This window comes from Trichosurus vulpecula, chromosome 9 (genome assembly GCF_011100635.1).
Source record: "Trichosurus vulpecula isolate mTriVul1 chromosome 9, mTriVul1.pri, whole genome shotgun sequence".
Classification (NCBI taxonomy): domain Eukaryota; kingdom Metazoa; phylum Chordata; class Mammalia; order Diprotodontia; family Phalangeridae; genus Trichosurus; species Trichosurus vulpecula.
Genome location: NC_050581.1, coordinates 197,738,689 through 198,024,493, shown reverse-complemented (window position 1 = coordinate 198,024,493; position 285,805 = coordinate 197,738,689). Strand labels below are relative to the sequence as shown.

Sequence of the window (285,805 nt, the reverse complement as noted above, 5' to 3'; positions counted from 1 at the left end):
CCCCTCAAAAAAAAAGTGATTAAAAAAAGATGCATTTCAAGTGGCTCCTTTTCCACAATGGCTTTCCTCATAGCCACCACTGCCGCCTGAACTCTCCTCGTAACTGTCATTTTTTTTGCATTTATTCTCCACATGCATTGACGTCCTTGCTGTCTCCTCGATGGCACGGGCCGTGCGCCCCCTTGCGGCCCACCTGTGTGCACCACAAGCACGGAAGTCGACACAAATGCTTTAGTTAAAGCATTTATGTGAATTTCCACGGGCCGTAGTAAACACAGGCAGGCCGCGTAAAATCACACTGCGGGCTGCACTTTGGACAGCCCTGCTCTATGAGAATTCAAGGGCCTGGAGAGCTTGAACGACTGTTCTTTGTGTTCCCAGCTCCTGGCATAGTGCTTGGCACAAAGTAGGTGCATGTAGATGGACTGCATGATCCCACTGGGCGTTTCTGGCTCAAAATCCCCAATGGCTCTTGAAATAAAACTTCAAAAGTCACTTCATTAGTTCAAGTTCAGAGCCTGCCTCCTATCGGTCCTTCCCTCCAACCATATCTTCTGGCTGATAGTTTACTCTCACTGCCTCTTTCAGGCCCATGTAGTCCTGCCATAAGAGGGTGGGGGAAGGAACGTTGAACAAGGCCATCTGTAAGTGGCAAGGTTGCACCAGAAGGCAGTAAATCCCTCTTCCCCCTCCCTAGAGGTCTTTAAATGGTGTGGAGGAAGCTCTAGACTACACAGACCCTGAGGCCCCTTCCAACTTGTAAGCTTCTTTGGATGAACCTGGGGAGGAACCTGAAGCCCACACAGGAATGAGTAAACTATCCGGCATCTGAGGACCTAAGTTCAAATAGTGGCTGTGCTGTGATCTTGAGGAAATCTTCCCAGGACTGCAAGTTCCTCGTCTGTAAGTAGAGTCCATCTAGATGGACTCCAAGGTCCCTTCTGGCTTGAAATCTATCATCCTATGAAAATTGCCAGGAGAATGAAGTGGCACCAGCTGTGGCTGGAGGTGGGGTGCTAGGAGGCAGCACATTCTTGTTCCCTGGATATTCTTCGGGCAAAGACTGGAAGCCCAGGTAGGTGTTCTAAGGGTATAATCAAAACAAATAAAACCTGTATAAAAATTGTTTTAAAAAAATGTTTCTAATCCCTATAGAGGGAATTCCTATTCAAGGGTGAGTTGCCTTAATGGTCCCTCCCAACTCCAAGGTTCTGAGATAATCACACCATCATCCACAGGGTTTGTTTGAGGCTCAGGTGATGAGAATGAAGGCTTGCTGGAGTGTTCTCCGAATGTAAGGAATGATTTGCCCTGATCTCCTTTGTTACAGCCCTTTCGTCTCTGATCTGAGTTTCTGCACAGCTTTCTTTGGAACGTGCCAGGTTTTTCATTCTGGCACCAGTGCTAACCCTATTCCCTAGACTTGGAGCCATATGGTGCTGCTTCTGTAGCATGGGTGTATATACCCATTATGTTGTTTACTTCTAATGTTAAGCCTCTGGGAGCACATGTGCAGATGATAAGAGGGGGAAAGCAAGGCTAATATTTTGGAGCTGTCAAACTCAAGATTCCAAATGTTCTCCTTACAAAGAGCTTAAGCTTCTGGATGGAGTCTATTTTGTTGATACTCAGTCGCTAATCTGTGCCTAGCCCTCATCTCAGTATTTCAGTGAGCCATGATCTCATGAATGTGTGTGTTCTTTCCACTGGTACAGATCTCAGCTAGTCCATACCTTCTCATCCTTTGCCACTGCTGTCCATGACTTCCATTGATGCTCCCTAGGGGAGCCATCCAACTACTCAGGGCCTTGCTCTGTGTTTTTTTTTTATGTCTGCCTGGCCCCAACCTTATTATACTTTATATCTCAGCCATCTGGAACCCTAATTAAGTCAGTGCTGCCATTGATTCTGAAAAGGGTGCTTCAGATGACTTTCCCATGGCATCCCTGAGACTTCCCACACGTAGCTGTGGCTCTGATCTGGAAGACATTGGGTGAAGAAAGGATTGTGTTTAGAGCTCCTGGGGAGGGAGCAGCAATAGACGAGGCATTCAGCAAACAGGATAAGCCTGGCAAAGAAGCACAAATAAAGTTATGATTGGGGCACATTAAGGCAGAGCTGCTTGGCTCTTGTTCCTTCTCTTTTCACTACCAAGGAGGATGACTTTTTTTTTCTGGTAAGGGCTAGGAATAAGCAGGAAACCGGTGGTTTCACTGGGTTAGCCAGCTCCCTAGTGAGGTAATTTCCTAGACCAATGCAGGTCAGAACCTTCCTTTCAAATTACCACCTCAAAGAGTTGCGTAGAGCACTGAAAGATTACATGCCTGAAGAAGACAGGACAAAGATGGTTAATTGGGCAATGAAACCCCAGATAAAGAGGGAGATAGTAAGAAAATGCCTTTAAGTCACTGGACCAAAGTGGACCAGCTTCTCCAGGGCTGAGAACTGGCAGATAGGATTGTTGAAGCACTCTGACCTCTAAAAGGTTGAGCAGAATGAGAAAGATGCCAAAAGATTGGAGAAGGGCCAATGTCATAACTGAGAAGCAAATGAAGTTTGAGAACTATAGGCCAGTGAGGTTCACTTTAATTCCTACCCAAATTCTAGAATTTGTTTATATCCTGCTTCTGACTGGATGTGTGACCCTGGGTGAGTTAGTTTTCGTCTCAGGATCCCAGCCAGCTCTCTAAGAACAGAAGTTGCAGAGAGGATGCCAACATCCATTGATAGAAGAGGTGCCTCACTGGATGCTCCCTACACTGTTGAATGGATGAGGCCAATCTCTATTCCTATTATTAAAATGGTGGTTACTGAAATACCATCAGTGTGGTTTCCTTGCTGGGTAACTGGTCTGGTCCAGACACTCCTCTGCATTTTCTATAAAAGCTGTTCCAACTGACTGAATTGTCAGAGTCCAAATGTAGGGGTTCCTCTGTCACTGATGATGCAAACAGATGATTACAGAAATGTTGACAAACGTGTTCCATTTTCCCACTGTTTGTAGTCCTCTTGCCAATTTCATCTGGGCTCTTGGGATGATCTGGCTAAGTTGGGTCTCATGCCAAGTGTTTTTCTAGACTTGTTTCCTACTTTCCATTATTTTTGTGAGACAATGTTGTTTGTAATCGGCCTCCCTCCTCCATAGTGGTTTACAAATGAGTTTGTGTAGTAAAGCAGTATTTGCTGCTCTTGGCTCCCATCTCTCTCCATTTGGCAGGGAGACAGTGTGGCGAAGTGAGTAGAATTAGGAAGACCTGGACTTGCTGGATATTTTCTTAGCTATGTGACTGTTGAGTTGGTCATTTCATCTCTCATCTGTACAATAGGGAGGATATCATATTTGCCTTACAGGATTGCGGAAGTCAAGGGAGATAATGTCTGTAAAGGACTTTGCAAACATTAAAATTTGGAGATGTGTTAGCTACTAGTAAGCTCAAGTCTGCTGGCTAAAGACTCTTTCTGAGTCTTTGGGGCCCCTCATGATGGTGATCATTTGAAATCACTTGAGCATTTTGCAGGTTCATAGGACAATGGATTTGGAGCTAGAAGGGATCTTAGACATCAGATCTACCCATCCCCTCATTTTAGAGATGAAGAAACTGCAGTGCAGAGCGGTTGTGACTTGGGTGGAGTCAGAGGGGACCCAATCCTCTTGACTCTCAGGTTCACCTGGAGCCCTGAGTGATTAAGTGAGTTACTCTGGATCATCCAGAAATATGAATCACAGGCAGGACTTGAACTGAGGTCTTCCTAGCCCTGAAGCCAGTTTGCTATCCATCATACCACATTATTTCTCATTTAACAGATAGATGTCAAATCCAACATTTGTGGCACAAGAGTAGTCCATTTAGGCTCTGAGGGTCCTTATCCCACCTCTTGTTCTTACTGATGAATCTTAGATCCTGAGTTTGGCTAACCACCACTCTCCCCTTGGGACTCTAGGGGTACCCCCTCAAGAGGCAAGGTATGGTTCTCTAAAAATATTGACTCAAGCCCTCATATTGCACTTTTTTTCCAAGATTGTCATTTGAAAATTGTGTAGTCAGCCAGCCTTAAGAAGCTTTTGAGAAAGGGACAATTTGCCTTAAGAATTGTTGGTACAAAGTATTCACCCAAAGTCTGTGACGCACTGATGCAATAAATGTAGATTTCTGGGGAAATGAGCTCAAGCTTAGAGAGTACATGTGATGAAGGTTCTGGCAGCTGGAAGTCCTTTTCTCCCATTCTTTTCTTTTTTTTTTGAAGGCAGGGCAATTAGGGTTAAGTGACTTGCCCAGGGTCACATAGCTAGTAAGTGTGTCAAGTGTCTGAGGCTGGATTTGAACTCAGGTCCTCCTGACTCCAGGGCCAGTGCTCTACTCACTTTGCCACCTAGCTGCCCCCCTTTTCTCCCATTCTTAACAGTGCTTAAGAAGGTCCCCAGAAGCTTGGTGAATCTGTAGCCATCTAGCCTTGGCTCCCAATGTAGATGTTGCCACCAGCTGATCTGGAGGTAGATTTAAGACCCCAGTGGGAAAATAGGAAGTCTAACATGTTTCCACAAGTAGGATGTCCTCCTCTAGTCAAAGTGGGGTAGAATGGGAGGAGAGCTGACTCTTCTTCTGCTCAAGGTTGTTCTTCTTCCAAGGGTTCTGCTAGACCACTATACTCTTTTCAGATTCTAGAATGAATTCCTTTTCAACCTCATTGATAAATCATAGATGACCCCTGGGTGTTGCTCACTTTCCTTGAACTATCTAAGCATGATTTCAGCCTTTAGGCTTTTTAGCACTTGATTAATTGAGATGATGATCTTGCCTAACTAAGATGTCAAAACTAAAATGGCGGGGTGTTTTTGATACCACCCTTAGACCAGGGAGGATGGAAGAGACCTAGTTTGGCAGCTGTTCACTTATAAAAATGACTAGGGGTGGAAGGGAGGGGGGTGGTTTAGTGACCACAAGCTTCAATATGATCTAATGCTGTGATGTGGCTGCTAAGGAAAGCTGATGTATTAGGCTGAGTGTAGTGGCCCGTCTCCAAGCAGTCATAAACAATCCCATCTTCTCAACACTGGCTGGACCACAGCTGGAGTGCCACCTTCACCTCAGAGTGCTACATTCTAAGAAGGACACTGACAAATTCAGTTTCTAGGGTGGAGGATGATTTTGCTAGCGAGGCATCTGGAAAACGCCATGCAAGTAACAGTCAAAAGAACTCGATGTGTTTGGCTTTGAAAAGAGAAGACCAAGGAGAAGTACAAGGAAAATATTTGGAAGGCTGTCACACAACAGATCATCTATATGGTTTCTGTGGAACCAATGGGTTAAGTTATAGAAATGAAGATTTCAAATCAACATAAGAACTTCTTAGCAAAGTAACAGCAATATTGTAAGATGATCAGCTATGAATGACTTAGCCATTCTCAGCGAAACAAAGATCCAAGACAATTCTGAAGGACTTATAATGAAAAATGCTATCCGTCACCAGAGAAAGAACTGATGGTGTCTGAATGCAGATTGAAGCATACTTTTTTTTACTCTTTACTTTCCTAGAGTTTTTTGCTTTGTTTTCTTTCACAACATGATTATTATGGATATGTTTTGCATGACTACACATGTATAACCTATATCGAATTGCTTGCCTTCTTAATGGAGGGTAGGGGTGGGGAGGGAGGAAGGGAGAGAATTTGGAACTCAAAGTTTTAAAAACAAATGTCAAAAATTGTTTTTACATGTAGCTGGGGGAAAATAAAATAGAAAGAAAGGAAGGAAGGAAGGAAGGAAGGAAGGAAGGAAGGAAGGAAAGGGAAGAAAGTAAGAAAGGAAGAAAGAAAGAAAACTTCCTAACAAATCCAGATCTGTGGAGGAGGCCTTGTCTGATTTGCCCCATTTTTCCATCAATTCTGCTTGGTTTTAACTCCAAGATCGTGCCTTCCCCAGGATAAGCTCATCATCTGAAATCTCACCGTGGAGATGATTCAGCTTCGATAGTCAACACCTCCTGGGCTCCCTCCATTGCCTCTCCCCTCGGATTGGAGGGTGGAGCAGTAAACTCCTCCCCAAGAGTCTCTTTATAGTGTGCCAGAATATTCCAGCTAACTTCATTTCCCATCAGTTGCTTGGCTTGGTTTTGACTGCATAAAAACAGATCACAGCCCCACCCCCAACCCATATACTCTGGGGGCCTCCTCTTTCATCTTTCATTTCACTTTCACTTTTTTATCTTCCTTCTATGTATTGTCTTTTCCCATTTGATTGTAACCTCCTGGAGGGCAGCAACTCTCTTATTTGTATCACCAGGTGCTTAGCACTGTTGCTGGCATATAATGCTGCTTCATAAATGTTTATTGACCTCTCAGATGGGCATAATACATTTGCTTTTGTGGCTCTTCAAGCACTGAAGCAATATTGTAAATTGTGGCCCACTGTTTTGGAGGCAGCTAGATGGCTGGGCCTGGAGTCAGGAAGACCTGATCAGTGGACTGGCTAAGTCACTTAACCTCTGTTTGCCTCAGTTTCTTCAGCTATAAAATGAGGCTAACAACGGCACCTACATCAAAGGGCTATTGTGGGGATCAAATGAGACAATGTTTGTAAAGTTCCTGGCACAGAGTTTTGGAACTATACAACCCTCTACTAGAGCATAAGCCCTTGAAAGGAGGGGGCACACCTTGTCTAAATTTTGTATTTACCAAATCCCCCCTGGCTCAGAGTTCTGCACACAGTAGGTACCTAAATGATACCTTTTGAACTGTCTTCTAACAATAAGAGGTGTCTCCCAATATGGAGTGGACATGGCCCCAGTGTCACATCACTATAAGTTTTCAAGCAGAGGCTGGGTTGCCATCTGTCCATGGCGTTGTAAAGGGATTACCGGACTGGATGGGAGGTTAGATTGGTTGGCCGCTGTGATCCCTCCCAACTTCAAGTTCGATGATTCTCGAAGGATTTAAGTGTGTTTAATCATCTGCGCTCCCACTCTTTTATTTTTACACGCTGATCCAGTGCCCATCTGTTCCACATCTCTTTAATTGTGTGAATATCATAGCCCTCCAAAGGGTTTAGGAATGCAGTATCTATCACAGCCTAAGTGTCTATCCAAGAAGAGCTATGTTAGTCATCTGCAGCACTGGGCTTTTTATTTTATGTTCTTTGAATTCTGCCAGAATCAAGCCCCTTCCTCAGTAGCTATAGCTGATGGTCTGTTCTTTGAGGGCCCTGGTCTGCTGTACTTTTTCTAAGATACCTTCCACAGCTATCTTCACCTTGGCTTAATGGAACAGGTATCAGAGGCATCCTTTCCTCTGCCTATTGGAATGCCTCATTTCCTCCAGTGCTCTGATTAATGCCATTTTCCTGCCTTAGATATTCTCTTATCCCAATAACAATAATAATAATGACTCACATTTATGTTGCATTTACTATGTGCCCAGCACTGTGCTAAGCGCTTCTTTACAAGCATTAGAGTCAGAATTAGAGTTGGGGTTTTACCCCCAAATTACTTTCGATTCATTTATTTTGGACGCATTCTGTATGTAGCTGTATCTGTGCATGTTTGCCTTCCCAGGAGGCTACAAGCTTCTTGAGGGTGGGAACTACATCCATCCTGCTTTGTAGCCCTCATGCCTAGTACAGTGGCTGGCAGAGTAGGCACCTAATCAGTGCTCTGTGATGGATTGATGGACGTGGTATTTCATGAAGTAGGGGAGAGTACATGTGCCTATTTTTTTGAGGCAGTTGAGGTTAAATGACTTGCCCAGGGTCACACAGCTAGTAAGCGTCTGAGGCTGCATTTGAACTCAATTCCTGATTTCAGGGCTGGTGCTCTATCTACTGCGACACCTAGCTGCCCTGTTTTGACAGATTAGAATGAATGTCCACTTTCTCTTGGAAAGTACTGGAGTGGCTTTCCCAACATGTTTGAAAATAAATCCGATGGGAAAGCAGCATGGAATGTGGCTAGCCTTGGAATCGAGAAGACCTGAGTACAACCCCTGCCTCTGCCACTAGCTAGGTGACCTTGGACAAGTCACTTGATTTCTAGAGCCCCAGGCAACTTCAGAAGACTGATCTTTGGTCATTGTAAGGACCAAATAAGATAACCTCCGTAAGGTGTATTGCCAACCTTAAAGCACTGCATAAACACTATCTGCTATTATTATTAATATGGGCATCATTTGTCTTAGTATCAGAGTTGTTGATCACCATGGTTAGAAGTGGTTTCTACCCTTGATGTTCCCCACACTAATGAAATCACAGGTCTAGACCCAGAAGACTTAAAGAGGAGAGAGAGTGAGAGAAAGAAAGAAGACGAAATTCATACCTTGGGGGCAGTTTCTGGGATGCCAAAACTCGTGCTACCTGAGTTACTTGAGGAAGGGCCCATGACTGTCCCACCCTCTCTGGGTGAGCTTCAGGGCCAATGGAGATACCTGATTCATTACTACCTGCTGTGTGCTTATTTATTTCTTCATTTCTTTTCATCGCTCCTGTGATTTCATTGCTCCTGGTGAGGGGCTTCACAGCTTGCCAGCTCTTGCTTCACAATTAGTTTCTGAGAGTTGCCTGGGGGCACTGAGAGGGTGAGTGCCTTCTTGTGAGGCTCATTGCAAATTGATGTAAGCAGCAGGACTTGCATCCCCTAGGTCTTCCTGACTCCCTATCCATTGTGCTACACTGCTTCCCAGTGCTGTGTCACTGACTGAATAGCCAACGGCCCAGGAGCCATCATTTGATAAGCAGTGTCTGGCCTCTCCTGGGCAACGTGGGGAGGTGGGGAAGGATGGCAGTTAGGGACTAGGAGACCAGCGGCTGTGGGGCTGGCCACTGCATCATCAGTTCTAAATCAATCCAACGCAGCACTTGTGGTTGGAGACAAAGACCAGAGATGCCCCTACCTCATACCAACTTTCTTTTCACTAGCCCTGTTTGAGCAAAAATAACGCTAAAGGAGATATGGGAGCCCAAAGTGCATGTGAGGTGAGTAAATCACCCATGAAAAGGTGAGATGGGTTGCAATTCCTGCAGTTCAGTTAACCAATCAGCATTGTTGAGCAGCTACACAGTAGCAGGAAGTACAAAAATTGAAGAGAACATTGATCCTTTAAGGTGCCGGGCATTGCCCTGTTTGGCCCTGAGGTCCAAAGGCTATTTCCAGCAATTGATGACAATGCAATGCACATGCAATAGGAATGGAATAAATGATAAATTTAGCTGAATAAAATAAGGTTGCCAAATCTTGGTTCAGAAGTGACTTCAAGCACCGGCTAGATGACCATTTGTCAGATATGGTGGAGAAAAAAATTTTTCAGCTATAAGTTGGACTAATAATAACAATAGAATTTATATATTTACATTTGAGGTCTGTGCGGTAATTTAAAAATATCTTGTTTTATCTTCATAAAAACCCCTGGGAGGTAGGCACTATTATTACCCCAATTTTATAGACGAGGAAACTGAGGCAGATAGAGGTTATTAAGTGACTTGACCAGGGCCACACAGATATGAAATGACTGCAACCAGTTCTGAACTTGGGTATTCCTGAGCACCAAGGGGCAAAGACTTGCCCTTGCTACAGGAGTAGGAAAGAACAGAACCAGACAGCCACCGGGGTCTCTTCTAACTCTGCTCTCCTAAGGTTGTGTGAATTAAATTGGGGATGAGTTACTCAGGTGGATAAGGTTTTTTTAATTTCCCAGGTGGCCTAGTGATTGACAACCACCAAAATGAGATGACTGTAGTCAGATCATTTTAATCACTTTTTAGGACCCTGAATAACCTCATTATTCTCTCCTTCCAGTCTTCATTAGTTCACTGCAAAGTCTTATTATTTACTACAAATTAAACCCTATCTCTTTCCCTACCCCACACCCTGCTCCTCCATACCCCCAACCTCTTTGTTAAGTTTCATGGGCATTTATTAATGAATCAAGCAAGAGGCATTTATTAAATGATTACTGCAGAAGGAAAGCAAAGACAAAGGTGAGACAGTCTCTGCCCTCAAGGACCTTATGAGAGACAGAGACAGAGACAGACAGAGAATGCAGAATGTACACTAATGTGCTGTGGTCTCACCCTCTCAGGTTCAAGTCTATTATCTTCTGCCTCAGGTTCTCAGGTCCTCTGAGGAGTTGGGGAATCTCTTCTCTGCCATCACCTCTGCATCCGCTGGCTGTTTCCCTCATTTTAGGGGGCCAATAACTAGCACCCCAGTTTCATATAAATGCTTAACATTGAGTAGCTTTTACAAAGGGATATTCATAAAGTAAATATAGTGAAAATAAAGTGCAAATGAAGGGCCAATATTTCCCTCAACACCTTAAGGGCATAATTCCCCTTCCCCCCATACTACTTCAAGCGGTAGGGGAGGAAGGTAGATGGTAGAGATTAGGTCCAAAAGTTAGATCTGTTCCTATATAATATTGGTGCCATCAAATTCACATCAAAGAACATGATCCTGCCCATGAGCCCTTTTGCTGTCTGGTCTGAGGTCCCAAAGATCACTTCCCAAATTTTCTCATTGTATTGATACAGTATTGACTACAAAACCCAGCCTGTAATTTGTCTTCTGGATTCCTGTGGCTTATGCTCCCAGTCTTTAAAATTCCCAGTCAAAATCTACTCCCTGCACCTTGTTGTTTGTTATTGTTGTTCATCTGTCATTCTCAAAGAGGACCGATGACATCAGGAGGGTGATAGCTTGACTTGCAAGTGAATTGGATTTGAGTGAGGCAGGACTGTGCAAAGTCACCAGCCTCACTGTCTCCTCCAGTGTCTTCTGAGTCCAGTGGCAAGATGTAGGTCAGGACTACTGCAGTGGGAGACCTTGGCCTTTTTAAACTAAGGTCTTTCCCGTGTCTCAGTTTGTCTGAGGCCACACCCATTCAGTAATTTAAGGCTAGGTAAGAATTGAGGCAAAAGATGCGCTAGTTTGCCTACTTAAAAAAAAATCAATCTGGGAGGGGAAGACCCTCAGGGTTTCTAGCCAGAACAGAAATAGTTATTATGTATGCTAATTCTGAGCCATCAAAACCCAAACAATGACCAAGTGAGGCCTGGGCTGAGACCTATTATTGGCCAGTCAGTGAGAGCCAGAATGAGTTGGGTTTAAGGAATAGTCAAGTGATCCACGTGAATCCCAGTGAACTTTATCAAAACTGGGTTTTCCAGAGTTTATTTCAAGAAATCTGATGAAACTACATGGGATATAATAGTTAATCGTCCCAGTTTAAAAAAAAACAACAATGGAAAAAAATAAGTAGGGAAGAGACAAAAATCTAGTCCCCAAACCCCAAGATATAATGCAAGGTTTAAGGAATCAAAATTTATATTCCTTTGGGCAGAGCACCTACATGTAAGGGTAGGATTCCCCGTGTAGACAGAGGAGAAAGGAAGGAAGGAAGGAAGGAAGGAAGGAAGGAAGGAAGGAAGGAAGGAAGGAAGGAAGGAAGGAGCAAGCAGCATTGCCCAACTGGAACTGGCCAGTTGGGTCCCCAGTGGGGCAGCTACTACTACTCACAGACTGTTGTTTGTCTTTCATTCTTGAAGAAGACCAATGACATCAGGAGGGTGATAACATCACCCTCCCTAAAACAGAAAAGAATGAACAAAAAGGCCGAGGGAAGGCATCTCTCTTGGGGGAAAGGCCCCACTGCCCTTCCCGTTGCAGTATAGTCCTCCAACTGTATACTCTTAGTGAAGGAGTTATCTCATTTTCCCAGATATAAATCCAGCAAAAGAGATGGCTGGAGCTGACTCAGGCATTTCTGAAGACACCAACAGTTCCTACTACACAGACCATCAAAAAGGCTCCTCCCAACTGGGGGCCAGTTATAGAGCACCCACATATGCTCAAGTCATTGTGATTATGACAGAAGCATTCCCTCCATGTGATGACACCATCTTAGCAAACTGATGGCATCTGCACAAGCACCAGACCCCCATTACATAACTATTTTAAAAGTAGATGCAACATAATTTTGAAGGGCAGTCATTCATGGCTGGATGAAGGGTTATCAGAAAAGGCTTCACATAGGAGATGGTGCTGGAGCTAAGGTCTGAAGAAAACTAGTTCTAAGAGGAGAAGGTGAGGAGGGCATACATTGTAGGCTTGGGGAGCAGCCTGTGCATAGGCACAGAGACAGAAAATAGAATATCATGGGTGAGGAAGACCAAAGAGGTCAGTTTGGCTGGGCTGCAGCATATGTGAAGAGGAAAAAAGTATAATAAAGCCTGAAAGGATTTGCTCTGGATGCAGAGGTAGTGAGTGGGTGTGGGCAGGTCCAAAGGCAGTAGAAGGCTCTTCAAGATTGAGTCCCCAGGGCCTGAGGGCATCCAAAGTTTACCACAGGTCAAGGGCAGCGGTGGGGTCTTCCTCTAGGGTTGATCCTCACTAACTTGTGTATTGGCAATTAAGGAGGGCTTTTAGCACTTATTCAATCAGGTGCCATTGAAGAGTTTGGCCTTTGTTTCCTTGATCAAATTAGGAGTCCTTGATGACCTCCTTGCCTCAAAGGAAAGCCTAGTTTACATGGGTTTGAGTGACATGTTTGTGACATCAGAGGCTTTTAGACCACGGGGGGTTTAAGTCGCATTTTTGTGACGCTTTTAGGTCATGTGGGTGGGTCACATGTGTGACTCACCTTTGACCCTGAAAAAGATATGTAGACCCAGAGGTTGGTGTTCTTCCATGGGGGCTCTGAGTCACTGGAGGAATGGTGCGTGACTCTGGACCAGCTGTTGTTAAAAGCTCCCTAGCTTGTGAACTCAGATGTTGATGCTTTTTGGTAACTACGAATTGTGATTTGGTCTGTTTATATTGTATATGTTTGTAATTCATTTGTATTTGCTCTAAAGTTCAGGTTGCTGGCTTTTCCTCCTGAACTAAGTGAGTTTATATGTATATGTTGGATTAAAGTAAGGTTGTTAACCCCTTAATGTTACTTTACTTAATAAAGCAGATCAAAAGAACCTGTGCTGGCAACATTCTTGTTGTTGGGCTTGCATTGGTCTTTCACCCTCACAATGGCTGCTAGCTGAATTGTTGCTACAACTTGTAAGGTGGAGGGTGATGTTGTGTCCTAAATTTTGTAATAATGGTACAGGACTGAAACCATCACTGGTGGTGGTGGTGGAGAGAGTATGTTTAAGGAAGGAGGAATGTCATGCAAGCACCAACAACGATTTCTATGAGGTACATATAGTAATGCACCTCCTCTGTCCCAGATCCAGGCTGGTTTACACAGATCTATTCTATAATATAGAAGCTTTTGATTCTCTTTAGGTGGTTAATCTCTCTGCTTTCGATCTCTCTTACAAATCAACTTGGGCTGGCTTGGGAAGACTGTTGCAAAGCACCTCCAAAGTATTTGTGATTTTTGGAGGGAATCTTTGCTTTTGCCACCACCTCTCTTTCCCTTAAACTGAGAGGGGATATCTCTTGCTTTCTATCTGGGCTCTATACATTTGCCCAAACCCATTCGATAAGGGTGAGTAACCAGTAATTTTCTTTTATGATGGAGAAATCAATGATAGCAATAAACAGAGCAAAGGGGATGGAGGGATCCAGTCCATGGAGATGCTCAGCCAGAGCCAAACACTTCTGACTTGAGCAGAAATCAGCTTTTCATGGTGTAGTCCCTATCCATTCATGAGGAGATGGGAAAGACCAAAGAAACCTAGAGGACTTGTTCAGGAAAGCAAATTGTTTCTGAAGTGGTAAATGCATAATTTCCCCAACCATCATCCACATCTGTGCAGCAATGTTCTCAACAGCAACAAATAGCAACTGTGGCCAGTGTTGTTCTCTGACACTGAAGAGCAGGGACCTGGCTCAGTCCAACCAAGGAATGTCCACATGGTCACAAGATGGAGGCTGAACTCCAGACTCTGCCAACTTAGCCCAACTTTTTTGGATGGTTTCCTTCCAGAAATCTCCACAAAACCAACTCCCAAATCCCACCCTCAAAAATCAGTGTCTGGAAGATTCTGGGGTAGTATCTCTATGGCAACAAGGGTTGCCAGTAGATTATAGCCAGGTTGTAAAGGGCTTTCAATGCCAAACAGAGGAGGTTGCACGAGATCCTTACATTTGATTCAAACTATCTAACCCAATCATATACATCAATGTGGTGCCTTAACTGAGGAAGTAGCTGGGGCTGGTATTAAGTGGGATCTCTAATCCACACCATTGATACTGGTAACAAGAAACAAAAAGGGCTGAAGAAAGAAACTCATGTTTTCAAAACCTAGTTCTTTTCCCAAAAAATTATTTCCCTAATTTAGAGATATGAATAGCAGTCTTTAGCCAGGAAACTATTTAAAAGTAATCTTACTTCCTTAAGTTCAGTTTGCTTGTAAATCGGAATAATCTGGCTGAGACTGAGACCCAGATGCTCATGTTCTGGTGGCTTGGGGGAGGATATCATTGTACCAATATCAAGACCTTGCTTTTTTGTGTAAAAATAGTAGAAAGGCAGGAAGGGGCTGGGTTATGAAGAGCTTTAAATGCCAAATAGATGACTAATTTTTCTCCTTAAGTTAATAAGAAGCCACGGGAGTTTACTGAATGGGGGAGGAGGCTGTCACATAGTTGGACCCGAGCTTTAAGAATATCCCTTTAGCAGCAGAGTGGAGGGTGGATTGGAGTGGGAGAGACTTGAGGCAAGGAGACCAACCAGAAGGCTATTGCAGTGAACAGATGGATGGATGGAATAAACAAGTATTAAGCGCCGATTATGAGCCCGGCCGAGCACTTTACAAATATTATCTCATTTGATTCTTATAACAACCTCATCATGTAGGTGCTATCATTATTCCCATTTTACAGTTGCAGAAACTGAGGCAAATAGAGGTTAAGTGACTTGCCTAGGATCCCACACTAAGTGTCTGAGGCTGAATCTGAACTCGAGTCTTCCAGATCTCAGGCCTAGTCTCCATCCACTGTATTACCTGGTCCAGGTAAGAGGTGACAAAGACCTGTGCTAGGAACATGGCTATATGAGTGAAGAGAATGGACAACAGACTGGACATGTGTGGTAAGTGTGAATGAGATAAGGATCCCATTGAAATTGGAAGCCTGGGTGACTGGGAAGATGGCCACGCTGTCAGGAGTAACAAGAAGGTTTAGAAGAGGAAAGGGTTAGGGGGGTGGGGCAGAGCCAAGATTGCGCCTGGAAAGCAGGGACTTGTGAGCTCCCCCCAAGGTCCCTCCAAACACCTATAATAATGGCTCTGAACAAATTCTAGAGCTAGAGAACCCATGAAAAAGCAAAGGGAAGCAGAGCTCCAGCCTAGGACAGCCTGGATGGTTGCTGGGAAGGGTCTATCACATGGAGCTGGGCATGGGCTGTGCCCAGACCAACCAGACCTGGAGCCTGTATCAACAATCCAACTAGCAGCTTCTATGAGAGTGTAAGATCAACCAACAACCAGTACCCAGAAAGCTGCCAACACAGGTCCTTCCTTTTGATCTGTTTTACTTAAGGAAAGCAACGTTAAGGGGTCAACAATCTTATTTTAATCCAGCATACAAATAACATCCACCTAGCTCAGGGGGAAAAGCCAGCACCCTAACTTACAGACCAAATACAATATGTAGTTATTAACATCTGGGTGTACAGTCAGGGAGCTCATTAGAATGGCTGGCCCAGAGTCACACGCCACTCCTGCTGTGGTTCAGAGCTCCGAGCGAGAATGCTAACCTTTGCGCTTATATATCCTGTTCAGGGCCAGGAGGGCCCTGACCTCACCTAGGCTGGGCATGGAGAAGTTCCCCACCCCCAATATCACATCAGATACAAATCAATGGCTCCCAATTGAGAAATACAAAAACATCCCACTTTATCTGCCCCATTCAAACAAAGGCCAGAATCATTAATGGTCAACAGCAAAAAGTCCCACTTTAATTACTATTACATAGCCGGGCAGAACAGGCCATAGCACCCTGAATCAGTGAGCTGTGGCAGTTACCAGACTTCTCAACCCACAAATGCCAAAGACAACAGAGAAGGTTAGTGGGAAAAGCTGCGGGACAGAGTGAAAGGAGTTTGTGGTCAGCCACCGCCCCAGGGGGCAGCAGAGGTGGTACAACTCTGAGGCTGCCTACAGAAATACAGTTGCAGTTGCTTCTGGCCCCAGGCACACCTGGTAGGGGAAATTAAGGGGGAGATTAGAGCCGGAGTGCAAAGCATGCTTTGCCCTGCCTGGATCTGGGCCCCAATCCTGGTTGGTGGTTTTTGGGGGAGAAGGAGCACTGGTGTGGTAGAGCCTGCTGTGTAGAAGTAGCTCTTAACATACAGCGTAGCCCCTCAAGCTTGGGACAAAGTACTCTCTACAAGAAGTCATAGCCCGACAAAAAGCTCAAGGGTCAAGTAGTTGGCTGGGAACATGAATAGGCAGTGAAAATGGTCTCAGATTCAGATTCAGGCTTTGGAATCTTTTTTGGCGAGAAAGAAGACCAAAACATACAGCCAGAAGAAGTCAAAAAAGTCAAAGATACATGGGCAATGGGGCATAGAAATTTATCTTGCCCTACAAGAAAGGAAGGGAAAAGGGGATGGAAGGGGAGTGGGATGACAGAAGGGAGAGCTGACTGGGGAACAGGGCAACCAGAATATATGCCATCTTGGAGTGGGGGGGAGGGTAGAAATGGGGAGAAAATTTGTAATTCAAACTCTTGTGAAAATCAATGCTGAAAACTAAAATATGTTAAATAAATAAATTTAAAATAAAAAAATAGAAAATCAAAAAAAAAATAGACTAACTCATATGACAAAAGAGCTCCAAAAAGCCAATGAGGAGAAGAATGCCTTAAAAGGCAGAATTAGCCAAATGGAAAAGGAAGTCCAAAAGGTCACTGAAGAAAATACCACCTTAAAAATTATATTGGAGCAAGTGGAAGCTAGTGACTTTATGAGAAATTAAGATATTATAAAACAGAGCCAAAGGAATGAAAAAATGGAAGACAATGTGAAATATCTCATTGGAAAAACCACTGACTTGGAAAATAGATCCAAGAGAAATAATTTAAAAATTATTGGACTACCTGAAAAGCCATGATCAAAAAAAGAGCCTAGATATCATCTTTCAAGAAATTATCACAGAGAACTGCCCTCATGTTCTAGAGCCAGAGGGTAAAACAGAAATTGAAAGAATCCACTCATCACCTCTTGAAAAAGATCCCAAAAAGAAAACTCCTAGGAATATTGTCACCAAATTCTGGAGCTCCCAGATCAAGAAGAAAATACTGCAAGAAGCCAGAAAGAAATAATTTGAGTATTGTGGAAATGCAATCAGGATAACACAAGATCTAGCAGCTTCTACATTAAGGGATTGAAGGGCTTGGAATATGATATTCCTGAGGTCAATGGAGCTAGGATTAAAACCAAGAATTGCCTACCCAGCAAAACAGTACAATGCTCCAAGGCAAAATATGAATTTTCAAATAATACAGGACTTTCAAGCTTTCTCAGTGAAAAGACCAGAGCAGAATAGAAAATTTGACTTTCAAACTCAAGAATCAAGAGAAGCATGAAAATGTAATCAAGAAAGAGAAATTGTAAGGGACTTACTCAAGTTGAACTGTTTTGTTTACATTCCTACCTGGAAAGATGTTGGTGTAATTCATGAGACCTCAGTATTAGGGTAGCTGAAGGTAATATACATATGTGTGTGTGTGTGTGTGAGTATATACATAAATATATATATATATATATATATATATATGGAGAGAGAGAGAGAGAGAGAGAGAAAGAGACAGAGAGAGAGAGACAGAGAGAGACAGAGACAGAGAGAGACAGGGCACAGAGTGAGTTGAATATGAAGGGATGATATCTAAAAAATAAAATAAAATTAAGGGATGAGAGAGGAATATAGTGAGAGATGGAGAAAGGGAGAGATAGAATGGGATAAATTATCTCACATAAAAGTGGCAAGAAAAAGCAGTTCTTTGGAAGAGAAGATGGGGCAGGTGAGGGGGAATGAGTGAATCTTGCTCTCATCGGATTTGCCTTGAGGAGGGAATAACATACACATTCAATTGGGTATCTTACCCCACAAGAAAGAAGGAGGAAGGGGATAAAAAAGGGGGGATGATAGAAGGGAGGGCAGATAGGGGGAGGAGGTAATCAAAAGCAGACACTTTCTAAAAGGGACAGGGTCAAGGAAGAAAATTGAATAAAGGGGGACTGGATAGGAGGGAGCAAAGTATAGTTAGTCCTTCACAACATGAGTATTGTGGAAGGGTTTTCCGTAATGATACATGTGTGACCTAGGTTGAATTGCTTGCCTTCTTAGGGAGGGTGGGTGGGGAGGGAAATGGGGAGAGAATTTGGAACTTAAAATTTTAAAAGCAGATGTTCAAAAAAAAACTTGTTTTTGCATGCAACTGGGAAATAAGATACACAGGCAAGGGGGCATAGAAATCTATCTTGCCCTACAAGAAAGTAAGGGAAAAGGGGAGGGGGGAGAGGGGTGACAGAAGGGAGGGCTGACTGGGAATGGGACAATTAGAATATATGCCATCTTGGGGGGGGAGGGTAGAAATGGGGAGAAAATTTGTAATTCAAAATCTTGTGGAAATCAATGCTGAAAACTAAAAATATTAAATAATAAATAGATAGATAGATAGACAAGCAGACAGACAGATAAATGAATGAATGAATGAATATATAAATAAATAAGTAAATAAAGAGTGCAAGAAGAGGAAAGTGTTTGGAGGAAAGAGGAGTTCCATTCTGGGCATGATAAGTTTGAGGTGAGATCTTGTTCAATATCCCACACAATGAGAGGAGTTTGCAGCATAGATAGAGGGCTGGCCTTGTGCTCAGAAACCCCTGGGCTCAGATCCTGTGGAAGACACAGGAGCCATGTGAACATGAGTATTTTCTCTCTCAGAAGCAATTATTGAAGTCTACACATTACCAGGCGGTTGAGATCTGATTTTTGAAGTGAGTTTCTACGTTGATAAAATCATGTGTGGATCCCCTCCTTCCCACAAACGTTTAAAATAATTATATGAGAGAAATTATATATCTTGAAAAATCATACTGCCATAACGGTTTGAGAACTGACTGTCATCCTGGGATTTGTAGTGTGGAAGAAGAAGCCTTCCTTTCTCATCCCTGAATGCAAATTCACAACAATTGTGGTCTTTGAGTTAGAAGGAAGATTTGAGTTTACACACAGTCAGCAAGAAACAGGCTGAGAAAGGAATAGGGACTTTAAAGCCCAAGCATCAAGTAAGAAGATAGCATCTCCAGTCCAATTCAGGATTTAATGAGTTGATCCTATAATGAATTTAATGGCACAGAAGAGGGGAGGAAATAAATAGAGAGACTGAAAGGAAAACATGAAAGGAAGGCTAAGATGAACAGAGAAAGAAGAGATCAAGGAGGGTCATTAACCCCCTATAAGCATCTCAGAACTAAAGATCCAGGGTGAAACTGCCAGTTGTATCCACCTCTTCAAGGACTGAGGAAAGTTCTCCCCACCCCCAATTCTGTTCTTTCTACAGCTTTCCCTTGTGATTGTCCAGTAAGAGACATATTATACTCTGCTATCTTCTTTGGTCTAAATTTTTCCTGTATCCTGATTTTTCTTTCAAATACACAGAGGACAGAGACATATAAACTGAAATTAGTTCAGACAGTCAAATCTCTGAATATCAAGGATTTTTTCTAACTGGGGGCTCTGAGCTATTGTTATTCTACAATTGACTTTTGGGCTGATATAAACTTCATAAAACAGCAAAGCGACTGCATGGAACTAAGAAGCTATTAAATGCCCCTATGCTACAAAAGCAAGTCAGTTGTTATGATAGATTGTGGTTAATTAAATCTTCAGAGAAAAAAAGAGAGTTGAGAGAGAAAAGATTACATCTTAAGTCTTTCCCCTCATCCCCTTACCCTAGGGAGGATATAAGGAAGACCCTGGAACGAATCAGTTGTGTCTCTTATCCAAAAGAAAGAGGGAACAGCAAGGATTGAACACCACTCAGTCAACTGTACCCTGATAGTGACACCCACATCCACCAATATTACAAGAGGATCATATACTTAAGAGTTAGAAAGGATCTTAAAAGGCCTGTAGCCCAGTTCCTTCAACTATCATTGTGACCAAAATTCTACAGAGGAAGAAACCAGAGTCACAGAGGTTCAGAAGTTCAGTGCTATGACTCTCACTGTATCACACCAAGTGAATAGCTATTTATTATTTATCAAATACATCTTTCCCCTTGTTTTAACAACCCAGCTAGCAGCTTCGGTGGGGGTGTAAGATCCCTCCCCCACAGCCGGCACCCAGGGGGCTGCCGGGACCCAGGAAGCTGCCGGGAAAGCACAGGTTCTTTTTATCTGCTTAAACAAGGAAAGCACGGTGAAGGGGTTGACCAGCTTACTTTAATCCAGCATTCACTTAGCATACAGACAACATTCATTTAGTTCAGGGGAAAACGCCAGCATTCAGTTAGCATTTGGTGAGTTCAGGGGAGCATACAGACAAGCGTCAAGAGACAGACCAAATACAGATTCATTGACTTACTTCAGGGGAAAAAACCAGCACCCTGAGGTTCAAAACATTCATTTAGTTTGGGGGAAAAAACAAACCAGCACCCCGAACCTCAAAACCAAAACACAAACAAATTACAAATATCAACAGACAGACCCAATACAATTCATAGTTACCAACATCTGGGCTTGGCCCGAGAGCAAGGGCTGGCCCAGAGTCACGCTTGCTTGCTGCTGCTCCCACACCAACCGGAAGAGGAAAGAAAGAGCTTCAAGCTGTCTTCTCCCCCTCTTATAGGGTTTTTGACATCATCAAGCGCCGCCTGAATGACCAGGGCCGATTGGTTCTTGACTTGGCCCCTCCCCCTAGCGTAGACCAGGTTCTGGAGCTAACACCTCCCCTCAGCCAGCCCCATGACTCATCACACAGGAAGTTGTCTGCTTCCTGGCATGCTCTTTGGGCTTCCTGCCCCGGAAGAGCAAGCCACAGTGTCCAGAGGCTCAATGAGGTAAGCTGAGTCATTCAAAGAAAACAAAGGCCATTCTGGTTACACCCCTATCCCCTTACTCTAGCCCTCACAAGCCTCAATGGTAGAACTGGATATTTATTTATACTGCCCAGTCTGTGAGTAGCTCTGCATGTAAAGACCAGCCCGAATTAATGCTTAGTTCTTTCTGAAACATTTTGACCTGGTTGTGTTTTGTTTTGTTTTCTTTTTTTCTTCCCCAAATGGCTTTTATTTAACACAAAAAATAGCTTTAATATCCACTGCTCTGTGATCACAGCAAACACTGCCAGAAAATGTTTTTATGAATTTCATTTATCTTTTTGGTCACAATGATAATGCAACCTTATATTTTTCTTTAAGCAGCAGTATTCTTCCTGAAAGCAGGAACTACATCCCCAAGAGACCAGACATAAGGTTTATCTCAGAAATGCATTTCTTTTATTATTCTGTGGTTCAGTCAGTACAAAGGCAGATATATTTGTCATTGGGTATCTTCCTACACTTTGCACAGAGAGATCAGAACCATGGGCAAGTGAGACAGAACTCCCACATCGTATAGAAAGTTAGGGCAATTTAATGTTGAGTGGGACCATAAAGACCAACTAGTATAATCCTTTCACTTGACAGGTGAGGAAACTGAGGTCCAGAGACATTGTTACTTATGAGATCCAGGACTAAAACCTAGTCTCATGCTCCTTCCATCATATCACCCGTCACCCCAGTAAAAATAACCAAAGAGCAAGAGTGGGGTTAAAAATCAGAGAAACCTGTAATGGGAAGGGGTTACAGACCCACTCGCACATGCTCAGAAATCATTGCTACTAGTCAAATTCACCCTTGAACCCTAGAACCATTGATTTTTCTGTTCTCAAATATGGAGCCATTTCATAGTTTAGATGTAGAACTATGCCATTCAGGTTGGGAAATATGTGAGGATTCTTTTATCATAGCTTCTAAAATACTGATATCTTTGTATGAGATGGTGCTTTGGCCCAAGGCTATATGTCCTCTTCACCCATGTATACAGGGAGAGGATGCTTACCTCTGTCTCCATAGTACCGACATAGTAGCCCAAGCTACTCCTTCTGAATATAGAACTGACTCTGATAATCCACATTCAGACACCTTTCCCCTTTCAAATTCACTTTCTGGCCCTTGGTGACTAATCCCCCAACATACTTAGTAACTTCTCTATCCTCTTGTTTTGTCTCTGTCCACCTGCCTCTCACTGTCTCTATCTATCTCTGTCTCTTTCTCCTCTCTCTGTTCCCCTCCCCATCAGTAACTGAACTGATCCATGCTCTCAAAACTTTCTATCACAGACTCTTCTAGTAGCTACATGTCCTGTCAGCATCCACCATTACCATAGTAAAAGAAAAAGAGGGAGGGGATTCTGGGAAGATGGTGGAGTAGGTCAGAAAACTTTCAGCTCTCCAAATTTCCTCCACAAAAGAAGTCAGAACATCACTGCAAAGGGAATGTAGAGCAGCAGAAATATACAAAAATGAGGATAAAGCGATTGTCCTCCTAAGACAATTTGAGAAGACCGCAGGAAAAACCAGACCTTCCAAGGTGGAGGTTTGGCCTGAATGAAGTGCACACACTTCTAGGCTGACTGCAGAATCAACAAACAACAAGCCTCGGGGGCAGCTGGATTGAGAGGCAGCCTCAGCCTTAGAAACTTTCATCTCACAGACAGTGTGGGGTTCTGAAAGCTGAGTAGAAGACTGAAGAATCTTTAACTGTAGAGGGACACAAAATACAGCTGTGCTGACCAGACACATCCCAGGTTGCTGCTTCAGGGAAGAAGGAGCTAGCACAACCTGGTGAGAGGGGCAGCAGAAGGGTGGAGACCCTGCTGGCTGTGGCACTTACAGGACAGCAGACACCCTGCTTTCAGTTCCAGGGCAGAGAGGACAGCTGTAGTTTGCAGTCACCAGAGGGACTACAGGGAGCAAGATCATTTGCAGGACAGTGAGTCTGGAGATCCTAGCTGTGGCTTAGGAGTGGAGAAGAGAGCCCTGGAACAGACCTCAGAAAATAACAGTAAGAAGGACACAAGGCTTGGGGCATCATTCCTCATACCTCGGGATTACAGCTTGATTACACCAATAGATACTAAAAACAAAATAAAACAAAAATAAAAAAAAATAAAAATGAGTAAGCAAAGGAGAAGGAGCCTGACCATAGATAGCCACTATAGGGATAGAGAAGATCATGGTTCATAGTTAGAGGAAAATAATGGAGCTTTAAAAAAAGCCACTCCTTCTTCAATGAGAAACATCAAATGGTCCCAAGTACAAAAAGAGTTCTTGGAAGAACTTCAAAAGTACTTTAAAAATCAAATAAGAGAGATTGAGGGAAAAAATTAGGAAAAAAAATAAGAACAATCCAAGAAAATTAAGAAAAGAAAGTCAACCAACTTGAAATAGAGAATCAAAATCTAAAGAAAGAAAATAATTCCTTGAAAACTAGAATTGGGCAAGAAGAAGCTAATAACATTCTAAGACACCAAGAAATCATCAAACAAAATCAAAAGAATGAAAAAATAGAAGAGACAGTGAAACATCTAATCAGAAAAACAACCAATCTGGAGAACAGATTGAGGAGGAATTATACAAGAATAGTCAGACTAACTGAAAACTAAGATAGAAAAAGAATCTTGACAAAATATTATAAGAAATTATCAAGGAAAATTACACTGAAGTTCTAGAACAAGAAGGGAAAGCAAAAATAGGAAAAAAAATCTACTAGTCACCACCTGAAAGAAATCCCAGGAGGAAAACTTACAGGAACATCATAGCCAAGTTTCAGAGCTCCCAGGTTAAAGAGACAATATGGGAAGCAACAAGAAAAATAACAATTTCAATATCATGGAGCTACAATAAGGTAGTGGGTAAAAGTAAAACAGAGTGAGGAGGGTTAAGATAAATAGGGCAAGAAGGATACTAAGGAAAAAGAGGGAGGAAGTAAATACACAAGTACTTGTAGCTTAGAATGTGAATGGGATGAATTTACCCATGAAACAGAAATGGACAACAAATTAAAAATTTGTATTCAACTATATGTTGCTTTTAGGAAGCACAATAGAAATGAGAGCGAGACACACACACACACACATACACACAAGATAAAATAAAGGGCAGGAACAGAATCTATTTTGTTAAAAAAAAAAAGCAGGGGTAGTAATCATGATCTCAGACAAAGTTACACCTAAAATAGATATAATCAAAAGAGAAAAATAGGGAAACTACATTATGTATCAGCAATATTATTCAATGGTGTTTTAGATCATATAAAATAATTGTACAGTATAAAATACCTAAGAGAATACCTGCTAAAACAGACACAGGAAATATATGAATATAAACATAAAGCACTTTTTATACAAATAAGGTCAGATCTAAATAATTGGAGTAATATTTATTGTTCATGGGTAGGTAAAGCCAATCTAATTTTAAAATGACCATTTCACCTAATAATCTATTTATTCAATGCTATCCCAATTAAATTACTAAAAAGAATTAAAAATAAAAAAAAGCAAAGATCATTTGGAAGAACAAAAGGTTAGGAATTTCAAAGACACCAGGAGAAAAAAAGATGTAAAGTAAGAAGATTCAGCAGTATCAGACCTTAAACTATATTATAAGGTGAGTGCATTGTTGAAGTGTAAAGTGGATAATTTTGATTATTTTAAATTAAAATTTCGTTGCACAAATAAAAGCAATGTAACCAAGAATAGACGGAATGCAGAAAACTGGGAAAAATGTTCAAGACACTCTCTCAGATAAAATTTGATTGCGTTGGAATATTACTGTAGTGTAGGAAATGATGAGCTGGTTGATTTTTTTTTTGTTACTGTATCTTTTTTTTCTTTTTTTAAGTTTATTTAATATATTTAGTTTTCAGCATTGATTTTCACAAGAGTTTGAATTACAAATTTTCTCCCCATTTCTACCCTCCCCCCCAACTCCAAGATGGCGTCTATTCTGGTTGCCCTGTTCCCCTGTCAGCCCTCCATTCTGTCCCCCCACTCCTCTCCCATCCCCTTTTCCCTTCCTTTCTTGTAGGGCAAGATAAATTTCTACGCCCCATTGCCCATGTATCTTATTTTCCAGTTGCATGCAAATTTTTTTTTTGTTTTTGAACATCTGTTTTTAAAACTTTGAGTTCCAAATTCTCTCCCCTCTTCCCTTCCCACCCATCCTCCCTAAGAAGTCAAGCAATTCAACATAGGCCACATGTGTATCATTGTGCATGACCCTTCCACAATACGCATGTTGTGTAAGACTAACTATATTTTGCTCCTTCCCAACCTATCCCTCTTTATCCAATTTTCTCCCTTGACCCTGTCCCTTTTTGAAAGTGTTTGTTTTTGATTACCTCCTCCCCCATCTGCCCTCTCTTCTATTATCCCCCCCTTTTTAACTTCTTCCTCCTTCTTTCCTGTAGGGTAAGATACCCAATTGAATGTGTAAGGTATTACCTCCTCAGGTCGAACCTGATGAGAGCAAGATTCACTCATTCCCCACTCCTGCCTTCTCTTCTCTTCCTACAGAACTGCTTTTTCTTGCCACTTTTATGCGAGATAATTTACCCCATTCTATCTCTCCCTTTCTCCCTCTCTCAATATATTCCTCTCTCATCCCTTAATTTGATTTTATTTCTTTTAGATATCATCCCTTCATAGTCAACTCACCCTGTGCCCGCTCTCTCTCTCTCTCTCTCTCTCTCTCTCTCTCTCTCTCTGTGTATATATACACATATAGATATATGTATATATGTATATATATGTACACATACATATATACATACATACACACACACACATATATATACACATATCTATATCTATCTATCTATATATCTATCTATCTATCTATCTATCTATATATATATATCTATATATATATATCTATATATGCATATTCCCTTCAACTACCCTAATACTGAGGTCTCATGAATCATACACATCATCTTTCCATGAAGGAATGTAAACAAAACAGTTCAACTTTAGTAAGTCCCTTGCAATTTCTTTTTCTTGTTCTTTTTCTTGATTACATTTTCATGCTTCTCTTGATTCTTGTGTTTGAAAGTCAAATTTTCTATTCAGCTCTGGTCTTTTCACTGAGAAAGCTTGAAAGTCTTTTATTTTGTTGAAAATCCATATTTTGCCTTGGAGCATGATGCTCATTTTTGCTGGTAGGTGATTCTTGGCTTTAATCCTAGCTCCATTGACCTCCAGAATATTGTATTCCAAGCCCTTCGATCTCTTAATGTAGAAGCTACTAGATCTTGAGTTATTCTGATTGTGTTTCCACAATACTCAAATTGCTTCTTTCTAGCTGCTTGCAGTATTTTCTCCTTGATCTGGGAGCTCTGGAATTTGGCGACAATATTCCTAGGAGATTTCTTTTCGGGATCTGTTGAGGAGGTGATTGGTCGATTCTATCAATTTCTAATTTGCCCTGTAGCTCTAGAATATCAGGGCAGTTCTCCTTGATAATTTGTTGAAAGATGATATCTAGGCTCTTTTTTTGATCATGGCTTTCAGGTAGTCCAATAATTGATAAATTCTCTCTCCTGGATCTATTTTCCAGATCAGTGGTTTTTCCGATGAGATATTTCACATTGTCTTCCACTTTTTCATTCCTTTGGTTCTGTTTTATAATATCTCGACTTCTCATAAAGTCACTAGCTTCCACTTGCTCCAATCTAATTTTTAGGGTAGTATTTTCTTCAGTGGTCTTTTGGACCGCCTTTTCCATTTGGCTAATTCTGCCTTTCAAGGCATTCTTCTCATTGGCTTTTTGGAGCTCTTTTCCCATTTGAGTTAGTCTATTTTTAAGGTGTTGTTTTCTTCAGTATATTTTTCAGTATTTTTTTGGGTCTCCTTTAGCAAGTCATTGACTTGTTTTTCATGGTTTTCTCACATCCTTCTCATTTCTCTTCCCAATTTTTCCTCTACTTCTCTAACTTGCTTTTCCAAATCCTTTTTGAGCTCTTCCATGGCCTGAGACCAGTTCATGTTTTTCTTGGAGGCTTTTGTTGTAGGCTCTTTGGCTTTGTTGACTTCTTTAGGCTGTATGTTTTGGTCTTCTTTGTCACCAAAGGGATTCCAAAGTCTGAGACTGAATCTGGGTGCGTTTTGGCTGCCTGGCCATGTTCCCAGCCAACTTACTTGACCCTTGAGTTTTTCAGCGGGGTATGACTGCTTGTAGAGTAAAGAGACCTATGTTCCAAGCTTGGGGGGATGTGCCAGCTCTGCCACACTAGCACTCCTCCTTCCCCAAGAACCCTACCCGGACTGGACTTAGATCTTCAGCAGGCTGTGCACTCCTGCTCTGATCCGCCACTTAATTCCTCCCACCAGGTGGGTCTGGGGCTGGAAGCAACTGCAGCTGTAGTTCTGTAGCTGCCCCACCTCTGCTGCCCCCAGGGTGGTGGCCGAACTGTGAACTCCTTTTTTCACTCTGTCCCCAGCAGCTTTTCCCACTAACCTTCTCTGTTGTCATTGGTGTTTGTGGGTTGAGAAGTCTGGTAACTGCTGAGGCTCACTGATTTGAGGCGCTAGGGCACGCTCTGCCCTGCTCCTGGTCTGGTTGGTCCGTGCTGCCCACGCTGGGCTCTGCTCCGCTCTGCTCAGCTCCCAGCTCCGTGCAGGATAGACCTTACCCACAGACCATCCAGGCTGTCCTGGACTAGACCCCTGCTTCCCTCCACTATTTTGTGGGTTCTGCAGTTCTTCTCTGTTGTCTTTGGTGTTTGTGGGTTGAGAAGTCTGGCAACTGCCACAGCTCACTGATTCAGGGCGCTAGGACCCGCTCTGCCCTGCTCCTGGTCTGGTTGGTCCACGCGGCCCAAGGTCGGCTCTGCTGCGCTCTGCTCCACTCCCAGCTCCATGCGCAAAAGACCTCACCCACCAACCATCCAGGCTGTCCTGGGCTAGAGCCCTGCTTCCCTCTGCTATTTTGTGGGTTCTGCAGTTCTAGAATTGGTTCAGAGCGATTTTTAATAGGTTTTTGGAGGGACTTGGCAGGGAGCTCATGCTAGTTCCTGCTTTCCAGCTGCCATCTTTGTTACTGTATCTTTAAAAGAAAGGGAACAGAATATTTGGAAGTGACCATACCATCTCTGTTCGAGCTGGTTGATTTTGAATAAAAAACAGAAAGACTTGGACCTATGAAGGAAAATGCTATCAACCTTCAAAGAAAGAGATCACAAGTGGAAATATTCACAATACGGTCTTACACACAGACACAGACACAGGCACAGGCACAGGCACAGGCACAGACACATATACATATACATATACATATACACATATACATATACGTAATTGTAGCCTTCTTTAGGGTGGGGGAGGGGGAAAATAAAATAAAAAGTGTACAGCAGAGAACAAAAGAAAACCTACAAGGAAGCAAAGAAAAGCTGGGTAGCATGGAAAACAACGTATAGTATTTATTATACAGGGTTTTTAAATGGAAATTTATTGTTTTAGATTGAATCCTCTCTTGTGTTCTGCTGCATACATCACAATGATTTTTTCTTTTCTCCTTTTATTTAAGTTTTAAATAATTTAAATATAATTTTTAAAAAAACTACAAAAAGAAAGAAAAAGAAAAAGTATCTTGTCCCCCTTAATACGTACCAATTTCAAATACTATTTACAAGTTTTCAAAGGAAGAGTGGATAAATATGTCCATTATCTGTCTGGGGCAGTTGGATAGGGCAGTGGATAGAGCACTGGATCTGGAGTCAGGGAGACCTGAGTTCAAATCTTGTCTCAAAGACTTTCTAGCTCTGTGACCTGGAGCAAGTCTCTTAAGCTCAGTTTCCTCATATGTAAAATGAGGTTAATAATAGCACCTACCTCCCAGGTTGTTGTGAGGATCAAATGAGATAATTGTGAAGTGTTTAGCACAGGCCTGACATATAGTAGGCACTGTAGAACAATTTGTTATATTATGTAAGTGCAATCAGACTTAAGACTCAGGTTGCTTTTGCCAGAGATCCCTAAACGAACACAGTGGAGTCCTGTGGAATCTGGAATCCCCTCCTCTCTTTTAGGGTTTTTAAATGGGTGCATCCCTCAAGGTCAAGCACTGTCCCATTATTAGCTATTTTATCACTAGCACCTATTGCATCTCAGATATGCAGATGACACTACTGTGAAGGCAGAAAGTGAAGCATTAAAAAGCCTCTTGATGAGGGTAAAAGATGACAGCATAAAAGCTGGCTCGAAGCTTAACAAAAAAAAAAGAATAACTAAGATCTTGACAACTGGTCCTATCACTTCCTAGACAAATAGAGTGAGAAGAAGTTAAAGCAGTGTCAGGTTTTAGATTCTTGGGCTCAAAGTTCACTGCAGATGGTGACTGCAGCCATGAAATTGAAAGATGCTTGCTCCTTGGAAGGAAAGCTCTGGCAAGTGTGGACAGCAGACTAAAAAGCACACACGTCACCTTCCTGACAAAGGTCCATATAGTCGAAGCTAGGGGTTTTTTTTTTCCAATAGTGACACACGGCTGAGTTGGACTGTAAGGAAAGGTCAGCATCATAGAATTGATGCTTTCCAATCGTAGTGCTGAAGAAGACTTTGGAGAGTCCCTTGGACAGCTACAAGATCAAATCAGTCAATACTTAAAGAAATTAATTCAGGCTTTTCACTGGAAGTTCAAATACTGAAGCTGAAGCTTCAATACTTTGGCCACATAATGAGAAGATGGGATTCAATGGAAAAGACCCTGATGTTGGGAAAGATTGAAGACAAAAGGAGAAGAGGACTGCAGAAGGTGAGATGTTTGGAGGTGTCATGGAAACAATGAATATGAACATGGATGGACTTCAAGAGATAGTGGAGTCCAGTGTCAAGCTAGTGTCCTTGTTCATAAAGGAAATAGTCTGACATGACATCTTATGAATACCACGCTGGTTCCCAGTATTCACTGCTTCATTTTATAAGTGCCCACAAATTGTTACTTTAATAATCTTTTTTATGCACCTTCTTCCCCTATCAGGACATCTTTTCACAGGATCACAGGATCATAAATTTCAAGACAGAAAGGATTTTCAGAGCCATAAAACCCATTCTTTCATTTTATAAGTGAGGAAACCAAGGCATAGAGATATTAAGTAAGTTAATCACACAACCAGTAAATATCTGAGGCAGAATTTGAACTTAGGTCCTCCTGCCTCTAGAACTATTTGTTTTCCTTGAATCCTGCATCAATTCTCAGCTTACCCTGAGACTTAAATTTCTCCTTTTTCTTTACATATCCAGCAATTTATTTTACATCGAATGAACAAAATACAAGGGTCTCACTAGACTATTTACAGAGGGCCTTTCCAATTATGAATTTATTATCTAAGTATTCCCAGGTCAAAACCAGGGCAATGTTTACAATGTCCCTTCAGACAACAGGACATACAAACTGCTCTCATCCCGTAGTACCCAGGGCACTTTCACTAGTGGTCAAGGAAAGGCATGTAGGGTTTGTAAACAGTGTACCTACCTCTCTTCTAGGTTCTTGTAGTTGAAGGGCAGTAAAATACATTTTTACTCATTTATCTCTGCCTCTCCTCTTTTAATTGCCACACACTAGGAGGAACATTCCATATAACTGAGATCAGGGCTCTTGTGAGGCTCCAATGAGATGTTGGATGTAAAGCACATTGTAAACCCTAAAGCACTATGTAAATGCCAATGAGGAGGAGCAAGAGGAGGAGGACAATGACGATGATGATTATATTGATGATGAAAATGATGGTGATAATGATTATGATGAAGATCATAATAAGCTAAAGATGAGGATGAGGATATCGATGATTATGATAATGATGGTGATGGTGATGATGATGATGAAGATGAAAATGATCATGATGAAGATGATCATGATGATAATGCACTCCGAAGCTCAGGCAATGTTCAAAAAGCAATACAGGGGTTTGCTGGGTAAGTATTCAACAAATGCATCGGGGAAAAGGGGAATGTATGCACATATACTTTTTGAGCTTAATCCTAATTATTACTACTTTCTTAAGTCTAAGCAATCAAGAAAACAATAAGTCATTCCATGATTTTTAATGATCACTGATTTCTGAGGTGTAAATGCTGACAATGAACATTTAAAAATGAACTCTCACAGAACTCTCTTCATTAAATTTTCCCCGTTATGTGTTAACAATAATAATAATGATAATGGTTAAATAAAAACAATAACATTGACAAACCTTTGGTCAATTTGATTAAAAAAAGAAAGAAGAAAACCAAATTACCAGTGTCAAAAATGAAAAGGGTTAATTCACCTCCAATGAAAAGGAAATTAAAACAATAATTAGGAATTATTTTGCCCTATTGTATGCCCATAAATTTGACAACGTTAGGGAAATGGAAGAATATTTACAAAAATTAAAATTGCCCAGATTAAGAGAAGAGGAAGTAAAATACCTAAATAACCCCATCTCAGAAAAAGAAATTGAGCAAGCTATCAATGAACTCCCTAGCAAAAAATCTCCAGGGCCAGATGGTTTTACTTGTGAATTCCTTAAAACATTTAAAGAAGAATTAATTCCCATACTTTATAGACTGTTTGGGAAAATAGGTGAAGGAGTCCTACAAAATTCTTTTTATGACACAATGTAGTAGCAATTTAGATTTGAAGATCTTTCCCACCCATTAATAGGCCATGTGACCTGCTTACATCACAGGAAGTCTAAGTCACATGTGATGGGAGGAGCTTCCTGACAGGAAAAGGAAGTAATGTCACAGGAAATGCTGAGAGAGAGAGAGAGAGAGAGAGCAATTAAGGCTGCTAATGGATGCCTTCATGATAGAGCTGAACAGGATGACTTAGCTGTACTGTGAGCTTGTCTTTGGGATGACTCTAGCAGGGAGTCAGAGATGTTTTGGGATGGTGAGGCTCCATGTTGTGATATCATGTTTTAAGTTCCTTGCTGTTATGATAAAGTGGGTTAACTGGCTGTGGGAGATAAACATTTGGTTATAGGATATGGCTCTCTGGTGTCTGAATAAATGTTATACTTCTTCTACCTTCTTTATGGAGAGTCTCTCATACTTTCTGATACAGAACTACACAAGCATATTCACAATTATCATTGATGTGTTTATTGCCTTACTGACATACACAGATATGGTACTAATACCTAAACGAGGAAGAGTCAAAACAGAGAAAGAAAATTGTAGACCAATTTCCCTAATGAATATTGATGCAAAACTTTTAAATAAAATATTAGCAAAAAGATTGCAGCAACTTATCATGAGAACAATACACTGTGAACAGGTAGGATTTATTCCAGGAATGCCAGACTGGCTCAATATTAGGAAAACTATCAGCATAGTTGATCATATCAACCGCAAAACAAGCAGAAACCATATGATTATCTCAATAGATGCAGAAAAAGCTTTTGACAAAATACAACACCCATTCCTATTAAAAGCACTAGAAAGTATAGGAATAAATGTAGTCTTCCTTAAAATTATAAGTAACATCTACTTAAAACCATCAGCAAGTATTTTATGTAATGGGGATAAGCTAGATGCATTCCCAATAAGATTGGGGGTGAAACAAGGATGTCCATTATCACCCCTATTATTCAATTCGGTACTAGAAATGTTACCGTTAGCAATAAGAGAAGAAAAAGAAATCGAAGGAATTAGCATAGCCAAAGAAGTAACTAAGTTATCACTCTTTGCAGATGATATGATGATTTACTTAGAGAATCCTAGAGGATCAAGTGAAAAACTACTTGAAATAATAAGTAACTTTAGTAAAGTTGCAGGATATAAAATAAACCAACATAAATCCTCGGCATTCCTATATATTACTAACAAAGCCCAACAGCAAGAGATAGAAAGAGAAATTCCACTTAAAGTTACTGAAGGCACTGTAAAATATTTGGGAGTCTACCAAGACAAACCCAGGACCTATATGAACACAATTATAAAACACTTTTCACACAAATAAAGTCAGATCTAAATAAATGGAAAAACATTGGTTGCTTGTGGTTAGGTCGAGCTAATATAATAAAAATGACAATTTTACCTAAATTAATTTACTTATTCAGTGCCATACCAATCAAATTACCAAAAATTATTTTACAGAGCTGGATAAAATAATAACAAAATTCATCTGGAAGAACAAAAAGTCCAGAATATCAAGGGAATTAATGAAAAGAAATGCTAGAGAAGGTGGCCTAGTCATACTAGATATTAAACTGTATTATAAAGCAGCAGTCATCAAAACTACTTGGTGCTGGCTAAGAAACAGAGTGGTGGATCAGTGGAATAGGTTAGGTACACAAGACGTAGTGGTCAATGACTATAGCAATCTACTCTTTGATAAACCCAAAGAATCCAACTTCTGGTTTAAGAATTCACTATTTCACAAAAACTGCTGGGAAAATTGGAAACCAGTATGGCAGAAACTGGGCATAGACCAATATCTTACACCGTATGCCAAAATAAAGTCAAAATGGGTTCATGATTTAGGAATAAAGGCTGATATTATAAGCAATTTGGGAAAGCAAGGAGTAGTTTACCTGTCAGATTTATGGAAAAGGGAAGAATTCATGACCCAAGAAGAGATAGAAAGCATTACAAAATGCAAAATGGATAATTTTGATTATGTTAAACTGAAAAATTTTTGTACAAACAAAGCCAATGCAACAAAAGATTAGGAGGGAAACAGAAAATTGACAGAAAATCTTTACAACCATTTTTCTCTGATACAGGCCTCATATCTAAAATATACAGGGAACTTAGCCAACTTTATAGGAATACAAGTCATTCCCCAATTGAAAAATGGTCAAAGGATATGAACAGGCAGTTTTCAGAGGAAGAAATTAAAGATATCTCTAGTCACATGAAAAAATGCTCTAAATCACTATTGACTAGGGAAATGCAAATCAAAACAACTCTTAGGTACCACATCTCTCCTGTCAGATTGGCTAACATGGCAAAACAGGAAAATGATAAATGCTGGAGAGGATGTGGGAAAATTGGAACATCAATACATTCTTGGTGGAGTTGCGAACAGATCCAGCCATTTTGGAGAGAGATTTGGAACTATGCCCAAAGGGCTATAAAGATGTGCACACCCTTTGACCCAACAATACCACTTCTAGGGCTGTATCCCAAAAAGATCACACAAGTGAGAAAGGAACCCATATGTACAAAAATATTTACAGCAGCTCTTTTTGTGGTGGCAAAGAATTGTAAATCAAGGGGATGCCCATCAATTGGGGAATGGCTAAACAAATTGTGGTATATGAATATAATGGAATACTGTTGTGCTATAAGAAATGAGGAGTAGATGGACTTCATTATAACCTGGAAAGACTCATATGAACTGATGCTGAGTGAGGGGAGCAGAAACAGGAGAACATTATACACAATTCCACACGGTCTCTGTAAGGGCTAACTTTGATAGACTTGGCTCCTCTCATCAATACAAGGTTCAAAGACAGCTCCAAAAGACTCACTATGGAAAAAGCTATGCATATCCAGAGCAAGAATTATGGAATCTGAATGCAGATGGAGGCAAACTATTTGCTCTCTTTTTTTCCTTCTTTTTTGGTTTCATTTCTCCTTTCTCATGATTCATTCCTTTGGTTATAATTCTTCTATACAACTGGACTATTATGTAAATAAGTCCATTGTGAAAGGTATATGTAGACCCTACATTGGATTACATGCTGTCTTGGAGGGGGAGGAGGAGAGAGAGGGAGAGAAAATTTGGAACCCCAAAATTGTGGAACTGAGTGTTGTAAACTAAATAATAAATAAATAAATAAATAAATATTAATATCTATATATCAATTAATATATTATATATAATATATATTAGGTGTATATATATTATATAATACATTATATAAATATATTAAATATTAAATAAATCAATATATTAATATGAAATAAATTTATAATTTAAAAAATAATGGTAAAATTTATATAGCATATAATATGTGCCAGGCATTATGCTAAGTACTTTATCATTATTCCTTCTAACCTCCAGGAACTCATATTATATTGATTGATTGGGGGTGGAGGGACAACATGTAAATACATTAATATATACAAAACACATAAAAGATAATTTTTGTGGGTATAGATAGTAGCTGTGGGGAATCAGGAAATGACTCATTTAGACAGTAACACTTGTGCTTTGTGGGGAAGGAAACTAGGGATTCTGATGGGGGGAGGCAAGAAGGGAGAGCATTCCAAGTAGGGGGTGACAGTCAGTTATAAAGGCACAGAGACAAGATAGAGGTCACTTAGGAAGCAACTGAGAAAATCCAGATGAGGGCAAACTTCTCCACCATATATAGCTTTATAGTGTTGCCTAGAGTTCTAAGAAGTTAATGGAGTCACCCAGAGCCACATGCCAACATATTCCAAAGGCAAGACTTGAGTAAGGTGTTCCTGACTCCAAGACTGGTTTCTTGATGGATCCTGTTATAGACTATCATGATAGATTGGTAGTGACCTTGGGAATAAATTGGAAAGGAGCCTTGAATGACAAATAATTGCTGTCACTAGTTACTGAAATTTGTACCAATTGGAATTTTTGGTGTTTTGAGTAAGCACACACAGTACTGAAAGAGGGAAAATTATATATACAATAAATACATATGTGTATGTATTAAAAATACATATACGTATACATAAATACGTATACATATACACACATATGCATATGTATGTATACACACATATACAATTATATGTTAAAAAACAATTTTAACATTTATTTTTTAAAAAATGTTGAGCTCCAAATTCTCTCCCTCCTCTCCTCACCTCCCTGAGACAGCAAGCAATTAGATATAGATTATCTGCACATGCAATCATGCAAAACATTTCCATGTTAGCCATGTTGCAAAAGAAAGCACAGACCAAAAAAAGCCTAGGAAAAATAAAGTTTTAAAAATCTGCTTCAATCTGCATTCAGACTGCATCAGTTCTTTCTCTGGAGGCAGAGAACATTTTTCATGATGATTCCTTCAGAATTGTCTTGGATTGTTGCACTGCTGAGAATAGTTAGGTCATTCATGGTCGATCATTGCACAACCTTGCCGTTACTGTGTACAATGTTCTCCCAGTTCTGTCACTTCATTTTGCATCAGTTCATGTAAGCCTTTCCAAGTTTTTCTGAAACCATCCTGCTCCTCATTTCTTATAGCACAATAGTATTCCATCACAATCATAGACCACAACCTGTTCAGCCATTCCCTAATTTATGGGCATCCCCTCAATTTTCAATTTTTTTGCCACTACACAAATTGCTGCTACAAATATTTTTATACATATAGGTCCTTTTCCTTTTTAAAAAATCTGTTAGGGATACAGACCTGGTAGTGGTATTGCTGGGTGAAAGGGTATCTATAGCCCTTTGGGCATAGTTTCAAATTGCTTTCTGGGAGATGATTCTTTAGAAACACACAATAATTTTCTCCTTCTGGGGAGAATTTTAGATGAGTTCCACTGACAAAAAGTTACCAAAGCCTGGTTGTCTTGACGACTACATTTTAAACTCTTTATAGTCATCTAAATTCCATCCATTTTGTCCCTCCCTATTTGCCTCCTCAAAATTGGATCCTGAATTAATTCATCAGATCATTTTCGCAATGAAATCCCTTCTCATGCAAAGAGTATTGACTCATGTTTGAACTCATAGTTAGAGTATTCCGGCTTCCTGACATAAATGCATCATGTTTCACTTCTTCCTGTGGTGGCTATGGATTGTACTCTGCTGCCCTGTCATATTTAGCCCCTTCTAAGACAGAAGGTTTCAGAGAAATGAGTCTGATTCATTGGACTTGTCTAGGATCACATAGCTAGTAAATGTCTGAGGTGGAATTTGACCTCAGGTCTTTCTTACTCCTGGCCCAGAACTCTATCCACTGGACCACCTAATTTAAAATCCAAAGCCAATCTTTAGGTATTCATTCAACAAACATGTATTAAGTTTATTAAGCCTGGTCCAATCAAGAGCCTGGCTGTGGAGGGGAGAACCAATGGAGCCCAAGTCTGACTGCCCTCGGATGACTCATTTTCCTTGCCTTGTCAGAATCCCAGGCATAGAACTATGGCACCAAAAGATAAAGCTTTCTTCCTTGGAAGTCTACTCTGTTGGAGTCAAGTGAATTTCATTTTGTGTTGTGAGACCCATCGATATTTCTGCCGGAATAGGAAACAATGGCGCCGCCCACCCCTCTTCTTTAGAGAACAGCTCAATCCCAACTCCAATTTCCTGGGTCCGGAAATAACTCCCTGTTGAGGAACGCCGATTTGGATGTTGCTAGATGCCATTGTGAATTTGGGCTCAAATGCTCACATGACTGTGTTTTTGCTGATCTCCAGTGATGAAGGTCCCAACCTATCCCTTGTCTGTGTCTTTCCCTAAGTTTGCCATGGCAGGCAAGGAGGGTGGTCTACCCAACGTGCTGGGGGTAGCCTTCACTTTACCTTGGCATTGTGAGGATGCCAGTGCAGTATGTACAGTGTCTAATGGTTATCCTTTGTTCTTGCCCCATGACTGATTCATTTTTTCCCACTCATTTATTTCTTTGATGACATCCTTTTCTTAGCTTCTGTCTATATTTTTCATCCCTCTCAGTCAACAGAACTCACTCCCTCTTGAAATTACTTTACATAAGCTTCGTGTTTCCTTATCTGGGTAGATGCTATATCCTTAGTGAGGGCAAGAATGATTTCACTTTTATCTCTGTATCTCCAGTGATTAGAAGCATGCCTGGGACATAGCAGAAGCTCAGTAAATGTTTGTTGATGGATTGGTTTGTAGCCCCAGCTCCAGTGGAACATAAATTCATTTAGGACAAGGGCTGTTTAGCTTCTATCTCTGTAGTGCCAGTACCGAGCAGCATGCCTGACGTATACTAGGAACTTAAAAACTGTTTGTTGAATTGAAGTCGTGACAATGTTACATTAGTTGCAATGAGTCCCCCAATAGACTATGAGTACATTGACAGAAGGGATTGTTTTTACTTTTCTTTGTATCCCCAGTGCCTATCACAGGTCCTGGCACACAGTAGGCATTTAATAAATGTTTGTTGACTTGACCTGTTTCTCCATGGGTGGAAATTCCTACTATGTTTATACTCAGTATTTCAGAACTAGTATTCTTCCTATTCCCCATGGTTTCTGACCATTTTCAGGGGCTTTTCAATAAACTTCCATGGAAACAGATGACTATTTATATCCAGCATTCTCTAGCAGATGGATTTCATGGGTGGCCCTAGTCTGATTGCTGTGACTATGGTAATCTCTTTTAATTTGATCTCAGTCTTAAAACTAGTCGTTTAACTTAGATTTCTAAGTGATTTTTGTATCATTGAACCCAACCATTTTTCCAATAATCTCTTAACTAATCAACAAGCATTTACTGAGCGCCGATTATTTTCTAGGCAGCATGAACATAGTCCCATCAGTGGTCATAAGAAAAAAAGAATGAGCAAAAAAAGGCCACATCTACAAAGAGAAATACAAGCTGCCTTCTTTGAGAAGCAGGGCTGCACAGTGGGTATACCACTGATCTTGGAGTTAGGAGGACCTGGGCTCAAAATCTGCCTTCAATTGTATGATCCTGGACAAATCTGTGCCTTCATTTGTCTACCTGCAAAATGGAGGGGAGGATTGGATTTGATAACCCCTCAGAGTAGCAATGATAATATTTTAACTTGGAACGTACAATCCATGTAGGCTTATGTAAATATTGCCCAAATCTATCACTGGGAACTCTCGATGAGGTCTTGGCCTAGGACTTCAAAGGCCTGGCAGGTCCAACCCAGAGCATCCAACCAGCCTGGAAGTATTTGGAGAGGCTTATTACCATGAAGATAGTCACAAGGTGATAGATATTTTTGACCACATCAATTCATGAAGACTTCAGGTGTGTAGGGGGATGTAACCTAGGCCTGTAGAAGGATAATCCACAAGGATGTGCTATCCCAGATACTGAAATATTGAAGAAGAATGCAAAAAATATAAGCTCCTTGAGGGAAGGGAATTTTTTTATGTCTGTCATCATATCGCCAATAACTACCGCAGTGCCTAATACATAGTAGGAGCTAATAATGCTTGTTGAAGAGCATTGAATTTACACGGAGTCCTATCCCCATTGCATCATTGCATCACTGGATAAGTATAACCTTGTAATTCACTTTTTTTCTTTCTTTCTTTCTTTCTTTCTTTCTTTCTTTCTTTCTTTCTTTCTCTCTCTCTCTCTCTCTCTCTCTCTCTCTCTCTCTCCTCTCTCTCTCTCTCTGTCTCTCTCTGTCTCTCTCTGTCTCTGTCTGTCTCTCTCTGTCTCTCTGTCTCTCTGTCTCTCTCTCTCTCTGTCTCTCTGTCTCTGTCTCTCCCTCTCCCTCTCTCTTCCATTGTGTCACTTAGTTAAAGAAAATAGCAGCTCTGAAGCCCAACGACGAACACCTAAGGAATAAGGGTGGATTCACTGAGGAGAGTGAGTGAGGCCAAGGCTCATCTATTTGGCTTTCTGGCTTACAAGGAAAGTTGTTTGTGAGGAATATTAGCACTGACGCCTCTGTTCACTCAGTCTGTTTTGAAGGTATCATGGGATAGTCCCAGAGGCTTCTTCACTTTCTTGCCTATTTGGATCTTCTTTCTCACTATTTATGTGGCTAAATTGATTTAAATGGGTAACTTGATTGGGAGGTTTAACCCCAAGAAGAGAAATACCTGGGGGTACATGAGAAATGGCCACATATGAAGGGTTGTCACATGGAAGAGGGTTCAGAGAGCAGAACTAGGAGCTGTGAGCAGAAGTTACAAAGAGGCAGATTCAGCAGAAACTTGCCAATAATCCCAGCTGTGTGCTGTGGGCTGGTCTGTCTACAGGGGTGGGGGGGGTAGGCTGTCTTCAGAGGTGGTGGTTTCCCTTTCTCTGGAGGTTTTCAAGCAGGGGATGGATTTCTTGTCTGGTAAATTGAAGAGAAAATTCTTAGGTACAAGTTAGATTTGAGGGCCTCCCTTTCCCTCTTTTCCTTTCTTCCTCTGAGACTCTGATTCTGTGATTTCATAACTTGATTTCAAAAGCTTAAACTTAAAAGTAAATTATCTAGAGCCCATGGAAGGAGAGAGAAATACCTTCAAGGAATTTTCTTTAAGATTTTTTGCTTCCAAATAAACCTCTAGGAGCATGATGTTGCTTTTCTCCAGGCTTGCCATTGATCTCCTTGACTCATCTGTGGTCTTTCTCCTCACCTGAGTTATCTTGGCCTCCCACATGAATAGGGTCTCCTGGGACTAATGTACAAAGCAGTTATCTCCCTCCTCTGGGAAGTTGAGATGCCTTAATACTGTCAAGCTATTTCTAATCTGACTATTAGATCATGGCCCAGCCTGGGTGTCAGTATACGAGAATGATGAACTTCCCCATCACACTAAGCAGATCTTCAGCCGAAATGCTTAGATAAGATCTAAGCTATTTCTCACAGTTGTCACCAATAAAATTAAGAAGGTCACTATCCCCAACAGCTCAATGGCACCTGGGTTGCTGGGTCTGGGGACATGATAGGTTATTTTCCTCCCTTTTCAATCCACACAATCTCAGTGTGTCAGCATCTCAGCTTTATGTCACATTTTGTGTTATATTTTTGGGATGGTCATTCTAGAAGCTGACGCATTAGCCCATCACTGCAGAGAGGACACGTCTCATATTCCTAACCCATCATTGAGGTGGCAAGGTGGATAGAATGTTAGCCTTGAAGGCAGGAGAAGCTGAATTCAGAAGTGGCCTCAGACACTTAATGTTTGCATGACCTGGGCAAGTCACCTAGCATCACAGTTTCCGAGGTAGAAGGGGCCTTAAAGGCCAAGAAGTCTTACCCTCTCACTTTATAGATGAGGAAACTGAGACTGTGAGAGGTTAAGGAACAGGTCCAGGGTCACAAAACATGTAAGTGACAGAGGCAGGATTTTAACTCAGGTCTTTCTGGATCCAAGGCCAGCACTCTATCTACTGTAATATCTGACCACCTTCCCCTATCTCAGTTCCCCATCTGTAAAATGGGGGTAATAATAGCACCTACTTCATAAGGTTGTTGTACGAATCAAATGAGATAATTTTTGTAAAGCACTTTGCAAACATTAAAATGCTTAATAAATGCTAGTGATGATGGGGATGAAGATGATGATGGTGGTGGTAATATTTGAAAAACCATGGAAAATGGGAGAGATTCCACAAGATTAAAGATGGAAAATATTGTTCTGTTATCAAAAAAGGAAGAATCTGGCAACTAGAGCCCAGTGAGTTAGGCTTTGATTCCTAGGAACACTCTAGAACAGATCATTGGAGAGGTGCTTGGTAAACATCTAGAAAGATGTTCGAAAGTGTCAGCTTGGCTTATCAAGAACTGGTCATGTCAGACTGACCTCATTATATTTTGTTTTGTGTTCTAACAGGATTACTAAGTTAGTAGATGAGAGAAGCATTGTGGATATAGTTTATCTAGACTTTTTTAAATAGTATTTTATTTTTTCCAATTATATGTAAAGACATTTTTAACATTCATTTAAATATTTTTTTGAGTTCCAAATTATCTCTCTCCCTCCCTTCCTCCCTCACCACTCTCTCCCTAAAATGGTAAGCAAATGTTTTTAGCCAAACTTTAGCAGAGTTTCTGATAAAATATCTCATGTGATTCTTGTGGAGAAGGTGGAGACATGAATTCCATGATAATCTGATTAGATTGATTCAAAGCTGATCAGATGTCCAGCCACAGAAGATAGCTGTGAGCTGTGTGCATAGAGGTTTCTGGTGGGCCATCTTAGGGATCCTGTCTTAGTTGTGTGTTGCTTTGACTTGGATAAAAGCATGGATGTAATGCTCATCAAATTTGTTGATGACATCAAGCTGTAAGGAGAGCTAAAACATTGGATGAAAGAATCAGAATCCCAAAGAATCTTGGCAAGCTAGAACATTGGGCCAAAAGCAACAGGATGAAATTCAATAGGAATACACATAAAGTCTTGCACATGAGTAAACACAAGACTTTCAAAAGTATAAGAAGGGGAAGGCATGGTTAGAGATAGTGGGTGTTGTAAAAATATCTAGAGAATTTTAATAGATAACAAACCCAGCAGGTGTTACCAATGTGATGAGGTTGGGGGGGAGGGGGGAAAGCTAATGTAATCTTGGACTACATTAAGAGAGGCAGAACTTCCAGGAATGGGGAGGTAATGGTCCCATTGTATTCTGTCTCCATCAGAACTCATCTGAATTGTCAGGCTCAGTTTTGGGTACCATGGCTTAAAAACACTGAAAATCTGGAGAGTGTTCAGAGGAAGGCAACCAGGCTTTGAGTACCTGAAACATGAGGGCATGTTGAAGTAACTTGTCAGGTTTCAACTAGAGAAAAAAGAAAATCATGATAACTGAATTCAAGTAGTGAAGTGCTGTCTTGTGTAGGAGGGAATAGATTCATTCTGTTTGGCCCCAGAGGGCAGAGTCAGGAGCAAGGGAGGGAAAGAGCCAAGAGGCAAACTTAAGTTTATTATAGGAAAAAGCTTCCCTCAAATTTGAGCTTCCCTGAGAGGTAGTGGGCTCCCCTCTGTGGGGGTCTTGACGATGAGTTGGATGACCACTTGTTCTGTTTTTGAATGAAGCTTCCTATGGTGTATGTCATGGATCAGATGGTGGCTTAGGTCTCAGATTCTCGGATAATAATAGCACCTATCTCTGAGAATGTGTAATTTATTCCAAATATATCATTTGCCACCTCTCCCTTCAGAGAGCAGATGTCTTTCATCATTAGTCCTTGGAAATTAGGAGAGGTCACTGCATTGACAAGAGTTCTCTTGACTTTAGTGTTGTTTTGAATAACATCTTTATGGTCATCAAATTAACATTTTTTTCTACAATTTCATGCTGGGAGGCCGTATGTGAGTATGTATGCCCATATTAGAAACATATTATTTGCCAATCTTAAAGTGTTCCATGACTGTTAGCCATCATTATTATTCTCCCATATAATATTTTGAGAGACAGTGAATAGAGATCCAGCCTTAGAGTCAAGAAAACACACATGGGCTGTGTGATCCTAGATGGTAAGTCTGAGTGCAATCACTGAGCAGCACTGGTGCATGGAGTCTCCACATTGGGACATTCCTATAGAGATAAAGTCACAGATCCAGACCCTCCACATATCCAGAAAAAGTCCCGCTCCAACTCAACCAGTAGATCAGGGGCAAAGAAATGGTGCCCATTGTCAGCACGACTGTTTGTTAGAATGCTAGAAAGTCTAGCTATAACAGTAAGATAAGAAAAAGAAAGCTAGAGAATACACATAGGAAGGAAGAAAAGAAGCATTTATTAAGTACCTACGGTGTGCCAGACACTGTCCTAAGCTTTTTACAAATATTATCTCATTTGATCCTCATAACAAGCCTGGGAGGCGGGTACTGTTACCATGCCTGTTTGAAGTGTAGATGAGGAAAATGAAAGAGAGGTTAAGTGACTTGACCCTAGGGTCACATAACTAGTATGTGTCTAAGGCTGGATTTGAACTCATCTTCCTGAGTCCAGGCCTAGCACTCTATCCACTGTGACAGTTATCTGCCTTTTATTAAAGGGCAAAGAGAAAATGAAGTTATCATGTTTTACAGAAGACATGATGATCTGATTACTTAAAGAACCTGAGTCAACTGAAATTAATTGAAATAACTTCAGCAAAGTTGCAGGCTATAAAATGAATCCACATAAATAACCAGTATTTAGGCATATTACCAACAAAACCCAAAAGGAAGCAATCAAAAGAGAAATTCCATTTAAAATAACTACAGGATGTATAAAACACTGGGGAATCTACCTGGCAAGATACATACAGGATATGTACGAATACAACTACGAAAAACTCCACAAATAAAGACAGATCTAGATAGTTGGAAAAATATTGGTTGCTCATTGCTAGGTTGGATCAATATAATAAAAATGACAATATCACACAAAATCAATTTACTTATTCAGTACCATACTAATCAAGCAACCAAAGGCTTAGTTTTCATTGCTAAAAAATTAACAAAAGCCATCTGGAGGAATAAAATGTCAAAATCTCAAGGGGAAAAATGAAAAAGTGGCAAGAAGGAGGTCTTAGCAGCACCAGATTTCAAGCTATTTTACAAAACAGCAATCATCCAAACAATTTGACTAGTAATAAATATAAAGATGGATCACTACAATAGATTAAGTACATCATATGTAAAAGTAAATGAGTACGGTAGTTTAGTGATTGATAAACTCAAAGGTCCCGAATATTGTGATTAAAACCTTACTATTTGACCCAAAATTGCTAGGAAAATCAGAAAGCAGTTGGGCCGAAGTTATGTATAGGTCAACATCTCACACTTGTTACCAAGAATGCTCCTAATGGGTACATGACTTAGGGAAGCAAGGGAGATCACGAATAAGTTAGAGAAGCAAGGAATGAATTACCTGTTATATCAATGGAAGAGGATCACAGAAGGTAAAATGAACCATTTTGATCAGATAAAATTAACACATTTTTGCCCATATGAAATTAATTCAGATAAAATGAAAAGAAAAAATTAGGTAAGTGGGTAAATGCAACATGTTTCTCTGACAACATTTCTAAGATATATAGGGAACTGATTCAAATGTCTAAGAATGAGAGCCATTCATCAAATATAAATGATCAAATGATATGACAGGCAGTTTTAAGAGGAAGAATTCAAGCTATCAATAGCCATATGAAAAATGCTCTAAAGCACTAGTTATTACAGAAATGCAAACTAAAGCAAGTTTCTAAGTTCCCACTTTATATTGATCAGATTGTCAAAAATGACCCCAAAAGGCAAATGACGTGCTGGAGGGGGGCACTGTGGGTACAGCAGTCACAAACTGGGCTAGTCATTCCAGAAAGCAATTTTGAACCATGTCCAAAAAGTCACTGAAAGGTGCAAAGTTTTTTTACAATGTAATACCACTACTAGTTGTATACTCCAAAAAGATCAAAGAAAGAAGAAAATTATGAATTTTTTATTGTTGTTCATTTCAATTGTGTCTGACTATTTGCGACCTCATTTGGGGTTTTCTTAGCAAAGATAGTGGAGGAGTTTGCCATTTCTTTTTCCAGCTGATTTTACACTTGAGGAATCTGAGGCAAACAGGATTAAGTGACTTGCCCAAAGTCATGAAGCTAGTAAGTGTCTGAGGCCCAATTTGAACTTAGATCTTCCTGGCTCTGGGCCTGGTTCTCTATTCACAGTACCACTTAGCTGCAAAAGAGTCAGACATGACTGAAAGGAATGAATAACAAAAAAAACATCATGCCTATAGACAAATATTTAGAGCAACTCTTTTTATGGTGGCAATGAACTGGAAACTGAGGGAGTTAAGGGGTGTCATCAATAGGGGAGGGGCTGAACAAATTGTGGGTGTACGAATGTGATGAAATACTATTATGCTCTAAAAATGATAAAGGGGATAGTTTCAGACAAAACTGGGGAGATGGGTCAACTGATGTAGAATGAGATGAGGAGAACCAGAGGAATAATTTATATAATAAAACACCAGCGTTGTGAGATAAATGACTTTGAAAGACTTAAGAACTCTGGTCAATACAATGGCTAACCATAATTTCAGAAGATTTATGACAAAAAAGTTACCATAGCTTGGTGGAGAAGTGGCGCAGAATGAGACATCTAGGGTTTGGATATGGCCAGTGGAGGAATTCGTTTTGTTTGACTATGGACATTTGTTACAAAGATACTTGTTTTCTTTCTTTTTCAATGTGAAGTGGGAGATGAGAGGAAGAAAAGATTGATTTTCATCAATTGAAAAAATAAAACTTAAAAATAAATAGTGCATAAGACAACATAGATTTAGAGGATCAAATCCCGGGCCTCATACACAGAAATAATAAACTCTGTGCACCAGGCTATATCCTATAAATGAGAGCTGAGAAATTCAGTAAAGAAAGTTAAAGTCTTGGACATTAACTTCAATAGACTTTTGATTAGTGATGTGTGCTGTTGGATTTTAACTTAGATGAAATTTCGGGCTTTGCAGATTGGGGATACACGTGTGTTGCTCTTACTGTGAGTTGTATGGAGGGAGTAGTTGCTATACCCAATCTCTCCCTCCCTTTCTCTCTGTCTCTGTTTCTGTCTGTCTGTCTCTGTCTCTGTCTCTGTCTCTGTCTCTGTCTCTCTCTCTGTCTCTCTCTCTCTCTCTCTCTCTCTCTCTCTCTCCTCTGATGCAATAGAATAGTTTCCAGAAAAGGGGTCAGTAGATGGTTGCAAGTTTCTCTTCCTGGGACAGGGTTAACAGAAAATGAATCTTCAGGACCTGTGGGGTGGACAGCTCTTCACATTAGCTGACTTTGTTGTTCAGTCAAGTCAGTCATGCCCAACTTTGTGACCTCATTTGGGGTTTTCTTGGCAAAGATACTTGAGTGGTTTGCCATTTCCTTCTCCAGCACATTTTACAGATGAGAAAACTGAAGGAAACAGAGTAACACAGCTAGTTAGTGTGTGAGGCCAGATTTGAACTCGGGAAGAAGAGTCTTCCTGATTCCGGGTCCAGAACTCTGCACTCTAGCACCACCCAGCTAATCTTAGCAGACTCTATTTAAAATAAATAAGATCCTCTAATGAGGCAAAAGAATAGCCATTATGACCAGGATAAGTGAGAGCCTCTATGTTTGGGTGGGTTAGTAAAAACAATCCTTTTGCTTTGTGGCTTGCAGTCATAGCTGGCACAATTACCATTCTTACCATGTAGTTCCCATGGGCCCATTTGGAGAAAATTTCAGTATAATGAATTTCATTGAAAGAGTAGTGTCAAAACTGAAAGGGGGGAGTTTAACTACCATGTATCTCACAAACTCTGACACGTGCATTTTTATGCAAAACTCCTTATTCATGATACATCTGCTATGTTTGGGAAATATTGGATAAAGTTGATATATCAGTGGCTTTTCCTTTGCACCCCCATCTGCAAGCTCCCTGGTGGGATTTTCAGTCACTAGTACCAGTCTATCTATTTTCTTCCTCTTTGAACATTGAATTATAAATTACTTATGGATCTCCTGCCCCTCTCCCCCTCCACTACCTCACATATACCACACACCCAGCTAAATGCCTGGTTTCTGGGAAACATTAGGGTACTTTGAAACATTTTGCCTCCAAAAATAACACAAATAAATATTGGTCCCTTTTTGTTGATCATGGTTTTCTTTTTGTCAGTATTCAATAGTTCCAGTTCTCACTTTTGAATGTAACTAACAGAGCCCAAAGTCACATCACAAATCATTTCCACGTGCATTCTCTCATTCCATCCTCATATAACTCTTTAAGGCTGATCATGGTTAAATAAACTCATTTCCCAGATGAGGAACTTGAGGTTCAAAGAGGTTATATGACTAACTTAAGGCCATAGCACCACTAAATTTGAGAACTTGCTGGCTCAAAACCCTTTGCTCTGTTCATGAAGGAGGGCAACCTTCCCTGGAGAACAAAGCTGTAACTAGGTTATGGTGACTGGGGCTTTTTCCCAGGTTGATGAAATGAAGAACTTGCTACAGAACTTGTAACAACCTGAGTTTGACACCTAAAATAATTAAAATAGGAAGCTACTAGTGGCATCTTTGGTGACAACATCACATGAGCACTTCCCTGGCCCACTCACGCTAGGTTCCCTAGCAACATCCCCTAACATATTTCATGCTTCTTTCCTTGACTGTGTTTTGGGCTCAAATGAGGTGTAAAAATTCACTAGTTCCAGCTCTATGGGAGGCAACAGTCTGCAGCTTTCAAAGACCACTTGAACCGGTACGTGGCTAGACAAATTACACTCATCATATAATTAGATTTTGCCTCATTCTCTTCTCCATCTGGCTTCCCTAAGGTGATGGAGAACGCTGTAGCAAGGTGGAGTAATTCCCCAGGAAACACATTAAAAGGAAAAAAGAGGAAATTGCTTACTGGCCCCCTGGTCTTCATACTTCATACCTCAATTCTCTGCTCTGCTAAATAGTTACACCCAACTATCCTGCCCCACCCCCCATCTCTACTTTCTCCAAAATCTTGTTGTAATAACTCACCACACAGCCTAGCACTCAAGACCGTTGTGTGTCCTCTGACAGTTCCGAGTGTGTATGTCTTGTCTCTAACAAGAATGGGTGCTCCCTGAGGGCCATAGGGCTGTGTCTTCTTTTGTATTTCCTCTCTCCCAAAGTAGCATTTAGCACAGGACTGGGGATATATAACATGTCTGATGAACAGCTGTTCATTGAAAAATGAAACTGTCATCAAGTCAAACTAAGAATAAAAGGAAGGAGGCTCATGGGGTTGTAGAAATGGCACTAGGCTGAGAATCAAGAAACCCCAGTTCATAGGATCACAGATTCGGAGCTGGAAGGGACCTTCACTTTAACCCTAGGTAAATTGAGGTCCAAAGAGGTTAGGTGACATGCCTAAAGTCACAATGCTAGTTAATGTCAGAGGCAGGACTAGAACCCATGTTTCCTTGACTCTGAATCTGTGCTTCATCCTTAATCTTCATCCTACTTGACCCCTCTGTAGCTATCGGCATTGTTGATCAAATGAAAGGTTGGACCAGATGAGTTTTAAGGGTCCTTCCAGTTTGAAATATGTTGTTTTTAAAGTCAGAATATTGCATAGAACAGAGGAATCTTTTGTTGAACAAGACATGTTTGTTATTCAGAATCTATGACCCCATCATGTCACAACTCAACAATTCAGCCCCCAAAAGGGTCAGCTGAGGGAGAACCAGAGTATATCCCCTCAGTCTAGAGGTTAGGAGGTCAGAGTCTGAAAGACCCCAAGGCACCTAGACACATTGGAGTACCGTAATGGAAAGTGTGCTGAATGTGGGGTTAGAGAACTGGAGTGCAATGGGCAGAAGTTGTGAAGAAGAAGATTAATCCTGATAAAAGACCAGAATTCCCAATTAGAGTCTTTCAAAAGTAGAATGAGCTCTCTCAGGAAGCAGTGGCCTCCCCTTAATTGGAGACCTGCCAGCACAGGCTAGAAGACCACTTGTCAGAGACATTGTAGGGAGGATTAGATCATATCTAAGGTCCCTTTCCACAATCTTGGATTCTGGGATTTGGGGACTCTTCAGCTTCTTAGCCAGACTGAAGCCACTGCCAAAACATGTAGAAGAAAAGCTCTGAAACTGGCTAGCTAGGGAAGGGGGAACATTTTTAGCTACAAACAGATTTTTTTCCCTGACAACTAAGAAAATCAATGCAATTCCCATGAAAACAAAAACTGGTGGTAAGACTGTGTTTCTGTGGTGACTATTTCCTAGCATCATCCATACTAAATGAAGATATTGTATTCAGTGCAAAATGGGAGTTGAGGAAGATAAAAGAACCCTTTTCTCATTTGTACTAACAACAGACAGACACTGGCAAATGAGCAGAATTTTCATATTTATGAATTTGTTAACCATGTCAGGAAAGGCACTGAAGGACTGCAGAAGGACAAACATCCCGGCTATCAAAAGAAGGAAGGGAGTGGAGACTGAAGACTACAAGTCAATGTGATATCCTTCCTGGAAACATTTTAGAAGAGATTATTAAAGTGATGGTTAACGAACATCTAGAAAAGGAAGCAGTGGCCCCAAAGAGCCAACATGGCAACATCAAGACCAGGTCAGCTCAGACTAATTTTATTACCCTATTCAGTATCAAAGGATATTAAGCTAATGGAGCTGGAGTATGAAATGCTAATAATGATAACAACACTTCAAAGTTTTCAAAGCTTATTACATACACTATCTCATTTGAGCCTCACAACAACACTGGGAAGTGGGCACTTTTATTGCTTTCATTTTACATTTGAGGAAACTGAGGCACAAAGAGGTTAAGTGACATGCCCAAGGCTGCACATCTAGGAAGTATCTGAGACAGGATTTGAACTCAAGGTTTTCTGCTTCTGGGTTCAGCACTGTATCCACTGTGCTACCTAGTTGCCTTCATAGATAGAAAACAAAGTTTTCCATGGAATTCCATGGAATAGATGGAGAGAAGTTAACAATTCAATTGGCTGATTTTGCAACAGGTTGAATATCCGTTTATAAAGAGTAATCATTGATGATTCAATGTTGACATGGAAGAAAGTATCCAGGGCGGCACATCGGGGATCTATACTTGTCCCGGTGCTCCTCGACATCTGTCAATGATGTGGAGGAAAGCACAGATAGCAGAGTTATCGAATTTACAGATGGCACGAACCTGGAAGGGTTGACTACACATTAGGTAATAGATTCAGAAGTTGACAAGATAGGATATCAGGCTGAATATAAAAATACGAAACCCAATAGGAATAAATGTGAAGTCTTTCACACAGGTTCCACAAATCAATTCCCAAATACCAGATAGCCAAGGTGTGTTTAGGCACTAGTTTGACTGAAAAAAAACCTAGGCGTTTTAGTGGATCTCAAGCTTAATTTCAGACTACGTTGTGGAAGGACAATCAAGGAAGCTAATGAAAACTTGGGCTTCATTAAGAGAGGCATCATGTCCAGGATGAAGAAAGGTTATGGCCCTGTATTACACTGCTCTGGGCAGACCACATGAGGAATATCATATTCCATTCTGGGGGCCACATTTTAGGAAGGATATGTTGATGAGTGGAGAGCACTCTGAGAAGGGAATCCAGGATGATGAAGGGTCTCAAGATTAGAGTGTATGAGAATTAGGTGAAGGACTTGTGGTTGTTTAGCCCAGAGAAGAGAAGAATCAGGGTTGGGGTTAGAGCAAGCATAATAACTGGCTTTAATATTTGGCCCAAAGGGGAGAAAAAGGAGCAATGGATAGAAGCTGGCTGCAAAGAGACAAATTTGGGCTTAATGTCAGGAGCATATCTTGAGGATCAGAGCTGTCCCAGTGTGGAATGTCAGAGAGGGCATCCTCCTTCACTTGAGAGTTTCAAGAAAAGGCTACATCAACACTAGTAAGGTACGTAGTAGAGGAGATGTCATTCAAGTGAAGTTTCATACATGAGGCCCCTTCCTATTGTGAAACTCTTCAATGTACTCTCTGATTCCTAGATGTCTTTTTCTCTTTGCCTTCTACTTAAAACATTTCTTCTATTCCTTCAAGGAACACTTTGCATTCACTAATAAACTCATGTATGGAGAAGAATTCCTGACTTTGTCTTGTAGGCGGGGCAGAGGGGTGGTCAACTTGCATTTTGTATGTCCATAGTTGTTGACTGACTTTGGAAGAAACATAAACATAATTCAAACTCAGAAATGCCTTGATACAGTAGTTATCATAGCAATTATCTGCAATAAGGTTTGCAATAAAAAAAACCCTACAGTTTTAGCAGCTTCCTGTACTTTTCCTCTTTCCTCTTTCTCCCTCTCTTCTCTCCACTGATAGAAGACTATTTGTTATTTGTGTTTTCATTGATCCAGGTTCATCTGTCCTAACTAAAATATCCCTAAAATTAGTAATTTAGTCCCTCCTTAAATGCTTTTATGGTGGAGAACTCATTATCTCAGAGGAGTACCCATTCCAATTTTGGAGAGCTTACATTGAGCTCAAATTTGTTTCCCTAGAATTACTACCATTTGGCTGCCCTTAGAGTGTATCCCCCTTGAGGGCAGGTACTGTGTCATTTTATTTTATTTTGTTTGTATTCCTAGGATGTGCCCCAATACCTTGCACATAGGCACTAATTTAGTCACCTAGGACTAAGTGGAATGACTCTACTTTTTACATACTGTTGTACACTTCACATATTTGAAGTTATTATTATGTCTACTTAATTCTTCTGTTTGAGCCATAAAGAGCTCTGTGATCAGTGTTTGGTCCTATTACAGCAAGGTCCCTAGGAATGTAGCTATAAAATATTAAACCCTATCTGTTATGTGCACTACCCAACACCAGAGGGCACTCTGGGAGAAGCACCAAACTCTATGGCTCTTTCATTTCAATTCAATCAGCATTCATTAAGCACTACCATGTACCAGGCACTGTGGTTGATAATGGTAATACAAAGAAAAAAAAACAAAAAAAGCCTCTGCCCTCAAGGAGCTTACATTCTATTCTCAAAACAACAGGCTGCCAGGCAGTTCTTGGCTCTGTCCTTTTGCAGTTAGATAGTCACATATATCTAGGGTTATGGGTGGTGTTTCCATCAATTAGATCATGGTATCATAGTAAAGAAAACTCCTCCCTATCATCCTACCTTATCTTAGGACTTCACTGATTCATTTCTTCTCAGATCATTAATAAATAAGCATTTAATCAGATTAAATAAATGGTGACAAAAGCAAAGGTATTCCTTGCATTTAATATTGACAGTATTAATATAGACATAGATATTAACATAGACATTGACAGCAAATTCTATTCAGTCTTCAGACCCAGCCCCTCCTGAAGATAGAAACCCTTTGGGGGTTAAAATCTGCCTATCACCTCCCAGCCTGGGGAGGAGAGCTAACCTGGAAATTCCATTCTCTATGGCTCCCATTTAGGAACTTAGCAAAAAGTTGTTGTTCTTTATTTTTCTTTTTTACCCATAAAGTCTGTGCATCCAGCAGATATACTTCCCATTGATCCCATTCAGGAAATTTGGAATACCTTAGGAGCCTCTCCTGAGAACAATGAGGTTCAAGTGAGCAAGGTAGCAGCAGGTGCTGAGCATGGGATCTTGGCTTCCTCATTGTGCATTAATATTCTCTTTATATCTGTACCTCCTTAGATTTGGGCTTCACTACAGGAAAAAGTACCAACAGAGACCTTTCAAAAGCTAACTGCAGGGGGAGGGATGAATAAAGAGTGAACTGTTTCCAGTTGGCTGCCATTGTTTTATCCTTTTTCTGCCTTCCCATTCCCCAGGTCCTCTTGGTGCTGGCAGCATCTCTTATGCAGGTGTACTCTGCCTGGTGCCAGGTCTCCCCTGGCATATGTGATATATGTTTTACCAGGTAAATAGTTCCGGATCCTATAACTGTTCCTCTGATTGTGACAATGCACAGGCTTAAAGCTCCTATGAAGTAGGAAGTGAATATTAGCCAAATTTTACAGATGAGGAAATCAAGATGAGGAAAATCAAGCTCCAAAAGGTCAAGCGATTTGTCCCACAAAACAAAGCTAAGGTGGGATGTGAGCCTAGGTCTGCCCAAGTCCTGCTGAAGCACTCTTGCTACAGCATTGAGAAGAAAGGCATGAATGTGGAGGGGCACATGGGTGGAAAGTACAGTCAGAGCTCTGACGCTGCAGAGCTGCCAGGCTTTTCCAGGAATGTCCTTGACTCTCACTGGCCTTGCTCCCTCCTGTGCATTCTGCATTCATGTCCTGGTGCTTCCCAGCACTGCCTCTTTGCTACTCTGTGCCTCTCTCTGCTGGCCTCTTCTTACTGCTGCTGCCCAGTAGGGCCCCAGCTGGAGTCCTCTCTCCACAAAATAAAAAGAAATCCTATTTCTATAGCCCTTTAAGATTTACAATTGGAGGTGCCTCACTCCCAACAGCTCTGAGAGCACAGAACAGGTATTATCCCCCCTTTATATGAAGAAACAATTTCAAACCTGAGATGTCAAGCGACTCAGTGAATTCAATTTCAGCTCCAGGCCTTAGTCTCAGGTCACTGATTCTAAGATCAATGTCCTGCTTACCTTATGATGGCAGCCTTTATGATGTGATGATAGGATATGGTAGGACAGAACAGGACAGGACAGGACAGGGTAGGATAGGATGGGATGGGATGGGATGGGATGGGATGGGATAGAACAGTATAGAAAAGGATGGGATGGGATGGACTGGGATGGAATGGGATGGGATGGGGTGGGATGGGATAGGATGGGATAGAACAGTATAGAGAAGGATGGAATGGAATGGGATGGGATAAGACAAGATGGGATAGGATGGGATAGAACAGTATAGAAAAGGATGGAATGGGAAGGGATGGGATGGGATGGGATGGGATAGGATGGAATAGAACAGTATAGAGAAGGATAGAATGGGATGGGATGGGATGGAATGGGATAGAATGGGATGGGATAGGATAGGATGAGATAGAACAGTAAAGAAAAGGATGGAATGGGATGGGATGGGATGGGATAGGATGGGTTGGGATGGGACAGGATGGGATGGGACAGGACAGGATAGGATCTTAAATAAGAGGAGATGACATACCATATCTACTCAGGCCTCTCCTCACTTTAATCCATTCTCCTCATAGCCCTCAAAGAGATCTTTCTAAAGCATGAGTCTATGTCATCCCCATGCTCAATAAATTCTAATTGTTTCCTATTACTTAAAAAACAAAACTGTGAAGAGTCAAGCTCTTCATGACTTGGGCATGGGGTAGGTGAGGGAGGGGAGCAATATGCTAGTGGATTGGGTCAGGAAGACCTGGAATTGAATGCTACCTGAGACACATCCTACTTGTGTGACCTGGAGAATGTTGGAGAGACCCTGGGCCTCTGTTTCTTCATTTGTCAAAGGAGGTGGTTGGATGGGATGACTCCTAAGGTCCCTTCCAGATCTAAAGCTATGATCCTAATGTTGTGGTTTCATGGTATGTTGCAGGAGTCGTCTCAAAGAATTCAGAGTTAGACCACCTCTAATCCAAACCTAGGCATTTATTGAGGCTTGATGCCTCTTAGAAGTAGGCTAGGTTCCAGGAGGAATCTGCAATTTAGTAAGACAAGACAGGAAATTTTATAGTGTAATGATGCTGATTACACAACAGAAATTACGAATGTTAAAAAGGCAGGAGGGGTTTGTCAAGGGACTAGGTAATAGGGGAGGGGTTCCTTCTATGGTTCGGTGGTCAAACATCCTGGTTTACATCCGAGTGGCGCTGTTTCTGATTGGCTAGCTTCTGTGGTCCTGATAGATAGATAGCTAGGTATTGTGGTCCTGTCTTGGGCTAAATGGATGATGTGATTGTGGTTAAGTGCAAAGACACACCTGTTCCAACATGTGAATTGGATCTGGGGGCAGTGGCTAGCTAGGGGCAATGGGAATGCTGTTTAGTGAGGCCTATGATTGTGTTTGGGGGCATATGATGCAGTTAAAGACAGATTATGTGGTTAAATCAGGACATGCCTGCTGTTCAGTGGGGCCCAGAAGGAAGTTAGAATATTGTGGCTGGGGGGCAACTTTATTAGGATTCCATCACTAAGATTCCAGGCTTCTGGTACATTGTCCCCCTCTCCATTGTCCAGCCAACGTGTCCTGCTTGGAGTTATTCACAAAAAACACTCCATTTCCCATCTGTGTTGCTGTTCTGTCATTTTTCAGTCGTGTCCGACTCTTTAAGACTCCATTTGGGATTTTCTTGGCAAACATACTGAAGCGGATTGCCACTTCCTTCTCCAGCTCATTTTACAAGGAAAAACTGAGGCAAACAGGGGTAAGTGACTTGCCCAGGGTCACACAACTAGTAAGTATCTGAGACCAGATTTGAACTCAGGTCTTCCTGACTCCACGCCTGGCACTCTGTGCACTATGGCACCACATAGTTGTCCTCCCAGATGTGGGTCAGCCATTATCTCTAACATCCTATCAAGCTTTAAATCCTGGAATCCCAGGAATGTGTGTAGGCTGGGTCTGCCTTCATCTTGCTAAGTCTTTTGAATCCTTCACCTCACCTCTTAAATTGTAAATACCTTGATATTGACACTATGAGCCTGGTGGCCCACAGACTACTTAACTGGGAGAGCTGAGGACAGACTTCAAGGGGAAAGAGATATTGGAAAGATATATTTTGAGGAAAGGGAAGAAACTGAGAAAGGGTCTCATAATGGGTCACTAAGTAGCAGTGGTTGAGCCAAGGAGGGGAGCCTCAGCTAACAGAGGGCAGAAGGATGGCATTAGGTGTCTGTGTGTGTGTGTTGGGAGACAGTACAAAGAAGGCTAGAGGTAGAAAGCATTGAACTCAATCATCTCTGAGCTCCCTCCTATCACTTCTAAATCACATTTTCCTAAATTTTATAGATTCTAGAAAACATCTTTCAAGCCTTAATGGGCAGCAAAACGTAATGTAAGGAGCCCTGGGAATGTGTTTCCAAAACCAAATTTCATTGCTTTACCATTTTGCCCAAGGCCATCCCTGATGGATTTTCATGATAAAGAAGAGACAGGGAAGGAAAGAAACTTCTAAGACTGATGAGAAAGGTTAAAGAGAGTGTGGCAGGTCTAAAGCTGGCAGAAATTTCAGAAGCCATCTAGTCCCTCCCCACTTTCTTTTTAGAGATAAGGAAACCGAAGCTCAGTGATTTACTCAAGGTCATGCATACAGTGGATGATAGAGTATTTACATTACAGGATCATAGATGATCATAGAGCATTTACATTACAGGATAATAGATGATCATAGAGCATTTACATTATAGGATCATAGATCCAGAAGTGTAAGAGACCTCAGAAGCCATCCAGACCAACCCCCTTCATTTTAAAGATGAGGAAGCTAAGATCCTGGACATGAAGTGATATGCTCAAAGCCACATAGGCAGTAAACAACTGAGATTAGATTTGAACCCAGGTCCTCTGACTCTAGAGCCTGTGCTCTTCTCATTGTACCTTGTTGGAGATGTTCTTGAAGTAACTGCCATGAACTACGACCTTTGAGCAACATTAGTGATAAACACTAAGAAGGAGGCTGAGGAAGTAGCCATAGTGGGACAGTGTCCTGGGCTGTGATGGGAGGATCCATAGGCTTCTTCTCTTTCACAATTAATTTCTTTTTCATTGCTGTTGGCACCTATTAAACCTGCCCCAAACAGACATGGTAGTTGACTAGACCCTGGGCTTTATAATGAGTCTGAAATTTTCCATCACAAGAGCAATTAGCCTTTTTCCATGTCAGCTGATCCTCATTAGTCTAAGTCTAGATTAGCATCAGGAGCCAGAAGGGGCTTTAGAGTAAGATCATCGATGCCAACTCCTGCATTTTACTGACTGGAAAACAAGCCCAGAGGGTTAAGATCACTTACTCAGTCAATCAATTTTTCAGTCCACAAACATTTATTAAGTGCCTACTAAGCCTTAGTACTGGGGATGAAGTACTTAGTACTTAGTACTAAGGCTTAGTACTGGGGATACAAAGAAAGACAAAAGACAGTTCTGCCCTCAATGAGCTCACCATATAATGGAAAGATAACATACAAAGAACTGTACAAACAAGATACAGGATAAAAAAGCTGGCATTCAAATCTAGGCCTTCTCATTTCAAATATCCTGTTTGTTTGGCTCTGCCAGACCACCTCCTGTCTCCTGCTTGAAGACCCCCTTTAGTCATTATGGTCAGTATGATGGCTAATTTTTGTCTGTAGCGTGGAGCCTGGAACATAGTAGGCTCTTAACAATGGTTGTCGATTGCCAGTGGGAACCAGCTTCAGTGAATTTCACACACACACACACACACACACACACACACACACACACACACACTTTTTGTAAGTCCTTAGTCTTTCCCATGCTCCCAAGGCTGGGTGTTAGTTAGACCTGGATATGGGGAAACACTGAACAGTACAAGAGTACGTTAAACTAACGGTGCAGTGACAGCCTCCCTACCTCAAAAAGGGAATGTGGAACTCAAAGAAATCAGTGAATTTAAGTGACTTTTATTAAACATGTCAAAGAATTATAGAAATTTAGAGGTGTGCCAGTAGCCTCGCAGATCAAATCCAACCCCCTCATTTTATATCATATATCTGGGCCTTGGTTTCCTCATCAGCAAAATGAGGGGATTGGGCTAATCTCTAAAGTTCCTCCAAATCCATGACTAGCTAAAATGGTTCCCAATGATTTCAGATCTGTTTTCTAATTTGTTTACTCAGTAACCAGGTAGGCCAAGGTCAAGCACATTACCCCATTTTTAAAGTTGAAAAAATTGAGGCATAAACATATTGACATGTAATGTCACTCAAATGTACTCAAAATACATGTGCAAGCTCTCTTTGGTGGAGAGGAATTACTCACTGTTCTGCACTTACATAAGGGGTGGTGTCCGTGAGGACTTAGGAGAAGAGAAATCCTGGTCTTCCTGCTTGCAGCTTTAAATGAGAAGACACTTCGGTCTAGATTTTCTTCAAGTCCCTTAAGAAAAAGACTCAGAAAAGAAGTCAACACGTAGAAAACCCAGCTCATGGATCCTGCCCCTATTTCCAAGTTCTCAGAGACGTTGGGGGATTTCCCCTGGGTTATTTCTGAGATTTTCCCTCTCTTGGTTGTGCTGAATTATATCACTCCCAATGAGAGAGTTTCTTTATGCTGTGTGTTGTCTGGTATGCATTCTCCTCTACGTACTTTCTCTGATCTCTGTTTTGGTATTGACTCGGATAAATGGGCTTTTTAACTATTTTATATATGTGCCCATTGTAGAGCTAGGGTCTGTCAGGAAAGGAGTCAAGCCTTGGATGTATAGTTTGGGGCGATCTTTTCACATTAAGGGATAGTGATCAGGAATGTCAAACCTAAAAATTATTTCCACTAGTCTAACAATATTTGAGGAAGAAGTTGGATAGAATTCTAGCCTGCTATCACCTCTCTCTGAAGAGAGCAGTCGGTGGCCTCTGGCTCTGACCTCCTGGTTCCCTTCTTGACAGGAATCAGTTTCCATTAGAGAAGGGTGGGGAGGAAGAGAGTCTGGAAACATTTAATCTTGTTTCTCTGCAAGCCACATATAGACACATTCAGACACACATAACCTATGAGGACAAAATGCAGCACACACACACACACACATCTTACAGACATAATAATTATATTCCACATTTATAGAGAGACTTAGGCTTTTCACTGTGCCTTCCTCACAATACCACTATGAAGAAAGCAGTAACAATTGCTAGCATTTCTGTGGTTCTTTGAGGTCTGCAAGTACTTTACATGTGACCTCATTTGGTCCTCATAACCCTGTGGGGTATGTGTTATTAGGATCCCACTTTTACAAATGAGGAAATTGGAGCTCAGAGGGTTGAGGTAATTTTTCTAGAATTATGCAGTTAAGTATCTGACGATGAATTCGAATTCAGATCTTTCTGAGTCTCAGGTCAGCCCTCTGGGCACTGCATTACCTAGTAGCAACTTCTTATTGATGAAGAAATTGATGTTCTGAGAGGTTGGAACTTCTTCTATGATCCCACAGTCAGTAAATGAGACAGAATTCACATCCAGGGTCCTTGACTCTTAAATCCAACACTCTGGCCATGAGATCAAGGTCCTTGTCTTCGAACAGTGCACTTTTTTTTTTGGGGGGGGGACCAGTACTGAGATTAATCAGTGTACAAAATTGTAGGGAGAAAGTGCCTTTACCCACACAGACTGGCACCTGTTTCTTCCTGTCCCTCCATGTCTGTCTCTTTTTCTCTATCTCAATGAAAACACTGAGTGTAAATACTGTGTGTGGCTTCAGAGGGCAGAGGATGGCAGCTTCTCGCAAATTAAGGAAGAGATGTGTCTTTTTTTAAACAATCAGAGCTGTCTGTCAAGATAATGAGCTCTCTCATAAGGCAATGGTCTAGAAACCAAGTGTAGATGACCATCTGTCAGAGACAGTGTAAAACCGATTCCCTGAATTGAGAGAGATGCTGTAAAAGAAAGCCTCTTCCATTATGTGATTGGCAATATAGAAATAGCACTGAACTTGGGGTTACTGGATTGGGGTTTGAGTTCTGATTCTGCCACCTATTAGCTGTGTGATTCAGTACATTTCTTAACCTTTCTGAGTCTCAATTTCCTCACCTGCAAAATGAGTTAATGATACCAGCACTGTTCAATCCAACACATACTCATTAAGTGCCCAGTCATTGGAGATTCACACTTGCATCTCTTACCTTCAAGGATCTTACATAACATCGGGGGATATAATGGGTACCTGTAAAGATAAATGGATATAAAGGAATTTCAGGAATGATATAACACTAAGAACTAGGGCGGGGAAAGAGATGTGGATTAATTGATAAGGAGAGGCCTGAGAAGAGAAGGGAAGGGAAAGGCTTAATAATAAGTTTTCTTTTTTCATTTAGTCATTCATATTGAATGAATAGTCAGCTAAAATACCCAAATCTTATTCACATGAACTGCTATTAAGCCCAGCCTCCATATCCTGCCCTCAATGCAATTATTCGTTTGTTTTTCTAATCCTTATTGCAGGACTTAACATGGATCCTAATTCAATTTTGCCTTTCTTGAACCATCATTCTACCCATTTTGTTTTCTTTTGGCTCCTGATTCTGTTATTCAGTGAGAGCTAGGTGTCCCAGTGGTTAGATGGTGATGATAACAATACTAGATAGAGAGACAGATAACATGCAAATATACAGAAGTGGACAACGTCGAAGGAGAGAAGCGAAGCAATAGCATTTCTTAAAATGCTCACTATACAAGCAGAACATACTAAAGTCAAAGACAGGATGCACAAAGGCAACCTAAGGCTCCCAGAAGAACACAACATGACAAAAAACCTTAACATCGTAATGAGGGAAATAATAGAACAAATCTGCCTAGAACTTCTGAAAATAGAAAATCGAGTTCCACTTGAAAGAATTGACAAATCATCTCCAGAAAAAAGCACATGGCTGCAAACTCCAAGACATACAATAGTTAAATTTCACAATTCAATAATAAGTTTGCGAGTCATCAGGGGGAAGACCTTCAAATACAAAAATAATAATAATGCAGGACTATTCCATGCCCACTAGAAAAAAGACGAAGGGATAGAATAATGTGTTTCAAAGAGCAAGGGCCTCAGGATGTAGCCCAGAGTGACCTATCATGAAAAAAAATAGATGTTCAACAGTACACAAAAATTTGAAGCATTTTTAGAAAGAAAACCAGAACTGAAGAAATTATTTGCATCTGGAACACGATATACAATAGTTGCAAGAGGACTGAATAAATGCAGACAGCAGTAGAGTGACAAAAGAAAGACCAGAAAGAGACTTCTTTCTAAAAGTACACAAGGAGATGGGGTGAAGGCAGAAATCTGTTAGAGTGAAGAACACATTGTGGCTGGAAGGCATTGTGGACAGAACTACCAACCTGCATACAGGTGAATGGATGTTGGGTTTTTTGTAGGACTACATTACAACATGGGGTGGTATATAAAGGGGGGAGGGAAGCAGGGAGATGGAGAGGAATGGGTGATGCCCAGGGTCAAATCAAGGGCTAGAAATGAGGGGAGATGACTTCTGTGGTCTTAGAAAAAGAAGAGCCTACAGAGAAGTGGGTGAGGGGTGGGGGGAAGAAGGACACCTTACTTTAGAGGTGAAAAGGGTTCCACTAATGAATGCTTCTACGGGTGAAGAAAGATGGTTGGCGAAGAAGATGGGGACTTAACACTGAATGGGACCTAAGGATCTGGTACTTGAAAAGTCTATTTTTGCTAGGAGGGGGAAGATGGAACCCCTGGAGGCACCTGGTACCTGGAGGAATGGAGGAATCTGTGAGACAAGCCCTATAGGGCAGTGGCAGAAAGTACCTAGAGGAGAGAGCTTAATATAGATACCCTAAAGGCTTTGATCACATGAAGAATATAGAGAGAAGCAAAAGACCAGATAATTATAGGGATCAGAAATCAGGACATGCAGGTCTAGAATAAACAGAAAGAGAAGACGAATAGTAAAGAGAGTGAGAAAAATCCTTTTTGGAAAGAGGAACAGAAAGGAAATTTAAAAACTAATGACCAGGACTAGCTGAAGGGGAGAAAAGGAAGAGGGAAAGTCAAGTGAGAAGAAGAGATCAGGAGGGAGGAGAAGAGTCAGTGGTAACAGGGCAACCTTAAAAAGAGATTAAAATAAGGTAACTGAAGAAACATAACACTGTCTACAGCAAGAGGCAACTGGAAACTGAAAAATTTCTGCACACACAGAAAACACTAATGCATCTAGGATAAGAAGAGAAGTGGTCAAGTGGGAGGAAGCTGTATCAAATGTCTTTGATATGGGTTTGGTATCCAAGATATATAAACTGTGTGTGTGTGTGTACAACTAATAGCGATTCCCTGATAGAGAAATGATAAAGAATATGAACAGCTCTCAAAAGAAAGTATTCATAACCACATGAAAGAATGTGCCAAATCAATAATAGGAAGAGAAATGCACATCAAAGAAGCCATGAGATTTCACCTGATACCCTGTAAATTGGCAAAAAAAATACAAAAATGGCAACAGTCAATGTTGGAGGGGTTGTGGGATGACATGCACCCTAATACATTGTTGGTGGAGCTGTGAAATGATATAACCATTCTGGAAAGAAATTTGGAATTGTGCAAATAAAGTGACTAAAATGTCCAAACCCTTTGAACTAGAGACTCCACTGAACTTATACCCCAAGGAAACCATAGATAAGAAAAAGTCCCCATATACTTAAAGGATACGAAAAAGTCCCCATATACTTAAAGGATAAGAAAAAGTCCCCATATACTTAAAGGATAAGAAAAAGACCCCATATACTCATAAAATATATACAGATAGCTAAGAATGGGAAACAAAGTTGATGTTCATCAATTGGGGAATGGCTAAATAAATTGCGGTACATGGACGTAATGGAGTACTACTGTACTATAAGAAATAACGTGTGTGATGAACATAGGGAAGCATGGAGAGATCTATCTGAACTAGTGCAGAGTGAAGTCAGCAGTCAAGAAAACAATACATACAACTACAACCACGTAAATGAAAAACCATGCATCAAAGAAAATCAAAAGTAAATGCAACAAAATTATAAAGATCAAATGGGACTCAAATGAAGAGGTTTGAGCAGATGCCCCTAGCCCACACTTTTCTGAAGGTAGGAGGTCCTCAGGTACTACTTGGCATAAGTTTTCAGATCTTTTTCAATGTATTCATCAGTTATGCTGACATTTTTTTCCTCTCCCAAAACACTATTGTAGTATGGGACAGCTCTTGGGGAGGGGAAGGGATACACAGAATCTTATGGTGATGTAAAAAAACAGAAAATATCCATAAAAACTTATTTTTAAAAGTATCTAGCATACACAGCAGTTACTAGTAATATTATTTCATTTGTTCCTCACAACAGCTCTGGAGGTAGGTGCCATTATTATCCCTGTTTTACAGTTGAGGAAACTGAGGCAGACAGGTGAAGTGACTTGCCTGAGGTCATACAGCTAGTAAGTGTCTGAACCAGAATCTGAAGTCAGACCTTCCTGACCCCAAGTCCAGTGTTCTGTCCTGTTGGGTAAGGCAATGTTTACGTTCCAAGCTCTACTAGGAGGGAATCATTGCGGAACAGTACCGTCTTGGGCATCGGGGAACCTGGTTTCAAAACCTTCCTCTAATTCATTCCCCCTCCCCATGTGACTGTAGGTACATTCTTAGCCCTCTCTGGGCCTGTTTCCTGTAAAACGAGAGAGTTGGAAAGAGGTCCCTTCCAACAGGACACCAATGAGTGTGAGATTTAGGAATCTGACAGGGGCTGGGTCTGATCCTCTGAATGCACAGAAAGTTGTCCCTCTCTTTTTGGTTCATGTGACTTTCTTTAAAACAAGATGATCTTGTCCTACTCAGGATAGAAGGCTGGGCTTGTAGTCAGAAAGATTTGAGTTCAGATCTGGCTTCAGAAGCTTAATAACTGCACACACGAGGAGCCTGGGTACAGCACTTAACCTCTGCTTGTTTCAGTTACGCCATCTGTAAAATGGGAATAGTAAGAGCACCTGTTATCCCAGGGTTGTTGCAAGCATTCTTGGGGACAGCTAGGTGGTGCTATAGTGGATAGAACATTGGGCTTGGAATCAAGAAGACTCACTTTTCTGAGTTCAGATCCGGCCTCAGACTCTCACTAGCTTTGTGACCTTGGGCAAGTCACTTCACCCTGTTTGCCCCAGTTTTCTCATCTGTAAAATGAGTTGGAGAAGGAAATGGCAAACCACTACAGTATCTTTACCAAGAAAACTCCAAATGGGGTCAAGAAGAGTCAGACATGACTGAAAAACAAAAACAAATTCTTGAAGTCAAGGGACTGTAGTTTTGAGCTGGAAGGGAAGTTAGAGATCATTTATTCCAACCCCTTCAATCTACAGGTGAGCAAGCACAACCTTCTTGTCTCCAAATCCAACACCATCCACTATGCCATGCTATTACACAAGTGAGACTGAGCTATGTGATTCTTTGTCTACTTTGTCTACTTTTTAAGAAAAGGGGAGTTTATTGTAAAATGTGCTGAAGTAGTAATGACTCCTGCTGAGTTTCTGCTTCCTAGTCCTATATAGAGTATAACGTGACTGAATGAACCTATAAAAGCCAAAGGAATTGTAGATTTTTAAAGTCTTCTTCTCTTCATCAATTCTGACTGAGTTTCTTCATCACTGAGATGAATCATCTTCTCTGCATACTTTAATGGTTCTATTAACTTCTGCAGTGAGTAATCGACTTTCAGACTGGTCACAAGCACATGCAAATATTCCTGATTCTCTCTCCAAAGATCCATACTGCACAGCTGCATGCACTCTTCGCAAAGTGCATCCAGTTCTTCCATCCCAAAGATACCTAGTGCCATTATCTGCTCCAAATATTAGCACTCCATCTGAGTTCATGGCTCATGTAGTAATTATAGCATTATGACCAGAAAAGTTTTGAAGGAAGGTTCCATCAGGGAATTTCCACGGTTTAATATCATCTGGAGAACCAGATGTAAATGGGCAATGTCTTGGATGCAAAACCACTGCTGTCACAGATTTTTTGTGATTTGTTAACATGACTTGTGTCTTTCGAGCCACTAAATCCCATAAATTTATGGTTGTGTCATGGCTTCCTGTAATGATCTGTGGTTCTGCAGCTTGACACTTAGCTATAGCCACTGTATTTGTATGCCCCACCAATGGGTGTATGCTGGCTTGTCTTCAAGTATCCTTAGGTCCCACATCCTTGCAGCTGAATCCCTAATACAAGTCACAAGCACATCAAATGTTGGGTGCAAATCCAAACCATAGAATGCACTTTGATGTCCATGGTACTATCTGATAACCCAGTTGTATTTGAGATCCTAGCATTTCACTGGCTTATTTTCACTACAGGAGAAGAGGTATGGACTTCTTACACGTACCCCTCTTACAGTACTGATATGTCCAGTCAATGACAGTTTTAATTTGCCACTAGCCAGGTCCCACATAGTCCTATCAGCAGAACCTGTAACAAACCACTGATTCCCAAGTTCTACTACAAGACATCAGACCTAGCCTAGATGTCCACTGATGACTCTGTATAGTTTCCATGGAGGATGTTACTGGCTTAGGCTTAGGCATGGTAGGGGCCTTCTTGGCCATCACTGCAGCATTCTTGGTGCTGCCAGCTTCCATCATAGCCATAGCTAACCCAGATGTTTGTGAATGTTCAGGAAGCCCAGCTTGTTGGTAAATATCCCCTATAGTAGTTGAAGTAGAGTATGTCTCTAGCCTGGATTGTGAAAGAGATAGGGCCACAGCTAAATATTGTACAGCAGATTTCACTTGGCAGTCTTTGAATCTGAATACCTGCAGTCAAAGCCACACCAGGATCTGTTGGATATGGTTGTGGACCAGTCACTAAATATTCAAGTTCTTGTCCTTGGTTGGCAGGATACTGGTTCTGCCCATCTGCATCCACTGCACTCTGAGAGTCTTTCTCTCCAAGATTTTCTTTCCCAATTGGCATGTGCAACACAGGACCATACTCTCTATGAAGTTTGGCAGACATCTTTAGCTTGTGACTCTCTTCATCTGATTCTAGTAGCTTTGCATGATCAGCCACAAACATGTCATGGGTCTTATTCAATAATCTGAATGCAAGGGTGTGCACACAATGTTTCGGCACCTCCTCCACCACGATGCTGACCATGTTGCTCAGTTTCTCTGATTGCACCTTGGGCATGCTGCTGGGAGGCTTCTAGATCAAGAACACAGTTGCAGCTGGAATGGAGATTATGAGCAGAGACTTGGGATTCTTTCTTGAAAGAATCAACTTGGAGGATGTGGAAGGTATGCAGTCAATGGAGTGAGTCCTGAACAGAAGACAAGCAATTGTTTTCTCCATGCCTCCCATCTAGGATCATGGCAGAGATAGGTTATGGCTTTGAGAGCCTCCAGTAAATCTTGGTTGAGAATTTAAAGTACTGGCTGAAAAGAGCCAGATTGGGATATACGTCCTTTCCTTTCTGGGCTTGCTAAAATTGCTGCTCTCAGACCCATTCTACCTTATTTCACCTAAAAACTTCTTTCTTCTCCACAACTCCTCTTCTCCCCTTATCTTCCTTCTTTCAAGGTTTCTTCTGATCACTGAGGGGAGGGGGCACTGTTTGCTGCATTTATCCTGTGTTCAGTACCTTCCCTTTCCTTGGAAAGCAGCAATTTGGGACTCTTAAAGGAGGGCTAATTGATGGGGTGTATCTGGGCAAAAGAATCATACCATCATTTATCTTTACCAGAGAGATCATGGCACTGGTAAAGCTGATTGGAATTCTTGGAGCTTGGTGTCATGGAGATTGCCCCCCAACCCCATCTACTCTTGCTGCAGCCCTTCTTCCTGTACTTCCTGTTAGCTCTTCTACCTAGCCCACAGACTACTGAGCTGGCAGGGTTCCCATATGGCGCCCCCCCAGGCATATGGGCAGTTGCACATGGACTCTCTGGCAGTGGGACCAGTTTTCTAGTCCCAGAGAGGAGGAAGCTGGCCCTGAAAAGCTAAATGTGCTTTCTGCAGCAAAAACTACACCCTGCTGGGTTCTTGACTCACTTCCCAGTGCTGGTGACTGAGGTACTGGAAGCATACTTGTTCTCCCTACACCTTGCTCTCCTTCTCCCCCTACCACCAGGGAAAATTCCCTTCAGAAATGGCTTTTATGTACACTGGCTATGTGGAACACTAGGTTCTTTATTCCCTGGCCACCTTCACGTCATGTTCTTGTTCCCCGGCCTTCACCTCATGAGAAACTCATATCAATACCATCATACTTGGAAAGGATGTGTCAATCAATTATTCTATGACTCCATCCACCATGCATTTGACTTCCTGGACAATGGCCCTCACTATCCTATATGTATTGTCTTCTGATAGGATACAAACTCCCTGAGGGCCAAGACTAGCTTGCTTTTTACAATTATGTCTGTAGTACTTATCATAGTGCCTGATATATAGTGCTTAAGAATTTTGTTCCTTCTTTCCTTCCTTCCTTCCTTCCTTCCTTCCTTCCTTCCTTCCTTCCTTCCTTCCTTCTTTCCTTCCTTCCTTCCTTCCTTTCCTTCCTTTCCTTGCTTTCCTTCCTTCCTTCTTTCCTTTCATTCCTTCCTTCCTTTCCTTCCTTCCTTCTTTTCCTTCCTTCCCTTCCTTCCTTTCCTTCCTTCCTTTCCTTCCTTCCCTTCCTTCTTTTCCTTCCTTCCTTTCTTTTCCTTTCCTTCCTTCCTTTCCTTCCTTCCTTCCTTTCTTCCCTCCTTTCTTCCTTCCTTCCCTCCCTCAAAGGCATTCCTTCTTTCCTTCCCTCCTTGCCTCCTTCCTTCCTTCCTTCCTTCCTTCCTTCTTTTCCTTCCTTCCTTCCTTTTGTTCCTCCCTTCCTTTCTTCCTTCCTTCCTTCCTTTTGTTCCTTCCTTCCTTCCTTCCTTCCTTCCTTCCTTCCTTCTTTCCTGCCTGCCTGCCTGCCTGTCTGCCTTCCTGTTTCAACAATCTGTTTAGCAGCTGCTGTGGGGGGTATAAAACCAACAACAATCAGCTCACAGAACGCTGCAAGCCCAGGTTCTTCTGATCTGCTTTACTAAGGAAAGCAACGTTAAGGGGTTAACAATCTTATTTTAATCCAGCATACGAATATCATTCACTTAGTTCAGGGGAAAAAGCCAGCACCCTGAACTTCAGAGCAAATACAAACCAATTACAAACATCAATAGACAGACCTTGTCTGATTCAAATCCCAATTCATAGTTACCAGACCAAGTCTGAACATCCAGGCAAGCTGGAGGGCTCCTAAATACAGCTGCCCCGAGTCTTTACATCAGTGCTCCACCAAGAGTGAGATCCCTAAGCAAATAACTCTGTTCTCTCTTTCTATACAGTTTCAGCCATCATTAAATGTCATCTGAGCAACCAGAAGTTAGGTTCTTACTATTGGCTCTGGAGTTAACACTGCCTTCATTGGCCCCACCTGGAGCCCCATCTTAGTTACCAATTCATACCCACATAGTCTTAGCACCTAATAGATAGGGGTTTGGGGCCTGGGGTTTAGCACCTAGTAAGGCTCAATCAAAGACACCCAACTTAATTGATAGTACACTTCCTTCCTTCCTCCCTCCTCCCTCCTTCCTTCCTTCCTTCCTTCCTTCCTTCCTTCCTTCCTTCCTTCCTTCCTGCCTTCCCTCCGTCCCGCCTTCCGCCTCCCCTCCCTTCCCTCTCGCCCTTCCTCCCTCCCTCCCTTCCTCCCTCCCTCCCTTCCTTCCTCCCTCCCTTCCTTCTTTCCCTTTGCCCCTCTCTTCTCCCAATTAAACAGCAAAAATAAGAAAAATAAAAGCCTCATCACAACTATACATGATCCAGCAAAATAAATTCCAACATTGACCATGTTTAAAAATGTCAATCTCTTTGTTCAGCTTGAGTCCATTACCTCTCTGGCAGGAAGGCGTTAGTGTTTAGCAGCTTCCCCAGTAATTAAACCTAAACCTGGCTCTTGGAATATTCCACCAGTTCCTCAGAGTTCTTCCTTCTGGGGCCAAGCAGAACAGTGTTAAGTCCTCTCTAACATGACAACTCTGCAAACACTCAATCAGCTATCATGATACTTTCCCTCTCCCATTTTTCTCTTCTCCATATTAAACACTCCCACTCCCACTGGATGTCCACATAACATGTTCTCAAGGCTAGTCACCTTCCTGGTCCCCTTCCCCTAGATGCTCTATAGCTTATCACCATCCTCCCTAAGGCCCAGACCAGAATGTAATACTCCAGATGTAGTTTAATTAAAGCCATCCCCCATTCCCCAGTAACAGGCTCATAAGATCATGAATCTAGAGCTGAAACCAATTGTCTAATTTTACAGATGAGGGAACTGAGGCCCAGGGAGGTTGAATGACCTGTCCAAGGACATTAGGTTTCCAATAATGCAATCTAACATTACACGGACTCTTTTGGCTGCCATACCACAATGTCGATAACTATTGAGTTTGTTGTCCACTAAAACCACAAGATCTTTTTATCATAGATCTGTGTCTAGCTATTCCTCCCTAATATTGTCCTTGTGAAGTATAATTTTTTAAGCCAAGTGTAATATTTTACATATATCTCTGCTTGTTAGATTCAGCTCATCACTCCAACTTAGTCAGAAGTTTTGCAATAACTCTCTCATCTAGTGTTAGCCGTCCATTCCACCCTTGGGCCATTTGCAAGTTTGACAGTCATGTCATCTGTGCTTCTGTACACGTCATTGTTAAAAAATATCCAGCAGTACAGGGACAAGAAAGCATGCCTGGAGCATGCTACTAGAGATCTTCTTTCAAGTCGCCATTGACCTAATCAAGGCCTGCTCTGTGGGACCATTCATTCAACTGGCTTTGGATCCACCAACCATGTTCTCATCTTTTCCACATTTCTCCATTTTGTTTATCAGAGGAACAAGAGGGACTTTTCCAAATGTTTTGCTGAAGTTTAGGTAAATAGTTTATATGGCATTCCCTTCATCTACTAGCCTAACAACCCTGAAACAAAAGGAAAGGAGGTTAGTATAGTATGACCTATTCTTGATGAAGCCTAAGTAATGGTTTGATGAAGTTGCCTCTAAGTGATAACGCCTTCTTTTCTAGATTTCACAAGTCTATCTCTTTAGTAATAAATTAAAGAAATTCCCCAGGAATCAAAGTCTAGCTCACTGGTTAATAGACTCCAGATTTCTTTCTCTCTCTTGCTTTGAAAGTAGGGACACTTTCCACTCTTCTCCAGTCCTGCGGCACCTTTTCCATTTTCAATTTTCCATGACTTTTCACAGACTGTTGGCAGTGGTTCAGTAATCACATATTCCAGTTCTTTCAACTTCTTGGCATACAATTCTCCCAGGCCTCATAATCTGAACTCATGGAGTGCAGTTTGGTGCCCTCTTACAATCTTCTCATTTATCTTGGATTTCAAATCTCTGATAACCAATTTTTGATCTGTGTTTCCAAGTGCAAAGACCATTGTTCTTAGGAGAAAAAGCAGAAGCTAAATTAGATTCAAATTCAGCCTTTTTTTCTGTTGTCCATTAGCATCAGTCCATCCACACTAATTAGAGGTATTGTTTGTTCCTTGATCCTTCTCTTACCCACAATATAACTAAACAATCTCTGTGTCGTCCTTAGCTTGTAGCCACCTTCAGATAATTCCAGCCGTTTGCTTCTGACACTATCATTAAAATCCTATACTATTCCCCTCGGCCTCATATTACTTGCTCTTGCTTTCATTTTTATAAATATGTCTTTTTAAGAAATCAAATGGTCAGTGAGTTCCCTGTGTAGCCATGTCAGTATCATTAAACAAATGTCCATTTCCCTTCTCATCTAAATAATTCTTTATTTTTCATAGTTTAATTTACATGAATTTCTCATTCTCCTTGGACCAACTTCTCCTGCATGGGCTCTTACCTATACTTTCTCTGAACCCTTTGAAATCTACTCTCCAAAGATGTAAGGTACCTGTCAAATTACACCCGGTTTTCCTTTACTCATCCAGAATTCTATGACAGAAGGATCATGTACCACAAGGTTCTCATTGTTAGTCATTCAGAAACCAACTCCTACCTCCTCAAATCAGGTCTGGATTACATTTCTACTCATGGTGTCCTCCACCCTTTGCTCCTTTAGAAAAATTGAATGATTCTTAAGGTGAATTATGAATGTTTTCAAGAGTTCTGCTTCTGACAGAGGGATATTTGCAGCAGATGTTGAAATAATTGAACTTCCCTCTCCCCTCATCATGATAATACAATGTTCCATGTAAGGTGTTTTATCTGTTTCCTTAATTCCTCATATCATCCCCCTTTCTTTCCAAGTTGTGTGTAGGATACTCTTTGACAATGTTGATTCTTTTTCTCCCTACACCGATCCTCACTCAAATACTTGCACACTCACTTTGGGTTCTCAGTGTCATCACATGAATAGGGGATGAGGGAACAGAGATGGGATCTGTGATTGCATCAGACTAGGTAACTCACAGTGCATACACTCCTTCTACTGGCACATTTGGACATCATCTCTACAACTTCTTAGAGAATTGGCTAGAACACTGAGAATTTAAGTGATTTGCCTAGAGTCACACAGCCAGTATGTTTTTTTGTGAATGAGGCACATGAATACATCTTAATATATATATACAACATTACACCAAACTCTGGAACAAGGGATAGCTTTCAGGGGCCATATTTCAATGATAAGTCCTATCCTACCAATCCTACCAAATTTGGAGCCAAATTTTCATCATTGCATTCAGTTCTCTAGCTCTCCCTCTTTATTACCAATCATCTGTGTATTTGAACATAAACATATGTGGCTAGGTATTTAAGGGCTGGTCCTTTCCCTTGGATATGGTCTCTTTGGTATTCAGGTTCCTTTGAGAACCCAAGTGCAAGTTAGGAAAATGGTCCAGAGAAGATGCTACATTTGGGATCCTGAAGCTCAAGGGAGTGAAATCATTTGCTGAAGGTCACACAATTAGGAAGTGGGACAGCTGGGATTGAAAGTCAGTTCTTCTGGCTCCAAGTCCATTGATCTTTCTGAAGCAAGACAGCTACCTTTCCCGTAGTCTCATAATATTCATAAGATATTCACACATTAGCCACAGAAGAAATTTCTTAATTGGGAGGAAAATTTCTATTAAATTGAAAGTAGAAAAAACCTATCTTTGGGAAACAGAAAGTTGACTGAAATTGCCCTTTAATTAAAATAAAAATGTGAATCTTCAGGCCAACTTAAATGTCACAGAATGAGTTCTTAAATGTTTAAAAATATGAATATTTTCTTTTCAACTGATCATTTTTTACAATAAATGTATTCATATTCAGCCCTGAAATTTATGCTTCTGCTGGCTATATTGACCCTGGTATTTAAGAAGATGCTCATCTGCATTCTGTATATTTGAAGAAGAGTCTACATTTGAACAAAAGTCACTATAATATTCATGGAATGCAATAGACTACTACATAAAATTCATTTGATATTCCCAGGTCATTTTTGAATATTAGTGAGTTTTTCTACTTTGAGCATATTTTCATCAAAAATCTTACTAAGGAGAGTGACCAATGCTTTGAAACCTGATGTATATTGTCCTTGATCTGTGCTGCAGATTACCCTGTCTTTGAGAGTGGTGGTTGAAAGAGACCCCCTGAGTTCTAAGTGACTGTAAATTTGTAAAAAGTGGCAAGAGCAACTTCCTTTAAAAGGTGGTGCATATGGATGTCTAAAGCTAAGAAATTAGTTGTGATTTAGTATGAAACTTTTTTTGCTAGAATTATTCGGGTGATGAGAAGATAGAATTAGTTGCTCAAGACATCAATCTATCGGACTGATTAGTGTTGGTGGATGAGGAAATGGGATGCTTGTCATTTCAGGATGTTCTGAGTTCCTGAAATAGTCTTCTTATCACTTTGTAAAAGACCCAAATTCTGTCCTGTTGCCTCATATAACTGCCATCCAAGCTTTAATCTCTGTAAGCCATAACTCAGTACAAGTGGGTTATTCTTGCTGTCATTTCTTCATCACTTAATGAACTCCTCTCATTCTCTTAATTTCAAAACCCCTTGTCATCATCTCCCACTATCTCCTCCTATTCTCCCAGTCTCTGACAAAAGGTGGACCTTCTCTTTGCCAAGATCGATCCTTCTACATATGCATTTGATCCATCCCCTTTCATCTTCTCTAGAACATCTTATCCTCTATTACTAACTTCCCTCCACAAATTTTTAATCCCCCTTATTTATTGGTTCCTCCCTACTGACTTTGAACATGCTAATGTCTCCCCCTTATTAAAATAACCTTCATTAGATCCTACTGTCCCCCCATCAATCATCCTGTATCTCTCTTCACATTCTTAGCCAACCCCACTAATGGAAGCTGTCTGTACTTTCTGCCTCAACTTCCTCTCCTCTTATTCTTCAGATCATTGCCATCTGGCTTCCAATGGCATCACTCAACTAAAGCTGGCCCTCTGCAAAGTTACTCTTAAGTAACTTAAAGTGAGTTCTTAAGTTACTCAAAGTGAGCTCTCACTTGCTCAATCTGATGTTCTTTTCTCAATCTGAATGCTTCTCATTCTATCTGCCACATATGACCCTTCTCTTTGACCACCTTCTCCTTCTGAATATTCTCTTCTTTCTGGATTTCCATTGTCTCGTGATTCACATCCTATCTCTAATCTCTGCTTCTCAGTCTCCTTTGCTGGCTTATTATCTATATAATGTGCATGTTTGGGAAATTTTAGGTCTTTTGTGAGTCAGACCCACAGTTGCACCAGACCATATGGCTGTAGTCCCCCAGTTCAAACGGTCTTTGGAATTTGCTTGATCTCCTTTTACTGGAAATTCCTCAAGGTCAGCCTGCTATAATAGGTGGGGTGACTAAATTTCGTTCAACTCCCATCATGCTTCTAGGAGCTAGCACAAGGTTCATGCCTGTTAACATATAGTTTCACTTTAGAAGAAAAGAAAGGACGTGGTGGAGTTGGCAATTTTTTTCCCTAGCATTCTTGCAGTTATTCAAACCACTCCCATCACTATATTTAATTTCTCCCTCTACCACTTTATGGAAATGCTTTGAAGTTCAATGATATTTTTTTCTTGACAAAATTCAATTCTCTCTTCCTAGTTCTCATCCTTAAAAATCTGTCATATTTGTCTTCACTGTTCTCAAGACTCTTTCTGCCATAAGCTTCTGTGACATTGTTCAATCTCAATTCTCCTCATGTGTCTGACCACTCATTCATTCTCCTTCAGTGGATCCCAACAATATCATACAATGATTAGTCCTGAGCTGTTGCGCTCATTCCTTCAGGATGCCCCACCACTCACACAATTTCAGCCTGCATACAATGCCCAGATTCTTCTTCTCCAATCTCCCTCTCCTGTTGTCTACAGTAGAACTCCACACTTGAAGTTCACTAGTTCAAATTCATCGTTCCCTCCCAAGTAAACACCCCCTCCCAGAGTTCCATAACAGAAAATATCACCTCCATCCTTCTGGGCCTGTAGGCTCCAAACTCTTTTCCTTTCTTTGCTCTCCATAATGAATTCATTACTGCTCATTTATGCCTTCCTGATTCGTTCTCTACCTTCATTTCATCATAAGCATCTTTTTTACAATGATGAGTCAGATTGTCCGATGTTACGTATCTGCTTCTGAGAACTGGAAACATTCTCTTTGCCTCTCCTGTATGAAGCATTATTACATCTTCCCCATTAGCTGTGAATTCCTTGGGAGAAGAGATTGTTTTTGTCTTTGTTTTGCCTTTCTTTGTATCTCCAGCACTCGCCACAGTGTCTGACACATAGGTTGCTGGTGGACTGGCTGACTGATTTCATACTTGGTAACAGTTTGGGATCCAGAATAATTTTATGAAGATATATATAGATATATCGATATGTACGTATACACACATACACATATATAACACACATATAAACATACACACATGTATGCATATATACGTATGTATGTGCATATGTATTAGCCAGAAATTGTTTATAGACATTGTCCACTTGTCCCACAGGGGTTTTCTTCTGTGAGTCAGTCTTTTCCTGCCATGGTGTATAATGTCAATTAAGTTTCTACCTGACTTGTAACCTTAAATTTCAGCTATGACCTCCTTCCCCTCCCTTTTTTTTTACCATGAGGAATGCAATGGCATCACTCCATTAAAACTGGCCCTCTCCAAAGTTACTCTTAAGTAACTTAAAGTGAGCTCTTAAGTTACTCAAAGTGAGCTCTGACTTGCTCAAATCTGATATTCTTTTCTCATTCTGAATGCTTTCCATTCTATCTGCCACATATGACCCAAGCCTCCTGGTTTGGCAGAACCTGATAGAGTCTGTGTCCACTCTCCCCACCTTATGGAACCAACAATCATCTCCATGCCTGGATGACCTATCCGTGTATGAATTCACTGACGTTTGAATGATGATGAAATTAAAAATTGGTCAAGGGGTCTAAGGGAATGAATATTTCTTAACTGGAACCTGTCCAAGTTTTCAAATGCCTGTTTGTCCTAGCTAAGGAGAGAAATGCATGAGCAATAATGGACTGCTCTCATCATCACATTCAAGTGTGCTGATTCCTAACACCGTACGTGGACTTGTTATGGTCTAATAGTGGTTAAGTAAGCCATATAAAGTTTGTCAGAAAAAGAGTTGTGGCTCATTAATATTTTTTAAATAACCCCATGACCTTTCAGTTGACTGGTATGCCACGAATGCAGAGTGGGTGATTCATTCTCAGTATAGCTGTGATCTCTGTGCACATTTGGCATTATATTTCAATCTAATGGTTTTGCAATCTTAGAGAATTCTTGAATCCCCAAGCACACTGTGTTACGCATTGCTTATGAGGCCAGCATGGTTATTAGGGTTTTGTCTGGGTGAAGCAATTTCACGTGTCTGTTTTGTTTTTCTGGATACATTAGTGATGCATTATTAATGCAGGTAGAAGATTGTTATTTTGGGGCTTAGTCAAATTAGGAAAGAAAGAGTATAGAAAGCACCTGGGGAGATATAAGAGAAGCAGAGTGGCCTGAGTATGAGCGCTGGATCTGGAGTTGAAAGAACGCAGATCCAGAAAGGGAAGGGGCCCTCAGAGATCATCCAGTCTATTCCCTTTTTCACAGGTGAGGGAACTGAGACCCAAAAAAAGCACTGATCCAAGATCTCACAGACACAGGAGTGGGATTTGCAATCAGGTCCTCTAAATTCAGAGCCAGGGATGCTAAGTCAGGGAGAGCTGAGTTCAAATACTACCTCTGATAATTACCAATTGCGTGACCAGAGCCAAGTCACTTAATTTCTTTGAGGCTCAGGCAATTGTCCATGACTTTCCATTGGAAATGGTTTGCAATATGGAATCAAAGGCCTTGTTGGGAAATTGCAAGGTTCTTTAATAACCTTCAAGTTTTTCCCTGAATCAAAAGGGCCATCTGTTTAACACTTACATTCTTTTGGTGGTGGGGTATGGTTCTGAGACTCACATGGCCACCATCTCCAAAGAATTAAAGGTGAAGGTAGCCTATACCAGGGAGAGCAATGTGGTGGGTATGAGAAAGTGTACACCCTCATTTCTTTGTGCTTCTAGAGAACCAGGGCCTTAGATTTCTGAGATCCAGGTTGTGTGGAAGAATATGGTGGTCATTATGTCCTGGAGAAGGACTCAGGAGAAACAGCCTTAAGGATGTAATCAGAAAAATGTAGAACCACAGAGCAACTTACTGGCAACCCCAAAATTGCAGACCTGGGGTACAGAAAATATGGAAGCCTCCTCAGCATAAATTAGGAAGACTGGAGCAGATATGAGTTTAAGGAGTTTGGCAGCTGGAAATGTGACCATCACAGGGTGGGGAATGACAAGTTCATAGTGGGTACTCATCTTCTAGTGTCTGGTCAAGATTGAGTATGGAGCCAGTGTACACCCTCACTTCTTTGTACTCCCAGAGAGTGAGGACCTTAGATATCAGAGATCTCAGTTGTGTGGAAGAATATGGTAGCCATTATGTCCTGGAGAAGGAATACCCACATCAAGGGGATCTCAGATCCCTCAAGAATATGAGACCCTAAGATGAGCATGATCCCATTTTTTTTTTATTTCTGGATTAGAACACCGCTTTTTTAACCCCAATGTTCATGTAGCAATTACAACTTTAAAAAATCAGAACGTCCTTTTATCACACCATCTCATAGGATATTTGTGAAGGAGAAATGTTCATTTAGATGCTTCGAAATCATTAAGGCAGAGTAGTTAGTAGCAGTTGGAGGTGGCCTGGGAACTCACTAGGTTCCGAGATTACTTAGATGAGGTTGTGCTAATTAACAGATCAAGACGATGATAACAGTGATAAAACTAAACTGAAGACTTCAACCACACCTTAGAGAGGCATAAAAAATAAAGTTTGGAGGAAAAAGGAAATAAAACCTGACTATCAGAAACAGAAGCAGTAGGATCCTGTAAAAAGCGCATTAGATTTCTAGTCAGACAACATGGGCGCAAATCTACCTCTGCTCCTTATCACCTGGGAGACCTTGGGAAAACCCCAACTTCTTTTGCCCTCACTCCCTCCTCTGTAAAGTGAGGGGCTTTGACTAATGATTTCTGAGGCCATTCCAGCTCTAAATATATGACCTTGTGATCCACACGTTTACAGCTGAGAAATGAGTTAGACATAAGAGACACCAGGAAGAAAGGCAGCAAGATACAGCAGACAGAGTGCTGGACTTGGGGCCAGCAAGACACCAAGTTCAAATCTTGCTTGATGAGCTTTGCAATCCGGCCAATGCACCTGGCCTTTCCAAGCCTTGGTTTCCTTATCTGAAAAATGGGCATAATAGTTACATTATCTTCACAGAGGAGTTGAGCTTGTATGTACAGTGCCTTGAAAACTTATACATACAATATAAATGTGAATTATTATTACTGTTAATGATTGCATAGATTTGTCCATAGAGGAAAAGCTAACTCCTTGGGCCTAGAATCCTGAGATAACATTACCAAAAAGCTCTGAGGGTCCCCTGGATACTGCAAGGAACCTATTAGAACCATCTCCAGCCTTCATTAGTGTGGTGTGGCACAAAACAAAAGAGAGAGCCCTGAGTTAGGAGCTGGAAGTCAGGAGTTCAAACGCCACCCCTGCCACATATGTGGCTATGACCCTGGGCAAGTCACTCCAACTGTTGAGGCCTCAGGTACCTTATCTGTAGAAAGAGAGCATTGGACTGGATATCCTCTAAGGTACTTCCAGCTCCAAGTCTAAGGGCAAATAGCCCTTTATGTTGATGGATTTGGAGGAAAGCAGGGCAGTCAGGAGAGAAAGATTGATTCAAAAGATCTCATGGCATCAAAGAAGAGCTATTGCTGGAAGTACAAGGGCACCCAGTGAACAAAAGACCAGAAAGGGATCAAATGGCACCAGGCTGTGCCTTTTCTGATGGGTTTATGTAACTCAGCACTTGGAAGGAAGGGTATGCCCAGGATCTCATCCTGCTTAAAGCCATATGGCAATTGGTAACAACTTCTTCTTCTTCTTCTTCTCCTCCTCCTCCTCCTCCTCCTCCTCCTCCTCCTCCTCCTCCTCCTCTTCTCTTCTCTTCTTCTTCTTCTTCTTCTTCTTCTTCTTCTTCTTCTTCTTCTTCTTCTTCTTCTTCTTCTTCTTCTTCTTCTTCTTCTTCTTCCTCTTTCTCTTCTTTCTCCTCCTCCTCCTTTTCCCCTGGTCTGGCTGTGGAAGAGAGTACAGTTCAGAGAATCATCTGAAGGATGTTAGAGGGCATCTAGTTCAACCTCCTTATTTTTAAAATAAAGAAACTGGAGCTCAGAGAGAAATGACTTGCCCAAGGTTTCATGGGAGACAAGATACACAGTAATTGATATGATGGTATGATATGATATGATGTGATATGATATGATGTGATATGATATGATATGATGTGATATGATATGATATGATATGATGTGATATGATGTGATATGATGTGATATGATATGATATGATGTGATATGATATGATATGAACATAGGTCCTCTGACTACAAATACAGCTATTTTTGGCTGTATCCCTAATGAATACACACATGGTGAGGAAGAACTAAGGGATTGGGTGGGAAGGGGCTCAGGATGGGGTTGGAGAGTAAATGAAGGCTATCACAGAATTTTGGAGCTAGAAGAAATCATTTAGTATAACTTCTTTACTCTCACATGAAGAAATGGAGGCCCAGAATGGTGGTTTAACTTGATAGAATCTCAGAAGCTGGAGTCTGGGGGGCAGAGCCAAGATGGCGGCTGGAAAGCAGGGACTAGCATGAGCTCCCTGCCGAGTCCCTCCAAAAACCTATTAAAAATGGCTCTGAACCAATTCTAGAACTGCTGAACCCACAAAACAGCAGAGGGAAGCAGGGCTCCAGCTCAGAACAGACTGGATGGTCTCTGGGTGAGGTCTATCCCACACAGAGATGGGAGCTGGGAGCTGGGAGCTGGGAGCAGAGTGGAGCAGAACCCAGTGTGAGTGGCTCGGACCAACCGCACCAGGAGCCAGGTGGAGCGTGCCCTAGTACCCTGAATCAGTGAGCTGCAAGCTGTGGCAGTTACCAGACTTCTCAACCCACAAACACCAAAGAAAACAGAGAAGGTTAGTGGGAAAAGCTGCAGGAGTAGAAGGAGTTCGAGGTTCGGCCACCGCCCCTGGGGCAGCAGAGGTGGGGCAGCTACAGCTGCAGTTGCTTCCAGCCCCAGGCCCACCTGGTGGGAGGAATTAAGTGGCGGATCAGAGCAGGAGTGAAGAGTCTGCTGAAGATCTAAGCCCAGTCCGGGTTGGGGGTTCTTGGGGAAGGAGGAGTGCTGGTGTGGCAGAGCTGGTACATCCCCCCCAAATGTGGAACATAGAACTCTTTAGTCTACAAGCAGTCATACCCCGCTGAAAAACTCAAGGGTCAAGTTAGTTGGTTGGGAATATGGCCAGGCAGTGAAAACGCACTCAGATTTAGTCTCAGACTTTGGATTCTTTCTTTGGTGACAAAGAATTCCAAAACATACAGCCTAAAGAAGTCAACAAAGCCAAAGAGCCTACAACAAAAGCCTCCAAGAAAAACAAGGACTGGTCCCAGGCCATGGAAGAGCTCAAAAAGGATTTGGAAAAGCAAGTTAGAGAAGTAGAGGAAAAATTGGGAAGAGAAATGAGAAGGATGCGAGAAAACCATGAAAAACAAGTCAATGACTTGCTAAAGGAGACCCAAAAAATACTGAAAAATACACTGAAGAAAACAACACCTTAAAAATAGACTAATTCAAATGGCAAAAGAGCTCCAAAAAGCCAATGAGGAGAAGAATGCCTTGAAAGGCAGAATTAGCCAAATGGAGAAGGAGGTCCAATGGACCACTGAAGAAAATACTACCTTAAAAACAAGATTGGAGCAAGTGGAAGCTAGTGACTTGATGAGAAATCAAGATATTATAAAACAGAACCAAAGGAATGAAAAAATGGAAGACAGTGTGAAATATCTCATCGGAAAAACCACTGACCTGGAAAATAGATCCAGGAGAGATAATTTAAAAATTATTGGACTACCTGAAAGCCATGAACAAAAAAAGAGCCTAGATATCATCTTTCAAGAAATTATCAAGGAGAACTGCCCTGATATTCTAGAGCCACAGGGCAAAATAGAATTTGAAAGAATCCACCGATCGCTTCCTCAAATAGATCCCAAAAAGAAATCTCCTAGGAATATTGTCGCCAAATTCCAGAGCTCCCAGATCAAGGAGAAAATACTGCAAGCAGTCAGAAAGAAACAATTTGAGTATTATGGAAACACAATCAGAATAATCCAAGATCTGGCAGCTTCTACATTAAGAGATCAAAGGGCTTGGAATACGATATTCTGGAGGTCAATGGAGCTAGGATTAAAACCTAGAATCACCTACCCAGCAAAACTGAGTATCGTGCCCCAAGGCAAAATATGGATTTTCAATAAAATAGAGGACTTTCAAGCTTTCTCAGTGAAAAGACCAGAGCTGAATAGAAAATTTGACTTCCAAACACAAGAATCAAGAGAAGCATGAAAAGGTAAAGAAGAAAGAGAAATCATAAGGGACTTACTAAAGTTCAACTGTTTTGTTTACATTCCTACATAGAAAGATGATGTGTATGATTCACGAGACCTCAGTATTAGGGTAGCTGAAGGGAATATGCATATATATGTGTTTATGTGTGTGTATATATATATATATATACATATGTGAATGTGCATGTATGTATGTATATATATATATATATATATATATATATATATATATAGATATATAGAGAGAGAGAGAGAGAGAGAGAGAGAGAGAGAGAGAGAGAGGACACAGGGTGAGTTGAAGATGAAGGGAAGATATCTAAAAGAAATGAAATCAAATTAAGGGATGGGAGAGGAATATATTGAGAGAGGGAGACAGGGAGAGATAGAATGGGGTGGATTAGCTCGCATAAAGGTGGCAAGAGGAAGCAGTCCTGTGGGAGGAGGGGAGAGGGCAGGTGAGGGGGGAATGAGTGAATCTTGCTCTCATCAAATTTGGCCTGAGGAGGGAATACCATACATACTCAATTGGGTATCTTACCCAACAGGAAAGAAGAGGGAAGAAGATAAAAAAATGGGGGATGATGGAGGGGAGGGCAGATGGAGGTGGAGGTAATCAAAAACAAACACTTTTGAAAGGGGACAGGGTCAAGGGAGAAAATTCAATAAAGGGGGATGGGTTGGGAAGGAGCAAAATATAGTTAGTCTTTCACAGCATGAGTATTGTGGAAGGGTTATACATAATGATATGAATGTGGCCTATGTTGAATTGCTTGACTTCTTAGGGAGGGTGGGTGGGAACGGAAGAGGGGAGAGAATTTGGAACTCAAAGTTTTAAAAACAGATGTTCAAAAACAAAAAAAAAGTTTTTGCATGCAACTAGAAAATAAGATACACAGGCAATGGGGCGTAGAAATTTATCTTGCCCTACCAGAAAGGAAGGGAAAAGGGGATGGAGGGGAGTGGGGTAACAGAAGGGAGGGCTGACTGGGGAACAGGGCAACCAGAATATATGCCATCTTGGAGTGGGGGGGAGGGTAGAAATGGGGAGAAAATTTGTAATTCAAACTCTTGTGAAAATCAATGCTGAAAACTAAATATGTTAAATAAATAAATTTTTAAAAAGTCAGGAAAAAGGAAGAATCTCAGAAGCCATTTAGTCCAATGCCCTTGTTTTACAGACATGTAAACTAAGGCCCAGGGATCTAGAGTGCTCAGAGCTCTAGAGATAGAAGGGATATCTAGAGATGGAAGAAGACATGTAATTCAACCCTCTTATTTGACAGATGAGAAAACCTGGGCCCATTGAGGTTAAATGACTTGTTTAACATCATACAGGTAGTTATTAGAAATGTTTGAACCCAAGACCTCTGACTCCAGAGATGGGTTTTTTCCCTTCTAGGATATGGATGTTACATACCACAATTCAAGTTCTCAACAGATATTTCTATTAAAACCAGGAATGCCAGAAAATGCCGGATTCGGACATTATGTAAAATAGGAAAATGCCAGCCATGAGCTCACATAGTTTTCTAGCAAATCTAGGGATGATGTTTGAAGACAAGCGATGTCATCTTGAAGAGATACAAGACCTGTGCTGCTTGGTCCTAGAGGCTAGAATTTGGAGCGATGGGAAGAAGTTACAAAGTGGCAGATTCAGGCTTGAAATTAGGAAAGACACCCTTACACCTTCCCTGTTACTGTGGAGGGCAGGCACATTGTTCTCCCAGTCCCCTGGGCTCAAGACCTAGACCTTATCTTCAGTGGCCCACTCTCATATCCTCTCTCCCCCAATCTGTTGCCTATAGGCCCACTAGGTAGCACCCTAGTGCATAAACATGGAACTTGGAGTCAGGAAGACCTGAGTTCAAATATGGTCTCAGGTACTCATTAGCCATGTGCCTCTCTACAAATCACATAATCTCTGTCTGCCTCAGTTTTCCCATCCATAAAATGGGGATGATAACAGCATCTACCTAGAAGGATTTCTGTGAGGATTAAATAATATTTGTAAAGTGCTTAGCAAAGTGCCATGATAGGCACTATATAAATTCTTATTCCTTTCCCCTCCCCTTTTGGCTCCCCATATCCAATCTGTTGCCAATGCAGCATTTACCGAATAAGTCCCCTATCTCCTCTGATACTGGCCTCACGCTGGGGCAGGCGCTCAACACCTCATGCTTGCCATAGGTTTGCATGCCTTGAGTCTTTGTGGCCTCCCAGACCCCCTTTTACCCTGAAATTCTGGATTCAGTGACTAGATCTCAGGTCTTCTGTCCCAACACAAAGTTCTTTCTTTGATCCTAAGTTATTTCTTCACTGGAAAAGATACAGCAGGAGCCATGTGAGGGCAATTAGTCAGGAGGCAGCTCAAGAGCTGTCATGTCACCATCTTACATCCAAGAGCTGAAGGTTATGTATGCTGGGCACAGCATGATACAGCCAGGACAACATCCCTGACAAGGGACCATCCAGTGTTGGCTAAAAGACTTGGGCTGGGGAGGAGGAGGGATGGGTGGTTGAGGTGTGACTGTCTCCCATGACATCTGCCTCTTGGCAGCCTCCACCCATTCACTAGTATTGGCTTTACTCTCTGGAGCCAAGGAGAACAAGTCTAATCCCTGTGTCATATGACGTCCTTCAAAAACCTGAGGACAGCTGCCAGGACTCCCTGGATATATTGTCCTTTCTGGGACAAACAGCCCCATTTCTATCCCCTAATTTTCATATAGCACTAGCTTGAAAGGTCATGTAGCATCTGTATTAAGCAGTGCCAACTGCCTGCTTCCCACACATAAGAAAAGATTAGCTTTAGGTATCTATCTGCAGGCTAAGAAAACCACCCCATTATCAACTCTTTATCTAGAACTCTTCCCTCTGGAGTCCTGAGCAGTCAGAGCAGAGTGGAGCCACCAGTATGCCTGGGATTCTGATGTTGAATTGTTCCCTAACTATTGCTTTCATAGGCTTTATATACTATGAATGGGTTGTGGGATTAGGGGAAGGACATGATCTTGACCAATTGTAGGCCATTTCTATGAGATCTTTGGGAATGGTCCTAAACAAAGGCCATTGGCTGTTATTGTTCATTTGTTAAGCCCCCAAAGCAAAAGCTCTCTTCATTTCAGGACTCCCAAGTGAAGCACAATGGTCAGTCTATGTGTGTCTAAGAGTGTTACAGTGGAATGTGTGCTTTTATTTGTAATCTCAAGGCATAGCATAATGCCTGGCACATAGTAAGCAGTTGATAAATGTATTTTAACTGATTGACTGACCTCCAACATGTGAGGGATAATTTCCATAATTCCTTGCATTTCTAGGATTCAACATAGAGAAGTTCTATGACCTGGAAGCAATTGGTCACTGATAGTTACTGGAGCCACCCGCTGGGCTGTGGTTTTATTGTCTCCATCACCCATTGGGTGCTTAGCTTGGCTCTAGGGATGACTTATTTTCCCCTCTTTGGATATGACTGTTTTCCCTATAAGTGACCGTGACTGACCTTGCTCAGTATGTGAACTCTCAGGGCAGAACTTAAAACAGCTTTTAACTGAATTTGAAGAAGTCTTTCTATTCAAAAGTGGAAAGGGCTGCTTCAGAAAGTTGGTGGGTCTCTCTCCTAGAAGCTCTTCAAGCAAAGGCTGGGGGACTCCTTGTCAGGTAGCTGTGGAGGGTCTGGGAGGACCTTCCACTATCTACCCTCTCCATGGAAGGAGGTCACCCAGGACAGCCATCTCTGCATTTTCACCTAGCTGCCTTCCTTTGGACTTCATGGTCCCCTCAGGCTGGGTACTCTCTCTGGGGTGCACCCTGTTAATCTTTTTATGTGTTCTTCCAACCTATGGTGAGCTCCTGGAGGACAGGGAGTATCTTTTGCTTTCCTGGACATCTCTAGCACCTAGCACCGTACCTGTTACATAGCAGGTGCCTTATTGATTTGGTCAGTGTAGATCAGTTACTGCTCTGTGGTTTTAGAGTCTTAGAAAGTCAGCTGAGGCACCAAGGATTCAATCGCTTGTCTGGGGAATGGTTCACAGTCAGACTGGCAGGGGTGGAACTTGGATTTGAACCCTGCTCTTCCTGACAATATGGCTGGTTCTGTCCACCACCCCACATTGCCTCGGTATTGTCACTAGTAGTCGCTTAAACTTATTGGGTTTAATTGAATTGGAGACTTCCAGGAAAATGAAGACTCAGAAAAGGCTCTCAGATTTAGGCAGAAGCTCTTCCTTCATTCTTGGCTGGTGCTCAGTACCGGAGGAATGCTAGCATGGGCTGCTGAGCCAACTGCCCACCTAAAGTTCCACGATGCTGGGCAGCAGGTGTAGATGGGAGGGAGCAGGGGATGTCTTGGCTAGTCAGTCACTTTGGTGTTGCTGGGCCCTAAAGCCGTCTCTCCCTCTCCCCAACACACACCCTCTACACGTGGTGAGGAGCAGGAGGCTGGATAGAGCCCTGGGTGATGGATCTGGCTCCGGGGAGTGGGAGACAAGGTGCAGAGGCCAGGATGACCTTGATGATCCAACCCATCAGAGTTAGCTCTTAAAGACTTTAACCCAGAGATCATAGGTACAGTCTTTGATGAAAAAACAATTACCCATCTTTTTTTCTTTCTTATTCATCATATCCTGCTTAGAAAGAGATCCATCTTCTTCCCCTTTCCTCAAAGAAAACTTCAGGCTAAATCAGCCCCACCCCCACCCTATCACCCTATCTGTACTTGCACAGTCCCAAATCTGAATGCCGTCCAGCAGGGCAGCAGGAGCTCTTCTTGACCTTCTGTGACTCCCCCGCCCCTCCTTTCCTTTCCTCTCCTCTCCTCTCCTCTCCTCTCCTCTCCTCTCCTCTCCTCTCCTCTCCTCTCCTCTCCTCTCCTCTCCTCTCCTCTCCTCTTCTTTCTCTTTCTCTCTGTCTCTGTCTCTCTGTCTCTCTCTGTCTCTTTCTCTCTCCCTCTCTCTCTGTCTCTCTCTCCCTCCCTCCCCCCTCTCTCCTCTCTCTCTGTCTCTCTCTCCCTCCCTTCCTCCCTCCCTCTCTCTCTACACTCTCTCTGTCTCTCTCTACTCTCTGTCTCTGTCTCTGTCTCTGTCTCTCTCCCTCCCTTCCTCCCTCCCCCTCTCTCTACTCACTCACTCTCTCTCTCTCTCTCTCTCTCTCTCTCTCTCTCTCTCTCTCTCTCTCTCCTCCCTCCCTCCCTCTCTTCCCGTGCCTCTCCCTTTTCTCGCTCTCCCTAGCTCTCCATCATTTTGTCCTATACCTCTTGGCCGGCTCCAGATTCTCGCTGCCTCTCTGCTCTCCCCACCTCCCCCCATCTTCTTCACATCCTGGTGCCCCCAGCCCCGGGTTCAGTACCGGGCTCCGCGGTGCCTTGCTGCGCCTTTAAGTTCACCCCCTCCTCCCCGTGGCCCCTCCCGCCCTCGCCCGCTGCCGGTGCCCCCCTCCCCCTCCCCCCGCATCCCTGGGTGTCTCCATCCTGCCGCTCGCTCGCTAGCTTGCTCGCTCGCCGGCTGGCTCGGTAGTCCCTGGATCTGTTGGTGGGTCGGGCTCAGCCTCTGCCCGCCGCCCGCCGCCAGCCGCCCGCCGCCGCTGGGCTCAGCCCGAGTCTCCCTCCAGCTCCCTCCACCTCCAGCCTCCTGGAGCAGCAGCTGCAGCAGCCCCAGCCATGGCCGACATCAAGACGGGCATCTTCGCCAAGAACGTGCAGAAAAGGCTCAACCGGGCTCAGGAGAAGGTGCGCGAGAGGAGCGGGGCGGGGGCAGGGTGCGGGGCACGCGGGGACGGGGGTTGGGAGGACCGGGGTATGGGATCAAAGGCGAGAGGGCGACTGAGGGGGAGGGGAAGCCCAGGGAGGGGGCAGCTCTGGCCAACGTGCTGGGGAATCCCTCCTCCCTGTGCCCACAGCACCCCGGGGCACACACCAGGCTGCAACACAGCACACAGCACATACACACACACACACACACACACACACACACACACACACCACTCAGAGACATCACCATATAAGCCACAGAGTCGATACCACACAAGGACACACAATCCAAAGAAGCACAACACGGACTCAACACATACACACACGTACACAACAACCAGAGACACAGCGCACGGGAAGAACACACAGGAGAGCCGCACAGACCAACTCACACTTATGGACCCGAGCTCTGGGATCCTCAGGCTAGGCTTCTTTGGATTCCCCCCTCCTCCCTTCTCTGTCCCTCCCCCACTACTCGGTCCCCCACCTCCCTGGAGACTCCCCGAGATTAGGGGTGTCGGGGGAGTGGGGAGGAGGACGCCTGGGTTGCGGGCAGGAGAGTTTCCCTGGAAGGGGGGAAAGGGGGGAGGGGCGCCTGGAAAGAGCAGTAGGAGCTGCCGGAGGGGGGTAAGGGGGGGATGCTGGCGGGAGGAGGGATTTGCAAGCATCCTTCGCCCGGCTTGGCGGGGCGCACGCACCAGGTTGCACACGCGCACACTTGCTCCTACACCAGTCCCTAGTGGGTGCCTCCCCCGCAGCGGCCGCCGGTGACCTCCCTCCCTGAGAAGGTGGGGGTGGAGGTCAAGGGGCTGAGCCGAGGGGCTAAGCGTGCAGGCCACCCGGGAGTTGGCCGAGACGAGGGTTGGATGGGCAGAGGGAGCAATGCGGCTGCATCGGCCGACTCTACCCTGCTCAGGCATCCTCCTGCACTTGGCCGCAGTGGGGTGGAGAGATGCAGGGAAAATGCCGCCCGTCTCTCCCCTTGGACGGGGGAGAGAAGCAAATAGCTTTGTCAGCAGAGCCCAGACATCTTGGAACTCAGAACTAGGAGCCGAGAAAGCCCAGGAGCCAGGGTACATCTTTGGTCTGTGTGTGGCCAGGCATATTGGTGCAATGTGTCCCAAGCACAGGGCCTCAGGCCTCTGTGACTCCAGCCTGTACTGCCTCCACCCACCCAAAAGGACTAGGTGGTGGTGGTGAGTAGGTGGATGGACTGGAGCCCAACTGACCATCACAAGAAGGTCGGAGAGCATCTCTGGGTTCTGGCCAGCCCCTTTGCCAGTGGGAGGAAGAAGCAGATTCTCGTTTCCGTCTAGAAGGTCTAAATTCAATGACAATCTGGAATCTGTAAGGAATGTCCTCTGTGCAGGAACAGGGACAACAAACTTGCCTTAATTCTGCGCTTCTGAATAGCCTAACATTTTTATTTGTGCCTTGAATGGCCAGTTCTTACATTGTTGCTGAGCCGGGGACCAGAAAAAGAATCTTGCTGGGAATCACAATGGCGGGAATCTGATGCAGGCTTGTATTCACGTGGTAGCAATATTTTCCACCCTGGGGAGGGCCCCAGGTGTAGAAGCGGTGCCTCTGTCCCTGGAAGGCAGGCAGGCTTTCGCTGCACTATTACAATGAACTCGAACCTTCTGGGCTTCTGCTTCCACTCCCCAAAATTATAGCCCCAGGAGAACTAGGGATGGGGGAGCTGGAGAAGGCCCTCTCCTGAAGAAGGGCATCTGTCTCTGTGATCTCTCCACTCTTGCCGCCTCTGCCCACATCTCCGCACATGCCCACTGCCAGCCTAGTAAGAGGATTGTAATTCTTTTAATATCCACCCAAGCCCTCCTCGAACACCTGTGACCCTTCTCCTGGGTTCTCATAACAGCTGAATGACCCACTGTTCCAAGTGCTCCCTGCAGGGTTTCCGGTCCTTAGGAACTAGACTAGTGGGGCATTTGGAATTGGTGCTGGCTTGTTTTCCTTATTTTTAGATGCTCCATTTTCCCTAACTGTACTTACTCTTGTCTCTTCCCCCCCTCCTTCAAAATTAACTGGGATTGCCTAGCTCTCTCTCTCTCTCTCTCTCTCTCTCTCTCTCCTCTCTCTCCTTTTCTCTTCTCTCCTTTTCTTTCTCCTTTTTCTTCTCTCTCTGTCTCTCTCTGTCTCTGTCTCTCTGTCTCTGTCTCTCTCTCCCTCTCTCTCTCCTCTCTCTCCTTTTCTCTTCTCTCCTTTTCTTTCTCCTTTTTCTTCTCTCTCTGTCTCTGTCTCTCTGTCTCTCTCTCTGTCTCTCTGTCTCTCTCTCTGTCTCTCTCTGTCTCTCTCTCTCTCTCTCTCTCTCTCTCTCTCTCTCTCTCTCTCTCTCTCTCTCTCTCTGTCTCAGCTACTGAAATGCGGGGTGGTATATTGGACAATACTGGATTAGTGCTAAGCAGACTGGAATTTGAATCCAGCTTACTAAGGGTGATCTTGGATGAGATAGAGAGGTCCAATGGAGAGAATACAGGCTTTGAAGTCAGAGGACCTGGGTGTATATATTTGTGTACATGAGTCCCTTTCCTTTTTCTTTAATGAATCATTGTTTTCACTGAAAGCAGCACGGTGTAGTGGGGCTGTACTTAGAGGTAGGAAGGACATGAGTTCAAATCCAGCCTCAAACATTTACTAGCTGAGTGACCCTGGGCAAGTCACTTAAAATCTCTTTGTCTCAACTTTATAAAAAAATTGTCATCTAATTCACTGTGTTGTTGTGAGGCCCAAATGAAATAATGTCTGTAAAATACGTCACAAACTTAAAAGTGTTATAGAAATGTGGGTGATATTATTGCATTCCAATTTTCCCTCCCCTTTACCCTCTTTCAAAGAGGCAGCTGAGCGGCTTAGTGGATAGGGTGCTGAGCCTCGAGTCATGAAGACCTGAGTACAAATCTGGCCTTAGACACTTACTTCTTTGTACCCCTGGGAAAGTCACTTAGCCTCTGTCTGCCTCAGTTTCTTCAGCTGTAAAATGGGGATAATATTAGCACCTACTTCCCAGGGTGGATAGGATCAAACAAGATAATATTTAGAAAGTGCTTAGCACAGGAACTGGCTGGCCCATAATAGACCATTAATAAAGGCCCATTCTCTTCCCTCCCTTGGCAGCAGTCAGTCAAGAAACACTCACTAAATGCTTCCTGTGTGCCAAGCACTGTGCTACTAGGCCATATTCTTCAGAAAAAGCCGATTCCAGCGATGCTGGGTGTATGGCTGTTGCTTCCTGTGCTGAGCACTGTTCTTCTGTGCCTTTATGACCATCTTTGTGAATTGCTAAGGCCAAAAATTCCTTCGTGAGTCATCTTGTGGTATCGATTTCTTGTAAGCCTAGGTAGGCTGATTCTGTGCTCGCATGGTCAGGGTCACAGGTTCCGTTCTTCTGTAAAGATGGATGCGTACCACAGCAATAGACATCTTTCCCTACCCATCCCTTGATACACCCATGCCTCCTGAAGGCAGTGGGGCTGGGTTGGCATGAAACAGTGGTGAAAGGGTTGCTTCATTTTTGGTACTCCTAGTGCCCAGCACAGTATGTGGCACAGAGTAGATGCTTAATATATGCTTCTTGATTGGATGACTGATGGATGGTGAACCCTGAATAAAGAAAAGAATGTTGCCATTGAAGGTTTCATTGTGTTCTTTCATTCTGTTCCTTCAGTCCTTTTTCTAGTATCCCCAGTCTTCCCCTTCCCACTAGAACCCTGCTTCTGTGTCTCCAGAAGGTAATGCTCTCCCCATCTTAAAAACAACAGCAAGGTCTTGCCTGCACCCTCTCTCTAGTGGCCTCACCTATTTCCCTCCCTTTCCCTGCCAAACTTGTTACAGCTGTTTGCAGTCATGGCCTTAGCACACAGTGTCCCCTTCACATCTTTTATCTGGCTCACATCCCTCCACATCACTGACACCGTGCTTTCTGAGGCTGCTGGTGACCTTCTGGTGGCCACATCCAATGGAGCTTAGACTTCCTGGTCTTTGATATGTCTACAGCATCTGATATTGTCGATACATCCCTGCATCTTTCATAAAAGTTTCAGTTGTTCTCTTGCTCTGTTCACTGTGACATTGCCCTGTCCTGGCTTCTTCCTATCATTCTCCCCACCCTCCATGTTGGCATTTACCAAAGTAGTCTGTCCCCAGACGTCTCTCTCATTCATCTTGCCTGAGCTTTCACCTGCTCCTGATGTTTTAATTATTGGCCCATGTGAATGTTTCTTTTTTCCTTCTTCTGAACATCTATAATAATTATTATCAAACTCATCTAGCAATTAATTTTGTCCTGCTAGGTGGTATCTCTTTTAGACTTCTTTTGGACTATTATTTAAATCTTATATTGTAACTTATCTTTTCATGTTGTTACAATCTGGAAAAAATTGGTTTTTCAGACTTGGTATTTCTCTCTTCAAAAGCAGTCTCTCACCTAGCCATGATCCCTCCATCCAAAGAGTTCTTCCTCTCTAGCTTCTTTTTAGGGACCCTGCATATCTACAATTGTTAATACCTGGAGCCCTCCAAGAAAGAAGCTTCCAGGTTTTTAGTTGACTGGGGTTTCCATGTCTGTGATCTCAGGGATGAGGAACCAATCAGATCCACTTGAACTGACCCCCACTGAAAAGCTACTTGAGATGCCTTGATCCTGGGGCCGCCTTGTTGCATGAAGTGTGGATGGTCCCAGGAGGAGATTGGTGTGATGCAGGGCCAAGTCCTGAGCACAGTCCATCTTGGACTCTCTTCTCAAGCCCATTGTACCTGAGGCTCCCTGATCAGCTATGGTCAGATCTATTCCCAGTTCTGGTTTAGTTGTGTCAGTCTTAGCCTCCATGTGGGACTACACCAGTTTGGAGGCATTAGGCCCAGACCCATTGGATTTGGGGGGTCATTGTGCTGCTCTAGTTTGGGAACTATCATCTGCTATCCTAATCTGGAGGTGTTGTGCACCCCTATTATTTTTCTTATGTTTGTCCTGCCTTTCCATTGGTGCTTCCTTGGGTGCCTCTAATTATGCCATATGACTTCCAAGTAACTATTGTTTTGACATTGAATGACTCATCCAATTCTTCTGCAAAGCTACCTAACAAAGAACCCCAACCCTTGTGTTGAGCCAAAGAAGTGACCTAGAGGCTAGAGTGCTGGAGTTGGAGGTCAGGAAGACAAGAATTCAATCTAGCAGTGTGACTTTGATCTTGGTGACATCTTCCTGCCTCAGTTTCCTCATCTGTACAATGAGGTCAATAAAAGCACCTACTTCACAGGCTTGTTATGAGGATCAAATGAGATAATGCATGTAAAGTGCTTTGCAAACCTTAAAACACCACAAAGATTTCAACTTTTATTACGATGGCGATGCTGTTGTCGATGCCTGAAAAAGAGGAGCCTTTCCTTGAGGACAGAATCCATAGCTTCAGTCCAATTACATTCAATTGAATGCATACCATTGAGTGCCTGCTATGAGCAAAGCACTGTCCTAGCCTCAGTGGGGGGCTCAAACATCATTAAGATAGAGTCCTTGCCCTCATGAAATTTCTCTCCTTAGCAGGGTAAATGAAAGAAATGCACAGATAATTGTCACTCAAGGCAAGTTTTCATAAAAGCAGAACACTAGGGGAGGCTGGAGGAAGGAAAGATTACATAGGTTGCAGGGAATTCGAGGACTTCATGAAGAAGGTGGCTTGAACTGGAGCTCTGATGAATGGGTAGGATTTTAATTGTCAGCCAATAAAAATTTATTAATCGCTTCTGTGTGCCAGACACTGTGCTGAGTCCTAGGTTAGGAGTCTGATGGGCTGGGTATGAAGTCCAACAGGACAAGAAGGTGAGGGAGGAATAGAGTAAAGGAACATCTCTAGTGAATCGCCCCAGGGATCTCTCCAAGGGATTGTCTAGTTTAACATTTTTAGGAATGACTTGGATTTTATAAAGCCACATTCTGTTCAGATTTGTAGATAACATAAAAGTGGGAGAGGTAGTTATGTTGAGGATAAGATAAAAAAAAGATATCACGGGATTAGAATCAGGGACTGACTTTAAGAGGATGAAATTGAATAACAAGAAATGTACACTTGTGTTTAAAAAATAAACTCCTCAAGTCCAAGATGAGTGAGATACAGCTAATACGTCAATGCATTTGAAGAACATTTAGGGGCCTTAATGGTGTTGTTTTATTGTCCATATGAGTCCATAGTGTGACATGGCATCCCAAAGGGTTAATGCTATCCTAGACTGCATTGGAAGACACATTGTCTGTAACAAGGTTAGGGATTGTTTTTCTGTTTGGTGTCTGGGCAGATTACAAGACTATAATTAATTCAGTGTTCAGTTCTGGGCACCACATTTTAGGAGGGAAATCAACATGACGGAATGTGTGCAGAAGAGAATAATCAAGAGAGAGAAGGAACCAGAGATCATTCCATAAGAGGGTTAATTAAAAGAACAGGGAGTGTTTAACCCAGGGAAGGGAAGAAAAAGGGTTCAGGAAAGCTGTTTTCAAGTATTTAAAGAACCACCAAGGGATTCAGTTTATTTTGCATGGTTTTAGAGGGGAAAATTAGAAGGAAAGGATAGAAGTTGCCCAGAGAAGAATTTAGGCTTGATGTAAGGAAATTCTTCCCAGTAATTAGAGCTGTTCAAAAATGGAATGACTCTTTTGGGAGGCTATGGGCTTCCTTCACTGGAGGTCTTCAAGAAGAGGTAGGATGATTTGCCTATTTTGTAATGAGAAGTCTTATTTGAGTGTGGATGGAACTAGGTGACCTGCAAAGGCCCTATCAGCACTGAGATTCTGTGATTCTATGATTCATATAACTGTTGGTATTCACTATAGCAGATCCTTGTCCAATGACTAACTAGTTGACATACAGCTGGAGGAACTGAATCACATTCAATATTGATGATCTTGTTGCAGATGAAAAGAGAAGACACAAGTTGATTAAATCAGAATGAAAAGATTGCTCCCATGTTCTCCATATAACACCAAATACAGGTATTGATGTAGTTGGTTTTGTCATAGCCTAAGGGCAACAAGCAACATCATTTCATGAATCTTTGGTCATCTCATCTTTTGTTCCCAGTGATTATAAACAAAAAAAGATTACCTTTAATTGCATCTTGCTCAACAAAATCTGTTTAGAGGGTGAAGAGAGGTGGAGAAATTATATAAAGAACTTGATGGGATCCACCAAAACAACTCCATGTATACATATATTGATATTCTTCCTGCCAACTGGAGGTCAGTGCTTTGGTACAAATGTGTCTGGGATGATGAAGATCATCAGAAAAAGCCTTGGTTGCATTTATAACAAGGTAATGCTACTCTGATACTCTGCCCCATCACCCTTGGTCACACTTGGGGCATCGAGACCCTCAGACCTAATATTCAGTTGGAGAGTCTCTTCTGCTGCCACCTTTCTTATTCTCCATGGCAGCAATTGTCTTTAAGTTGTGTTGAACATCCAGCCAATTTTCAGGACTAAGAAGACTGAATCTTCTGCATCTAATTAACATTTCTCATCTATTCCAGCCAGGTGCTGGCTCTATCTATTTTCCCTTTCACAAGCTCCTGAGGCACTTTCTTCTGAGGATCATGGGACATAGAGCTAGAAAGGATGTTAGAGAGCATCACATCTATCCCCTTATTTTATAGATGAGGAAATTGAGGCATAGCAAGTCTACATTTCTCACCTGGGGACACACCTGGCATCTGAGGCAAGATTTGAATGGGAGTCTTCCTGTTTGCCAAAAAAGTTCTCTCTCCATTATAAAATGGTGCCTCTCACTGTACCATGGTGCATCTCCATGAATGGTTCCTTCTAAAATCCTCTTTGTGGTTTATGAATATAACAAAAATAATTACATGTAGTTTTCATCCATGGGGAGAGTCATTTCACCCTAGAAATCAGTAGCTTATTTTGGAAAAAATGTGTTACTTATCTTTTTCTTTTTAAATTTTGAGTTCAAAATTCTCTCCCTCCCTCCCATCCTTCCCTCACTCATTGATGAGGCAAAAAATATGATGCCAATTATGCGTGTGAAACCATGCAAAACATATTTCCATGTTAGTCATGTCACAAAAAGAAAAAAACAAAGGAAGAAAATTATACTTCAATTTGCATTCAGAGTCCATCATTTCTCTCTCTGGAGGTAGGTAGCATTTTTTAAAAATCATGATTCCTTTGGAATTGTCTTGTATCATTGCGTTGATCAAAGTAGCCAAATCTTTCACAGTTGATCATCATTGCAACATTGCTGTTACTGAGCACAGTGAGCTCCCAGTTCTTTTCACTTTACTCTGCATCAGTTCATATAAGTCTTGCCATGTTTTTTGGAAACCGCTCCCTTCATCATTTGTTATAGCACAATCCATCACAATCATATACCACAACTTGTTCAGCTGTTCCTCAGTTGATGAGCATCCCTTCAATTTCTAATTCTTTGCTACCACAAAAAGAACTGCTGTCAATATTTTTGTACATATAGATCCTTTCCCCTTTTCTTTGATCTCTTTGGGATACAGACCTAGTAGTAGTGTCAATGGGTCAAAGTATATGCACACTTACATAGCCCTTTGGACACAGTTCCAAATTGTTCTCCCGAATGGTTGGACCAGTTTACAGCTCCTCCAAACAGTTCATTAGTGTGCCTATTTTCACTTATCCCCTCCACCATTTGTCATTTTCTTGTAGGTGTGAGGTGGTACCTCAGAGGTTTTTTTAAATTTTCCTTTCTCTAATCAATAGTGATTTAGAGAATTTTTTTCATATAACTAGAGATAGCTTTGTTTTCTTCGGAAAACTGCCTTTTATATCCTTTGACCATTTATCAATTGGGGAATAGCTCTTATTTTTTATAAATTTGACTCAGTTCTATACTCAACATATTTTAGAAATGAGGCCTTTATCAGAGACACTTGCTGTATAAATGTTTGATCTTACTTCATTGTCCATGATACCTTTTAACAAAATGTGGTTTCCCTGATCCCTTTTAGTTACATTTATTTTTGCTTCCTTTTGAGATGATGATTGCTACCTTGCCTTTTTTACTTCGGTTGAAGCATATTAGATTCTGCTCCAGCCCTTTATTTTAACTGTGTGTGTTTTTCTGTTTCAAGTGTATGACTTGTAAACAAGACATTGCTGGATTCTGGTCCTGAATTCATTCTACTATCTGCTTCTATTTTATGGGCGAGCTCATTGCATTTGCAATTACAGTTATGATTACTAACTGTAAATTCCTCTCCATCTTATTTTCTTCTGTTTCTTCTCTCTCTCTTTTTATCCTGTCCCTCCTCAAAAGTTTATTTTGCTTCTAACCACTTCCTCCCTTAATACGTACTCCCTTTTATCATCTCTTCTTTCTCTTATCCCCTTCCCTTCATATTTCTCTATTGGATAAGTTACATTTCTATACACAACTGAGTGTGTGTGAGTTGTGTATACATACATATATGCATATGTATGTATATGTGTGTACTCTTCCCTCTTTGTTTTTTTTCTTTTTTTTTCTTTAATATATTTAGTTTTCAGCATTGATTTTCACGAGAGTTTGAATTACAAATTTTCTCCCCATTTCTACCCTCCCCTCCACTCCAAGATGGTGTATATTCTGGTTGCCCTGTTCCCCAGTCTGCCCTCCCTTCTGTCACCCTACTCCCCTCCCATCCCTTTTTCCCTTCCTTTCTTGTAGGGCTAGATAAATTTCTACACCCCATTGCCTGTGTATCTTATTTTCTAGTTGCATGCAAAAACATTTTTTTTTGTTTTTGAACATCTGTTTTTAAAACTTTGAGTTCCAAATTCCCTCCCCTCTTCCCTTCCCACCCACCCTCCCTAAAAAGTCGAGTGATTCAACATAGGCCACATTCATATCATCATGTATAACCCTTCCACAATACTCATGCTGTGAAATACTAACCATATTTTGCTCCTTCCTAACCTATCCCCCTTTATTGAATTTTCTCCCTTGACCCTGTCCCTTTTCAAAAGTGTTTGTTTTTTATTACCTCCACCCCCATCTGCCCTCCCTTCTATCATCCCCCCTTTTTTATCTTCTTCCTCCTTTTTTCCTGTGGGGTAAGATACCCAATTGAGTATGTATAGTATTCCCTCCTCAGGTCAAATCTGATGAGATCAAGATTCACTCATTCCCCCTCACCTGCCTTCTCTTCTCTTCCTACAGAACTGCTTTTTCTTGCCACTTTTATGCAAGATCATTTACCCCGTTCTATCTCTCCCTATCTCCCTCTCTCAATATATTCCTCTCTCATCCCTTAATTTAATTTTATTTCTTTTAGATATCTTCCCTTCATCTTCAACTTACCCTGTGCCCTCTCTCTCTCCTCTCTGTCTCTCTCTGTCTCTCTCTCTCTCTCTCCCTCTCTCTCTCTCTGTCTCTCTCTGTCTCTCTCTGTCTCTCTCTCTCTGTCTCTCTCTCTCTCTGTCTCTCTCTCTCTCTCTCTCTCTCTCTCTCTATATATATATATATATATATATACACATACATATATACATACATGCACACTCACATATATATATATATATACACATAAACATATATATATATATGCATATTCCCTTCAACTACCCTAATACTGAGGTCTCATGAATCATACCCATCATCTTTCCATGTAGGAATGTAAACAAAACAGTTCAACTTTAGTAAGTCCCTTGCGATTTCTTTTTCTTGTTCTTTTTCTTGATTACATTTCATGCTTCTCTTGACTCTTGTGTTTGAAAGTCAAATTTTCTATTCACCTCTGGTCTTTTCATTGAGAAAGCTTGAAAGTCCTCTATTTTATTGAAAATTCATATTTTGCCTTGGGACATGATACTCAGTTTTGCTGGGTAGGTGATTCTAGGTTTTAATCCTAGCTCCATTGACCTCCGGAATATCGTAATCCAAGCCCTTCGATCTCTTAATGTAGAAGCTGCCAGATCTTGGATTATTCTGATTATGTTTCCATAATACTCAAATTGTTTCTTTCTGACTGCTTGCAGTATTTTCTCCTTGATCTGGGAGCTCTGGAATTTGGTGACAATATTCCTAGGAGATTTCTTTTTGGGATCTATTTGAGGAGGCAATTGGTGGATTCTTTCAATTTCTATTTTGCCCTGTGGCTCTAGAATATCAGGGCAGTTCTCCTTGATAATTTCTTGAAAGATGATATCTAGGCTCTTTTTTTGATCATGGCTTTCAGGTAGTCCAATAGTTTTTAAATTATCTCTCCTGGATCTATTTTCCAGGTCAGTGGTTTTTCCAATGAGATATTTCACATTGTCTTCCATTTTTTCATTCCTTTGGTTCTGTTTTATAATATCTTGATTTCTCATGAAGTCACTAGCTTCCACTTGCTCCAATCTCATTTTTAAGGTAGTATTTTCTTCAGTGGTCCGTTGGACCTCCTTTTCCATTTGGGTAATTCTGCCTTTCAAGGCATTCTTCTCCTCATTGGCTTTTTGGAGCTCTTTTGCCATTTGAGTTAGTCTATTTTTTAAGGTGTTGTTTTCTTCAGTATATTTTTCAGTATTTTTTTGGGTCTCCTTTAGCAAGTCATTGACTTGTTTTTCATGGTTTTCTCGCATCCTTCTCATTTCTCTTCCCAATTTTTCCTCTACTTCTCTAACTTGCTTTTCCAAATCCTTTTTGAGCTCTTCCATGGCCTGAGACCAGTTCATGTTTTTCTTGGAGGCTTTTGTTGTAGGCTCTTTGACTTTGTTGACTTTTTCTGGCTGTATGTTTGGTCTTCTTTGTCACCAAAGAAAGACTCCAAAGTCTGAGACTAAATCTGGGTGCGTTTTCACTTCCTGGCCATATTCCCAGCCAACTAACTTGACCCTTGAGTTTTTCAGCGGGGTATGACTGTTTATAGAGTTAAGAGAATTATGTTCCAAGCTTGGGGGAATGCACCAGCTCTGCCACACCAGCACTCCTCCTTCCCCAAGAACCCCCAACCCAGACTGGACTTAGATCTTCAGCAGGCTCTTCACTCCTGCTCTGATCCGCCACTTAATTCCTCCCACCAGGTGGCCTGGGGCCGTAAGTAACTGCAGCTCTAGTTCTGTAGCTGCCCCACCTCTGCTGCCTCAGGGGCGGTGGCCGAACCTCGAACTCCTTCTACTCCTGCAGCTTTTCCCACTAACCTTCTCTGTTGTCTTTGGTGTTTGTGGGTTGAGAAGTCTGGTAACTGCCGCAGCTCGCAGCTCACTGATTCAGGGCACTAGGGCACGCTCCGCCTGGCTCCTGGTCTGGTTGGTCCACGCTGCCCTCGCTGGGCTCTGCTCCGCTCCGCTCCCAGCTCCGTGTGGAATAGACCTCACCCAGAGACCATCCAGGCTGTCCTGGGCTGGAGCCCTGCTTCGCTCTGCTACTTTGTGGGTTCTACAGTTCTAGAATTGGTTCACAGCCATTTTTATAGGTTTTTGGAGGGACTTGGAGGGGAGCTCATGCTAGTCCCTGCTTTCCAGTCACCATCTTGGTTCCCACTCTTCCGTCTTTGAACCAATTCTGATGAGGGTGATGTTCAAGCATTGCCAGCCCACCTTACCCTTCTTTTCCCTTCCATTGTAAAAGCTCTTCCTTGTGTGCCTCTTTTATGAAAACATTTTCCCCATTCTACCTCGCTTTTTCCCCTTCTTCCAGTGCATCCCTCTTTCTCTCCCCTTCATTTTTTTTGGAGATCATTCCAGCATAATTGACTTATATCCATGCCTTCTGTCTATGTAAACTCATTTTAACTGCCCTGATAATGATAAAATTCTTACAAATTACATGTATCATTATATTAGGAAGGCAGAATTTATGATTTCAAAGAGAATTTCATATGTGCCTAAAAGGTCCGGAACCGCAGGATATAAGGAATTCTCTAGGCAGAAGGCAGGAGAACTAAAGCATGTATTTACACTCCACAGTAACAAGCCCACAAACCAGCGTCCCCATTTTGATATTTTCATCAAAAGCTTCCAGGCCCAATAAGTCCACCTCACAAGGGTAACCAGGAGGCCACAGAGAAGCGAGATGGTACAAGGCAAAATCGTATACATGCTTCCCCTCTATGGTAAGAAGATTACCCACTAGCCTCCAGTCAGCTCTGCTACCGGCAGCTTGGCTTCGGCTGTAGGCGTCTCTGGCTCCAACCGGAAAAGGAAGAAAATATCTTCAAGCTGTCCTCTCCCCTCTTACAGAGTTTTTGACATCATCAAGCACCGCCTGAATGACCAGGGCCGATTGGGTTCTTGACTTGGCCCCTCCCCCTAGCATAGACCAGGTGAACACACCTCCCCTCAGCCAGCCCCATGACTCATCACACAGGAAGTTCTCTGATTCCTGGCATGGTCGCTGGGCTTCCTGCCCCGGAAGAGCAAGTCCCAGTGTCCAGGGAAGCTCAATGAGGTAAGCTGAGTCATTCAAAGAAAACAAAGTCCATTCTGGTTACACTCCACCCCTCACAATGTTCTAGGACGCACAATCCAATCATAATTCAAATGAAATTATATATCCTAGAACATTGTGATGCAATTATGCAGGAAACTAAAACATATCATTCACAATAAAGCAAAACATATCATTCAATGACATTCCCAAATATTGGTTTACGATTCAAATGTGATCCACCCCTAGATCCCAGCCAGATAATCTCTTCAATCAATCATCCCAAAATAATTATCAATAATTCAAATGTCCACCCCTAGATCTTTGTATCCATTACATAGGATCAATAATATCATGACAATAAAACAATATAGCAAGGATAACACAAAATAAGTACACAGAACACTATCATTATTCCCCCCCCAAACAATTGGGGCTCAAAATCTTAGGGTAAGGGGTGAAGGTCTCGTTTTCCGTAGCTTCTTCTTGCTGAAATTGGATGTAGAGATGTCCCTACCCCAAAGAGTCCCATTCCAGAGTTCAGTTCTTTAGTGAGCTGGCAGGAATTCCAAGAATGCTACGTGCTTAGGCAGTCACTGGAAACTGCAGGGTGCTTAAACCTGCAGGAGACAGAACTAGCGACAAGGTTAACTAAAACAGAGAACAAAAAGAGTAGGCAAGTATGGGCTATTATCCTTCAAATAAAATCATCTCCAGTTTAGTTGAAATTTCAGTCATACAGAGATCCAATATCAGAGCCAAACTCAGATGGGAAATGTTTCTTTTTAAACGGAACACAATGAGGAAACTAAGCCAAGAAGATCCCACCCTAGATGGAGACCAGGATTGTCCTCCCAGCCTTTCCCCAGATGTACAAGGGAAACCAGGAGGATCCCATCCTAGATAGACTAGGATTGTCCTCCCAGCCTTTCTTGTGTGTCTCTTTTATGAAAACATTTTCCCCATTCTACCTCGCTTTTTCCCCTTCTTCCACTGCATCCCTCTTTGTCGCCCCTTCATTTTTTTTGGAGATCATTCCAGCATAATTGACTTATATCCATGCCCTCTGTCTATGTAAACTCATTTTAACTGCCCTGATAATGATAAAATTCTTACAAATTACATGTATCATCTTCCCATATAGGAATGTAAACAGTTAGGCATTGAGACCCTTATGATTACTTTTTCATGTTTACCTTTTTATGCTTCTTTTGAGTCTTATGTTTTAAAGTCACAATTTCTATTCAGCTCTTGTCTTTTCATCAGGAATGCTTGAAAGTCCTTTATTTCATTAAATATCATTTTTCTCCCCAAAAGATTATGCTCAGTTTTGATAGGATTGATCCTTGGTTGTAATCCTAGCTCCTGTGTCCTTCAGGGTCATATTCCAAGCCCTCTGATCCTTTAATGTAGAAGCTAAATTTTGTGTTATCTTGACTCTGGCTCCATTATATTTTAATTGTTTCTTCCTAGCTGCTTGCAATATTTTCTCCTTGACTTGGGAGCTTTGGAATTTGGCTATAGCATTCCTGGGAGTTTTTATTTGGGATTTCTTTTCAGAAGTTATTGATGGATTCTTTTAATTTCTATTTTACTCTTTGGATCTAAGATATCAGGCTAATTTTTCTTGAAAATTTCTTGAAATATGATGCCTAGGCTCTTTTTTAAAACCATGGCTTTCAGGCAGTCCAGTAATTCTTAAATGATCTTGCCTTGATCTGTTTTCTAGGTCAGTTTTTTTTCCAATTAGATGTTTCACATTTTCTTTTGCTTTTTTTTTATTTTTTGACTTTGTTTTATTGTTTCTTAAAGTCTCATGAAGTCATTAGTTTCCACTTGCCCCATACTAAATTTTAAGGAATTATTTTCTTCAATGAATTTTTGTGCCTTTTTATTTTATTCTTATTTTATCATTAGCCCAATTCTGTTTTTAAGGCAATATTTTCCTCAGCACTTTTTTGCCCCTTTCACCAAGCCAGGGGTGGGGAACCTGTAACCTCGAAGACACAAGTGGCCTTCTAGGTCCTTGGGTACAACCTTTTGACTGAGTCCAAGTTTTACAGAACAAATCTTTTACTAAGGGGATTTGTTCTGTGAAGTTTGGATTCAGTCAAAGAGCCACACTTGAAGACCTAGAGGGCTACACGTGGCCTCGAGGCTGCAGGTTCCCCACCCCTGCACCAAGCTGTTAATTATCTTTTCATAATTTTCTTGTATCAGTTTCATTTCTCTTCCCAATTTTTTCTTCTGCCACTCTTATCTTTTTCTTTAATTACTCCAGGAATCTTTGTTGGGGTTGGGTCCAATTAGTATTTTTTTGAGGCTTTGTCTGTAGCTATTTTCATATTGTTGTGTTCTGAGTTTATATTATGCTCTTCCCTGCCGCTATAGTAGCTTTTTATGGTCAAATTATTTTTGTTGTTGTTTGCTTATTTTTTCCAACCTCTTTCTTGACTCTGAACTTTATGTTAAAGTTGGGCTGTGCTCTCCTGGCATTGTCCCAAGCTTCAGACTTTTTCAGAGCTAGTTCTAGGGGTCTGAAAGTTTTCAGTGCTTCCAAGGTGGTGGTGTTAATTCTCTTTTCATGATTTTCTTGCATCATTTCTTTTATCAATTTTTCTCCTACCACTACCCATGCCTTGTAGAATCCCTAGATTTACAGATAGCCAGAGCATTTATTAAACATCTACTATGTGCCAGACACTATGCCAAGTGCTGGAGACACAAGCACAAGCAAGCATGACCATCCTTGCCCTCAAGGAATTTAGATTCTAAGGGATGGGGGAAAGAAAATGCATAGAGGGTTCATGGAAAAGGTAGGTGGGAGACTACAAGAGCCTCTTCCTAAATAAGATCTTTCCTGATTCCTCCCTTCCCACTCCCACCCCCATTAGCACTCTCTCCCTCTTGTAATGACTTCGTATATATATTGTACTTCCTTCCTTGTGTATATATTACCCACTGTCCTTCCTTTCTTCCCCTGACCACCAAATAAAGTGGAAGCTCTTTGAGGGGAGGCACATGTTTGATTTTGCCTTTGTATCCCTTGCACCTAGCATAGTGCCCGGAACATAGTAAGTACTTAATAAATGCTTATTGGATTGGATTTAAATTAGCATTTATTTGCAGAAAAAGCCTCCACTTTTGCAAAATTGGCTTATAAACAGGTACGCCTGTAGTTTTGCTCTTGAATTGTGTTGCAGCTGGGATGTGGTAACTGTCTTGGGAAACCCATTTTGGGAGAGGTCCAGTTAGATTTTAGCTGGTCCCATGTGGAAGAGATCCATGATTGTCCTTGTCTTATCCAAAGATCAGCCCTTCTGGGTCCTTTGACTCCTCCTAGCTCAGTCACTGGTTCCTAACTGACTCAGCCCCTGAATAATAAGCTGTACAAAGTTCCTTTTGTAGTGGCCAACCCAGGCTCTGACCCCACTGCCTTCAGAGGGTTGATGAGAAGGAAGTCTCTTTCTTTCCTCTGTATGACCCTGAATTCAAATTAAAAATCCTGATGAGGGCCCTTGTATTCTTCCATGTCACTGACACAGTAGAAGATTATGACTAATGAGCAGGGTGCACTTATTTCAGAGGAATCCTAAACATTAGTGGGCACAGTAGGTCATGGGTTTTTCTTTTGGAGAAAAATGGAAAAAAGCAGGCACCAACTTGTTGTGTAATGTTGTATTCTGCACTACATAAGCCCCTGCTGTGATAAATTTTTTTTAAAATCTCAGACAGAAATTTTCTGTGGCTGCTGTTTCCTCATATTGGATGCAGTAGATAGAGAGACAACTTGGAAACCAGAAGATATGGGTTTGAATCCCAACTCTAGCACTTACTATCTCTGTGACCTGATAAAAATCAGATCACCTCTCTGGGGCTCAGTTTCTACACCTGTAAAAAAAAATGAGGCAGTTGGACTGATATTTGAAGTACCTTCCAGTTCAAATCTCATGACAAAACTCTGGAATACACCAATAAAAGGTTGCTTTGTGCAGTGATGGGTCCATTAAGTAGACATGTGTTCATAAATAGCAAACAATGTCACAATTCATATCTTTTATGGGAAGAGAGACTAGCTAGTGAGTCTGGGAGAAAAGGGGAATTTTTGACCCCAACCTATGATTTCATTGATATAGGGAGTTCCAAGGGAGGAACTCCCTCCACTCATGCAGACCAGTACCTGCTGTGAAATTTATGGTCTTGGATAGTTACTTGGATCACTGAGAAGTAAAATGACTCACCTAAGGTCACACAACCAGTAGGTGTCAGTGGAACCTGAACCCCGGTCTTTCTCTCAATCTGCTTTGACACGCCGCCTCTCTGATAAGGGAAATACCATACTGGAATTTCTTAAAAGCATTTGGACAAGCCCCTCACAAAGACTCTATGAACAAGATGGAGATAAGGAACGGTAACAGGGTTGAATGGATTAAAGACAGGATGAATAAGCAGACTAAAAGAGGGATTTGTTGAAGCATGCCAACATAAAGGGATGTTTCTAGCGAAGTGCCACAGGACTCTAAATTGAGAAACTCAATGGTACAAAGACAGCATGGAAAAGAGGTGGCTGATCAGTTGTAAAGGATCTGGGGATGTTAGGTCTTTTTCATATTGGACTGCAAGTTCAGTATAATGAATTATACAATTGACAAATCTAAAAAGTGAATGTAAACTTTGGTGGCATGAATAGAATCTGGGTGGTGATAGTCCCACTGTACTCTCCCCAGGTCAGATCACATCATTAGAATTGGGTTCAACATGTAGAAATCAGACTTATCAAGATTCTGTTTTACAAAAAATAACCAAGAAACCTTAGAGTCATAGCTAATGCTTTTGGTGAGCAATTTTCAATGCAAAAAAAGAATCCTGAGAGGCTAGAACAACAGGATAAATTTGAGAAAATTAAATTTAAATGAGACAATTTTAAATACCTGCATTTAGATTAAAAAAAAACAACTTTGCAAATGACTTGACAACAATTTATGTGGGAAAAAAATCTAGTGGTTTCATTTGACTATGAACTGGGATATAGTACAAAAACAAGCTCTTGGCCTATTATTATTAATGATAATTCAATGTATATAGCACTTTACATATCATAAAATATCACCCTCACAGGAATTCTGTGAAATGAGTAGTGTGAGTTTTGCTTATACTCTTTTTACAGATGAGGAAACTGAGTCTCAGAGAGGTCACATGGCTATTAAGTGGGAGAGTTAGGACTTGAAACTCCAAATCCAATGTTTGTTTTTTTAACTGCACCATAGGACCTTTCCATACCTCATAGAACTGGTCCACCATTAGAGGATAGAAACCTTCTACACTCCCTCCCAATTCTAAAATTCTAACATCTTCTTAATGAGTGACTTTCCAGAGAACAAAAGCACATTTCTCTGATTTAGCCAAAATCACAACTAACACCATTAAGGGTTCAGCTAATGAGCTGCTGACATTCTTGGGTTTAGCGCCACTTGTTCTTAAGCTGTATGACTCAGTGACCATTTTCATTTATCATTATAATTGGATATCCCCCTTCTCCTTTCCATTCCCTGTCCAAATTTTTCCAGCTTAGATTACAAACCCTTTGAAGATAACAAGAAGGTATTTGGAGGTCAGAGTGAAGTTTTTATTTATCTAGTATCCAGATCTGCTTTGTCTTAAGACCCAGAAGACTTCAGTGTTTCCCTTTAATAAAAACCAGAAGAATTTCTTACACAGCTCAAAAAAAGAAAAGAATTGCGCTCAGTTCAGCTCACCATTCGTGAAGGACTTTGCCATTCTAGAGCTGGTCCAGAGGTGGAGATAGGGAGGGAAGTTGAAACCATACTCTATGAAGATTGGTGGAAGGAATGAAGATGTTTAGCTTGGAGAGACCACAGACAGTTGTCTCAAGAGATTAGTCCTCCCTGAGAAATTAAAGGAAAGAGAAAATGGCCTTCACTACCTAGGCAGATCCTATTTTGTGGCTCTGGACAAGAGTGGCACAGGGGAAGAAGAGATGGCATATGAATCATCGAGTGGTGCCTGGCTCTTAGCAGCTGGGATTTCACACAAGCTTACCGAAATGTAGAGGGCTCAGACAGATAACAAACACACACTCCTTCAGCTAAGCCAGAAACCACTAGCACAACACTATTGCCCCTCCTGCTCAACTAATTTCGTCTTAGTTGTCTTCATTCTTGTATTATTTTCACATCATGAATTACAGAACTGCTCTGAGAATGTATTTTGTGCTGCTTTTCCTCAGGCTGTAAGATTGCTAGTTATAGTTCTGGTGAATTACGCGGGAGGAACAGACAACATGGTAACCAGTTGCCTTCTTCTCTACAGTTACCTTATACCTGTGTGTGTGTGTGTGTGTGTGTATGCATTTACATCTATAAACATATACACATACACACGCATACACACACATGCCATTTCTGTGTGCTGTCTTCCCCATTAGATGTAAACTCCTTGAGGGCAGACACTGTTCTGTTTTTGTCTTTGTACTCCCAGTATTTAGCACAGGGAGTGACAAAGGGAGGGTGCTTAATAAATGCTTGATTGATGCATACATTAAAAGGACAAGCCCTGTGCCTTACAGTTGGCAGGGCGATGAACAAATGTTGGTTGAACTGAATTGTCAGATTGAATGGCGGAAGGTCTCTTCAGGCCCTGGGTGAGTAGGAAAGTCTGGGGACAATCAGAGTATTGAAGGAGGGGCAGGCACAGGGCTGCATGTTGTTTTAGGTCAAATCATCTCATCACGTTCCTGATGAAGTGCAAAGGGGAGGCAGAAACTCTAGGAAGCAGCTCAATGTTAGGAGAAAAGGGCTGACAGTGTGCATATCAGTTAACATCAGGATCCCAGACTGGCCCCAGCTCATGTTTCCCTTTGTTCTCCCTATAATGTGGGAGGCTCTTTCTGGGTCACCAGAAATCCCAGGGCTGCTATCACCAGCATATGGAGCATTTTTTCTACATTTACTTTATGGAAATTCCTGCTTGTTTTTTTTTTTTTTAATGAAAGGTGGGGAATGTAATGACTCACTTCAACTTCAATAGAGTAATTCTAGTTAACCTAGTTGATGAACTATTTGAAATATTACTTCTCAAGCTGGTGAAATTCCCAGAACAAAGAATGAACTACACTCTTGCTTCCTTCCATTTCCGCTTGGGTCTGCATCCTCAGGTCAAATTCTCCTTAAAGTTTCTTGTGGCAGCCTTCCCTGGCATTTTTAGGGCATGGTAGAAGTGGGGTCTTTGAAGTATTTGGTCTAGCTTTTCTGCCCTAGACCTCCTCCTACTTTCTGTAGATCCTAGCTTTTGAGTTTGTCTTTCTGTTTTGTGTTCACCAAGAGGTATTCCACTTTTGTCATTGTAATGAAGAGCACTTAGAACATGGACTGCTACTTAGTAAGTGCTTAATAAATGCTTGCTCTTTGATTAACCTTTTAGTCATCTATCCACCTGACTTACTGCATTGGGTAGAGTGCAGAAGTACTCCCTATGACTATAAGTGCATCTACGATGCACAGAATCAAAGAATCTCATTTCAAAGTCCAAAGGGACTTAGGCAGCTATTTAATCCAACATGTAACTGAAAAAAATACAGCCAACCATATCCAAGAAATAGTCATCCAACCTCTGTTTCAGTACCTCCAAGGAGGAGAAAGCCACTAACATCCAAAGTGACCCTGGCCCTTTTTAGGACCCTCCCACAGTTGTGATGTGGGTTTGATGGTGGTGTTCTCCTAGACAATCCAGAATTGGCTTCTTTGCAACTTTCACTCATTGGCCCTGGTTCTGCCCTCAGGGGTCAAGCAATGAGTCTAATTCATTTCCCATGTGATGACCCTTCAGATACTCAAATATAGCTCTCATGTCCCTCCTGAGTCATCTCTTCTCAATGTTAAACCTTCCCAGCTCCTTCACCTTTGACTCCTATGTCATGGACTCTAGACTCTTCCCCATCCTGGTTGCCCTTTTCTGAGCCCTCTTCTAATTATCAAACTCTTCCTAGACTTCAGAGCCTAGCACTGGGCCTCATTTGCTAGCTGCTATCCAGCTAGGGCAGCATGTAGGGCAGAGATGTCCACTTCCTCATGCCTGGAAGCTCTTTCTATGTCTTAGTGCAGCCCAAGATCATATTTGATCTTCTGGCTGCTACATCATGCTAATGACTGCATCATCAGCATATGAAGAGAGTGTTCTAGGCATGGGGTACAGCCACTGCCAACTCCAGGAGAAGGGAGATGGAGTGTCATGTGGGGAACAACAGTTAGGACAGTATGGCTGGGTTATAGAGGGCATGGATGGGAAAAGTATAGAGCAAGAATGGACAGATAGGAAGGGGCCACATTGTGAAAATCTTTAAATATCAAACAGAAGAGTTTATATTTGCTACCAGAGGCAAGAGGGAGTCATTGAGATTTATTGAGGAGGGGGTAATCTACACAAAGAAAATCACCTTGTCAGCCATTTCAAGGATAGATTAGAGTGGGAAGAGCCTTGCGACAAGGCTTCCAATTGGATAGTTTTTTACAATTTTGAGATGAGGTATAATGAGGGCTTGAATTAAAGTGGTGATTGTAAGTTGAGAGAAGGGGATGTGGGTTCAAGATGTTAGAGAGAAAGAAAATACAGTATTTGGTAATCTATTGGATATGTCATTGAGCAAGAGTGAGGGTCAAAGATGGCACAGAGGCCTTGGAAGACTGGGAGAATGGCGGGATCTTCAATAGAAATGAGTAGTCTGGAAGGGAGGAGGCTTTACAGAGAAAGATGGTCAGTTTTGTTTTGGACATATTGAGATTCTTAGAGAACATCCAGTGTGAGAGGCCCCAGAGGCAGGTAGATGGATGGGAATGTAGCTTAGCAGAAAGCCAAGGGCTAGATATAGAAATGTGGACATCATCTTCCTCAACGTGATAATTGAGTCCACTTAAGCTGATGAGATTAGCAAGTAAGATACCATAGAGTGAAAAAGGAGAGTAGCTGAGATAGAGCCTTGGTGGACATACGCAGTTAATGGATGTAACATGGATGAAAATCGAGCAAAGAAGAACGAAAACAAGTAGTCAGGTCAAAGGAGAACTGAGAGAGAGCAGAGTCAGAGAAACCAGAGAGGAGAGAGTGGTTAGCGTTTCAAATGCTGCAGAAAGGTCAAGAAGGAAGGAAACTGAGAAAAGGCCATTACCTTTGGTAATTAAGAGATCCTTGTAAACTCTGGAGAGAGCAGTTTCAATTGAATGATGAAGTTTGAAGCTAGATTGCAGAGGGAGAGGGGAGGAAGGGAAGGGAGGCACCAAATTTTGATGACTTTTTCAAGGAAAAGAGGAGTAGAGATAATAAGAATATCATTTATAGTTACTTAAGGTTTGCAAAGCACTTTGGAGATATTTTATTCTACAATAGCCTTGGGAGGTAGAGACAGACTGAGATTTAGTGACCTGCCTAGGGTCACACAGCTAGTAAATATCTGAAGCAGGATCTTAATTCAGGTCTTCCTGACCCTAAGTCTGTGCATTATCCACTTTGAGATAGCTAGAGGGTGTGGTCAAATCAAATAAGTTTGTTTTTTGTTTGTTTTTTTTTTTAAGATGAGAGACACTTGAGTGTATTTGTAGGCAAAAGGGAATTAGTCAGTAGATAAGGGGACCTGGAAGATTAAAGAGGGATTGGGAAGAGCATGGTGGCAATCTGCTGGAGATTACGGGAGATAATGGAGTGATATGTGGAGCCATTTCCCTTGGCAAAAAGAAGGGCAACCTCATCATTAGAGTGGAGTGAAAGAGTAGAGTGTATGTGTATGTGTGTTTGTTTGTTTGTTTGTGTGTGTGTGTGTGTGTGTGTGTGTGTGTGTGTGTGTGGTGGGGTGATACCAGAGGAGTGTGAGGTAAGAAAGAGAGGGAAAGAGTGATCTGGGGGTGGCCTCAATTTATTGGTGAAGTATGAGGGGAGGTCCTTAGCTGAGAAGGTGGAAGAGACGGTGTTATAGGAGTCTTAAGGGGAAAAGAGTTTTGCAATAGTCACTGGGGTGAATAAGATAAAGACTCGGTTAAGGAGAAGTTGGAGAATTGCCAGAGAGAGTATGCTTTGGGGTGGACAGGAAGACTGTAAGTTCAACACTGAACTCTGAGAAATGAGGGAGAAAGCCCTGGGGTTTGGGAGATAACCGCTACTAGAGTTTGGATTATGTGATGAATTAGGATTCCCTGGAGCTTAAAGGAAGAGAAGCTTCTGTATGATGATAGCAGAAGGCAGTTGGAAGAGACAGTGAGGAACATGGAACATTCTGACTCCCCCATCATGACCAGTATGTGTGTTGAGGGGAGGAGCAGTTTGCTGGAGCAGACTTGATCTGGCTTTCAAGAGCTGATTGTTAAATTTTCAGGAATTTTGTGAGCAGGCTGTTAAACACAGTGCTAAGTTCAGTCAGCTCTTCCACTAGCAATGTTATTTATTGCTTTAAACACAGAAAAAGTGTATCTTCAGAATGGCACCATCTACTTTCAATAAGTGTGGCTTTAATAATGAATATTTGAGAGGAAACTTAATTGCATTTTATTCTGATGGTGCTAATATATTTCTGGGAAGAAAGTCTGGAATAGCCATGAAGCTGCTAGAAAATTTTCCTAAAGTATCATTTGACACTATAAATCATAAATTGCAATTATTACTTGGTGATTCAATATGTGAAATAAAACAAGTTAATGATTTAAAAGTATTTCTGGACAAAAATTGATTCTATTTCTCATTAATCTAATGAGTCAAATTGAGCTAGGAGCTTTAGCTAAAGCACTTGAAATTGAAATGATGAAATTGCATTGAGTCCTGGGAAGGTGATGGGCAGCACGTAATTTATGAGCTGCCACACTTCTCTGGTGGGGTTGTCCTGCATCACATACGTGTTTCTCTCTTTATTCTTCCTGTTTGGGGTTTGGCAAAGGGATTACCCAATGTTAATTCTTGCAAGATCTTTCTTTAATGATGGACATTCTTGAAGAATTTCTGTTACTTTCATCTGCATTGCAGTCAAGATGAACTAACATCCAGAAAGTGCAAAAATTAATCAAACACAACGCAAAAGTTTTGAAAAATTCAAAGATTGGTATTGGAAAGATGAATATCACGGTGAAGACTTGATTAAGTCAGATAAGTTCAAAGACATTCCATTTAATAAAAAAAAATTAAATAAAAACTTCCTAAAAATAAGTTTCTAAAAATCTATTAAAACAACCTCACTTATTTATGTTTTTTCTTGGGCAAAAACAAATACAAAATCATTTTAAACTATTTGGATTTATTAAAACAATTTATTTGGCCTCATTAAGAACTAATGTTACTATAGATAACTGATGGGAAAAATTATATCATTTAAGTGAAATTGTAAAACTTCAAATTGATTTGAATGATTTTCAGGACGTATAGATAACAATATTGAATCAAACAATCCCTAGAACTGTTCAAAAAGGTAAAACATAGTGCTACTATTGTCAATATACCTGAAGTTGAAAGAGGTTTCAATTTAAGGAAAACAGTTTGTGCCAGTGTAAGAAATACTTTAACAGTAGATCACATATCATGTTTAAGGACAATAACTTATTAGGAAAAGAGGTAGAAGACTGGGATGATGCTCCATTGGTCAAATCATGGTCAAATTGCAACCATAAATTGGCAAGATTTTGGCAAAAGTCAACAAAATCATTGTATGAGAATTGCTTGACTACATGGGATTCACAATAAACAGTATTGCATCTTGCATTATTATTTGTAAATTGTGTGCTGCACATCCTTTAAATCAATAAAAATCATAATAAACTTATGAATGCACATATATGCATACTTTGCCCCCCCTGTATCTTTAGAGGGAGAGCTGATTGTTAAACATTTACCAGCAAACCCTTGGGTAAGAGTGTGGAAGAAATTGTAGTCAGTCTTTGAAAGGGTGGTGAGGGAAGCAGTGTCATAAGGAGGGAGCCAGTTGTCAATGAGAGCCAGAAGATGGAAGGACCAAGAGAAGTGTGTAAGATGAAAGGAAGCTTGAGAATTATATGGGAGGCCTTCCAGAGGACATGGAGGAAGGGGGAGAAGATCTAGAGCTGGGCCCTTCAGGAATTTGGTGGGATAGGGCTGAGGTGAATGGGAACGAAATTTTCCAAACTTTCAAAGTAATCCATACATTACATAGACTGAATACACAAAAAAGAGAACATGCTATGTAAGTCTTTTCTATGAAGCCAAGATGTTTTTAATCCCCAAACCTGTCATATTTGGCTGGTGAAAACAACTATAGTTGATATCATTAAGGCATATTGATGAAAAAAAAATTAAGCATTGTGTTGGCAACTAAAACAGAGCAACATATCAACCATTTTTAAGGCCAACTGGGATTTACAACAAGAATATAAACATAATTTAATATTAGGAATACTGCATGATAAATCTTATCTATAGGAAAAATGATCAAATTATATACTTATCTCAATAAATGCAGAACCAGTCCTTGGTGAAACATAGCGTTTCTTTCTTTTGGGTACAAAGACTGAGCCTGGGATTTTACTAACGGAGGGAGCTCCAGCTAGGGTAGCTCCCTCTACTAATGAATGTCTGTACCTGCAATCTCCAGTGTTCCAGAGCTACCCAGAGCCCTGAGAGCTTCAGTGATTTGTTCAGAGACTCATAGACACTATGCATCAGAGGCACAAGTGGAACCCAAGTCTTCCTGGCATTGAGACCAGCTCTTTATCCATTAGACCAGTTGGTCTTTCAAATTTTATGTTAAAAATACTTTAAAAAGGGTCAGCAAAAACCCCTCCCAAATACTAAAAAACAAACAAAAAACCTGTTCAACAGAATCTGTAATAAATGTGGGACAATGCAAGACAAGTAAAAATGAAAAACAGTGAAAGAAGGAAAAAAAAAAGGTAAGTACAAGATTTCTCTATAAAGTGCTTAAAAAATCCTCCAGTAAAACCATTCTCTGAAGTCTTTATAAGCTGGGGTTGTTTGGGCTCTGGGTCATTGTAGGGAGTGTCCTGACCAATGGAATCATGAGCCTTAGGAAGAAGGGAGCCAAGTAGGCTCCAGGAGCCACCCTTCTGCAGGATGGAGAAGCAGCAACATTATTCCCATTATGGTCACTTTTTCTAACTCACCTAGTTTTTTATATGTGAATAAAAGTAATGGGTTAGTAAAAGTCAATAAGAGAAATTTAAATAAATCAAACTTTTGTGGGCAACTTCTGTTTTTGCCCCACCTTCATTTCTAAATATGTGGCAATCACAATAGCTAACGTTTATGTCGTGCTTACTATGTGCCAGGCACTGTGCTACATGCTTCATTATTATATCTTCTGCTACAATTGTGCTCATTATTAGCTCACTTGTTTCACTATGTTTCCTAGTTCTTCTCCCCTCCCCAGAGAGTGCAGGTGACTCTTGTAATAAGGGAAACAGAGAGAAAAAAAGCAATACAACCAAACTGACCAAGACAGCAGCCTCATCTTACAGTATCTGTGATGTTCGGTCAGTCAGACAGCAAGCAACTATTAAGCACCTACAATGTGCCAGCCACTGTGCCTTACTGGGAACACAAAAGAAGGTAAAAGACAGTCTCTGCTCTCAAGGACCTCTCAGTTTAATGAGGGAGACAACATGCAAACAGCTATATGCTAATGAGATGCAAACAGGGAAGTCACTAGCATTAAGGGGGATCCAAAAAAGCTTCTTTTAGGAGGTGAGATCTGAGCTGAGGCTCCAAGGAAGCCAGGAAGGGCACCATTCTGGGTATGGGGGACAACTGGACTAAGTCCCAGAGTGGTGAGGGACACGCAGTTTCTCACCTCTTCTCCAGAGTCAAGTTCGTTCACTGTAATCACACCCCTTTCAGTATAAAAAAGAAATGAAGGGAATATGCATCAGTAGTGAAGAGGTTAAAAAATCTGTAGTTGCAGATTATCTGTTTTGAAAATCCCCAAACCTCTGGGAGGTAGCTGATTGGTGGCTTGATTTTAGTGACCTAGTAAGATGTAAGATATTCTTAATTCTCAAATATAGTGTTAGAGAAATCCCCAAACTCATTTCCATTTGTCTATATTATTAATAAGAGTCAGGGAAAATATTAGAAAGACAGGAACCATCTGCAGTAATTACACAGTCTATAAAAGATATTGGCAGCATCCCGAGAAACACCAGAGATGGGTAGGAAGGAAATTTTAAAATAATTTTGACAGATTTAAGGGGGCGGAGCCAAGATGGCGGCTGGTAAGCACGGACTAGAGTGAGCTCCGTACCCAAGTCCCTCCAAAAACCTATAAAAATGGCTCTGAACCAATTCTAGAACGGCAGAACCCACAGAACAGCAGAGGGAAGCAGGGCTCCAGCCCAGGACAGCCCGGATGGTCTCTGGGTGAGCTCTATTCCACACGGAGCTGGGAGCTGGGAGCTGGGAGCTGGGAACGGAGTGGAGCAGAGCCCAGCCTGAGCGGCGTGGACGATCCAGACCAGAAGCCGGGCGGAGGGGGCCCTAGCGCCCTGAATACGTGAGCAGTTACGAGACCCCTCGACCCACAAACACCAAAGACTGCGGAGAAGGTCAGTGGGAAAAGCTGCGGGAGTGGAAGGAGTTCTCGGTTTGGCTTCCAGCCCCGGGGGCAGCGGAGGTGGGGCAGCTACAGCTGTTGTTACTTCCGGCTCCAGGCCCACCTGGTGGGAGGAATTAAGTGGCGGATCACAGCAGGGGCACAGCCTGCCGAAGATCTGGCCCAGTCTGGACTGGGGGTCCTTGGGGAAGGAGGAGTGTGGCTCTGACAGAGCTGGCACCTCCCCCCCAAACGTAGAACATAGAACTCTGTAATCTACAAGCAGTCATACCCCACTGAAAAACTCAAGGGTCAAGTTAGTTGGTTGGGAATATGGCCAGGCAGCGAAAACGCGCCCAGATTCAGTCTCAGACTTTGGATTCTTTCTTTGGTGACAAAGAAGACCAAAACATACAGCCTAAAGAAGACAACAAAGTCATAGAGCCTACAACCAAAGCCTCCAAGAAAAACATGAACTGGCCCCAGACCATAGAAGAACTCAAAAAGGATTTGGGAAAAGCAAGTTAGAGAAGTAGAGGAAAAATTGGGAAGAGAAATAAGAAGGATGCGAGAAAACCATGAAAAACAAGTCAATGACTTGCTAAAGGAGACCCAAAAAAATACTGAAAAATACACTGAAGAAAACAACACCTTAAAAAATAGACTAACTCAAATGGCAAAAGAGCTCCAAAAAGCCAATGAGGAGAAGAATGCCTTGAAAGGCAGAATTAGCCAAATGGAAAAGGAGGTCCAAAAGACCACTGAAGAAAATACTACTTTAAAAATTAGATTGGAGCAAGTGGAAGCTAGTGACTTTATGAGAAATCAGGATATTATAAAACAGAACCAGAGGAATGAAAAAATGGAAGACAATGTGAAATATCTCCTTGGAAAAACCACTGACCTGGAAAATAGATCCAGGAGAAATAATTTAAAAATTATTGGACTACCTGAAAGCCATGATCAAAAAAAGAGCCTAGATACCATCTTTCAGGAAATTATCAAGGAGAACTGCCCTGATATTCTAGAGCCACAGGGCAAAATAGAAATTGAAAGAATCCATCGATCGCCTCCGCAAATAGATCCCAAAAAGAAATCTCCTAGGAATATTGTTGCCAAATTCCAGAGCTCCCAGATCAAGGAGAAAATACTGCAAGCAGCCAGAAAGAAACAATTTGAGTATTGTGGAAACCCAATCAGAATAACCCAAGATCTGGCAGCTTCTACATTAAGAGATCGAAGGGCTTGGAATGCGATATTCCGGAGGTCAATGGAGCTAGGATTAAAACCTAGAATCACCTACCCAGCAAAACTGAGTATCATGTTCCAAGGCAAAATATGGATTTTCAATAAAATAGAGGACTTTCAAGCTTTCTCAGTGAAAAGACCAGAACTGAATAGAAAATTTGACTTTCAAACACAAGAATCAAGAGAAGCATGAAAAGGTAATCAAGAAACGAAAATTGCAAGGGACTTACTAAAGTTGAACTGTTTTGTTTACATTCCTACATGGAAAGATGATGAGTATGATTCATGAGACCTCAGTATTAGGGTAGTTGAAGGGAATATGCATATATATATACATATATATATATACATATATATATATATGTTTAAGTATATATATAAGTGAATGTATGTTTGTATCTATGTGTATATGTATGTATGTGTATATATATATATATATATGTAAAAGAGAGAGAGCAGACACAGGGTGAGTTGAGGATGAAGAGAAGATATCTAAAAGAAATAAAATGAAATTAAGGGATGAGAGAGTAACATACTGAGAGAGGGAGATAGGGAGAGATAGAATGGGGTGGATTATCTCCCATAAAGGTGGCAAGAGGAAGCAGTTCTATGGGAGGAGGGGAGAGGGCAGGTGAGGGGGGAACGAGTGAACCTTGCTCTCATCAGATTTGGCCTGAGGGGGAATATCATACATACTCAGTTGGGTATCTTACCCCGCAGGAAAGAAGAGGGAGGAAGATAAAAAAAAATAAAAATAAAAGGCGGGGGGATGATGGAGTGGAGGGCAGATGGGGGTGGAGGTAATCAAAACAAACACTTTGGAAAGGGGACAGGGTCAAGGGAGAAAATTCAATAAAGCGGGATGGGTTGGGGAAGGAGCAAAATGTAGTTAGCCTTTCACAACATGAGTATTGTGGAAGGGTTATACATAATAATACATGTGTGGCCTAGGTTGAATTGCTCAACTTCTTAGGGAGGGTGGGTGGGAAGGGAAGAGGGAAGGGAATTTGGAACTCAAAGTTTTAAAATCAGATGTTCAAAAACAAAAAAAACTTTTTGTATGCAACTAAAAAATAAGATACACAGGCAATGGGGCGTAGAAATTTATCTTGCCCTACAAGAAAGGAAGGGAAAAGGGGATGAGAGGGGAGGGGGGTGATAGAGGGGAGGGCTGACTGGGGAACAGGGCAACCAGAATATACGCCATCTTGGAGTGGGGGGGGAGGGCAGAAATGGGGAGAAAATTTGTAATTCAAACTGTTGTGAAAATCAATGCTGAAAACCAAATATGTTAAATAAATAAATTGCATTAAATAAAAAAAAAATAATTTTGACAGATTTAAATGCTTGATCTTTATATAATAGCCGGAGGCTGATAAGGCCTCTCATTGCAATGATCCTCAGAGACATACAGGAGGAAATGAAGGAAGAGTTTGAGTGATGTCCGTGATTCAATGCCTCAAGTATTACTTGGAGAATTTGAACTCGTGTCTCCTAACTCCAAGGCTCACACTTTTTCAGCTATGTTGTATTGATCTCCAGATGGGACAGTTGGAGAGACCTACCTTGCACCAGGGATTGGGATTGTACCAGGGATTTCACTGGTATAAGGAATTTCCAGGTGAGGGACTCTTTCTTCCAATGTAGTCAACACTTTCTCTGTTTAATTTTCTAGAGTTGCCTAGAGGCCTGGGGTCACACAGCCAGTCTGTGTCAAATGTGGGACTTGAATGCAGGTCTTTCTGCCTTTGAGACCAGCTCTCTTGCCAGTACAACACACTGTCTTTGCATAGAGCTAGTATATCAGTAAGGCAATAAATACAACATCTACAATAATCGTGAATATGCCTATGTAGTTCTGTATCACAAAGTATGAGAGACACTCCATAAAGAAGGTGGAAGAAATGTAACATTTATTCAGACACCAGAGAACCATATCCCATTACCAAATGTTCAGCTCCCACAGCCAGTTAGCCCACTTAATCATAACAGCAAGGAACTTAAAATATGATATCACAACATGGAGCCTTATCATCCCAAAACCTCTCTGCCCTCCCTGCTGGGGTCTTCCCAAAAACAAGCTCAGAGTACAGCTAAGTCAGCCTGTTCAGCTCTATCACAACGGCAGCCATTAGCAGCCATAACTACTGCTCTCTCTCTCTCTCTCCCTCTCTCTCTCTCTCTCCCTTTCTCTCTCTATCTCTCTCTCCCTTGGTCTTCCTCTCTCCACATTTCCTGTGACATAACTTCCTTTTCCTGTCAGGAAGCTCCTCCCACCACATGTGACTTAGGCTTCCTGTGATGTAAGCAGGTTACATGACCTATTAATGGGTGGGAAAGATCTTCAAATCTGAATTGCTACTACAGCTAGTTCAAACCACGATAGTTAAAATATCAATACTTCCCAAATAGATTTATGGATTTTGTCAGAATTAGATAAAATGTACATAAGAAAAAAAATTTCAGGCAAAAATTTCAGGTGAAATTATAGAGGGAAATTTTTGAAGGAGTACTTGGTCTGCCAGGTTTCAAAATAGCCTCTAAAGCAGCAATTATCATGACTAACCCTGGGTAAAAATAGGGGGGAGGAAATGGATCAATGGAAAGGAAGAGGCAATCCACAAGGCAAGCAAAAGCAAAGGAGGCAGCAATGTATGGGAAAGCCCAAATGACAATACACTGAAGAAAGGAATTAGTATGCCATACAAACTGTTTAGAAGATTAATGTTCATAGCAGAAAAGTTGATTAGACTTACCTTCCACAAATGCCCATTGCACATCATATACGGCAGTAAATCCTAATTGTTCCAGGGGCAAATGTATGTGTGCATGTACATGTATATATGTATATGCATGCATACATGTATATATATATACATACACACATACACACATACATATATATGTATGTGACATTGCCCTGAGAAACACCGGAGATGGATGTAAGGGAAGTTTAAAATGATTATGACAGATACAAATGACTAACCTTTATATAACAGCATATATATGTATATATTTAAAAATACTTTTAAAAGGGAAAGGAGAAGGAATAATATATTTATCTCATTTGTAGTGAGGAGAAATGTTTTTAATCTATGCAAAAATGGAAGAAATTACTAGCGAGAAATGCACAGATTCGATTATGTAAAAATAAAAAAAATTGCACAGCAAAAATCAATTTATCCCAAAGAAAAGGACTGGGGAAAATATTGTGATAAATTTTTCTAATAAAACCAGATATCCAGGGTCTAAATGGCTTGATTCAATGTTACGATACAGCAATGATGGAAGTTCTCAGGGCTGAGAGAAGGGGTTTGTCCCTCTGAACTATAAATCCCACGTGCCACCAGTTGGTAAATTGCTTCGCAAACATTACTATGCAAATGTTATTATTATTAATTACAATTATTAATAATGATTGATAATAACATACAAAGATAATATACATTTGTAAGGAAATAAATGTTAATCATCTTAAAAATTGTTCAAAGTCCCTAGTCATCTGAGAAGTGAAAATTAAAACCTCTCTTAGTTTAAAATGTGGAAAATGCTAATTAAAATGATCCAGTTCCATTTTGACCCAACTGTGGGGAACAGACGCACACTGCCATGTTGTTAGGCACTAGGAGCTTTAATTTGGTGCAGTCTTTCTGGTGCCATATGATATGCAAGCATGGGAAACTGAGCAGCGTCTTTGACCCATTGACCCTGGGATTAGGACTGTGTCTTAAGGATGTTCTTAAAAGGAAAGAACAGGCCTTGGCATTGATAGCTGCTCAACTGGTGATCATGAAAACTGGAAGCGCCCACTGATTAGGATGGCTGAATTGATCTCAGCATCTCAGTGAGCATCGGTGCTGCTTGATGGATAAAAGGCTGGATTTGCAGTTAGGGAAGACCTGGCTCCAAGTCTTTTCTCTGACCCCTGTCTTCCTGGAAGCGTGGCCAAGGCCAGCTGCTTCCTCCCTCTGAAGCACGGCATTCGTTTGGTGCTTTAGGGTTCAGAAAGGGCTTTAGAATTGTTATCTCATTTGATCTTCATAACAACCCTGAGAAGTGGGTGCTGTTATTGTCCGCATTTTACAGATGAGGACAGAGGCAAGCAGGGTCAAGTGACTTGCCCAAGGTCACACAGCTAGTAAGTCTCTGAGGCTGGATCTGAACGCAAGTCTTCCTGTTTTCAGGGCTAGCACTCTGTGCACTATGGCAACATCTAGCATCCCATTTTGTCCCAGTGCTACAGGTACACACATGTTCACATACACATACACACATACACACAGATTCATGCACTCATTGCTTTCACTGTGGCATGCACACATATACATACAAACACAACCACATATACACATACATACATAAATTCACATATCAAATGTCAACTCCTCTGGCTTTTAAACCCATCATGGCATTATCCATTCTACCTTTCCAGTCTTCTTACACCTTGCTCCCCTCCACATAGTGCCACTGGCCTCCTTACTGGTCCTTGCACAAGACACTTCATTGCCCAACTCTGGACATTTTCTCCAGCCACCTCCCATGCCTGGGATGCTTCCCTCCTCCCCTCCTCTCTCCTCCCCTCTTCCTCCTGACTTCCTCTGTTTCCTTCATGCCTCAGATAAAGTCCCACTTTCTGGAATAAGCTTTTCCCAGCTCCCCTTAATGCTAGTGCTGTCTGTTTGCTGATGTCTCCAATTCACTCTCTGTAGATTTTATTGGCTCAGTTGTTCGCATGTTATCTGCCCAATTAGATTCTGAATTGCTTGAGAGAAGAAACTGTCTTGCATTTTTTGTATCCCCAACATTTATCGCAATATCTGGCCCACAGTAGATGCTTCATAAATGTTAGTGAGCTGACGTGTACGCACACCCAAAGTCATACACATACATACATACATGCACATACATGTACATGCATGCCCACATATCTATAGAGCATATAGACTCTGTGGGAAAGTAGCCACATTTCTCACTCCACATTATTTTGAGGATTTGGGATTTACCCCCTTGTGGTTTAAGAAAACACTACCCTGGAGTTTCTGGGTTTGTTTGTTTTTTAATGAAGAAAAGAAACCTCAGGGAGGGACACAAGAGCTGGGTTTCCACTATGAGCCTGGGAGAGTGCCCTGGCAATGTGAGCTGCTCACCAGAGGACCGGGCTGCTTGGCCAGGTGGGTGACTTCATCAGCCCTGGAGATTTTCAAACAGGCAAGATGAAAACTGGTGAGGACTCGTGCTCAGGAGATTTTTGGATGAGATGGCCTCAGAGGTCCCTTTGAGCTCTGTCTTCTTGGGATTGTGGGATTGCCATAGTCAGTCAGGGACAGATACCCAAAGCTTGCTCTGTTCATCTACATGCCTCAATTATGCTGATGTGACTCTGAGCTCCCAGCAGCCTCCACCAAGAGGATCTGCAGGATTACTGCAAGCACGGGGACAAGGACCCAGCTGTGACTTTGTTAGGCTGTCTCTTAAAAGTGTCTGGCATGGAAGGCCTTACTCCTGTCTGATACCATACCATGCCACGTGTTCCCTTCCCCTCTTTTGCCCCAGCCCCCCAAGATCCAGATACACAAGAGAGTCAACCTTCTATATCATACTGGTCTGGCTGTCACAGTTTTTCCAAGTCTGTATGTGAGAGTCACTTATGTGGTGGGATTTTGGACAGTAAATGTTTCCACAGCTCCCATTTTATTGAGCCATTCAGGGGGTGTATTTCTTTTCTGCTATGTTCAAATAACTTTTCTTGTTGTGGAGCCTTGGGTCAGAGGTGAGGCTCTGGGTAATTCTCTGACTTGCAATTGCTCCTGACTCAGGAAAGCTGGGAAAATATCTGTCCCATCCCAGTGTTACCAAAGAAATTGTTAATGAAAGCAGAAAAGTAACCCAGAATGAATAACCATGAGTCCCAAAGGCTTAGGGCAAGCCATAGAGTCACAGGCCAAAAATGAGGACGCCTCTACCCGAGGCTCCCTCAGGTTGGACTACGTGGCTTCTGGCATCCTGTGTGACTCTGAGAATCAGAGATTCTATCATTGTGGGACTGGTTGAGGCTTGGCACAAAGGTCCCGCTGGCTATTAGTGACTAATGATAAAGTTTAAAGGATGTGAATCTGGGAAACAGGCCGGTCCTAGTGCAAGAGCCAGGAAGGACTGAAGAAGCCATCTTAGCTAAGACCTTTAGTTTTATAGATGAGGGAACTGAGGCCCAAGAAGGTTTAATGCTTTGTCCAAGGTCACAGGTAGCAAGTGGCAGTACCCAGACTTAAACCCAGGCCCTTTGATTCCAAAGCAAGTGCCACCTCTATTTTACCATGACATGTATTCAAATCCTAACTGTGCCACTTACTACCTACATGTCCTGTTGCTGGTTTCCTAAACCTCTATGACCCTGTTTCCCCATCTTGAAAATGAAGAACTATTTCTCAGGGTCTTCCTCAGCTTCATAACTTTCTTGTTCCTTCTCTCAAAGATCATAGACTCAGGGCTATAAAAGACTTTAGAGGCCATTTGTTCCAACTGCCTCATATTTCATATGGGAAAACTGAGGCCCACAGAGGTGAAATGATTTGTCCCCAATCACACAAGTTATGTAGCAAGACTGAGATTCGGACCCCAGAGCTTTGAATCCAAATTCGGCTCTCTAGTCTCCGTGTGTGTTCTCCGTCTTTACTTACCATCCTCTCAGTGTAAAAATAAAGGGTCAGGGTCTCAAAGTCCTCTTTCTTCAGTGTTCCTGTTGCTCCCTGAGCTCATCCCTCCCTGAGGCTATGCCAGTCAACAGTGCCACCCCCTACTTGCCTCTGACCTGCATGAAGTCTATTGAGAAATGCCATTTACTTAAGTCACCTGGTGGGTGTGGATGGCTAGAAGGGAAAGGAGGAGAGGGACAAGGCTTATAGATATGATCATAGAAGACTAATGGACAGAACCCAAGAGGGGAGTGCCGAGTAGCTTAGCATCCTAGGGTCAAGGAGGGGCTCATCTGACCCTTGCTCCTGTGAAAGAAGCTACAGTGTCCCAGAAATGAAGATAAAGCTGCTGTATGTTCCAAGAATGGGGGACATTCTTTGTGAGGGAAGGCAATTTTAATGGTAATAAATCCTAGATCAACAATATTGGATGAGATTGATACTCACTTATCTGGCACACTGTAAGGTTAATGGGGAATAAGATCTTCCCCGCCCATCAATAGGCCTCATGTGGAGGTTATTAAGGGAAGCTTTTTTGCTTGTAGGAAGGCTTACACACCTTTTGTTAATTTCTAATTAGGGACTGAGCCTAAAGAGCATATATTCTGAGAGTTGCTTTGGGGACTCACTTATGAGAAAGATGTTGTGATTCCCTGGTCGAGACTCTGAGTGGCTGTAAGTTCAGAGCTCCCCGACTCCTCAGAGGTAAAGGCTCTCTGATTCAGTGGTGGATGTAAAACTTTGATTCAGGTGGTAGAACCCTGTCTGTTGGTCTTTATTTCTCTGCTCTTTATTATTCTGTTTGTATTTTGTTTAATTAAAAAAGACTGTTGACTCCTGAAACAGTGATCCTTCCTTAGTAAAGCAGATAAAAGAACCTGCACTAGGAGCCATCCTGGGTGTGCCAGTGTGGTTGTTATTACACACATCCTGTCCATCCTTTTCACAAACATCAAACTAGCAAAGTGCATGATTGCATCAATAGTATCAGTTCTGGGTCCAAGCTCAGAAGCTCCATTGAAAAGATGCAAATGAGGGGGCAGCTTGGTTGTGCAGTGGCTAGAGCATAGACCCTGGAGTCAGGAAGACCTGAGTTCAAATTTAGCCTCAGGTACTTACCAGCTGTGTGACCCTGGGCAAATTACTTAACCCTGATTGTCTCCCAAAAAAGGACGAAAAAGAAAAGGTGCAAACAAAAAAATCTAAAACCTGAAAATCTCAGGGCCTGAAGCAGAGGATGAATGTGTTTTGCCTTTAGTGAGGAAGAGAGAGGGGCTGCAGTTGGAAGTGTTTCTACTCTGGTCATCAAGCTTTGAAAGTATTATTTAGTTCAGCATCATCTTATTATCTGATGATGATTAAAAGAATGAAATGGTAGAAACTTCATTTCCGGGCATCAGAACAACGACGAGTACAATTATCAGTAAAAAGGGGGATTCTCCATTTTTCTCTTTTGATCCCAAGCACTTAGCACTGTGCTTTTGCATAGATGAGGCACTTACTGAATACCTGTGCAACTGCTATTGCAAAGAAGGAATATAGAGATGTACCCAGAAAGGTGCGGAAGGGGACACGAAACAAATGCTTATTTTGCTAGAATTTGCAGTTACAATTTTTTTTCTAATCAAAGTGAAAATAGTTCTCATCTTAAAGTTTTATTTGCAGATTGGCTCTGTATTACATTGGATCGTACATTTGGTATGTGTTGTGAGTGTGCTGACTTTGCTTACTCCTCCCACAAAGTCCTTCTGTGAAGCATCGTGTGACATGGAGGGAACCCTGTGCTCTGAAACCATATGCCACCAGAGCATAAGCCCATAGCAAGCTGGAAAGGTTTCACGTACACCCCAGGCATGCCCATCATCCACAACCAACCCCCAGAGACAGGCAGTGGGTCACCTGTCAGTAGATTTTTTTTTAAGGAAAGGCTGGACAAAAACTCATTGGATGTTATAATGGAGATACTTATACAATCACAGCTGGACTTGAGGACCATGGAGAGTTCCCATCCAGCTCTGTGATTCAGTGCTTGAAGGATGGAAAGCAGGTCAGCCCAAGCTCTTGACCATTGTTGGTTCAAACAGTGCTGTCAAGCCCACTTGGTGTTCATAGTATAACAATGCTCAGTATTGTGTTCCTTGTGTGAATTAACACTTTACTGATTATCTCCCCCATTTTGGGCTCATCGGACCCTTTGTCCTTCCTTCCATTGTCCTTAGTGAGATTTTTTTCTCTTAGAAATAAGGAAGACAGGGTTTTTTTTTCTTCAGAGTAGTTTGAAACCTGGGGGCCCTGTCAGTGGCCTAACCCATATGGCCTCTGCACAAACTTACTGTTTGTTGTGCACAGCAAATGCTAGGCCCAGGAAACCTCTTTAGTTCCCCAGCTGCTTTTGTAGGACACCTTTAGATCTATGGGATGGAAAAGGAGGCTAGTAAAGGGTGGCGATTCTTCTCTGCTGCACAGAAATGCATCAGGATGGGGCTGCTGGAGCTCTGCTGGCCAGTCTGTCCAGATCAGATCAATAGGCTTACACTGAAGGAGAGGAATAGTCAACGAAAGATAAGCCCTTTACTTGATGTGGACAAGATGAGGACAACTCACATGAGAGGGAAGGCAAGCTACTCAACTCTCATTGTGCTCCTGTTTTCTCTGTCAAGGAGAACGACCTTTGCATTGAAAAGGAAAGAACAGAAAAAGGGCGAATAGGAAGTTATCAATCAATAAAAGTAAGGAGTGAGTAAGAAAACAAACAGCCAAGTGGCCACAGTGAATAGATTGTGGAGTTGGGGTCAGATACTTACTAGCTGTGTGACCCTGATTAAGTCACTTCATCCTGTTTACCTCAATTTCCTCATCTGTAAAATGAGCTAGAGAAGGAAATGGCAAACTGCTCTAGTATCTTTGCCAAGAAAACACCAAATGGGGTCACAAAGAGTTGGATACAACTGAAAATGACTGAACAACAACAATTTATTAGGCACCTACTGTATACTAGACACTGTGCCAGGACTTAGGAATTCAAAGACAAAAAATGGGAAAAAAATTCCTAGTCTCAAGGATCTCATTCTTTAGGAGAAGACAGCATAGACATATAGAAGTATAATAAATATGCACAAATAAACATAAATAAGTATAATAAATAAGTAGATGTGCGCAAGAAAAATACAAAATCAACACAATGAGTGGGAGTAGGGCACTAATATTTGTAGGGGAGAGATCTGGAAAGACATTATGGAGAAGGTAGTGCTTGAGTTTCATCTTGAAAGAAGGATTTTATGAGAGAAAAGGAATGAAGGGATGCCCTTTATGTAATGGCCAGTGCAAAGACACAAAGATGGAAGACACAGTGTTATGTTTGAAGGACAGAGAGAAACTTGACCATGTAGTGAAAAGGGCAGTAATTAATAACAAGGTTCAAAAGGTAGGTTGGTGCAAGGTTGTTAAGGGCTTTAAAAGTCACACGGGAGGGGCCATTTATATTATACTCTAGAGGTAACAGGGAGGCACTGGAGTTTATAGAATAGGGGTGGGACATGGTCAGATATGTGTTTAAGGAGAATTATTTTGGCAGCTGTATGGAGGATGGCTTTGAGTGAAGAGAGATTTGAGGCAGGGAGACACATTTGGAGGCTAGTGCAATCATTCAGGCAAGAATTGATAAGAGGTCATGTAGGTAGAAAGAAGGGGTTGGAGGTGAGAGATGTTTTGGTGGTAGAAATGGCAATATTTGGCAAATGGTAGAAGACAGTAAGCAAATATTTGTTGATTGGAAGTGTGAGATGAGGAAGAGTGAGGAGTCAAGGATACTGACAAGGTTACATACCCAGGTGGCTGGAAAAAGTGTGTTGTCCTCAACAAAACAGGAAAGATTTGACAGAGGAGCTTGAGAAGAATGATAATGGATTCTGTCCTAGATGTTTTGAGGCTGAGATAATGCTGGGACAACCAGTTTGAAATGTCCAGGGGGCAACAGGTCATGTAGGACTGGGGCTGGATGTATAGATCTGGAAGTCATCTGCCTAGAGATAAGTCAAGTCAACAAGTATTTATTAAGTGCCTACTATGTTCCAGGCACTGTGCCACACCTCCCTAGATGTAACTGAGGTGGACTGGAGAAGCGGGTCATGAGCAATATAGTAAGTGGAGGTACTTATAGGTGAGGGTGTTTAAGAGAGTATCCAAATGCATCTTGAAATCCCCTAATATGAAGGCAGGGATTGGGGAAGAGAGGGCACTGAGGTTGTTGAAGAAGGAAGGACAGGGTCTTGGAGGTCAATAGATCATAGCCATTGAGTATTTATTGGATGAGAAATATGAATTGAATGAACTTGAAAAGAGAGAGGTCACTGAGAGATGAAGGGAGAGGAAGAACCTGGAAGTGGCAATGGGGAGGAAGGAGTATTCTAGCTCTCCCTACTGTACATGGGAATTGGGGGGAGAGGGGAAGTGATACGTGAAAGTACAACCAGTGACTGAAAGGGTGACTGAGTCATCAGGAAGCAGCCAGGTCTCAGAGGGCGCAAGAAGATGGAAGGGGTGAGAAAGGAAAAGGTTTAAAATGAAATCATTTTATCACCTATGCAGGAGGCATTTTGGAGAGCAGGGTTGAAAGGGTAGTAGGTAGAAGTTGAGTTGGGTTGAGGGAAATTACAACTGGGGAATGGGCAATGGGGTGGAGAGTAGGGGGTGAATAATGAGAGCTGAGGATTAAGAATCACTGGGAAGGGGAAGTATGGTGGGGATGGGAGTATCTTAATCGTCCAGGAAAGAATTCAAATAGATTATCATTGTCCATAGGGGTTTGGCCTATGGCTGTCCAATCCAATAGATATATATTAAGTACCTACTATGTGCCAGGCACTGTGTAAAGTATGGGGGATTCAATGAAAAGCTCTCCTTCCCTCAAAGAGCTTACAATCTGAAGGAAGAGACAACACACACAAGGAGGCAGGAAAGTGTGTGTGTGGCACCAATGGGTACTTAGTACAAAATCAGCTTGTTTCATGGAGTTGAAGCCAGGCAGGGCAGCAGATGCAAAGTGGAGTGCCCTGTTCAGGGCATCAGCAAACTGTGTGCAGCTGAAATGTGAAGGTGGGGAGGAGTGCCCATGGAGGAGCAAGGCACCTTCTGTGAAGCTATATGATGGTGGAAAGAGTGCCTGGAGCCCTTGGTCTTCCAAGTTGCTGTATTTCTTGTGCCAGAGAACCAGCATAGTGTGATAGATCAGGCACTTGGACTTGGCATCAAGAAACACTGAGTTTTAATTCTGCCTTAGATATTTACTACCTGAAGGAATCCCTCTTTCCTCATCTGTAAAATGGGCATCATCATCATCATCATCATCGTCTTCATCCAAGCTCCTGACTTAATGAGGTTATAGTGAGCATCAAATGAGATAATACAGATAAAGTGCCTTGGAAACCTTAAAGCTTAACATGAAGGATAGCTGTTATCATTACCGCCTCTGCCCTTCTTTTTACCTGTGTTATTATTGTGCTTGCGACCTCAACAGAGCTCAGTGTAGAGAAGAAAGAGTCCAGCTGAATAGAAGTGTTTAGAAAAATTCGAGAAGTTGAATCTCTTTCTTTCAACTTTAGCCTATTACTAAGAAAACCTCTCTCAACCGATAGAAAACTCCCAAGGCTCCAAGACACTGTTTACTATGATTTGGACAATTGCCTTGAGTCAGATGTTTCCTTCGTAGTGTGCGTGCTGCAGTTAATGGGAAATATACCTTGGAATTCATGAATCGAATTTAGCCTCTTGGGAACTGGCAGTTTGGACTCTGTCAGAAACACTGAGAAATGTGATGCTGCATCCAGATGTGAAGACAAAGTTATTTATTAGGAATTGTGAGCCACCATATGGGAACCAGCTTTCTTTCAGTGCCAGGGGCTGCTTGTACCTGTTCTTATATATTGCCACAATTCATTGGACTTGCAGATTTTCCACATCCCATTGCTCTGCTTTGCTTGACCTGGGCTATCCTCTCATGCCTGTAATGCCTTCCCTCCTCACCTCTGCCTCTTAGAATCCCTCCCTTCTGACACAGGTCAGCTCAAGGGTCACCTGCTCTAGGAAGATTTTCCTCACCCTCAATTTCTAGTCTCTTCTTCCCAAATAATTTTGTATATATTTGGTGTTTTGCTTTCCTCCAGGAGAATGGAAACTCCTTGAGGGCTGAGAGTGGGTTTTTTAATATTTGCCTTTGTCTCTCAAGGGCTTTGCACAGTCTCTGGTACACAGGAGATCCTTAATAAATGCCAGTGTGCCCACTGAACGGATGAAGGAATGAGTGAATAAGTTGGTATTAGGCACTCATTCCTTCGCACAGATACTAACTCATCTGTGCACTCCCTCTCCTATTGCAGAGTCATTTGGGAATTGGAAGGGAAGTCAGAGGCCATGCAGGCCAAATCAAATCTGCCCATAAATCCTCACTATCACCACCTCCCATCAGTGGTCTGCTTGATGGTCTCTAAGGAGAGAGACTCACCCCATCCAGAGGAGGCCATCTGTCTTCTGGACAGCTCTCATTGTTAGGAAGTGTTTCTTGACTACAAACCTAAATGTGACTGCCTACATCTTCCAGTGCTCCTGGTTCCTTCCCCTGGTGCCAAATAGAACAATCTAATCCTTCCTCCATTTATTGGTCTTTCAAATATATGACACAGGTGCCATGCTTCCCCCCCCCCCCATCCTGCTTCTTTTCTCTAGCTTACACATACTTAGCTCCTTCATTTGATCATCCTGTGTTCTTATGCATGTGTCTCTGTAAATCCTTCCTAGAAGATCTGCTCATACACTGGAGGGCAGCAAATTTTTTCAGACTGGATTCTGTGAGCTCCATTGGTTGGTTTTCTTTCCTATACTGGCATGGAATTAGTTATTTAAAAATATTAATAAAATGCAGATGCTGGAACCATTGCATTAGTTACTAAAAGGCCTAGTGACACTGGGAAGAGATGGGTTTTAAAAATAAAATCCATAAAATGGGAAAAGGCTATTCATGCTTTCTTGTGTGTATGGCTAGGTGGTTATTTTAATTATTAATATTGGAGAAGCTTTTCATTATGATGAAGAGAATTATTTGGCTCGATGCTTACCTTTCAGCTCTGGGTTATTGTGAGTTTTTTGGATCATCTATCAATGGTTTCAATTTGATTTTTCCTTGAATACAAAAACAGACCAGGCTACAGTTTATTTTAATCAGCTATCCCTTCCTAGGACTGTTACCCAGGGAACAAAAGGAGTAAGACCACCTTTTGCTACTGTCTGGTCACCTGTCTTGCATAAATGGTTTGCAAGTCTTGAAAGGGGACTGGTGTTTAGAAATGGCATTATCTCTAGATGGTCAATGGTATTTGGAACAACCAGAGGTGGTTGGAACAGAGGTGATGCTGGTCACTTCTAGGAATGGCTACACCCATGCTTGCCAATGGTGATGAATGGGGTAGCCACTGAGAAGTTGGCAGGTTGAGAAGAAAAATGAACTGATGCTTCTTTATTGGACCATCTGATATTCAGGGACGAGAAAATGCAATTAACGCAAAAACTTGGGCAATTAGAACAAATTGAGTTGGTGATGCCATACTTGTGACCATCTTGATACCCAAACCAGAGTCTATTTCATTATGTATTACTATAAAGGAGTCTCATTATACTACTCCCTGTTGGTTCCCTTCAAGCTAGGAGAAGACAGGCATACCAGTGATCACTGGTGTCCAGATAAGCATGGAAAGAACAAGTGTTAGCAATGTTAAAATCCCCTGGGATTGGTGAGTAGGAGAGCTTAGAAGACAGGAAAATGGGTTTCTCTGGATGGCAAAATTATGTCCACTTCCCCTTAACAGAGCCCTGACAGTAGAGTTATCTAGAGGCAATAATTCTATCCCAGGTTTCTTGCCATCTGTCCTCCAGGCATCTCACCTTGAATGGCACTGTCCTGACCTGATTTCCAAAAACCGTTCCTCTCCTAAGTTAATCTCTCAGTTTTATAACTCTGGTCTGGAGTTGAGCTATCCTGATTGGTGAGTGGATGAGCTCAAACTCACCAAATCCAATCTCTCTAGCCAGCCCTAGACCATGCTCCAAACCCTCTCCATCTAGTCATTCATCCCAGGCTTGACTCTGCTCCAAACCTCTTCTTCTAGGAGGAGTAGTCACTTCCATACTGCCATTACTGCCATGTCAGTCTATTATCTAAGTGTTCTATTTGCTGTCTCTCTGATTCTCCCTTCCTTGCACAGGTTCTTTCCCCTATAAGTGTTGTCTTTCACCATTAAAATAGAAGCTTCTTGACGGCAAGGACTGTTTCATTTTTATATTTTTATTCCCAGGGTCTAACACAATGCCTAGAATATCTCTAAAAATAGCAGGTGATGAATAAATGATTTTTCATTCATTCGTTATTGGTCATAAGACCTAATTCTAGGTCTGGCTTTACCACTGATCTTTTGAGTTTAGAGGAAATCATTTAACTCCATTCTGCTTGAGTTACATTCGTCAAATGAATGTCTTGCTCTTATGATAATCAATGTGGTGTATAGATGTGGAATCATAGTATTAGAGCTGGGCAGGGCTTTTGTGATCATTGGGTTCAGTGTCCTCATTTTTGAGCCAAAGTAATTGAGGCCCAGAGTGTTTCACTGACTCTCTCAAGGTCACCCATCTAACTAGCAGAAGGATGGAAATAAGTAGTCAGGTAGTACTCCTCTTCCTGAGTTCAAATCCAGCCTCAGACCCTTAGTAGCTGTGAGACCCTGGGCAAGTCACTTAACTCTATTTACCTTAGTTCCTCATCTGTAAAATGAGCTGGAGAAGGACATGGCAAACCACTCCGGTATCTTCATCTGGAAAACATCACAATTCAATTCAGCAAGCATGTATGAAGAGCCTACTGTGTGCAAGGCACTGGGGATACAAATAAAACAACAATAGCAATGTTTTTTTTGTGCTCAAGAAGCTTCTGTTCTACTTGGGAGAAGTGTAAGTTATACATAAAAAATGAGAACAAAGTATGTATGAAGATACATGAAGTCACTCGATGAGGCCAAAGGTGCTCAGGGCAGGTGTGTCAGGACAGGCCTGATGTGGGAGGTGGCAGCTGAGCTGTGCTCCAAGGATAGTCGAAGCAGGCAGAGATTAGGCTCAACCACTCCACTGCCCATTGTTGGGACAGGCCACCTTCCGGGAACATCAGGGACCTTGCTGTGGCTATTACTTTTATTTGTGACGGACTCACTTCTTTTTTGCTTCTGTATGGGCATAAAAAAGCATTTGTGAAATTAAATCCCTGGCCAATGCTCAGATGGGCTGTAGAGCAGAAAGCTGTTTCCTTTCTAGATTGTGTAGAAAATTTGGACTGATTAAGGAAGAAAAGCCAGCTGTTGGCTCCCAGTCAGAGCCTTCAGAAGATCAGCACGTTGTCTTCTGCTGGCCTTGGTGGGGTTGTACAAAAAAAAATTCTGTAAGCTTCTGCCTAAAACTCACGCTTTTCTGGGGCCTCCAGACCAGGGATTAGCCCTGAAATGAAACCATCTTGGAGCTTGGGTTTTTCCTTTCTAAAATCTCTAAATATTTTAATCCCTGGCTTAAAGGTCTGAGCTGACAGAAGATCAATATTCTGCCACATTGATCTTGAGCTCTGGGTTAGTGATCCTTGCAGGGATGGAACTGGGCTCAGCTGGCCAGAGAACTCATTGGTATGAGGTCTGTGACACAGTGAGCACCAGGAGAGAGCTGTCAAGCTTTTGGGAGAGGTCCACCATGGAGTGTGTGGGAGAGGATGGGAGTGAATTAACAGCAGTCAATATGGGTGGCACAGGGGTTAGACACCTGGATTTGAACACCTGATGTGTCATTTATGTTAGGGGTATGGCCTTGTGGAAGTCACGACACCACTGGCCCCCGAGACTCCTCATTTTTAAAATGAAAAGGTTGGACTAGATCTTAAAGTTCCTTCCAGCTCTAAATCCATGAAATTACAATCACAGTGTCCTATGGGGCAGTAGGGATGAAGGTCTGAGGGAAGCAATCAGGACCTCATGTGATGGACGTATGTGCATGTGTATGTGCATGTGTGTTTGTGTGTGTGCGTGTGAATGAGCATGTGTGTGTGTGTGTGTGTGTGTGTGCCTGCATACTCCTTGGAGGGTCTGCAGTGGAGTTCTGTGCTGCCCTGCAGACAGAGCACAGAGTATATTGAAGAAGAAATGGGAGTGATGAGTTTTTCAGAAGGCCCAGCAGCCTCTCCTCTGGGTCCTCCCCCAGGTCAGCCGCATCCTCCTCCCTCTCTGGCTGCACTCTCGACTTCCTTGGCACTGTTCCTGCTCTGGCCATGTTTATCTCTCCTCTTCCCTCTTTCATATTTCAGGTTTCTTTCATGTATCATTGGCCTCCATTAGGATGTAAGCCCTTTGAGGGAAGGGTCTCTTTCTTTCTGCTTGGATTTGTATTCCCAGCATTAGCACGGTGCCTAGCACATGGTAAATAATGCTTGTTGACTCGCCTTGCCTTGAAAATTCAGTAAAGAATTATGGGCTCGGTGGGCTGTGACTAGACATAATGCTCTATCCTTAGGAAAGGGTTCCCAGGGAATGGGCTGTCATATGATGCTCTGAACCCAAATTTACTGCCCCCTTGAGTTGTTTACAGCTTCTCCGCCTTCTTTTTTCTCCCCTCTAGGATGTTCTTGGGTCCTGATTTCCTTTCCTAAGATGTATTCTTAAGGAAGACATGGCTCCTGAGTGTCTCCCAGGCTGCCTTAACTTGCCTGAATGTCTAGTTTTAGAGTCCTCACCAAGTCCTGGTCCTGCTTTCCATAATATTTCAAAGTCCAGAGCCATCACCCAGGCCTCCTGGTCCCCCACACCATTTTCCTCAGGACCTGCCACAACAGTGTTCACATCTACCCTCCTCCCACATTCTGGACTGAAGCTACTGGCTCATTTAAAAATCCCTGCCATCTTTTAGGTCATTCATAGGAAAGGGGCTGAATTTAGAATCAAGACAACTGGATCCCCATCTGTGAACTGTGCTTTATTCCCTATGGGGCCTTGGACAGTCATGCCACCTCTGCGGGCCTCAGTATCTTTGTCCTTAAAATGATGGAATGGAGCTTGTTGAGCTCCAGGCTGACTGACTCCTTGGCCTATGGCTCTGGCTTCTGAACCTCTACCTCTGCCTCAGCCCCACTTGGGGAAACCAAAGGGAGAAAAGCCAACACCAGTTCCAAGGCAATACAGAGTTGTCTTGTTTCGCCCAAGAGTCTGATGCTTCCCTCCAAATCCTTAAGACACTCTGCATCCTCCTAGCCTGTGGCAATCCTCCCTCCTTAGAAAGCGGGACTGGGTAAGGGCCCATTATGCTCCTTTTGGTTCTTTTGGTATCAAAGGCTTGTTTCTTTTGCCACTGCATATCCAAGGACCTGCAGGAGGCTTCCCTCCACCTCCCCTGCCTTCAAACTGCCCTTGCACCATCTGTGAGGGGGTGAGAAGAGCACCAACTTTCCATTCTTTCTTCATATGCCATTTCAGGAGAGAAACTGAGGAAGAAAGAGTGCCAGTGGTTTCTTTCACTCCTGTGAATTTTCTGCAATGAAGACAGCTCCCTCTAGAAGGGAGCTGAGCCTAGGATAGCGTAGCACCTTCTGGTTACCACACTGCAGTGCTAGCCACAGGCTCGAGCTTCTGCTCCTCCTTTCATAGAGACAAGTTGGTTTAATGGAAATGACATTGAAGAAGAGACTTAAGCATCTACTTTTCTGCTTCACCCAAAGGATCATGGGAATTTTCCACTTAACTTGTAGCTTAAACTTTCTATATGTATCATCTCTCCCATTAAAATGTGAGCTCTTTAGGGCCAGCTGGGTGGTGCAGTGAATAGAGTGCTGGCCCTGGAGTCAGGAGGATCTGAGTTCAAATCCGGCCTGAGACTAGCTGTGTGACCTTGGGCAAGTCACTCAACCCCAATTGCCCTGCCTTCCCTCCTCCAAAAAGAATGAGCTCTTTGAAAGCAGGGCTTGGCTTACTTTTCTGTTCATCTATCCTATGCTTTACACATAGAAGTGATTACTCAATGCTTTGTTCATTCACTTATTACTACTTTTAGAATTGACTAGCTGAATTTTGTGTGAATTTCCAGTGACCTTAACCTATTGTATTAATGAATACTTATTCATTCCTTCATTCATTTTGAAGTTGGGTATGTTGACATCGTTAAAACTGCTGCTCTTAACTTTTTAAGGATTAACAAATGTTATATTTGGCAATGGTGGACTCCAGACTGAAGTAATGTTCTGTTTTCAAAAGAGCTAATTGGTTGAATTGTCCAGGATATATCGAGATCTGTATTTGTCATGGTGGGGGGGTGGAGATTTGTTTTCTGTTAGTCAGTGAAACATGATGAGTTTATAATGTATAAAATTCTAGCCACCAAGTCATGTCATGCCAGGTATTCAGTAAATGCTAAATTTTTTGAGCAGGCACTGATGTGTTGCGTAGTTTCTGACATGTCCTTCTATTATCTACTTTGGTCACTAAGTCTGGGGCTCCTTAAAAACAATATATCTATAGTCTCTTGTAGCAATGATCTGATCTTGAATTTTTTCATGGCGCATCCCTCTGTTTTCGCAATCAAATTGACATGACAGGCATTTATTGTATTCATTTTTTAAAAACCAACATACTGTTGTCTGAATATCCGGGGGATGTTGCCAATGGTGGCCTTTTTATTTCACCCTTAGGTCTTAGTCATTTCATAGGCTCCATTTGGAGAGAAACATTCAGTTACAGTTGGCAAGTCCAATAGCATGCAGCCATCAGCCTTTACTATTGCTTCGGGGAAGTGATGTCTAATTTGCCTAAAAGTATTTTTGAAAGCTGTTGACATGTTCTTCATATGTTCTGAGAATGGTTGACAGTCCTTTTTCCCTTTTGATGAAAAATATTCATCTTTGCAGAGCTTCCTTGGCTTGATTGGCCCTATGTTTCATAAATGTGGTATAAATTTTTGTTAGGATCTTTTCCAAATCAGTTATGGTCCATTTTACTGGCATGCTGCAAGCATATACACTATTATGGTCCAAATTACCTATGCATATTTTAAATGTTCTGAAAGGATACACTGAATTGATATTACATAGATGTTGCCTGACTTAAACTTGTTTCCCATTGTGTTTAGATTAGGGATGCCAACATGTCTCTTAATACACTTAGCCATACATTTCCCTTTGACTTACGTTCAATGTGTTATGACTGGAGGACACCAAGGTATTTGGAGGTATTGTCTTCACCCATCAATGGTTCAGTGTGACTTTCAGATTCAAGTCTGGAGCCCTCATTGTCTAGTTGTCTTTGGCATACAGTCAAAAGTTTATGCTGTACACAAAAATTTATACCCTGGGAGGTAGGTGCTATTATTATCCACATTTTACACATGAAGATATTGAGGAAAACAGAACCTAAGTCCAGAGGCATGCAGCTAGTAAGTGTCTAAATCCAGATTTGAACTCAGGTCTTCCTGACTTGAGATCCAGCTCTCTATCTGCTATACCACCTAACTGCCTCTACTGTATTTTATCCTTTAGACAAATCATAAAGATGTGTACTTACCATCTGTGTCTAGGCAGATGGAAAAGAAGTTAGCAGGTAAATGTTTTGGTTACTGTATCCATTTCAAGAATCAATCAAGACAATATTGGAAAAGCTCCTGCCCTCAAGGATCTTACAGTCTAGCCAGTTAAGATATGGTATGGTATGCTAGAGCAGCTAGAGCAGCTTTTGCCTTTGGCTACTTGGAAGTTTCCATGAATACTTCTCGCCCTCTACACACACATACACACACACACACACACACACACACACACACAATCTCTTCAGCTGTTAACACAGTGAATGAAAGACTGAAGCAGAAAAATTAAAAGTAAAATATCCTGGATGTTTTCTCAGCCATCATATGGAGATTCTAGAAATTCAGTGGGTGAGTGGGTGAGTGGTAGGGTTGGAGCATCTGTGAGGTTTTTCAAGTTTTATTAGCAATGTAGTACAGTGGAAAGGACCTTGTCCCTGGAGTCAGAGGGTTTGAGTTAAAATCCTACCTTTGACAGTGACTAAGGCTCCCCCCTTCAGATGACTCATCTGGAAAATAAGGTCATTGGACTAGATGGCTTCTTGGGGGTCTCGATCTTCAGTCCCATGACATTTCAGTTAGCCATTTCTCATTACACCACTGGAGAGTCTACATATTACAAGGAGTCTGTTAAACGATGAACTTTAATTTCTCCAAAAGGACCATGTATTAACTGTGGTGAATTTGCTCCATCTGCCTCCTGCCCACTCATGGATGTGACTGAGGAACTTCACCAAGGAGACCCCATGGTTTTGAGGAGCACTGGGTGATTTTGAGGCTGGCTGTAGCTCTTTGAGCCCCAGAGCCCTTGGGAAGGCTTATGAATATTAGTCCTTGGTGTCTGCTGTGTTAACCAGAATTGTTCTTGACACGGCAAATTACCATTTATAAGAAATACAAGATATTTGTTTAGTGATTTGTTTCCAGGAAACCTGTGCCCTGATAAATGGTAGCAGCCTGCTTTTCAATTTGTGGAAAATTGCTTTCATTCTAAAATTTCCATAAAAAGCATGGGTCAGTGATGATTCACTCACATGCATATACAGGTACACATATACAAGCACATATAGACATGCAAGTCTCCTGATGACCTCAGAATCAAATTCAACCTGTTCATCATGGATTTGTTGGCACATTCTTTCATAACTTTTTCTTCATCTCTCAAATTCCTATTCCTTCTTTTTGGACATCAACGATTCCAATGTACTCCTCCTCTTGGTGTCCATCTTCTATGTCAAATTTTCCTTTGTGTAGGTCATCTTCTATGTCCAGATCAGAATTCTATTTACACATTACCTTCTTTTCACCACACCCTCCTCAAATCCCCCAAATCTGGTATTGTAAAGAATTTGTGAATTCTGTGAAGTGGATTGTCCTTCCACTAATATGGATTACAACATGTCTATTCTGATTCATCCTGGACAACTCTCATGTGGATCTTCCCATAAATCCATCATGGTGGTGGTGGTGTCCACTCGACATGCTGGAGGCCTCCCTCCCCTTCTCTTGTGTGAAGATGACTAGACCATATGGGCTCTTTTAAGGGATTGTACATTTCTTGAATGAGAGCCTCTTCTGCTGTCATCATTTCTACCTTGTGATGTGATGCATCCCATGCATGCTCTCTTTGGGTGATCCTCAACCTCACTTCTTTGGATGTCACAGTATTTCATGACTTACAATCATTGGCATCATGGGATGAACACTGATATTTAAAAGGATGGCCTTTTGTTTCAGGGAAAAGCTTTGGGTTATTTAAAGAGTTGTGCAATTTCCCAAAGGCCATCTTTCCTCCTTGTGTTCAGTTCCGGGTCCCTTGCATTGTTCTTTTGCAATATCTGTCCAAGACACATGCCTGGTGATTTTATTATCATAGTATCATAGATTTAGAGCTAGAAGGTAGATGAGAGGTCATGGAGTCCAACTTCATCATTTTAAGCAGGCTAGGACTTGTATTCTGTGTGCTCTTTATAAGACACAGTGGACACTCAATTATTCAGTATTCAGGAACGATGCCCCAAATACAAAATTAAGGGCATGTTGATGTAGTGGAAAGAGCACTTCACTAGGAAAGAGAATGCCTGGCTTTTAAAACTAGCTCCACCACTAAGCAATTATGTGACCTTGGGTGAGTCATTTATATCTCCGAGCCTCTGTTTCCTCATTCTTAAAATGGAACACTGCCCCCAGATGATCAATTATGGGGCTCAAGTGAGATAACTTGTATGAAAGTGCTTAGAAAACTAAAGAGTATTTTTTTTTTCTAAAAAGGAAGGTGGTATGAGACTCTGCTAAAGTGACAGAAAAGAGTAAGTGAGATCAGTACTATGAACAAGATTGATTCCCAGTTACTCAGAGGTGGGAGAAGAAGATGATGCAGTTATCCTGGCTGATCCAAATCCCTGCCATCCATGGTCTGGCCCCATGACTTCTTTCTCATACCAGGGGATAGGAAAGACAAAAAGAAGGCGGCCAGAGGAGGAGGAGAAGTGTGTCACAGTGGAGAGAGTCCTGGACTTGGAATCATAAGACCTGGGTTTGAGCCTGGTCTCTGCCATTTATAGCTATGTGACCTTGGACCAAGTCCCCTCAGTTCAGTTTAACAATGAGCATTTCTCATGCATGCACCTGCCATGAGTCAGACAGTGGACGCTGGGGACACCAAGACTAACATGAAATACTCCCTTCCCTCAAGAAGCTTACATTCTTTGGGGAGATACAGCAGGTACCCAAGTAAATTATATAAAATATACCCAAGACCACACAGAGTAATTCCAAGGAAAAGCAAACATTCATAGCCAAGGGGATCAGGAGAGATTTTTTTTGAGCAATGTTTTAATGGAAGTTAAGGATATAGTCAGTTTTGCTATAACATGATATGCATGTATTTCCAAAAAATCACTGTTCTATAACATTGCATGATAAAAAACCGCATGGCTTATGGAAAAACAGGGCTAGGGCCATAACACTACAAAACTTCATTGGTGGCACATGAAAGATAGGACCCTAATTAAAAGGGCAGCACAACATGTTAAACAGTTACAACATTTGGTTTTATTGTTCAGTTCTCTCAGTCATGCCCAACTCTTTGTGATCCCATTTGGGGTTTTCTTGGCAGAGATACTGGAATGGTTTGCCATTTCCTTCTCCAGCTCATTTGACAGACATTGAGTTGAGGCAAACAGAGTTAAGTGACTTGCCCAGGGTCACACAGCTAAGAAGTGCCTGAGGCCAGATTTGAACTCAGGAAGATGAGTCTTTCTGATTCCCCAGTGCTCTATCCACTCTGCCACCTAGCTGACCAGTTAAGAAACACATAATACCAAAATAAATAGTGGCAGTGTCCACTGGCTACTGTTCAGCCTGCACCCCAATTCCCACAGGGCTGGGCTGGCAAAGTTAAGCGTTAACAGGTTAGAGGGTGGCCTTGGCAGGCCACAACCCCTCTTCTGTTCACAGCTTCTCCTGCACCAGAAGACATACAATAAATGTGGCACCTTACCTTTAAAAATACTAAAAGTTTTCTTGTAGAAATGAGTATTGGCAGAGTTACAGCATGTGGGTTATTTCAAAGTAGTGTTTTCTGTATTCTAAATATTCCTCACGGATGGAATCACGAATAAGCAAACTTGAAATCACATTCTCATCTCTCGCATGTTACATTCACATTATGCTTGATATCCTGCAGCTCACTACCTCCAACCAAATGACTTTCCATTGTCCTTTGGGTGATTAGTAATTTCGATTCTTGGTATGTGTTTTATCCCTGACTAGTTTAAAGGCAGTATTTATATGCCCTGAAAATCACAAGGCAGACTCCTGTGTTCATTGTGTTTCAGGTAGATTTTTTTTCCTTCTGTTGAGTCATGATGCCTTCACACATTTTCTCACCAATCCAAATCTGGCCTCTGGAGCTTAGGCTGTGATTCTGAACACTTAGTCATCCCTCTCAGAAGAGCTCTGATTTGTACTTTGGACTTAGCCCCAGGGTGGGAAAGATCTTTTGAGGCTCCTTTCATTTCCTCTCTTCCTTCCAGGATGCTGAATAAGTGAAGGGTAATGAATATTTATGAGGTGAAGATGTCCTCTCTGTGTTCTCTTGGTTCTAAGTGTCATCATCCTAGTTTCATAAATGCCTCAAAATTCATTGCTTTAATTAGAGGCAGATCAGGCAAAACATGACTGTAGCCTTGCTTGGTCAGACCACCTAGGTGAGCTGTTTGCTGATCCAGCTAATAAATCATCAAATAACTGGTTACTGAGCACTTATGAGATGTTTGCTACTATACTTGATGCTGGCATCCAGAGATAACAACCCAATTCCTGCTTTCAAGGATCTTAGGATCTCCTGGGAGGATACAGACAAATAATGTGAGATAGTGGGAAGAGTCCAGGATTCAGAATGACTCTGATACTTCCAGCTGTGTAACCTTGGGCCCAGAGGACAAAGGGCTGGGCTTGGAATCAGGAAGAGCTGAATTCAAATCCTACTCCAGACACTTAATAACTCAGTGATGCTGGGCAGGTCACTTAACTTCTCTGGACCTAAGTTTTCTTATCTGCCAGCTGAGAGGATTCTACTTGATAACCTCTAACGCCCTTTCTACATGTAAATGTAGGATACTATCAGACATCATTTCACCTTTCTAGACCTGGTTTCTCTTTTGTAAAGGGGTTAGACAAGATGATCTCTAAGGTTCCTCTACCTCTAAATCTCATCTGATGATGTTAGGACATGTAGACAGATTATTGGAATACAAGATGATGAGGGCAAGTCCAAAAAGCCATAAGTGTTTATCAAAGCAGAGGAGGGAGCCAAAGTATCCTACAAAAAGATCATGGAGAAATCATAGGGGGCTTCAGGAAGACAATGGTTCTTTATCTGGATCTTAGAGGATTTCAATAGGCAGAATTGTGGAAGGACTGTATTCTAAGCACAGTAGCAGGGAGGCCACCAGTGAGAATACATTGAGGTTTGAGGAGTCTAGTTTGGTCCGAACATGACTCAAAAGGGACAAGTGTTACGTGATGCTAGGAAGCTAGGTTGGGATCCTATTTACAAAGACAGTAAAAGCCAGTCTCAGGAGTCTGGATTTTATACAGATGGCCACTGAAGCTTTTGGAACAGAGGAGTGGAATGATCAGACCTGTACATTAGAAAGGTTATTGATAGGTGTGTGACAGTGGATTGGAGAGGGGAGGAAGAAGAGGCAGGGAGATCTACAATAACTGGCCGGACCAATTACAATAGTACAGGTAAGAAGTGAAGAGAGTGTGATTTAGGGTTGTGGCCAGAGGCCAATGTGAAAGATGTTGTAACTTGACAAAGGATTGGATGCAGAGATAAGGGAGAGGGAGGAGTCTGAGATGATTCTGAAGTTTGGAAGTTTATAATTAGAGGGTCCCACAACACAGGCCAACTCAGGTGATGGTTGCTTTCCATATTCTTTGTAAAATAAGGAGTAAGAATTTGCTGTGTGTGAGCCAACCTAGACTTGGGACTTGTGGTGACTTTCTGAACTAGAATGGTGGTCCTGTGAGTGGAGAGAAGGATGGATATGAAATGTGGCAGAGACACCATCGAAATCCCTTGGCAAGAGATTAGATATTAGAGGTGGGGTGAGAATGGAGAGCCAAGAAGGACTCAGCTTATGAAGCTGGGTAACTGGGAAGGTAGTGGTGCCCTCATTAAAAATATCAAAGTTCAGAGCAGGCAGGGATTTATAGAGAAGATAATGAACTCTGTTTTGAATATATTGAGCTTGAAATGCCATTGATGATGTAGGTATAGAACTCAAGAGAGAGGCTACGCATGATGTATTAGTCAAATCATTTGCCTAGAGAAGAAAATGGAATCCATGGAAGCTGATGAGGTTAGTATCAGAGACTGGAAGAAGAGAAAAGAAGAGAGCTCAGGACAGTGTCTTGGGACACAGCCTCAGTGGAAGGGCAGGAAATAAATGATGATCCAACAAATGAAACTGAAAAGATTCCCCCAGGCAGATGGGAGGACTGGGGACACTGTGTCTTAGAAGGCAAGAGAGGAGAGAATATTCAGGAGTAGGGCGTGGAGAGGAGGATTCAATAGCAGCAAAATGACAAAGAACTCAAGAAAGATAAGAAATGAGAAAAGTATGAGAGCAAAGGGAGAGGAGGAAGGGAATAAGGAGGGAGAGGGAGAGGATGAGGGCAGGGAAAAGAGGGGATAAAGAAGTGGAAGGAAAGAGAATGAGGAGAATGATTAAAAAGGCAAACTGCTGGAGGAGATGGAAGGGGATGGGATCAAAGACACGAACACAGGGTTTGACTTTGGCAAACAGAAGGGCTGTGATGAGAGGAGGAGACCCTAAAGAATGCTGTTTATTTGTTGTTGTTGTTGGTGAATCATGTCTGACTCTTTGTGACCCCGACTATACTGTCCAGGGGGTTTTCTTGGCAAAGGTACTGGAGTGGTTTGCAATTTCCTTTTCCAGAAGATTAAGGCAAACAGAGGTTAAGCCTTTTTTCCAGGGTCACAGAGCTAGTAAGTTTCAGAGGCCAGATTTGAATCCAGGTCTTCCTGGCTCCAGGCTTAGTGCTCCATTCACTGAGCCATCTAGCTGCCTTTGAATCTGTTTAGTGTGTAGTGTGTGGCAGGGAAGAAGAGGGAGCTCATGACAGATGGAGAGCCTTTATTTTCTCAGAAAAGTGGGACATAAGGTGTTCTACTGACAAAAAGTGGAGAGAAGGTGGTAGGAGTTGAAGAGAGGGAGAAAATTTGAAATGGCCGCTATAGGGACTGGGATAGAGAACTGATTAGGGAAGTGAGGACCCAGGTCTTTGTTCTGCTGTGCAATCTTCCTTAGGCACCAACCAACCAGAAATGGGTTATGTGAGCCAGTCAAAGGAAGATGACTTAGTTCTATAATTATAGCCTGGAGGAGTTCCTAGAATCATAAAACCTTCGAGTTGGATAGGACCTTTGGGACCATCTAAGTGAACTGCTTTATTTCACAGATGAGGAACCTGGACCCCGGAGATTGGGCACTGTGTTCCTAGTGAGCTATTTTTTTTCTGTTTAATTAAAGAAAAATCTCGTAATGGAAATGAAAAGTATTGGATAGGGCAGCCTAGAGGATTGTTGCTAGTTCTAACTAGAAATAGTTTCTAGTTATGTTAGACGTTTTCTGTGCAGTGCAGTAGAAAGAAGACTGAGTCTGAGTCAGAAGAACTAACCTTGAGTTCTACCATCAACAATTACTAGATGTGTGACCTTGGACAAGTCTCTAAACTTCAGTTTCCTCATCTATAAAAAAAGGATGAAAATCTCTATACCATCTACCCCAAGGTGCTACTGTGAGAAACACACATTATACATCTTACAGCTCCAAAATATCCGTGTTGTATTTGAACTGTATAATTGGTAAATTACACAAACTGCCAACAAGTTCCAACCACTTGTACTTTCCATAAAGAGAGTATCAGCTGAGACTGGCAAAAGCTGAGAGTTTGATATCCTGGGAGGGGTAACTTTCTATAATAATTATGGCTTTAGAAATATCCTGATCTAAACTATTAAAGAAGAGGCAGCAAAAATAACTGATGTGTTAATTCTGTGGGCTGTGTATAGCGATGCTTAGCATATTTATTAATTGAGGGCAATTTTTCTATCAAACTGTAATAATATAATGACAGCTCTGAATGTGAAAGAAAGCTTCAGGCACCTCTGCGTTCACGTATAATCCCAGCAACAACTTGACTAAAGCTGACAGTTGAATTTTCATTCTGATTGTTTTTCTGGCATCATCTCTTTCCCTAGATCTTGGGCTGCAATGGGCAAAGACAATAGATACTTACAGGAGATACCTGGTTACCTGATGTGACTCAAGGGCCCCTTGAGACATCTTGTTTCCATTCCTGCCCACCCCCAGGGTTTCTGGTACCAGCTTTTGAAATTTCACATTTGGAGATTAATTTTTTTGATTTGTCAGTCTGTTAGTCAATCAGTTAATAATGTTTATTAACACCTACTATGCAACAAGCACTGTGCTAAATGCTGACAAAGAAAAGCAAAAGACAACCCCTGCCCTCAAAGATCTCACATGGCAAAGGCAATGCACAAAAAGAAGCTGAAAGAGGGTCAGGAGGGGGAGGGAGATTAGAAATAAAGAGGGAGGGTTTCCGGCATGGGGCAGTCAGGTGCACAATGGAGCACTGGATGCCCTCGATGCCTTCCTTATATGGAAGATCTAGAAGGAACTCTGATTTCAAGCCTCCACTGTCTCCAATCATAAGGAAGGAAGGACACCAGGTGTAGAGGGTACTGATGAGTGTCTTTACATCCTCTTAAAATTAAATATCCCTGGGTTGGATCAAGCACTGAGCTTCATCAGTTGCTTATACTTCAGTACGTTTGAATTTATAAAAATATTTTCTAAATAAGAGGGTTGGAAAGGGGATGAGTAAAGAGAATACGAGGATGAAATGAGTTAATGTGTAAAGTGCTTTGCAATATTTAAAATGCTATATCTAGCCATAGAGGACATAAAGGAGGAGACTGGAGATGCCAAAGACAAACTGCCTACTTCAGCATTTTAAATGATCCTAGTGGCATTTGGGGAAATTAAGCTTAATTTACTGGCTATCTATTGACTGTCTACTATGCGTAGGGCGTTAGAGGAGCCATGCTAGTAGTCCCTGTAGAGTGGGGATCCTTCCTCTGATACTGACTACCTCAGTGGCATTGGGCAAGTCACTTAGACTCCTTTGTTTCATCATCTGTAAAAGGAGGGAGCTGGACTAAATGGTCTTTGTGGTCCCTTTCAATTCTAGATCTCCATTCCTGCCTGCCCCTGTAGAAAGATGAGTAGGATGCAGTTCCTTTTCTCAAGAAGTTTATAATCTAGTGTAAGAGAGATCTACACAAATATTTGTAATAAGTCAGGAGGATTTGTAAGTGCTGTAGGAGAGGTCCAAACCAGCTCTATGGGAGGGCTTTAGATAAAAGAGAGAGATGGGATAGTATGTGTCAGCTTAGTCATTCTTGGGAAGATTGTATCTTCCACGGATAACTCGTTAGGGTCTAGCTATTTGTAATGTTATCTTTCTCCTACTCCCCATTCCCAACCTTAAACCAGACCAATACTTATCAGAAAAGATAATGAGTTAAGTGTCTGCAATCAAAAGACGGCTTTCCTTTGTTAATGGGGTTGGACCTCCTTGATGAAGAATTGATCTTTCCTTTATAAGGGGAGTCATTTCCTCAATGACCCTCAGAATTGACACAGCGCTTGAAAGCCAAATGTGGTTTTGCTAGTGAGAAGAAAGGCAATTTATGGGTAACTTGGCTGGAGTGGAAGTAATGGATAGATGTGAGGACACATGGCAGTTTTTCTCCTTTCTCCTGTTTCTGATGGGGAGGGGAGATACAGAAGCATCAATTTCCTTTTATTCTTCCTTGACTTTTTCTCTCTCTCTTCTCCGGTAGTTAGGTGAGAAGCCTAACTGGTCTTGAGGAAGGTATTCATTAATGATATAACTGTCATATTTGCTGGAATGCTCAGACATCTCTGGCCTTAGGATGCAGTTAATGTTATCCTCAGTTAATTGAAGTAATTTTCGATGGATTCACATGTGTGAAACTGGACATTTTAATTGAAATACATCTCTCTAGGATATACTTTTTCTACTTGTATCCCTATGTTGCCAACAAAATTGTCTCCATTTGTTCAATAGACTTCAGCCAGCCAGGGGCCCGATCATCTACTTGGTTAAAAGGACTCTGAAAAGTGCTGACTGAGAAGGGAAGTCAGCCATGTCTCCAGCTCCCTTCCCTTAATAATCAGGGTAGAGAACGTGGGCACAGAAACCCAGGACATCAGAGCCGGTGGGGACTTTGAAGTCCTTTGAGTCTGCCTCACACCCAAAAGGATTTCTTCTGCATCACACCTGACAAGTAGACATCAAGCCTCTTTTCATAGAAAGACCTCTGAAAAAGAGAAACCCACTACTTTCCCAGGCAGCCTAGTCCACCTGGGGATAACTTTCTTTGTTAGAAAGTCCTTTCTTACACCAAGTCTATCCACCATTCATCCCCCCCCACCCCAATATGACAGCCCTTTCGATATCTGAAGATTGCTCTATTGTCCCCTTGAGATTTATCCAGGGTAGGCACTCTCAATGCTTTTAATTAATCCCCACATGTAACTGACTTGAGAGCCTTCATTTTCTTGTTGCCCTACTCTCGATGATCTGCAGCTTCTCAAGGACCTTCTTAAAATGGGAGTTCTGGGAACCATGAGTTGTACTCCTATGTCAGACACTTACTAGCTGTTTGACCTTGGGCAAGTCATAACCTTTTTCAAGATCAGGATTTTACACTTCTGTAAAATGGGGCTAATAGTAGCACCTCTATGTCACAGAGCTGTGAGTATCAAATGACTTAATATATGTAAAGTGTTTTTCAACCTTAAAGCATTACACAAATGCTAGCTATTATGATTATCTTGTTTCCTAGTGTGTTAACTGTGCTTCCCAGTTTTGTGTCATCTGCAAAGTTAGCAAACATTTCAGGCTTATCTTTTTTTTAATATACTTAATTGATGTTCTCTCTTTTTGTTAGGCAGCTGGGTGGACAGAGCTCTGGGCTTAGACTCAAGGAGAGCTGTGTTCAAATCCCTCTTCTGACAGTTACCAGGTATATAATACTGGCAAATGACATAACCCTTCTCATCCTCTGTTTCCTCATCTATGAAATGGGAATATTAGTAATGCCTACCTCCCAGAGTCGTTCTAGAATAAAATGAGACAACATGTGTAAAGTGCTTTGCAAACCTGGAAGTGCTAGGATGTTGTTTTGTTTTATTGTTATTTTTGTGTTACTAATGCTTTCCATTGATCATCTATTTCTTTACCTAAATTATTAATACAAACTCTAAATAGCATTAGGCCAAGTACAGATCCCTGGGGCATCCTACTGAAGATTTCTTGTCTAGTTGCCATTGAATTCATTTAAAATGCCTATTCTCTGAGTACATTCTACAAGTTCCAACCCCATCTTTGCTAAGAGAATAGCATGAAATACTCTTATCCAGTTCTTTGTTAAAATTCAGGTCAATATAAATTTTTGATATTCCCCTTATCAGCTGGTTGGGAAACCCAAAACTTATTAAAAAAGAAAATAAAGTTAGTCTGGTTCAACTTGGTTTCCAGAGGCCATGGTGGTTATTTCTTGGGCACTGCTTTTTTGTTTTCATTTGAAAATGAAATTACATTTTTTTCCAATTAACAAAAATCTTTTCTCTCCCTCCAACTCCACTCAAAAGAAAGAAACACAAAACCTTTGAAATAGGTATGCATAATCAAGCAAAGCAAGTGATGACATTGGCCATGCCCAAAAATATATGTCTCGCTGTGCACTCTGAGTCCATGATCTCTTGGAGGTGGAGAGGGGGTCTCAGCCTGAGTCCTTTGTAGTCATGGTTGGTCATTGCATTGGTAACAGTTCTTAAATCTTTCAAAGCTGTATGTCTTTACCATGTTCAAATATAAATTATTCTCTTGTTTCTGCTCACTTCAGTCTGAATAATTTCATACCAGTCTTCCAAGGTTTCTCTAGGACAGCCTCTTTCTTCATTTCTTAAACAGTACAGGAGTATTTTATTACATTCATGTAAATAGTAAGAACTGTATCAATAGTTACTATTATTATTATAATATTACTATCTTTAGCTGTACCCCAATTAACAGGCACCACTGTTATTTCCAGTTCTTTCTAATGCAAAAAGATCTGCTATAAATGTTTTTGTACATATTGGTTCTTTTCCTCTTGCTTTCATCTATTTGATATATAGACCTAATAGTGAAATTGATGGAGCAAAAAGATACGAAGTTTTTCATTGAGCATAGCTTCCAAATTGCTTCCGAGAATGGCTGGACCAACTCATACCTCCACCAACTATATATTATTATACTAATTTTCCCATACAGCCTCATTGAATTTGTTATTTGATTTACTTAAAAAAGTCAACATGATGAGTATACAATAGAACCTCAGAATTGCTTTAGTTTACATTTTTGAAAGTATTAATTATTTGGAGCAAGTTGCACACGTCTATAGATATCTTGAATTCCTTCCTCTGACACTTGCCTGTTCGTATCTTTTGTTGTTGTTTGTCATTTCAGTCATGTCTGACTTTGTGACCCCATTTGGGGTTTTCTTGGCAGATAATGGAGGGGTTTGCCATTTTCTTCCTCAGCTCATTTTACAGATGAGGAAACTGAACCAAACAGAGTTAAATGACTTGCCCAGAATCACACAGCTAGTAAGTGTCTGAGGTTGGATTTGAATTCAGGTCTTTCTGACTTCAGGTGCAATGCAGCTAGGTCATATCTTTTGACCACTTATCAATTGTGGAATGATTCCTATTCTTATAAATTTGAATTGATTCCTTATATATCTTATAAACTAGACATTTATCAGAGAAATTTACTGCAAATATTTTTCCAGGTCTCCTGTTTCCTGATTAACTTTAGATGCATTGGTTTTGCTTAAGCAAAATCTTTTCAATTTTATACAATCAAAATGGTTTGTTTGCTCTTCTGTGACCCTCTCTTTCCTTAGTTTGATCATGGATTTTTCCCCTACCTCTAAAGGGCATTTTCTTCCATTTATGATGTCACCATTTATGTCTTCCTTGTACTTACTTGGAATTTATCTTGGTATATGGAGTGAGATATTGGCCTATACCAAGTTTCTGTTAGACTGCTTTGCAGTTCTTTCAATAGGTTTTGTTGAATAATTAGTTCTTGCCTCAATAACTGGGATCTTTGGGTTTGTCAAACACAAGACTTCTATCTCTGCTTGTTGAGGTTTAGTTCTCGTTTATGTTCTTGTTTAGTTATATATGATGTACCTCTACTGATCGACTTCTCTATTTCTTAACAGTACCAAATCATTTTTAGTCTAGTATATGCTATGTATTTTGTATTATAGTATATTACTGATTTATAGTAATTTCTTCCCATCTATTTTTTCAATATTTCCGTTGGGATTCTTGATCTTCTGTTCCTCCAGATGAATTTTGCTATGATTTTTCTATCTCCATAAAGTAATATTTTGTAGTTTGATTGATATGGCACTGAATAAATAAATTAATTTAGGTAGCATTGTCATCTTTATTATATTAGGTCAGCTTATCCATGAGCAGTTAATACATTTTCAATTATTTAGGTCTGTCTCTTTTTTATAAAGAAAGTTTTATAGTTGTATTCATATAGTTCATGTATGTGTCTTTGCAGGCAGACTTCCAAATTTCTAATATATTCTGTAGTTATCATAAATGGAATCTCCCTATTTATTCATTCCTGTTTGGTTTTGTTGGTAATATACAGAAATGCTGATGGTTTATGAGGGTTTACTTTTTATCCTATAACTTTGATGAAGTTATTATTTTGATTAATTTTAGTTGACTGTGGTTCTCTAAACAAGCCTGAAAATGATATTTTTCCTCTCCCCAACCCCAATTTATGTTTATTCTCTCAACTTCTTATTCATGACTTATTTCTATAGCTACTATTTCAAGGTCTATGTAAAATAGTAATGATTATAATGGCATGCTTGAAAGTCCTCCATTCCATTTAAGGTACATTTCTCCCTGCTCCCCCACCCCCAGTTATATAGGATTATATTCAGTTTTTTTCTGAGAAAGTTATTCTTGGATGTAAAACTATGTCTTTTACCCTTTGTAGTATCATTCCCAATTCTCAGGTCTTTCATAGTAGTGACTGCTAAATCTTGTGTAATAATTAACTTTGGCTCCTTAGTTCTTGAATCCTTCTTTCTTGCTGCTTGCTTGACCTGGAAGCTCTGGATTTTTAGGTATAATCTTCCTGAGATTTTTTATATGTGTTCTTTCAGGGCCTTGCCAGTGAGTTTTTTTTCTATTTTCCCTTTTCCCTTTGGTTCTAAGAAATTTGGACAATTTTACTTTATGATTGCTTGAAATACGACGCTTAGGTTATTTTGGGGATTATGGCTTTCAGGTAGTCCCAATAATTCTTAACTGATCTTTCCTTGATATATTTTCTAGGTCAGTCTTCTGGTTATTTTTTATCAAAGATACCTAATATTTTCTTCTATTATTTTAATCGTTTGACTTTGTTTTAATATTTATTTTTGTCTCATAGAGTTATTGATTTCTATTTGGTGCATTCTAATTTTCAAGGAGTTTGTTATTTAAGTAAAGTTTTGTACTTCTTGTGCTAATCTGTTAATTCTCTAATTATTTTCTCCATAGCTCACTATTCTTTTCCAGTTATTTCATCTATTTCTCTCATTTCCTAGCTAGGATGGCTATGAAGGTTCAGGGAAATAGAACTACTGGATTCCCTTTGGTTTTAGCTATCTGCCCTGTTTGTACTTCCCTTGATTGAGAATGCATTGAAGGATGGATATGAGTCCACTCTACTTCTGCTGCTCACTTCTGTTATTGCTGTTTAACAATTACAGAATCTTGGGCCTGAAACTAGTCTTTGCCCTGTACTGACACCCCTAGGTTCAGGCTCCCACAACCCCTCTGTGGACTGGATTTTAGCCCCTAGAACAGGTCCCTTCTTTACTATGCATGGGATCTGTGACCCAGCTGTGTGGTATGAGTGACAGATCTGCCTGATGACATGTATTCCTGCCCCATGCCCAAGGTAAATCATTTCTGGACTATATATGGTACCTCTTCTTGCCATACTGCCCAGATAATGGCTTTTGTTCAGTCCCTGTTCTGCAAGGCTCCATCCCTAGAATCTGTAGACACCTATGTCTTTCTCCCTATGTTCACCTAGGCTGGAAAATGACTTGTGTTTTTTTCTTGGATTTCCCAGGCACTTGGTGTGGTGCATTTTGTAGGTCTTGGTGGAGTCATGGTGAGCAGAGTCTAGGTAGTAGGGCTGCCTCATTCTCTGCCATCTTGGCTGGTTTCTCTCATTGTTTCCTTTTCTAGATATTCTCAACCATATATTTAATAATTCTACCAGATTATTCTAAGAATTACAGTTAAGATCAATCACTTATAATTCGAGACCTTATTCTCTTACTTTTTTGAAAATCAGGTCTAAATTTGCCTTTTTGTAGCCCTATATAACATCTCTCATTTTCCATAATTTTACAAAATCACTTATAGGCAGTAGATCATATCTGCCACTGTTTCCAGTACCCAATAAGAATTCATCTGGATTAGGCAACTTCAGTTCTTGAAGGAAAGCTAAATACTCTCTTAAAACCTCCCTACATACACTGGGTATTAATTCCTAGAGGAAAAGCATGGCACAGTGGAGAGAAAGTCAATCTGAGAGTCAGGAAGATCCGAGTTCAAGTCCTGCCTCTGACACATACTAGCTGTGGGACCCTGGACCAATCACTTTACCTCTCAGTGCCATAGACAGCTCTTAAAACCACCAAGTTACCAATATGAGCTGCATTGACAGAGGATGTTCTTCTCTGTGAGCTTTTTATGCCAGTGAAATCACAGATCTGGTTTAAAAAATAGCTTATTGGGCATTTATGTTCTGTCCTTTTCCACCTGGAGTTTGTTCTTGGCAGAATTAGTCTTGTTATTTTTGTCATTGTAGCTCTAGCACCTAGCACAGTGCCTGGCACAGAGAAGGTGCCAATGCTCGTTGATCGATTGGCAGAGAAAACAGAAGCAAAATGAGCTTCAAATGACTCTTCCTTGTCTCTTGTTAGTTTCCCTCTTTGCATCTGCCTAGAGCAGCAGCTGTAGCCCTCCTGTGAGGCGCCTCTTTTTTATCTCCTTTGAAGTGTTGTGGTGGTGGGCACTCATAGCAACGTGACCAAAAATACTTTTTTGTTGTTCCTAGCTTTCCTTGCCAGCCTCAGTACGTTCTGAGCTTCAACACTCTTGTCGTAGTCTAAGTACTGTGCCATGCTTGGTGTATTCACCCTCTGTTACCTGTCCTTACTTCAACCTTCTGCATATAGCATTTTCAAATCCATTTTGCTTGGTGAATTCTCTGTGTATCCCTTTAATCTCTTTAGACAACTCTCATTTTCCCTCCTCATGAGAATTGTTTCCCTTTGTGTCTTGAGAATTTTATTCTTGCCTGTTTTCCATCTCTTCTCATCTGATTCCCTAAGTAGAATTTTAGTCCACATAATCCTATGTATACTTCCTCTGAATGTTTTGAAATTTACTTTCCCAAAATAGAGGTGCATGTAAGACTATGCTAGGCACCTTCCTTTTCCAATGATAAACTCCTTCCTTCTCCTTTTCTCTGGATATACTCCAGAAGGTTTACTGTGATCCTTTCTCTCCAGGGTGCCCCCATGTCAATGACAGCATCCAGTTTTTTCTTCTGGATGAAAAGCAGATCTAGACTGTAATTTTTCCCTTCTTAATCCTTCCAACTTCAGGAGGATGAAAATATCATTATGGTAATTCAGGAAGTTATTAGCTGCATTGATTTTGGGAGAGAGCAAGCTATAGCAGGTATCCAGATAACTAATGTTTCCCATCATTGCTATAACAGCATCTATCTGAGCCAGACTTAAATGGTACGTTTCCCAAAGTCTTTGTCTATTTCCTTTTTCTTCACAGGTAGTCGGTACTATGCTCTGATGGAAAAAATTATTTCTATTAGTCCCTTCATTCATCTTTACCTTTCCTTTATACTTCCCTCATTCTGGTCCTAAAATTTCCTCAAATGAGCCTCTCCCCCACTGCACACATCACTTTTATCTTTTATTTCTTTGGAATAAGGTATATCCATCCAGAACCCCATTTTAGTCATTCTAGTCCTTATTCTCATCCCTTCCCCAAATCCCAGTAATATCTGTGAGGTCAAATTTGCTTCCTTGTGTTACAGTAATTGCTGCTTATATTTCTGCACCTGTGCACATTTAGGGAGATGGGTTTTTTATTCTTGGCCCCTTTCTTGTATCTTTTCTTCTGTAAACCTGTTTTTCTCACATATTATTCTCCTATACCATAGGCATCTTAACTTAAGTGAATAAAACCCTAATTTTACAGAGGGGGAAATCAAGGCCCCAAAAGGTTAAATGACTTTTCCAAAATCATACAATTGGTATTGGAACCAGGATTTGAACCCAGTTTTCTGGACCTCAGAGCCATCACTGTTCTACCATATTGCCTCTCTCTGTAATTTGTTGCTTGGTTAGAAATGATTTTCAAGGTCACTTCCTGATCTAAAATCCTTATTAAGTTCATGAGCATCAACTCCATAGGGAACATATCATCTCTTTCTTCCATGCATGCCAGCATCAACATATCTGTGCTTGGCTCAAGATAGTCCCCAAATACCAGGGAAATGAGATAACTTTTGCTTTGTTATCCTGGGAGCTTTTCTATGAGAGATCCAGCTGGATCTCTGAGCACAAAAATTCCATTGGCTGACTCAGCATGCTAGTTTGAAATGACAGGTGGAGTCTGGAGATGTGCAATTGTATCCTAGCTCAGACATATAGTAGCTGAGAGATCACAGGCAAGTCACTTAACCTTTTGAGCCCCAGCTCTCTCAGTAGTCAGTGGGACAATAATACTCATAGGAGTTTTGTGAGAAAAGCAATTAATCTCTAACTCACTCCAGAAATGTGAGATGGGGAGGTAAATGGGACCCTGGGCAGCTGAAGCCCAGCCAGCGTTCCTCTGTCAAACTCTGAGCATTGTTGGGGGTTTTCCCTCTCTTTTGCTATCTTCTTTGAAGTACCTTTTGTACCTGGCTTCAATCTGCTTTCTTGGGTAGAATGTCAGCAATAAACAGCTCCCATAAGTCTTAGCTTGCTTTTTCAGTTGCTATCATGGTAATCAGGCGACTAGAGAGAACTCAAGGAACATAGGTTGATGCCTCAACCTGATTTCTGTACCACTTTAGCTGCCCCTTGTGCCAGATTACAAAACACTGGCAGCTGGCATGTGCCATATTGAATACCTCACAGGAGCTGTGAAGTTTGGAAAACATATGAATTACACTGCCTGACAATAGAAACATAGAAAGGGCATCCCCTCAGTGACTTCACATTTTTCATTAAAACTGTTTCTTCCTTCATAACAGACCTCTCTCTCTCTCTGTCTCTCTGTGTCTCTATGTCTCTGTGTCTGTGTCTGTCTCTGTCTCTCTCTCTCTCTCTCTCTCTCTCTCTCTGTCTCTGTCTCTCTCTCTCCCCTCCCCCTCTCTCTGTTTGTCTGTCTGTCTCTCTTTTCCTAGCACCAGTATTTAGTATGTCAGTAACAGAGTATCGCAGAATCTTAGAGGTTCAAGGTGTGCTTGAACATATTGCTCATCTAGCCTTTGCCTGAAGACTTCCAGTGACTCACAATTCATAAGATCACAGAATTTGGGAGCTGGAAGGGAGTTTCTTGGCCATCTAGTCCAATCCATTCACAAGAGGATCCCCATAACAACACGCCTGACAAGCAATCCTCCATTCTCTACTTTGGGTCCTCCCAGGTGGGGGTCCATCACCTCCAGAGGCAGCCCATTACACTGGGGGAAGTGGGACAGCTCTCATGCTTAAGAAGCTCTTCCTGACATTAAGCATAAAGTGGCCTCTTTCCAACTTCCACTCATTGCTCCTCTATCTGCCTTCTAGGGACAAGGAAAACAAGTGCAATCCTTCTTCTGTGTAACAGACTTTCAAATACTTGAAAGCAGTATTTCCCCCTAAATGTTTTCCTTTCCAACCTAAACATGACTAGCTCCTGCAACTGATCCTTATATAACATAGAGTCAAGGGCCTTCACCATTGTGTTGCCTTCTCTGAACATTCTTAGGATAATCAATATCTTCAAACTGTGGCACCCAGAACTAAGCACAATACTCCTGATGAGGGCAGAGTACAGGGGGATTCTCATCTCCCTAATCCTGGAAAGTACACCTCTTACTGCAGCCTGAGATCACATTTGCTGTTTTGGCTCCCACATCATATTGCTGACTCAGCCTCCTAAAGCAGGCTGTTCCATTTTTGGACAGCTCTAATTGTTGGGGTGATTTTCCTTATATTTAGCTGAAATCTGCCTCTCAGCAACTTCTGCCTATTGGTCCTACTCTGCCCCCGAGGCCAAGACTTATCTCTTTTCCATGTAACAACCCTTCAGAGGCTTAGAGAGAGTTATGATGTCATCACTAAATTTGTTTCCAATCAATCAAAGTAATCAGCAAGAAGGATATATCAAGTACTTACTACCAGGCACTGTGCTAATCCTGAGCACATAAAGACAAAACTGAAATATTCTCTGACCTTGAGAAAGATCTTAATTCAAATAGAAGAGATATTATGAACATATGTAAGTACATACATAATGTAATACAAGGTGATTGTCAGGGGAAGGCACTAGCACCTAGGGGGAGTGGGAAAGATCACAAAGATCTCTTATAGAAGGTGGCATTTGAATAGAGTCTTAAAGGAGGCCAGGTTGGCATGGTTTTGAGTCACCTCCCAAAATTTACCATCATCCTCTGGAACCACTCCAGCTTGCCAATATCTTACAAAGATCCCCCTCATCCCTCATTTGCTCAGAGAGCCACTATCTGTTACAAAGAATGAGAAAGAGAAAGAAAATTGATTTAGCAAAACTAGCCAATACATCAACTAAGTTTGACAACATCTGTGATATTCTGAATCCATGGTCCCTCACCTCTGAAAAGAAGGGAAGACAGTGCAATTCTGCCTCTGTCCCTCAGGGCCAGGCTTAGGCATTGCAATTACATGGCATGCAAAGGCCTTTAACATTTTCTTTTTGTAGTCATTGTGCATATTGTTATCCTGGTTAGTTAGTTAGACAACGAGAATTTATCAAGTGCTGACTATATGCCAAGCATTATGTTAAGCATCAGGAATACAAATACAAGTAAAATGACAGTATCTATCCTCAAGGAACCTATATCCTAATGGGAGAAGACATAAAAGGAATCTGAAAATAGATAAGGGCAGGAGACCCAGTTTGGGCATGGTGGAGGAAGTTCTGAGTGTAGTCTGCAGAGGAATGAGACTGACTGGCTTGGGTGTACTCCTTAAATGAAAGTTGTGAGAGGAACCATCAAGTCAGATGGAAAGGCTGCAGGGGCAGGCAATACTTCCAAAATATCAGCTCCAGGGCTGGAGTGTGGCTTTGAGATGAAGAGCTGGGACAGAGTTCTACTTATTTCCCTTTGTACCGGTTCATATGTCTTCCCATGTGTCTCCATATTCTTCACATTCATCCTTTTTACAACACAGTAAAATTCTATTACACTCATGTACCACAATACGTGTGGATATTCTCCAAATATTGGAAATCTACTTTGTTTCCAATTCTTTGCTACCACTGAAAGTGCTGCTATACTTTGGTGTATGTGAAACTTTTCTATTATTTTCTTGTGACTTATGACCAGCAAGGGCATCTCTGTGGTAAAGGGTTATGGACTTCTTAATCACTTTATGACAAGCTTTTCCCTTACAGATTTATGCCTCCTCAAAACACTAGCCCTTTGCCATGTGGGGATACTAACATGTTTCTACAGGACACCAGAGACCCATAGGAGGGATACTTAGAAACACACACTACTCTCCCAGAGTGACCCCCAAGATAGTTAGCACCCTAGGGAAGATACCCAGAACCATGTTCAATATCACGAAGCTAAAATAATGCAGCAATGTCTTTTCTTAGTTCCCAAGGTTTACCTGGGTCTCAGCCTATGTATAATCCAAAATGCCTGAAGAAACCAAAGTCCTTTAGTCTGCTTAAATCTACCAGCACTAATAACAACCCTTTTCCCTCACTAAATACCCTGGGATAATGCTGCACTCACTCACTTCCACAGGCTGCTGCAATGATAGAGCCATACAGACCTCCAGAACACTGGGGACCATTACTGAGCTACATCACATTGCATCTGCCTCTATCCATGGTGCTGACCATTTGTTAGCCTGCTAAGAGCTACTAGACCAATAAATCTCTCAGAAAAGACAGTGAGATTAATTTGGCAAGAGTAGTTCCTGTTTAATTTTCTGGCTTCAAAAAAGGGAGCATGGAAGATGAACTCCTTAATGCACAGCTTCTTTTTAATGTTGCCAACACTTAGAAATCATAAATGGTTCTGTTTTCTTTCATTGATCTAATGGATAAAAATGAGCATTATCTCAAACTACACAGCTCTATCTATGAAAGCTATATCAGATAGGAAGAAACCAATAGCATACTTTAAAGGGAGCATCTGTTAACATTTAAGCATTCTTTTTGGACATTCTATTTCTCATCTTTTAACAATCAACCTTCCCCATATACCCCATTTTTAAACCCATGGCCTTTTCAGCCAGATGTACTTCAAGAATGAACTATATCCTGCTCTTACACATTGTCTTTCTTTTCTTTTTGCCACCTCCATAGATAAAAATAATGCTTAAATGTGCTTTGTTTAAAATTTGTTTTCAAATATTTAATCTGAGCAGAGTTGATTGATGAAGAAAGCTATTCGAGGCCCAAAAGATTCCAAAATCCTGATCAAACTAATGATGGCTTGGATACTGACTGGATAGCTCAGTGATTGTATTGATATAGATTGCCTGGTACTGGTGTAGATTGCAATCTGGCTGTGGGTTTTATTCTTGTGGGATTATTGTCCATCTTTTCTAAGAAAGGGATCTTGGCATCATGGATAGGGAGCTGACTTCAAGTCCCACTCCTGAAATCTAATGGTTATTTTAACCTGGGAAATTCACTTAAACTCTTAGTGTTCTAAGCAGTTCTTTAAGACTGTGTTACTGGAGAAGGAAATGGCAAACCATTCTAGTATCTTTTCCAAGAAAACCCCAAATGGGTCACAAAGAGTTGGACATGACTGAAACAACTTCACGAGATCTAATGAGGCCAGGCTCTTCTCTGGTGTGGAGCATTAGAGAAGGCTTCATGGTGGAGGTAGACTTTGAGTTGATCTTTGGAGGATAGGGAATAATGATGGGAATATTCATATGGGATATAAATTCCTCAAGGATAGGGAGAGTCTCATTCATTTTTGTCACTTTCTATCAAAGTGTCTATCACAGCATCTGGCACATAGTAGGTGCTTAATAAGTGCTTGTTGATTGATTAAAGTAGACACACTGACAAAATCTGAGACCCTTGAAGGGTTCACAAAGTAAGCATTAGAAAGTATTTTCTTTCCAGCACTCTGCAGGGGTGAGCAATGTCTCTGTGAGGGAGTGAAGCAGTTGGAACTGAGCAGGTGCAAAGAGGATAGAGGGCATTCCCAGAACAACACCCAGTTTGAGTCAAAACACCACTCTGGTAGGAAGTTCTGCACATTGCATACTTGGGGGACAGAGCTTGGGAGATCACTGATAAACTATTAATGCTCTCTCCTTCTCTCCTCTATGTTCTTAAGACTGGAGATGGCATCCAGGTGATGGTAGTAGTTGATACCAGGGAGGCCTCCTGCCCATAATCTTGGGAGTTTATGTCATGGCCAGGGTTCTATACCCCAACTTTGTGTAGAGAAGACCAGGAAGCTCATGCTCTCAGGCTCAAAGGAGTTGAAAAGGAATCCCTGGATTAGAAGGCACCTCAAAGGCTGTAGATCCAACCTGGACCCAAACATGGGGCCCTCTTTACCACATACATAGGAAGAACTCATCCAGTCTTAGCTTAAAACTTGAGATATCAATCCATTTAACCCATTCAGAGTGGAAAATAGATGGGCAAAGGAGGCAAAGGTAGTGGTTATGGTGGACTGGGAAGATTTCCAATTTTCCCAAATGAGGAGTTATCTCAAGAGTTGAATGATGAAAAAGTATTAGCCACTTCCTCAGTCATAAGAAGCTCATTAAAGTGCTGAGGTCTAAGTACCATGCCATAGAAAGAGGTTATGAAGTCAGAGGATCTGGGTTCATGTCCTGACTCTTCCACTTACTATCTCTGTAACATTGGGAGGAGGCTGGGTTAGGTGGCCTCTGAAGTCTCTGCTGACTCTACATATAGAATCCTGTGTGTGACTTTGGGTAAATCCATTAGCATCTCTGGGCCTGTTTCCCCATCTGTAAAATGAGGGGGTTGCACTGGATGGCTTATGAGGTTTTATTCTGGTTCTAGCACTATGATCATATGTGTCATCCTGGAAATGTCATTTAAATGTTCTTTGCCTCAGTTTCCCCATCTGTACAATGAAAGGTTGGAATAGATAGATTCTGGCCATCCTTCTATCACTAGTTGGAGCTCCAATAGATGTTTCCTAAAATTCTATGCCTAATGAATACCCTTTCCCCCTAAAAAAGCCCACTTATTCTTTCTCCCTCCTTCTTCCTCCTTCCCTCCACATCCCACCTGAGTTCAAATCCCACTTCTGATTCTTACTGGCTATGTTAACTTGGTAAAATTTTACCTCTCTGGGCCTCAGTTTCCTCACCCATAAAATGGGGATAATTGAAGTGCCTACCTTATCTGGTTCTTGTGAAGATCAAAGGAGATGTTACATGTAAAGTGCTTTTTAAACCTCAGAGCACTATAGAAGTGTTACTAGTGAATTTCATTTTTACCTAGTGTGGTTCATTTGGGAACAATTGACCTCCAAGATGGAACTGCCCAATGAGATAGCTGACTCTGGATGTGGTTGCTCAGTCCCATGCTCTTGGCAGACCCTCACATTAGTGCCAGATTGAGTTGTCTTGAAAGTGGGCTCAGGGGGCCATTTGAAGAGCCTGTTCTATTTTTGATGCCAATACCAAGTGGGGTACATGGAAGATCTTTTTTTTCTCTCAAAGGTGCTTTAAGCACTTTGCAGATACTTCCCTTCCCCCTACTCCTTCTGTTGTCTCCAGGAGGGAGAAAGAAGGGAGATATTATTAGTCACTATTTTACCAAGGGAACAAGGCAAGCAGAAAGTGTGGCTTGCCAAGGTCGAAGGATGGCAGGAGCCCCAGGTGTTTCTGCTGTCCAGCTCTTCCCACTTGACGCTGCTGTTCTACAGTTTAATTTCATTCAATTCTCTAAGCATTTATTAAGCCAATTAGGATCACAGATTCAGATTGAGTTGGGAACAACATCAGAGGCACACCATTTAACATCTTCATTTGACAAATGAGGAAACTGAGGCCCGGGGGGAAGTGAGTTGTGTATAGTTACACAGCTAGGATTGGAACTCAGATTCTCTGACTTCAAATTCAGCATGTTTTCCACTGTACTAGGCACCTCTTACAGAACAGATTGCTAGAATCACAGTTAGGAAAATTTGTGTTCAAATACTCTTTAGGACAGCTGAATCTGTCATGCAGTAGAAATAGCCCTAGATTGGGGGTCAAAGAACTTGGGTTCAAATCCTGGCTCAGCCACTGTAGTAAATGGCTGTGTGATCTCAAGCAAATTATTAAACATCCTGTGGTGTGAGCTTCTCCATCTGTAAAATCTGGGGGTTGTCCTGAATCCAGGTGCTTAAAGGGGCCTTAAGCTCTTGTCTTGATTTTCGATAGTGGCTCTCCCACTTTCTGCTTGAGCAGTCATGCATGAATCCCTTAACCTCACTGGATCTCAGTTTTATCACCTGGAAAATGAGGGGCTTGGATTCAGTGATCTCTGATGCCTTCTCTAGCTCAGTCATTTCACTTCTGTGGAACACAATTTCCTCATTTATAAAAGGGGAACAGAAATTCCTGCAGCCCTTACCCTGATGGACTATTGTTAGATCACCTGTAAAGCACATTACAAACCTTGAATCTATCTATACCTAAATGACAATTCTTGTCATTCGCAGTGGTATTATTTGCTAATTTACTGTCACTTTGTGCAGAAGCACTGAACTAAGCCCCCACGGGGATACAAAGTTTAGGAGAGAAAATCTCTCGGTGTTCACCACGACCTTGAGATTCATGTGTAGAAAGACTAAAGTGAAGAAAAACCAAATTCTCCTTGGCATGAGCTGAGCCGTACTCACTCAGCTCTGTGGGCACAGAGCCCTCTGCGGGGTGCACTGGGGAACGTACTGCAGCAACGCTTGGCCTTCTGGTTGGAGAGATGGCCCTCCTGCTGCAATGGCCCCTCCTGCTGACCTACATGTCTCCTCACAGAAGAAACATGCCCTTTGGCAAAGCAGCAAAGAGTAGGAGCAGAAATCTGCCTCCTGGTCTGCAGGGTTCAGTTAGGATTTCTGAAAATGTGGAGAACCAACTTTGGGTTATCCCAAGGATTCCATCTAAGAGACATAAGTGCATTTAGTAAAGCCTTCATGAGTAAGTGATGCCACTTTGAAACTTCAATCTGCTCCTGGTTCTGTCCTCTGACCCCAATCAGAGTAAATTGAATCTTTCCTCTTTTTACACCAGTCCTTGAAGTATTTGGAGAGCTCTTATGTTACTCACTCACATCTTCTCTCCTCCAGGCTAAGCATCCACGGAGCCTCAATCAGTTCACCTTCAAGATGGAATTAAGGCCACATAATCCTACGCTACCTCTCTATCTCATCAGAGCCTTTCTTAGAATGTGCCCAGAACTGAACACTATTCCTGAGGCCTTCTGGCCAGGGAAAAGTACAATGTGTCTATCAATTCCTTATTTTGGGATACTATGCTTCTTTTAATGAAGCCTGAAGTTCTCTTCGAGCAGCTAGGTAGCACAGAGCATTGGGCTTGGAATCAGGAAGACTCATCTTTATGAGTTCAAATCTACCCTCAGACACTGACTAGTTGTGTGACCCTGGGCAAGTCACTTACCCCTGTTTGCCTCAGTTTCCTCATCTGTAAAATGAGCTAGAGAAGGAAATGGAAAACCACCCCAGTATCTTTACCAAGAAAACCCCAAATGGGGTCCCAATGGGGTCCCAAAGAGTTAGAAATGACTGAACAATGACAAGGTTCTCCTACTTGATTGCCCTTTTTCCTCAGTCTTCTTTGTTGGATCTTCGTCTGAATTACTCCCATTAGCTGTGGGTGCCTCCCAATATTCTCTCTACTCTCTTCTCTCTAATACTATATCACTTAATGATTGTATTAGCTTTTATGAGTTCAATGATCATATTTATAAATATTATTCCCAAATCTTTATATCCAGCCCTAACCCTCAGCTCACCCAAGCTCCTGTCTTGCTGGCAACTTGAACTGAATTTCCCATAAGCATCTCAAACTCAACTTGTCCAAAACAGAGTTCCTAATCTTTCCCCTGAAACCTCCCCCTCTTCCAAACTTCCCTATTATTATCAGGGGCACCACCATTCTCCCCATTACCCAGGCTTACCTCCTTACTATCATCAACTATTCACTTACACTCAATTCCAATATTGAGTCTGTTGTCAAGTTTCGTTGTTTCTGCTTTCCCAGTGTCTTTCATATATGCCCTTCCTCTCCACTCACAGAGCTGCTGCCCTAATTCATGCCCTCATCACCTCATGCTTGGACCATCGCAACAGCCTACTAATTGATCTTTCTACCTTGTCTCTACCCAATCTAATCCATCGTCTCAGCTGCTAATGTGATTTTACTAAAGTATGTGTCTGATTTTGTCACTGCTGTGTTCAATAAACACCAGGAGATCCCTATTATCTCCAGGATTAAAAATAAAATTCTCTCTTTAGTATTTAAAGACCTCCACAGCCTGTCCCTCCCACTTCCTAGTCTTCTCATGCTTTCCTCCCCTCCATGTACTCCATGACCTAGGGGCACTGGCCTAGTTGTTTTTCAAACATTAGCCCATCACAAATACCTTTATACTCACTGTCCCCTATGGCCAAAATGCTTCATCTCCATCTCCTGGCTTCTCGGAATTCTTTCAAAACTCTGCTCAAATTCTACCTTCTGTAGGAAGACTTTCCTTGTCTTTTTTTTTTTCCCCTGTCCACCTGTGCTAGTGACTTCTCTCTGAGATTCCCCACTATGCCCACTATATATTTGATATACACATAGTATTTGACATGTTGTCTTCCCCATCTGACTGAGATCCTTAAAAGCAGGGATCATGCTTTGGCCCTCATTTACTTCTCTAGCATTTAGCACAGCACATGACACATAAGTAGCACTTGATGAATGTTTGCGGACTAAGATCTCAACAACTTCTTTGGCTGCCATGGCATATTTTAATCCCACTGAGTTTGCAGATTAATTGAATAATAATCATGTTCTTGCCCCACATCTCCTGACTTGTACATTTAAAATTGATTTTTTAAAATCTAAGTCTTAGATTTTATCTTATTTCCCACTGAGCTTCATCTTATCAGACTTGGCCCATTGAGATCTCATTGGATCTTAACTCTGCTATAGAACACTATAACTGCTATAGAATAGCTATGACTCTCAGCTTAACATCATCTGCAAACTGCCTAAGTTTGTCACTTAAGCCAGCTAAGTGGTGCAATGGGTAGAGTGCAGTACTTGGAGTCAGGAAGACCTGAATTTGAATCCTTCCTTAGCTATTTACTGGCTTGCAACTCTCTTTCAGTCTCAGTTTTCTCATCTCTAAAATGGGAATGATAATACCACCTACCTCTCAGGGTTCTTGTGAGGATCGAGTGAGATAACATGTGAAAAATGCTTTAGGAACCTTAACATGCTGTACATGTGCTAGCTGCTCCTCAGGTCCTCATCCAAGTCATGGATAAAAGTGTTAAAACACATGGACCAATGGAGTGTTCCAGTGAAGACCTGTCTCCTCGCTGACATTGAGCCACTCAGATCATTCATACGCCAATTTCAAATCCACTTATCTGCAGTATGAATGAGTTCACATCTTTTCATTTTATTCACAAGAATCATATGAGAGACTGTGTCGAATGCTGTGCTAAAATCTAGATAATCATGTCCACGGCATTTCTCTGATCGACCAGTTTTGTTATGCAGGGGGAGGGAGGAAACAAGGCCATTCTGGCCCAGCCTATTGGTAATGAAACCCTGCTGGCTTTTTGTGAGCACTGCTTCTTCTTTTAGATGTTTGTCTCTAAAAATACATTGCAAGCTAATAATATCTTCTTGATTTTGGGCAGTAACAGAAATTAAACTCACTGGGCTGCAGGTCATAGATGGCACTCTAGCTTTCCTGTTGAGAAACTCGGCATACATGCCCTTCTCCATTCTTCAGCACCTCTCCCATTCACCAGGACCTTTGTTTCCTTTTTTATGAATCCTCCCCTTTTTACATGTTTTATTAACAATTTTTGTCTTTCAGGTCACAATTACTTCCCATCATGTTCTTGTAGTTTTTCAAAGATCACTAGCAATTGCTTAGTAACTACACTCGTGAGTTCTTCCAAGTGCCCTGGGATGTAATTTGTCCAGGTCAGGCAATTCAAAATCATAGAGGGCATCTAGGTGCCATCCTTTTCCCTATCTTTGATTTTAACTCCATATTAGCCATTTCCTCTCTCTTTTTCTAGTCAAATGTTCATTCTCTTTGATAGAGGAAACAGAAGGAAGATTAAGAGTTTAGAAATAATAACAACCAGCATCATTTGTACACTGTTTTTAACATTAGCAAAGTTAATGTGATATCTTTGGAGCTTTCTGACAACCCTGTGATGTGGGCTCTAGAGGTAGCATTTTCATACCCATTTCATAGATAAACAAAGGCTCAGCAACTTACTCCTGAGCATAGAACTGGGAAGTAGCCCAGGAGTAATCTGAATGTAGTCCTTCCTGACTGTGAGTCCAAAACTCCCTTCTATAAATTGCCTGTTATGTTCATACCATCCCAAGCTCTGACCATACCCTTCTTTGATTAGCTTCTTTTTTCTGCGATGCTCTTTCTCATCAGTCTAAGCTCATTATGTGCATTAGATCCTTTAACACTCTTAAAAGACCATGCCACCATTTCACACTCCAATTGGTACCTGTCCTTGCTTCTGTCCTCTTAAAAGCTGAGTTGGCCACAAAATTCCCTGTGTATCTCCACTGGTCTTTTTGCACATTCTTCCTTTTCCTCCTCATTGGAATTGTTTCTCTATACATATTCTTGAGAACTCCCCATTTCTCCACAGTTGGCATCCTTTTTATAATGTTTAGCCAATGGATCCCAAGCATCTTTTTTACTAAACCCTTTAAAATCTGCTCTCCCCAGTGGTAGCCAAGAATTGGAAATCAAAGGGATGTCCATCAATTGGGGAATGGCTGAACAAGCTGTGGTATATGAAGGTAATGGAATACTATTGTGCCATAAGAAATGGGGATGATACGGACTTCATTACAACCTGGAAAAACCTACACGACATAATGCTGAGTGAGTGGAGCAGAGCCAGGAGAACATTGTACACAACCACAGATATATGGATTCTGTGAGGACCAACCCTGACAGACTTCACTCTTCTCAGCAAGGACAACTCCAAAGGACTCACGATGGAGAATGCTATCTACATCCAGAGAAAGAACTATGAAGTTTGAATGCAGATTGAGGCACACTTCATGCTCGCCTTTTTCTCTTCTCTTTTGTTTTTGTTTTTGGGTTTGGTTTTTTTTTTTGTTCTGTTTCTTTTTTCTCACGATTCATTCCATTGGTCATAATTCTTCTCTGCAACTTGACTAGTGTATAAATTAATTCAATACGAAATTATATGAGATTCCATGCTGCCTTGGGGAGGGAGGGGAGAAAATCTGGAACTCAAAATTATGTAGAACCGTCCGTTGTAAACCTAAATAAATAAAAAAATAAAAAAATAAAAAATAAATAAATAAATAAATAAATAAATAAATAAATAAATGAGAATGATAAAAAAAAAATCTGCTCTCCGCAGATCTAGGATGGTTGTGAAACTCAGCCTGGCTTTTTTCCTCATCTGTCATGCTTTCTAAGATGGAGTGATTACTTTCCCCCAAGGCTCTCATTATTTCTCCTTTACCAGTCAGGTTCCTCTTCTTTCACAGAATTAGTTCCAGAAGAGTTCCCTTGTTCTCAGCCCCCTTGTTGCTACCTCCACCTTTTCAAGGATGAAATAGTAATGAAGGCAAAACAAGCATTTATTAACTGCTGTGCTTTCGGTAAAGAACCCTAGGGAGAGAAGTAGCTTCCATTTCTTAAGTCAATGGTCTGTTTTTAAAACCAGGACCAGATTTTCCCTTTTCATTTGCAAACATCTCCATGTTTGTCTTCTTTCTCTTCCTAACCTCATTTTCTAGTCCTCTTAAAATGAACTTTCCAGCACCATCTGTTTATCTTTCCCCCAATGGTTAATATTTTAAACATGGACTGAATTTAAAAGTGGCCAAGATAACTAGGGATCAATGTAAACATCACATGGGTTAAAAATCAATTGTACAAATATGAGAAGGTGGAGGAATGATCTGAAGGCTGCTCATCTGAACCAAAATCTAAGGGTTTTAGTGATCACAAGTTCAACACAAGTCAGCAGCAGGATGTGGAAGCCAAAGAAAAGTGAATTCTTTCAGGTTGCACTAAGAGAGGCACAGCATCAAGGAACAGGAAAGTGTTACATTCTGCCCAGGTCATTAATTTGTGGAGCATTGTGTTCAGTTCCAGGCACCACATTTTGGGATATACATTACTAATCTGGGGGGGGGGTGGAGTCCAGGGCAGGGAAATCAGGATAGTGAAGGGCCTTGAGTTTATAACACATAGGGATTAGTTAAAGGAACTGGAAATGGTTAGCCTGGAGTAAAGAAGATGGACAAGATGGAGGCAAGGGTTGAAGACATGGGTCATCATGGTTGTATTCAAGCATTTGAAGAACTCTGTGACAGAAGAAGGATTAGACTTTTTTGGTTTGGCCCTAGAGGACAGAACCAGGAGAAATTAGGTGAAGGTACAGAGATAGATTTTATCTGAATAGCAGAAAAAATGTCCTCCCAATGAGAACCCTCCCAATGTTGAATGGGCTGCCTTGGGAAGCTCGGGTGGCAAGGGTCCCTTTCACTGAAGATATTCAAGCAAAGACAAGATGAGAAGTTGTCAAGGAAATGATGGGGATTGTTTGTCAGGGAAGGGTTGGGCTACATGATTTCTGAGATTTCTTCCAACTTCTGGATTCTTTGATTCACTTATTTAAATAGCTCTTTTGATTATTTGTAGTCAAAACATTTCATTTGTTCCACGACTGAAATACCAGGAACTAGACCCAAAGCCATAATGTACCAAGGTCAGAGCCCCTGGATCATTCATTCTCTTCCTTCCTGCATCTCAAGTACCTGTAGGTGAAGAAGAAGCCACCTCATTGTGAAACTGAACACTAGAGAAATTAACAGATCTGTTCCAGGCCTGAGCAGTGAATTGCTGCCTCACCACATGGGTGGCCATCAGAAGTTAGACAAACAAAGCCTCTTGAGCAATGGGAGGAGTACAGAAAAAGCAAGAAGTTCTATCCCCAGCTATTTCAGCCCCTAGTCCTGATGTCTGGTTCACTCTGTTATTGTTTGGGACCTTAACTGAACTTTCCCCATAGTGGAGTCCTTTTTTAATCTTTTAGGCACAAGGTAGAAGAAACCGTGAGGTGATGTAGCTAAGCGTATATGAACAGGTTTTCCTCACCACACAGTCCCTGATGAGTGGTCCTCCAACCTCCTCTTAAAGGCCTCCAAGGAGGAAGGATCCTCTACTTCTCAAAGTGGTCCATTGCACTTCTGATCTGCTGGCACGACTAGGAAGTGTGTCCTGACATCAAGTTTCTTGGCAGCTCCCGTCATTGTTCCTGGTTCTTCCTTCTGTGAGCAAACAGAACAAACCTAAGCATTTTTTCACCTGCCCTCCAAATACATGAATCGACTTATCATGTCCCACCACGAGTCTTCTCTCCCCATCTGGTCCACAGGAATAGTGTAAACAACTTTGTCAATTGTTTTGTTGAAATCGAGGTATATTGGCTTTACAGAATGTCTTTGATCTATGAGCCCAATTATCCTATCAAAGAAAGGAAATAGGGTTAGTCTGGCATGATGCATTCTTGATGAACCTTCCCTCTCAAAAGATTCCTCAGCCATCCTCTGAAATGTATGCTCTAGACTTTTATCAGCAATAAAAGTCAAATTCTCTGACCTGTAGTTTGTAGATGCCAGTTTCCTTATTTGTTTGAAAATTGATACTTGTCCCATTCTTCATGATGTTTCAACAAATCACATTCACTGATCCTTTAAATGCCCTGGCTTACATTTTGTATATTTTGTTCATGAACTCACTGAGGGCAATGAAAAATGCCTTTCCCTATTCTCACATTTTCACTTGTCTTGGGTTTCAATTCCTGCTCAGCCCTCTTCATTTAATTCTCCCCAGGTGCTTCTAAGGTTCCTCATTAACATCTCATTAGTCATTCTGCTTACTTGCTGCTACCAATTGTTTGGCATTTCAGCTCTTCCCCTTTAATATGTCTCATGTTCCATGCATGCCTCCCTCCCTTCTCCCAGGCCCAAAAAGGGGAATGATATTTTTCTCTTCTTGGGAAAGGGAAGTTTTTTCTTTGTGAATAGGATACCAGAGTACTGGTTAGAAATCTGGAGTCTATCTTCTTTTCTCTTAATGTTTCAATACCTCTTCCTGGGAGAAGACGATGGGACAATGGAATTTGTCATTTAAAAAATTTTGTTTAACATTGCTTTTTAAAAATGCTGGTTATATGAGATGAAAGTGACACAAGATGTGGAATGCTCATGTGAATTTTTAATGTAATTTTTAATTGATTCTGACATAACCTAATTAAAAGAGATTCTAAGAAGAATCATACAAGCTTATATGTATTAGCTGGGAATTTGGATGGAGTTGTGCTCTCATCATTTCTTCAGCATCTCTTCCAATCAATCAATCAACCAGTATGTACGAAGAACCAGTTATGTGCCAAGTACTGTGCCACATGCTGGCAATACAAATTGAAAGAACTAAACAATCCCTGTTCTCAATGAGTGTGTATTCGAATGGGGAAGACAATAAGTATTAGTAAACAGATGTACAGCATAAATATAACACAAATAAGTACAAATATATATGAAGCAGTTAAATCTAAGGTTGTTTGGGAGGGAAGGCACTGGCTGTTGAGGGGATCAGGAAAGGCTCTATGCAGAAGTTGTCTAAGCTTTGCCTTGAATGAAGAGGTTGTGAGGTAGAGGTTGGGAAGGTATAGGGGACAGCAAGTGAAAAGGTACACAGAGGAGACATGAAGGAACAGAGAAAAGGCCAGATTAGCTGGAATGATGAGTGTGAGCAAGAATGTATATGGAGGCTAGAAAAGTGGGGTGGGGCCAGGTTGTATAGGGCTTTAAAAGCTAAATGGAGGAGGCTTTATTTGATTCTAGATGCAAAAGGAAGCCACCATAGTTGATTGAATAAGGGCATTATATCATTTTATCTATAGCAAAGGAAAATCCCTTTTCTAGCAGTATGTAGAATAGACAGGAGTGAGGAAATGCTTGAGGCAGGGAAATCACGCAGGGGGCTCTTGTGATTGTCTATGTGAGGGGTGATGAGGGTCTGACTCAAGGGAGTAGCTGTGTCAATGGAGAGAAAGGGTCAGAAATGAAGTACAATGCTGAACATAACCTAGCTGTGTCTGCTCATCTCATGCATCTCTTGTCCACACCTTCCCACAAATCCTTGGCAGGAGTCCTCCACAAATTCTAGATCACTTGATGCTATGTGGGTACCAAAAGGGCTGTCCATTGATTATCCCTTATTCCCCTTACACGACTGGCCCATCTTCTCTGGTCGTACATGAAATTCTGGAACCATGGATTTGAACTAGCAGGAACCTCAGAGGAAATCTAGTTCAAGGCCCTCATTTTACAGTGGAGGAAGCTAAGACCCAGAGAAGTGAATTCACTTAACTATGGTAATGCCAGTCGTAAGTAGAAGAGCCAGGATTCTAACCCAGGTCCCCTGACTCCAAACCCAACATTCACTCCACTGCTCATTCTGTGTCTCTAGCAATCCTCTCTTTCCTGATACATTTCACCTGATTTTCCTACAGTTATCCTTTGACAACATGCAGCAGCCTGTTGATGCCCGCCGTGTTCCTTTTCATTATTGCTCTTTGGGTGACCCAGAATTTTAATTCTTCGGAGATTGGGAACTTCTTGATTCAAAGTCATTGAGCATTACTGAAAGAATGTTGGCATGAAGAAGATGGGCCTTTGTTTCAGGGAGAAGCTTGGGGCGATAAAGTATCTTCACAGATTCCAAAAGGCCATTCGTTCCACTCTCCTCCTCGATCTCATAGTCTGACAATAGGCATTTTTCACTCTGTGCTAGCTGGCATCAAGAAAGAGAGGGAGCACAAATACTTCCTCCTATTCAAACAGCAGAATGGTGTCAAGTAATTGTGTCACTATGATGTTGCCAAAGATGGCTGAGGTGGAGAGGCCACATTACAGACCTTTCATTGGTGGATTTATGATTGTGTGTCATTTAAGATGGCATCATGGTTCATGAACCAACAATGGGCTGACATTTTCAGAGTATTGCCCCCTTTTCTGAGTCTAGTATCTCTGGATTTATCTGATCGTTTTAAACGATTGGGAAGCTGATGATTCTAAGGATTGGGTTCCCGAAAGTTCACAGTCCTTAGCAACCTGTTCCATAGCCGTTGCTGGTTGCTCAAATTAGGACATGGCTCATTCTCTCCCCAATGGCCATGTAATTGCATTCATTTGGGAGATCCCTTCAGTGAAACCTTTCTCAACCCATCTCCGCCTCCCTATCCTGTAAGTCTCTTGTCCATTTTCTCCCAAAAGCTCACCACAGGAGGTACATACAGTGTTCTGGGAGCCTTCCTTAATGTCTTCTGGCATTGTGAAAGTATCCGCAGAACACCCTGGCTACCTGCCTCTCATCCCTTGCTCTCACCACATGGCCAGCCCATCTTCTCTGTCACATGATTTCTGGATATCATCCTACAAATCCTGTTCTTCTTTGGAGTCCCTCCTTGATTATATGTTGCAACCTGCTCACTCCTACCATGGCTAGTATTCATAATGTGCATCTTGAAGAATTCTTTGGAGGCAGTGTCATTTAATGTCTCACTGCTACATAGCAATACTGATAAAATGTTAATATTGAAAAGATGGACTTTGCTTTGAGGGGAAGCTCAGGGTCAGTGGGAGAGCTTTGCAGTTTTCTGAACTCAAGCCAGCCTTCACTTCTCCTCCTTTTAACAAGTGACTGGTTTGCAAGAATATAGTGCATTTATAGGATTTAGGGAGAAACCATTGGTAAATGAGTCCACCTTATTGTGGAGTCTGAGGAATACAAAGTATCTCCCATCTTACCTTTTGGTTCCTTTAAGAGCTGGGGAGTGTGGTGGTTAGAAAGGCAGCATTCCCATGGCTGGCTAGTAAGCATACTTAGATACTTGGATACTTACATGGATCTCTAACCTTATCAATGAGGATACTACTGCCATCTGTGCATTGACAAGCCTGTATCTTTCCATTATCTCTCCAAAGGCTATATAAGCGGGGGGCCAGGAGACCTTCTGCTGATTCTTTTAACAATAAAAATAAAAGCTGAGATTTACATAGTGTTTCAAGTATTTACAAGCACCAAAATCATCTCATTTGTTCCTGTACTGTTATTCTTCCCATTTTACAAATGAAGAAACTGGGACTGAGCAGTTAGGTGACAACTTGGAGAGTAATGTCATACTAAGGTAGAATTTGAACTCAGATCTTCCTGACTCCAAGCACATTGTTTTTAGCAACTGTTCCACCTAGCTTCTTAACATGTCCTGCATACCAGTGCAGTACTCCAGATGTTTTTCAGTTACCCATCTTTCTGGCTCCATGACTGTTTTACCTCTTTTTCCCATCATACATGCCCATCGAGATTGTTTTTAAACAGACCTGGGCAACTAGAGGGCACAGTAGATCGAGTGCTGGCCCTGGAGTCAGGAAGACTCATCTTCCTGAGTTCGAATGTGGTCTCAGATACAAACTATGTGACCTTGGACAAGTCACTTAACACTGTTTGCCTCAGTTTCCTCCTCTGTTAAATGATCTGGAGAAGGAAATGGCAAACCACTCCAGTATCTCCCAAGCCTTCAATTTTGGTCCTAGCCAGGGCTCTATATATCAAAGGCCAGCCTGACTGAGCACCATCCTTTGAGGGTTGACCACCAGGTGATGAACTTTTTGGGCTTAGCTACCTAAGAAACATATAAAACGATATAACAGTCAGACCCTCATCACCCCTCACATAGACAATCACAAGAGCCCCCTGTGTGATTTCCCTGCCTCAAGCATTTCCTCACTCTGGTCTATTCTACATACTGCTAGAAAAGGGATTTTCCTTTGCTATAGATAACACCCAAGAATTCTGCTCTTGTTAAGAGAAGAGGATCTTTCATAGAAGTTCTCTTGTGCTAAGCCTGGGAGTGTGATGACTTGTATCCTTAAAGAACATTATTAGAATGACATTTTGTTTTCTCTGTGTACCAGGTCCTCCAGAAACTTGGCAAAGCTGATGAAACAAAAGATGAGCAGTTTGAGGAGTATGTACAGAACTTCAAACGGCAAGAGGTGAGTCCCAGGGCATCTGCTCACTTTTGCTGAATTCTCCAGTGGTTCATGTGTGACTTAGATGCATTCATACTCATCAGAGAGGGCAGACCAGTTCCTGCAGGTGCCGTGAGAGCAGGCAGGACCTTCACAAATGTTACATAGAAACTGGGGTCAATTCCAGAAGATCGAACAGGAAGAAGACCCCTGATTTCAGATGGATTTATTCCAGGACTTTTGCAAAGCTGATAACCAACTCAGCTAAAAAGAATAACAGAGCTTTTTGATATGCTATGACCGTCACTTAAGTATTACAGAAAATTCTGCCCAGCTTCTCTCTTGTTGCGAAGATCCTTCAGTAGATGGCTGTGCTCAATGAAGTATTATTACTATAGCAGATGTAGCTCATCTACATGGCAACAGTCTGTACCCCTCCATCCCACACCCCCAAACAGATTTCTGGAGCCCATTGAGGCTCTTTTAGAGGGTCTTTCAATACCAGATTTTTAAACTGTAATCTCCTAGAAGGCAGGGGTTTAATCGACTTTGTACAATGGGGTCATGTGCTGGTTAAATTACAATAAACAGTAACTCAATTCTGCTGATTTACTGGATCTGAAAATGAGAAAGGAAATACTTAAGTTTGAAAGGAAAAGAAAGTATAATGGTTGGGAAATGAAATGACCCTTCAAAATTTTAATGTGATGGCTAATTAAATTTGGTAGAGAGTAGTGATGGTGGGAAGGCTACTGTAAGAGAAAAGATGAGGACAGGTGGGCTGCTATGGGTGAGGAGTATTGCATGTGCCATCACTTATAGTTGGTATGGTGGTTGATTTTGCTTAACTTTTTTTAAAATTGTGTTATATGATTTAGATATAAAGGTTGAAAATACAAGCAAACTGGGAGAGCAAGGAATAGTTTACCTATCAGATTTATGGAGAATGGAAAAATATATTACCAAACAAGAGATAGAGAACATTACAAAATGAAAAATGGATAATTTTGATTATATTAAATTGAAAAGTTTTTGTACAAAGCCAATGCAAACAAGATTAGGAGGGAAGCAGAAAACTGGGAAAGAATTTTTTGATCAATGTCTCTGATAAAGGCCTCATTTCTAAAATACATACAGAACTGAGTCAAATTTATAAACAAGGCATTCCCAATTGATAAATGGTCAAAGGATATGAGCAGGCAGTTTTAAGATGAAGAAAATAAAGCTATCTAGAGTCATATAAAAATACTCTAAATCACTGTTGATTAGAGAAATGCAAATCAAAACCACTCTGAGGTATCACATCACACCTATCAGATTGGCTAATATGACAAAAGAGGTAAATGATAAATGTTGGAGAAGATGTGGAAAAATTGGAACACTAATTCATTGTTGGTGGAGTTGTATACTGATCCAGCCATTCTGGAGAGCAATTTGGAATTATGCCCAAAGAGCTATAAAACTGTGCATACCCTTTGACCCAGCAATACCACTTCTAGGTTTGTATCCCAAAGAGACCATAAAAATGGGGAAAGGACCTACGTGTACAAAAATATTTATAGAACCTCTTTTTGTGGTAGCAAAAAATTGGAAATTGAGGGGATGTCTGTCAGTTGGGGTGTGGTTGAACAAGTTGTGGTATATGAATGTAATTGGATACTATTGTGCTATGAGAAATGATGAGCAAGTGAGCTTCAGGAAAAACCTGTAAGACTTATCTGAACTGATGCTGAGTGAAATGAGCAGAACCAGGAAAACACGGTACACATTAACAACCACATTGTCCGATGACTGACTTTGATAGACTTAGCTCTTCTCAACAATGCAGGGATCTAAGACAACTCCAAGACTCATGATGGAAAATGCTTCCACATCCAGAGAAGGAACTTTGGAGTCTGCATGCAGATGGAGGCATACTATTTGCTCTCCTTTTCTTTTGTTGTTTTGTTTTGTTTCTTCTTTTTCATGGTTCCTCCCATTGGTTACAGTTCTTCTTTGCATCATAACTAATGTGACAGTGTGTTTAGTATGTATGCATGGGTAGAGCTTATGTCTGATTGCGTGCTGTCTTGGGGAGGGGGGAAGAGAGGGTCAGGGAGAGAATTTGAAACTCAGGATCTTATGAAGGTGAATGTTGAAAACTAAAAATAAATAAATAATTTTTTAAAAAACTTGTGTTATAAGATAAGGCTCCCTAGATTTTGGGGATGGGTATATTGAGAGTTGACTGATTCAAGAGAAAAGGAATTAATAAAACTTTAATAAGGGGTGTGGGAATTGGAGAAATGGGACCTGGGAACCATCAATAGAACTTTTAAATCAGTTTTAGACAGTATGACAATGCACGACTTGGGTTTGTTGGTCCCTTGGTTATATTAGCCTGATCCAAAATACTCAATAGGCTCAGGAACTGTGGGTACTTAGGAAGCAATAGCAAAATATACCTGCTTAAAAATAAGTCTCCAAGGTCTTAGTGATAACATTTGAACCTGAAAACTACCCGAGAAAGATTGTCTTCATCGTGTCTCTTGGCTGTAGCAAAACTGAGCATTGTATCATCCCATCGCTTCCTTTCCTTGGAGAACCCAGGTGTGTCATCTTAGGTTATAGGAAATCCTTGTGTCTCCTTTCCACAGGAAGGGCTTATCTGGTCAATGCCACTTACCCCAAGGTTGGAGTGGTAGAGCCTCTTAATCCCTGGTTCTGAGGGTCTGGTGACCTCTAACACAGGCACACACAAGGGAAGAGGAAGGAAGTGAGAATATGGCTTCCATTCCCACCACTCTCCTAAAACAAAGGTCACTAGTGCTAGTCCGATTACCACATTCTTTAGACTCTGTCTGCAGTTCAGTGATTCAGTAGATAGAGCACTGGACTTGCTGTCAGGAAGATCTGCGTTCTAATCCAGCCATAGACACTTACTAGCTGGGTGACCCTAGGTAGGTCAGCCTCTGCTACACTTTTCCCATTTATAAAATGGAGCTCTTAGGGTTGTTATAGGATAAAGATAATATTGGTAGGAATGAGATAATATGGATAAAGTGTTTTGCAAGCCTTGAAGAGTTATATAAATACTATAAGCAGCAGCAGTGGCAGCATCACCATCACTGTCACCATCACCATCACCATCATTATCAATCCTCCTTGAGCTCTTAGCATCAAGGACACAGCTGTTATTGATCTTGGGGACTCAACAGTGTGCTTGCCTAGTTGTATGTATGTATATTCCCTTCAACAACTCTAATACTTAGAAAGTTTTCATGAGTTACAAATGTCATCTTTCCATGTGGGAATGTAACCAAAACAGTTCAACTTTAGTAAGTCCCTTATGATTTCTCTTTCTTGTTTACCTTTTCATAATTCTCTTGATTCTTGTATTTGAAAGTCAAATTTTCTATTCAGCTCTGGTCTTTTCTTTTTCAAGAATGTTTGAAAGTCCTCTATTTTATGGAAAATCCATATTTTGTCTTGGAGTATTATACTCAGTTTTGCTGGGTAGGTAATTCTTGGTTTTAATCCTAGCTCCTTTGACTTCTGGAATATCATATTCCAAGCCCTTTGATGCCTTAATATAGAAGCTGCTAGATCCTGTGTTATCCTGATTGTGTTTCCACAATACTCGAATTGTTTCTTTTTGGCCACTCGCAATATTTTCTCCTTGACCCAAGAACTCTGGAATTTAGCTATAATATTCCTAGGAGTTTTCTTTTTGGGATCTTTTTCAAGAGGCAATCGGCGGATTCTTTCAATTTCTATTTTACCCTCTGGTTCTAGAACATCAGGGCAGTTTTCCTTGATCATTTCTTGAACGATGATGTCTAGGCTCTTTTTTTATCTTGGCTTTCAAGTAGTCCAATAATTTTTAAGTTATCTCTCCTGGATCTATTCTCCAGGTCAGTGGTTTTTCCAATGAGACATTTCACATTGTCTTCCATTTTTTCATTCTTTTGGTTCTGTTTTACAATTTCTTGATTTCTCATAAAATCACTAGCTTCCACTTGCTCCATTCTAATTTTTAAGATAGTATTTTCTTCAGTGGTCTTTTGGACCTCCTTTTCCCTTTGGCTAATTCTGCCTTTTAAGGCATTCTTCTCCTCATTGGCTTTTTGGAGCTCTTTTGCCATTTAGGCTAGCCTATTTTAAGGTGTAATTTTCTTCAGTATTTCTTTGGGTCTCCCTTAGCAAGTCATTGACTTGTTTTTCATGATTTTCTTGCACCACTCTCATTTCTCTTCCCAATTTTTCCTCTACTTCTCTTACTTGCCTTTCCAAATCCTTTTCGAGCCCTTCCATGGCCTGAGACCAATTCATATTTTTCTTGGAGGCTTTTGATGTGGGCTCTTTGACTTTGTTGACTTCTTCTGGCTGTATGTTTTGATCTTCTTTGTCACCAAAGAAAGATGCAATAATCTGAGTCTTTCACTGCTTGCTTATGTTCCAGCCACTACTTGACCCTTGAGGTTTTTGTCAAGGTATGGCTTCCTTCAGAATGATGAATGCCTTGTCCTAACCTTCAGGGGTGTTGTGTTGCTGTTTTCAGAGCTACATCTACATGGCAAGCTCTGCCACAGCAGAGTTCCTCTTCCACCAAGAACCACCAACTAGGACTGCGACCCAGATCCAAGCAGGACAAAGCAAGAGAACCCTGTCTCTGTGCCAGCAAAGTGCTCCCTGCACTCCCGCTCTGATCTGCCTCTTAATTCCTCCCAGCAGGTGGACTAGGGGCCAGAACCAAATGCAGCCAGAGCTATGGAAACAGCCACAAGAGCTTCCTGCTGCTGCAGCACTGTGCCACCTCTGCTGCCCCTGGGGCTGGGGCTAACTGAGCACCCCTCTCACCCCTATCTGGCAGTTTTCCTGCTGACCTGCTAAACTGTCTTTGGTGTTTGTGGGTCAAGAAGTCTGGTAGCTGCCACAGCTCAGTGATTCAGGGCCATACGACTTGCTCCACTTGATTTCCTTAATGACTAGCCTGTCCTAGTGCAGCCCACACTGGGCTGCATGCCACTCCCAGCACTGTGCAATAGACACTTCCCAGCAACCATCCAGGCCATCTTGGGTTGGAGACCTGCTTCCCTCTTTTATTTTGTGGGTTCTGTAGCTCTAGAATTTGTTCATTGTCATTTTTGCTGGTGTTTGGAGGGATTTGGGGGACAGCTTAAGCTAGTCCCTGTTTTCCTGCTGCCATCTTGGCTCTACCCTGACCCAATTTCTTATTTGTTAAATGTGGGGTTTGGATGAGGAGGTCCCAAGCATCCCTTAGAGGTCTAAAATTCAATTATGTCTATCTCCCTCCCTCTCCATGCAAACACTGGCAGAGGGAAAATGGGGAAGAGATTATAAGCACAGCAGAAAGACAATGTGACCCCTATTTACAGCTTACCCAGCTTGAGGATTTATGCTCTGCCCTTTAAAAAATATTCCAGTAAGTGAGCTGAGAGTTGGTGTATCCCTCAGAGGCAACCAGTTATTTTCACTTGGATTTTTCTTGTTATAAAACGTGCCTGCTTAATGGCATTTTAATATCCCAATAATCCAGAAGCCCAACCTTTGAATGCATCATGCTGAGTTGGTCGTTTCCAGGAGGAAGCATTTGGCATGGTTTATGCAGGGTGACCTTTCACTGCATCTCTCTGGGTTCTGTTGCCTGGGCAGGCTCAAATTGGTGGTATCTCTTAGAAGTGGGACAACCATGGAGTCAGTTTAACCAGTGACTGTTAGGTTACCTTTTCCTACCTCCAAAGCCAAAAGAGGATGACTTTTTGTGATCCTTCTCCAGCATTTACTCTAGTCAATAGAGAATGAAAACACCAACCAAAACAATGACAAGCATTTATTAAGCATCTATTAGGTACCAGACACTGTGCTAAGACAGATAATCCATGCTCCCAAGAAGCAACGCTCACAATCTGATGGGGCAGACAACATGAAAGGAACCACATACAAATGAGCTATGGACAGAATAAATTGGAACTAACCAACAGAATGCAAGCACTAGTATTAGGGAAGAGCAAGAAAGGCCTCTTGCAGAAGATCGGATGTTAGCTGGGACTTGCAGGCAGTCAAGGAATATGAGAGATGGAGATGAGGGGGGAGAAAATTCCAGAGATGAGGAACAGCCAGAGAAAATGCCCTGAATGAACAGATGGGGGGTTTGTTTGAAAAACAGTAGTGAGGCCATTGTCACTGGATAGAAGAGTGTATGGGAGGAGAGGTCTAAAGTGTAAGAAGATGGGGAATTTAGGAGGGGGACCGGTTATAAAGGGCTTTGAATGCCAATTAGATGATTTTTATATTTGTTCCTAGGGTGAAGGGTAGTGAGAAAGTGAGGGTAGTAAGGGTGGCATTTTAGTTTGAAATTTTCTGGATTGAGAAATATTTCAATATTATGGAGGAACAATTAAACTCTTTCCTTCTCAGAGATTTTAGCACATTCCCAGAAATTCCAGGTAGAATTGTAAACTTGAGGAAATTTGAACAAAAAAAATATAATCCTTAAAAGCCAAGTATAACATTTGGGAAGGATATGGTCAATTTTATACATATATTAAGTGTGTACTGTGTGTCAGACATTCTTCTTAGCTCTGGAGATGCAAAAGGAGGTTAAAAAACAGTCCCTATTCTCAAGGAGTTCACAATCACTAACATGCAGACAATTATATACAGACAAGCTATATACAGGATGAATAGGATAAAATTAACAGAGGAAAGACATTAGAATTAAGGCAGATTGGGAAAAACCTCCTGTAGAAATGGGATTTTATCTGGGACTTGAAGGAAATCAAGGAAACCAGGCAGCAGAAATGAGGAGGAAGAGCATTCCAGGCATGGGGGACACTCAGAGAAAAGCCTGGATTCTGGAGATGGAGGGTTTTGTTTGAGGAACAACCAGGGGGTCAGTGTCACTTGATCAAAGAATATGTATCTGGGAGGAAGGTGTTAGAAGACTGGAAAAGTGGGAAGAGGCCAGGTTATGAAAGGCTTTGAATGACAAATAGAAGGTTTTATAATTGATCCTGGAGGCAACAGGGAGCCCCTGGAGTTTATGGAGTAGGTGAGTAACATGGTCAGAGCTGCATATTAGGACAATCCCTCTGGTGGCTGAATAGAGGATGGGGTGGAGTGGGGAGAGACTGTAGGTAGACAGACCCCCTCAGCAGCTACTGCCAGGCATGAGGTGATGAGGGTTTGTACCAGGGTGGGGACAGGGTCAGAGTAGAGAAAGGGGTGTATTGGAGAGATGCTACAGAGGTGAAATCAACACTTTGACAACATACTTAAGTAAGGTAAATAACGTAAAGTAATTTGGAGAGAGAGAAGGCATGAAAGTCTGCAAGATCAAGAAAGGCTTCCCAGAGGAGATAGGCTGAGACCTGAGCCCTGAAGAAGTTCACAGCTTTGGAGTAGTTGGGATGACGAGAGAATGGGAGACAGCTTATGCAAAAGCAAAGAGACTGGAAATGAGAGTGTCAAGTGAAATAACTAAAAACCCAGTTTGGCTATGAAGTGAAGTTGGCAGGGTAAATCATAGCATAAGATTGTGGATGATTTTGACTGCTAGGCTGATCCTAGAAGTAATAAGGAGACAGTAAAATTTTATGAGTAAGGAATATGATATTAGTGACCTGTGCATTAGGAATATTGTGTTGGTGACTGGATGAAAGTTGGATTAGAAGTAATTAGTTCCTGTTGTCCGGATAAGAACCAAGAGGGAGCTGCATCACAATAGCCAATGGAGAAAAGGGTGCCCAGTCAAGAAAATGTGATCAAGGCTCAAAGGCTTCAGATCATTTGGGGTCATTGGTAACCATTGAGCATGAATTCTTTATCGGGGGTCCATGAATAGATTTAAAGGGGTCTGCCTTGCTCAGTAAATGTCATTGTCTCTCCACTACCTCTACCATCAAATGCAGATTCCTCTGTTTTTCATTTAAATCCCATCACAGTGGCTCCAACCCACTTTCCCAGACCTAATTTACCTTTGTCCCTCTAACACATCATCTAGAATTGAGCCAGACTCGGCTTCTTGCTTTTCCTCACACTTGACATTCCATTTTCCATTGCTGTTTCTTTGTACTGAATGTCCTCTATTCCTGAAAAATACTTTTTCCTCCTTCCTTTCCCTTCTCTGAATGGCAAAGCTCAGCTCCAATGTGACCTTTACTTAAAAGCTTTCCTTCTATTGTGCTACTAATGCTTCTCCCTCTAAAATGACCTCTTATTCATTATGTGTGTAGTTTGAATATACTTGTACATATAGATGCTATTTCTCCATAGTAGGGTGTAAGTCCCTTGAGGGCAAGGATAGTTTCATTTTTGTCTTTATTTTCCCAATGCTTGACAAATAGTAGGTACTTAATAACTGCATGCTGATTAAAGGATGAGACAAAATCAAAAGGTATTATTTCATATGGGAAGCACATATTTATATCTGTGTCAGACCCGATGTCCAAGGCCCTGGTCCTTTTGGCATCTACTGCCATGTGCGCTGGAGAACTTGCCTCATGTCCTGTTCTAGCTCAGAGATGGTTTGCTCCTTATATAACAATTATTGTGTATTTGTCTTCCATTCCTACTGTCATCTTTATCACGTTAGATTGTAAGCCCTTTGAGAGTAGGAAGGGAATGGATTCTGGGTTTTTTTAATGTCTAGCCTAGGGCTGGATTATGAGTTCAATAAATGTCTGTTAAATTAAGCTGAATTGATTATCCTCCCAATCTTAATATGAACCACGCATGGCAATGGGAATACTTTCCATCTCTGCATAGATCATGGCCGACTTAGCCTATAGAGTTGGGACCATATTTCTCAGCAGCTCATGAATAAGTAAATCTTCTGTCCTCAAAAAACAAGTGGTGAGATTCAGGATTTCTAATTAGAAAAAATCACCCTTTTATATTCCTTTGGTTTTCTTGCCAGTGATAACCCATTGGCTGCTGCTTCTGTAGTGATATGTGGGCCTTGGAGGGAAGGAGGTGGGTAGGAATTTAACAAGCAAATGAATTCAGGTTCTTATCCAAAAAGTAGAAAATAAATGATCTTATAAAATACCAACAGAGCAAGGCAAAATAGCCCCATTGCTTATGTCTCAGAGATGGGGATTAAATATGTATGAAGACCAAGACTGGGTGCAGTGCTCTCTCTTAAAATGCTGGAAGGCCAACAATTCATGAGAACACATCTTAGGGCCAACAAGGGCCACATGAAGAGGTCTTGGCCTGTTCACAGGGTGGCCAGCCTTTGTGTGAAGCCATGGTTCTGTCTGTAATGTATGTGGGGAGAGGAGTCTGTGAGGCAGGGAGAAGGGCAGTGTTAAGGAGGAAAGGAAGAATACAGTTCATGAAACAAGAGACCCAGATGAGCTTATCCCCATGGAGCACTTTGACTCCAAGGCTGAATTTGCCCTTGATCAGCCTGTACAAAGAACAATAGCAAACCAAATCTGAATTTTTTCAGTTAAAAATATTTCTTTTCTCTCCTTCCCACCTTCCCCCTCCGACCATTGAGAAAAAGAAAAGAAAAAGAAATTCAAAACCTTTGTAACAAATATGCAGAATCAAAGAAAACAAATTTCCTTGTGAAGGTTATCCTGTTAGGAATTGACCTGTGCTCATAGGTCAAAGGTTTAGAGAAAACAAGGTCCCAAATCAGAGAATTCCACAGAAAAGTGTCACAGTCATATGGGACCTCAACAAACACTGAATCCAGTTCATTCTCAAACAAAGATTATATCTTATCCCACAAGTGGCCTCCCAGCACCTGCTTGAAGTCCTTCAAGGAAGGGGAACCTCCTCCCCTTCCCCTGTCTGGAGGTAGTCCCTTCCACTTTGGGACACTCGTGATTGTTAGGAAGTTTTTCCTGCACTTGATCCTAAATTTTATTCCTTGAAATTTCTACTCTTTATTCTTGGTTTTGCCTAGAAGGCATTATAGCGATCCTGACTCCCATCTCCAAATCTTTGCACAGGTTCCTGAAGCCTGCCTATTTGGTTATTCTTGTCAATTTTGTGATGACAACTGAATCATAGCTTGTTATAGTGCATAGAGGATGGCCTCAGAGTACGAAAGTCTGGGCTCAAATACATTCTGTCACACCTATTAGCTGTGTGACCTTGGGTAAATCCATGAATCTTTCAGTGCCCCTGGTCAACACTCTAACCCTATGAATTGCAGAGAACCGTCTGGTCTGCTTTGGTGGAGAAAGTGTTCTGAGCTTACATGCTATTGGACAAAACAGATCTTCTCCAGAATGTGCCTCATCACTCAAGCTCAGATATAGACATAGAAACAAAGTTTGATGGATTCCCTTTGTTTGAAGCTGAGCTTACCAGACCTGCGGGTCAGATCTGTATAAAATCACCTGTTTATTATTTATAGACCATTTTATTTCTTTCTTCTATTTCTGACACTCCTCCTTAAATTAATGTGACATTATTATAAGACTGACAGTTGAGGAATGGACCCCTCTGTGGAAGGATGACTGTGTCTTGAAGTAGAGCTCATGAAAAAAGAATAAAGACATTTGCATCTTTGAATTAACCTAAGGATTAAAAGCTCCACAAGTTCCATGATCTCATATCTAAAACACAGTATAACCCACATCATTTGGGCCCTAGCCTCTGACATGGATTGGGGTAAAATTTTAAGAGACATCTTTTACAATTCTTTTGGTTTATTTCCATACCCAAGGAAATCCAGGAGACATCAAAGTCTGGCTAATTTTTCTCTCCTGTAAGGGACCCCAGATCCTGTGTAAGAATTCAGACTAACAGATACTAAATCTGTGAGACAGAATTTATTCAACCCAACAAGAAGTGCCAAACATTCCTGTACGTCATTGACCCCTGGCAAAACTCACCTCCATTTCCATGATCTTATTTGCAAAATATTTCCCAGTGTCTAAATGGTAGCGCTCCCTTTGTAGCACAAGTTTTTAAGGGAGGGCTTAGAGTATGAGGTGGGATGATCCCACGGGGATACTAGGACAAGGAACCAGCCCTGCCCAAGCACTCACTGCCTGTGTGACCTCTCAGGACTTAATTAAAATCATCAAAGGCGGAATAATGGAGAGGGAGCTAGACTTGGGAGTTAAGAAGACCTAAGTTCAAATCCTACCTCAAACATTTGTTTGATCCTGGGCAGAGGATTTCACCTCATTCAGCCTGAGTTTCCTTGTAAAATAGAGATAATAATACCTCCTACGTCCCAGGGTTGTGGTGAGGATCCAACATGATGATACTTGAAAAGTACTTCACAAACTTTAAAGTGCTTGTGGCAATGCGAGCTATTAGAACCACTGTCCTGCTACCCAATTGTGTTACCTTATAATGGTGCTGCTCCCATTCACACCTTGTGGTTTTATAGTTTTCCAGGTGTTTGGTTTGTGATGGTTCTAGGAGAATGGATGGAATCATTTTACCATTTGAAAAGATCCCCCATCCATTCCATTCCATCCTGGCTTGACTCTCCCCAGGTAGCTCTCATGGAATGTCCTACATTTAATATTGAGCTAGAATATCTCAGTCATGTAGTCGATTAGTATTTCTCTGAAAAGCTGCCATCCTTCTGGGGGATCCAATAATGCCATACATAAGGCACACCCAGAATCCCAGAGCACAGAGGGACCCCAGAGGCCATCAAGTTTGGAGTGCAGCTGAACAAAAAACTTTTCGGAATAGCCCCAACGAATGCCTTCAATGAAGAGCTGCCACCTCCCAGGACAAATCCTTCCACATTTGCAAAGGTCAAATTGCCCATTTATTCATTCAGCAAGAATTCGGTAGGCCACTACTGTGTGCCAGGCACTGGGCTAGGTGCCAAGAACACAAACACAAAAGCAAACCAAAAAGCAGCACAAATAAACCAACCCCTATCTGCAGGGAGCTTATATTCTACGGACGTAACTTGCTTTCCAATAAATAAATGCAAAATATATACAAAGTAGCTTTGAGGGGAGTGGTGCTGGTGGAGGGCATCAGCAAGGTCTCATGCAGGGGGTGCCATGAGCTTTGCTTTAAAGGAAACTAGGAATTCCAAGAAGTAGAGATGAGAAAGGGGAGGCCCTCCGGGCATGGAATATCATGAATATAAATGAATGAATGAAACACATATTGTCCTAGGTGCTAGAAATACATACACAAAAGCCAAATGGGCCATGCCTGCCTTCTAGGAGCTTACATTCCAAATGTAGAGATAACATCTAAAGGGAAGTGGTGGTATAATGGTGGAAAATGATGTGAGTCTCCATGCCTAAGCAGGCTGGTTCAGGGCCAGCAAAGTCTCCAAGCCCGTCCCCAAATCTCCTCTAGCTTTAGAAAACCACAGAGCCAGTGCTCCACTGGCCCAGCACAGGAACCCAGGTTCACACATATAATTTGCCCCTACATCCCAGAGGAAATGACATCACACTTCCCCTCCTTCTTTCCCTCTTTGCTTATGTACCTTCTTCATTAAAACTGAGACAAAAGATAAATGATACCGATCATTGGACACTTTCACTCTGTGTCCTTACAGGTCTGCTGTCCTTGCTGTACACTGTGAGCTAGGGAAATTGTAAATGAACGAGCTCCTGCTGGCTTCTCCTTTGACAGGCTTTTGTCCTCAAGCTTGTCAGTGATCTATTAACTTGTCATACTGTGAGGCCTGCTCCAGAGCCCTGGGGACTGCCTGCCTGCCTCTTCGGAGCCCAGAGGTGCGCCAGCTAAAGCATTCTTTGATCCTAAGTGATTGCAGAATTATAGCCACATTAGTTATTGCTTAGCGAGGTCCCTATTATGCACTCATTAAACCCAACTCTTTGATAATTTATTTCCCTCTAAACTTCAAACATTGCCAGAGATTTTGTTAACACAGATCTTAAGCCTGAGTCCAATTTAATTTAACTCTGGGGAATTAAACCAATTTGACATTTGATATTTTGCTCCTAATTCTATTCTTCTCCTGCACTTATTTGTAAAGGGAGAAATTTCTGCAAATACCAAAAATAAGCACATGACTCCTGAGGCCGCTACTTCTCCATCAACCCATGTTTGCCAAGCAAATGGAAGTCTGCCTGCAGACTGGGCACAGATGTGAGAGACAGATAGAGGGCAAAAGCTGGGGCATCTCTTTCCTCTTGAGAGAAGAGGAGAACATATACCAGCAGACCAGCGCAGGTTAGCTGTCCTCAGCTTTATAGATTGGTTCAACCCTTGGACCAGCGTCTCTAGGCTATTAGAGCTGTTTTTCTATCAGTCTTGTATGTCTTAGAGGGTTGGGCTTTGAGGTAGAGGGATAAAAGAGCCCATAATTTCTTCTAGTTACCAATCTTAAAGCTGTGCTCCTCCTCAGCCCCTGGCCATGTGTACCTGAGTGAACTTTGACCTTGAGCCTTGATCTTAGACTGCTAATAGAACAATGGGTGGAAAGATCTGAGATGAATTTGTGCTTGATATAGGGGGAACAAAGTCTTAACATTGGGAACTGTTGTATAACCCCGTCCATGCTCACTCCATACTGGCCCCCTCCATGCTCAGTCCATACTGCCATCCCTCCATGCTCACTCCATACTGCCCTCCCTCCACAGATGCTGTGTGAGGAAACTCACCCAGTCCTGGATCTATTTCCCTCCCATCCCTGGCCATTCACTCTCACTTTTACCCTGTGGTCTCTCCATCTGACCCTGTCAAATGCTATTGAAGTACCAGACTGGAAACTCTTCATTCCCAGGCTGAAGGTCTGACTTGGTGTCCCGGGTCTGTCACAACTGCCTGTGTGAACTTGGGGATTTATATCAGCCCTCAGAGCTTCCGTTTCCTCAACTGCAAAGTGAGGGGGTTAGATTCAATGACATCTCACATTCACTCCAGCTCCACCTTCCCGTGATTTTGGCAGTTTTTCTGTGGGAGTTTGGGGTGGGGTGGGGTGAGAATTTGCAAAAGAGGGGAAATGGAGATCCAACAGTCTTGTCTCATGCCTCAAATATCAGGAATCCCCCTTCCACAAAGTGGATGGGAGAAGGAGCTCTTGGTAAATGGCCTCAGTTTGTTTTTGTGACATTTCACAGTTCTGTGTGACAGTAGATTCAGCTATTTCCTCTATCAATGAATATCTCCTTTGTTTGCAGTTTTTTGCTGCCCTCAGACCCTGAGCTGGCCCACTCTCCAATTCCAGGAATTCAGGGCCGTGTCAGGCCCGACCAAGTGTCAGAAGCTGCCTGACCTTGGCCATACGTTTGGGCAAACTGCAACATGCCAGGGGTATCGCTTCTGGATGACCTGAGTTAGTTGTCGGCCATGCTCAGGGTTGTTCGCCTGGAAGGGAAGTGCTGGCTCCTGCCCGCCTCCTCTCCTGGGCAAGCTCAGTGCTATTTTACAGAACAGAATACTCATTTTCTGTCCTAAATAGGGAACAACTTCACCATCTAGAACTGGTGCCCCCGTCCTTGTCATTCAGTCACCTAGTTCAGCTGTGAGAACTGTCATCTAGCCCTCATCCAGAAAAATGAGGAGTAGAAAAGAGCCATCGAGGCCTCATGTGGCCTATATGGATTCTGTATTGGACCATTAAGCTTGAATAATTCACCAAGAATTTTTCAAAGATTCATAGATTCTATTTTTTAATACCTACTGAACCAAAAAGACAGGTGGCTTGTAATCCTGAATACATTTATCTAGTAATAAAAACCTTCCTAGAACATGAATTGGTCCAGGACATTCTGCAGCATCTAATCTAGCACAGGCTATTTGCTAAATGAGAGAGGTGTCCATTTGAGAAAGAAGACATGGAATTCCTGGGCTGCACCCTCCAAACTGGACTCCTAGAATATGTCCTGGAGGAGCTAAGCCATTAAGCTTTGAGAGGCCCAGCCCAGGGCCATGATGCTTTGTTGGTGACAGCCCAGAGCCCACTCCATCTAGCTTGTCCTGAACCCTCAACCATCCTTCACCAGGCATCTTCCTGCCCTACCATCCCGTCCCATCTTGTGTATCTCCCTGCCCCCACCCCTACTGCCTCTTGTTTTGGAAACAGTTACCAAACCAATGCTTTCATTTCTTCTGGAAAGGGCTTGTCAATCACCAACTCTGTGGCGCTACCTCCATTTCTGTGGTGATCAAGACCAAGACATTCCCTTCTCTGGCCTCCGTTCCCCATAGGGGTTGTCTTCCCCTATTAAAATGCTCACTTCCTTATGGAAGAGACTGTCTCTGTTTTATTTGTATCCCAGTGCTTAGCACAGTGCTTGACATATAGAGCTTGATAAATACTTGTCTCTTTCTCTCTATTGCTTTCTTCCTTCCTTCCTTCCCGCCTTCCTTCCTTCCTTTCATTCATTCTTCCTTCCTTTCTTTCTTTTTTTTCTTTCTTTCTTTCTTTCTCTTTCTTTCTTCCTTCCTTCCTTCCTTTCTCTTTCTCTTTCTTTCTTTCTTTTTCTTCCTTCCCTCCTTTCTTCCTCCATCCCTTTCTTTTTTCCTTCCTTCCTTCTTTCCTTCCTTTTTCCTCCCTCCCTTCCTCCTTCCCTCTCTTCCTCTTTTCCCTCTCTCTCTTTTCTTTCTCTCTCTTTCTTTATCTCTCCCTCTTTTTCCTTTCTGCTTTCCTTCCTTCCTTCCTTCCTTCCTTCCTTCCTTCCTTCCTCCCTCCCTTCCTCCTTCCTTCTCTTCCTCTTTTCCCCCTCTCTCTTTTCTTTCTCTCTCTTTCTTTATCTCTCCCTCTTTTTCCTTTCTGCTTTTCTTCCTTCCTTCCTTCCTTCCTTCCTTCCTTCCTTCCTCCCTTTCTTCTTTCCTTCATTCCTTCTTTCCTCCCTCCTTCGTTCTTTCTTTGTTCTCTTTTTCTTTCTTTCTTTCTTTTTCTTTCTTTCTTTCTTTCTTTCTTTCTTTCTTTCTTTCTTTCTCTCTCTCTTTCTTTCTTTCTTTCCTTCCTTGGGGGTTTAACAAGTGGGAACATTAGCTGGTACAGAGATCTGATCAGTCCAGTGACCAATGCTGACTTAAGAGTTCTGATGGTGAGGTGAGCCTGTCACATCTGGACAGAGAAGTGGGAGGCTAAATGTGTAGGCTGAGGCATACCTTTTCAGACATGGGGAGAGTTGATTTTTGTCAGCTCAACTGTACCTATTTTTTTAACCAGGGAGTTCTGGTTTTTTTTTTAATAGGAATATAGAGGAGTAAATGGTCTATGATTAGCTATGTGCTGGCAAATGTTTGATGCCTGGCTCTCCTAAGACAAAAGTATAAATGACACCTTTAAGTTTAATTTGCATCATTAACATTTTCTTTATGACTTTTTAAAGTTTAAATAATCAACAAAATAATGAAACCAGCTCTAATTTGTAGCATTTGCTGATTTCTGAGTTGTAAATGTTCACATCAAATGTTGAACAATTGTTTCTCCTGAGCCACTACAAGCTGGCTTCAGAAAACACCTAAATGAGACTGTACTGTAAAAAAGAAACATTTTTAAAAATGTTAAAAAAGAGAAAGAAACCTAGTCACAGGAAAAGGGATTCAGTGCAGGAGGGCATATGGGATAGAACCTAGGAGTTGACTCTGTCTCAGCCTCTGTCCTTAGAGCATTGATAATGCATAGGGGTTACTTGTGTTCCCTGTTCCTGCCCTGATGGGCTAAGATGGCCCTAGGCTGGATGTGCCATGGGCTCCATCCCCACCTCAGCCTGACCCTTAAATATGTATCCTTTTCCTGAATTCTGACAGCTTATCTCCCCATACAGCATCTGAGTAGCACACTGTGCCCAGAGCTTCCCTACTTATCTATCATAAACCCCAAGATGGCATGGTTACCACCTCTCAGCATTCCCATCATTGGAGCAGCTAGATAGTGTAGTGAATGTAATACTAGATTTGCACTCTAGGAAACCTGAGTTCAAATCCTGCCTCAGACACATATTAGCTGTGTGACCTTAGGTAAGCTATTTACCCTTTCTATGCCTCGTTTGTAAAATGAGGAAATTGGACTCAAAGATCTCTCTGCCCCCTTCCATTTCTACATCTTGTGATCCTTTGGTAGCCGGTCCCTTTTTACTGAAAAGGGTCTATTTCAGAGGCAGTTAGGTGGTGCAGTGGATGGAGCATTGGACCTGGAATTGAGAAGACCTGAGTTCAAATTGAGTCTCTGATACTTAGTAGCCATCTGACTGGGCAAATCACTAAGCTTCTGTCTTAGTGAAAAATGGAAACAGTAACAGCACATACAATTTCCCAGGATTCTGTGAGGATCAGATGAGACGATATTTGTCAGCATGCTTAGCTTTGTGTTGGGCATATAGTAGGTACTTAATAAATGCTTGTTCCCTTCCTTTACCATTTGGTGAATGGCCTAGGATGCTTCCCCTGCTTTGTCTTTAGTAGATCCCTCCTTCCTAGCACCTCCATCCTCTGAGTCACATCATGGCTTCTTTCTGACAGGATGGTCTGCAGGGTCCTTCCACCATGATTTTCCTGCTTGGATTTTCACCTGTAGGTTCTTCAGCCTGCTTACCCCTGGATCAATAATGAGCTAGTGACTTATTGCAATGCTAACTGTGTGACAAGAGGGAATATTAGAACATTATGAGGAAGCCAGCAACCCAGATCTCAGCCACTACATTCATTCCATTTCCAGTGGGACTCAAAGGTTGTATTCAATTGGCCTCTGAATAGACCTGGGCCTGCTCCACTGCTACTCAGTGGCTATTCAGTCATCATTTGGGTGTATGGGCTGTTCAGGGAGGATTAGCACCTCTTGGGGGAGGGCTTGCCAAGCGCTTTTCAGAGCTGCTCATCCACCTTTGGTGAATACCTCCACCCAACTCTCACCTGTGTCTCCACAAAGCTGTAGCATATGCAGCGGCCACACTCCATAAACTCTTCATCTCAGCAAATGGGCTAAACTAGGTTGAGTTAACCAATGGACAGGCCTCAAACCCATTAGTGAGATAGAGGAATGTCTACCCCAAGCATGTGAAGATGTCCCCAGGTGGAGTGGGTGGATGAAAACAGTTTGTTTCAATGGTCATGAAGGTGGCTGAAGAAGGCAGTGGAATGTTTAGAGCTTGGTCAGACATTGAAGACACCAGGGTCATTCACTGCATCCTGGACCATTGCCAGTCATCCTGACTTTTGTCCTGCCACTGGACATCAGTGACTCTGGGAGAGAGAGTGAAATGGATGATGCTGCCTCACTTAAATCCAGTTCACACAGGAGTCATGTTGATGTCATTGGTCCTTTTTGAAATGAAGGGTAAACAGCAACAACAGGGGTTGCAGAAGGCCTCTCCAAATCTGAGATTCCATGAAAAATATGCCGGGATTAGGGTAGAGCTGGCTGGCCATTTGCCCCACTTTTAAGCTGTGTGAAGCAGTGAGATGGACCCCTTTCTCATAACAGTCTAGCCTGTGTGGTGTGGATCCTCAGAAAGGAACATAAAGAAAAATTGGTCAGACCCTCCTGCAGGAAAATTGTAAACACTGCACTTGGCCCCACAAAAGGATGCAGAGCCCATCCTCCTTCCTCATTCACTGTACAGGAATGAGCTGAAAGTGCTGGTCCCAAATTAGTCCAGGTATTGATCTCTTCTAGGATATCAGCCCTGTCCTGGCTTGTAAGATTCCTCCTTTCTCCCAAAAGAGACTTTGCTGACTAGAGGCATCTCTTGAAATAAGACCATGGTCCTTATGTTCCACTTCTCAGCCAAAGTCCTAGAAACACTATTGAGCACCATGGACAGAGTGCTAGAACTGAAGTCAAGAAGACTTGGGTTCAAATCCTGCCTCATGCACTTACTAGCTGTGTAACTCTGGGCAAGCCACCTCTCTCTGCCTCAATGTTTTCATCTATGCAAGGGTATAGTGAAACCATTTACCTTCTAGTTGTTGTGAGCATCAAATGGGATAATATTTGTAAAGTGCTTTGCAAATTTGAAAGTATAGAAATGCTAGTCATTCTATTATGGAAATGCTTTGCATGACTACACATGTATAACCTGCATTGAATTGCTTGCCTTCTCGAGGAGATTAAAGAGGGAGGAAAAATGGTTTTTACTAAAATTATTTTATGATTGTTTTAACTGGGGAAAAACAAAATACTAAATAAAGAAAACAACATGCAATTGGGGGAAATAAAGTACTATCTAAAGTTTGTTAAAGTGCTAGTCATTATTATTAGTTCTGCTTGGTGCTGACACTTCCTCATTTCCCCTTCTTAGCTCATCACTCAGCTAAAACTTCCGCTACCAAAGACCTAGGAATTGTCTTTTCTTGGTCTTCATCCCTTTGTCTTCTCTTGCAGCCTTTATTGCCATTGACCATCCTCTTTTCTTGGATACTCTCTTCTCTCTGGGTTTTTATGACACATCTCTGCTTTGGTTTTCCTCCTACCTCTCTGACCATTCCTTCTTTGTGTTTATTGTTGGTGCACCATCCCTATCAAACCTCCTAACTGTGGGTGTTACCCAAGTCACTGGCCTCGGCCCTCTTCTCTCTCTACACCTGGGATTATTAAGCTTCTTTTGTAACCTGGACCCTTTGAGCAGTCTGATAAAGCCTAGCTTATCAGTATTATGTTTAAAATGCCTAAAATAAAAATGCATAGGATTACAAAGAAAACCAATTGTATTGAAACCCAGTAATCAAAATATTTTTAAAAATAAATTTAGTTCCTAAGTTAACAACTTCTGCTTTACACTGTTCTCTCTCTCTTTCTCTCTCTCTCTCTCTCACTCTCTCTCTCTCTTTCTCTCTCTCTCTCGCTCTTGCTCTGGCTCTGGCTCTCTATGCCTCTGTCTCTGTCTCTGTCTCTATCTCTATCTCTGTATCTGTCTCTATGTCTCTCTGTCCATTTCTACCTCTCACTCTGGCTCTGGCTCTCTCTGTCTCTGTCTGTCTGTCTCTATCTCTGTGTCTCTATTTCTGCCTTTGTCTCTCAGTCTGTCTCTGTCTGGCTCTGGCTCTCATCTCATCAGCTCCCATGGGTTTAATTTTCTTCTTTATACAGATGATTCCAAGATTTCTGAGATCTATAAATCCAGCCCAAATCCTTCACCTTAAAACTCCAGTCTGACATGACCAACTGTCTATTGGACATTTTAACCTGATATTTTTTAAGGGTCAGCTCAACCATGACCTTCTACATGAAGCTTTTCTTTGTCTCCTCAGATCTGGTACCTTCGCCAATTTGGGTTTTTAAAAAATATTTTAAAGCTATTATAAACTCTATTTTATTTTGTGCATACACATGTATATATGTACATTTTGAGCCCCACCCCCATCCCCAACACACACCTTGATGCTTAATAGAATAGAAGCTTCATGAAGGCAGGGACTGTGTCCTTCATGGCTTGGTGTGGCTGGCACCTCACCCCCTGCTTGGCACATATGATTTGTTTAATCCGTGATTTTTGGGTTATTGAGAGCACCACCAGCAAAATAGTCACATTCTCTCTCAAATTCGAAGCAACATGGAAGCAAGAAGACATTTGTTAACAAATTTCCTTTCAAAAAGATCCATTGGACTTACCCGTTGAGTCAAGGGCATAGCGACTCCCCCCTGCCACGCCCCTTCATTCCGTTTCCAGGCAGCCCTGCTGACCCGCGTTGTTGTGGCCAGCAGAAGGGAACTGAGCACTGCTCCGGGGCTGGTCTACTCTGCTTGACTATTAGAAACGAAGCCACCTTGGTCAGCTCCTGCATCGTGAATCAACCTCTTAGAAGCGGGAGGTTTGCGCTCTTGGTGGAAACTAGGGCATCAGACTCTCAAGGTCAACACTTGCCACAAGTTTAACCATCCAGAGTAGGAAGTGTTTCATTGTATCCTCAGCACCTACTACACAGTTCCTGCAAGGTAGGCGATGGGGGAAAGGAACAACCGCTAGGGGACGCCACAGTGCACATACATAGCATCAGACCTAGAGTCAGGAAAATCCGAGTTCAAATCCAGCCACAGATAATTGTTAGCTGTGTGACCCTGGGCAAGAAACTTTAACCATTGTCTCAGTTTTTCCATCTGTAAAATGGGAACAATGATAGTACCGACCTCCCAGGAGGATCAACGAGATAATAAATGCAAAGCTCTTAGCAGAGTGCCTGGCACATAGTAGGCACTCTATTAGTATTATTCAGTGTCCATCTATATAGAAAGTCATCCTTGTATTTATTGCAACCTATTTCAGCTTATCTTAAAGAGATTAACTCTCCTGCATTCTAGGCTTACTGTTGAGTCAGACATCAGCTTTCATCTGGGATTCCAGAACTGAATACATCTCGCTCTTCCTGCCTTTTTTCATTTCTAGACATTCTCGGAGAGTTTATGGCTCTTCAAGCTCACCCTGACCCACTCAGTTTCTAGTTATTGTTGTTTTAATCCACTCTTTCTATTCTTTCCCTGAGCCCAGCCTTAAATTGCTATATAATGTCCTAAGGAAGGTGGGGAGAGAGGGGAGGACCTACTAGTAGAAACATCCATTTACTCAAGGAAGTCTTTACGCCTGTGTTCATACCAGGCATGTCTGGGGACAAATGACAGCTGCTCACCTTCCGTTCTGTCTGTCTCTGTCCTTCTATTTCCTTCTTTCTCTCCCTTTCTCACTCCTTCTATTTTTCCCTCCTCCCTCTCTCACTGTTTTTTTTTTTGTTTAAATGTTTGCTATTTTCAAAATATATGGAGTTTGAGGTTGATTTGAAGAGTTGCTTCCTATTTTGTTTATTTGTCAAGTCAATATTTTGCACGTACTTATCTCTTATATCATAAGCTCCTTGGAGGCAGGGACTATTCATTTTTGCCTTTTGTGTATGCAGTGTCCAACACACTACACTGGCTGACCTCAAGTCATCACTTAATAAATGTGGTTTGATGTGAAGTGAATTATTAAGAGGGTAATCGTGAGCAAATTGTGCTTGGGTCCACATGCAAGTGCCAAGAGAACACTTCCTTGGGGAGCTCTTTTTCACTCACACCTGAGCACATTTGCCTTCTGATTTTGCCATTCTCTTGGCCTTGGATTTATGAGATGCCTAGGAGAAGTTCCATTACCACTAAGAAAATGTCAATGACTCAAGTTTTATTGATTTTTTGCTTGGTCTGTGAATAGTTTATTTGCGCACCCCAGTGGTTGTCTCATGGTCTTCTGAAGGCAGACAGCTTTTTTTAGAGCTGCTTCTGAGTTTGTGTCTCTAGGAAGAATCATTTAGAAATGACTGGCTCTTGGATACTTCAGTTTGGGGAGGGAAGGGCAAGTGTTAGAGGTGGAGGAGAGCAAAAATGGGGAAAGAGGAATGTCATGTAATAATGAAGTTCTTTAGGAATGGCTAAGAGGAGTAATAGGGAATGTGGCTGGAGAGGGGGAGGAGTCAAACTCTGAAGGGTCTTAAATGTTAGACGGAGGAATTGGTAGCGGATTCTACAGGGTGTCCCCAAAGTCAGGACACATAGGCAAAAATGCATATTTTCAAGAAATGAAATGAATGAAATTTTCAACAACATTTTATTTAATTGGAATATTAACAGATTTTAGCCCCCTTGACTTCTTTTTCTGAGGTATGCTAAAGGAGGTGTACTCAATGAAAATCACAGGTGCAACACACTTGACTGAATGCATAAAGAGTGAATGTGCTAAAATTGATGGCAATGTGGAGTTATTGCATCGAGTTCACGTGGATCTTGCAAAGCGCATCAACCTTTGCATCACAAGTGATGGAAATCATATTGAAGATGTTATTTGTTAATATTCCAATTAATTAAAATGTTGAAAATTTCATTCATTTCATTTCTTGAAAGTATGCATTTTTTCCTTATGTGTCCAGACTTTAGAAACACCTTATAGAAGGAGCAAGAAAACCTGAAGATTTTGGAGCAAGTTACTGATAGGATCATAGGTCAAATGGACTTGGCAGGGACCTAGTCCAATCTTCTCTTTTTACGGATAAGGAAACTGAGGCAAGCAGAGGTTAAGTGACTTGCCTAGGGTCACACACCTAATAAATGTCTGAGAAATTATTTGAACTCAAGTCACCCTAACTCCAAGTCCAGGGCACTATCTTAGCTGCCTCAGACCCTGTGACGTAGGAAGATTTTTTTTAGCAGCCGGTGTGGAGGTTGGACTGGAAAGGGAAGAGCCAGGAGCCAGAAGGACCAATCAGGAGGTAATTGTGGTAGTCCAGGCTAGAGATGCCTGGGGCCTGAGCTGGGGGCTAGGCTGTGTGATTAAGAGAGAATAGTGCTAAACCCAGAAGATGCTGGGTGGGTAAAAGCAACAACAGCTGGTAACTGATAAACTATGTAAAGTTGGGTCTTTATCCTGCTGGCTGCAGCATGCACTGAGCTGTAGCCATGTGTATTATAGAAGTCATTCTCACATTGAATCTGTCCTAATTTTACTGACAGACCTTAAAGAGAGGCATATGGGTGTATTATGTATGTATGTGTTCGTACATAATGTGGGTATGCACACACAAGCCTCAGTTCAGTTCCACTAACATTGATCAGAGTCCTACTGAATACCAGGAACTTGGCTCCAGGTATAAAAAGACTAAAATCAACCAGTCCCTCCACAAGCTTCTATTTTATTGGCGGAAAGTAAGGGCTTACTCCATTGTAGGTCACTTTTTTGATCACCCTTCGTCTCCTTTTGCTTAATTAATTTTAGGTTGAATCTTATGCTTCTTAAAGCCTGAGCAAGTCAGCATCAGTGTGCCTGGACTCAGTGTGTCCATTTGCATAGAGAACTCCTGGTGAGGAAATTTCTTCCATGGATGCTGATGGGTACCACCTGCTTTATAACTTATACCTTTAGTGGGTTGCTTGGGGGAGCAAAGAGAGTGGATCTATTTGTTGGGTCCAAAAGCAAGGTCTTTGAAAAGAATGCCAGACTCTGATTTGTTCTTCTTCCAAATGCTGTGTTTAAATTCTAGTTATGAGTATACAGCACCTCATTTCTGTTATTTTCAGGCAGAGGGTACGAGACTTCAGAGAGAACTCCGGGGATACTTAGCTGCTATCAAAGGTAATGATGTCTGAGATGTTTGCTATAAAATACCCTACAAGAGACGGGAGAAGGGTCTCACAAAGGGGTAAGGGCAGGTAAGTGGAGGAGGGGAGCAAATTACACCAAAGGCCCCACCCCAAAGCAAAGCCTAGATAATGGCTGGGTGGGGAAGCTGGTTGACTACACTTGGACCTTTCAGCTATAGTCAGCCTCGTAAAACAACACCATTACTGGGGTATCCTCAAATAGGATAGCAAGGCTGGTTTCAACACTTGTTGTATCTGTGGATTCACTAATGAAAACCCTTCTTTCACTGACTGAGATCACAACCCTTCCCTGCCTTAGTAGACAGTTTGCAAGTTGCTGTGGCTAAAACGTTCATTACTTGGAGTATATCCTTCTGGTGATAAGCCTCTCTGAATTTAGTTAGACTTGTTGATGGATCTCTCTCTCTCAATCTCTCTCTCTCTCTCTCTCTCTCTCTCTCTCTCTCTCTCTCTCATTCTCTCTCTCTCTCTCTCTCTCTCTCTCTCTCTCTCACACACACACACACACACACACACACACATCACCATTGCTAGGCCTCTCCTTGATGTCTTTCCAACTTTGTCAGACCTACCATAACACAGGCTTCCAAAGTCTAGCCTTTAAGAACCCCGGCTTGTCTCCAAACCATGATGTAACATTACATTAGGATGTAAGGATCGTAACAGCAACAAGAGATTTCTAGGGTGATAAATTTCTGAAGTACTGACCCAATTGCAGTCTTGTGAGGTAGGTAGTAAAAGTTATTATCATCCCATTTTAGAGAGAGAGGATTGAGGCTCAGAGTGAAATGCTTTACCCAAGATCACACAGCCAGGAAGTAAGAGAGAGAAGACTCAAACCAGCCTTCTGATTCTAAGACCAGGGTTCTTCTCACCATAGTTTGCTGTGCCTCCCAATACTAATCCTGATACTACTAGTAATAATTTGCTGAAGCTGTTTGTAATGAGCCTGCAGAGGACTTCTATTCAACCCCAGAACACAGTTATTTTATCCACCTAATCAACGGTCCACAGAGCATGAAACACAAAAGAATGATAGTTGGCAAGTGACCAGTGTGGCCGCCATTTCTATGTCAACTCATGGTGAGTATAGATGAGAAGGAGGAGCTTATAAAAAGAGCCACCATTTCAAACACACCGGGGGTCATTGAGTGCTCTCCTCACAATGTCCCTGTGAAATAATCATAGTAGGAATAATAATATCTCAAGTTTGCAAAGGAGAACAATGGGGCTAAGAAAGGACGAGTGATTTGCCCTAGTAAATGATAGAGAAGGGACATAAACTGAGATTCTATGCCTCAGTTTCCTCATTTACAAAATCAGGTGCTTGGACTACATGACCTCCAAGGTCCTTCGCACTCGGATCAGGCACGCTCTCCCTTGTACTGTGTTTCCAGTGACTTTTTTTTAAAAAACCAACATCTATCTAAATGAGTGTTTTGCTTCCAAATATTCCTTTTGCTAGGTTCCCCATCTATGCCCATGATGTTGCTGTTGGCTTCCAACATGCTGGAGTTTGCCTCAGGCTACATCCATCCATTCATTGATTGATTCATTCTTTCAAACAAGTAGAAAATGTGAAGGATAAAAGTTAGAGAAGACACAATTTCTCCTCTCAAGGAGTTTACAATTTATTCAGAGATTTAAAACATGTAGATAAATATCTAGGAAACAAAGCAAAGGTATGGGACTCCCTCTAAAAATCCTTTACCAACATGATAATGGGGGAAAAGGAGAGGAGACAAGTAGCTTGGGAAACTTTGAATTCTTTAAAAATTTATGGTAAGATTCAAATGAGATAGGGAAAAAAGCTGGATAGTTTTGTGGTTAATTATGTAGTGCTGAGTAAAGTTCAAAACCCAAATATACTGAATCTGAACCCTGGACCTATGCACTGCTCATAGGACCTGGTGAATCATGAGCTATGAGAATGAGAGGGACCTTTTTAATAAGGTCAAAGGAAGGAGAAAACATATGTGAACTTACTGGGACATGCATTCCTCCTCAGGTCACGTTTGATTTTTCCATTAAGGTCCAAACACATAATGAACAACATATGGGCACCCACTGCCAAGGCTAACAGTAGGCTTCAGCTCTTCGGCAATGTGTACACTCATGCGTAACAGCTGACAAAAGAAAGTTCCAAGATGATATTTGCTAAGCAGAGTGGATGTGGTGCCCAAGAAAAATCATGCAGGAATGAGAGCGATCACTTCTGATTAGAACACTCACTGAGGGCTTCCTACTGGGGTCGTCGCCTGTGCTTTTGAAGGATTTCCACCAGCAGGAAGGGTAGAAAGCTCAAAAGGAATGCCGGGGTGAGCAGCTTCTGCTAGTTTTGTTAATAACTTGGGGATATTTGACAGTCGGCCCTCAGGTCCGTGCTGTATATTCAAACATGGTAAGCCAGCTCGGAGCTGATCCATTTCCCCACCCTGCTCGATGGAGACAGTTGTGATGATAAACTCAAGGGAGATGTGGAAGGTCAGGGTGTTGGCAAGAGAATCACCAGAAAAAATGAATCCCTGGTTTTTGGGGATTTTTAGAAGTCATGGATTGTTTAGAAATGGGCCTTGAAATTTACCCTCCAAGTTCCTTTTCACTCAACATGAATTAACTACCAAGCATTATTTTTTTAAATCCTTTCAACTTTGGCATAAAGCTTCTGAGATTTTTTTTTTCCTTGAGAATTGTGAGGTTCCCTGGCCTGTGATGTTGGCATGTTCAGAGCAGTAGGGAAGGGCACAGGAAGTGATGCCAATGAGACCACTCTTCCACAAATGTTTATTAAGTACTTAGACACTGAGGAAGCAAAAAACAGGGAAACAAATCCACAGGGAAAAGCGTCCAGGGATGTACCTTTGTCCTGAAGAGGCTTCCCCTGGCTCTCTTGTTCTCCCTCCTTCCAGCACTCAAGTGTGCCTTTACAGTATAAAGGTCCATTGAGGAGGCCAGGGCTCTCCCGACTTTTACTCTGCGGCCTCTAGGCAACCTAAGGATGAGAAATGTTGGCACCCCCTGCAGGGCTACTCCTGTCTCCAACAAATCAAGTCTGTCGTGAGCTCCCTGATAATGGCAGCAAAAATGCGCTTTTGCACTTGTGAAAATCAGGACAGTGGTAGAGGGCAAGGGTACAAGGCTTTGGAAGCACAGACAGGGCAGTGAGAGTGAGTCTTGATACTGCAATGTTGGAGCACAGTATCACTTCCTCAAGGGGAGTTCACTTATTTGGTGGAGTCAGCCATGAGAGAAGCAGTCTACCACACTGACTTTAAGTCAACGGACCCAGGGTCATATCTCACCCATCTCACTTTCAGTGTGACCTTGGACAAATCATTTAATTCCTCTGTGCCTCAGTTTCCTCATCTGTAAGATGAAGGAGTTGGACCAAATGGCCTCTAAGGGCCCTTCCAGCTCCAAGATGATCATCTTAGGATTCTATCTGATGGCCAGGACTATTCAGAACTCAGCCAAGAATAGATCTGGGAAAGGGCCTCTGGGGAGTCCAGATGGCTGCTTTACTCATGGGTGATTCTGTGGGGCCCAGCCAGAGCCCAGCTAGTCTTTCTCTAGACACAATTATAACCAGTTGGGGTAACTGTTTTCCCAGGACTCAGATACGCTGAGAGCAATGAGAAATGACAACTGAGAGCCAGCAGTGGAGCAAGAGGACACACACACACACACACACACACACACACACACACACACACACACTTTAAAGAGCAAATACAGGAACTGAGAAAGCAAGCAATCTGGAGCCATTTGGTCTTGGAGCAAACATTCCTGGAGATCTCCGTATGCAGCCCCTGTACCCCACCCCCCTTCCTGGAGTGTTACGCACCAACTCCATTTTAATACAAGGCTTTGGCAGGGTGGGGGCCTCCAGTGGCCCAGATCACGGCCACACCAGGCCACTAATAATAAGGACACATCGAAAGCTTTGCCTGAATGATCTCATCTGAGCCTCGCAGCAGCCCCGAGAGGAAGATGACAAGTGCATCATTTCCCTCATTGTGCTCCCTAGGAAACTGGGACTCAGAAAATGACTTGACTGTGGCCAGTTTGGAAACCAATTTCAAATGGCCAGATTATTTTTTCTTCCTTTCTTCCTTCCTCCTTAGTTTCTTCCTTCCTTCGTTTTCTTCCTTCCTTCTCTCCTTCTTTCCTTCCTCCTTCCTTCCTTGCTTACTTCCTCCCTCCTTCTTTCTTTCCTTCCTTCTTTCCTTTTTGTTCCTTTCTTCTCTCCCTCCCTCCTTCCCTTCCTTGTTCCCTCCTTCCTTCTTTCCTTCCTTCCCTCCTTCTTTCCTTCCTTCCTTCATCCCTCCTTCCCTCCCTCCCTTCCTTCCTTTCTTCCTTCCTTCCCTCCCTCCCTTCCTTTCTTCCTTCCTTCCTTCCCTCCCTCCCTTCCTTCCTTCCTTCCTTCATCCCTCCCTCCCTTCCTTCCTTCCTTCCTTCCTTCCTTCCTTCCTTCCTTCCTTCCTTCCTTCTTTCCTTCCCCCTCCCTATTGGAAGTAATAACACCTTACTGATATAGCAAATTAAACTTTTCCTAGTTTTTCTTCTCTATTATATCACAGTAGGGTCACATATAAGCCCTGATCTTTGTTAGGAGTGACTGATTTCAGCTGCATGGTCATTTTCCCAATGCAAGCTTATCCTCCCAGAATCTGGACTGTTCCAGCAGGGGGGCCCTCAGAGGCCATGTGGCACAACTTGTACCTCCCTAGACTCCCCTGACAGGGGTCAGCCAGCTTCTGCTTGGGGATCAGCTGTCCACATTTGGACAGCTCTAATTGTTCAAACATTGTAAAAATGTGAGAACTGAAAGAAAGAGAAAAAGGGCGATTACCTTCGAGCCAGGCTCCTCTCTGGATTCTTTTTCAAAACAATATTGTGATGTAATATGATGATATGATATGGCATACGATATGCATTTGATAAGTATGAGCCATGTTGTTCATTCACTAAGAAAAGGACTAGTGAATCCAATTTTCTTTTCAATATACTAATTGTTTATTCGACCAAGAAAAAAAAGTGATTGACTTCTGTTGGCATACTTGGAAGTGACCTGCAGTCAGGAGACCTGAGTTCAAATCCTACTTCCTCCTTCCCCTCCCCCAGCCTAGATTTCCTCCTATGCAAATTAAGGATCACGATATTGTTCATGTCTCGGCTACTGGGTCGTTATTCGGAGAGCTCTCGAGCCCTCCGTAAATGGGAGCAGCTATTATTACTAATCTCAGCACACTGGGAATAGCCAGGTACAGGGATGCATTTTCGTTTAGATTTATTTATTGGGTTTTGTTTTAACATGGTGGCGGGCCCATAGTAATCACTACCATTAATGATTGTTTATTAATTGAATGTCATGGACAGACATCTGGAATAGACTTGAGGCAGGTAGGTGGGGCCATGGACACAGCACTGGACTTGGAGTAAGGGAGCATGAGTTCAAATTCTGCCCACACTAGGTGTGTGAATCTGGACCAGTCATTTAACTTCTGCAAGCCTCAGTTTCCTCATATGTAAAATGGGGGAGGGCTGAAATTGATGACCTCTAGGGACCTGTCTCACTCTGATCTAGGATACTGTGAATCCTAATCCTTTTCCCTCTTTCTCTCCTTCAGTAGCCATTTAACTGGAGAGAAGGCACTTACTATCTCTGTGGCATCAGCCGGTTCCCCTGCACTGGCACGCTCAACACACCTTCACTCTGGAACATAGATTCTCGTAGAGGCTATCTCCTCCTTTAAGATGCTACTAAGTTCTTCATGAACCCTCTCTTGGTCCCCCCAAAGGGTGGTGCCCCTCCCAAACTATCTTGTATTTAATTACTTTATGTTATGTACATATGAAGGCAGCTAGGTGACTCCGTGGAAAAAATGCTGGCCTGGAGTCGGGAAAACCTGAGTTCAAATCCCACCTCAGACATTTATCAGCTAGATGGCCCTGGATAAGTCACTTAATCACTGTCTCCCTCAGTTTCCTCATCTGTAAAGTGAGGGAGTAGACTAGTTGACCACTAAGACTCCTTCCTGCCTCTGACACTTACTGGCTGGGTAATCCTGGGCAAGTCATCTAAAAACTGTCTGCCTCGGTTTCCTGAACTATAAAATGGAGGTCATAGCAGCACCTCCCTCCCAAGGTTGTTCTTGAGGAGCAACTGAAATGCTACATGTACAGTGCTTAGCACCGTGCCTGGAACATAGTAGATACTGAGTAAATGCTTCTATTCTCCCCTTCACCAATGAAGAACACATTTTCTGACTGGGAAGACTACAGACACCTTTAAAATATAGATGGCATACATGTACAGTCAATAGATCCACATACACGTACATTGTTGTTCAGTCCTGGTCCCGTGGACCCCAGCGCGTCAGTACCGCCACAAGATCTTCCTGTCAGAGACACGGGACTGGTTCCCCATCTCCTTCTCTAGTGAATTAAGACAAACAGGACCAGGTGACTTTCCCAGCGTCACACAGCCAGTAAGTGTGCGAGGCCAGACCTGAGCTCGAGTCTCCCTGGCCCTGCTCCTGGGCCGCCTGGCTGTCTGCAATGGTAATTAGAGCTAGCGATTTCTTAATCCTCATAACAATTTTGTGACGTAGATGTTTTTATTGCCATTTTAACAATGGTGAAATTGAGGCCAAGAGGTTAAGTGACTTGCCCAAGGTATCACACCTAGTGCTGTCTGGTGCCATTTTGAACTCAGATCTTCCTGACTCCAAGTCTTGTGCCCTGTCTGCTACACCACTTGGCTGCCTTAAATTCAATCTGTACTGACTCTACCTAGGCAGAATTCCTTTTCCATGTCAATGATGGTCCATCTAATAGTCTCTGAATAGTCAATAAGTCCCCATATGATAAGATACGTCTAATTAGGCGTTTCCATCCCAATATAATTTGTGATCCTAAATCCCAGGTGAACGATTGCGCCTACAAAGAATGGCAACTGATAGAACCAACACAAACCCAAGAAGATTAGGAAGTTGGTGACTTTTTGGGAGCCATCCGTCCTTCCATCTGAGCTTCTGGTTTTGAAATCCTTTAGTTCTCTACATGGAGATATTTTTCACTTGGACAAACTGGACAAGCTGGAACCTTCTGCCCAAACTGAGCACTTGACCACAGCTAATGCTGGGTGAAAACTGATCATCTCACCCTGGCCAGGCATAAGAAGGAAAGTCAGTGAAAATTTTATCCTCCCCAAACCAATTACCAAAGTAACAAACTAAGAGGAGAAATAAATGCCCAATTCATGTGTGTAGTCATGCTTTGTTCCCACTATCTCTGCAGCTTGAAAGATATAATACTTTCCTCAAACAAAATTAACCCTGATATACCCAGTGAGGTGCAGCTAGGTAGCACAGTAGAGAAAGACTGGGCCAGGAGTCAAATCCAGCCTCATATACTAGCTGTCTGACCCTAGGCAAGTCACTTAATTCAGTTTGCCTCAGTTTCCTCATCTGTCAAATGAGCTGGAGAAGGACATGGCAAACCACTCCAGTATTTTTGCCAAGAAAACCCCAAATGTGGTCATGAAGACTCAGATTCAACTGAAAATGACTAAACAACAGCTATGTAAGGAGAGAAAGGAAGAAAGTAAGGAATGAAAGAAAGAAAGAAAGGAAGGAAAGAAGGAAGGAAGAAAGAAAGAGAAAGGAAGAAACAAAGAGAAAGATAGACAGACAGACAAATAGATAATTTGTTGTGTGTTTTTTCCTGGCTTCAAACCTGTATTCCAATCATATTTGCTCAGCCCAAGGACAGATGACAGTTTTCCAAGATTTTCTCACATTCCTTAGTTAGCTGCTGAGATTTGCAGCCCACTGTCAAGCTGTTGTCAAGCTCAGCCTCATGGGCTTGTGCCTCCTCACTGAAATTTTAGGGCCCTTTTCTCCTGCTTCTGCTATTTTGCATCTTCTCTAAGAAGCCTTTCCCCATCCCTCTCAATCCTAGCATCTCCCCAGTTTATCCTGTCTATAGCTTATTTGTACAGAGTTGGTTGCATGTTGTCCCCTCCGTTAGACTGGGAGCTCCTTAAGGGTACGGAGTGTATTTTACCTTTCTTTGTATTCTGAGCACTAACAGAGTGTCTGGCAATTAGTAGGAGCTTAATAAACAATTGTTAACTAACTGCTATGACATGGTTTTAAGTATTCTCATCACCCAGTCACCTTCTTCTGGAGTTGGTATTGTTCCTCATTCATTTCAGTTGTTCCTGACTCTGTGACTTCATTTGGGTTTCTATTGACAAAGACATTGGTTTGACATTTCCTTTTCCAGAACATTGAGGAAACTGAGGCAAGCAGGGTTAAGTGATTTGCCCAGGGTCACAAAACTAGTAAGTGTCAGAGCCCAGATTGTACTCAGGAAGATTAGTCTTCCTAACTCCAAGTCCTGTGATTTTTGCCTACCCTTCTTCTAGAGCAGTCTAGTAGAAAGAGCTGTGGCTATTTAGTTCAGAAAACTTGGGCTCAAATCTGGGTTTTGTTACTTACTGCTTATATGACGTTTGACAAGATACATGATTTCTCTGAGCTTATTGTTCATCTTGGGGATTTTAGGGAGCTGCAAGAGACGGGGATCCTTGGGACATGGGATGCTGATCCTGGAACTGTGTTTTTATGGCAACACTTGGGCTGCCATGAGGTCTGGGGTGGGGGTCAGGCCCAAAATCTATTTCTCTAATTAATGGTCAGTTGAAGATACGGAGAGTCACTTTCCAATGGAAGTTCCAATTTGGGGGCTTCCTGACTCACAGGACCACAGAATCTAAAAGGAGGTTAGAGGCCAATGAACCTTCAGGCAAACAAAAAAAGAGTCCCCACTACAATCCACCAGCAAGTGGTCATTCAGCCCCTGCTTGAAGTGAACTCAGCAAAAGTGCTCAACTCTTCAGAAAGGGATTAGAGAACTGCAGCTCTCTGAACATCAATATGTGATTCTCTTGGTTTCTGTTAAAATAAAATGGTACTTTGAAGCATCAATGTGAATTAGAAAAGGGGCTAGATTTAGAGGCAGAGAACCTGGGTTCCAATCCTGGCATTTCCACTTGTCTGTGTGACCTTGGGAAAGTCACCCTGACTGGGCTTCAATGCCTCCTCTATAAAGGAAGGGAATTGAACAAGATGTTCTTTAAGAGTCTCCTCCAACTTTAAATCTATGATCCTATCTTCTGAGTTCAAATCTGAGCTTCACCATCACTGCCTGTGTGACTTTGTGCAAGTCATTCAAGATCTCTAGGCTTCTATTTCCTCATCTCTGGAATGAGGATGTGGGCTAGGCAGTCTCTAAGCTCCCTCTGTCTAAAGTGACGACCCTCATCCTTTCTTTTTGGTTAATTTATTTCAGCACAAAGCATCCCAGCTCTGCAGAATCTTTGCGTGGGGTTGATTTTGTCACCACTGACTCCCTCTCTTCTTAAAACTGATGCATGGTTTATTGTTATGATTAAAACAAATCAGAATTAATTTTGTTTTGAGATTTTTTTGACATCTGTGCGCCCTCTGAGACAGAAGAAGATAATGAGTGGGAGTGAATCATTGGCCCCAGCCTTGCCCCCAGTGATGGCTTGAGGCAATGTCACCCAGTAGACTCCGAGAACCTGAGTTCAGATGCTTCCTCTGCTGCTCACCCTGAGTGAGTCACGCTGCCCCGCCCCAGCCTCTTCTGTAAAATAAGGGGACTGAGCCAGATCACCCCTAAGGTCCCTCCCGGCTCTAAATTCTCTGAGCTTGGTGAATAGAAAATCGAGCGCCTCCAAAAGAGACCTTACCTCAGAATAGCATTAAGGAGTATAAGTGAGCATTTACAGACCATCCGAGATGCCAAAGAAGAAGCCGAAATATGCAGAGATCTCTGAAGTTAGCAGATCATTTTACATGAGTAATGTTATTTAATCCTCACAACAACTATGGGAAGTTGCCCCTATTATTGTCCCCATCTTACAGAGAAGGAAAATGAGAATCAGAGAAGTTAAGTGATGTGCCCAAGGTCGCACAGCTGAGAGGCATCAAAGGGAGGATTTGAACCCAGGTCTTTCTGACTTCAAGTACAGCACCCTAACCTTTATGCCACCTCACTCCCATCCCCTTGAAATATTATCAGGATTCTTTCAGAATGATGCTTGTTTAAGGAATCAGCAACTCGTCAGAATTTTTATCTTATTTCCAAAAAACTTGGGGTGGGCAGACAGGGTGAGAAAATATCAATCTTGACCTTCTTTGAAAAATTTGTCTTTTTTGTCACCCAATAGGCATGCAAGAGGCCTCGATGAAATTGACAGAGTCCCTCCACGAAGTCTATGAGCCAGACTGGTATGGACGTGAGGACGTGAAGATGGTGGGTGAGGTGAGATCTATGAGAGGGAGGGGAGCCCAGGGAAGCCCCCCATACACACCTCACCAGCTGTGAGTTCAGGAGGAGGCCCTCCATCCTGCTCTGGCCATCCTGGGGCCATGATGACGTGAAACAACCTACCTAGAAGGCAGTGCAGGGAGCTCAATCTGGACCATTCCCAACATTCTGGGACACTTGAAGATGACTCTCAAATGGCTTTGGAGGGAAACTGGAGCTTCAGCATCACTTTTCATCTTCAGAATAAAATCCACTCCTTTCTCTGCATTCTGCTGTTTTCTGAGGTTTTGGTACTCCCTGCATGTAGGCATCTCAAACTCAACACATCCCAAAGGGAGCTTGTTATATCTCCTCCCATAAAACTCATCCATCCTCTAAGCTTCCACATCTCCACTGAAGGAATCACCATCCTTCCAAATTTTCATCTTCAGAGCCATCTTTGGCTCTGCCCCATCCCCACTCTCTGTATCCAATTAATTGTGAAGGAAGTCAATTGTCCCTCCACAGCATCTCCAGTATCCATCCCCTTTCCTCCACTCAAACAGCCACTGTCCTGGTTCATGCCCTCATTAGCAGGCAATTAGGTGCTGCAGTCTATCGAGTGCTGGATCTGACCTGTGTTCAAATCCACCTCAGACACTTACTAGCTATGTGACCCTGGGCACCTAACTGCTGTCTGCCTTCATTTCCTCATCTGAAAATAGAGATTATAATAGCACCAACCTTGAAGGTAAAATGAGATGATATTTGTAAAGCTGTTAGCACAGTGAGTGCCTAGAATGAAGTAGGTGCCATGTAAATGTTTATCCCCTTCCTCCACCCATGCCCACCCATGCCCACCCCATCACCTCCTCCGTGGACTATTGCAATAGCTTCTTAATTGGTCCCCCTCCTCCCAGTCTCTCCTCACTCAATCTTCCATGTAGCTACCAAATGTAGATTCTGCAAATACAGATCTGACCCCATCACTTCCCTACTCAAAAACTGGCACTGGTTCCTGTTGGTTTCAGCCTGTGATACAAGATCCTCAGCCTGGCATTGAAAGCCTTCCACCGCCTGTCTCCCACCCGCCTCTCTGGCCTTGGTTTGCACTACTTCTCTTTCTCATTCTCTGCTCTGGTTCAACTGGACCACTAGCTGTTCCTCACACACAACATTGCATTTCCCACCCACACCTGTACCTTTGAATAGGTGCCCCCCCTCCCTCACTCTTTCTTCACCTCCCTGTGTTCAATCATCTCCTCCCTTCAGAGCACAGCTCAGATGCCATCTATACCCAGGGCTTTGATGGATTTCTCCCAGTCCTTCATGCTATCTCCTTGAAATGACTTCGTACTCCCAATCTGGACTTTTTGTCTACCTGCCCTCAACATCACTCCCTTATAAAACATAAATTTCTTTAGAGGAGGGTCTGTTTGTTTGTCCCAGTCCCCTTAATCCTGGTGCCTTCCCTCTGAGATTATCTTCAGTTTACTCTGCCATGCATTTTGTTTCTACCTAGCTGCTTTCAGGTTGAATCCGCCATTAGATCGTGAGCTCCTTGAGAACAGGCACATCTTTCACCTTTCTTTGTAGTTCCAGTGCTTTGCACATAGTAGGTACTTAATCAATGCTTGTCAACTGACTGTCTGAGGCTCCGAGAGCACACAGCTAAGTTGGTATCAAAAGAAGGGTTTAAACCCACATCTCCCTGACTCCATGTCCCTTTTATTAAACATTTCCCCTCACCCTCCCTGTCCTAGCATATCCTTCCTTTGGGCTTTTCCATCTTAGCATTTCCTTCTCCAGTCCTTAGATTTCAAAAACCCTTTCTACTGCCTCTGTACACCCATCAAAGTGGAAAGGGTCTGATTTTAGTCACTAATGCCTGGTGTGAATTTTAGTCCATGTCGTCCCTCCCAGGGCCTAATAGAACAAAAGATTTTCTCAGTATTTAGGGGAATTTCATACATCAGTTAGTAATTGAAGAGATGTATGTTTGTTTGCTGGTTTGTTCATTTCCTGGATCCCCAAACTGTACCACAGAGACAGCTGTCTTCTCCCCTAGTGAGTCAGGCCAGCCTTGAAGGTCATCTAGAAGGAGGGTGGTGAGACTTGGCTGCTTTGCTGACTTCCTTCCTCCTCCCCACCACTAAATGCAAACATTCTCCCAGGTTCCATCTTGGCCATTTAGCTCATCCCTCTCTGTTTCCTCCATGGTCATCTTAGCCACTTCCATGGATTCAGTTCCAACTTGGATGTGGATAGCTTGCAATGTTGTATTTCCAACCTTGACATCAACCCCAAGCTCCAGATCCACTTCTCCAAGCACCTGCAAAGCACTTCTACCTTGATGTCCCCCTGGAATCTCAACACGAAGGAATCCTCACCATTGTCCATGAAGCCAGCGTCTTCCTTGTCAGGTAAAGATGGCACCATCCTCTGAGTCTCTCAGCTTGGTTCATCAAGACATCTTCTATTCCACCTTTAAAACTTTGCATACCCATCGAGTCACCAAATCCTCTCTGTTCTGCTTCTGAGATCCTCTGCAAGTACTCCTTCCTTCTAGTCCCACTGCTATTGACCTATTTCAGACTTTTATCATCTCCTAGATAAGGGAGGCAGCATTCTACAGTGAAAAAAACCTCTAGTTCTGGAGCCAGAGGACCTGGGTTCAAATCTCACCTTTGACATTACCTGTATGTTCTTGGACAAGTCACTTAACCTTAATAAGCATGGCCTCCGAGGTCCATGCCAGATTTGGGATCTATGATACCTCCAAAGTTAGTTCAAATGATCCCTTCTCAACAAAGCCTCTTCTGAATCCCTGACCCCTTCCTGGTGGACATATTCTCTCATCTGCTCTTTCTTTGTACCTTCCAAGTTCCTGCTATCAAGCATGTGTCTTCATGTCTTACCCCTTTTTTTTTTTCTAAATTGTAAGTGAAAGCTTAGTCAACTCTCCTTTCTTTTTGCACCACCAGCACCAAGGTATTCTCCCAGTATCAGGTGCCTGCTAGGCATGGAGGAAGCATTTTCAAAGAGAAGTGAAAAAGATGTCTCAAATTTGGGGTTCTAATGACATCAAAGGAGGCCTCTGGAAACTGTCATATTCTTTGCCTCAAGTGGAATGCCAAGTGAAATGTGCACCCTAGAGCATTTTCTAATGGCAGCCAGAGCCCTGGGGGCACTGTAAGGGACAGAGCTAAAAGTCTGGCTGTCAATAGTCTGGCTTCCTTTGAAATCCTGTAATCCAAATGACCTTGATCCTCAGGAAAGGTTGACAGAGGCAATGAAACAAGAAATTCATGACTGTGGCAAGAGCTTTCAGGCTCCATTCCAGCCTATGGAAAATTCCAGGGTAGGAATTTGGCAAAAGCTGGCCTCCAGACACACATCATTTGCAAATTCAGTTGTTAAATACCTTTCATTCCTGCCTGAGCTTCCTGGCTGCTGTGGGTGGTTTAAGAACTAGCTGGCACAGCAGCATCTTTGGGGAGGCTGTGATAAAGGCGAGGCTTCATTAGCAACAACGAGATTTGCTCTTTTTTAAAGAAAGAATGGAAGTAAATACTTGTCTGTACGAATCCTATAATGTTAGACCTGGCTTAGCAAGTATATCTGGATTCCATGAGAAAGACGTGCCTCCTGAAATGAGCTCTGAGCCCCTACTGGACCTTGGGTCCATAAAACTCTGAAGATCAGCTCTTGTGAAGGCACATGGAATAAAAGCACTCCTCCTATCTCCACAGATGTGTCACTGTCTCCCAAGGCCTCTGATTTAGCCCAGGTCTGCATCCTTTACTGTGCCACAGGAGTGGAAGTAGAAATCAGAGACTCATAGGTCTAGACCCAGGGGTCTTGACCATTCTTTGTGTTAGGTGCCTGTGTGGCACAGCAGACCTGGAGTCAGGAAAAACTAAGTTTAAATCTGGCCTCAGACACTTAATTGCTGTGTGACCCTGGGAAAATCACTTAACCTCTGCCTTCCTCGGTTTCTTCGTCTATAAAATGAAGCTAATACCAGCGTCTGCCTCACAAGGTTGTTGTAAGGAACAAATGAGATGATATCTGTAAAATGCTCTCTAAATTTGAAAATACTGTGTAAATGCTAGCTATTATAATTATTGTGTCATGGACCCCTCTGGCAGGTGGTGATACCCATGGGCCTCTTCTCAGAGTAATGTTTTTCAGTGGAAAAAATACATTGGAAACCAATTATACTGAAATACAGTAATCAAAATAGATCTTTTTGTTGACTCCTGGTTAAGAATCTGTGTTCTAGCACTTAAAGGAAACTTAAGGAAAGGTCAGCGAGGCCCCTGCCCCCATTTTACAGATGAGGAAATTGAGGCCCAGTTAATGTAAGTGACTAGATCTTTCTGGCTTCAAGTCCAACACTCGATCCACTTGTCTCTGTTTGAGGATCCATTCAGTTATAGAACATAAAGGGAGCTATTCTTTGGTTGGGGTGTGGGGATCTAGGTATATCTGAGGGCCACCCTGCAGCCCTCAAAATGAGTTCTTTAAAGCCCTTGACCAGTCAGCAACCCCTGCCCCCCACTCCCCACCCACATACACATATATCTCCCTCCCAGCTCTAGCTCTGAGCCTCCATGCCATCCTCTACAAAGGGCTCTCTGTTGACTGAGATGGCTGTGACTGACTGCCAAGGATGCCTTGAGAGGAGCTGCTGAGTCGTTTTGTTATCTTCTCTCCCAAAGAAGCCATGTTGGATGTTCCAAAGCCTTTCTGAGGCTTCTGGTGTTTGTACACCAGATGAAATGTAATTTAAAAAGAAAGAAATGCAGTGTGGCGCCATGGTAAAGGCACCAGGAAGTCAAAGACCTAGGTCACGATCACAGCTCTGTCACTCACCTTGAACAAGTTACTTGGCCCCTCTAAGTCTCAGCTTCTCCATCTGTAAAACGGGCAGTACAGTGATTGTACCTCACCAGCCTGACAGGAATAGCTTGAAGAAAGTGAGGAAATTGCTTTACAAATTGACAAGTTGTTTAGGAATTCAGAAGGCTTACAAGTCCCCTTTCTCCATCTGACAACTTAGATGGACTGAATTATACATGGGAACTGGTAGCTAAAACGTGTTTAAAATGAACTACACCATTAACTCATCCGTATCTATTTTTAAGAGGCAGCATCCTAGCATCCAGGGAAGTCATACTTAAGCAGCTGTTTTCCAGGTTCTTTCAGATATGTTTCCCTTGATTCTCAGCTGTGTTAGAGGAATCCAATTAGAACAATCTGACTGTGACCTCTCTCTCTTTTTCTCTTTCAGAAATGCGATGTGCTCTGGGAAGACTTCCATCAAAAACTAGTGGACGGGTCCTTACTTACCCTGGATACATACCTGGGCCAGTTTCCTGACATCAAAGTACTGTACCCTGTTTTCCTAAGGGGGAGGAGAAATGAAATGCATCCTGATCCCAGGGGAAAGAAGCATGATGGGGTGGGATGGGAGGAGGGGACAGAAGGGGAAGAAATAGACCATGTCCTCCAAGGCAGAACACAAAAGGCAGGAATTGCCTCCAGCCTAGGTCCCCTGCCCAGTGACAGCTTACAATGCACTGTGGCTCAGGAAATCTCATTTTCTCCTTCAGTTCATCCCCTGGAGCTTCAGCTGCTTGAGAGGAGGTTTTTTGAACCCAGAAACATAAAGCCATATATCAAGCCAGTGCCTTACCTACTACACTGCACTGCCTTGCTATTAAGTGCCTATAATTTAGCAAGATTGTTACCTCTCTCATGAATTATTTATGTTCCTTTTCTCATTCACATCTGGGCTTTGTCTCTTACTGCCAGTGAGCCTCAGTTTCCCTTCTATACAATAAGGTAGTTAGCCTAAGTGGCCTCTGATGTCCCTTCCAGCTCTAGAACCAAGCCTGTGATTAGGCCAATCACAGCATCTACAACATAATTATCTTTTGAATTGAGTTAATGCTCTGTTCACCCTGAGACTCCCTACAAAAATGGTAAGGAGATTGAAATTAGTTGGAGCTGGGGAGGTAAAGGAGCTGAGTGTCTTCAGGGCTGGGCCACTGGTACTAGACTCCTCTTTGTTGGTGTCTTCATCTGTTTGTTGCCCAGCAAGTTGCTGGGGAGTGGCCCAAAGGAAGTCACATAAACACTGGTCTTCCCCTCCAGAATTTGGCCATCTTGGATGGGTGCCATTGACAGGCACAGCTCCACGCAGCCCGTACAGACAGTAAAAGGAAACCACGATGGTTCACAAAGGATGACAAGACTTCAAGGAGCTGGGATCTCCTCAGTGTGGCTACTCCCTTCTCTAAAACATATCTTAGTATGGTCTTTGCCCACCATATTCCAACCATCACCATTCCTCAGTAGACAGTTTCATCGGTTGCTGTGGCCAAAAGATTTATTCTCCAATGACCAAAGTTTTCAGTCAATCAATAAACATTTATTAAGTACCTACTGTGTGCTTGGCGCTTTGCTAAGCATTGGAATACAAAAAAGGAAGCAGATTATCCTTGACTTTGAGGAGCTTACAGTCTAATAGGTGAGACAACATATAAACAAACATATACTGGGCAAGTCATATAAAATAGGCAATAATTAACAGCAAGAAGATATTAGAGGTTGGAGAAGACTTCCTGTAGAAGGTGGGATTTTAGTTGGGACCTAAAGGAAGCCAGGGAGGTCAGTGCTTGGAGTCCAGGCATGGGGGATAGCCATAAAGAATGTCTAGGGCTAGGAGGTGGAGGGTCTTCTTTCTTAGAATAGTCGGGAGGCCAGCATCAATGGATCAGTGACGAACTCTGCTGATTTGTTGGTGGCGCTCTTCAGTCAAGTCTGACTCCTTAAGGCACCATGGACCACACTGTCTGTGTGTTTTATTGGCAAAGATACTAGAATGGTTTGCCATTTCCTTCTCCAGTGGATTAAGGCAAACAGAGATTAAGTAACTTGCCCAGGGTCACAAGCGAGTGAATTTCTAAGCCAGATTTTTTATCTTGGGTCTTTGAGCCACCTAACTGCCTCCTTGTGCTAACTTGGCTAGAATGAGCCGTATGATAGCTGACATTCAGACCATCTATAAGTCCATTCCCGAAGCTTTTCTAAACTGGTAGATCCCACCGGATCTCAAATTTCTGGGGGATGGCTCTTGAGAATCCAGAGTCAGTTCTACTCCATGATGAAGCCTCAGGAGAAGGCTTTGGTGGAGATTCCCCATCCTATTTGATTTGATTCCATCTGATTCCATGCTCATTATTCCTAGCTCTGGATAGATCTCTTAAGGATCAATGCAGACAACTTGTGGGATATCAATAAATCAATTAACAAGCATGTATTAAATACCCACAGCCCACTAAGCACTAAACCTTGGTAATTCAGCAGGATAATTGTCTAGAAGATGAATTATATGTTCTCTTCAATTCTTCTCCATAGAAAGATTACTGAACTTAAAGTTCAAGGCCCTGGATTCAAAACCTGGCTCTGTTTCTTTCTGCCTCTGAGACCTCGGGTAAATCACTTAATCTCATTGAGTCTTAGTTCCTTCCTCTATAAAATGAGGGGCTTGGCTTAACAGTGTGTGAGGCTCCTCCTGGCTCAAAATCTGTGACCTCCTTTTCTGCCTTTTAGACATTTGATGCTTATCAACATCACCACCAGAGGGAGCCCTGAGGCAGGAAGGTGAACCCCGACCCTGTCCATATACATTAAGCAGCTGTGTTAGAAATACTCTTGAGAGAGGAAATGTAGACAGTGCACAGGAAACAGGATTTTCCAGAATCTCAGATGTGACCCTTGCCCTATCTCTGTTTGCACAGGAGCCTGGGAAGCTCCTGCTCAGAGCTGTGGGGTTGAACCTTTTGTACGTGCATAGCGCCCCACCCCACCCATGCATACACCACCAAATGTTTACTATATCATATCCTGCTCTTTCCCTGTTAGAACATAAGCTCCCTGAAGGCAGGGACTGTCTTATTTTTCTATGTGTGTTTCTCGAACTTAGCAGAGCACATGGCATATACTAAGAGTTGAGTAGGTCTTTATACTGTCATTCATTATTCATTCCTGCCTCCCATCCCTTCCTCCTTCCCTCCCTCCCTACATCTCACCTCCTTTCCTCTCTTCAAATGTCATGCACACATCAGGCTGTTGTCATTTACTGCAGCCGAGCCAAAGATGAGGTCTCGTCTCCATAACAACCTTGTTTAGAGCAGAGCTTCAGTATATCCTCTGGTGGCCTTGATGGGGTCTCTGCTGGCTCTGCATTCACCCACTCCTCATTGGACTCTTCGCCCCTGTGATGGCATCCTGTGGGCTTCTGGCCAAGCTCATCAATCACAGAGCATAGTTTTAAAAAGCCAAATGAGGTCACATAGTCTAATCCTCTCTTTCCCTCCTGCAGCCAAGAGGAGAGGGGACTGCCTTGGCCAAGATCATGCAGACAAGAAGTGGCCCAGCTGGAATTGTGCTTGTCTGAGTGCAAATCCTGTACTCTCTCCACTGACCCACACTGCCTCCATGCCATGAGAGAGATTCCCAGTAGTGAAATGTCTTCTACCAATGCAGATCAGGAGCTGATCTGATCGCTGACTTTAATTCTTAAAACTGCCTAGAGTATGGAGACATTAGGTGACTTGTCCAGGTTCACACAGACTGTATGTGTCAAAGGCAGGACCAGACCTTCCTGTCTCTGAGGCCAGTTACTAAGCTGAGCTGTCTCTGTAACAATAGATTATTAGAACAAAGCTGATCATGACAAATACCGTGGAGGAGTTCCATCCTTGGGCCTTCCCAGGTCTCATGCACCCCATTCCATCCCTGAACCTGTTTAACTCCTATGCCAAACTATCTGAGTGTGTAGATGTTTGCCACCCAGACCTTGGCTGCCAAGCAGTAGCTTTTGTCACCTTCAGTTGTTCATGAAGCTGTTCGGTATCATTGGAGGGGACGCTATCCGTATCAGCAGAGGGAGAGCACATAGCTTAAATGGTGGATTGTTTGAAACAGTGCAGTAAGTATAGCTATCAATGCTTGTGCACACCAGGCTCGTCTTACTTATTACACAGAGACTGAATCGGGCAAGAGCGAATGAGTGGGCTGGAGGCGTGGCAAAGAATCATGACTTAAGATCCTGAGTAGAGACTTTTCCAAACCCAACACTATGATTCCCATTGTAGTCATTGGGGAACAGGCTGCTGAAACCTCAGGCAACTTTCAAAATATTTATTCCGGTCCAGCGGTAAGGATGGTGACTCAGGGCTCCTCAGGGCTTACTGCTTTGCCTTGCTCTGCCAGATGGGATGGGTAAGGCAGCCAGCTTGGCTATTCAGGATAAGGCAACCAACAACCAAATCTGCATTTTCAAATGGAACAGGCTTGTTAGCAGCCTGGTCCAGGTGGACCCAGCCAGGAGCACTTCTTGGCAAAGGTCACTATGAGCCTGTCTTGGCTCCTGCGCACCAGCCACTAAATATGTCTTGGTGGGGGTGTGCCAATGGGCAGCCATCAGTGGTTTCCTTTTACACGGGCTCATTTGTGTTCTTTGTGGCAGAAGGCTGCTGAGCACATGGAAATAACAAGGAGTTTTAATCAGCTTGACTGAAGGAAAAAGCTGAGTGCTTCTTGTAAAGTGTAAGATAATATTGTCTGACCCCTGCCCAAGATCGCAGATGCTTTGAAGAAGGCCCTAGAGTCCAGGATGGGAGACTGAGATGATGAAATTGATTTTAGGAAAGCGAAGTAGAGCTTAGAGGTCCAAATGAGAGGAAATGCATTGGGATAAATGTCTTATGTTTGACTTAAAAATAATCAGCATCCCAAGAATAATGAAGAGAAGGCATGGGTAAAGGGCCTTATTTCTGAAAATAATTGGAGGGTTCTCATGGATGACTCATTGTGAATCAGATGTGACCACCACATCAGCCTAGGCCATTGTGGTTGGCATTAAGAGAGGCGGAGAACCTGAAAAGAAGGAGGTGATGTGGCCCTTGCCCTCTGACCTGATTAGGCCACCCATGGAATATTATGTTCATGCCGGGCACTGAAGCGGAAGGAGGACTTTGGTAAATTGGAAACTATCCAAGCAGGGCAGTCAGGGTAGTGAAAGGCCTTCAGTCCATGACCCACGTCAGCCAAGATAGTAAAGGGCCTTGAGTTCATGACCCTGAGGGTCAGTTGAAGGAACTGGTGTGCTCAGCCAAAAGGAGAGAAGACTAAGAGGGCAGGGGACAGGATAGCCTTCTTCCAGTTTTTGCAGGGCTGTTTTATGGAACATTTTGTTTGGCTGCAGAGGTCAGACCTTGGAATTGTGGGTGGAAGTTGCAAAGAGATCAATTTCCCACCCCTCTGTGCTTTCTGTGCATTCATAGAATCACAGAATGTGAGATTGAATGTGACCTCACTGGCCATCTAGTCTGAGCCATAGAGAAAGCTAACACCCCACAATAATATTCCCCATAGGTGGACATCCAGCTACTGCTTGCAGACCTCTAAGAAGGGGCAGCCTGCTCTCTCTTGAGGCATTCTTTTCTCTATAAGGGAAAAGCTCTTAATAATTAAAACTATGTAATGGGGGAATGTGCCACATGGGGAGGTAGTGAATTCGCCTTCACTGAAGACCTTTGAGGAAAGACTAGGTTATCATGAATCAAGTGTCTCATAGCAGGATTATTTTTCCAAGTAAAGATTAGACAAGATGGGCGCTGAAGTCCTTCTCAACTCTCAAATGAACTGATTAAAAAAAGATTTGAATCTGCTAAGAGGAGGAGCCAGCTTGGTACAGTAGAATCAAGGCTCATTTAGAGTCAGAGGACCTGAATTTGAATCAGGCCTCTGATACTCAGTGCCCTGTGACCTTGAGCAAATCACTTAACTCTCCATGGTCTCAGTTTTCTCATCTGTACAGTGATGGGGTGGGACTAGATGGCCTCTCACACTCCTCCAGCTCTCTATCTATGAACCTATGAACCTCATCAAAGTAGTACCCTTGGTATTTATTCCATTGATGTTACCCCTACACAGTGTGTGCAGATCTTTGCAAATGGGCTCTAGAGCTGCTTTTCAAACCAAGCAAAAAGGAGATGATTTCATACTCACATTTTGTTTTTACTCACAAACAATAGACCCTGGTGTGATCTCCCACTGTCTTCATCAGAACTGGCTCTGAGTCCTTTTCAGCTACTTCGAAAAGTCAAATCCTCCCTCCAAAGATGAAAGTGGGTCACCACCAAGAAGGCTCAAAGGGCCATCCTGCAAGCTCCAAAGGCAGTGGAGAACATGGAAAGGCTTTTCAGGAATGGCATTCTCATTGCCATTATCCCTGTCAGGGGGCCACCTGAGGGGGCTTCTTCCCAGGGACAATGACCGTTCAGGTCCCTTGAAGCCCCAGTAGACGTGTTACTAAAGATGAGTCTTTCTGCCATAGATGTCCCTCCTGTTTTAGGTTTTAAGTAGTTTCTAACATTTGCAGACCCTGCTTAACCCTATATCTTGTATTTGGGTATAGTCATGGAGTGTAAGCAGTGTTTATGGATGTAGCTGAGAAAGTACACTGGATTTGGAGGCATGGGCTCTGGATTCAAATCCCTGCCCTGCTCCTCCTTGCCTGTGTGACCCTAGACAAATCACTTCCTCTCCAGTCTCAGTTTCCCCTTTTGTAAGTGTCAGAATAGATAAACTTTAAGGTTCCTTCCTGCTTTGCACCTGTGATCTTGTGGCACAAGGCTCCCCACCATTAGCCCTGGCTAGGTGTGCTCAGGAGGCGGGAAGAAAAAAGAAAGGGCAGAAAACAGGAGTAGCAGGAGGTAGGGAAGGAGGGTCTGGGTTGGCTGAGGAGGGTCTGTAGGAAAATGTGGATGGATGGAGGTTGGCTTATTGCCATCCATCAACCTGTCAATCTTCCTGCCCAGCCAACCTTCGGGCATGGTCATAGACCACTTCTTGCCTTCATATGATATGGAAAGGGAACACTTTCTCAATGGTTATGGCTTATTGTATCTGTAGGAGGCACATACTGGAGATGATAGAAGTGGGATGTCCAGTTACACTTTTCTCAACCCAGATCGCAATGTAAAAAACAAACACCTCCAGATGCTTCATCTGTTCAAATGATCAAACATTTGCCAAGTGCTTGCTCTCTGTAGGTACCTCCAAGCATTGTGCTAGGAAATGGGGATATGAAGGTCAAGGTAATATGTCCTGCCCTCATACAGCTCCCTCTACTGGACAAAGATCAATGTGTAAAGTCATCATGATTTCCAGTTTTATAGGGATCATTTCCTGTCACTTAAAATCATACTACTTGAAAGTACTTAAGTTCAAAAAAATCAACTTCACAGGGATGATATATGGAAGACACGCCTAGGCAAAAGTCTGAAAAAGATCTAGGGATCGTGGTGCACTACAAACCTAGTGTGAGTCAATGAAATGATATGTCAGCCAAAAAAACCTCATGCTGTTTTAGTCCGAGAGAAGCGTAGTGTCTAGGGCTAGGAAGACCAGCTGTCTAGTGCCCTGGTCAGTGCACAGCTGGAACCTTGATTTAGAGGCTAGACACCAAGCTTTATGAGAGACTTTGGCTGACTTGAGAACATCCTGGAGGAGGAAATCATGTTGAGGTCATTCTGTATAAGAGCTGATTGAAAGACTATAGATGGTTAGCCCAGAGAAGAGAAGGCTTAGAGCAGACATGGTCACTGTCTTCAGGTGTTTGGAGGATCATCATATGGAGGACTGATCAGTCTTGATCTGCTTGGCTGCAGAGGGTTGAGCAGACTCTGAACTGGGAACAACAGTGAAAAGAGAATCTTCCTAATAATTAGAATCATCTGAAAGTGGCTTCTCCTTCACTGGAGGTCTTCTGGCAAAGGGTAGATGATCATTTGTCTGGCATATTATGGAAGACATTCCTGGTCCTCTATGGGCTGAACAAGTAGCCCCTGTAGCATTCCAAACCTCGGCTTCTCTGATACTGTAGCTTGTTGCCTTTTCTTTCCATCTCCTTCTTGAATCCAACACACTCCCACAAGCCTTTACTTAGAACTTACTATGCTCTACCCTGGGAATACAAAGACAAAAACATGAAACAGCCTTAGCCCTCAAGGAACCTGCAGCCTCTTCCTCACTCCCCTGGTCATCAGCTGCTGCAAATAGAGACAAAAGCTGGCCAGGTCCACTGTTTTACTGGGGCTTGATTGCTTTAGTAAAGGCCACAATTCCCTCTGTTGGCAGATGCGCATCGCCAAGAGGAGCAGAAAGCTAGTGGACTATGACAGTGCCCGTCACCACCTTGAAGCTCTGCAGAGCTCCAAAAGACGAGATGAAAGTCGCATCACAAAGGTAAGATGTCCTGGGAGGTCAGCTCCGTCGACTTTCCCTTGAGACCTGGATGGCTTCATAGGTGGGAACAAAGCCACAGAGATCTGTTTGGAACCAAGGCAGAGTCCAAGCCTTGGGACTCCTGTTTTGCCTCAGTTCTAACACATTGGTGGGAAATGAGCCTATTTTATAGAAAATTTTCATTGGGGACATTTGGAATATCCATTACTAAGCTATTGAAGGACATTATTCAACTGTGAAAATGTCTGATATGTTCATCTAGCATTGAGGGACACCACATTTGGGGATGGGATGTGCCCGGTGGGGGCCAATTTTAAGCACGTACTGATTTTAATTTACTGACCCTTTCTTCAGATCCCTGCCAGACCTCTGGTTGGATCTTTTACTTTCTGATCAAATTGATGGGCTTCCTGGCATATGGAAAGCAGGAGATCCAGGACCCCAAAGAAGGCTCCCCCATCTAACCAGCTGACCTAGCTTAAGATGAGTTTTGTAAAAACAATTTTGGCATCTCAGGAACCAGACAAACTAGCAAGCCTGCTACTTTGTCCAAAAGTGTGTAGGCTGGCACACAACTCTAGCCTAAATCTCTCCTATCCAGTCATGCTGTTTTATATCAACATGGTTACATCATTTTTAGATAAGTGGAAGTAAACAGTCTTTTGTTCCTTCTAGGCAGAAGAAGAGTTTCAAAAAGCCCAGAAAGTGTTTGAAGAGTTCAACATTGATTTGCAAGAAGAGCTTCCTTCATTGTGGTCTAGGTAAAGCCACTAGTCTGCATGCTCTCTCCCCAGATATAATGTCAGTGCAAAGAGGGCAGAGACGTTTGTCTTTGAATCCCCAGGGTCTAATACGATGCTTGAAATGTGATAGTTAATATTGGCATTTTGATCAATTAATGATTAGTTAATTGATTTTCAGAGAAAGGAATACATGTCTTTTGTGGGGGGGGGTGTTGCAAAAACTCCCTACTTCTACAAATAGGATCTGCTGAAATTACTACTCTTTGTGTCTTAGTTATCTTTCAGCCAATCTAGGCTAAAAGATCAACATAGCCCCTCCGGAGAGTATGATTATAGGAAAAAATTAAAGTTTTCAGTTATCTGGACAAATCTGCAAAAGTAGCTGGAGTTCCTCCCTGGGAATTCTCTGTCTTTGAAGTTACAGATCAAACAAATATATGTCTATATGCCCATACCACATGAAAGGTAAGTTTAGCTGGTTGTATTGATATTCAACATTAATTTTTAATGTAATATTTTAAAAAGAGCTTCATTAAAAATAAATTAGAAATCGCCAGAAACACAGTTCCTCATTTTATCCCTTGCTTTCTTTCAAAACCTGGATGGAGATGGAGTAACTGAGATGTTTCCTTAACCCTTATGAGTGCCCTGGTTACTGAGTGGCCCTCTCTCTCTCAGACCTTCTCCCTTCTCTTTTTGCTTCCTCCCAATAGACGGGTGGGATTTTATGTCAATACCTTCAAGAACGTGTCCAGCCTCGAGGCCAAGTTCCACAAGGAAATTGCTCTGGTAAGTGACATTGATCATTCTGTGTGTGAATTGCACTGTGGACAGGCATCTTCTATCTGGGGTAGACGGGCAGGCATGGGCTTCCCCCATGCCTGGGATCATGCATCTTTCTGTTAACTGGGTTTAATTCTTCGTTGTTCTATCCAAAGCATGTTTGCAGTGGGGACATACATCTTAATTACTGTTCTCCGCTTAGAAGACTTAGAGGATATGCCTAATGTAGCAAGCCCTTCTCTGCTTTTGGTCCCCTCTCAGAACTTCCTCATCTCTTTCCTAAAGAAAGATATTGGGGGCTATGCTTTACACTGATTATCAAGTCCTAGGTTTAGACTTGGGGGGCCATCGATAAGCCTTCTCTCCCAACCATTCATTTTACATATGAAGCAATAGACTAAGAATGCTGGGCATAAGCTTTGGGCATCACCCTTCTGCCTGCCTCAGTAGCCCTCAGAGGCCCTCACAGCACTGCAGATGAGTTTCATAAGGAAGGCTACTCTGCATCCACGGATCCGTCAATTTTTAAAATTACTATTAAACACCTATGTGCCAGGCACATTCTGCCCCCAGTTTAAAATGTCCCTCAGTGCCATCATCTTGCAACCATCTCCACCTGCCTGGCCCTGGACCTGCTTCTGTGATGCAGGTGTAGTGTCCTCAATCACAAGGTTTCAAAGGAAAACATGATGGTTCTTAGTTAGGACCAGAATAATTTGCATCCAGTGGACAAGTGCCTTCTGTCTCCTCAGCTCTGCCACAAGCTTTTTGAAGTGATGACCAAGCTGGGGGAGCAGCATGCAGACAAGGCCTTCACCATCCAGGGAGCCCCCAGGTAAGTGTCTGTTCGTTGAAAGGTGTGGACATTCTTGTGGGCTCCCCTACACCAAGAGCTCATGGAGCTCACGCTACTCCACTTAGAAAGTCTCTATCTCACGTCACATCCTGAAGAGGTGCCATCAATGACAGGAAGGAAGGAATTGATGAGTGAGCGAATGGAAGCATGTGCTGAGGGCTTACTGCATACACCTAACACTCTGCTAGGCCCTAAGATAGTTCCTCCTCTCAAGGGACTCCCATTCTAATTGAGGGAGAGTCCAGTAGCAGGGCAGATGATAGTGTCTAGTGGTCCAATGGTGCAGTGACAGGGCATGTGATAAGCCCCAGGGGTGCTAAGGGTGCACTGTTAGATGACAATGCCTGGGGATCTGAAGGATGCAGTGTCAGGTTAAATCTTGGCAAGCCTTACTGGAAATGGTAGTTAGTGATACCCAAATGGCACGAGCAGCCACATCCACTTAACAAGTAATGGGGAGCCAGGGGAGCCTTGCCCACTACTAGCATGGTGCAAGGTCTTTGGGTTCCCTCTGCAGGGCTGGGGATGTGAAGTCAGTGTGCAAACAGGACAGGAAAAAGGGAAGGAGGATTGGCAAGAAATTTGAGAGAAGGGTTTCCTGTTGTGCCTCCTTCTGGGCCCTCCAGATGGGCCCCAGGTTGAGCAGGCAGGTGGGCCTTCCCTCCATCCCTGCAAAGACAACGGGGAAGGAGAAGTCAGATGGGGGGGGCAGGGACCAGGAGAATGCAAAAACTTGACCTACAAGGGAACAGAGAAGATGCAGGATCATGGTAGTCAGAAGTATCAAAAACTTCCAAGAGGTCAATAAAGTTGAGGATTGAGAGAAGGACATTGGATTAGGTAATTAAGACATCCTTAGCAACCCGGTAAAAGACCTGTTTCAATCAAGGGGTAGGGTCCAAGCCATATTACACAGGCTTGAAAACTAAATGACAGTGAGGAGGTAGACACCCAAGAATAGATGAGTGGATCTAGGCCATGAAAAAGAGGAATGCTTTGGAAAGGAGGGAGAGGTGGGGAATAGGCACTCCTTAAGCACCTACTGTGTGCCAGGCCCTGGGCTAAGTGCTTTGCAAATATTAGCTAATTTGAGTTTGATGAGAACCTGTGCTCATATGAAGGTTTCTAAAGGCTTCCACTTTTGTAAACAGTAAGGAAGACCCCAGAAGGTGGGGAAGGGATTTAAAATGAGTACTAGTGAATGTGAGGAGATAGGAAGGCACAGGATTGAGGCCAAAGCAAGTGAGCTAGACTTGGCTAGCCTCCAGTCTGCACTCAGGCTTATTGAACACATTTTCTGTGCATCTACTTTGCTGCCCAAGTCTGCCCGTGCCCCAGTTATGTACCAGCAGCCTTTCCCATCTACAATGCCCCTGTGAAACATCAGCACCCTCCCCCGCTGAAGCCTTAGCTTTTCCAGCACTCTGGACAGTTCTGAAGAGAGCTTTCTGCCAGCATAGCAGGGATCGGCAGCATCTGCGCATATCTGCAATGTCCCCATCTTCTAAAGGTAGCATCTGTCCCTCCCTGTGTCAGAGGGTTCAGGTGAAAACAAACAAGAGCTAAGAGGATCTGGATTCAAATCCTACCTCAGACATAACTACCTGGGTGATGTTGAGCACACCATCAAACTCTTTTCAGTAGTGAGGGTGTTGGATTAGAATGTTTCCTTAGTCTTTTTTTCTGTGATATATGAGCCACAAGCTACAATCCTGAGTCAGTCAACAAGCATTGAGTAAGCACCTACTGTATGCCCATCACTGTGCTAAGTACTAGGGATGCAAAGAAAAGCAAAAAGTCCTTGCTCTCCCAGAGTTCATGGTCTAATTGAGGAGAGTACATGTAGACAACTATGGACAGGATAAACTGGAGTATGTCCCTTCCCTCAAAGAGTTATCCCATAAGAAAACCCAATACTTTTTAAAAGAAAATTTATTTTTTTAAATGAGTAAAACTAATCAAAACATCTAAAACACCTGGAAACATGTACAGTGTTTTTCACCCATTGCCCCCTCATCTCTACAAAGGAATGGGCAGAACTAGGGGATCCCCGCCCTTCTTTGGAGCCGTGTTTGTTCGGTGTAATTGCAACATTTTCTTTTGGTGTCTGGGTGTGGTGGGTCTTTCCATGTACATTGTTTTCATGCCTGTGTGTGTTGTTTCCTTGGTTCTGCATCAGTACATGTAAATCCATGCTTCTCTGCATTCACTATTCAGTGGTTCTTATAACACAATAATGCCCCATTACATCCATCTGCCGTGGTTTGTTTAGTTGTTCCCTATTCAATAGTATCTATCTTGTTTCCAATTCTTTGCTACCACAACAAGCACTGCTGTTACTACTTTGGCCTTTTGGGCTTTATTTGCATAATTCCATATTGATTTCCAAAATGGTTGTAATCATTCACAGCTCCACCAACAATGCATTAATGTGCCTATCTTCCCACAATCCCTCCAGCATCCACTATTATTATATCTGAAATCAACAACAGCTCATTTTTCCCCAGCACCAGAAATAGGAGGGGTCAAATACCTGTCATTTTGAAAACTTAAATATTATCAAATGAGATGGAATCAATCACTAAGCGTTTAAGCACCTACTATGTACCGGGGATACCAAAGCTAAAATAAAGCAACCTCTGCCCTCAAAGAGCCTATATTTATTCACTCAGCATTTCTTAAGCACTATGCCTACTGAGATTAAATCAATCAAAAAGCATTTAAGTGCCTACTATGCGCCAAGCACTACATTAGTCCTTGGGAATACAAAGGTCAAAAATGGAAACAGTTCCTGTCCTCAAGGAGCTTATATTCTATTGGTAGTAAGGATACAAATCCATTAGTGAGTATTTATTAAGTTCCTGCTATGTGCCAGGCACTGGGCTGAGTGCTGAGATTACAAAGACAAAAATGAAATGATTCCTGCCCTCAAGGAGTTTACATTCTATGAGGAGAAACAACACATATACAGATAAATAAATACCAAAAAGTGTAAAGTAAATAAAAGATGATTTGGGGGGTAGAAGGGCCTGGAGGGGTTAGACCTCATTACTGACATATGCTTCTTTCATTTTCTCAATGTCTCCCCAGAGAGAGGTGGTGAGTGTGCTGTGAGAAAGCTTTCTCAAAGGATCCATTTGGGCTTGGCTTGTAGCAGCCATGGTTGATGGCTAGCATCTGCAACCATGGGCAGTGTTTGCTTGCTTTCTCTAAAGACCATGAGGATTCAGTTTCTTTAGCCTGCTGAGTCTGTACCAACCCCTGAACCCCAAATGTGCTTTTGTCTTAGGTCAAAAAAGCTGCTTTGTCCTCCAGCTGAAATATGTAGAAACCCCTAGAGAGTGGAAGGTGCCCCCCAGCGTCCTTGTTAGCAATAGTCATTAGCAGAGATAACTGTGGCTACCGTTCTTGGGAGCTTGTCCCTGACTGATGTCCCTGAAGTCTGAATGCTTCAAACCACTGGGTTTGGCCCATAAATCCCTAGTCTGAAGACAGGAACAGTTAGAGGTCACTTCCCAACACTTCCTGCAGTGTGGCCCCTCTGACTATGGCATTTCATCATTCACCCAATGACAGCTGACCAAACCCTGGGAAGGCAGAGTCTTACTAATTTGTGATGTGCACTACTCAGGGAATAAGTCAATACACATGGTACTGGGAGAAGTGAACAAGAAGTCAGGAGGACCTGAGTTCAAATCACTAATATTTACTTGTTCTTACTATAGGAAAATTGTTTTTGCCTATCTAAGCCTCTTTTTCTTCACTTGTAATATACAGACAATAGTATAAAACATATAGTGCCCTCACAAGGGCTTTGTGAGATTTCCTTGGGATGATATGAAAGCACTTTGCAAACCTCAGAGCCCTGTAAAATGTCAGGTAGTATGCTTTATAGGCCCCTATTTAACACAGAGATGAGGAAATAGGAGATACTCCATTTAATTTGGTTTGAAGTGTCTGCTGACATGTTCTAGGTGAGGGCTACTAAACATTTCTGTATCCTGGACCCCTTGGGCAACAGTTTGGTGACACTCTGGACCCCTTCTCAGAATCATGTTCTAAATGCATAACAATAAAACATTGGATTACAAAGGAAGCCAATTACCTTGAAATACAGCTGTCACCCCTGGTTAAGAATTACTGGACTCTATTGGAATAATCACCAGACTAGGAACCTGGAGGTCCGGACTCAACCATGATGTTTGCTAATTGTATAAGCCCTTGAGTCTCGGTTCCCTCATCTGTAAACTCAGGATGACGATTACACTGCCAGCCTCCCACGATTATTGGGAAATAAAGTGCTTTGAACCTAAAAGGGCTACAAGAAAGTGAGTTATGTCACTGTTATTAACAGAGGTTGATTTTTGGTACTTACTTCAAAAGAGCAAAAGTCCCAGCCCCTGCTCAGGCTGTGGCATGCTTTCACTTCTCTGTTTCTGTCTAGTGATTCTGGTCCTCTCCGCATCGCAAAGACGCCATCACCACCAGAGGAGCCTTCCCCCCTGCCCAGCCCGACAGCTAGTCCGAATCACGCCCTGGCGCCTGCCTCTCCTGCACCAGCCCGGCCAAAATCGCCTTCACAGGTAGGAGGGGCAAGGGGAGAGCCAGGAGGGGTGTGCAGGTGGCAGAGATAGAGAAGCGTTCCATTGGATGCCATGGTCACAGGGGGAAGGGTGTTCCTTAGGGTTGGTTGACATCCCACAGAACATCAGGAAAGACCATTGCTAAGAGAATGACCTGTCTGCAAAGCCTGATCGTCCTCTAATCCCCTAAGGAGACTCTACAGGCTAACAAAAATGAAAGTACACTGTTGATAATCATCCCAGACATTTCAGCCCTTCTCTCTTCCAAGTCTACAACCTTGTTCAGGAAATTCCTTCCACTTACTTCTTGCTCTTCATCCATGAAACCCAACCCATCCTTCAAGGCTCAGGTTAGAGAGCCCAGCACTTGATGTGTATCACCCACAGGCTCTAGCATTTGAATTCTCTGTGCCTATTGCTTATCGCCCCAATCGGCTCCCTCCCCGTGACCTTGATGTTTGCTGTTGTTCGGTCATTTTCAGTTGTGTCTGACCCTTTGTGACCACATTTGGGATTTTCATGGCTAAGATACTGAAGTGCTTTGCCATTTTCTTCTCCAGCTCATTTTACATAAGAGGAAACTGAGGCAAATAGGGTTAAGTCACTTGCCCAGGATCACACAGCTAGTATTGTTTGAGGCCAGATATAAACTCATATAGATAAGTCTTCCTGTGCCCAGGCCCACTGCTCTATCCACTATGTCACCACCCAGCTGCCCTCGACCTCGATGGTAGTGACACCGTTTTTCACAACATTGTACCGTCTATATCAACTAACAAGATTCTTTGCAACAAATATGCCCTTAATAATTGTTGGATGAAAGTCAGTGAACTGATAAAACAATCTCTGTTTGGGAGTAGGGCTGGGAACTAACTACCAGGGCTCTCTCCAATTGCTTTTTTGTTTAATTTGGTCCAGACTGGTGACTTCACTGGTATCATAAATGTTTGGTGTGGAAATTCTTTCCATTGACTCAGGCCTGAAGCTCATTTGTACCTTCTTGTCTTAGAGATTTGCCCAGATCTAAGAGGTTAAGTGACCTATCCAGGGTCATACAGTCAAATGTGTCCAAGGCAGGTCTAGAACTCAAATTTTCCTGGCTTCAAGCCCAGCACTCCACCCTCCAGTAATTCTCGAGAACTACAAGCCAATGGTGAGGAGAGACAAACCCAAAAACTGCCTTGGGAAGTGAAAGCCATTTCTTTTGCATCCTTGAGATATGAAATAAAGAGACTTCACAGGGAAAATATTTCAGAGAGAGCTGAGATGTTGCAGGAGCATAGATTTAGAACCAAAGGGACCTTCAAAGCTGTCCAGTCTGACAGATGAGAAACCTGGGGCTCAGATTTGCCAGTATCCTACATCTTTCTGAGTCAGGATTTGAACCTGGTTCTTTCTAATGCCAGGTCCAATGTGTCTTGTTGCTTCCTTCCTCCTGTCTACAGCATGGAGATATTTGAAAGACCTATTTAAGAGAAGGTCATTGTGGTGTCCTTTAGGGCTTCTCAGCCTTGGAGCCAGGGAGACTAGCATCCAAGTCCTGCCACTGACTTGTCCAAGCTGTGCCAGTCACTTCACATCTCATTGTCCCAGACAACATTTAGTTTTCTTTTTTCCAGTTAACAAACACTTATTTTCTCTCCTTCTCCAATTTAAAAGAAAAAAAGCACTTGCAAGAAATATACATAGTCAGGCAAGACACATTCCCGCTTTGTCCGTATCTGAAAATGTCTATTGCGTTCTACGTCTGAATTCTTTGTCTCTAGAAAACAGAACAGGCAAAACGTATTTCCATATTAGTCATGCTGAGTCGCTAAGTTTCTGTTTCTGTGATAAATGTGCCCCACACAATGAATGTTTGACGATCAAAGGGGACCTTTGCAGCTCTCATTGAGAGCAGAGATTCTATTGTTTTTGCTAGCACAGGGGGTGCTTAATAAATGCTTATCAATTGATTAATTGATTGACAAGCTAAGTGGAGGGAGGGAGTTTCCTTTTTAAGAATTCCCAAGGCCAATGAAATCATAGGTCTATAGTTTAAAAAAAAAAATAAGCCATCTTTTCCTTTAGACCAATTAGAATAAGGTGGTGTTTTTTTTCATTATGTTTGTGAAATGCATCCAGGCAGCCCTGCAGATCTGGTGGCTTGGTGTGTGCTCCCTCCCAGCCTCCCCACCTTTCCCAAAACGATGGCAACACCAGCAAAAGTCCATGGCTTGGGGACTTCCCTGGTCCGGACCCATCTGAAGAGTGACATGAGAAAGGGACCCTAAGCCAGCGCAGGAGCCTCTAGTTGGACCCTCCTACTGTGTTGGAGAGACCCCAGGAAGAAGCCTCTTTAAATCCTGTGTCCTCCCAGGTCCCTCCTGCCTTCTTTAGAGCTGGGCTGGGCTCTGCTTCTCAGCCATCTCCATTAGGGATCGATCAATCCTCCCACCTAAACCAGAGCACTTTAAGTGGGGCCAGGAACTTAGAAAAATAGCCAACAGGCTTGCAAAGAGGACTTTTTCACCGGACCTTCACCTCTAACCAAGACCTCATTCTGAGTCGCTAAACTTCTTTTGTTTTTTTTAATATTGTATTTTTTCCCAATTACATGTAATCACAATTTTTAACATTCATTTTGAAGGATTTTGAGTTCCAAATTCTCTTCCTCTCTCTTCCCCTCCCACTTCCCTGAGATAGTAAGCAATTTGATCTAGGTTATACATGGGCAATCATGCAAAACATATTTCCGTATTAGTCATGTTGAGTCGCTCAGTTTCTGTTTCTGTGATAAATGTGCCCCACACAATGAATGTTTGACGGTCAAAAGGAACCTTTGCAGCAGACCTGCCAATGCCTCTGCCTATGGCAAGCCACTTCACTGCTCCAAGACTCAGTTTCCTCATCCATAAAAGAGATTCTAGGATCATAGATTTAGAGGAAGAAGGGGCCCAGGGGGCATGATAACATGGCCTCCCTCCTAGGACTGCACCAGCCTCGAGCCTTCTCCAAACAGGAATTCTTGCTGCGACCACCATGGTTCCTTTCTTCTCATCTTTTTCTGATGGGGCCCATCTAGGAATGATCCTGGGCCAAGTCTTCCTCCTGTCGCTTATCTGCGTATTTAACATTCAGCAGTCTGGGGCATGAAATGGTGGGTTGGTGCAGCTGGATAAAACCTTCCAATAGAAGCATAGCCTTGTTCAGTTGGTTCCCTGAGAACGTCCTTGGGAGCCTCTGACAGCATCCAGAATGGTAGGGCTGTTACCCCGCCTCTGCCTACCCCCTCTGGTGCTGATCTCCTCCAATAGGCCTCTGTATTTGAAAATCATCATTCTTTTAGCACACAGAACAACCAGGAGCTCCACATTGTTTTTTTCTGATTTTACATCAATTTGAGAAGGTCAGAAGCCAGAGGACTTGGTTTTAGTTCCTCATGAACTATGTGACTGAAAGTAGAATGAAAGTCATTCTACTTCCCTAGGACTGCTTCCTCATTTATAAAATTAGGCAATTGGAATAGACAACCTCTTAAATCTATGATTCTCTGGTCTCATGTTCATGTCTGAAGAGTAGCGCATGTCACCTCAGGCAACACATGGGCCTCAGTCTGCTTATCTGTAAAATGAGTGGATTGGACCAGAATACCTCTGAGGCTTCTACTAGCTGGAGATCTAGCTTCCCATGATCCTCTCTGGACAATTGAATTTGTGATCCTGGGAAAGCCACTTCTTCAGTTCTTGGTTCCCTCACCAGTAAAATGAGGGGATTGGACTCAGTGACCTTTAAGGTTTCTTCCTGCTCTGAACTACAATCCTGTGGTCACAACTGCTCTCCAGGGTCAGCCAGGAAGTTCAGGGGATCTTTGATGGAGAGGTGGGCGGGGGTGGGGAACCTTAGAGAGCTTCAAGTCCAACAAGTGATTGACATAGGGTCACACCGGTATGTAGGTAAGTATCAGGTAGGATTTGAACACAAGTCCTCTGGTTCCTGAGCCAAGATTTTTCCACTGTGCCCTAGCATCTTCTTGTGTAGAGGTCATGTTCTGCCCCAGCCAGGGGAACAGCCGCTCTGTAAGAAGGCATGGTGCTCTGTAGGAGGACTTAGGTGCAAGAGGCCATTTCTGTAGGCCTGTGTCAGTCGTAGGCCTTGGCTGCACAAACTTACCATTTTCATCCTTTTTTGCTAGTTGCGGAAAGGGCCTCCGGTCCCACCTCTACCCAAAGTCACGCCCACAAGGGAACTGCAACAAGAAAACATCATCAGCCTCTTTGAGGACAACTTTGTCCCAGAAATCAACGTGACAGCTGCTTCTCAGGTCAGTGGTACAGCCTGGGCCTGGGAGGGTGGGGCAGGGCAGGGCCCACAATTCTTGGGGTGTCTGTGTGTGTGTGTACGTATGTGTGTGTGCGCGCATGCTCACACATGCATGCATGCAGCACAAGCCAGCACAGGATAGCTGCACATGCCCATGTATGAAGGAAAGGACCCAAGGAGAGGGGGTGAAGCTGCTGGAATGACTGCTTCTTTCAGCTTGGGTTTAGTGTTTGGTCACTACCCGGCTCTATCCAAATAGTTTGGATTTCAGGAGAAAATGGAAAGTGAGTGGCTTGTGTGGAGGCTGCTGCTGATTCTGGACAGTCTAGAGGCAACTGGGCATCTCTGGAGAGCTGTCCCTGTTTTGGGTTGAGGTCTAATTAGGTTTAGGTCTAATTCATCCAGGCATGGTTATAGGCTGAAGAGCAGGATTCAATGGTCTGGGCTCCTGCTAGTGTTTCTGCTCTTTATCCTCTTGGAGACTGAGGGCAGAGCCCATAAATGCCCTTCCGAACCCAAGTGGCCACAGCTCTTTCTCATTCTTCTTCAATAATTATTTGTAGCAGCTACTCATGCCACTTAGCCAGCTGGGAACACGTCAATAATAGCAGCAGTACTGTAGTAAGAATGAATGAATGAATGAATGAATGAATGAATGAATGAATGAATGAATTGAATGCATGGATGGATGGATGGATGGACAGATGGACGGATGGATGGATGGACGGACGGACGGATAGACAGATGGATGGATGGGTGAAAAAGCATTTATCAGGTACTTGCTTTATTCCAAGCACTATGGCTACACATTAGGGATGCAGATGTAAAAGTGAAGGCAACCTCTGCCCACAAGAAGCTTCTATTCTAATAGGAGAAACAATACATATAGAGTAGTAATAGTCAGGTAGGGATATTTCGGTTTGAGACATTCTGGAAATGGTGAATAGAACCATTTGTTGATGTTGTTGAGTCCTTTTCAGTCCAACTCTTCATGTCCCTATTTGTTTGGGGTTTTCTTGGCAAAGATACTGAAGTGGTTTGCCATTTCCTTCTCCAGCTCATTTTACAGGTGAGGAAAATGAGGCAAAAAGGGTTAAGTGACTTGCCCAGGGTCACAAAGCTAGGAAGTGTCTGAATCCAGATTTGAACTTAGGAAGATGAGTCTTCCTGACTCCAGACGGGGCACTCTGTCCACTTTGCCACCTGGCTGTCCCAAGTAGCACCACGGAGTAGTGGATTGACACAGCCTTTCCAGTAGAAGAGGCTATATTGATTTAATTACGGATCCAGAAGTGGAAGGTGATGAGGGACAATGGAAGGTATACATGCAGCAAGAAGGGGGCTATCAAGATGAGTGGAAAGTAAGGTGAAACATGGTTGGAGCCTGCCTAGACATAGTGGATAATGTGAGGCACTTAGCAATGAGGACGGTGACGGCCTAGGGAAGCGCTTCCAGAGTGGAAAGGGTTAAACTCTCTAGGCCATGTTCTGTGGTTCCAGAAGCCAGGCCAATGGCAGGACCTTGGCCAGGAAGGAAAGTAACAATAGGGGAAAGGGGGGAAAGGGGGTGCTTCTTCACCAATAACATGACCCATGGCATCACCAGCAGTCCCATCAGGCCTCTTACTTTTTATGGATGTGGGCAAGACGACCAAGTGCCTGGAGCTCCAGACTTAAAGTCCTGAAGAAAAGCGGCCTCCAACAGTCCTTGGGATCCTGGGGAAATCCTGTCACTTTCCTGGGCCACAACTTCCTCATCTCTAAAATGAGAATTTTACCTCATAGTCTTGTGAGCAAGAACTTACGTAAAACACTTCAAAACGCTCAGATCACTTGGGAAATGCTGGCTGGTGGTGGTGGTGGTGGTGGTAGTAGCAGCAGTTGGTCGGTGACTCCAAGGAAGGGCCTAAAGTTCTTCAAGATCAGTGGAAGGGACTGAGGAATCCAAGACTGGAGGACGCAAGACTCACGACAGTTGTGTCCAAGTATTTGAAGGGCTGACATTTGGATGGGGCACAGACGTGAACTCTTTGGCCCCAGAGGACAACACTAGGAGCGATGAGGGCAGTTGGAGGGAGCTGGATTTGGGGGAAACTTCCTAGATTTGCATCTCTCCCAGTGTGAAGAGGGCCTGCCTGGGGACAGTGGGTCCCTCCCCACTGGAGGGCTTCAAGCCAAGGCAACTGGGGTGAGGGACTTCTTGCTGGGCTCCAGGTTAGACTAGATGCCCACCGAGGACCCTCCCAACTCTGCAAACTAACTACCATTGCCCTTTTCGCCTTGTCTCCTTTACTTTTTAATATTTTCCCAAGTTTGGAATTTTTATTATTTTTCTTAATCTAAGAATAAGATAAATCTAGCAGCAGATGGACTAGAGCATAAAAGTTAAAGCATTTCTGCTAATTATATCTGATATTATTGTCACATGCAAAGTTGAAGGACTGAGACAGCAACCCAGCTGGATAACTCAGGCCAGAAAAATCACTTTCATTTAAAATATTCAGGAACATTTTTTTGGTGTGAAGTGTTGGTTTTCAAGTCAGACGATCTGAGTTTGAATCACAGCTTTACTGCTTGTGTGACCTTGAGCAAATTTTGTTCCTTTTGGCCTCTAAGGGGATTGGACAAGAGGACCCTGAAGATCTCTCCCAGATTTAAAGCTCCAATCCCATAATAGAAGCCCCTTGCTTTCAATAAGGATATGGATGTGAGGGTTAAGTTCCTTGGTTTGAAAAATAGTGCAAGCGTCCCAGTGGTAGAAAGACATAGAAGGCACCAGCCTTGGGTTAACGCTGCTATCTATCAATTCCTTTTGGGATTCTTGCACATTTCACAAAAAACATCTTCCAACTGAGTGTTGGACTGGATGACCTTTTAAGTGTCTTCCATTTCTAAACCTATGATCCTTTGAGCCTGCCATGTGCCCTTGGACACTTCTCAGAGGCTTGGTTTCCTCGCCTGTAAGATGGGGATAAATATTATGGTAGTCCCTCCCTCACAGGGGCGTTGCTGCTCATGGCCATAAAGTGCTTTGCAAATTTCCAGCTGCTCTAGAAATGCCAGTTTCTGTCATCATCACTGTTACTGTTATTTGCTTGCACTCCCTCCCACTCTCTGAACGTATAGACATGGGTTAGCTCACAACCCATGATCAGTGGAGAGTTCTAGCAGTCCTCTTGGCTCTCACACAAGGACAAGAGCATTGACAAGGCCATCTGGGTTGTAAGAGATCAGAAGTATGGAGGCAGTACACAGACAGCAGGTTGGTCCATCTTTTTTTTTCCAAAGTCACCATCATTCTTCATGTCTATGAACACCAGAATGGCCTTGACAACCTCCAAGGTCCCTTCTGGCTCCGTGTCTCTGGTCCCATGACCTCCATCCCACTACGTATCATCAGGTCCCTTCCCTTCAGAATGGCTGCTGTAGTTGGGCACTTCTCTAGGGAAGTTGCTGGACTCAAGGACACCCGTATTAAACATGATCTGGGGAAACTGGCAGAATTACAGGCAGAGCTGTGGTGAGAGTGGATTGAGCATCAGCAGGAGCCCTTCTTTATTTTTAGCAGCATACAGATGAATGGATAAGAGAGAATAAGCAGAATTACAAAGGGAAGATGTGAGAGCAGCTGGGGGAAAACAGGATATTGGAAATTAGAGCATCGGCATGGATCTAAATGGACTTTTCTTCTCTGAAAAACATGTTTTATATGTGCGCTTTACACAGGGCATCCTATTTTAGATCAAGTTTCTATCAACTCTTGAAATATTTTCTCTCCAAATAGGCCTCTCTTTTGAATCAGAAAAGCTAGGTTTGATTTGCAGAAGGCATGAGATTGGAGGGTTCAGACAAGAAGAGGCTTCACTGGGCAGCTAGTGGACAGAAAGCCAGGCTCGGATTCAAGGATCCCTGGATTCATCCATATCCTGCATTAGGCATTTACATGCTCTGTGACCCTAGGAAAGCTACTTAACCTATCAGCCTCAGTTTCTTTATCTGCAAAATAAAGGGGCTAGAAGGAGGAATCTTATCTCATTCTCAGGATAATGACCCATTTCATAAACCCTCAGCCTCTTAGGGATTTTATGTTTATTTCATTTCAATATACAATTATTAAAGACTAGATGCTATGTTAGGTGCTGGTGATACAAAGTCTAAAAGGAAATACCTCCTGTCCTCAAGAAACTTACACTTTATCAAGGGGAAGCCACACATACACAGATAAGGAAATACAAAGTAATTTGAGTAGGGAGAGAATTCTAATACCTTAGAGGGGACAGAGGAAGAGATCCAGGAAGGCTTCCTGTAGGAGGTGGCTGCTTAGGTCTCAGGATCATAGAACTAAGTGAAAAAGAATTTAAAACTTATCTAGTCCAATCTCCTCATTTTACAGATGAGGAAAGGAGTGGAGAGTGATATCTTGCCCTGGGTCACAAAGAGAAGAAGTCACACAACTAAGATTTGAATTCAGGTTCTGTTCCTTCAGGTTCAGCCCTCTTTCCAGGGCATCATGCTGCCCAATTCTTAAAAGAGGCTGGAGATTCTAGGAGGCAGAGGTGAGGAAAGCAGGCTGTCTAGCCAAAAGGCACAAGAGGCCCAGCGGTGGGAGGTGTATTGAGTTTAGGAAGCAACTAGTAAGCCCACTGGACTGGTTCAGAGTCAATGAAGGACAGTGAAGTCATTGATTTAATTCTGCAAAGGATCATGGAGGTCATCAGGTCTGAATTCCATACTTTACAAACCAGGAAACTGAGGCCAGATTGAAATAAGCCTGGTAATCTAGGTGGAAGCTAGGATGTCGAGAGTGTTCAATACCAGGCTAAGAAGGTCATGGTCCTGACTGTCTGGAAGAATGGCATTATGGGTGAATAAGCCCTTAGAAGAAAAAGAGATCTCCTGGTTTCACCATCTCCTGGCTCTTCTAGGTCTACACCTGAAAGGTGATGAGCCATTCTTTCCCTTTCCTCTGCTCTCCAATAACCTGGAATTATAATAAGACCTCATTTGCTTTCTTTGCTGGGATCATTCTTTCAAAAGGACACCAGGAATGGATCTGTCAGTGTGGCGTATTTAAGCAGGAGGAACTAAATGGCAGCAGCACTTCTAAACTAGTAATACAATGTTCACCAATCAGACAGTCGTGCATAGATGAATATGACAGACTGAATTCCTCTTATCATCTATTATGCCTCCTTCTCCTCTCTAGCTAATTCTACTCTCCTGGGATGCTCAAGGTGGAGGAGATGCTAAAAATTATATACATCAATTCCTTGCCCAGTAGATGACCCTCCCCCCAAATTCCCAGCAAGTGCCCACCTAACGTCTCTGGGAACACTTCCAGTGTCAAGGAGTCAAAGGACTTGGGTTCAAATCCTGCTTTGATACTGCCTTTGGGACCTTGGGAAAATCACTTAACTTCCCTGGGTCTCTATAAAATGAGGAGGTTAGACTGCATGGCATCTGAGGTACTTTCCAACCCTTATCTACGGTTCTGTGATACTCTCTTCAAGTCCACCATCCTCCTAGTGATCTATTCTAGGCCTGACCTTCACTCTTCTTTTGTTTATAGCAGGGATGGGGGAAAGGAGATTGGATAGTTAATGAGTAATTGATCCATTCCCTTTTATTCCTTCCCTAACATATCTCCAACGTGGTCCTTTCTAAGTGGCCCAATGCTGTAAATTATGCCAATTAGCTGTTTTTCCCTTTCTTAACTCTTAGATGGCATCTTTTCACATCCAGCCCTTGTCTGCTTAGCAGACAATTCCCAGTCCAATTCTTTACCCCTATCAGATAGTCTAGACAGCCAACCTTCCTCCCCGTTGACACTGTTCGATGAATGATGACTGTTTGGCTTCAGTAATTTAGCTGGTTCTCACTCCACCAGACTGGATTTTCATCCAGCCCCCATCCTCCCATCTTGCCAAAAAGACAGCCTGAAAGACTTTGTCACCATGTCCTTTTCCTAACCTTCAAGAGAGATAAACATCCCTTAAATTAGGGCCCAAGCTTTAAGAATTTAATACACTTCAACATTTAAGGTTTTTTCCCTAGAGCATCCACTTCTAGCCCAAATGATGAATGCAAACAATATGAAAAATGAAAACATTCCGGAACATTTGCCCTTCCCTTGGCTTGCCTGGGCGATCTCTATGCCCAGAGTGATGGTCTTTGCTGACAGTTCTAACATATAAGGATGAGTCACTGATGAGGAAAATGTTTGTCAGGTGGAGACCGACAACCCTCACAAGCATTCTGATCAGCAGCTCATTCTCTGCTTCGATCTGGAGACAGGTCAGCTACCGAAAACTTCTCAAAAATGGAAGCCGAAGAGGGCTGATGGTCTACTCTCCCACCGCTCCCACCCCATCCCCACCTTGGGGATGCAAGATGTGCCTACATGGAGAGTAATGTTGAAAGCTGTTATTTCCCTGAGATTCTGTTGGGATACATTTTTAGTACAGTTTCCAATATGTCTTCTCTGAAGATACAATGTTGTTCCTAAGTTATGCTTCCTTTTACATAGTGAACCCTACCACATTTTTGTTAGGAAACTGAACTGGAAGTCACTGAGGGCAGGAACTGTCTTATTATAATGTCACATTTTTACCATGCTTTACTTACAACAATCCTATGTACCAGGTAGCGTATCACTATCTCGTCTTACAGATAAGGATGAGGCTTGAAGATATTAAGTGATTTGCCCAGGGTCACACATCTAGAAAGTGCCTCAGAGTGGATTCCCACTGAGGTCATCCTGACTCGAAGTCCAGTGATTTATCCACTGTGACTTCTAGTGGCCTCGTAGTACATTCCACATACTGTGTGCTTAATAACTATTGAGAAGATATTGCTGGTGTGACCATGTCCTGCATTCCCCAGGACATATAGGGGATCATCTAAGTCACCTTAACATTTAGTGCAACAAGGGCAAGCCATAACCTGCAGACAGTTGGGATGTTCCATTGGCATCTTTATAATGTCAAGGAAAAGCAAGGAAGGCCCCCATCATGTCGGGAAGAGACACCATGGACAGCTGCTATGGGTGCACATACTTGAGTGTCCCGTAGGAAAGGCGGGCAGGGATAGGCTGGGCTGTGCCCTCCTGGAGGGCATACTTGCATCAGTATGACCAGAGTTCTTTTGGAGCCGAATAGATGATTACAGTTTGGCAGCCACTTTTCCTGAAAAGTCATTTTAGTGGTATTGAAACAACTCTTGTGAACACACAGTGTTCATGACATTTGTGCCATGGGGGACTTGGTTTTGCTTTTTGTTGCGATCAGGAGCTAGAACCTCCAGTCCATTCCATGAACTCCTGGCCACAATTTATGTGGTTGGGAATAAGGACAACTAGATCTGTCCTCCCTATTAAACAACAATAATAGCAACAAGAAAAATAGTTATAATCGTATCCTAAACTCATGCCCTACTGATGGTAGCTCAAGAGGACCATCTACATCTACAAACTGAGGGCCAGGAGATCCAGGTTCAAATCTTGTCTCAATCACTTACTAGCTTATTACTGGATAGGTCTTGTACAATGAGGGAGTCAGGACAAGGTCCCCAAACATTCTGTGATTCTCCAAGATTTATGTTGACATTTTCTCAGATAATGAGGATATTACAAATGCCAGTTGGTGGTAGCTTTGGAATCCTTCTTTGAGACATGAATGCTACACCGCTATACCCCATGTCTTCATCTCCCTTTCCTCCAGCAATTTATTGGACAATTTACTAGACTACACTCAAGAGTTCAGAATATCATACTAAATGAAATAAATTGCAGAGTCTATTACTTCTCAAAACGTATTTAAAAGTAACTTTCCCTTCTCTTAATCAAGTTTCCGATTAGCTCTTGCCTAATGACATGAGTGATGAGTTTACATTGCATGAGATCCAGGGCTTTAATAAGAAAACTTCAATATTCCAGGAAATTGTAGCCCTTGAATCATCACAGAGACCACCAATCTAACTGGGGTTTTCTTGTGTAGAGATTTTTCAACTATAACACCAAGATCCCTCATTTATAAAAGGAAGGAATTTGACTTTATGGTCTCTGCCGTTGTCTCTATCCAGTCAGAGAAAACCATTGAGTCCTGGACAGGAATCCCCTCTATTCTTTTGAGGATCTTAATTTTCAAGACAAGTAGAATCTCAAAGATCATCTAATCCAGAGGTTCTTCAGCTGGAATCCATTAATTTAAAAAAAATATTTTGAGAACAATTTTAGTAGAATTTGTTTCCTTTATAATGCTGCTGTATTTTATTTTATACATTTAAAGACATTATTCTGGGAGGGGGTCATAGATTTTACCAGCCTGCTACCAAAGGGGTCCATGACACAAAGAAGGGCTAAGATGCTCTGATCAGGTCTGACTCCCTTACTTTACAGATGAGAACATTCAGGCCCAGAGAGGAATTGACTTGCCCATCATCACCCAGATAGTAAGTGGCCAAGTCGTCTGAACTCAGGTCTTATGACTCCATATCAAGCACTCTCTTCACCGCACCAAGATGCTTCCCTCTTACTTGGAAATTCTAATTATCCATGATTTCATTAGCAAATTTGTGTCCTCCAATGACATAGATTACAGCCTCTCTGTGAATTACTAAATGCTCTTTGAGAATTAGCATGGCCCCAAATGGGCATCAGACTGTAGGTGACTTGCTGGGGGGCTTCCCCGACCCAGGCTTGTCCCAACAGCATGCCATGCCATGGCACATGAGTGTGTCTGTGTTGGAAGACTTTGAAGGCCCAGGGTCAGCTCCATGCCATTGTTAAATTAAGCTAAGCTAGGTTCAGATTCACACCTGCAATATGACGCATTCCCAATGGAATAATGCTTTTATTAAAAGACAGAGGGAATATTACATTGGATTTACAACATAATAACTAACACAGCTAATCACAGCAAAAGTGACAAAGACACAGAAAGCAATACATTAATACATCACCAATTCAGGGAGCACCAGCACCTAATCCTTCAAAGCTGGGGGATCCCGGGGTACAGCTCGATCAGGGCCCTGAATGGTAAAGTCCCAGGCAAAGCGTCCTCTCCACGGGTGAGATCCCAATGTGGCTCACCCACATGGCAACTTAAATAAGGCCTTGAACAAAGAATGCTCATCCCAGATGTTCCCACTGGGAGGGGAGCCAACCTTTACAATGGGGTCCTGTGAGATATAATTCTTGGGAGCTGGCTAGGCCCCCTAGGACAGCAGTGTCTCCAAAAGTTTAACATAAAAAATGTTTATTATCCTTTGCTCAAGGCTTATCATATCTCCAAGTAGGAGAGTCTGGAAGGTCTGTGCATTCTTTGCTTGAGGCCTATCACATCTCCAAGTAGGAGAGTCCAGAGGTTTGTAGGCCTATCACATCTCCAAGTAGGAGAGTCCAGAGGTTTGTAGGCCTATCACATCTCCAAGTAGGAGAGTCCAGAGGTTTGTTAAAGGGGGAGGGAGCTCATGCAGAGGGCAACCTGATGCATATGTGCTGGGCTTACAGTGTAATATGGAGGATCTTTTATATGTAATGATTTATCATTCAACAGGGACACATCAGAAGAGGAAGTGGGCAGACCATTCAAACAGCCCCAACCAAGGAGCCCTCAGCTTCCACCTGTAACACTTTAATGATGGATAGTTAACGTCACTATACTTTGGGACATCCCTGATCTTTGAGAGGCTTAACTCACCTTGAGCCTAAATCTGAATCACAGTTCAGATGACTCCTTCAAGCTCAGCTATTGCAAAGAAAAATTCAAGGCAGAGCCCATGGAAAACCTTTGAGTGGAGGGGGATGGGAGGACTTCATCATTTCCATTCAAACTGACATGTGGGTGTGAGGAATAGGCCAACATTAGTGGCTCTTTTTCCCTTCACATATTCACAAAGATGATTCCTGAATTACAGCTCCTCCCTTGTGTTTGGATTCTTAATGAGAGCATTATAAGCCCTCCCCTTTCTCTTGCAGGCTTCGTAAAAGGCACCCATTTACTTTGGGGGCATTTCCAAACACTAGTAACTTGTGTGATGCTGGCCCAGGATTGTCTTTGACTTCGAGGCCTGAGGAATAAACAGAGACAGAGAAAATCCCTAAAGAAAGATTAACCTTGTGTCCAAAGACTGGAGTTGGGATGCTCAGCTTTGTTTCAGACCAGCCACAGATTATCTGGTTGGCTATGGCTGGCCTTTCCCTTTGGCCCTTTAACCACAGTTAGATGCGAGCAGAAGAACAAGCTGGCTTTGGGGTCTTGTGGATCCCAAGGCACATATCTGACTGGGTCACTCTCCTGCTCCAGAAGCGTCGATGCTTCTCTGTCACCTCCAGCAGAAAATCTGACTCCAACATGGCTTTCCAAGTTCATTGCGTATTACTTTCCTTCCCTTCCTCCCTCTACATTCCAGCCCAAATGGCTCCCCTGGTCTCCACCTTTCCTGATCACCCCTCCAACTGTTAGTGGGCTCACCACCTTTCAAAATTCCTTTGCATGTATTTTAGTTTACTTTGTATGTGTGCATCTTGTATCAGACTAGGAGGATATAAGCACTGTGCCAACAGGAATCATTGCATTTTGGTCCTTGTGTCTGCAGCACCCAATACTGAACCTGGCATATGGTAGGTGCTTAATAAAGACTTCCTTAGTTGGATTGAGTTGACTCTTCGATCTCTAGTTTGGGCAGTCCCTTTACTGGTGCAGTTAGCAATCCCTCCAGATCTTCTCATCATATGGGACTCTTGTCTGAGGCTTTCTGAAAATCCCCCATTGAAGAGTGCCTTAATGCACCAAAGACCTTTCCCTAGTTCTTTTTCAAATTTTTATTTACTTTATTTTTAATTTATGGAGTTAGACATTTCCATAATATCGTATAATAAGAAGATAATTGCACATGAAACTGCAAATCTATTGTGTACAACTGGCTATTCCTTTTAAATATATAATAAAGTTACTGTGTGAATTTCTTTTTTTATTTCGCTTTCTCCCACCCCTGCCCCGGAACTTGTAACTTGGTTCTTGTGACATTTAATACAGCATAGATACTGGAGGAGTCCTCAGACCACTCGTCAGTCTGGTAGCCATCCCTCACGATCTAGGCTTGGGAAGCAATGCATGACCATGTGAGCAGGGAAGCCTAGGCCAGGTCAATTCCTGATGTCCATTTCACATCACTGACCTCCTCCTTAACAGAATGAAGTTCCTGAGCCAAAGAAAGAAGAGTCTTTGCTTGATTTGGACTTCGACCCTTTCAAGCCGGACGTTACACCAGTGTCAGCAGGAATTACCCACTCACCCATGTCTCAGGTAGGGGCTTTTTCTTTTGGGGGAGGGGAGGTGATGGGAAGAAGGCTGGGGAGGTGGCAGGTTCAGACACCTATTTGTCAGTTCTCTGCCAACAAGGAACATGGCTGGTCAGTTTACGAAAAGGATTTTGTTCTTTCCGTATCCCATCAACCACTTTCCCCCCAGCGGAGCCCTTTCTCCTAAGGAGAAGATAAGCAAACTGATGCCTTGTACAAGTCCCCAAACTTTTCTATCCTGTTAATTTTCTCATTCTACGAAAGTTGCTTTGAACTGAAAATGTGATGTGGTGGATAGAGAGCTGGCTTACAAGGCAGAAAGACCTGGGTTCAAGTCATGCCTTTGACAGATACTAGCTGTGTGAGCATGGGTGAGTAACTTAACCCCTCAGGGACCTAAACAACTCTCCAAGACCATAAGTTGCTGAAAAGGTGATGACCTGAACTGGTACAGGAACGTTCCCCCCCTGGCGTTCTCTCTACCAATAGAGTTACAAGTCCTATCCCTGTCCCTAACCTTATCTCTAATATTCCTGGCTTCTCAGGATGATGCATATGAACCAACCAGGACACAGTTCAGAGACAGAGACATGATTGAGGATTAGCACCTTTGGCCCTAGCAATTTGCCCTTCCCACAAGCCATCATCTTCCCTTTTCTCTACCTAGAAGGCAGTGGTCTATGAGAGAGCTGTGGCCCACTTACTTTTCTTACTGTTTTCTTCACCCTCAATCACCTTCCTGATTTAACCATGATGGATTAAGTCTGCCTTTAAGGCTCTCATAGGCCCGTCTGTCACAGAGGATCAGCCTTGATCCTTGCCTCATGATGGTTTCCCAGGTGATCTGAGGGCAGTTCCCCCTTCCCCTCCTTTCCAAGCTATCAGAACAAAGAGAAAAACTTGGAGGGCTAATTCATCCAAAATAACAAACATATTTGTTAACGTGTTTGACCTCGAGTTGGATTTGAAGAGATATATTCAAGTGTGGATCTATCTGTAGGGAATTATTTAAAGCCAAAGAATTGAGCCATCCTGTGACTATGCAACTAATGAGATGCTGATATGTTCCTCAAGCCCTCACCTTAAAGTCTTAGCTTTTCCTTGCAGGGATAGATGCCTCTCTTGGTATCATGCAAAGGAAGCATGGATAGAGTCTAAGACATCAATGAAGCAAGTAATTTAGCAAAACAGTGTTGGCCAGGTTGCCCAAACAGAGTTGGGAGTTGACTTGGTCCATCACTCATGCCTTCCCTATTCATGAAACTCTTTTTTAGTAGTGATTGTCCCCAGGAGGAATAAAACCTCTGCAGGCTTTTTCCCTATCTACAGCTGTCTTGAGCCAGGGACCACAGGAAAGCTTCAGGGTGGATGCTGGGATGCCACATAGGCCATTTTTGTAGCAGTTTTGTTTTGACCACTTTTCTATCAAACCCTAGTTGGAACAGGCCACAGACTAGGGGTGTTCCACACACTCTGGATTTCATAAATATTTTTTCTCTAAGTGGGTGCCCTCTGTTGATTCTCTGACCCCAATCCCAATCTGAATAAGCAGTAAAAGAGGCTCCATTCTGAAATAAGAGAAGGACAGGGTAACCACAGAATTCATCTTGTCCTCTTATCTCCTGCCCACTAGGACCTGGATTTAAACATCTCCACCATGTTTTCAAATAATGGATGTTTACCCTGTGCTGCAAAGCCCTTTTTCCATCTTAGTGGTTGAGCTCTAGGCCGACAGCCACCTTTTCTGACTTTAAGGAAGGAATGAAGCTTTGTAGTCCCAGCACACTTATCTTCCTTACCCTAGCGTGATTTCTCTTCCATCCAAAATAGACCCCACTCACCCCTTCCCCTCAGGGTTTGGGATCCTACTATTCCTACTAACAGAGCTCTCCATCTTGGGATCTTGGCCATCTGTCCCAAGCAGTAAGTCCATCCTTTAATGATCCTGTGGACTGATAGACATGGTATCAAATGGCCCTTTTCTCTAGAGAAAATGGTAGGTATTATCAGCTTAGTCAGTGCATGACCTCTTATGCTATATAAGTATCAAGGCATTGTGTCCTAGGGAAATAGAAATGGTCCTTGTGTTTGGTAGATGGAGCCTCATTCGGCAGCCATTTTTTATTAAATTGAATTTGAAATAATCCCAGTCCATGCTGATGTCTTTAGAAAAGGGCAGAGGTGTTAGAATGTGAGAAAGCACTAAGGCTGGGCCGTCCTATCCAGCTCCAGTGTGATAGGGATTGGGGAATGGGAGTGAGCTAGAACCCAATCCCTGGAGTTTTCACCTTTGACTCAGAGATCAGTTCACCCAGTGCAGGGAAGGACTCTCGAGACCAATGATTCCATATTGCTCATCTTAAAGCAAAGGAAACTGGTCCAGAGATGTTAAGTCACAGAGCTAGTAAGTGTCTAGGATGGAATTCAAACCCGGGTCTTGCTGAATCCAGGTACAGTGCTCAGTCCACTCTGCAATATTATCTCTCCAAGGTGGATTTTTTATCTTGGCATTTGAAAATGATCACACAAAATTAATGGAGGGCCAAGCTTAGTTCTAAGTTTTCTGCCGTTTGATAGTATTTCATTATGAATGCAAGGAATCTGTTCCAGTGCCACTGCCCAGAGGGGGATGCGATAACCTTGGTGGTGAGCCTCAGACATATGAAGGGTAGAGAGAGCCACCCCTTCCACGTTTCCCCAATCCCTCTGCTCCCCAGCCAAAGTGGGAGAGAAATTCTGAACTGACTCTTTATGATTAAGGTATTAGAAGTCAGTTAATATAATGTACAATTAAGTCTTATAGGGAAACTCTACTAATTACCAGTTAATTAGCAGGGCTGAGTGTCACTTGAGACTTTAAACTAGAAGGTAGAACTGGAAAATGCAATCTCTTTGGAAATTTTGGAAAAAGAACAGTGCCCTGTGCTTCGTCTAATGGAGAGTGGCTCATGCTGACAGCCCTATGGTTATGTGAACCCTTCCTTCACCATCTGCTAAGTCACCTTCCTAATGTGCAGGATAGAAAACAATGTGGAAAGAGATCTCGAGGGTCATCTTGTCTGTCCTTTCCTCTGCCACAAAACTGGCAAGTCTCTGCTCGAAGACCTCAGTGTGAGTGGACTCACTTCCTCTCCAAGTAGCCCATTTCCACCTGCTCTAATCCTCATTGTTAAGAAGAGTTTTTCTTCCACAATGTCACCCTCTTTTCCCCCACTCAAAAATCTTTCATGGCTCTACATTTTCCACCAAATAAAATCCAAATTCTAACTTGTCATTCAGAGGCCTCCACATTGGACTCCAAACTAGTTTTCAACCTTTTTATATGGTGTTGGATGCAGACATGCTAAGCTTCATTATCTATGTGTACTCCTTTCTTCCAATTTCTGATTTGGTGCATTGAGTAAAGCAATCCCCCACTCCCCAGGCCTTGGGAGAAGCCAAGCGGCTACTTGACCAGGAGCCCACTGAAGCAGCCATTCCCACACACTCTCATTTACATGGACTGACAATATTTTCTTTTTTTCTTTTTAGACATTGCCCTGGGATTTGTGGACGGTAAGGCTTTTACTAAGGATTGCATATGCTGATACCTTTGGGTCACCAGAGAATCTGTAACACTTAAAATTCTTCATCCAAACTTTTGTTCAAAGAAAGTTAAAATTATGTTATCGGTTGCCAATCTGATCTCCGTAGAACCATTACCAGACTGCTGAAGGTACACTGTGTTTCTGGAGGTCTGACATTCATTCAAACCATTGGCCGCCCAAAGTTGATTCGTTTGCTTGCTTTGGGTCTGGATCTGTGATTTTACCTGTATGCAGAGGGGGACTGCCAGTGGAAACTCCTTCCCCTGACACATACTGGCAACTCATCTTAGCTCGTAGCCTTTGGAAGCGACCAGGTACTGAGAGTTGTCTTGTAGTGCATGTTGGAGTCAGGACTTCCTGGCTTGAAGGCCATCTCTCTACCTAGTCTACCACCCTGACTCTCAGTCTTAAGTGGCCCAAGCTTAGCCCTGAAGGAGATGGTCTTGGGTTGGAAGATCCATAGAAAGTCCAGAGATCCATAGAAAGATGAGAAGAATAGAAAATCCAGGGTTCACAAGGTAGAGTAACAGGAAAATAATAGCAATAGCAGGGTTAGGGTTAACCCTAACAACAACAACTACCACTGCTACGACTACTGCTGCTACTACTACTACTACTGCTACTACTACTACTACTACTACCCTTTAGATAGCCCTTCCAGGTTTACAAAGCACTTGATGTATATCACCCCTTTTGGTCCTCACAATAGCCCTGTGGGGTAGGTGCTATTCTCATTGCCCTTTAACAAACTGGAAAGTTGGGCCGAGGGACAGTTAGTGACTTTCCAAGGGTCCCACAGCTAGAAAGTGAAACAGGCAGTATTCCAATTCGAACTGTCCTGACTCCAAATCTGGCTGTTTCTTCTCTGTGCCACCAAGAACACAGGGGCTAGATCCTGGACACCTAAGTCTTTGTGCCTCTTGCCATGACTCCGGTTAACCACCCAGGGGTGATAGGGTGAGATGAGAGGCTTCACTCCTCAGCTGTGGCTTCAGAATGAGGACAAAAAATGTTTCGAATGTAGGTTGCTTTGTGTCTGGAACAATTGATGTCCAATTAGCCTTTAGAACCAGGGGTTCTTCACCTTGTTTTGTGTGTCCTGCCCCCTTTGGCAGCAGTCTGGTGAAGCTAGACTCTGCCCTTCTTAGATAATTTTTTTAAATCTATAAAATACTTAGATTTGCAAAAGAAACCACTTATACTGAAATGCAATGACCAAGATATTAAAAAATAAATACATTCAGAGAGCTCAGGGTAAGACCCCATGTTCTGGGCACATCTTCATGCTCCCTCATAGGATGTGCGCCTCTTCCTGCCTGGCATTTAGGAATGGAGGAGAGATATTAAAACTAAAACCTGGGATCATCCACAAGGCTGATGCCTCCCAACTTGTTGCTGCAGGACTGTAAGGGAGATGGCCATCAGTGCCAAGACAGCTGATAGTGAAGGTCTTTTCCTTCTGGCCTCTGCAGGGTAATCCAGGGAGGGGTAGCAGAGCAGAGTATCACCCTAAACTTTGGATCAGAACTAGGTCCAAATCTCCACCTCTGCTTCTCGCCTGCTCTCTGATCATGAGCCACAAGGTCATTTAATCTCTCTGAACCTCACCTGTAAATGGATATACTAAGGACTGTACTTCACAGGGCTGTGAGGAAAATCCCCTCTGTGAGATCTGCTGGCCAGATCCCTCAGCCCTCCCAGTGAGGTTCAACAGTGAGAAGTGCTTTTTTGGCCAGGGCCAGACTACAAACAAGTGGTTGGTAATTCCAGAAATGGACATTCCCCTTCATAGCAAGTCCATATTTCTTATTATTCCTCCTGTTAAGCAAAGATTGTGTACACATTGATAAGCCACCCTCATGAAATCAGCACTGGCTTTAAAAATTATAACTCTGTCCCTTTTCATCAGGCAAAGGGATGGAACAAAGCCCAAAGACACCCTAGCCCCAAGGCCTGTGCATACAAGCCCTAGCTTCCGACTGAGCAAGGCTATGGTGTCACCTCCTACATGAAACCTTTGCTGATCACCCCCTCCCCTCTCCTCAGCCTTGCTAGCTTAGTCTCCTCAAAATTAATTTGTATTTTCTTTATTTTGACCTACCTCTAAATGTGTCATTTGCCTTCGTTAGAAGTTAAGCTCCCAGAAGGCAGGGATTTTCACTTTTGTCTTTGTGTCCCCAGAGTCCAACACAGTGCCTGGTACACAGTAGACCCTTAGTAAGTCTTTGCTGCCTTGAATTTGTCATGCCCAGCTCTTGTCTTTGCCATGCCTTTCTCTTGCCTCATGTGTCTAATTTTCCTCCCCACAGACAAGCAGCGAACTGGTCCAGCCGGTAGGTTGACTTTCTGAAATTTCTCGCTTTGTTGTAGTGGTGAGTGTGCAATGCTTGTGTTCTTGTCCCTTCCAAAGATTAGCAGCTATTTTCATGACCTTGCCAGGTGCCCCCGTAGTCTGAGGAGCCTTACCTGAGGCCCTCGCTAGCTCCTCCTTCGTGCAGACATTGACCTGTGTGTTTTCTCACCCACTCTTGCCATGACCAAATTCATCTTACTTTGTTTTTTCCCCCTTTGCTCTTCTGCCTGCTCTAAAGCCTGATGCTTCAAAAAGCCTTTCCTTGTGTAACCTGATCATGGAGGAAACTCCAGACCTCGGGTCAGCCGAAGACATTCCTGACCCCCAAAGTGACCTAGGGTCATTCATCTGGGGCCTAGATGTTAGCACAGACAGTGTCAGCCAGGAGGTTACAGCAGGTGATTCTGGAGAGGAATCCATACCTGAGCCTGGGGCAGAGCAGAGCATGGCAGGGCCAGCTGTCACAGAAGAAAACTCATTGATTTCCCCAGAAGCTGAGCCAGAAGCTAGATTTGCCATGGGTCTGAGTCCAGAGATGGAACAGCCTTCTGAGTCCTCACTAGACTCTGAGATGCCAGTTTTGGAAACTGGAAGCCTTCAAGAAGAAATCCACCGAAGTGTGGAAGGGACAAAGGAGGAAGAAGAAAAGATGGAAGAATCGATGTGGGGAAGCTTGGAGACATGCGAAAAGGTAGACACCAGCAATGTTAGCACCCAAGGGATAGAAGGTGCAGAGTCATGTGAAGAAGAAGCTTGGGGAAGTCAAGGAAGCAGAGACACACAGCAGCCTGAGACAGGAGAAAAGGGAGGCCAGGAAACATGCAGAATCACAGAGGAGGATGTTTGTGTGATGGGAGTCTCCTCAGGGGAAGGTTCTTTTGAGAAAAGGGAATACAGAGACAAAGAATTAGGAGTAGATCCTCCAGGTTCATTTAGAGATAAGGTCCAAGTGTTAGATAATGAGGTGCCACTAATAATCAATAAGTGTGAAGTTGTTAAGGGCCTTGAAATTGAACTTGAGAATGCCCTAGGCATCTGGAATCAAGAGGACCAGACAAAGCATGTGGCAAATATTGAGGGCACTAGCACTGTAGGGTGGACTTTAGCTATGGAGAAAGGAATAGCCATTTCAGCGGGTCTTCCTGACCTAGAGATGGTACATCACTCAGTCCAAGACCCTACGGGTCTGGCAGACATTCATTTTGTTGCTGGGTTGAGCAGTACAGAGGAGACTGCTCATGAACTTGAATGTGGCAGTGTCAACACACTCCAAAACGTAGGCATCATTGATGACCCCAAAGCTGCCTTCATCCCCAGCAAGGATGAAATGGCCCTGCCAGTCAGAGCTGAGTCTGCCTCTTCTGACAACACTGGGGCCAAATGTAGTAATAACCTGTGTTCAGGTCAAGCAGAAGGTTCATGGGGAGAAGGGATTGAAACTGCAATGCCCCAAGACAGTGGAAATAGTATTAGCAAGCCAGAAGGCTCAGAGGCAGATCCTTGGGGAATAGATGCAAATCAGATTTGGCTACCCAACTGGGACCCTACAGTGAATAATGAGGATTCCTGGGACTTCAGTGGTCTACCAGATGGCCCAAAGAATGGCTTGGATAATTGGCCTGAATTTGTTAATCAGTGGCCCACCCAAGACGTGGGAGGTTCCAGTAGTTGCTGGGAAGATGCAGGCCTAGATGCCAACAAGAGGACTTTGGAGGCTCATTTGAAAGCAGGGTTATCTGGGGAACAGGCCAGCATGAGTGTCTATCAGCAAAGCCAGGATTTAGCAAGACCCATGGTTCTGTTCCACGTGGGCAGCTCCCCAAATGCTAGCACCGAGAGTTCAAATAGTCCTAAAGACAGTGAGACCAACAACTCAGACTTATCTGAAGATGAGATTGCTAACCGGAGATATGGAGTGTTGTACCAAGAAGTAGAGGCTGAGAAAGAAGAGGTACCTACCCCGGTGTGTAGCCTAGCCTAGCCCAAGATCCCCTTAGGCTCTGTTACCTTGTGTCTCCTACACGTCCATGGTCCATGCCTTCCTTCTCTGAGTGAGCCCCTGCTGATCTCCTTGACAAACAACCCTACATCCTCTGAACTTTGTGCAGCCTGACCATACAAATAGGTTGACCAAAAAAAGGGTGATCATTATAAACAGTCCTGGTCTGTGCCCCCATCCCAGGCACCGAGTGTTTGCCTTTCAAGCTGCCATACTGTGAACAGAAGCAGACGTGACTCACAGTGACATCAATTTAGAACAGAACCACAGCCGTCCTCTCCTCCAAGCTCTTCTTTTGACACAGGAGGAAACTGAGACCCAGAGGGGATAAGTGACTTGCCTAAAGTCACATAGGTGTAGTGGTAGAGCTTGGGTTTGAACCCAGATACTCAGTCCAGGTTCTCCACCTGCTGCTTGTGTCTCTGCACTATATTTGGTGCCCTCAGAGTGCTTACAGATAAGGAATGCATGAATAACTTATATTCACACACACACACACACACACACACACACACACATTGGGAAAATCTCACTCTGCATAAAATTTTTAACATTGCTGTTTACTAAAACCAGGGAAATCTCTTCTGACAATAACTAGGCCAGTGATGGTCATGCCTGATGGTAGAGAGACCCCAAGGCTCACATTGGGAGCTCACCCCTTAGGGCTGTCCCACCATTGCCATGGGAGGGAGTCTTTGGGAACAGTGAAATAGCCACCAGAAATTACTGGAAAGAGTATTGGACCTTTTTTTGTCAGCAGCCTATTGGATGTTCTCCCTTGTGGCCTCCTCCGTCTCATACATACTCTTGCTCATGGCCTTTCCCCTTTCTCTCCATTTTGGTTTCGTTGGTGATGTGTCATTGTCTTTTCCATGTCCACACGTAAAACTATATGAATGTTAACAAGGGCTATGAAGACTTAACAAGTAACACATTCCGGTCTCCACTTCCACCTAGGCATCCAGTGGTACCTTCAACGGATTCACCCAGGTAAGAAATAAGTGAGTCTGAGAGTCACTCTGGGCTAGCAATGACTGAACTATGTGCATAGATGGGTATCCAAGTGAGTAGATCAGAGGCTTCTTTAAGTCAAGACATAGATCATAAAGGATAGACTCATAAGACTTGACCCTTGATGGGTCCTTGGATGCACATCTGTAGATGAGAATACAGAGGCCCAGGCAGGGGGAAACTTGCTTAAGGTCATACAGGGAATAAGTAAATGAAATGATCCCTTAGGCTTCAAGGCTTACCAGGTTCTGCTCTCGAAAGAGGAATGTGGGGCTGCTATTGAAAGGCTGGGGGAAGGAGACAAAAAGGGGGGTGGGGATTCTGAGGAAGGCACTCACAAAGTTTCTGAAGAAATTCCTCCCTGAAGTTCAATGTAGAAGTATGGAGACAAAACGAATAATGAAGGCCATAGTGTACCCAGGGAAGTGATGGTGCCACTCTTCCTGCCCCGCTCAAACAAGAGTGGAGAACTGTATATTTCAGGAAAGACACTGAGAAAGTGGAGAGTGAAGGACTTCAGTGTCATGTCATATGAGTAGCAATTGAAGGAACTGGGAGCATTTAACCTGGAATATCCTAGACTTAGGGGGAAACGAGGGCACTTCAGGTATTAGTCTGGATGCCTCATGGAAGGGGATCAGACTGGGGCTTCTTGGCCCACAGGTAGAATGAGCCACAAAGAAGTAAATTTAGGTGTAATATAGGAACAATTAGAGCTGCCCCTGAGACAGTGAAATGGGCTATCGGTAAACAGAGGCCAGATGAAAACTTATCAAGCAGTGTTGTGGTGGGGAGCCTTTGTCAGGTAGGGGTTAGACCAGATGGCCACTGACATCCTTTCCAACTCCAAGGTTCTGGAATTCCTCCCTACAAGTTGGCTTCCAGAGCCACTGATGTCTTAGTCTGGCTCCATTTGTAGAGGGGTGGAGATTATCCCACAATCTCAGGACTGTACAGACCCCCACCAACCTGAAGTGGATGTCAGGATGGTGTTGCTGCCAGAGTGCCCATTAGTGAGGTCCAGTCATACCAAGTGCAGAGATAGTTGTCACCAGCAAAGAGCGAACACACATAAGTACCCACTCAATCCTTTTAAGGGAGATGGGCCATTTGGAAACATGTCCTTTGCCTGTGGTTTTTTGAGAAGCTGTTGAGACAGGAAGCATGATAGCAGCAACCCTAGAATCCCAGATTGGGAAGGGGCCTGAGTAACCATCTAGCCCTTAGCATTTTTTTTCCATCATGGACTTCTCTGGTAATTTGGCAAAGCCCAAGATCCTCCCCAGAGTTATGCTTTTAGATGCATAAGACAAAATACATCAGATTACAAAGGAGACCAACTATATTGAAATACAAATTTTTTTCTTAAAAGCCAAGTTCATGGACTCCAGATTTAGAACCCATAATCTAACCCAACTCAGACCCAAAACAAATCCCCCTATGATAGACCCAACTCGTGGTCCACCCTTTTCTTCCTGAAGGCCTCTGGTGAGGGCCAAACTGTTCCCCCCCAAGGTAGCCCATCCTTTTTGTGGCTAGCTCTGTTAGGAAGTTTTCCTTAAGGGGCAGCTAGGCAGCACAGTGAATAGAGCACTGACTCTGGAGTCAGGAGGATCTGAGTTCAAATCCTGCCACTTGACACTTACTAAGTAGCTGTGTGACCTTGGGCAAGTCACTTAACCCTGATTGCCTCACCACTCCCCCTCAAAAAAAGGAAGTTTTCCTTGACATCAAGTCCAAATTTGCCTCTTTTGCAACATCTACACATTATTCCTAGTTCTCTCTCCTGAGTCTAATCCTTCTTCTGTGGTGACAGCCATTCACATGCCTGAAGATAGCTATTGTGTTCCTCTAAGTCTTCTCCAAGTTAAACATCCTCAGTTCCTTCAGTGGATCCATTTATGACACGGACCCAAGACTTTTCACCATCCTTTGGCCCTTGGTTGGACCATCTCTAGGTCATCTATTTCTCTCTTAGGTTGTGCATCATCCAGGTTTTACCTGCTCAGGGCAACCCTACTTTGGGTGTTAAAACCTAGTTCTTGTGATTAAGACCACTGCCAATGAGAGGGTGTCCTCAGATGGGGCTCCAGGCTTTGGCTGAAGAGAGGAGAGGGACAAAGGAGTCCTCACCTTCAGCCCTCCTGGTCTCCATGGCTAATAGACTGTCAATCTCATTGACCCACTCACAAGATGCTTGGCACACAGGTACAGACACAATGTGTTAGCCCCTATCAGAGTCTAGGGTCTAGGACCTCACTAGTGTCTAATAGATGCATCATGTTGGACCTTGGAAGGCACCAAGTTGGGCCTCAGCAGGTGGGCAGAATAAGACTGGCAGCAGACCAGCTCTGAAGGGAATGGATATTTAGGAATCTTTTTCTTCTCACTGTGTTGTTTCTTCAAATCCAGGTGCATATTCAGTGCAAACACGCAAGAGATTGTGGTTGAATCTGTTGCTTTTTTCAGTTAGATTTTTGATGTAAATTTAGAAGGTTTCTAATCACAGCCATTAAGGTGACACTTTTTATATGCTCTCTTGGGGAGTTTTCAAAATGCTGGTGATTTAAGAGATCCCTTTCTTCCCAATGCCCAGCCTCAGGACACTTCTCTCTTCACCATACCCGCCAGTCAGGCTGTGCCGGATGTCTCGGTAAGTAGCTCTGGTTTGTAGACAAGGGAAAGATGAACATTTTCTTTCTCCCCTGTTTTGGCTGACAACTCATTCTCTCAGGGATGGAGATTCATCATTTTGGATGTCCAGGGACCTCTCTTCTACACAAACAGGCGAGAGAGCTGGGGAATGTTGTTTCTCTGACTTCTCAGCTTGGTCCTAGCCACCTATAGAACAAGGATTCTGAACCTGGGTCTGTGAACTTGAATGGGAAAAATGTCCAACATTTTTTCACTATAATTGATAATCCTACACATTTTATTTCATGTACTTCAAACCATTCTTATATATAGATTCTGTATTGACATAAATTAACACTGTAAAAATCCTCAGAGGCTACCAAATCCAAGCCTCTCATTTTACCAGTGCCAAGTGACTTGCCCAGGGTCACCTACAGCTAGTCTGTGTAGAAGGCAGGGTCAGAACTCAGGTCTTCCTGACTCCAAGCCCATCACTATATCCCCTGGCCACTCAGCAGCCTATCTGGTTATCTTTCCTGTCCCACATGCACTATCTTATTTATATGGAGCACTGTATACATAATATCTGTTGCTCTCAGTTGGAAATATTGTTTTTGCATGAGGACATCCCATCTTCACCTATTTTGGCTTCTCCTGTTCGACTTCCAAACTGGTCCACCATAGCACTCATTCTGCCTTTGGTCATTCAGAGCTGGGAGGCCTCAAAGCAGTTTTCCCACATGCAGCATTCCTTATAAATTGATCCTTTCTGAAAATATGTGCCCTTCATCTTCAGGGACATCACAGAAAGGGGGCCCTATTTTTTGTAGCATCTTCCAAGGTTAGCACAATGTTCACCAGATGAGTATTTGTGGAAGCCCAAAGGAGCCCAAAGCTCTTGGTGTCAGCAGGAATGCCATGAGCCCACTTAACAGGGACATATCTTAAAGTCTAATGGTATCAAGTTCGGAAAATTCACTAAAGCTAGACAGGTAGAGGACACCATTAGCCTTAACTGCCAAACATGCCTTGGTGATTTGGGTTCACTTTTCACATTTTCTTTTTCTCCTAACCCACCCCCAAAATAAAATCAAACAAAGGCTGAGTTGGAAGAAGTGCCCCCCACAGAACCCAAAGCTGAGGAGCCCTTGGCTGAAGCTCTTGCTGAGGGCCAAGACATCGAGCCTAGTGAGGCAGCAGAGGAGGCTGAGGTGAGTGTCAGCTTCCACTCCCATCCATCCATGCCATCCTCACCTCCTCACCACCAGAGTCATCTCTCCATTCATTCATCAGTTCAGCTCCCATGCCATCCTTCTGCTTTACACAGCACTGTGGACACCAGCTTCCACCATGAATATCTCAGCTGAGAGAGTTCACGTAGATTTTGATGTGCCCCTGGACATTTTAACTCCCTTCCATTCCACATCCTTCATTCATTCACTGACCGATGGCCCTGCTTTTCAAGTAAAGATACTCAGACTACTAGAGAACAGCAGTTCTGTTCAAGAAGCTATAGACTTAACTTCTTGGGTAAAGCACACTGTGCTACTGACACTTTTTACCAGACCAGATTTACTTTGTGGTCAAATGCTTCTTAAGTGTGTGTGTGTGTGTGAGAGAGAGAGAGAGAGAGAGAGAGAGAGAGAGAGAGAGAGAGAGAGAGAGAAGAGGGAAGAAAGGAAAGAGGGGAAAGGACAGAGGGAGGGGGAGGGAGGGAGGGAGAGAGAGAAACTGAGAGAGAGAAATATGAACCCCTTTGGCAGAAGTCTGATGAAGCTTCTCATAATTATGTTTTCATGTATAAAATAAAGTGCATAAGATTACAAAAGAAATAAATTATATTGAAATACAGTTATCAAAAAGCTTTTTTAAAAAGTTCATAGATACCAGGGTAAGAACTCTTGTATGTAGACTATTCTATAAGGATTAGGATACAAGTTGAACCTGTGATTTCACTGGGATACAGAACTCCTGGATAAAGAAACTGCCTAAGCCAATGCAGGTCAGCACCTGCTCCTTCTAATCTTAGAGGGCTTCCCAGAGCACTGACATGGTCAATGATTTTCCTTAAGTCAGAGGAATGACTTGAACCTAGGTCCTCAACTCCAAAGCTGGCTCTCTATTCAGTAACACTAGGGTTCCTCTCTAAACCAACCTACACACAATCTATATCCCCACTCCTAGTGAACATTTTCTAGAGGTCCCTGTCAAGAATGACCTATAGTGAGTAGGGAAATATCTTTGACACAAAAGTACAAAGTATGAATGAGAAATTTTATTGAATTCAATGAGAAACTAGCTATAATATACTAATGAAAATGATGATTTGCTCTGGGTTGTAGCTTTGACTTCCTGGATTGTCAAGTGTCCAAACAGTATTTAAAATAGTGAATTATGAACACACGCCCTTACTACTCTCAATGCAAGTCTAGTCTGTCCGCATTGGCTGGTGTGAAATACAGCTGTGAAACATGGTGGGAAGTGGAAGGGTAGATGCTGAACAGAGTTGAACTTGACAGTGCAATCCATATGAAAGTCAGGGGGTGAGACTAAGGAAAATTGACTTAAAGCTACAATAGGGAGTGAAGACCAGTCTATCCTGGAATACAGTAAAAGATCTCTGAAGAATTTCAATCAGTGTGTCATCAAATACAGGCTTCTACGAGAAATCATACAAATAGGAAAAACAATCTCCTTGTAACCCAAAATACCATTTTTGAGATTAGATAATGAGAATTGAAAGTCCATGTTGTACTTGCCTTAGGTCATCTTTGCAGTAAGGTGTGTAGACCATCTGTCAAATCTGCTATTTATTAATAGACTAGAAGGATAAAGTCACGTAAATAATGAAGTGATGGTAGGAAGATTGGATAGAGAAAAGCAGGGTGGATTTGTCCTATTTTTGTCTGAATCATTTCTATTGGACTCTTGCTGGTTGGGAAGACAAGAAAATCTACACATTCTGTTTGAATAGCCTTTCTCTATAAAATGCTGCTTTTTCCTCCTTGTTCTGCTTAGTCCCAAAGGGCAGCATTGAGTGGAAGATACAATGAGGCAAATTTAAGTTGGATGTCAGGAAAGCTTCCCTAAATTGAATGGACCCCTTCAAGATGGCAGGTTGTCTCACTGGAGGAGGTCTGCGAGCAGAGGTTGTATGACCCCTTAATTGGGATCATAACATTATAGGATCATAGATTTGGAGCTGGGATCGACCCTAAAGTTCATCTAATCTGACCTCTTCATTTGACAGATGAGGAAACTGAGGCCTGAGGGAGTGAAGTGTTTTGCCTAAGGCCACACTGGTAGTAAGAAGGAGAGCTAGGATTTGAACCCAAGTTCTTGACTTCAGGTTTGGGTTGGACCACGTGGTCTCTTAGCTCCCTTCCAACACAGAAGCTGTGACACTAGAGGGTTCTGACAGCTTTCTCCATCCATCTCTCTCTAACTCCTGCTTCCATCTGCCTTAGCAGCCTCAACATCCTCTAATATGACTTTTGTGCTTGTCTTATCAGAAGGCTTTATCTGGCCTTACACAGGGATAGGCTTCAGTACATGTCACCAGGACACTTCTGTGTCAATCAAAGCTCACTCTACAAGTTCATTAAAGCTGTAATAAAAGGGATGATACAATAGAAAATGAGACTGATGATAGGATTCATCATGAAATTTCTTCTACAAAGAAGAGGGTAGTAGGTGAAGATTTTGTCTCTATGTCAAATGTGACAGAGTTTTGAAGAAAAGTGCTTCTGTTTTTGGTAGTCCTACTCTCATTCTCCACTTTGTTAAGGTTTGCCCAAATAGGGCCTTCATTTTTATCAGTGGATCTCCTTTTCCCATTCCCTGAATGAATGAATAAATGAATGAATGAATAAAAAAGCATTTATTAGGTGCTTACAATGTACTATTCATTTTAAGTGCTGAGGATACAAATAGAAAGGCAGAGTGCGTCCCAGCTGTCAAGGAGCTCACATTCTAATATAAAATGTGTAAGGAGTTTTAACAGTGAGTAAGATAGAAAAAGTCCATGGTCCTTAGGGTACAGAGGCAAAATCAGGTCAGGTGTCTCCTTTCATGTCATTTCCACTGATAAATCATATCTTTCTAATGCAGTACCACTTGATGATGCCAAGGATGTTGGTGTTGAGGATGTTCTTTTGAAGATCTTTAGTAACTGTAGTTGTTGAGGAGGCAAGGGCTTCAACACCTACAGAAGCAGTTTCCAGGTCACCTCTCCACAAGGATTGTTTGCTGGAATAATGGTTGGGCTGGAAACTATATCAGTGATTGAGGCAGGGGGTAGGTGGGAGTGGTTCGATTCCTGAGGCTCTCAGGGTTACCAGTCCGTTGGTGGTAGTTGGTCAGTGGGAGGAAGCACTTCCATTCCAAGGCCTCTTGGATTCAGGGGTCTCCATTGGGTTCTGAAGGAAGGTGCTAGTTGAGGGGTGGTGGCAGTGGTTGTGAAAAGCATGCTATTAAAGAGATTCTTATTCAGTTGAGTTAAATTAGATGGACTCAGAATTCCCTCCCAGGTCTGAGATTCTATGGTTCTGAAATAATTACCACCCATGCTAGGTCACAGTGCTAAGCCTAGTAGTTACAAAGAAAGGCAAAAAATCACCCATCCTTAGAAAGAGCTTCCATTGCAATGGATGCCTTACCTCACAGAGATGTCATCAAATGCTATGTGAATGTTATCTTTATCATTGTCCTGTTACAGTGATAGATTTGAACTGAGATTCTCATGCTTCAAATCCATCACACTTCCACTGGACCACTGTATATTCTCTCTTCCTCCCTTGGGATGCAGACACCCTGAGGGAAAGAAGTCTTTCTTTCTATCCCCATATTCAGGGCAATGCCTTGCATACAGTAGGTGCTTAATACATGTTTGTAGAATCAATAGAGAAAAGAATGCGATAAGGGGACTGGAGATACAGAGGAGAGAATGGAAGTGATGACATAGTTATGGGTGAGTTGTTAATAATTCGGGTTCAGCCTCATCTCCAGATGAATCTCTGCAGAGCTCCTTGTTGTTAGTGACCCAAAGACAGGAAAACATCGACTTAGGGGAGAGAGTACTGTTCTGTGATTCTTACAAACAAACCCAGGCTTCATCCCAAAGTGCAGCGCCACTGGAACGAGATCATAGAATGTTGAATTCCCGTAAGGGACCTCAGACTTCATCTAGTCAAATTCCCTCATTTTTTACAGATGAAGTAACTGAGGCCCTAGTTCATTAAGTGGCTTGCTAAGATAAAACAGTAAATGTCAGAGGCAGGATTTGAACCCATGTCTTATGAGGGCTCAGCTGGAGCTCTTGCCCCTGGATCATAGTAAAACAGAGGTCCTACCCCAAAAGATATGTGAAAGTTAGAGAAGGAAGAGAAACCCAAGGAAAAGGCCTCTCCCTCTCCTAAGTGAACACTTTGCTTAGGAGGTAAGAGAGATAATACAACATGTGTGTGTATCAGCTTTGCATGCCCATGTTTCCAATATCATACACAGGATTAAAGACTGAGAGCTAAAAGGAATCTTAGATGCCATCTAACACAAACCTTGCATTTTAGAGATGGAGAAATGAGGCTCCAAGAGGGCACTTGTTCACGGCCACAGATACAGTAGGATCTGAAACAGAATTTGAACCTGGCACCCTTCACTCCAAGCCCAGCACTCTATCCACCACAACAGGAAGCTGCTGTTGTTTGTCCTTCCTTCTTGAAGAGGACCATGACATCAGGGAGGTGATGCCATGACATGCAAGTGAATGTGGATTTAAGTGAGGGAGGGCTGTGCAGTCACCAGTCTCACTTTCTCCTCCAGAACCATCTGAGTCCACTGGCGAGATAGATCAGGATGACTGGAGATGGTCCTGGATGCAGTGGGAGACCTTGGCCTTTTTAAGTCAAAGTCTTTCCCACATCTCAGTTTGTCTGAGGCAACACCCATTCAGGGATTAAGGATAGGTAGGAAATGAGGCAAAGAATGGCCTCTTTTACCTAATTAAAAAATCATTCTGGAAGGGGAAGACCAGGGTTTCTGGCCAAAACAGAAACAATTGCTATTTACACCCACTCTGAGCCATCAGGGCCCAAACAATGACCAAGTGAGGCTTGGGCTGGGACCTATTCTTGGCCAATCAATGACAGCCAGAGTGATTTGGGCTAGATTTCTTTCTTAAGGACCATGCCTTAAACAACAGGAAGCAAAGACCTTCTGAAGGCCTAGTTTCTCCTGGGACCAACAGTGTGACATTTAGAGAAACAATCGTTGCTATCTGTAGACTCCTTCTACCTCCCACGCACCTGTACTTTCAAGTGTATAAAGCCTGTTTGGGCTTCAATTTACTCAAATTAATGTTTACAAGTTCACAGTCTTCCTGAATTTCTTCCCCCCAAAGACTCTCAATTATATGACATCGCAGTTGCGGTAAAAATAGATAGTTATTATCAAAAAGAAAGGCACATTAAATAATAAAGAATAAAACTGAAGCCACACATCCTCCCATCATCATCCGGCCTCCATACCATTTTTGGGGGAGGGGGGGGAGAAAAGAGCAACGAATTCTTGCAGTCCCAAATCCATTCTTAGCTCTGTGTTGTTAGCAAGAGAAAAGACAAAGTGGAAGGGCTTTCTTGGTGAATGAATGTTGAAATTGTGATGTTTGGGACTGGTTGTGTCTCTCAGTTCTGGACCTCAGGATACTTTATGGATATGAGTAAAGTCTTGAGGTCTTCTGAGGGCCCACATATCAGTGTCCCCCAAATCCAATGCTGGCACAACCCAGAAAACTCCTGTCAATAGTAGCAGAAGTAAGATGTGCTCTGGGACAAGAAATGGCCTCCTTGTCTACATGCCCCTCCTTCCTCACCCCAAGTTCCAGTCTTTTTCCTTACATTCAATTCTCTCAAAATGACATCCCAAATCCTTGACTCACAGCCTCCCTATCTCTGGTATTCATCTGGCATTCATTCTGGGGCATGTGGGCTAATCATCATAACCCTGAAGCATTGATAAATAGCAGGGCAGTTTATACCACAGCCCCCATTGCATGCTAATTTCTTTTTAACATTGTATTTATTGATACAGCTTATTTTTACATCATTTTCATTTCCCAACCCAATCAGTCTTCCCTTGTAACAAGAAATTTAAAAAGAAAGTGGGGGGAGCAGGGAGCAATTCAGTAAAAAAAAAGCAACATAGCAACCAAGTCTTATAATATATGCCATGTTTCCTATCCATAGTCCCCCACCTCTGCACAAAGAAGGGAAGAAGGTATATTTTCTCATCTTTTCTTTAGGGCCAAGCTTGTATTCATAATTATATAGCTTTCAGTTTTGTTCATTGTTGTCCTTTCTGCTTATATTATTTCTATATCCTGTTCAAAAGAGATTTCTCCTCTATAAGCCCATGATGGAGACTCCTGCCAACTGGCAGGAGCCTTGTAGGTACAGCACTCCCTGCTGCTGGTGCCCCAAGCAGCCCCCAAGATGAGTGAATGTAACCGATGGGTGGCGCCTTGGCCAAGGAGAAATATTCAGGTTGTCCTTTCCTTTTCAGCTTCTGCAGTTTGTGGAATTTAAACTGCCTTTCCTTTTACTCTCTCTCTCCTTCCTCACACAGACTATAAATAACAGCTGGAACATTAGGAACATGTGCTCATCATGCCAAGCTGAATTTCATCTCGCATTTTTTATTTGCCAAACGTCCAGGTTGCTAAAGTTGACAACCAGGCATCGCATCAGTTCTCTCCTTGGGTCTATCCTCCATGAGAGTATAGTATAGCATTCTTTTCCACTTCAGGATCCCAAATTGGACTTAGGATAATCTGGCCCTAGATGGAAGGCCGTCTTGTCCAGTTCCTTCATTGTACAAGCTGAAATGGACCTCAAAGGCCATCTAGTCCAACTCCTTCATTTAACAGATGCGGAAACTGAGGCTCAAAAGAAAAGATATATTCAAAGTCACACAGATAATCAGTGGAAAAAATCAGTTTTTAAATCTAGGTCAACTGAATTAAATCCAATTTTCTCCCCTTCAGTCAATCAACAAGCTATCATTAAGGACCAATTGTGTACTAGGGCAGCTAGGTGGCGCTGCAGTGGATAGAGTGCCAGGCCTGGAATCAGAAAGACTCATCTTCTTGAGTTCAAATCTGGCCTCAGACACTTTCTGGCTGCATGGCCCTGGGCAAGTAACTTAGCCCTATTTTCCTCAGTTTCCTCATCTGTAAAATGAGCTAGAGAAGGAAACGGAAAATAATTCCAGTATCTTTGCCAAGAAAACTCCAAATTGGGTCATCAAGAGTTGGATACAATGGAAATAAATAAGCAAAAAATGTGCCAGGCAGTGTACTAGGAACTTGGGATACAGACACATTAAATATTTCCCCTTCACCACATAGCATGGCCTTTCCTTCTCATTTCTTGCCAAGATATCTAAGAAAACTGCCTTGGAATTATTTTTTCAAAAGAAAAATCCACAAGCCCCTTCCCAAGCTAATGTTGAGCTATTTAGGAGAGAGTATACACATCCTTTTTGTCTTTGAAACACTAATTAACCACTGCCACAGCTGTCAACAGTCATTTGCAGGACTGACCTATGCTTTTCCAGAAACCATTCTTAGCACCTGAGTGTCACAGCAAAGTTATTTTAGATTCTCTTCCAAAAGAATGAAGCCAAAATTAGAATGTTGTTATGAAAAGGGCAGACAAATGCAATTGTGAAATAAAGAAGGAAAGAAAGAAGGAAGGAAAGAAGGAAGGAAGGAAGGAAGGAAGGAAGGAAGGAAGGAAGGAAGGAAGGAAGGAAGGAAGGAAGGAAAGAAAAAGCAGGAGTCCGTAGAGAGTGCTGGGACTGATGTGAGGACCAGACAGTCTCTCCATTTGCTTTCTTTGATTTAATTTCCTTTCCTGGGCCAGGAACTCTGTCTTCACTTATTTGCATAAGGGAAAGGCCTGTGGGAAATGAAAAGCAAACTATGTGGGTTTCAATAATGCATGGTATAGATCCACTGGTAAAATCTGGCCCTAGAGGGGAAACTAATCTTCTCTAAAGGGGGTGAATCATTCCAATATTTATTTTGGTGGAAAAGTCCAAAGATTCATAGTAAAAAATAGAAAACTAAAACCACCCAATTATGCACATTCATTTTTGAAGCACATCACCCTTTGCCAAAATGAATTGATCGTCCATACTATGGTTTCTATTTTGTTTTAGTAAATTAGTTTTTTACCTGAAGTGTCCAGGGCTTAAACAATATCTTTGCATTTTCCAGTCTGAGTTGTCATCTGATTTTCTGTAGCTTTTCCTCCGTTCTTTGTCTTCTTGTAAAAAGACAGACAGACTGACAGACAGACAGACTGAGAAGTTCAGCCAAAGGAAGCGACCAGTTCCTCCAACTTGCCTTCTGCAACTTGATTTGCAAGCACCCTAACCCTCCCAGTCAAGCTCCTTTGGACCTGCCCCAACTTGTCAGTGCTCTTCCTGAAGGGTCCCACAGGTCTGGGTCAGAGTTTGGAGGCACCAACATAAGCACCTTGTCTTGGGACCTAGGCTGCCATTAACAAAGTCAAAGTTCCCTGTGGTTTGCTTGCCTCCCATGTCACCATGGTGACTCCTGTTGACTTTGTTAGTCACTGAAATGCCAGGTGTTCCATGTTTTTTAATCGGACTGTGCTTCCCCTGTTGCGTGCTGAGGCTCTGAATTTTGCATCCAACTTTAGGACTTCATGTTGATCCCAGTTCTTTTTTACCTTCTTGGGTTCAGCTCACCATTCTAGTTTACTGAGACACTCGGGAGCCCTAGTTCCTTCATCCACCACATTAACTCCGGTGCTAGATTCAGTTCTCTATTTTAAACGCTTAATCAAAGGGTCGTCAGTCACCCATCAGTCTGCTTCTCTGAATTGTAGCCCTGGAAATCGAGCTTTCCCGGGCTTCTTGAGATAGGATTTAATAAGGGATTGCTTCCTTTTACTGAACAAAATCAGTTTGTTTCGATGGCACTCGTCAGTCAGAGTGCATGTGTCTGGTGGACATGACCATGTCTTACCCCTCTCTTGTACTCTCTATTACCCAGCACACACTGGGGAGTCATCTTCTAAGTACTTAGATAGTGATTCTCAACTAACCAATCAATGTAACAATTATTTATGGAACAGTTACTGTGTGCTAAGCACTGTGCTAGGCACATGAGCAAAAGTGAAAGTTACTGTTCTCAGGGAGGGGCTGGGTGAGAAATCAAGCATCGCCTCTCCCTGGAGTCTCCTTTTGGAGTGGAGATGTTCTTGGATAGGAGTGGGTGGACACACTGAATCCCAAACATCTTCTACTGCAACTTCTCCCCCTCCTTCCCTCCCAAGAAACCCTCAGCACCTTGGGAGCTTCCCTTTGCCTGCTCTGTTCTCTGATGTTCTCAGCAGGCCTTCCCTGTTTATCTCCGGACATTCTTCTGGGAGTGTGCTTTGGCACATCAACAGAAGAATCCATCCATTTCTACAAAGGTGAGTCTAAAACCCTGTCATTTTCACTAGATGGAGCTGTTGGGGTTGCTATGACAACTGTGCTGACCTCAATAGAGATGTGCACGCACCTGACCAGACACAGGGTTTATCATGGAACCCCAGAAGATTAAAATGGAGAGAGGATTGTCTATGAAGTTCAAACATTCCCAGCATTCCTTTACTGGAAAAGAAACTCAGAAATGCTTCCAGGCATGGGGCAGGAAGGAGGGTCCAATGGACTGGGAAGAGACAGGCTCCTTCCCCTTTGGAAAGATGCACTGGGTTCAGGAGCAGAATCTCTCAGAGGAATTTGCCTTGATGAGTTACCTGGAAGGAAAGTTCTGACCTAGTGTTTTAAGTCTAGACCATGTGAAGGAGGAAACAGGTAATATTCTTCTCAGTCCTCCACCACCACCACATGTCATTAGCCTATTGAATCCTTCTATTTAGGGACTGAAAGAATGATTGGGTCACCCTGGCTATTCTCTGGGCTTTCAGGCTACTGACCTGAATCTTGTTTTCCTGTAACACACAGAAGGCAATTAATAGATGCTTGTCAATTGACTGGTTGATATGCAGTGTTCAAGTGGCTTTGACCCTGGACCCACTGGAGCTGGCAAGCTCTGAAGGAAACCTCAGATTGGATTTATAATAGGAGAAATGGACTGGATTTGAAAACGGGTTGCCAAAGCACGAGTTCCAGACCTGTTAACTGCTAGCTCTGGGATATTGAGCAAGGCATCTAAGTTCTCTGTTTCTGCATCTAAGTGAAGAAACTGGCAATAATAGAGCCGGACTTTGAGGTTGGCACAGCATTACATCCAGGATCTCATTTGGACCCTGAAACAGCTCTCCCTCTGAAGTCAGTAGTGTAGATAGGATTAGTCCCATTTTGCAAATCAGAAAACTGAGCCTGAGGGGGCATGTGACTTGCCCAGTGTCACACAGGTAGCTGTGTCACAAGTGGGACTGGAATTCATGTCTTGCTTTCCATAATGCCAGGCTATCTCTCAATGATACTTGTATTACCTACCTTACAGGGCTGTTGGGATAATTACTTAAAATGATATCAGTAACAATGAGCTTTGATGTAGCACCTTAAAGTTTACAAAGTTCTTGGCACACGTTATCTCACTTGGCCTTTAGGACAGCCCTGTGAGGTAGGTACCGCTCCTACTGTTATCCTCAATTTACAAATGAGGAAACTGGCCTTGGGTGAAATGACTTGCCCAAGCTCACCCACCTGGTAACTATCAGGGACAGGATTTGAACCAGAGCCTTCTTGCCTCCATCTCCAGTACCTATACTCTTGGAAATACCAGGTGTCCAATAAGTATTTAACTGTTAAATTATATTTTTGTTATTCAGTATAGGCAAGTCAATATTATTGGCATCAGAGTATTCAGGATCAGGAAAAGGAGTCTAAATTCTTCTTCCTCAGGACAGGAATAATAATCTTAATTAGTGGGTCCCCTTGTACCAGTGACAGGCCATGTCCTAAGCTCGCACTGAGAAGGGAGGCCACACTCTGAGGTGTCAGACAGGACTAGAACCCAGGCCTCTGAGCTCGTCACTCAGCATTCCTGCCACTAGAGAATACTGCCTCCATTTTCCCATCTGCAAAAGAGGGAGTTGGGCTAACTGATCTCCAGGGCCCCTTTCAGCTCTCACTGAGTCTAAGTCCTGGGCCAGCAAGTATGGCTGTAATTTGAGAAACAGCCTGGCTGAGTTCACAGCTCTTACCAGTCTGGCTCCAGAAAGAGATGGGCTTTTAGCCACAATTACTCCTGTTGTCTGTGCACTGAAGGGCAGAGGGGCTGAAGGGTCATAGATCCTTGATGCGAAATCTGTCCTTTAATCAATTAACAAGCATTTCTTAAGTACTTACTTTGTACCAGACACAGTCTAGGTTATTTGGAGGATAGAAACTAGCAACTACGAGGATCAGAATGGCTTCGTTTGAAAATGACAGTAGAGTCAGCTAGGAATTCTAAGGGGTGAAGTCGAGGGGGAGCACATTTTCGGCACAGGGTTCAGATCGTGCCAAGGCAAAAAGGCAGAGTGTTGTGTGTGAGAAACAGCAAAAGGGCAGGCTTGGCTAGACCCCAGGCTGCATGAAGGAGAGGGCTGGATAAGCAAGTTGGGAAGGTAGGGTGGGCCCAGCTTGGGGATTTGATTATAGAGGCTATGGGAAGCCCTGGCAGCTCATTAGGAAGAAGGATGAAATGCCTCAGACTCCAAGAACAGTGTGCCCCCTCTGGCTGGAATTCCATTCACAATGATTGACATGCTCATTTTCTTTGTTTATCATTTGGAATATGTGTCCCAAAAGCATTTTCAGGAAATTATCTTAAACTTAAAAAATAAAAGAAAAAATCAACTTGATTGGAATGGGGAGGAGAAGGAGACAAGTGAACCCAACTCTGGTGGCAATATGAGATTGCCCAATTCCCAAAGGCCAAGTGCACAATCATCAAGAGCTGGTTATGGGCACACAGCAGCAATAAAAATGCAATCTGGAGATGAGAAATGCCCACGAAGCCTATTGCTGCTCATAACTGGGGGGCTTGGCCATTGCTAATGTGCGTTTACGACACAACCCGTGAGCAAGGCTGATCTGCTTTGCCATTCTTCCTCCATCCTTCTCCGCACACACTCATTTCCTCCTGCCTTCATTAAGTTTTGCTAATGACTATTGCAGCACTTTAAGGACCCCACTGTGAATGCCATTGTCTCATATTTCCTTTCCATGAAGGAGGCTGCTGGGAAGAGGGAGGCAGCTGCACGGACTTGTGAGAGGCCTCACTGTGAGACCTGTGAAAGTGCTGGAGTTTCATGCCTCCGGAGAGGGAGGGCTCAGGGAATGAACACGTAAGGGGCCTTTAGGGGTCTCCCAGGTAGACTCCCTCTACATCCAGTGCAGCTCCATTTTAGAATCTTCTCGATACTGGGAGTTGCCAGAGCTCCCAAATCCCTCAGAGTCCTGAATAGCACGATTAAAGTCAGGAGGCCGTAGAAAGGTGTTTCTATTGATTTTAACATAAAGACAAAAATAGGTTGGTGTGGCTTCCCAAAGACTGAAGTGTGTTCAGCAGATTCATTTATCTGCTCTTTAAAATAACTCCCATCAGTCTTTTAATCGGGATTATTTCTAGTGGTGGTAAGCGACTCCTACAGCAGGCAGGGACTAGAAAGCAGCACTGTTCCCTCAAGCAGCACACCCAGAGTGGAAAATACTAGTAATCATGGGGATAACAGTGATGACGATGATGATGATGATGACCGTGACAAAAACAATACATTTAGGAGTAACTTCTTACTTGACTGATCAGCTTTAAAAGATTCCGGGAAACTCTCTGTGGTTTTATCCATGAGATAAAAACCATCCATTCCATGACTTTGAGCAAATAACTTAATCCCCTCTATGCCTCAGTTTCCTTATCTGTAAAACGAGGGGTTGAGGGGGCAGCTAAGTGGCGCTATGGTACACAGAGTCCTTGGCCTGGAAACCAATTCAAATCTGGCCTGAGACCATTACCAGCTGTGTGACCCTGGGAAAGTCCCTTAACCCCAAGTACCTCAGTTTCCTCATCTGTAAAATGAGCTGGAGAAGGAGATGGCAGACCACTTCAGTATCTTTGCCAAGAAAACCCCAAATGGGGTCACAAAGAGTCAGACATGACTGAAACAACTGAACAAAGTGAGTGGAGCTCCAGACATAGGATCCTTCATTTCTAATATTCTGATACTATCTTCTTTTTCCAACAACTTGATGATAAACTTCTCCAAAGTCTGTACCTGTTGAAGTAATGATGCTTATGTTTGTGTCAGGTTTTTAAAGTTTCATGAGGCACTTGATCGGCATCTCACCTCCACCTCTAAACAACCCTTCCCTGGGTGCTGCTGGCATCATTCTCCTCATTTCACAGCAGAGGAAACTGAGTCTCTCAGATGCTGAGTGACTTGTTAATGGTCATACATCTAATCAAGACTGGGGAAGGATTTTAATCCAGATCTTTCTGCTTCTAAGTCCAGCTAATGTACAGAGGGGTCTGAGTATGTGTGTGTGTGTATGTATGCATGTATGTGTGTACACGTGTGTATGTGTGTATGTGTGTGTGCATATATGTGTGTGCATGTGTATGCCTCTGTGTGTATGTGCATATGTGTGTATATGTGACTATGTGTATATGTGTGCATGTGTGTGCACGTGTGTATGTGCATATGTGTGTGTTTGTATATGTGACTATGTGTGTATGTGTGTGCGCCTCTGTGTGTATGTGCATATGTGTGTGCGCTTGTATATGTGACTATGTGTGTGTGCATGTGTGTGCATGTGTGTGTGTGTACTGTTTTATACATGCGTGTTATAACTGTAAATATAAATTCTCATATCCACTAATTCAATGCAAGCTGATGTTATCATCATTTGGCCTCAGATCGTGGGCAGTCTAGGAAAGGTTGTTCAGTTTCCCCTAGTGCTTTTGAAAAAATTAAGCCTGTAACAAATGGGTCTGCTTCTTGGCTTCCACACGCAAGTCAAACAACTGATTCAGCACAGAGAGCTTAAGTGACTTCTCCAGGCCACAAAGCCAGACAGGATTCGAGCCCACATCTTCCTGATCCCAAGCCCAGGCCTCTAGCCCCTGGGCCACATTGCCTCTTGTAAAGAGGAGCTAGCCCAAAAAACTGTCAGAACCCCAAAGGAGCAGCAGCCTCTGGGCAAACAGGGTAAGATTTCTAGGGCAGTATGTCGGTACGTGAAAATAGACTTTGGTTTTTGCCTGGCCCAGAATGTTGGTATTTGCTTCCTTGAGTCCTTCATCCCCCACAGCCTTTTTCTCGCTGCTGCATCCCATTTCTTGGGCCACCCCATCCCTGTAGGGCCCAGCTGGATCCTGCTCTCCAGAACCCAGCTCAGCCAAGAGCCCAAAGTTCTGTGACATGGACTCCCTCTGCTGGCCTGCTGACTTCATAACAGCAAGCAAAGAACTAGCCAGGGTTTTGGATGTGTGTGAGCTGGGGCACAGGGCAGGATATGAGGACCAGGAGGAACCCAGGAAATCTACTTTTTTACAGAAGAGAAACTGAGGCATCCCAGAGAGGTGAAGGGACTCAAAGCCAGGTCCTCAGCCTCCAGTTTTTCTATTTTGAAAAATGTTTCCGTAAATATTCTTGGATCTACAGGGCCCATTTTTCTATCTTTGACCTCTTTGGGGTATAAGCTTAGTAATGAGACACCTGATTCAAAGGGAATGAACAAGTAAGTGATTTTTTTTCACATAATTTCCATTTTGTTCCCAGAGTATGATCAATTCAGAGCTCCATGAACACGGGTCTTAGTTTACCTATCTTCCAAAAGTCTCTCCAGCACAAACCTGATCATTTGTCCAAAAAGTTCAAAGGAATAAACTCTCAGCTACCCAGAAACCTTTTCTCTCCAGAACCTCTCTGTTCCAACAGGTTCTTCTGAATAGTTGGTGTCTTACTATAATGAAGTAACAGAGCTGTAGTGTAAGTGAACACCCTAACCAACAATATGAACTACTGGTCTTCCAAAACAAATTCTCCTGTTTCTTCTCGTTCTTCTTCTAATTAAGAGACCAGTACTCTTGCCTCTAATTGGGTCTTTTCACTGGTGAAATTTTGACCATATAGATAAAGGTTTAGTAGCTAAAAGTTCAACTGTTGGGAGCTAAAAAGTTTCTTCCCTTTAAGCTTTCAAGAGAATTCAAAGTTGAGCATTCTTGGCAATGAGTGCTTCTGAATACCTGGGAGAACCAGAAATGATGGTGATGATGATGGTGATGATTATGACAGTGATGGTGGTGATGATGGTGATGATGATGATGGTGGTGGTGGTGGTGTTGGTGATGATGATGATGATGGTGATGGTGGTGATGGTGTGATGATGATGGTGATGATGGTGATGATGATGATTATGACTGATGGTGGTGATGGTGTTGATGATGATGGTGATGATGGTGATGGTGGTGATGATGATGGTGGTGGTGGTGGTGATGATGGTGATGGTCATGATGTTTATGACAGTGACAGTGATGGTGGTGATGATGATGGTGGTGGTGGTGGTGGTGATGATGATGGTGATGGTGGTGGTGGTGGTGGTGGTGGTAGCATTTATGATGATCTTGTTGATGATGATGATGGTGATGGTGATGATGATGTTGAAGATGATGGCTAATATTTATATCAACCTCAACTTTTTCAAAGTGCAACGAATATGTTAAATACATCATATAAATATATTAATTATGTAAATACATTATTTTATTTAACCTTCCATTCAGTCATTCAATGAACATTTGTTAAAGTACTTGCACCATACCAGCCACTTTGCTAAGCTCCAAGGAAGTAATTTAACACCAAAGTTGTTTTAAGAGTTGATTTAAGAGAACACAAAGGACCTAATTTCAAAGCTATAACAAGGGTAGGGCCTCTGGACCTTTGCTTCTGGCTATAAATTAAAAGAAAACAAGAAGTGGCATCCAAGGTGTGCTTTCCTCACTTTGAGCTCATCCCCTGCCTACCCTACCAACGGCGATGGCCTTGACCTAGAGACCTATTGTGGCTAAGAAATTTAAAGGGCCTAAATTGCACCAAGAAGTGCCTACACCCCATGGGAGCTAGCCCTAGTTGTGGATATTGTTCAGTCATGCCCAACTCTTCATGACTCCATTTGGGGTTTTCTTGGCAAAGAGTGGTTTGCCATTTCCTTCTCTGGCTTATTTTACAAATGATTTGTAAGTGATTTGCCTAAGGTCACACAGCTAGTAAATGTCTGAGTCCAGATTAGAATTCAGGAAAACGAGTCTTCCTGATTCCAGGCCCAGCACTCTCTCCACTGTGTCATCTAGCCAGCCCCAAAGCCACTGCTAGTATTTCTTACTTTAATGTAGATCCCTTCAGTGCTCAGCTGGACACTGGGGTCCAGAGAATTTCAGTGTCCCAAGGAGTTCTCTGAAGAAGTAGAATAAAAAATAGGAAGCAGGCTTTGACCAAATTTGATTTTGCACCCACACAAAAGGCCAGGTCTGACCTCTTTGGACATCTTATTTGTAGGTGGTGACAGCAGAGGATGCTGATACAATCCCTGCAGCTGCTGGAGCCCCAGTGGGGGCTGCTGAGGGGACCCCAGAGGCTATCACAGAAGGTGAAGCCCTTCCCTTGGGTGAAGGAGTGAGTCTTATAGAGACTCAAGCTGTTACAGAGACCAGAGAGGCCACTGAGAGTGGTAGAGCCGGGACAGAAGAAATGGAAGCAACTGGGATCCAGGTAAAGGTCCTAGGGGGTGGAAAATGGCAGCCCTGTAAGATCAGACAAAGTAGTGTGTGATGGAAAATAGTGAGAATACTTGTAGGTGTTGAATTGGTATATTTTCATTCCAGGATATATTGCCTGGAGGGCTAGACTCAAAAGGCTGGCTGCTAATGATCTGATATCTGCCTGGTGGTGACTTATCTGAGACCTGGTTTGGCCCTGTGCTGCTTAACATTTTATTCGTGACTTGGATGAAGCCATATATGAAATGCTTATCAAATTATCAGATGACCCAAAGCTGGGAGGCATAACTAACGCAGTGGGTGACAGAGTCAGGATTCAAAGTTGTCTTAGCAGGATAGAGCAAGGGTCAACAATTGGCCTGTGGCCAGTTTCAGCCTGCTGCCTGTTTTCTTTTTAAATAATTGTATTTTAAAATGTAAAAACTATTCGTGGCTCAAGGATTGTACCAAAAAAGGCAGTAGATCAGATTTGGTCCATGAGCAGTATTTTGCTGACCCATGGGCTAGAGCATTGGGCTCAAAATCAATAGAAATCATTGTAAAGTCTTGCACTTGGATACAAAAAAAATCAACTTCACAAGTATGATACGAAGGAAACATGGCATACTATAGCTGTTCTGAAAAAGATCTGGGGGTTTTAGTGGACCACAAGTTAAATGAGTCAGTAGTGTGGTGTGAGAGCCAAAAAAACCGCTAATGCAATTTTGGACTGCCTTTAGATGAACAAATGTTTCTAATAATAAGGTGGTGAGGTTCCCACTGTACTTTTCCCTGGTCCGACTTCTTCTGGACCATCGTGGTCAGTTCTGGGCACCATAGCTAGAGAAGGACATTGATAGGGCCTCAGAGTGTCTAGAAGAGGGCCACCAGCATGGTGCAGGTCTGGAGCCCATATCACATGAGGATTGATGAAAGAGACTGAAGATCTTTAGCATGGAGAAGGGAAGGGGAAGAGGGAGAGAGAGGAATGTGATAGATGTCTCAGCATTTGAAAGGCTGTCACCGGGGGAAGGATCTGTTGTGTCTAGGACCAAAAGGCAGAAGAAGGAGCAATGGGGTAAAATGTGCAAAGAGGAGAATTGAGGCTAAACGTCAGGAAAACCGTCCGGAGCAGGAGAGCTACCCCAAAGTGCCTGAGGCTGGCTGCCCACTCCCCAGTGGGTCAGCACCAAGATTCCTCTCCTGTCTGGGCAGAGGTCAGGCCTCAGAGGTCCTTCAGCCTCTAGTTCTGTGGTGCTGCAGGGATTTCATGGTGAATTTTCTGTAGGAACATGCTCTTTTCTCCCAGCAAAATGTCAACCCTTGGAAGGCGGGGACCGGCTCAGTATTCGCTTGGTTTTTAATTTTTTGTTGTCACTGATTTTACCCGCAGATAATATAGGGAGTTTTTGGAAAGATACTCCTTGTGCCCCTATAGATAAGGAGCTTCTCTTCGACTTCTGGCCTCCTGTGGTTGTCTGGGAGCACCAAGGCCCAGGGTCACTCAGCCAATATGTATCAGAGACAGAATCTGAACCTAAGTCCTCCCATCTCTGAAAGCAGTTTTCTGTCCTCCAGACCATATTGCCTCTCTTCTCTGATACTACATAGGAGGTACTTATCAGGACTCGGTGGATAAGTGAATAAATCAATAATGATGATAATTATACTTAGTATTTCTATTACGCCTGCTATGTGCCAGGCATCGTGAGAAGCATTTTACAAATATTTTCTCATTTTATCTTCACAACAACCTTGGAAGGCAGGTTCTGTCATCATCTACATTTTACAGATGGGAAAAAATGAGGCAAACAGAGGTCAAGTGACTTGCCCAAGGTCACAGAGCTAGAAGTGTCTGGAGCTGGTTTTGGATTCAGGTCTTCCTAACTCCAAGCAGGACTCTATCTACTGGGAAGGAAGGAAGGAAGGAAGGAAGGAAGGAAGGAAGGAAGGAAGGAAGGAAAGGTGGAAGGAAGGAAGGGTGGAAGGGAGGAAGAGAGGGAGGGAGAGAGGGAGGTTGGGAGGGAGGGAGAGAGGGAGGAGGAAGGTGAAGAGAGGAAGGGTGGAAGGAGGAGAGAGGGAGGGAGAGAGGGAGTGGGAGGAGGAGAGAGGAAGGAAGGAAGGAAGGAAGGAAGGAAGGAAGGAAGGAGAAGGAAAGAAGGAAGGAAGGAAGCTGCTACCTTCACTCACCCTTGATCTAAATCAATTATTTTCCCTCTTCAGAAGAAGAGGGAAGAGTTAAGTTGGCCATGATAATGGACTTTAAGAATTTGAGGGTCTATCATTTGGAAGATGGATTAGACTTATTCTACTTAGCCCATGGCAGAACTAGAAGAAGTTGTAGAGGTTGATTCCAATTCTGTGAAAAAAAAAATCACAGTGAGCATGGCTCTCCCTGAGTGGAATGGGCCTTTTCCAAAGGTCATGGTTCACCCTCCCTGGAGGTCTTCAGGTGGAGACCCCATTTGAAGATACTGAAGAGAGAATTCTAGCTCGAAGTAAAGGTAAAATCATGGTCTCTGAGGCTTCACCTTGAATCCTGGAGATTCACTATAAATGTTTGCTGAACTGATTTTTTTTCTAGTTAAGTGAAGTTTTGGGAGTTTCTAAGTATTTTTTTCTTCTTCAGGAGAAAATCATCCCCTCGGTTGTCATTGAGCCAGCATCCAACCATGAAGGGGAGGATGAGCAGGAGCCTGATCTTGGTATGGCTGGAGAGGTCAGAGAAGACACGTTTGTCCAGAGTGATTTCAGTGAGCCCTCGGTGCTGGCCAGTGACCAGAAGACTCTGGAGGATGCTCAGCCCACAGCTCCTCTCCCATCCAGCAGTGAAGCTGCCCCAGTCCCTCCAGGCTTCCTATATAAGGTGGGGCAGCTGCCTCCCCAAACACAATCATTCTGAGTGGATGTAATTAAAACTGCCTTTTCTAAGGGCCCAATGACACCAGGAGCATCGCCCTGGTGCTCAGCACCTGCTCCCACCCACCTTGGCTCAGAAGTGACTTGGATGGTCCTCAGGCCTAGGGTTCCTTCCTTCCTCGCCTTGTCTGTCTCTCAAAATTCCCCACTTTTCCTGATCTCTTCACTTATCAGATCTATCCTCTCTATCCCCAAAATTATTTTAAATATTCTTCCTATATCGTTACTCAGTTCTATATGTGTTATTTCTACTTATAGCTTCTTGAGGGCAGGGCCTTTCTGAAGCTACAGTGCCTAACAAAATGAATGAATGAATGAGCGAATGAATGAACAAATGAATGAGTGAGTGAGTGAATGAATGAATGAATGAGACTTCAGAGAGAATCTTAAGATCCATAGCTTGAATGGCTCTTAGAGTCCATTGGGCCAGCTCTCTCATTTTACAGATGAGGCTGAGAGCAATTAAGGGACTTGCCCAGGAGCACAAAGCTAATTAGTATCTGGAGGCAGGGTTTGAACTCACATATTCTTGACTCTAAGCCCAGTGATCTTTCCACTTCATCACCTAACTGCCTAAACCAGATATTTGAACCCTTTCATTTTATACATAAGATAACTGACTCCAGCCTGGGAACTGCCTAGCCTGAGACCACAGAGCAGAAATGGGGGTCAAATTCAGGGTCTCTAACACTCAAAATTAAGTTGATGTTTATTTTGCAAATACTTACTGTGTACCAGGGTTGAAAGAAAGTGTAGCTAAGTCAGAGCCTGCACCCTCGTGCAGCTTCTAATCTAGTACGTGAGGGTGAAGTGTCTTGGATTATATAATGTGAATCACTGACCAAAAATGATGGCTTGGATTATGATTTTCAGGAATATGGCTTTAATAATGAAGCACATGGTACCTATAAAGCTGAAGTGACCTTTAGATAGTCAACAAACCCTGATCATTCAAACTGGCCCACCCGAGGGCCAGGGTTTTGTTGGCAATCTATTCTATGAACTATACTTTACTGTGGGATGGTCTTCAATCTTGTGCTTGTTTTAAATAGCTCTTTGAAGACTACATGGATTACAGAGACCCAGTAAAGAAGGTACTATATGTATTACTATACCAGTTTTATAGACGAAGAGACTGAGGCTCAGTGATTTGCCCAGGGTCACACAGCTCCCGAGTGTCAGAGGCAGGATTGGAACCCAAGTGCTCCTGACCCAGAGAATGTACTCAGGAGGGTTTGATTTTCCTTTTCAGTCTTTCCTTTATGAGATGGCCTGATGATTTTTCGTGTCATCTTTTCAGGTGGAAGTGCTCCATGACTTTGAGGCAGCTAATTCTGATGAACTTAACCTGAAGCGAGGTGATGTGGTCCTGGTGATCCCAGCAGAAGCAGAGGCTGAGCAGGTAAAGCCTGGGGCTGGATACCTTGGTGCCTCTGTCCAGTTTTCCAATCCTTCTCCCATTGTTAGGCTCTTTTTCATCCCTGGATATTTCCATACAGGGACTAGATGTCTCCCTTTCCTGGAAATGTTCATCCATTTGTCCTCTGGAAGGCAGTGGCCTGGACCTCATGAGAGGCCTCAGAAAGTGTCTTTCAGTTGTGTCCCAAGAAGATGCTCCTCTTGTTTGGCTTCAGAGGGTAGAAGTGGGAGCAATGGGTAGACATGACAGAAAGCCAGGCTTCAGCTCCCTGGCATTAAGACTCTCCAGAAGTGGAATGGACTGGCTTAGGAAGAAGTGAGTGGCCTCATCATGGGAAGTCTTCCAGTGGAGACTGGATGGCCATATTTCAGGAATCCTATGGAAGAGCCTGTTCAAATATTGGCTAGATTGTCTGACTTTAGAGAACCCTTCCAGCTTAGAAATCCTGGGGTTCTATATGTGACCATTTTGACCTGTGTTTGCTGCATTAAGTGACCACTGGGTGTCCTAACCTCATAGACTTAGCATCCAAGGGGACCTCAGAGACCATCCAGACTAAGTCCCTCACATTAAAGTTGAGGAAACTGAGGCCCAAAGAAATGGAGTGACTTGGCTTAGATTACTTGGATAGTAAGGGAGGGAGCCAGAATTTGAACCGAGATCCTCTGATTCCAGTCACAGCCCTCTTTCATTGCCTCCCGCTGTCTCTTAGACATTGTGCTCCTTTTCAGAAACTCCCTTTGCTTCTTCTTTGAACTGTTTTCTCAGTTCTCCAACCTGTGCCTGTCTCTGAGGTATTATATTCCTCAAGTTTTTAAATTAGTAAGCATGCTAGAATTAAGGTGGCAGGGAGAAAGAGCAATAACCTCAGATATGCAGATGGTATCCCTCTGATGGCAGAAAGTGAAGAAGAATTAAGAAGCCTCTCGATGAGGGTGAAAGAGCAGAGTATAAAAGCTGGCTTAAAGCTTAACACTGAAAAACCTAAGACCTCAGCAACTGGTCCTATCACTTCCTGGCAAATAGAGGGAGAAGAAATGGAAGCAGTGTCAGATATATATGCTTGGACTCTAAGATCACTGCAGACAGTAACTGCAACCTCAAAATTAAAAGATACTTGCTTCTTGAAAGGAAATCTAGGGCAAATCCGGATGGTAGACTGAAAAGCAGAGACATCAGCTTGCTGACAAAGGTCCATAGAGTTAAAGCCATGGTTTTTTCCAGTAGTGATGTATGGCTGTGAGAGCTGTATTGTAAAGAAGGCTGAGCACCACAGAATTGATGCTTTGGAATTGTGGTGCTGGAGAAGACTTTGGAGAGTCCCTTGGACAGCAAGGAGGTCAAATCAGTCAGTACTTAAAGAAATTAATTCAGGCTACTCACTGGAAGGTCAAATACTGAAGCTGAAGTTTAAATACTTTGGCCATATAATGACAGGATGGGATGCGTTTGAAAAGACCCTGATGTTGGGCAAGATTGAAGGCAAAAGGAGAAGGAGACGGCAGAGGATGAGATGGATAAATAGTGGCAAGGAAGCAATGAACATAAACTTGGACAGATTTCAAGAGACAGTGGAAGATGGAAGGGCCTGGAAAGCTATGATCCATGGAGTCACGAAGAGCCAGACACAGCTGAAGGACTGAACAACAATAGCACATGCTTGAAGCATCTGATGGGTGTGAGGCACTGTGCTAGGCATGTAGGGTGCAGAGGTCCCAGCTCTGCTACTCCTAGCAGAGTAAGCTTGGACAAGTCAGTGATTCCCTCTTTGGGCTTCAGTTTCCTCATCTCTAACATGAGAGGTTTGAAGACCTCGAAGTTCCCTTCTGTCTTTAAATTTCTCTATGACCCTTTGAAGAAAAATATAACCCCTGCCCTCAAAGAGCTCCCATTCTGCTGGGTCCTGTTCTTCTTACAGACCACGTGAATCTTCTCTGTAACAGAGCATTCAAACAAGCAGATATTGTCTATGGGGAATTCCCCAGGTCTGCCAGGCCCCCTCCTGTCTTAGCTCCTACCAGTCAGTCTGAGGTCTCCAAAGGCAAGTCAAGCAAGGAAAATACTTTTTGTCCCTTTCTCATGATCCCTTTCCCTCTTCTTCTCTTCTCTCTCCTGCTCTCTTTCTCTTCATCTGGTCTTCTTCCAAGGAGTAATGAGTTGGGCAGTGGTGAGGGGAGGGAGGGTAGCCTTGGCTTCACACCCCTATACCACCATGTGTCCCATGTTCTAGGGTTTGATCCTGGCTTCAGACCAGAGACTCAGAATCCAAAGGGAAAACATTCCAATTTCCCCTTTCTTCTTCATTTTAACTCCCAAGCCCAGTTTTGGGGTGAATACCCATTAGGCCAGAAACATTTTCATTTTTGAATTGTGAAGTTTTTAGACTTCAAAATATCCCTGAAAATTTCTTAATAAAAATCGGCTTTTATTCATTTGCCCTGCTGTGGTGCTCCAAGATGAGCCCAGGATTCCATTAAAAAAAAGTAATATTCTCTGAGAGTTCAGTGCTCTACTACCACCTTGCTTGCATCACTCAACTAATCGATAAGCATTTGTTAAGCACCTACTGTACGCTAGGCCCTATGCCAGGTACTGGTCATACAAAGATAAGTATTCAATAAAAAATATTTATGAAGCCCTTAACTGTGTCCCAGATCCTAGTCTGGGTGCTGGGCATTCAAAGAAAATGAACAAAAACATCTCAAAAATCTTGAGAGTGATTCAATAGAAAGAACATTCTCAAAATGTTTTTGGGGCTCTTTTAAAAGAAACCGTTGAAACGTTGGATAAACCCCATTCCCACATGCAGTAATATGGATAAAAAGATATGTCCAATTGTACTAAATGACCCACAAACTTCTTTGCCACCTTTTTACCCAGGGTGTACTTACTTTCCCATGGCCTTCCCAAATGAGTAAACGATGTTGGCTAATGCTTCTCATGTCTTCCCACCATAAGCCAGTTAAGAGTATTTATTGGCAGGAGTCTATTGAACACATATTTATGCCAGACCTGACTTTTCCTCGTTTGGGTCCTTTAAGAAAAATCCTTAGCCTTGGCCACTGTCTTCTGTTTGTCATTCCTTTTACGTATCCCAGGTTGTGGTTTGTCCTTCCCATGAGCATTGGTGGGGTTAAACATGAGCATAGGAGAAAAAAAATGGACCTTTTATATGCTTGGGAGAAGTGGTCAGAATGCATTCCCCTATAATCCATTATTTGAAGTACATATTTGTCCTTTGTATGGATAACATCATAATTTCCAGAAGGGTGTTTTTCTCATCAACTAGGATATTATCAGTTATTTTATTGAGTCTTTTTATCTCCATGCTTCCTTTCTCCCTTCTTCAAAATTCACCTGTCTAAAGGCTTATATTTCTTGTCTGTTGGGTGGCATCTATTTATAGGCCCCTAACACCAGGAATGCAAATGAATGAAGCTTTGTGTGCACTGGCTTCTAATGTGCTTGAGCTGTGTGGGACACAGGCTCAGATTAAATCCACTCCCCTGCTAGCTCAAACTGGATCACCTTCCTTTGAGGATTAATGGGGATCAACATGGCCCAGGAGATAAATATCTCCTAACAGGTTCACTTTCATCTTCCACAAACTAAATCATTCTCAGCCCCCCAAAGTCCTTTGAAGCCATATCCAGGAGTTTTTCCAATAAGCTATACTCGATATAGGGTTAAGAACCAGAAGGGACCATTAAGGCCATCTGTTCAACCCCTTCATTCTGTCTCTCCCTTGTCCAGTCTGTTCCGTAGAGCTGCCTCTATTTCTAACCAAGACCAGAAGGTTTGGATAACCACTGCTTCGGAGGATAGTTTGAGGTCTGGGAATGCTCTTCCCCCTTCATCTCTGTTACCTCTTTTCATAACTTCCTTGATATGCTGGAGCTTTTACTTTTTCCAAGAAAATTTTGTTGTTATTTTATCAAATTCTACAAATCATCCCTTTGGTAATATAATCGATATAGTAGGAAAGTATTAATTAACTTTGGTAGTATTGCCATTTTTATTATATTGGTACAGCCTAGCCATGAATACTGAATATTTCTCAACTACTTAAATTGTTATTTATTTATTAGGAAAGATGGTGTATTTGGGGATAGATCAGTCTTATGGGAGAGGCAATTAGCTTGTGAAATAGTACTTTATGATGAATCAAGTCAGCAGGGATGTATTAGGTACGTTCTAGGTACCAAGCACAGAGGTGAAGTTAGACATTACACTGTCTCCCTTGCTGGGAGTCCATGGGAACTGGCTTTGGGTATAACCTGTGTTTCCTTATATGCAGAGGAGCTGTTTTGCCCTAGAAGAATGCAAGTTCCATAAGAGCAGGAACGTTTTTGTTTCTCTTTGTATCCCCAGAAGCTAGTATAGGGCTTAGCACATAAAAGGAGCTTTAAAAATGTTTGTTGGATCAATGTGTTAATATAAAACCACTGTATACATGCTAGGGAATCTTCCTCTTCCTCCTCCTCCTCCTCCCCCTCTTCTTCCTCCTCCTCCCTCTCTTCCCCTTCCTCCCTTCCTCCTCCTTCCCTTCCCCCTCTCCCCCTTGCCCCTCCTCCTCCTCATCCTCTAATGCTTGTTCCAGTGGAAATAGTCAGGATTTGGCATCAGAAAAGCCTAAGTTTGAGTCCCAGCTCTTCCACATACTTAATGTGGGCAAGTCTCTTTACATCTCTGGGTTTGTTTCTCTGTAATATGAGGAGGTTGAACTAGATGAAGTCTAACATCCCCTGCAACAACTCCTCCTCCTCCTCCCCCTCCTCCTCCTCATCACCATCTTCATCACTATCACCATCTTTCTCTACGTGCAGTGGAAAGAGCCCTGACTCAAGTCAGAGGACTCAGGCTCAGACCTTGCCTCTGATGCTTGCTCAACCTCCCTAGCTCTTAGCTAACCTTAGAATAAAGTGAAGGGGGTGTTCTAGCTGGTTTCTGGGGTCCTTCCCATGTCTAGATCTATTTTGTTCTTTCTCCCCTCCAGCGTTCAGCACGATGACCCTGACAGGCTTGCTTTTTTCCTTTCAGGATGCGGGCTGGCTCATAGGCGTGAAGGAATCAGACTGGCTTCAGTACAGAGACCTAGACACCTACAAGGGCCTCTTCCCAGAGAACTTCACCCACCGCCTGGCTTAATCTGCCTCCCCCCACACTCCACGAGGCAAGGTGAAGCTGCTCTACAGTGAGCTTGGTCAGTGGCTTTCCAAACCGACGGGAAAATGAGGAGCCCGCTTGGGTAGCTACGCTGCAACGCTTTACAGACTGCTGTCCGTCAGAGCCGGGGGAGACATATTCAAGGAGCATGTGTTGAAAAAAAGTTAAATTAAGTAAAATTTTAAAAAGCAAAGTGAACTCCTCCGAAGGAGCAAGGAGGGTATCCTCCCTTGTCCTTCTGTTTGTGACAAAGGTTTGTTTGTGCTTTCTCTGAGCTATGGTGAATCCTGTACTTGATCCCTCCCCCATAAAGTCTAAATTAGCTTCCTCAAGACCAGAACCTTAATTTCTCTGCACTAAGTGTATTGTATTGAGCTGCTGTGCTGCGGAAGGTTTGATGAATAATCCTGGAGTGAGGCAGTCACAGTCCTCCTCCTCCCCTCCCCCATACTTTCCCCTTCTCTCCTCCTTCTTTCTCTCTCTTTTTCTCTCTCTTTCTCTCCATTCTTTCTCTCCCCATCCTCTGTCTCCATTCTCTCTCTCCTTCTTTCCCCATCTTCCCTCTCTCTCCCTCCCTCTCTCTCTCTGTCTCTCTCTCTCTCTTTCTTTCATCCCCCTCTATCTCTTTTTCTCTCTGTCTCCCTTCCTCCCTCCTTCTGTCTCTCTCTCCTCTCCCTGCCTTTTCTGTCTCTGTGACTCTCTTTGTCTCTCTATGTCTCTGTGTCTCTGTCTCTCTATCTCTCTGTCTCTGTCTCTCTCTGTCTTCCCCCTCTGTCCTCCTCTCTCCTCTCTGTCTCTATTTCTCTCTGTCTCCCTTCCTCCCTCCTTCTGTCTCTCTCCTCTCCTCCCTCTCTTTTCTACCTCTGTGTCTCTGTCTTTGTCTTTCTGTCTCCATCTGTCTGTCTGTCTCTGCCTCTCTCTCTCTCTCCCTCTCTCTCTCCATACCTCTCTCTCTCTCTGTCTCTCTGTCTTTCTCTCTCTCTCTCTCCTGTCTCTCTTTCACTCTGGGTTGTCTATGTTTAAACCTTAACTGCTGCAAACATTTTCGATGTTCTTTTCTGCCATATCTCTATATCTCATATATCTACAAACCCATGGAGCCCTCCAATGCAGCCTGAGATTCCTGACCCTCTGTGCACACATCCAGCCACATAGGCACCCCTGCCTCCTTTGCCCAGCCTCTCCTTTGGTTCTTTACCTCGGTGTGTCATGGGGACACGTATTGCTCTTATCCTGCCTGGCATTATAGTACATGGTTTTGTTTCCTGAGCAAAACCAGCTGCCCCGTTGCCAAAGCATTAGACAGCGTCTGTGTGTGATGTGCACTTTTCACGGTGAGATGATGAACAGTGATTTTAAAGCTGCAAAAGAATTTGACGTCAGGGACTTCTGTCACTAAGGATGAGTGAGTCTTGGTTAAGCACCTAAAGTGTTCCCTATCACTAACGTGACATTAAAGAGTATACTTTTGTGTGAGATTGGCTGAAAGATGGGGGAAAGAACCTCTCCCCAAACACACCTCCATGAAAAAGAAATCTCCCATTTACTTTCACTCCTTATATTTCTGCAGCTCACCTTCACAGATCCTTTAAAAAATCAATTATGTATCGTGTATCCAGCAGTCATCTGTGACAATTATGTTTTTCAGTGTTGTGTCATCCCAAATAAAACTTTGATCCTCCACACATGAACTGAGTTCCTCTTGACCAGTGGTGTTTCTGAAAGTTTGGTTTGGTCCTGAAGTCAGAGCATGAGAGAGGTGGAAAAGTTCCATTTTATAGATTGAGGCATTGGGACTCAGAGAGGGTAAGGGACTTGCCCTGAGTAATAAATGTCAGATTCCAGGTTCAGAAGGTAAATGACTTGGTTGTCATTTGGCAATAGCACCAGAACCAGAACTCTGGCCTCCTGGTTTCCAGGTCAGGATTATCTGAAGTGTGGGACAGAGAAAAGAGGGGGTAAATTTGGAGTCAGGACCTGGCTCAAATTCTGCTTCTGCCTCTTGTGTGACCTGGGTCCTCAGTTTCCTCATCTGTCAAATAAAGATGTTGGAGTACATGGGCTCTGAGGCCCCTTCCAGCTCTAGGATCTAGTAAACATCAGAAGCAGGGGGCTCTCAGTTCTGCTCCCTAGGACACACAGCACAAAAACGAAAGCCCAGATCAGTTTTGGGTTGACAGATACCTAGGCCCGCTCTCTCTTTTCTGACTAACAGCCGTTGGCAGCAGTGAGATGACAGCCACAGAAGAAGGGCCCTCTCCAAGGCTCCACTCGTGAGCACCAAGCCTGGATATCATTGGCAAATCCGGGTTTACTGCCTTCCTAATCAGCAATTCCTTCTCACTGCAGCCTCATTCAGGGCCACATTTCTTCCTGGCGTTTTTATGTCACTGTGTCTATAGATGAATAGATCAAGGGAAATAGGAAAGTCAGTTAGTGGGTCCATTGTCTGTGGAAGATAACTCTTCACCCAAGCAAAGGAACTTTCTGGTGATTGAGTGTCTATTAATCTCCCAGCACTCTCTCCAGAATATATGGTGACCAAGGCTCCGTATTTGCCACATGTTTGCTATGTATATGTTCATGATTCATGGTTAGAACTCCCTGTGCAAAGTTACCAACTCCAGTACTTTATGGGGCACGAGAAAATAGCTATTATTAGGGTCAATTTTTTTTCCTGGAACAGAATTACGATAGAACCAGGGCATCACATATGGCAAGAAAGGAGAAGGATAATAACATGCCACACATAACAGCATAATTTCTTCTGAATAAAATGGAATTAAGGAAGATCTAGGGCCATAGTCATTCCTCAGCTTTTTGGCAATGCACTGTGGGTATTAAAAGCCAACACTGAAAAATTAACTAGGGGAAGGCAGAGACAAGATGGTAGACTAAAGGCAGGGACTTGACTGAGCTCTCCCCCAAACTCCTCCAAACACCTTTAAATAATGACTCTAGACAAATTCTAGAGTGGCAGAACCCACTAAAGGACACAGTTGAAAAAATTTTTAGCCCAAGATAACTTATGTCAGCAGGAAAGGTCTGTTGTACCTGTGTGGGAGTGGAATGCAGACCAGTGCAAGTGGTGCCAGCACAGACCTGGCCCCAGCAAACCGAGAGCAGGCCTCATAGTGACTGAATACCTGGCAGCACTGGCAGGACTGACCTCTCAGCACCCAGATGGTAAGGGGATCAGAAAATATGTGAGAAGGAGATTTACAGGGGTCCATCTGCTGACACCAGGGCCAGGACTCTGTTGTATTGCCTATACCTGGACTGGAGGTGCAGTGTTGGATCTTAGTCCCAGTGTGAGGAGGAACACCAGCACAGCAGAGCTTGTGGCCCCAGGGGAGCAGGGGAGCCCCTGCTCATAATTCCAGAGTTGAAAAGAGTGCTTGTGGTCATTCACAAACCAGTGGACAGTATAGGAGAGTAGTAAACACATCACCATGCCACCTTGGAAGAGCCAAAAGCTTACAGATCCCCAGAATTACCTCTCGAAATAGCTATACAAAAAAACCTGAAGCTTGGGACAGTGCCCCCTCCATTTTGGAAACAGAGCCTCACTTTAGCATAGAGTTAAAAGTCAAGGAATAGGCTGGGAAATGAATAAACAACAGGAAAAATTCTGACCATAGAAAGTTACAATGGTGACAAGGAAGATCAAAACACACACTCAGGAGAAGACAAGTCAAAACTCTTGCATCCAAAGCCTCAAAGAAAAATATGAATTAGTTTCAGGTGATGGAAGAGCTCGAAAAGGATTTTAAAAGTCAAGTAAGAGAGGTAGAGTAAAATTGAAAAGAAAAATGAGAGTGATGAAAGAAAATCATTAAAAAAGAGCCAATAGCCTGGTTAAGGAGACTCACAAAAAATGCTGAAGAAAATAATACCTTAAAACCGAATAAGCCAAATGGTAAAAGAGGTGCAAAAATCTAATGAAGAGAAGGATGTCTTGAAAAGCAGAATTTGCCAAATGGAAAAGGAGGTACAAAAGTTCACCGAAGAAAATAATTCCTTAAAAGTTAGAATGGGGCGAGTGGAAGCTAATGACTTTATGAGACATCAAACAACAATCAAACAAAATCAAAAGAATGAAAAAATAGAAGAAAATGTGAAATATGTCATTGGAAAAACAACTGACCTGGCAAATAGATCTGGGAGAAATAATTTTAGAATTATTGGACTACCTGAAAAACATGATCAAAAGAAGAGCCTACTCATCATCTTTCAACAAATTACCAAGGAAACTACCCTGATATTCTATAACCAGAGAGTAAAATAGAAATTGAAAGAATCCACT

The 285,805-nt window shown here is 42.6% G+C and overlaps 1 protein-coding gene and 1 pseudogene across 1 annotated transcript; one reads left to right on the top strand and one right to left on the bottom strand.

The window, feature by feature from the left end:
• Positions 1-64,330: 64,330 nt before the first annotated feature.
• On the bottom strand, positions 64,331-65,873 carry LOC118832332 (annotated as a pseudogene).
• A 20,114-nt stretch (positions 65,874-85,987) lies between these two features.
• AMPH (amphiphysin) lies at positions 85,988-283,199 on the top strand. Its single transcript, XM_036739436.1, has 21 exons — positions 85,988-86,470; positions 172,332-172,412; positions 196,303-196,357; positions 206,651-206,745; positions 212,027-212,122; positions 219,952-220,059; positions 220,735-220,820; positions 221,516-221,591; positions 222,338-222,420; positions 226,886-227,024; positions 231,199-231,327; positions 242,519-242,632; positions 246,160-246,183; positions 248,525-248,548; positions 251,525-251,557; positions 254,175-254,231; positions 255,313-255,423; positions 271,795-272,007; positions 274,624-274,860; positions 276,214-276,315; positions 281,374-283,199. Exons 1-21 carry the CDS (start codon positions 86,402-86,404, stop codon positions 281,479-281,481), a joined length of 2,040 nt encoding a protein of 679 aa, XP_036595331.1. The 5' UTR covers positions 85,988-86,401; the 3' UTR covers positions 281,482-283,199.
• The last annotated feature ends 2,606 nt before the right edge of the window (positions 283,200-285,805 follow it).

Bases quoted from the DNA above. Each gene is read 5' to 3' on its own strand.
- AMPH (XM_036739436.1), top strand. From the start codon at position 86,402: ATGGCCGACATCAAGACGGGCATCTTCGCCAAGAACGTGCAGAAAAGG. The intron at 196,358-206,650 runs GTAATGATGTCT...GTCACCCAATAG, and splicing joins ATACTTAGCTGCTATCAAAG to GCATGCAAGAGGCCTCGATG. The intron at 242,633-246,159 runs GTAGGGGCTTTT...TTTTCTTTTTAG, and splicing joins CCCACTCACCCATGTCTCAG to ACATTGCCCTGGGATTTGTG.